General features: G+C 36.1%; 6 protein-coding genes across 8 annotated transcripts in view; 4 read left to right on the top strand and 2 right to left on the bottom strand.

The window, feature by feature from the left end:
• Window positions 1-1,460, top strand: part of Tfiifalpha (transcription factor IIFalpha) — a 2,472-nt gene extending 1,012 nt beyond the window's left edge. The window contains exons 4-7 of the mRNA XM_076792907.1: window positions 1-200; window positions 393-679; window positions 754-1,094; window positions 1,174-1,460. The exon at window positions 1-200 is cut by the window's left edge and continues 126 nt beyond it. Of these exons, the coding sequence (XP_076649022.1) occupies window positions 1-200; window positions 393-679; window positions 754-1,094; window positions 1,174-1,387 (1,042 nt within the window). The 3' untranslated portion in view covers window positions 1,388-1,460. The remainder of the gene's footprint in view (window positions 201-392; window positions 680-753; window positions 1,095-1,173) is intronic.
• Window positions 1,461-2,135: 675 nt separating this feature from the next.
• Window positions 2,136-11,564, top strand: Lkrsdh (lysine ketoglutarate reductase/saccharopine dehydrogenase). Its single transcript, XM_076792906.1, has 10 exons — window positions 2,136-2,346; window positions 2,756-3,238; window positions 3,698-3,923; window positions 4,043-4,370; window positions 6,063-6,426; window positions 7,032-7,354; window positions 7,495-7,744; window positions 10,408-10,671; window positions 10,798-11,179; window positions 11,370-11,564. Exons 1-10 carry the CDS (start codon window positions 2,293-2,295, stop codon window positions 11,483-11,485), a joined length of 2,790 nt encoding a protein of 929 aa, XP_076649021.1. The 5' UTR covers window positions 2,136-2,292; the 3' UTR covers window positions 11,486-11,564.
• Window positions 11,565-16,860: 5,296 nt separating this feature from the next.
• Nachralpha4 (nicotinic acetylcholine receptor alpha4) lies at window positions 16,861-209,727 on the top strand. The gene is made up of 12 exons (XM_076792275.1): window positions 16,861-16,932; window positions 24,345-24,631; window positions 92,991-93,035; window positions 102,262-102,371; window positions 137,373-137,553; window positions 165,475-165,590; window positions 168,498-168,666; window positions 180,282-180,418; window positions 207,480-207,626; window positions 207,943-208,101; window positions 208,258-208,507; window positions 209,083-209,727. The coding sequence occupies exons 2-12, from the start codon at window positions 24,425-24,427 to the stop codon at window positions 209,272-209,274; spliced, it is 1,713 nt and encodes a 570-aa protein (XP_076648390.1). The 5' UTR covers window positions 16,861-16,932; window positions 24,345-24,424; the 3' UTR covers window positions 209,275-209,727.
• LOC143356525 (uncharacterized) lies at window positions 107,177-110,157 on the bottom strand. 2 transcript variants are annotated; one of them, XM_076792282.1, is made up of 3 exons: window positions 109,994-110,157; window positions 108,814-109,339; window positions 107,177-107,610 (listed from the first exon to the last, which is right to left on the bottom strand). In XM_076792282.1, the coding sequence occupies exons 2-3, from the start codon at window positions 109,146-109,148 to the stop codon at window positions 107,391-107,393; spliced, it is 555 nt and encodes a 184-aa protein (XP_076648397.1). In that variant the 5' UTR covers window positions 109,149-109,339; window positions 109,994-110,157; the 3' UTR covers window positions 107,177-107,390. The 2 variants fall into 2 exon arrangements, with proteins under 2 accessions (XP_076648397.1, XP_076648398.1); XM_076792283.1 differs by lacking the exon at window positions 109,994-110,157 and having other exon boundaries at window positions 108,814-109,406.
• Window positions 209,728-218,158: 8,431 nt separating the features above from the next.
• Window positions 218,159-240,745, bottom strand: LOC143356513 (thyrotropin-releasing hormone-degrading ectoenzyme). Of its 2 annotated transcripts, none has more exons than XM_076792263.1 (18): window positions 240,196-240,745; window positions 239,207-239,612; window positions 232,979-233,166; window positions 230,622-230,922; window positions 229,946-230,318; window positions 229,199-229,354; window positions 228,359-228,670; window positions 227,244-227,425; window positions 226,597-226,740; window positions 225,933-226,014; window positions 224,833-225,010; window positions 224,104-224,290; window positions 221,980-222,257; window positions 221,570-221,748; window positions 221,195-221,362; window positions 220,153-220,293; window positions 219,244-219,325; window positions 218,159-218,873 (listed from the first exon to the last, which is right to left on the bottom strand). In XM_076792263.1, exons 2-18 carry the CDS (start codon window positions 239,253-239,255, stop codon window positions 218,706-218,708), a joined length of 3,168 nt encoding a protein of 1,055 aa, XP_076648378.1. In that variant the 5' UTR covers window positions 239,256-239,612; window positions 240,196-240,745; the 3' UTR covers window positions 218,159-218,705. The 2 variants fall into 2 exon arrangements, with proteins under 2 accessions (XP_076648378.1, XP_076648380.1); XM_076792265.1 differs by having other exon boundaries at window positions 229,946-230,273; window positions 240,196-240,743.
• Window positions 240,746-241,095: 350 nt separating this feature from the next.
• Window positions 241,096-253,937, top strand: LOC143356515 (aminopeptidase N). The gene is made up of 15 exons (XM_076792268.1): window positions 241,096-241,306; window positions 241,448-241,529; window positions 241,761-242,014; window positions 242,601-242,807; window positions 242,878-243,033; window positions 243,291-243,620; window positions 243,771-243,924; window positions 244,020-244,146; window positions 245,401-245,491; window positions 246,735-246,918; window positions 248,982-249,183; window positions 249,694-249,971; window positions 251,899-252,098; window positions 252,275-252,451; window positions 252,899-253,937. The coding sequence occupies exons 2-15, from the start codon at window positions 241,455-241,457 to the stop codon at window positions 253,365-253,367; spliced, it is 2,904 nt and encodes a 967-aa protein (XP_076648383.1). The 5' UTR covers window positions 241,096-241,306; window positions 241,448-241,454; the 3' UTR covers window positions 253,368-253,937.
• Window positions 253,938-254,184: the final 247 nt, after the last annotated feature.

The following is a 254,184-nucleotide window of genomic DNA, read 5'->3' as shown; positions in this document are numbered from 1 at the left end:
TGAAGAAGGTGCAGATGATGATGAAATAATGGAAGGTGGTAAGGGTAAGAAACCAAGTAAAAAGGAGAAAGATTTGAAAATATCTGAGATGGATGAATGGATGGACACTGATGACGATGACTCACCTAGCGACGATGAAGAAACTAAGAAGAAATCTGATGACGAAGATGATGGGAAAAAGAAGAAAGGCAAGGGTAAAGGTAAGTATCAAATACATACTTCTCAAGTATCCCCACAAAAATCGTATACATACAATTTTGTTCAGAGAGTTATAACTGTAATTTAAGACAAATGATTTGTAATGCTTGTATTTATTATTACAAACAAATTACCAACATCATACGTTTCAGTTTGACCGAGTTACTGTAATGCTATATAAGTGTGTATATTAGTTGTGTCTCAGAAAAAGAAACGAAAACAAAAAGCATCGGATTCAGAAGCGTTTGAGGAAAGTGACGATGGCGATGAAGAAGGGAGAGAGTGTGATTACATTTCTGATTCCTCGGATTCTGGGTCAGAATTGGAACAGCAAAAAGAAATTAAGTCTGTTGCAGAAGAAGATGCACTGAGGAAATTGCTTGCATCTGACGAAGAAGAAGATGATGAAGAGCAGGCAGACAAAAAAGAGGGTGATGAAGATAAAGATGAGGAGGATGAAAACAAAGAAAAAGAGGATAAAGTAAAAGAAATGAATATTATTTGCATTATTAATTACAACATGAACGTATTTTTTCTATCTTTTTAATATTTTAGGATAAGGATAAGAATAGTAAAGATTCAGAGAAGAAAAAGGATAAGAAGAAGAAGAAAAAGCTTTCTAAGAAAAAAGATCTGAAGAAGGCATCAGGAAAGGATTCGTCTAGTGACTTTTCCAGTGATTCGGGTTCAGAATCAGATGCAACTAAAGAAAAAGATAATAAGAAATCGAATAGTGCACATAGCTCGAGGTCCGCAACGCCCACTCCAGTAATGGCAGGAATGTCTGACCCCTTAAAGAGAAAGCAATCTAGTTCTCCAGATTTGTCGCAATCGAAAAAATTGAAATTAGATAATTTCAATCTGGTACCAGTGAGTTCGTATATACCAGGAGCTAGGTATGTGTTCTATCTAATTTGCTACTGACGATTAATTTGAAAATTTATTGAATGCGATAACTTATGTTTTTTTTTACAGCGAATCTGGAATAACAGAAGATGCTGTCAGACGTTATCTTATGCGTAAACCAATGACAACAACAGAACTTTTGCAGAAGTTCAAATCGAAAAAGACTGGTCTCACATCTGAACAATTAGTTAATGTAATGACCCAAATACTGAAGAAAATTAATCCGACTAAACAAACAATAAAGAATAAAATGTATTTATCTATCAAAACACAATCGAATTGATATTAGTGCAATTGTTTTAGTATCTTACTTCAATAGTTATTTGATCATGAACAAAATAAATATTGAAGTATACGATAAAAACTTTGTAACATTTAAAATAATAAAATAATTTGTTTGAAAATACAACTGTAATCATTTTATCGTTACCTTACGGCGGATTCAATAAAATTATGCAATACCTTTTTGTTATCCACCGCATAAGATTAAGTAAATGAGTGTTATCGACTCTTTTTAAGTTATCTATAGAAGCTTCATAAAAAATATACGGAAATTGATAGATGTCATATAGATAAATTGTTCAGCGTCACTTCGAAGTCTTGGAAACCTTCCTATGAATGATAGCATTCTATCTTGTTCATCCTGTATGTATAGTTTCTTATCCTTGTCGGGCATACATACATAAGACACGTGATGGGGCAAGAAATAAAAAGATAATCATTGTCCGATGAAAAACGTTTTTAAGTCTCTATTAATACGAATAAATTTTTCGAGTTTCGAAGCAATTCTACATGTATTCATAATAAATTCCACTTTATTGTAAAGCGAACGATATTCAATCAATTGTTTAATGTATAGATTCGCGAGCAATATGAGATTTGAATGTGAATCAGAGCGATTGTGTCTGTAGTCACGTGTCTTAGGAAAGTTGAAGCCTGTAGATAATTAAATGGCTACGAGTTTATCAGTGATGTAGTAATACTTTTGCATTGACCCCTTTGACCTGTGTAACATCAAAACAGCAATATAGGAACGTCACATTCAAAGTAAAAGTTAACGCGCCGCATCATCGGAAGCCAGTTTCTTCCTACGTTACTGTGTATTTTCTATAAAATCGTGAACACAACAAATTTTACTCCACCACTTTACCCTTTAAAACATTGTTTATTCAACTTAATGAAGAAACTATGAGGATTTTGCGATTACATAAGTGTGAATTTAGTACACGCGCTTTGTCGACAGTATGTACAACTACGTTCGTTAATATAAATACTAACATAAATACACCTTAAAAAATTTGAATTTGAATTTATTTTACTAAAATAATTATCATAACATTAAAATTAAATTAGAAACATTGAAATTTCGATTTAAATAAAAATTTTCGAAAACCAGATTCACATTTCAATCATACATTTTACCAATTTGATTTAACACTAGATATGAATTTCAACGCCCGTAACAGAATTCAAATTGCATCTACGCAAATCGAGTTAAAATAAAAATTATACGGTAAAGTTGTGTGGTAAAGTGTAAATATAACAAAAAAAAAAATTAGAATTTCGTCAATCGTATTTAAGTTTTAATAAAAAGTGATTCATTTAAGTTTTAAGCAATTCTATAGAAATTAATTTCAATTGATTCTTGCAGGACCTTAAGGGTAAAATAATCGCGATCAGAAGGGAGGATCAGTCAGTATGGGAAAGAAGAGCGCCCTTAGCCCCTGCGAATGTTCGTCGATTAATTAGAGCAGGAGTGAAAGTGATCGTGCAGCCAAGCAACAGAAGGGCTTACCCTGCACAATCGTACCAAGCAGCAGGTGCTATATTACAAGAAGACATTAGCTCCGCCTCTGTGATATTCGGAGTGAAACAAGTCCCTGTGGATCAGCTTATATCCAACAAAACTTATTGCTTCTTTTCCCACACAATCAAAGCGCAGGAGAGTAACATGCCTCTTCTGGACGCTATCTTGGAAAAGAATATACGTTTGTTGGATTATGAGAAATTAACGGACGTCAATGGACAAAGGGTGGTCGCTTTTGGGAAGTATGCTGGCGTGGCCGGCATGGTGAACATATTACATGGACTTGGATTGAGATTGCTGGCCCTTGGACACCACACACCCTTCATGGTATGTACAGTAGCGTATCGATATACAGGGTGTCCTGCTAACTCTGTTACAAGGCAATATTTCCGCTATGGACCGAGGCCTCTAGAGCTTCGATGTCCTTTTCTACGTTCGGCGTGGATCAAAGAATAGTATCTCATGGACGATATATGTCTCTGGGTAGATCCGTGTCGTGGACATATATCGAGAAAAGACTGTATATACTTTTCATTTACAAGTTACATAATCGGTCATGGCTTTGTAACTAAATCCCTTTAAATGTTTTATGTGCTGCGAGTAACAAATCATTATAAAATACTTCATTGGGAAATATAGAAACAGTATGAAACTTGTACAATTACAATCGAATTAGAATTATAAATTTCAATGGAAAAATTTAAATTCCAATTCCAAGGATTCGAATTCGTTTTAAATTCGAGCAGTCCGTCTTAAATTCAATTACAAATGTTAATACTTATTTAGCATATTGGACCAGCGCATAACTATAGGGACTCGGCAATGGCGCGACAGTCAATACGAGATGCAGGCTATGAAATAGCATTAGGTGCCATGCCCAAATCAATTGGACCCTTGACTTTTATTTTCACTGGTAGCGGCAATGTTAGTCAAGGTGGTCAGGAGGTTTTCCAGGAACTTCCACACGAATACGTACCACCAGAAATGTTGAAGAAAGTCGCTGAACATGGCGGTAAGTAAACTTTGAAAGATTGTAGGGACACCATTTTTCGGCCGTACTACGATTTTTAATACGCCTTCTATCATAATCCAAATTCTGTTTACAATACTCGAATGTGTCCAACATTTTAGATACAACAAAGATATATGGGTGCGAGGTAAGACGAAGACATCATCTAGAAAAGAAAGATGGAGGTGGTTTTGATTCCGATGAATATGATAAGCATCCTGAGAGATATATTTCCACTTTCAGCAAAAAGATTGCACCATATGCGTCAGTCCTTATTAACGGTATATATTGGGCAATTGATTCACCAAAGTTACTGACTTTACCAGATGCTAAATATTTACTTAGGCCAGCTCATACTCCTTGGTTACCCACGAGTGTTGGCGCACCTGCCTTACCTCATAGAATGTTAGCCATCTGCGATATATCTGCCGATCCCGGAGGCAGCATTGAGTAAGATTAATACTTATCATTAATTAGATTATTATTAGACTGCGGATTTTATACATTTTTCTTTTTAGTTACAAAAATGAGTACGATAGAAATTTAACCCCTTACCCTATAATATCCAGTCAGACTCGTGATGAAGATTTCAGATAAAACATCTGACATTCTTTTAATTATTTTGCTGTTTTAAATCGTTACGTCAACTCGCTTTTATTGTAAATGCATAAAATCCGCAGTTTAGTAATAACTGTTAAGCTGGGAATTTTCATATAAAACACCGTTTGCGAAAGAATTGCTGGTTCTTCTTACACTAAGAATAAGTAGAAACAGTCAACGATGATCAGACGTTCGAAGGTCACTATGCACTCAATGGGCGCTGTGCCGAACGAATAATTTCAATTTGATCTTTTTTGAAGTGGAGCTTTGTGGGAAAAGTATTTCTCTTATATTATTATTGTAGCAACAACGCATCATATAAGAATACGTTTATCGGGCTGAAGAGTTTCTAGCCTTGTCGAGACGAGGTTCGTTCCTGAAAATGAGCTTCGCATGGAACTTTTTAAGACCTAGTATACAATATAGTTCTAAATAAAATAAAATTTTTCTTCCAACACATGATTATATTGTGCAACATCACTGCGCGACTGGAGGCGTTACTTTGGTCGGAACACACCATAAATCGACCAATAACAAGGAATGGGTTAGCATTAAGAAATTTCGCCAACGTCTCCAGGACGTCAGGAGATCTCGGAAAGATGACACTGCACGAATGTAGTAGTGGGTGTATGTGTCACGTCGGTGTTGGTCGCGTTTGTTCTCGAGCGCGCGGGTTCTGAGTTAAGTGGATATCCCTGTATAGGCGTACTCGAGTGCTTTATAAGGGTGAAGAAGCCCTCCACTGTTTCCGCATAATGTTCTGTTTGTTTCCTTGCAAGTTATGATATACGCTTTCAAATGTCTTCCGAGCTCTCTTTTTCAACTTCACTTAGCTTTGATTCGAAACGGCTGTCCTTAAAATGCTCCCTAATTTGGAGTCCAACAAGACATACCTCCTTCTATTTTCGCTTCACTTATGCGAAGGGAATCTCCGCCTTAAATATTCTAAACCATCCTCATCTCTATTCTTTACCGTCATAAAATAGTCGGAAGGACGGGAAAAATACGAAAGACGAACGTAACGCAGAGAAAGTTAGGATCTTGCAGTGACGGATACCGTTATACATCAACTTAACATAGTGACCCGTGACTCCCAAAATTAAAATTAAATATGAAATTGATCGATGATCTATTGAAAGTCTGAGAGATGACGTTGGCACGAAAGCTGCTCAATAATTGCATGCTAAATATTTTTATATCGTCACAACAGAAAGAACTGTTTAACACTTTGACTGCCAAACTAGAAACCTCCAAAATTCCATAAAATCAAAGTGTTATTTAATGAAATAAAAATTGAAAAAAAATAAATATATGATATTAAGTAGTCCTCCGTCTTTTGTGCATTTTACAATTCCTAATCAAACTTGGTACAATGAATATATTAACGTAAAAATTCCTTTTAAAACCTAGACAAATAATTCCGTCACCTACATATGGGTGACATGGCAGCCAACGTGTTAAGTGGCTACTACTATTAAGAAGTCAATTATGATTGTGAATCATTTAAAGAACATTTTCTTACATAATTTGGAATGTTAATAGATTTATGAACGAGTGTACGACAATCGACACGCCATTTTGTTTATATGACGCCGATCGCAACAAGGACACGAAATCATTCAAAGGTCCAGGAGTCTTAGTGTGTTCGATAGACAATATGCCAACCCAGCTTCCGAAAGAATCCACAGACTTCTTTGGTAATCTTTTGTATCCGTACATATTGGACATTATCCAATCGGACGCAAAATTGCCATTGGAAGAACACAACTTTAGTCCAGCAGTGCATGACGCAATAATTGCATCTAATGGACGACTAACACCTAATTTTGAATATATTCAAGACCTGAGGTTACTGAATCAGCGTAGCAAGCACAAAGCAGACAACAGTGAAGCACAAAACAAAACGGTACGAAAATATTTTCCACTTAGTTGTGTAAAATTACATTTACGCTCTTTCTTATATCAATATTTCTTACTCGGAAGACACAGTTTAAAAAGCTATCTTATCCTTGAAGTAAACATTGCCAATAACATAATATTTGGACTCTAGTCTTTCATTTTGATTGAAACCAATTTAAAAATGATTATTTATCGCTTCTGGATAACATGTATCTTTGCATTACCGTGTCATCGTAATTTAAATTTACAATCATAATTTAAAAATAACGTGTGCTTTTACATTGGTTAATAACAACGTGATATTTTTAAAGCTTATATTTTTTTATCACTTCCATATTTGATTTAAACCACCCATTGCTTTTAATTAGTACGTAATGCTACAGTGCTGATAGTACTGCTTGTATGACTCTTAAATAGTAGTGAAGCAATATTGTCATGCTTGCATTGTTCTCGAAAACTCGTTAAAGAGTAATTTTCTTCTTTAATCATAAGAATACAGAATTTTACGTGTTACATGTCTCAGCCAATATTTTTCTATGAAATATTACTACACAACTTAAAGAAATGATTAATAATAAAGAATTGTCAAATAACAGTATTTTGCACAAACAGGTGGTTGTACTTGGTGCAGGATTTGTTTCCGGACCATTAGTCGAATATTTACATAGACTTAGCAACATACGCTTAATTGTTGCATCTCAGTTGAAGGAAGAGGCTGATGTATTAGCGAATAAATTCCCGGGGGTGGAACCCGTGTTTCTGAACGTGTTAGAACGACCAGACACTTTGAGAGACATTGTAGAGTCCGCGGATGTTGTGGTTTCATTACTGCCTTACTCTTTGCACCATGTTATTGCAAAAGCGTGTATAAGTGCCAAAACTCATTTGGTAACAGCTAGTTATATGAACGAAGATGTAAAAGCTTTACACGATGAGTAAGTATGAATTTTTCTCATTATAAGTCTAGATTTTACTTCATCAAGTAAATATATATAAAACTGCATAAAAGCGTTAACGATAATAATAATAATATGATTGATAACGAATCGATTATATTGTATTTCAATCATTCTAGGGCTGTGGCAGCAGACGTAACAATACTGAACGAGGTTGGGTTAGATCCTGGAATCGATCACCTACTGGCTTTAGAGTGTTTTGAGAATGTAAAACAGGCCGGTGGAAAAATCGAGTCTTTCGTCTCTTGGTGCGGCGGTTTACCTGCTCCAGAGTGTTCTGACAATCCATTACGTTACAAGTTTAGTTGGTCACCGCGAGGAGTATTATTAAACACTTTGGCATCAGCGAAATATTACTATGATAAGAAGGTAAGTATACATTCTGTAGATTTTATTTGCTTCTAACGAGTTTACTCGTATTACCAGCATCTATCTTACCACCATCTCTTCCATTTCGAGTCCCAATTTATTTTTCGAAACTAGTTTGTACATCAATTTCCGAAGAAGTCAGCCACTTCCGGTTCCGTTCTCTTGAAACTTAGTTCGCTAAGCTCCGAGATGTTCTTGGCACCGATTTCGAAAACACTAAGAAAAAGCGTTTAAAGTTTTTATCGGAAAGTTTAAGTCGTAGTCTCCCAGCTTCTTTCTGTTCACAGGATCCTTTTAAAATTTTCTTTCGTTATTCGTATTTCAAATGAAATGAAAAACTCAAATTTTGCCACCTTATAGGTGAATTTGTGCGATATTGGCAATGCCGACAAAGGACACCGCGTCTGGACAGTATCACAGTTCTCGTAACTCGATCATCGTCGCTACCACTGGTTTTTAAGAGATTGTTGTCGCGAGAGAACGTCCTGTTCCTTTGTCCTATTTATGGTCATTTCTTACACTCGTGACAGTAGAATATATTACTGCAGTAGAATGTGCCAACCTAGGAAACTTCAGTGGTATGGCAGTATTTAGGAACACAGTACAATTTGCTAATTCACATGAAACATAAATAACGTTGCGTGACATATTTTGAAATATTACTAACGGAACGGTGGCAACGATTTATGCAAACGTATATAATATGATGGTCAATTTTCTTTTGTTTTTGTTAAAATTTGTATATATATGATATATTAAAGTTAATATGATTACATTATTAGTGTCGCAATAGGAAAAGTATATTTACTATTCACGTGACGCGATGTTACCTACATTATGGCTAAATACATACAGGGTGTTCATTTGAAAACTTTCCAGCCGAATATCTCGAAAAGTATGAAAGATATTAAAAAAGTGTAAAACACGTGTCCAAGGATTTCGAGGGGTGGGTGTTTTCAAGGTCATTTGAAGGTCAACTTTGTTTTTCCAAATGGAAACCTATATTTTTTATTATGGGATCTTATTGTACGTATAAAGACCAGGAATTTTCGTACGATACTTTTTTTTATCTGCGCATTAGGTATATTATTGTGTAAAATTCTTCGATGCAAATCGTTGATGTTTTCCAGTTGTCCTAGCACGTACCGTTTGAAAACAAAATTGTCCTCTATTGATCTCTTGTTTATGTTGCCTGTCTGTCAATATAAGATTGTACTATTTAGTCAAGTGTGAATCATCGTAATAAGAGATACTATATCGTAGTACAATTAATTGTATAAAATGGTGTATTCTTTAGAAGAACGAGTAGAAATAATTTTTATTTATGGAGCTGATGAGTGTGCTCGTCGAACTGCTGCTACGTTTAATGAGAGACATCCTGATACACCTGTTTCCCATACGTACGTGTTACAATTAGTTGCAAAGTTTAAGGAAACAGGATTGGTGACAAATTTAAAAAAAAATCAGCCAAAATTCATAAAAGAAGCTGATCAAATCGAAATTATAGGACAGTTTTGACAAGTTTCAATGGTAACTGGTGTATCAGTGGGATTTGTGCACAAATTACTTAAACATAACAAGTTTCATCCTTATAAAATGTAGTTGTATCAAAAGTTGTTGGAAGATGACTTTGACAGGCGGATTGGGTTTTGTGAGGAATTGACAAATATGATCAACGTCACTCCTAATCTAATTAAAAACAATTGTTTTAGCGAGGAATGCATTCTTTTCTCAAACGATGTTGTAAATCGTCATAACTGTCGTTATTGGAGCGACGAAAACCCACATCTTATTAGAGAAAGTAATACTCAATGGCCGGAAAAAATAAATGTTTGGGCAGGCATTTTAGGAAATGCTACTATAGGTTCTTTGTTTTTCCAAAAGAATTTGAATGGCAATCTGTATTTAAATTTACTGAACGACATCATTGATCCACTTATAACAGAAAGTCTTGAAAACCAAAGAGATGAAAACGGCAATTTTTTGTTAAATGAAGAACTTTTGTAATTCCAACATGGTGGTGCTCTCTCGCATTACGCGTTACCAGTTTGCCAGTGGTTAAACAATCGATTCCCACTAAGATGGATCGGTAGAAGAGGTGTTATTGAGTGGTCACCAAGATCACCAGATCTAACTCCAGTCGACTGCTTTTTGTGGGGACACTTAAAGTCTGTTGTTTATAAAACACAACCAGAAAGTGTCAACGATTTACGTCGCAGAATTGTACAGGAAAGTAGAGCTATTCCAACCGATACTTTAAGAAATCTTCGTTCAGAATTTGAGAATCGTCTGTATTATTGTTTAGAAAACAACGGAGATCATTTTGAAAATTTGTTATAGTTATAAAGAAATTACAAACTTTCTCCCAGTATAAGTATGACTCGCTATACTTCTCTTCAAATATCTCCGAAACTAATGCGCAGATAAAAAAAAGTATCCTACGAAAATTGCTGGTCTTTTTACATACAATAAGATCCCATAATAAAAAATATAGGTTTCCATTTGAAAAAACAAAGTTGACCTTCAAATGACCTTGAAGACGCCACCCAAATAAAAAACTGATTCTACCCCTCTCATCTTTCATACTTTTCGAGATATTCGACTGGAAAGTTTTCAAATGAACACCCTGGATAATAATATCGATAATATTATTTATTTCGAAGGTGATTGAAATACCAGCTGGCGGAGATTTAATGTCTGCTGCTCAAGAATTAGACTTTTTGCCAGGATTCGCTTTAGAGGGCTATCCAAATCGAGACAGCACAATGTATAAAGGACTGTATGGAATAAATACTGCTAACAAAGTGCTGCGGGGCACGTTAAGGTTTAAAGGTTTTTGCGACACAGTACGAGCACTGCAATACCTTGGACTCATCGATCCCAATCCTCATCCATGTTTACATCCAAATGGACCAGATATAACATGGGTATGCAAACATGGCTTGCGTCATGTCCTTTTGCTTCGTTCGTGTATACTCATCCAATTTTTTCATAGAATAATTCTGAGACAGGTTTTGAAGGAGTTAATGTAAAATATTTTTCCTTGTTTCCAGAGAGTGCTAATTTGTAATTTATTAGGTTTGGCGAATGATAACATCTTTTACGAAAATCTGAAAAGAAAATTAGGAGACGTATTGAATTCGGATGCTGCTGTACATGCTGTTGAGGATTTGGGGCTTCTTAAAGAGGATTTAGTTTTGAAATTAAATACTCCGCTCGATACGCTAACGCATTATTTATCGAAAAAGTTATGCTTCGAGCAGAACGAAAGAGACCTTGTAATTTTGAGACACGATATCGGTATACTCTGGCCAGATAACAGACGAGAAACTAAAGGAATTAATTTAGTGTTGTATGGAGACGTGAATGGACATTCTGCAATGGCTCGCACGGTTGGATATCCGACCGCCATTGCTGCCAAAATGGTTCTTGACGGTACATACAATCTGTTCCCTTACTAGTCTATAATGAAACGAACATATAATTACACAAAAAGATGGAAGATTACAACCATTACAATTATAAGTCATTATGCATGAACGATTGAAGGAGACTAAAACTTTTGCTTACACCTAATCTATCGTAATCACTGTTAATAAGTATATTATTCGAACGTGTATTTCAGGTGAAATTCAACAAAGAGGTGTAGTACTTCCATTCACAGCAGATATTTATCGACCTATATTGAATCGCCTAAAATCAGAAGGAATGGAGTTTTTGGAAACATCAAGATGGCACTAACTCTTTTCGATTGATGATTTACAATGTGTTGTACAAATAAAATTAATATCAATAAATATAGGATTTTGTATATAAGTTATTTGTATGAATTTGTTGGATATGTTTATAAATCTTTAAGAAATTATACGAGTACCTAAGTGCAATAAAAGCTACAGGTAATTTTTCAACGACGTTCATTTGTTACCGGTGTTTGTATAATTAAATCACAGACGTATCACCAAATGTATTTTTCTGTAACATGCTCGTGGGCCCCTAGAGCCCTCATTATCATTTTCGTGTCGTGCTTGGTTTCGAATGAATTTAAGCTTGTTAGTCAGAATCGAGTATTCTGTATACTTCATTTCTACTACGGGTGTTTTAAAAAAAAATGATGTTTGCAAAAATTGTGACTTGAGGCTTATTGCTGCGAGGTCCTCTACTGAGTAGGTGCTACATTGTGGATCTTTGAATCGAACTTCTCTACTTACAAGAGACATTACCCAAGTGTTGCACGCCGATTTTAATGAAATTTATACAGGATATAGTTCGTTGAAAAATATTTCGCACGTACTTCTTTTATCTGCAGTGACCCATATTTAGGGGGTGAAAAATAGCCCTCAAAGTTGGTAGTGAAAACCCTATTTGAGTAGAGGTCGCAAGAAAACCATTGATTTTTATCGATGTCGGTATTTCAGATTGCGTCTAACACTTATACTTCGTTTGTAATATCACCTTTCCCAGTCGCAGCTCAGCAGAGAAAATGTTTTCGTCAAGGGTTAGGTCTTGATTGGAGATTGCACAAACGATCATTTCAGATACTTTCACTTTAAATTTCTACATCGCGGAAGAAGATACTATGCCAGCCGCAGGTAAATCGATCAACATACGGGCGAATTAAACGATAGGTTGAATGACGTATCCAGTCATCGCTTGCTCCATCGTGAATGCGGTTATCGGAATCGAGTTATACTTGTTAGCGACAGCTTATTTTTAAGGGGAATTGCAGACGCGACCGTTGACTCGGCGTCATCGGTGACGCGTTTGCGGGGATACCAATCAGTTATTTTATTGGTTAGAATTATTGAAACAAAGTTAAACTATGACGCTGCCCGAAAACGGCCAAATAACTGCCGACTAGCTGGAACGTAACAGTACAAGTTTCTAAGATCGCGAAGGGTTAACTAAGAAATTGCCATATTTTCATGACGACTATATTCGACGAAAACATCGAGAAGATTATATACAATATTGTAAACTAGAATGGCTAAAAATTTGGATAGATACGTGCCTGTTATTTTCATAGAGTAATGTGAAATAGTCGCTTTTAGTGCACGGTGAACCTAGTGTTAGTATCACTGTAAAAAATCAGACATTTCATATGCAGCAATCTATTATTAATTTTTCCCTATGTTTTTCATGGGTTAAATCTGTTCGTTATGCTTCAATTATTTAATAAAATGCTAGCGTCCGGTATTAAGTGTTGTCCTACGTAAGGTGGCTAACGATATTCATTCCTGGACCGATCGGAGGAGTGTGTTTCGTATCAGTTTTTAAACGACCGTGCGGCATAGCTGCCAAGCAGATGGATTAAGGCGGACGAAGAAGAAATAAGCGGCGGTGGGAGTAGTCCTCGAAGTGAGGGAAAACTAAGAGGAGAAAATAGTAAGGAAGGGTCGTTCCAATTCAGCGCAGCTCATTTATCATTGAGTCTCGGATGCCAATCTCCTCCTCGCTGAATCGAGGAATAGAAAAAAGTGGGTGAGCGTAAAATGAAGGGTGAAAAGACTTGGGGAAAGTTCGAGCGAATTATTTGTCAAGTATTAAAGTCTTTTTAATTTATCTCGCGGCCAATGCACCTTGCAAACTCTCTTGGATCGGCTCGATTTGACCTGGAAATCGACATTTTCTAATTCGCCAATCCGTCCGCAGTTATTAATTCATTTCCAGCTAAATGTCCTTTGCTTTGATCGTGCTTCTCGCATTGGCCATAAATCATTATCTCCGTGAATTGGAAATACTACGTACTACGTACCGACTACTACGTAATTAGTTTTTTCGTTTTGTTGTGAAAATATACTAAGAGTTAAGTGCAACGCATTTGCTAGTTTAGAAAGTAAGTTTCAAAATAATTGAATAATTACTTTCGGGTTATTTCAAGGTCAAGCACTTACTATACATGGTACAATTAATGTTGGCTATAATAATACGGTAGGTAAATTACTTGGACAAGTTAAAACACTCTGTACCTGCGAAGTATCATTTTCAAATAAATCTGTAACGAATATTTATTGAGTACTATACCTTGATTTAACACGGTCAGCGCCATAACGGTCTCGAGAGACCATCGAGAGCGTAACCGGCGCGTAGTTGTCCAATGAACCGTTTTGTAGTCTCTCGAAATTTAATAAAAAAAATCGTACGGTGCTTCAATAAATTTTTAAGCATTTATTATAGCGCTTATCGTAAAATTCTCGAAGGACTATCCTGGACGATAAAGGGAGGGACTAACATAACTTTTAGTGTCTCGTATTTCTAGATTATGTAATATTAACTGCATCAAGGCTTCTAGTTAATTAGATTTACGCAAAGAATTTGTCCTGGAAAAAGAAATCGACCTGTTTTGAGCAAATGGCTTTTCAAAGAAATGGTGGTTATGTTATTAAGTTTCTGTGGAGAAAAGTTCAACGAAAATAATGTAAATTATCTAGTAGAAATCAACATATTATGTATCGAGTATTGAAATGTCAGACTGCACGCAATAATTTGATGATCATCAGGGATGTATAATATTTATCGAATTATTCCGAGAACCACCGCAGCGGTATTGCCATTGGTATGCCATGCCTGGTGTTCATGGAATTTTGCAAATACATTCTGAGAATAACTTTCTTGGATACAACCACATTCTATGGGATTAGACGCACAATTGGGTCACATTCGCTCTTCTCTTGATATCTCTTTATATAAAAATAATTGTCTTCAAAATTATCTTCTGTTACTGGTAAATTTAAGGAATGTGGTAAACAGATATAGTTAGTAGTCGTTAAAATTATTTACGAGGACTCGATAATTGCCATATTTGTGATCATGTATTAAATTCAGCATACGTAAATATGTATGTACTTGCAAATATGTAATTTTAATTTCCAAAAATTGCGCAAAAGAATAGATTGGTCAAATGGCAGTGTCTTTTCAATGAAGCATTGCAAATACTTCAATTCAGTGTTCCTTTTAGCTTAAAAAAAAATATATTCTATAATACTTCATTAAAATACACAAGGAGATACGTCATGCTGTCTCCATGGGGACGAAGAGATGTCCCGTTTGTGCCATAAAAGAGGCTAGTGGAACATTAAATGTCAAGAGAGAATTTTCTGCTGATCTTAACAGTGTCAAAGAAAACAGCTTGTCGCACCTTTACGTTCTACCCTCTGCGCATAACTTTTTATTATGTATCCATTATCTGTTTTTCGAACGAACATAGCTGAGCCACGATTCATCCCCACTCGTGTTGCATCTGCTTCGCAAATAGACTGGCTCAAATAACTAGGCCTAATTTCAGTGCAACGATTCTTTAATACACCATTTCACAAAATTGAAGGAACACTAAAGATTACAATCGAAAAATTCTCGACTTCAATTCTCCTGTAATTTCGTGTAAAAAATTTGTCATACATTCTGCCTGTGCTCATTTTAAAGCGTGAATTCTCTACTTTTGCGTCCCCGAGCCAAATTTTCTAGAATTTTTTTTTATTCTAAAAAATAGTGGGAAACTAAAGTTGCTTTTTCCCCGAAAAATTTTACAAATTCAAATCGCGTCTACAGAGTTTAAATAATTTTTTCCACATTCATTTCAATGTGACCTTTTGCAGAAAAGTCTCCCCTTTACAGTGATCTCTGAATTTTTGTCCCCGAGTTTACTGCACTTTAAATGAAGAAATGAGATTTTTTTAAATTTTAGTGCAGGGGTATGAAAGAGGAATGACTTTGCAAGATTTTTTCACACGAAGTTGTAGGACGACAATTTTTCGGGTTTTTTATTCAGCGTTTCAGGAATTTTTGGGGTAACATTTTAATGCTTTTGCACTCTACAAATCCTAGTAAAATTGGGTTTATTTGAATTTAACAGAACGAAAATATATTTCTAAACCTCGTCAACGATTAGTATCACACCCCATGTGACCGATCGGTCACGTTGGCAATCAATGTGTTGATCGTCTCGTCGTAAACCCGGATCCATTCCAATACATTCTCTCGCAATCACGATTTCAGCTCTCCTCTTCCGAAAAAACAGGCCATAGTAAATAAGTAAAAATAATCATGATTCTGCAAATATTCTTCGAAGACAGAGTGTAATGATTTTATTAACTTACTATAAATTTCTTTGTCGCCAACGGAAAGTGTATACTTTATTACTAAATGTGAATTTGTAATTTGCAAATATCAATACTGCGTAACAAAATAAGAAGAATTCAGTGTATATGGGCTGCCACTTACACATTAATTATTATAATGTAAAGTCGTTAATATGTGTACGTTGTACACTATTGTGACCAATAATTTGGTCACCTACTGTATACTTTATAACTTTGTATTCGATGAAAAGAATTGTCAGTGATATAAATCTTTGTGTAAAACTTGACGGAAAATGGTGTACTTACTGGTACATTCACCCAACGTCCCTAGGATTACGGAGCACTGAAACCGACTAATTTACATTGCTTAAACAAACATGACAAGAATGTGTCTATCCAAATCTTTAGCCATTTTTATTCCAATTTCTACCCGAGGAAATACATTTGCTTAATAAATCTAGTGTGAAGAGAAATATAAAAGTTATTGAAACAGTGGCGTACAGTTAGAAAACAACGCGACCCTGCGAAACCGTGTGTAACGCGGATCGGGTTCAGCCAAGCAGAGCCAATTGAATCGGGTGAAAGATTCCCGAAACTCTCATCCTGTTATCTCGTCCCCATCAATTTATCGATTAAATCGTGCTGTTTACACGGATCGCAAGAAAGAGAGAAAAATGATCGTTCCGCGAACAAAGAAGCGTTTCGTGGGCGGAGCGTCAGGGTTTTTTTCCATCTGGCGTCTTGCGGACAACTGTACCAATGTCTCGCCTCGCGTGTGCACCGTGTAAATCGCGTTCCTGCGCGCGCACAATTGGTCCAGATTCGCGAGACCCCGGGGTAGTCTCCTCGCCCTTCGTTCTCTGGTTCTGGGGCGGGGGGTGGGGAAAGGGGGTTCCCCTGTTCCCCTATTCCCCTGTTACCCCTGTTACCCCTGTTCCCCTGGTTTTCTGGTACGTGTGCGTGCCCAGTGGCGCCGCCACCAGCGAAATCCTTCAACTCCGGACCAGAGGAGTCTTCACCCCCTTGGTTCAGTCGTGGGTGCAGTGCGTAAGGGTGTGCAGCGGTCACGGAAGCTGCTTGAAGACCGGCGTGGCTTGAGCGCGCGAGGGTTAGGTCAGTGTCTGTCAAATTGTCAACCGTGGAAATGGCACCAGTTTACCATACGCTTCACTCATTCCCATCGAGCAGAAATCGGATTTTTAATCGACGCGACGCGGCGCGACGGATTGCTTATTACCGGAGATTCCGTATCCCGCGAGGATTTCTCTTCAGGATTATGTTTTTGTGGATTGACGACACTAGTGATGAGAAGTTGGGAAAGAGTTTTCCGGAGTTTCGGATCGCTTATTTTTGTGCTCAGAGTGACCTTGGAGCTTTTCGAAGATTCCATGGGAATGGATGTTGCACTGTGATAGGGGGTGGCTTGTACGGAACGTAAACAGAACCGAGTTCTGTAGTTTCAGAAATTTTCGTCAATCCATTAGTTCGCATGTACAATACTTCTACAGAGTTGTTTCAGAGATTTGAAAATGTTCAGGATCCAGCTGTGGATTCTGCACCGCGAGAGCTTTCGAGAAGTCCGAATTTGATTTGCTTAAAAATGGTATGCTATGGAAGTTCAACAGGATACTATTTAATAAACATACCCGGTCGGATGAGAATAATTTGCGAATATAAACATGAACATTTTTGAACGATAGAAGTATTCGTTTCATAAGGGATATCTAAGTTATTATCGTCTTTTGTAGAGGTTTTCTACAATAACGTACGAATAGTAATTAAGAATTTTCATACCGTTTAAATCGATTAATCTTTCGTTCGATCTCCGGTATCGCGTATGTTCCTATAAAGCGCAACAATAAAAACGATAAATTAATGTCATTTTGACAAATTTTTACGCAGATGTGAGTTAGCAATGTCGAAATTTGTTCATTTTACTGACAAACCTATTCTGGTAAACTTTTTTGTCATTGTATAAATTTTAATATTTTAAAACAATTATTGACGAGGACTTTTATTTAGTATGACCCATATATAACTGTGCACAGATTTTACGCAGTTATATAATTTTTAACATAACTATATAGAATGTTGAAGTAGGAGTTCCGAAATTAGAAAACCAATTTAATTTGGCTTCTCCTAGATATATACGAATGTGTACAGATAATTTGAAAATCAATTATAGAATATGATTGTGTATATTCTTGTTTAATTGAAAAATGATTAGTGAGTGTTGAAGTTTGTTTAAAAAGAAGGTTTGTCCAATTTTTTAATAAAAATCATCGAAAACCATTTCTAGCAAATTTTTTAAATTCTCATTACATGTTAGAAATAAAATTAACTACGACATTAACACACTGATACATTTTCATCACCAAATGGCTATCTTCATATAGTTCTGTTTACAATGGTACATGTATGCACTCCTTCTCGTAAGATTTTCCTTCAAGAAAATTCTAATCAACCATTCATTAAATTTCCGTACCAATCAAATGATAATAATGAGGCAATTTAGAATGTTTAATCATCATTCATTAGCACGAAAAAGACAATTCTGAGGTATAAGATACTTCAATTTGATTTCTTCGGTGAACTATGAATATTAGCAGTGGCGTAAAACTTTTGAACCCTTAGTGTATATGCATGAATCATGTTATTAGTGGAGTTAGTGTTCCCGTGAAAATTGTTACGCCAATTGATCGAACGTGAATTAATAGATTGTCCGGAAAGTTTGTGACGTTTCTGACGCGAGGACTTTATGAGACCATCCGCTCATCATTGGACACTAATTGTAACATCCAGGTATTCAATGTGAACCGCGTAACTTGATTATGCCCACTTTCAGTAGACGAATTCGAAATGATATTTTTCTCGTTTTCAATAATTCCATTTAATCGAGTTCACAGGCATTGTGATTTTCAAATAATTGTTTCAAACGAAAATACATGTTGCAGTAACCAAAACGTACAATAACATGTGGTATTGTTATATATAATATTCGTTCATTAAAGCTGTATTATGAAATAATGGTCAGCAAATATTGATCAAGTAGTTTAGTAAAAAAACACGCAACTCTCGACTGCTCTGTTATGTTTGCTAATTTACGCGACGCAATTGATTCCATCGATTTTCTTTGTTGTCTTAATAAAACAAATACTCCGCTCCGTAAATCACTCGATAAACTTAAATTGCTCTTCTGTGTATATTATTCACACTTTATTAACATGGTAACTCGAAGCGTTAAAGTAATTACTTTCTGTATCAATAAATATTAACTGAATTTGTTCTTCAAAGATTATAGTATATTTTTATATTTAAGAGGGGGGGGGTGGGGGGAGTGAGAGAGAGCGAGAGAGAGAGAGAGCGAGAGAGAGTATCTGTAAACTGTGTCCAACTAGAAACGAGTTGCTATAATGTGCCGTGTTGAATTACAAACAATACATGCGTGTGTGTGAGCGTGGAGAAGGTGGTCAGTTTCAAAAGATAAATACGACACACTAAAATTTCTTTTTTATTACTGCAATTTCGATGCCGTTTACGTCGACAGTTGTCTTGTTTAACGGAAAGAAATTTTTCTATTCGTACCCGCATCTATCAAACAATCTGCGAATATAAATTACTTTCATAATTGCTACATATAAAAACCTTTAAGTACTCAAAACGAATGTGGTTGAGTAAAATGAAATGATTTGCACGTAAACTCGAATGTTCTATCTAAATGAACGGTATATACTCAGCATTAAAAGTTGAATGACGAGTTAATTAAGCAAGAATTATGTGGCGTATTTGCTTTTATTGCGCAAGATATTGTTCGAATAAAATTCGAGAACTGTGAATTTTCTATTTGCGAATACAGAATCACGCGAACACGTTCATAGCTCAAATGTTTAAACATCAACACAGGGAATGGCAATTGCTTGTTTAAAAGTAATAATAACAAGACTGCTCTCCTAAATAGATTGCATTGTTTTATTCTACAAATTTTCAAAAGACTTTGTACACAAACAACCGAGCACTAAAACCAACTAGTTTGTATTGCCTTGGAAAAATAAGAAGATAACATAAATATAAAGATTAATATAATAAGTTTATTGGGAAATTACACATCCTTTTTTACGAAATACGTCATGAATTAGTAAATGTAGCGTCTCTACAATTTTAATAATTCTAAAATAAAAAATCTAATATCCGTCATTTTAACGGATAATATTGTGCACCTTTTAATAATTTCGTCTTCGAAGACGTACGATGCGATGAGTTCTTATTCCAAATATCGACCCATATATGAAATATGGGACTGCGGTAAGCGTTAACTTTTGTCTGATGAATGAATGGGTATTCTACTGCATCGAAGAAATTTACTGCTAGTACGCCCCATAGTCTTTTGTTCCAGGACGTATAATGTTTTTCAATCGGACAACACCGTGCGAAAAGAGTTGCCGAAACCTGACCAAGTTTCATCGGCGAATATTTTCTCGAACGAGTGTGCGTGCGCGTGTGTGTGTGTGTGTAAAGGGATCAAGAACGAAGACGTGGTTGTTAAGGATTCGGTGGTGTGCGACGACGGCGGAGGAAAAGATTCTCTCTCTCTCTCTCCGTGCCTCTTTTTCTTTTAGAAAGAAGGTCACCTTTTCTGAAGGGGGCGCGATTATCCAAAATAAAATATCGTTGACCTAGTTAGCAGCGTAAAAGTAATTAGACATTCGCGGTCTGGCCTCTGTGCAGAGACCAGTCAGGGAGTGTAGGCGAGAGAGCCGGAGTGTTGATCGATCCTTGGTCGTTGGTGAGCGCATGTACGCACGATCCATCGTAAATTCACGTTTCCACTTGTGTATCGGTGCGTGCGGTGACATCCGCTTGAAATACGACACGCGGAACACCCATTCGAGAGCTACGATGCCTCGAAGAGGAGCGAATTTAGTCTCTTACGGGTCATTCAAATCCCTGGTCACACGGGGACAAATAATTGCAGGACTTCCCAATGACAGCTCGCATTCATTGTTCCTTTCTGTGACTGATAGCCGAAAACTCATAACGCGCGGGGCTGAAAAAAAAACCGCGTGGATACTGCAAATATTAATTAGAACCTTCGGTCTCGAATTTTGTTAAATTCATAGGGGACAAAGTGAGGCAAAAGAAGTCTTCCTGCACCCTTTAAAATTGAGTAACTCGAGTTTTTTCAAGAACTTGGAAGGAATAGTTTGCTACATGATGTGTAAATAAAATTTTTATGAAATTTTAAGTGGCAGGAATTGCGAGAAGCATAGTATATATTCGGTCCTCTTCTGAGCCAGTAACGAAAGTGAAAAAAATATGGTTTGTAGATTTACGTTCGGTATCACTTTTTCAGAATTCTATTCAACCAATTGTATATAATTCCTGGCTGCAAGTAACTTCCTTTTATTAACAGTTATGTATCTTTACAACGATCCTGAACTAAATCTTATTTATGTATTTATTTTTGCAACCGAACGAATTTATATTACAGCGTATTTATGTATGTGCTGAAAATTTTATCGCAATCGGTCAAAGTTGTCCCGAGCTACAAATGGCCAAAGACTGTAAAAATCGCAGCATTTCGCGACTCTCAACCTATAACTGTATACAACAGACATAAATCTAGCAAACGTATTTTTTCAATTTTCGTAAAAGGTCGTGAAAAAGATCGTAAAAAACGATCTTTACTATTGCCTTCCGCGATTCCGGCCAAACGCAATTTTTCCAAAAATTTTTGTGTACAACTGCTAGTAAACTAATCCGTCTCGTATCAGGAAAAAATCTAGTCAATTCGTGGAAGAATGTTATATAGAGCAAAGAGCAATTTTCAAATAAAATGGAATGAATGAATAAAAATGGCACATGACAATACGTTTGAATACAACGTAGGAAACGTGCAGAAGGGGCTACGTAAAGATGTCCGTAAAATATGGCGGTGGTTCGTTCAGAATTTTATATTTCATACTTAATCTTAAGAATACTAAAATGTTGATGATGCTGTCTTTCATTGACTGCAAGATTCCTAGTGATGAAAATGAAATACAAATATTGCTCATGACTATCCAGGTACACAGTTTCGTGTATTTCTAAAAATATTAGAAATTAATTTCATATTTCATTTCAATTTCAGAGGTCAAATAAAATGTACGATATAAAATGTACGAAATATGTATTTATTGTCTGTGTGACGGATAATGTTGCCTATACTTTTGCTAAACATAGCCTTGATGGAACATTGAAATTTCCTGGCAGGGGGGGGGGGATTTAATATCTCAGTGGCAGAGCCACTGAGATAATCCTAATCTTAACACTGATGAGTACTTTACTTGAACTAATCAGACAAGCTCCATAACGATCGTTGAAAATCGGATTAAACGCTGTCAGATATAGACAGAAATTTACATCCGGCGGTTATCTCGTCGAATTGCACCGTACTTTCCTGTAATGGCGTTCCGCGTGATACGCGAATCAATCAGTCGTTGGTCGATTCGCGATGCACCGCTTCGGAAATGATGGGTTCAGCACTTCGTTGTCCTTTAATAGCAACGCTTGCGCTCGCCTATGTTTTTGTTTGTGATAAATTAACCATGCCTGTGCTCTCTGCCTCGTTTCTAACAGTTACTCACATTTCTATTCAACGTATTCAGCAGGAGTCTCGCAGTGGGCCGTGTATCTATGAAACAGGTGGAATTAATTGAAAAATTGTCACGTCATGAAATTGGTCGAAACTATGGTTAGGGACCCAATTACTGTGGGGGTACCAATTACCGTGTCTATATTAATTATAATATTTAATCATTTGTTTTTAAAACATAATGAATATTAAAATAGAGATATATCACATATGTATATGATTCTCATGAAAAAAATTTAATATCTCTTTTTTAATATTTATTACTTTCTACTGCATGTTGTAGCCGGATGCTACGAAGTTATGACATTGGTTACCAAAAAGAGACCGAATTCTAAAGCAGCATTCGAATGCTATGTGAACTATGTTCATTGTGTGACATCATGCTGTATCGTCAGCCATGCCTCTAGAAGCGATCTGCTGCTGGTAAACGATGAATCGAATAATCAAAGCTTGTGCTTCTATTATGGCAGAAATAATTGACAGAGCATTACAATTCACGATTGTTCGTTGTAGACAATGCATTATCGACGATGAACATTACCTTGAATGTTTATTAATATGCACAGTACATTCGCAGAATGCTGTATTACAGCTTCGTCAGTTTTTGCGTGTGACGAGTGACAATGTCAATTCGTGTGGGATACATTTTAGTATTTATCATGATAGATATTACACTGTAAACAATACGGAGTACAGACAGGTAAATAAATTAGAATCACTTCGCAAATAATTAAGTAATTAACAATGCCAGAGGATTATATTTATTTCCATTAGTTCTGTTACACATTGATTGCACCCATTCAGTCATAATTACTCGTTATTCAGAAATTACAACAGTTAGTCCGTAATCGAGATATATCTAGTCGAGAATTAATGTTTAACTAACACGTATAATAGACCATTCTAAATGGAATAACCCTTTTATTTAAAAAGAAAATGCACATTCATTCGTTTGTGAAATTTGAATTTTAAATGGCCTAGTGACTTTTGGGTCACAATAAAATGTACTATAGTACTATAGAACTGCACAAACTCTTTTTCGCAATTCAAAAACTCGCAATACTTGCGCATGTTAAAGAGCACGTTTTGAACGTAGTAATGGACATTTAATTTCTAAGTAATTATCAAAGACCTTCGAGATTAAGCAAGAAGAATGGAAAGAAAAGACGCAAAGTGTCTCCGACGATCTATCGTTAGAAGATGTAAATTGGATGTGTAGCGTGCTCTGGATTTTAATTTAACTTCATTTATCGCACATCGGTTCCGTGTTAATGTATATTAAGAGAGTTGCTGTAATCGTATTTTCCGAGACATTAAAAAGCTATTAATACTGTCGTGGAGCTTACACTAAGTTCCAAGACATCCATTTTCATCTAATTGGACTTTCATGTTCCGGAAAATGTATTAACTAAAACTAAAGGAAGTTGTGGAAAACAAAACGTAAATTGCTTTTTTCTAAAAGAAAAGGCTATTAGTTTTCTGCTACCATTTGACACTTTCACTTCGTACGCTTTGCATGAATTAATTCGTCGGTCGTGGTGTATTGTGTACACTTACCGCTATTTATTTACTTTTTATTTTTACTTTCAGATTTGTAAGATTAGGTGAACATAAAATGGGGCAAAGTAAAAATCTCCGAAACTCCGAAAAAATGCATATTTCTCAAAGATTTCAGCAGTGAGCAATTTGTCGGAAGTGATGTTCTTAATTTTTTCAGATTTTTTTTTTGTAAAGAGCATCGTTTCTGTAGGTTTGAACTATGCCATACTTAAATTTCATTAAAATCGGCGTCGTACACTGTAAGGATATTGTCCCCTGTAAGGCGATTTTGCATAAATGATAATAATAATGATGATAATGTGAATTAATATTAACTGTGCTTGATTTGTTACAGATTTGTGACTCACGGTTCGTGTTGTGGGAGGGTTAAAGGGGTGACGCGTGTGTCGGTCATAGTGGAGGAGTCAGGGGACCATGATGCCCCCCATAATAGGGGAAACACTTCGCGTATGGTTTCTCTCGGCATTAGTGGTACATGGTGTTGTCGCTGGCAATCCGGATGCCAAGCGTCTTTACGACGATCTTCTATCTAATTACAATAAACTAGTGCGCCCCGTAGTGAATACCTCGGACGTGCTGCGTGTGTGCATCAAATTGAAACTGTCGCAGCTCATCGATGTGGTGAGTCTTAATTAAGATCAATATCGGGGAACATTTTTATCGAATTCACGATTCCGGACTATAACCTGGGACGCGTTTATTTTCTGGTTATGTATGCGATTAACATCGCAAGTTTGTTGATTATTAATCGCTTGTAATTGATCACGATTAACGATTAAATTGGCCGTATTGCACGTGGCGATTTAATTAAATCTTTAATGATTAATATTTATATACAACAATTTACATCGTTGCGATAAGCGCTAGACTGTTCTTATTAAAAGGAATCTTGTCAATTCGGTGACAAGTGAATACATTCATAATTTAAACTACGTAATAAAAAAAAACTAATCGATACTGACGTGCAAAAAATTTGTGTCATACAATCGATGCAGAATTTTGTTTATTTTGCATGAAGATCCGCAGTCCAATAATAAAGAAAAAAAAAATGTTGACTTAAGCATGGAAAATGTTTTTCATGTTTTATAAATTACTCCGAACGAAAGGTATCGTGGAATTTTTCAAAATGTTAGATCTGCAACGCACTGACGACAAAATCTTTTTATAGAAGCATTTTTAATCATTCTATAGGCAGATTTTCTTCTTACTCGTTTGTCTGTTAATTCAGGGCTCGTCACGAAGAAAACTGATTGGGTGTTGAGGCGCCTGTAGATCGAATGGAATCTCAGATAATCCGTGTTTCATCACACGTGGGATTACTGTCTTGATCGAATGGCAGAAAAACGCCCGACGGTGAATAATTACGGGCGCTCGTGAAACTGTATAAAACCGCAGGTCACGGCAAATGTAATTCTACACCACAGAATCTACTCTATACAAATACTGTTGAAAAGTTTTCATTTATTTACAACAGTTAAGGGGTTCTACATTTTCCTAAATGAAGCATATAAGGAACAGAATTTGTTAGAAATGAAAAATAACGGTTTGCTTCGATCTCTGAGCAAAGTATTGTGACATTATCTTTATCGTCGCTCTTCAATTATGCACAGTAGCCAATCGATAATTACTCGTCAAATAACTACCCATTAGGGAAGCCCCTCGCTCTCATTATCATCTAGTGTGACACCCCTCCCCCCCACCTATCCATATGTTTGATCGTAACGAAAACGCAGTTAAACGAACGACGCGACGAGGAGAGCAGGCGATTGACCTACCGATAACTACCCGTTTCCAGAAAGAGCTCGACCCCAGATCCCCAAGAACTAGTAGTTATCGAACCGCTGAGTATATTTACAAAAGGGAGAATTCGAAAGGCGTATACACAGTCAATGTCTACTTCATACCATGCGTGCTCAATGAATTTTCAAACTGGAAGAAAGTTTGATACTACACGTTTTTTTGAGTGAGGAGATACCACAGTATGTACACTTGTACTATACTTTCCATCACACTGTGTAAATATACAGGATGAACAACCTAACACGATACATTGGGTCCATATGCAAACTAAAAATTTTCTGCAGCAATTGCAATAAATAGCAACCACATAGAAAGTTCTTCCTTTCTTTATCAATTTTATTAAGTTGAAAACAATATATATACATTAATAAAATTAAAAGATTTGTTTGCTATCTTAAATTTTTCCTACTCAATTTTCTTAATGCATAAAATCCGCAGGCTATTCTGATATTATTACTGCATAAGAATTACTTATTAGCAACAGGAAAAAATTGCAGAAACGTGCATGTATTTATAGCGTTTAAAAGTCATAAAACGTGCATAAAATACACACTTTAATAATGCCGCATACCGTGTCACATTCCCTTTAATTTCTTGAAACCATTCATAGAGGAAATTAAACCCCATTTCACGTCGATTTATTTAAACTTCACTATAAAAACGTTTACCTATTTCAACTTCCGGAGTATAATATCTGGATGACGGATTTGATGCATTTATGAGCAAAATGAGTAGCTCTAATTTGGAACAGTAGAGAGATTAAGAGAATTCAACAGCCTTAATATGTTACTTTCGACCTGTGACGATTTTGCATTTATATTCTATCATTTTCTTTTAATTTAACACTAAACCTACCACGGTGAAATGACCGTTTTATATTTTCCAATGATTGAAACTATAAAAATTCATTTGTGGAAAATAATGGAATAAATTTCCTTGTCCAAGCATCTATTATGTTGAAAATTGTAGACTTCAATTATAGTGTTGCCATTTTTGTAAGGCAATATTTACCAGATACTTTTGAAGCTGATACGTTTAGTGTTGAAAGGTTAATAGTGCTCCTCTACATCGCAGTTATAAACTGTTTAATAACGTTGCTCTACATCGTAGTTATGAATTGTGTTAAAGTTTTACAAAATATAAAACATCGCACAGGAAACTAGAAACTTGAGAGAAGATTGTTCCCTGCATCGGTAACAATCACACGCAAACAACAATCTAAGAAATTCGGCTAAACTTGGCTTGAGTTCGACTATCAAAAACGAAAACGGAATCTTCGTTTATGAAACTACGTAGTCTTAGGGGGTTCTCGAGGAATCTATTCTGCCATGTTTCGCCTAGAGAATATTCGAATCTACATACGTATGCAGCTATTTGCGATGCCAGCGTGGATAGTGAGGCTGGTTTCCATTGCGGAGATGATCTATCATAAGCAGTGCACTTTATATGCAATCCTCGCGATATACGGGCCAGGTATTCGCAACAGGAACGTACCGGGGTCGAAGTTCTCGAGGACTTCCGATTGAATTCCATCAGAGTTCATTATGGCGTATTAGGGAGTCCCTCCGGCAAGGTGATCCATTGATCACGAATTGTGTTCGGAAGTTTGGCCAGGGAAAACGATCGGAGGGAGTTTCACGATTTTATGAATGAGGGAATAGCCACCGTTCGAGTGATTAGTGGAAGCATAACTTCCGGATCCGAGAAACGAATCGTGAATCATTTTATTTGAACATTTCTTGGTTATCGGAAGGAGTCCAGTGAGCTGAATGATTTACGCAAGATGCTCGGTAACAGATGGGACAAAAATTACTGGGGTTATTCTTTAGGAAAATATCCGATGAGCATCTAGAAGATAGAATGTATTATCACGACACAGCATCTTAACCTTATGCCTGACGATATATGATCTTTTCGTTACGAACATAGTTATAGGTTATGCGGCAAAGTAAAAATTCTATGCTGCCTGAATGTTAAAGTTGCTCGTTGCGCGTCACGGAAGTTCGCTTAGTTTAATTATGATTGTTGTAGCCGTTGAGTTTCCGGGCACAGCATTGTCATTTGAGTCACTGATATCCGCAACAGCCACCGCATTGCATTGATATAACCCGCAGTGTGGCGAAATTTTCGATGACGAAGTGGTGAAACAGTGACGCGGCAAATATTTGTTTGTTTTACTTGCGACCCCCGTGGAAACTCTACCAATGCACACACGCTAAAAGTGCTCGAGCGAGGAAAGCCCGTAGGGGGTAAGAAAAGTAGGCAAAGAGTGTGAGAGAGTCAGAGAGAGGGGGGAGAGAGAGAGAGAGAGAGAGAGAGAGAGAGAGAAACAAGGTGTAGCTATAAGAACGGGGGAGACAGGTGTATTGCCCAGGGAAATGTAAACAAAGAACGTTTTCCGAACGTGTCAGTTGAATGAGCAATGGTTATGGCGAAAGTTCTACAACGGTAGGTCCACGAGTATCACGAATGCAACCGTGCATTCCCAGATTGTCGACTATTTGTCAGGAGAAGTTTCTGTAAGCTCCTGGTATCGTATTCTCACAGGAAGACCGACACCTGTGAAAATATACGTCTATACCGACGAGAAACGTTCTCTATCAATAATGGTAGAAAACTCTGCCGGAAATTTATATCTCTATCTGGTGAGCGTTGTCCCTTTGTTAAGGTCTCTGTCGATCTCGCGGGAGAATATAGTGCAAGTTCTACGTATGTATACGAAATAAATGTGTTGTACAGTCGGGTATCCTGAAACGATCTAATTCGTTCTAGAACCTTGTTCGTTTCAGCCTAACTGCGGATCTTCATGCAAAATAAAAATTGTCTCCACCAATTGTCAGACAGAAGAGCCAAAGAGAAATTGCTTTTCGTAGAAAATTAATTTCAAAATTTTCCCTACTCATCTTTTCTCACGAATGTATAAAATCTACTGTATAATTACAGCATTCGTTCGTTATAGGATACATGCACAGCGTGTAAAAAGTTTTCAGCCACGGACCGTACACTTTTCAAAATTATGAAATAATCGCTGGTAGGTAACGTAGTAATAATATTTTTAAAAATTTTTATAAAATATTAGTGTTCATATACAAATTTCATTCACTGTATGTGTTTCGTGAAATTCGATTGTTTTCAACTTTTCGACGGTACGATTGTCTGAGCAACTTTCTTCTGTGGTGCCGTACTAAATATGATGCATCAATGGGTTTAGCTTATAAATAAGGAATTGCATTTCCAATCGTAAGGAGGCACTTACAGGGATGCGGGCCACTGGTCATAGTACTCAAGAGGGGATGAAAATGACCCGTGAAGTGGTCTGCAGGAATACCGGGACGCACTCAGCAGTCTCCTCAGCACACTCCAGACTGTTGTGTCGTATTTGGAGGTTTACGACGCGTTAATTTCTATCGAGTTGCCAGCTGAAACACTGAACGCATACGTGTTTGCTAGAACCGAAAAGCAATAAATTAACTTCGAAGACCAATGGTGATTAAACATTTGAAAATTCCGCTTGTGCGTACTATACAGGAATCAGCAGGTCCCATTAGTTCGCATCAGCAACCTGTCTCTGTTATAATCTCCAACAGGATGTGTACGCGCGCCGCAACGAATTATAGAAAATATGACCCACATGTCAAAAGTAATAACTCGGTTTAACAATACGATACCGTTCGCTCTGGCGCATCGCATGTTGAAAACACCATTTGAAACTCTTAAAAACGATTGGTTGTGTAACAAACGCGTACTGAACAACCACACAATTGTTTGTGAAATTTAACACGAGCGCTGTATAAAGTATCGAATTCAATTACCCCGAAAACGATGCTTTGTAAACAAATTTCACCGTCATGTTATCAATCTACCTTGTATTGTACAGTATCCAGTTCGGATTTGCTATACAAGTAGCCTTGTGTTTATTACACGACTAACGAAACTTATCATGGAAGTGGACAACTGAAAAATATAAAATACGTATTATGTTTTAATTATTTACGATATAATTCTGATCTGACGTATAATTTTATATATTTTAAAAACACCTTATGTGACAAGTTCAGTACTCGGAGAGCCATTCCTACATAATTTATAAAGCCCATGCATGTTTCAATTACATTACCGCGTACAATCTGTAGGTGTCAAAATATTTTAATCATCCCTTTCATAGTCAGATTTGACAGTCACCGTCATTAATGGAGTTCTGCGAATATTTAGACGTAGGCGCAAGCGATGCATCCGGCAGTATTTAATCGTGCCCGAGGATGATTTAATTTGATTTGCTGGACGAAGCGTACGATCCACTGGGGTTACCATAGATAGTTGCCGAACAGGTGCTGGCATATTTGGTTCATTTACCATGCGGTTAATGATATCCGTGGGGGCGCTAGTCCCAACTCCCAACGGGTTTACTTTTTAATGAATGATTTGCCTTTTAGTTAATTGAAAGTTATCAGCCTTGAGATGCACTGTTAAGAACCGCAACATTGCGGCAATTTGATAATTCTTAATACGTGAATATGACCTAGTAATAATATCTAGATTGTTAATATCCAAAGTGTAACGACAATTGGTCAATCATTCTACCACAAAAGTATTTAACTAATTAATTCTTTTGCGTTACTTATAATTTACGATTTATATCGTTGTTATTATAATAATTCTTTTATTCATCTTCGACATTTTCTGATAATTATTTTATCATTTTTTTTTAGTTTTTAATCTTCGAGTAATGGCATTTCGTGTAAAGGCAATGTTAGTTTAGGTTTTAGTAAAAATTATTGGAGTATCATAGCCTCTAGGACCCAAAACAAGTTCAACGAAGTTAAGTTTTCTGCTTATTCTGAAATGTGAAATGGTCATTAACTGAAAATGCCATCATCAAGCAAAGATAGTATTTTTGGTCGTAATTTAAATGAATGTTCAAAATTAATCTGTAAAATCAGGGAAAACTCATTTCATGAAAATATGAGTATTTCAATTTTACGAAATAATTTTATGCTTATTAATTTTTGGAAATGCATTTTTGGATCAAGTGAAATGAAACAGTAAATTGTTGAAGCGATTGGCTTTTTCATTTGCGAAAATGTTCTCCGTGGCTTAGTAAAGGAGTTATTGAACGAAAAACACGGACCAATCACAGAGCGGCTACAGCGGACAGATTCTGGCTTGGCCAATGCCAACGTTGCGCTAAGTGTAGCCGCGCTCTGATTGGCCCTTGTTTTTCGTTAATAACTCCTAAACAAAGCCGCGGAGAACATTTTAGCAAAGGAAAAAGTTAATTCAAATGACCCCAGTAACCTCCCCTTCCAATGAAGTACAACATTTTTAGGGCACCCTGCGCATACTCTTTCTGTTAGTATTACGGGTACCCATAAGTAATCAATTATTTGCAAAGAATTTGTTTTGCCTTTAGTTCTGTACCGATCGTTGAAGAGGAAACACGTATTCTTTTACAGTTTCCGGTAAAGCAGCCTGTGTTCAAAATATTCTAACAAGTATAATTTTTTTTTACAACCCTGTAATAAAATGGCAGCGTCCGTACCTTCCGAGGATCATATTCGTCATTGCATACTTTTTCATTTTCATGCGGGATTTAATGCAACGGTAACAACAAAGAAAATTTGCGATGTTTATGGAGATGTATTGAAGGTCAACAAGTGTCAACGTTGGTCCAGAAGGTTTGCTGCTGGTGATTATGATCTCTCTGACAGGCCTCCAAGTGGACGACCAGTTGAAATTGATAATGACACCCTAAAATCTCTAGTGGAAGCTGATCCAAAATTAAGTATGCAAGAATTATCGAGAGGCCTTGGGTCCACATGGTCAACTATACAAAGGCACCTACACGAAATGGGAAAGACATATAGGCAAGGAATATGTGTACCGCATCAATTATCTGAGACCAACAAGAATATTCGTCGATCAATTTGCACTTCATTGCTATCCAGATTTCGTAGAGATCCATTTCTTAGCAGATTCGTTACCGGAGATGAAAAATGGATTCTTTATGATAACATAAAGCGTTCCAAGCAATGGCTTTCTGCAAATCAAACCGCAATATCAACCCCTAAACCTTAGCTTATCACTTAGAAAGGTGTTACTGTGCATTTGGTGGGACTGTCGCGACATAATTGACTTTGAGTTGTTGAAACCTGGAGAAACAGTTACTGCTGAGTTGTATTGTCAGCAATTACAATGGCTGTATTCAGTACTATTGAAAAAGAGGTCATTTTTAGTCCACAGGAAAGGTGTAATACTGCATATTGACAATGCCCGGCCCCATACAGCGACACTCACTCAGGAAAAAATCAAAGAATTGCAATGGGAAGTTTTACCGCACCCCCCGTACTCACCGGATATTGCTCCCTCCGACTATCATCTTTTCAGATCTCTGGAGCATTATTTAAGAAATAAAACATTCACTTCTGTAGAAAATGCAAGGAGGCACCTTGAGTCATATTTTGCTTGACGAACCCTGGATTTCTATAAGAGGGGGATTGAAAATTTGCAGGGAAGATGGCAAACTGTCCTTGATTATGATGGAGATTATGTAATAAATTAAGGGGGCCGGCAGGGTTTGAAATCCATATGCTTATGCATGGGTCAAAACCTTTTCAAACTATCGCTTCAATATTGCAATGAGCAGTTTAAAAGTGGTCACTTGTGTTTCCTAAAAGTCCAATTTATGTCTGTATAGAGCCCAAATTTCGAATTTCTACCTCATCGCGGAGTAATTAACAATATTCGGCAGAAAATTCGAATTCTGAAGCAAGTATGACGTCACAAGATGGCTGCCGCTGAGAGATTCTCTTAATTTCGCGAGATTTAGTGTTCGTATCGAAAAAAGGGCTCTATACAGACGTAGCAAAGACATGTACAAACACGATGGTATGCATTTTTAATTAATTACTTATTTATTTAAGACGTAAAATGTCTAGAAAAAAAGGCATAGCGTAACATAGCGTGACAGTCAAGGCCAAATGCATGCCGGCCCCCTTAAGATATAAAAACTTGAATTGACTACAAAGTTTGTTTTAAATTTCAAAATAATTAATGACTTATGGGTCCCCCTAATATTTATTTGAAAACGGTCACTCATTGGTGTTCGGTCACTTACTGGTAGGCTATCTCGGGAGTGTGGTTGGTGTAAAACAGATCATCGCGTTTGTTATAACCTGCGGGTAGGATTTAAGTTGTCTACGGGACTACCAGCTATAAGAAACTGTTGTTGAGTAGAAAGTTGCCATCGTAAAGTCTACAACGAGGGCAAGCCCAAAGTTCACGTTCCCAGTGGACCTCTTACTTATTGCAACGTATCTTCAGGTTTACGATACATTAAAAGTTATTGAATACACGAAAAGTTAGACCTAGACCATAAAAGTGGCCATGCTTATCAAAAGTGTAGAATAATAATGCAACTTCCACGGGATTGATTCACTACTAGTCGTCAGCTGAAAAATAACGCTTGTCAAAACTCCCTGCAGTACAATGCTGTTGACTCATCTACATACATCACGAACCTAGTCTTTCTACGGTCAGCGTGGTCGGTGAGGTCACAAAAAATAGTAGAACTGTACGATCTATGTCGGAGCACGGACCCGATGATTGCGCTTAGATTAAGACACTTGCTACGAATTTGCTCCACTCAAAAAACTGGAATATAAAATAAATTTACAATTGATTATGAGAACCACGAATTAATTTGTACACCTAGTAAGCATTTTGTGGAACAAGTCAATTCACTTTAGCTATACTGTTCTGTTCTTACATCGAATTTCCTCCACTCGCATATTCTTTTGGATCTCCTAGAATGACTGAAGCCCTCATTTCAACCAGAAATTCTCACGATCCCCAATTATCCGCTCTGCCGTATCGAGACAATGACCTATTGATGACACGAACGGCATTCACGTGATTAAAACTCCCGTTTCGTGAGGACGACTTCTACAAAACCGTTGCCGCCAATCTTTCAACAATGAAAGTAATCTGTACACTTGTTCAAAATGGGGCACACGTGTGCACTCCAGCTTCAATCTATCTCAGTTTATTGTTCGCTCGCACCTACTTTGATCACAGGTAATATGTATTCTAGCTTCCCTATCTCTGGGAGGAGGTAGGTTCCATTTCAACTCAACGAATCATGAAATCCTCTTCCCTTTCTCAGAGTCTCGACAGAAATCAATCGCTGGCAAGTTTTACTCATCCGAAGAACACAAAATCGGCGCTTAAATCATTCCAACAAAGAGTGTTACCCAAGTGACACCCTCGGAGTATGGCATATGGAAATTTTATGTTGATGAGTGTTTGTCCGAAAATATGTGATTGGTATTGTATGTATAATGACATCAATAATTATTGTGAGGTTGTTCAGTTATTACTCTCAGTTGCACACAATTCTTGTTCCCGTTATTATGTTCTTGATAATGTTGAAAGTCCACGCGCTGGGTGACAAAATAAAACAGAGCGTGGTGAGAACCTAATATAATCTTATTTTTTTTTCTACAACCGTAACCACTTCACTAGTAAATGACGTCTTAGAAATTATCGACGCCGAACTATTCGAAACAGCTTAACCTTAATGCGCCGACTAAAAGTGTACAAACTGTCGATAATACGCTGAATCTAGCGACACTTTTAGTATGAGACTGTCGCCTTGCAATATCGACAGTTGCCTTTATTAATAGTTGATTAACTTCAACTAGAATAGAATAGTTGAGCCGTCGATATTTCAATTCCAGACGGGTCCTATATATTTGCCGCGCTTTCGACCGAATAATGGCCACTATTGTGTACAAGTTATTTATTACAGGTATAATATTTGACATTATCGAAGGGCCATGTAAATATCACGCTCCAACGATCGACCATTAAAATTTCAATCGTTGTTGCGCTTGCTGCCTACCTCGTGAATCATCCGTACAACCACCGGCATTGTTAAGTTAAGTTATTGCTATTTACACAGAAATTACTCTATAAATCACGGAGGATCTCAATTTATTGTGTCACGGGAAATGTTTAAGGCAGCCATATTTTATCGTCTTATTTCTGTTACTGAATCATAGGATTCGGTATAAAATTTACGAAATGGGATATAGCACCAGTTCATTTGCATTACAATGAAACAAAAAGTGGCATATTATGCCAGAAACTGGAATTTCAAATGTCGTGTTCATAAACTTTTTCAGTAACATTAATTTACGAGAACATTTGTCAGTGACAAATAACGTTCACAGGTTGTAAGAGCTATTTCGATAACATTAATTTACGAACACGATTGTTGTACACAATTAGCGCTGTCGACACTCAGGTTTTGAGAAATTTTCAAGAAGAAATAAAATTTTCAATGTCAACAATTTTTCCGCTTTTACTGTAGTAACTTTGCGAACGATCTTATGCAGGACGACTGTGCAGACTCTTCTAAATGCATGTGCAATGATATATTTTTTTATAATATTTAAACACATAGATAAACTAAAAGTGAACGACAAACTAGAAATGAAAAATGTGCAACAGAAAACAGCGATTATGTTTTCTCGCGTATTTCCCATAAAATGTTCATATATGTTTTAATGAGTTCGTTATGAATTATTAATTTAATAAGGCTTAGCGAGGAAATGACGATACCCTCGATAAGGAAATAATGAAATATTATTTGCGTCGTTGTGCCAGTTCGAAGTCCAATTATTTTTCAAATATGAAATCAGTAATATGTCATTCCTGCGATCTTAACACAAAGTGCAGAAAATAATGAGAATTGCCATTGAAGCTGACTAATTAAATGTTACAATGAAGTTTCCCGTCGTGCCGCAGCAATTCAAATGAAAGCATAGGAAAGATGTAAAAGAAAGAAGAAAAAACCGTTCGATTATACCGGCTACGTGCACAAGGGGATAACCAGGAAACGAAAGAGGAAAAATAATCTCGGAGAACAATGCCAGTACGTGGAACAAACGAGCAGCCGGCACGCAAACAGAAAAGTCGTCTGACAAACACAGTCAAGCGACCACTTAACCTCCTCCGCTTCGCTTCTGCATTTCGCGAAGTCATTAAAATATCATTAAATATTAATAAACTGCGCATAACTCCTGTATTCATGAGCCTCTGCTGTTTAAACAAATAATATTCGTCATAAACAAGACCTCAACGTTTCGTATGCGTGTGAAATGTATGATCTTCGAAAAAGCTCAGGATCATTGGATGATGTTGAATTTCGCAATAATTTATTAGTTCGAATTTATCTTTGAATTAACTGAAAATTCATGAAACATACATACATACATATGAATCATCTCACTCGGACAATGTACACTAGATGACCTTGTGCATAGGATGCAATTTCTAGTTTCTTTCTATAATTAGTTCTTTATCTTATTTTAACACTATAATTTCACGCGTATTTACATTTACGAATATATTTTTCGTTATAGATATCGATTCAATTTTCACAGAATTGACGCAATATATTTGGAGAAATACAGTAACTTATAATAAATATTAATATAAATTACATATGAATTATAATGGAGGATTCATAAATTGCTGCAACCAGAACTGAATCGTTTCAAAGTATATAAAAAATCTATGCAAAAAATATGGAACTCGTGTAACATATTCAGTTATTTGTCTTTCATGCATATACTTGCATGCTACTGCGCAGTTCAGCAGTGACGTCTCCTTAAATTTTTTAGAAGCTCTGTTTCGAATTGTTTGTACGCTTCCTTTGGGAACACCCTCTATGTTTAAGGCAGGATGCTAGAGCTGAACACTCATCGTGGCCAAATTGCCTCTGAAATGTCCCATACGAGGCGAGAGATAACCCTCCTATCGTTGGGAGGCAGTCTGTACAATCTAGCCGAGGGGAGAACGTAGGAAGGATGTTGTACTGGCAATGTGATGGAAAAATAAGGGATGTTCGTTTCCTGATAAAGGGAGTTGACACAACATTGCCCACGGTTGAACTGAATCCAACTCCGAACGAAGTGGATCCCGACAGCAAACGACTTCAAAACGAACCATTAACTATTTAGTCCCATTCTTTCACGTAATTGTTCAGCTAGCAACTTTTCCAAGTTTTCACAGACGTTTGAATGTATAGCATTTTTTAGAGAAAGCGCGTCTCCAGTTTCTCGCCCGTTACATCAGGAAAAAATCTTAGAATAAAACGAACGGTGGATTTTGAAACCAGAGGCTTTTAGCTTTGAAGTGAGAAAGCGATTTGAAATTAATATTGTCTAGGGGATACACAATCATATACAGAATTAAAACAGTTAGCAATCTAATAATTTATTTGGTCTCGCTACTTTTCATTTACTTACTGTTGTGGTCGCGTGATACGCGAATGGCGATGTTAAGGGTAACGAAAAAAAAAAGAAGTCATTGTTCGAACAGTAACGTTTGAACTTTCTATGGCGCTTGTAGTAGCTCAACCAGTCGGGCACGTGTTTTGGGCAGCCACGCGTCACGCGGTTCGTATTCGTCGAATTCTGCATCCGTTGTCGGTATGTGCAGCACCATTCAAAGGTAAGCGAGTCCCCATTCTCGTTAAACAACGGCAACGTGTTCGCGAGCTCTACCAGTTGTCAAGAAACGAAAATCATGAAAATCTGATCTGTAGTAGTGAACATGACCAGAATTGATTCAATGTTACATAGAATTTGCAACATTACTGGTAATAGCATGGGAAGATCTGTATTCTGTTGAGTACTGATTATTCAGCAAGTTTTATGTGATTATTTTTTAGCTATAAAAAAATGTGTGGTATACATACTGTTTTTAGTCATAAAAATTTGTAATATATAAATTTGTATTAATTATTGCAACTGCACCGACGCACTTTCATTAAAAAACGCATTACAGGATAATCGTCACACGATAATAATCTTCATTAACAGTCGAGTTATTATCCGAACCAATTACTTACTAGATACACGCTGTACTATCGAATTAGACTTCAGATGAAAATTTCACTCTTTTGCTGATAATTTCGCTCTTTTCAAATCGAAAGAAAATTCTATTTTTCTGTTATTAAATGCAGGCATACAATAAACATAAATTTTCTTTCCCCACCTATAAAATTATTGTGATAACTAGCAATAAGTTCTAATTATCGTAGTTGCGAGGAAAGTAATATTGCAGGAGGTTAACGTTGATGAAAAATTTTCACATTTCCGACTATTATTTGCAGAAATATGTAGCTTTTGATATTCGTCGTTATAAAGTGCAAGTACACAGAGTTTCAGGTAATTTTTTCTTCTCAACTTGCAAAATTGTGAATGTAACATGCAACGAATGCAAACTAGCAAAAACTGACGATCAGAAGCTGTGGATGTCGTCTTGCAAAGCCTAGAAGGGGCTAAGGAAAGAGGACTTGATTCTTCTGGTCGCACGGAATTTTTCTCTTAGTTATTTTCTAGCTAAATGTGTTTGAACCCATTAGCCAGACTTGCCCGTAACTTGAGTAAAAATGAACCGATCATGTTGCCACGTTGTTCGCACATGAATTGCGCGGGAAGATGCGTCAACAGTTTTGATGAGACTGCAAGTTTGCCGAGCTACGCGCCATAGAAACGATCCGTTTGCATTCGCATTGACTTCGTTCATTTAGTTCAATGTAATATGACGTGTTACAATGAAAATTGTAATAGGACATTTCCCATTCTATCGGAAAAATTAGTAAATTTTTTAATTTCTTTATAATTCATATGCAGTAGCTCTTCCATGGTTTTGAATTGTATTTTCTCGTGAAATGTCTAACATTTTCGAAAAGGAAAAAGTTACTTCAAATGATCAAAAAATAATTATTTTCTTGTAAATACAATAGAAACAATGATTTCATGTTATGTTGATAAGAGAAAAGTGAAACAAATTGCGATCGTTGACTTACTTTCTGGGGCAACTGTGTAAGGTACAGCCAAGTCTTTTTCTTGTTAGGAGCATTCCACGCGAGACAAACATTCCCCTAATATTCTTTTTCTAGCTGGCCCGGAAAGTTCCGTCCTTAATTTTCCTAGGATTAATACTGATTAATATTGTAACACGCTGTCTGTAGTTCAAGTCAAAGGAAAATAAGCTTCCCTCGACCGAGCGCGTGTATGTTCAGGAATCCAATTTTAACGGGACTGCAGGCTCGCCGAGATACGCGTCCTGGGCACGATCACGTATGCCGTTCCATAATCGTAAAAAAGTGTTAGAAACCCCAACGAGCTTGCCGAGCTGCTCTCCACAGGGGTGGGTTTTTCTTGAAATCTCGAAACTCTTTACTGATCTAGACTAAATTCTTTGAAGATCCTCAAGGCAATAATGAACCACGCCATCGCGCTTGGTCGATATCAGAACAAGCTGACTGAATTTACAACTTACTGTGAGAAATATTTGTACCGCCACTCCCCCAATTATCAGCTTCGAATGATGGACATTTTTTTATAACACGAATCCTAAAATCCTTATCCACCGGGAGAATAAAAACATTGCAATATAATAATTCGGAGTAATAAAGATGTTCCTATCTTTATTACTCGTTGTAGTCGAATTTTTAATTACTATAGCCACAAAATTTGTAGTAGTGCAAGGACTTAAAAAAAGGCCCTTCTTTTAAAACTTTTATTTTTTTAAAAATTCTCGGTCTAGTCCATAACATTTTGGGAAAGTAGTTTTAAGGTTCTGTGCTTTCAAAAAATGCAATAAAAAATCGACTTTTTTCACTGTATGAGATTGTTCCCTTGAATATGTGAAATATGTAAACGTATGTAAACTGTCTTATTATTTTGCCCTACGTTGTCGAAAATCGTATTGTTTGTAATGTTTGGGAGAAGCCGAAGAAGACAGGGAGCGAATGCTCGTGGAGCGGAATAGAGAAAGAGATATAGAAAAGAGATGAGGTAGTCGTTATTCGAGTACTCCTTTCGCGAAGATATCGATGAGCGAAAGGAGAAAAGAAGTGGGAGCGTGAAAGGGGTAGGGGTTGGAGCGAGGTTCGAGATAGAAGCGGCCGCTGGGAATCCTGCCTAACTGAGAATCGATAGAAATTTCCAGCGCGCGCGTCGCGTCGCCTCGCAGCCCACGATATCCATTTCTCTGAACAAACGGCCGAGTATCGTAATCTTTTTCAAGCGCTCGCCTTTTACTGTGTCGTTAGTTTTCGATATCTGACTGCGCCGAAAGTTTCCACCGGAACCGGGTGACGAGGAGGCAAATAGTAATACATGCTCCGATGAAACCCTTCGACGACTCTGATCCCAATATGGAAATATCATTTCCATCCACGCCCGTCAGAATAGACATTTATTTTTTTTTTTTTCTTAATAATTTCAATCAGTCGAACATGGGTTTTTTTTTAACTTGTTCACCATTTTGCACTTCATCTACATATTTTCGTCACAAGTTATTCCCAGTTATGACGTCATAATAGTTATTACTAGACTGCGGGTTTTATGCATTTATGAGAAAAACATATGTGGACATATTAAAAGATTTAACGACGCCAGTGTATTCATTCCAGCTTAATAAGACAATTAAAAGGAGAAAGAAATTTTTATTTGGTTCCTTTACTCTGCATAAAGGTCCACAGTCTAAATATTAGTATGATTCTACTAATCCTATTATTTCTATTTTTAAAACTACTTCACTACCTACTATTTCTACTATTAGAACAGTTGCTATTATTATTACTACTACTACAGCACCCATTACTATTTCTATTACTTTTCTTTTCTTGTTTTTATTATTAGGTTAAGGTTGGTTTGGTCGTACTTCACAAGGCAAAATTACCATAAATTGAAAGGAATACAACTTACGAATGTACTATACATCTCTAACCTCAAAAAAAGTTAGAATTGGTACGACTACCGATGCCGATCTCTAAGTTGTACTACATACAGACACCTTAACTCGTGTCTAAAAATAAAATTACACAAAAATAAGTAAACATTTCTTAAGTAAATGCAAATATTTTTATCATATCAACGTCACATATTCAAGTAGTACAAACATCACGAATGTATTTCATTGTTTTTTTGTTATCTCCAGTGCAAAGATCATGCAACCATGTCTTACAGTTTAGGCACTGAATCGTGTTTCGAGATACAGGAAAAGTTATGTTTCAAATGAACATAAGAAAACATTGAATTCGAAAGGTACGATTTTGGCAGTATGATCGATATTGTGTTTGCAAGTGTATATTTAAGCTTTCGTACTCGTCAAATTATTTGTTTCTATTTTAATCTTTCGCGACAAGTGACACTCCGTGATTATTGTGAAATTTGAAAGACTGTTGTAAATGATCTGACACACTTACTATACGTGACTAATGATTACTGTATCAGTGATTCTATCTTACGACAACCTCTATTAGAAGCTAAAGGTGAGTTAGAAACGAGATAACTTAGTTTTTAATTGATCATTGTATGTGCAATGACTACCTTCTTTCTTCTCCTTCCTTTTGAATGGAACGTTTAACGTGTACCGTCGATGGTACACGTGGCATGGAGGGTGCTAATACAGGCACAGTAATTGGGTCCCTTATCCTACATCAGAGCTGCTCAACATGCCTATTAGCGAGCAGGAGTGCCCGCTGATGCCCGTGGGCACAGCTACGGGCAAGTGACTTAGCAGAGTAGGGGCAGGCCAAAGCACAGCCGAAGATGGCTACGCTATGACAATGCGTGTGACAAATACGTGCAGCCTTGCCCGCTGGGCGTGGCTTCGTGCCCGTCGTTCTGTGTATGCTCAGGGCCAGAAAATCGCTGCCCGCACGGGCAGACGTTGAACAGCTCTGCTCTACATAGTTGAAACTGATTATGCATTAAGCGGTTAAATTCGGAAACAAGTTCCCACAATAAAACTCTGAAACGAAGAGACCAAACACAACGCCAATTCCAACCGCTTAAACTTAATACTCGATTATTAAAATTCTGATTAACGGTATCGAAGCTTCGGCTATAATAATCGAACTAATACCAAGGGAACGGTATTAAAATTCATCGCAGCGTAACGAAATCGAAATCGAAATGCAAATGCTACTTGTCTATTCATGTCCTGTGTGAATATTTCTTGGCGAAGTGCACGGCACGGCGAAGGAATTCTAAAGATGGCGGACCGAAACTTGCCAGAGTTTCCATGAAATACGTTTAAACTGCCGATTTCTGCCAATCGGGGAGAAAAATCAGCACATTCCTGAGAGCTATTCACAGTGGCCCTACATGTATCTACAATCCGTACGTTCCTCCTGGCAGTATACTCACTCCATCGAAGTACACGTTGATAGGCACTCGGCTGGTGGTAGTTGCTCAGCCTTTCTTGTATTGTTCCGACCATTCCCATTACATTGCATTGTCTTTCGACCACGCCGGTAATCAGCAACGCTTTGTTGCCAGGCTTCATTTTCTCGAACGACACAGTCACCCACTTTAAAACCGGCCCTGAGGAAGTTTTCAATTGCGGGCAAGTGAACCGGTAACCTTCGAGTCCCTAATGCCTTGCTACTCCTGACATAAACCATTTCTAAGTGTCACTGGCAATCAACGGCTACGATATTCTGCCATCTAGGTGAAAACAAGAAGAAAAAAAAATAACTGACTCCACACGCAACCGTCAAAGCTCGCGGTGCTTTTGTCTCGAACGAATTGACGCGTTCGTCCCACAGAATTGTTGTTTCAAAAGAAACTCTTTAGTAGAAGACTTTTCGATATGCATACCTCTCGAGAAGATACAAAACAAACACCGCTTAAAGTCAGAGATTGAAATAAACTATGGAACATGTACTGCAGAAATAAAAGTTGTATTGGGATAGTTGCTTCAACCAAACAATTCGTTCTTTGCTTTCATGAAAAAAATGAAGATTTCTTGGGCACATTGAATTGTTCTGAATTTGCAAAATATTTTTTAATCGATTTTAACGCAAAAGTCTAAATATCCTGAAACAATGAATAGAGTAAGGGACCCAATTACTGTGTACGTTATACACCTCTGTTTAAATATTTATTATGCTTTAAAAATAAGTATAATTAATATAGGCACAGTAATTGGCACTCCCACAGTAATTGGGTCCCTTACCCTATATGACTTAGACCGCTTTCATAATTCCCGGCACATATCGAGTCGTAGAAAACACTATGCAGCAACGAATTTATTGGAGTTCGTTTACGAATGTAGTACCAGGCACATTGTTGAAGTTTGCTGCTCAGGTGCGTTGTCAAATTATTGCCCATCTAGGTGTCCACCACGGCTGACGTAGCATGAACCCACTCCGAAGCAAATGCACTCAGTCGCCTAACCATATTTGCGGCTATTAGTCCTAAACACCACCACTCATCTAAAGAGCCATTTACCCTTGGTACCAAGAGAGAAAATTCTGTATCCGAACTCGTCCAATCGAGAACATCCAAGTCATTGACTTGATAATCAACCCGTCGGACCTTTAAACACTTTGATCTCCGCGCCCCGTCAGTCGTATGTAGGTAACGAAATTCTTTGTTCAGACTCGAGGGTGAAAATCACCCCAAGACCTATAAAAACAAGCAAAGTCTGCGAATTCTTAAAAAATTATTGTGCGAATGATTATGAAAGTGATCTAGACTCAAGTTCAAAACAGATTGATCTTTTTGCTTATTATGTCGTACGTTGATATTTTATTATTGTATTGTAAATTTAAATTTTTGCGGTAACATAGAATCCCGTATTACTACTTGTAAAATATCGAGTGCAGTTACTCGATTATTTCCAAAAATTAAATTCTGTACATTTCATGAAATACTACGAATGCGAAGTACCGGGGATCATTAAAACTCAGATATGACCAATGTAGCCGCTCGTATGCATGAGCTCAATTCTCACGGGTGGACGATATTTTCATTGTCGTTAATTTCATTTGCATAAATGACGGTACGCTGCACGCCGCTCTGTAATAATCATAATAGTTGACCAGAAGAAACATACATAACACGGGCGACATGAAGTACTATCCCCTCGGCGAGAAGAAAATGTGACAAGCGAATATGTTGCGAAAATATAAATTAATGAAATAATATTTGAAAATGAAAGTAAAAAAGCCACATGCGATAATATGTGCTGACACATATGTGACGCAATAGAATAAAATGTATACAGGGCGTCCCAAAAATGTTGTACTTCCTTGAAAGGGGAGATTCCTGGGGTCATTTGAAGTAACTTTTTCCTTTGCGAAAACGAAGTTCTGTAAGCAAAAATTGTTTCCTGCACTTTCGACTTGTTTTCACATGTAAAATAACCTCTCGTCCTCCCCACTCAAATATGCCATAAATTACACTGTAGATACATTGCAATCTTTTTTGTTGTTTCAACTAGTTTTTGGAGAGCTTAACGGGCTTTTTTGTTTACGCTCTTTTGTTGTCGTCACCGAAGATGTCCTATGGAACGTTGAATAGAAATTTGGATTTAATCGTGCATGTCTATTGCTATGGGAGTATCCAAGTGTAATCTATGGTAATGCTATGTAAATAGAAACGAAAATGCGTCGCGGGAAGTGTTTGTACCAGTTAGAATAGAACGAAGACGCAAAACCAACACTGACGTTTATTTTCGGCTGTGCTGAAAAGGGAAACGAGATATACGAGTATAATGGCGATGGGAAGAAAGAAAGATAGGATTTTACACGGCACGGCTGCGGCTGCGGCTTTAAGCGGTGCCACTTTATTTCTCTCGGCACCTTTTTTCGTCTGCTCTTTGTCGACTGCTTCACGGCTACCAAAATCTCAAAGAAAACGAGCATTTATGACGCTCCAAAAGTCTCGGCTCCGGGGTAAGAAAACTTAACGTTGAAATCATTCCACGAAGAATGATCTGTGCCACAAATTTCACGTTACAAGAAGCCCTTCTAAAACTTCTGGCGTCGAATGTGCTTCCCATTGTATAGTTCAAGATTCTTCGATTAAAGTTGCTTGTTGATATTTATATTTCAATTTGAATTTTATTGCTAAAAGTTTTCGCTGAGAAGGCTAGAAACTATAATGAAAAATATTATTAATCACACTTACACAAATACGTTATTGCAAGAAACGTTGTAACCGCATTGCGGATAATTATTGAATTACTCTCGTACAACCGCGAGCTGCTTGAATCTTTAACAAAGAACTCAACAGGTGCTTGATTACTTTAAAGTCAATATTGTCTACTGGGTTGTCGAAATGTTTTAGAACTATTCTCGTCATAATGATAAAACAGCCAATAGTTCGCTACGTGCTAACCATAATGGTTCTTATAGAAGCGACGTAGTTAGTTCGGCGACGTGATCGAAATGCTACGATATCGTTGTGGACCAAGCCATAAATTTTACGATTAGCCTTCTCTTCACACTTACGGGTACAGTTGGCACTTGTCAACGGACGATATCTGGAAATTGTTCCAACCATTTCGTCCTCAATTGCAATTCATGCGTCGCATAGCGGGATATTTGGCCGAGCTAGCTGGCCGAAATTATTTCTGCTGTGCAACTTGTTCATCGCGAGCTTCCCTCCTGATTTACATATAGAATTTCAAGACAGTACGAACAGTTTCTGAAGGAACCATTATTGCATTCTTTTCTTCGTCATTTAGTTGTTATTTTAATTTTGTATTTCGTATAAAGAAAATAAAATTAATTTGTCAATTTCTTCGAATAAAATTCTTGTTAGTTATCTTTCTACTGTGAATTTTTGACAAGGACATATTGGCCACCCTGTAGAATTCGGTTACATATCACATCTTATCACCATGAATCATGTAAGCCACGATCGTGATCTTCTATTTGATGCAGGCGTTCTACTTTATATTCGGTCCGCAACATTTAAATTTAAAATATGGAGTTATGAACAAAATTTATATAACTGTCGATAAAACTTGATCATCAATTTTCGAGAAAGCAGTTGCTCCGTGACTTATCGTTTTTCTCTGAGAGCTTTAGTCAACTTTATACGTAGAACACGACACGATAGCCGTGGTAAAACGTTCTTTTATATATTGCATGTACCTTGTGTGCGTGTTTTCGTTAAAAGTGTCCTCGGAAACATGTACACTCAAAAAGCGTTTAGCAGTAAATTTTCGAAAATCGATATTTAAACTGTCACGATATCGCAACCTAGAATTGTGCAATAATAGATCAAGACTCATTATCAAGCTTACACTCTACGTTCACAATCCATCGTTCATGTTCTTCTAATTGTAAGTTATTTGTGCGCGACAGAGAGGAAATTAGAGTGCTCACGCACGGAGTTTTAGTGCCCTCATCCTTTTCTACATCAACTTTAGCATGGAACAAAACCGACACCAACTTTAGCGTAGAACAGATCCGATTTTATTTTTGTGGTCTGTGGCACGAACTGAAACTAGCTTTAACCACAGACTTTAAATCTGCGCGTATACGTCACTTCTACTACGAATACTCATTTGTTGGATGGAACACGATAACAGTAGAGAAAACGCATTACCATAATACAGTGAAACTCCATTTATCCAAACTCCGATCATCTGAACTAATTTTATCACAGATCCCAGATTACGGAACATTCATTATTTGAATCCGTGCCACGTTCTTTTTTTTTTTGTACCGCCAACGTATTCGATGGGTATACCGAGGGGAGCTTATACTGCTTGACACTGCTACAATCGTTTATGTACAGCTTACGATTTGGACCATTTATTCTATCGATTTCGAATTACGTGATAGCGTTGTTACGAAGCTATTACAAAATATTTCTTAGAGAATCGATATTTTCCAATTCGTTACTTTCTACAAGGAACAACACTGCATTTTACTTACCCAGCTTTGCCATAAATGCGTAAAGTCGAATCACGCTAGAGTTCCTGTGAATAAAATTGACGTCGAGCGAGTCTCGATGTATAGGAGTAGAAAAGGTTAATTTGGTCCAATGTCTGTATCCGACTTGGAAGAAGCGACGATCGCTTACGAAGCAATTAACCCTACACAATGCTGAAAGCATTTCCTACAACCCTTGGATTTACTATTTCCTTTCTACACGGGATGTGGCGAGCAAGTTGTGTGACAAAGGTGAGCTGACTCGCCGGGGCTTGTGTGAAGAGACAAGGGAAGCCTCAATATTATTTCTTCCGGGCAAGTTGATTCGGCTTACGTGTGCTGGTCCGCCCGGGTTCGTGCGAAAGGCCGTTAACACTTTCATCAGAGAACAAGCGAGCTAAGTCACTGTCAAAGTAAGCATGAACACTATTTGGTTCATCGTCGCAACTACCACAGCTGTTGGACAGCTTTGTTTTTAACTATTGTTGCTTTTTTATACCGTAGAGATAGTGGAGCATACTTGGAATACTCTTGGTAATTTGGGATATCTACAGTGACGAGTAAAAAGGGAAACACACTTCGCTAGTTTTACATAAAACGTGATAATACAACCTATTTTTCAATTGAATGATATAGATTAGGTACTAATAATTACAAAGCGAATAGGATAAACAAAACACAGCAGTTTATTTTCGTTAATATTAACAATATACGGAATATTTATCGAAAATAGGGATTGAAAACAATTTTTACAGTTTTGCACTTTAATTGTGCTCGTCGAAATAAAGCTTTAAATTAATATTTTGTCCATTTTCCTTTACTTTTTTATATTGCTTCTAGCCTGCATGACATACTATCTATTCAATTTTTAATCATTTCCGGCTCAATGTTGTACCATTCTTGTTCTGTCCTTTTCCACAATTCATGAACACCTGGAGGTGGATTGTCATATTTTGCTAGCCTTCTTTTCACAATTGACCACAAATTTTCGATTGGGTTCATATCTGGACTTTGTGCTGGCCACTTCTCACAGAAAACTTTTGATTTCCTAGCCAGGTTTTTACTATCTTTGCAGTATGCTCAGGGTCCCCGTCTTGTTGAAATACTACTCCATATTCAGCAAAATCAATAGAATTAACAACAGAAGGTAAATTATTTTGCAAAATATTTAAATAATGCTCTTTGCACATGATACCTTCTATCCGAACTAAGGACTAACACCCTTATGAGTAAAACAACCCCAACACATAATTGAGCCACCCCCAAACTTTATAGTTTGTTTTTATGCTACTTGCTTGATTACTATTTTCGGATGAAGTCCAGTACAAAGACCTTCCATCAGATTCAAATCTATTAATTTTTGTTTCGTCAGAACATATCACTCTTTTCCAATCTTCTGTTGTCCACTCTTTGTATGTGTGTTCAAATTTTTTTCGTAGTTTAATATTTTTGTCTGAAAGAGCTGGTTTGCGTTTCTTTTCTTTCGCTTTTAACCTAATTCTCTTTAAGGAGCGGCGAATGGTCCACTCGCTTGCATTTACTCCAACGTCTTGAGCTGCGATTTTTGGAGTTTTATGACTTTCAGACCGAAGACGATGTGCAATTTCACGTTCAGCTCTGTCAGAAACAAGTTGTGGCCTACCGTTTCTTGAAGAAGTTGATACACTATCATAGGTTTTCTTTATTCTTGCATCGTATGACTTACACCACATTTTACTGCAATTTGTCGTAGTGAAAAACCTTTATTGCACAATGCATGACACTGTTTCTTTTATCTGCACTAAGTGGTATCATCTTGACTTAGGCATGTCAACTAACTTTCAAATAGGAGAGAAACTGTGTAAACACCAGTCTAAACGTGTCTTACTACAGTTGGCTATCAGTGTTTGTTGACAATTTCATTTCCCTAGCATTTGTGTACTATCTTAACCGTTTCTGATGAAACGTGCAAAACTGTAAACATTGCTTCAAATACTTATTTTTGTAAAATATTATATATATTGTTAACACATCTTGCGCGGGAAGCGACTAAAGTCGTTTTGTGCTGATTTCACATCTTGAGCAGGAAGCGACTAAAGTCGTTTTTCACGGATTATTGATGGATTATTGTTATCGATGGGTTTTTGTGATCGATACGTTTTTACAATAAAATCGGATAGACATGCGTTGCAAAAATATGAAACGTGCGTTGCAAGAATGAATGCAACACGGTAAGACTTTGGCGGCAAAGTGCCCGCGCAAGATGTGTTAATATTATCTAACATAATCTGTTATGTTTTGTTTATCACAATCACCATATAATTATTATTACCTAAGCTTTATCATTCAATTGAAATATAGGTTGTATTATCACGTTTTATGTAAAACTAGCGAAGTGTGTTTACACTTTTGAAACGAAAACAAAATGTGACGATCAAAGCTATAAAAAGAAACGTTGGAAAGTATTACAATGATATTACATAGTGACTGCGTAGTGTTTTTATCAAATGAGAAATGTGAATTGAGGTGATCAGCGGACCCCGGATCTTTTAAAAACAAATCGAAATATAAATTCGTTTTATTTCACATCCCGCTATATACGGTGGTAATTACGCGACCAGTTAGATCTAAGCGAGTCGGTATCATAATCGAAGCATATTAGTTGCATATGAAAACTCCTGGGAACTCGGGAATGCGACAAGTCGAGGGAAACGGTTACAACTACGTTCAATGCAAGGAGCGCAGCATGCAGTCTCGTAATAACGCACCGACGCGCGACGCCGCGACGCGACGTGTCCTTTTCGTGGTCGAACGAGTGCGCCGCTACCTTCTGTGCGAATATTTCACGCGTATTTGTCCCGGTATCTCTTTACCTGCATTGTTCTCGTGTACATAAGCCCAGATCTCTCTTGTTCGTTCTAGTGCTTCGTGTTTGTATACATGCAGATTCCTCTGCGAATTTGCATCTTCTCCTCATCATCATGATTCCACTTATTTTCTAGAGTTATTAAAAATATTCATATCATAATTGTCTAGTAAATATCGTCCTACGGTATACACATTACAAATACGTTTTTGATCCAGAGAAATAAAATTCGCTCAGAGTACCGCATTTTCTATAAAATAATTCGTTACATTAAAAATAATAGAAATATATAGTTGTACTGTAATATCGAGTCAGACTCTGCTAAATATGTGTGTTGTCAATTCTCATTAAATCGGTTAGAAATTAGACAATTTTAAAAGTTGTTTATTACATAATAAATATACAAAAAAAAAAAAAAATAAACTGAATTCTTGGGAAAACGGGACACTTAAGTGTAGCCAAAATTTAATCAATCTTAGATGTTTTAAAACTCTTATCACCACCTAATTGCGTATTTAATTCTAGACCTTTCTCTTCAATCAATGGACTTGATAATGGTTTATCAGTACGTCGAGCTTGTGAGATCCATTTATCTATAGTCCGACATAATTTATCATCATTTGCTGCTTTCAAACTTCTACGGGGAAGAAAATTGCTCCCATCCAAGTCCTTTAGAAATTCTAATAACTTTGTTTCAATGGTTTTAATGCTACCAATTGTAGAATTTCTAAAATTATATTCTTTGGCTAGATTGGACACACTTTCTACCTTTCATCTTTTTAAAAAGTTTAATAATATTTAATTTGATCTTCTAGTTTCACTAGCATTCTTTTCTTCTAAAATTCATACTTATTTTTCTTTTATAATCGCAACAAACTTTGCAATTTGTCCTATGAGAACATACGGTAAGTAGCACGGTTAGGAAAGTGTAATACATGCTTCTTCAGCAGTAAGAACGCTCGTGGGGTAAATGAAAACTGCACGAACGCATTAAAACGGGAAACATACGTGTCTTAAAATGTAAACATTGTTAAACATTAAAATAATACACACGCGCAGCCTGTACTTGGATAATCGAAATTCGGATAATTAGCGTCTGGATAATTGAAGTTCAATCGTGCACTAGTGGTAATCATGAGGAAACATTTATCAGCCTCGTTTCAGTGTAACGTGCATAAAATAACATTTTGTTTGCTCAAGCTGTGTAAACTCGTGAATTTTTGGTATAACAATCGTTTTTCAAGTGGCGCCACTGTTTCTACCGCATTGTGGATGCTGCAATATTGACACCACACCCGAGTTAGCGTGAGTTATCGTGCGTCCTCCGAAGTCGCAAAATAAGGTACTGGCAATCGTGGATTTTTATTGTCGATGTCACGCCGCACTAAATCGTGTTATTGTCGTCCTAGTTGGAAATTATCCAGGCTACAAACCCTCGGTGGTTTGACTGCGGATCCGAGGACAGCGCGAATATCAATATCCGCTACTGCACACTATGCCACAGGACTCCGCACCTCGATTGCCAGTAAAGGGATCTCACGCGTATCGAATCGCAGCAGTGCACCGAGTGTCACCGCATCATCGTTTACTTTATTTGAAGTCTGCTTAGACCTAACCCAAGTCGGGTTTATATTTAACCTTTGACTGGCGATTCCATAGCAACTACACTGCACGAAATTTCTATAAAGCCACATACATTTTGGTGTATTTTTAAAAAATATAGAGAAATTTGTTACTTTCCAAATATCTATAACATTGTATACTGAACACTGAGTAGAGATATATACGCCACTCTTTCACAAATGTTTACGTCTTCAATTTATTTACATTTGCATCGAAGTCCGCGGAACGGGAGTGCGAAAGTTCTATAAAGCCACTTAGTTTGTGCTTAGATTTTGTGTGGATAACACGTGAGTCTCAGCAAAGAAACTTTAATTGTAATTCAGATGTGCGTATATACACTAAAATTGATTTTTGAATTCGTAAAAATTGTATATATATTATATTTGTATTTATTTTTATTAGAATGCCACGAGGCAAGTTGTTGTCCAGTGAATAGAAGGCATCCATTGATGCTTATAAAGATATGGGGTGTTCTAATCGATCAATTGCGAAAAAAATTAATAGATCGCGTACTTTGATAGATAATTATATAAATTTGGGCGAAGAATATGGTAAGAAACGCCCTACAGGTGGAAATAAAAAATTGACAAGAAGACAATATTCATTATTGATGAGGCTGGCAGCAAGGAAAACAAAAAGTGCAGCACAACTTCGAACTGAACTACAACTACCAATAACAACGAGGCGTGTGCAGCAAATTTTAAAAAGTTCAGGGCGATTTACATGGAAAAAAATGCTCCAGAAACCAGCACTCAAAGAACGACACAACAAGCTCGTCTCGAATTTGCACAAAGACATATGTCCTGGACAGAGGAATGGAACAATATAATTTTCTCCGATGAGAAAAAATTTAACTTAGATGTGCCAGATGGTCACAAGTACTACTGGCACGATTTAAGAAAAGGTCCTAACGTAGCAATGAGTCGTAACTTCGGTGCAGGCTCATTAATGATTTGGGCTGCATTCAGGGCCAATAAAAAACCCTAATCTGTCGAATTAACCACAAAATGAATTCGTCACAATACACGGAGCTGTTGGAGACCATTCACTGAAGAAATTGAGACTGACAATTTCATTTTTCAACAGGATAACGCCTCAGTTCATGTATCAAGAGAAACAAAGGAGTGGTTAGACAGCAGAAATATCGGGGTTTTGACATGGCCAGCTTGTTCACCAGATTTAAACCCAATTGAGAACCTTTCGGGAATACTTGCAAGAAAAGTATAAGGCAATTGTAAACAGTACAACTCTGTTTCTGAGTTATGGACTGAAGGACATCGTGGACATCGATCGAAGCAGAAATTCTTCGCGCTTTGATTGCATCAATGCCTAATCGAATATCTAACAATAAGTATTAATTTCGGAATTTAGAAGAAATTATTTGTTAATATTGATGTTATCTACGTAAAAAACGTTTGGCTTTATGGAAATTTCGCAGTTCAATTTTTGTTAAACTATATAATTTTACGTTTTTTTTTAATAAATAAAGAATATATCTATGACTGCAAACACGTATATGGTTTCTTTTATTAATCCAAAAATGCTGTGATGCATCAGCTTCTCATTACTATGACATAATTATAAGATTTCACCAAAAAATCAGTCGGCTTTATGGAAATCTCGGGCAGTGTACAACCGGATACTGTAGTCTCCCCGTGACTGTCCTATCGTCGAGTCTCGGGGTCCTGTACTACAATCAAATTTGAATTCAGATCCATATTTCAACGATCAATTTCACATTTAAATCGCGACGGCTACATTGAAATTGAAATCCCGGTAATTTAGCGCGACGCGGGGATTACATTTCCGCGCCGAAATTTAAACCAGACGCGATACTTGAACAGTTCCAAGGAAAGCCCGGTGTTGTCCTGAATTTGTTTGGCGCGACGATTACAGCAGCCGACATCGCGAAAAAAGCTGCAAACGCGAGAATTCGATTAATCGTCTGAAACACAGGGTGTATACTTAGACAGAGATTAAAAGGAGGGAGGAGTCGCTCGCAAGGAGGGATGGGAATGGTATAGGGGGGGAGGGGGGAGGATTAGAATATCTCTACTCCCCACGAATTTCTCTTCGGTAAGGAGGTCGGGGCCCTCCTCGTTTCCAGCGTTCCTCTCAGCTCCCGACGAAATTATTACACGCTCAAGTGGAGTTTCAGTGAGTGCCCGCTCGGAGTAATTAAATTTCACTGTATATGTTGAAGCGACGGCAGGGAGGGAGGAACAAGAGGAGTGGGAAGGAGTTGCAAGCAACTAACGGCAAGTACTAGGAGATGACTGTGACAACGACACCTCAAGCTGTTTTGTTGTTATAGACTTAAATAATGCATGGTATAGAGCGACTCGCTGACAAATGTTTCAGTTGATGAGGACGGGGATGATTTAAATGACAAACGGGGACAAAAAGATGGGAGACACCATATGTTTCTTTCTGTTTCCACGTAATATCGGAAGAAAATGTACATTCTAGTAAATCAATTGTATTGTTCACATAGCTGTAAATATCTGCGGGTAAGATTACGCGTAGTAATAATAATATTGATTTATTCAGCCTTACAGCCAAGAATTGGGCTTGATTTACAATATCCTATAATTACAACAAAATAAAACTATCTTATCCACTCATTCTTTCTCTCTCTCTCTCTCCCTCTCCCTTTCTCTCTCTGACTCACTCATCCCTACTTTGACCACTCTACCTATATTCTGCCTATTCCTTATTCTTATCCCGATTATTATTTCCTACTCTGTTACCTTTGGTTTACGCTTCATTACATTTAAATTTCTGCTCTCTTATCTCTCTTCTTTCTCAACCTTTGAAGCCACGCTTCGACATTTCTATCTATCCTCTCACTCACTATGTCCTCCATCCTGATCCTTCCCTCCATTTCCCTGCATTCTCTTGTTAGATGCTCCAGATTGCCATACCTGTCCCCACACAGGTCGCATCCTCTTGCTTCGTCTTATTTATTCCAATTTTCTGCATTTCCGATTACGCGTTGTACATGTTTCTAATTATTATAGTCGAGTGTCTTTCGATTCTTTCGGCGAAGGCTGCCGACGATCGGCGCTCGTAAAGTAGGAGCAGAGTCGCCAGATGAACGTTCTTTTTCATCATTCGAACATTCGTTAGAGCCTTTTCACCCGGAGACACACGAATCACGATTCACGTGTCGGAAACGTATTGCGTGCTACGTTCATGCTATATGAAATATACGGTCGGGGATGAAATGTTCTTGTGTTGACCATTTTTTCGAGTGTCTCATACGCGCGAACGTAGCTCGCGATACGTGTATTTCCGTGTGAAAAGCCTCTTAATGTTCATGGATTGTTTCAGTTCATTGCGACTTAAAGAGACCGCAGTCATGTATTTAGTGAAAAACACAAATAACTAAAGTGATTAATATAAGTAATTTGGTCATTGGTGATTGGAATGTAGCTTTCGAAAAGTGAGGGAATCTCTGTGAAGCTTTTTTCAACAAAGAACAAACAACATATCTCGTTGAAACCTTCCGGTTTTGTTTTTCAGGCGAGGAATATTGTATATACATTTTTCTATGCGCAAACAGTTATTTGTTAAAATCTGTTTTCATGCTGAATATAAAATCAGTCATTATATCTTTTTAAAGTATAACCGTGATTACAATTTAACCTAGAATAAATAAAAAAAATAAGGAATTCTTAAAGGGCTACATAGCTTCGGTAAAGTGAAAAAAAAACTTTTTTCAAAATGGTGTCTGTTAGAACCATCCTTCTGGAATACTCTGCCGCAGTTTTATTTGGAAATTCATAAAACTGCTGGATTTATAGCTCCGAAAGTGCAGTCGTACAGTCGTATTGCATGGTCGTAACAGATAATTGAAACTTTAAACGCGTTTTTCTCGAAATAAAGTTTTCAAAGCCGGTTCCAGAAATATCTGACGGGCTGCTACACCAATTTCGACAAAATTTTGTGGTAACATTCATAAAACTATTATCTGGTCCCTGACGAAGCGAATTTTTCATTCGTACAGTTTTCCTTTTTCTAGAAACAGAGAAAGCTGAAAATTTAAATCAGAATGTGTACATTTGAGTTCAAATATGTAAAAATACGTCAAAATGACCTTAACGTACGACATTATGAATGATTAATAATGAAAAAAGACAGTCAGTGAGAAATGAAGAATGGCTCTTTTTTTGAAGTCCACCTTGGTTAAATTGTGGCAGATGAAAAGTTGGTGCTATCGATCGAAACGTTGCCAACCGGCGTAAGTACTAAGGACCCTGCACCGAAATAAAAGCTCGGAGCGAAAGCGGGGCTAAAGCAAACGCTAAGAAAAATTATTGCTTCGGTTAGACATCAGGGACCATTTTAAGAGCCATGAACTATGACAAGGAGGAGAGGTACTGTGCCTGTATACGTGACCACAATACTGCACCGTTGCCAGGATATCTTCCATGTATCACTTTCCGTCAGTACATTTTTCATGGTATACGCGAGAACGTGTTTCCCTCGTTCACTCACAAATCCTGACCAATGCTTATGGAGTGTAGTGTCCTTCTTCGGCTGGAGGGTCAATTATTTGTAAAAGAACACATAGCTAGTGAAAAATACTAACGTCCCCAGTACGAATAGAATATTAGAAATTATTATTATTATTTAATATTTTTAATATTAGAAATTATTTGTAAAAGAACACATAGCTAGTGAAAAATACTAACGTCCTCAATACGAATAGTAGATATGTTAACATGAATTCTGTTCTGTTTAACATGAAGTCTGAGAATAAACTAATAGTCGAAGCCTGTTGTGCATTTTATTAATTTCATATCGTGCAATTAGATCCCATTATGTAGCACGTAGCAGGGAAACATATCCCCGATTTCCATATAGACCGCCGCATATTTCGATTTAAACAAAATCCCAGAGATCGCGTATAAATGTGATCCATTTGGCGTGCAATACACTCGAGATCAAATTTACGAGCCGTTTTTCCAATAATTTAATGCATTATAAAATTCAGGGTAGGTCCTTTAATAGATCTACCTAAAGTGATATATATGCAATTTGTTTATAAATGGGATGGTATTTTAATTAAGGTTTTTAATGTTCATTGCCTTTCCGTCGCTGAGGAGAGTGCACACATTTAGCGTTAATATGTGGTGTGTTTTACAGAATAGAACGTAATAAAATAAGCGTTAACTTTTTTATAAGTTCAAATATAAATTCGTGTACGAAAACTGGAAATTTTGTTACCTTTCACCGCCTAACAATAAGTAAATGTGTGATTTTCATTTACAGTGGGTCCCAAAAAATATTTGTTGTAATTTTTAGCATAATTTTTAAGATGTAAAGAGGAAACTTCAATCTTTAAGTATATGGTGGTTAATTGGTGAAAACAATTTTTCAACGTTTTTAGAGACGCTCAATTGTTGCATTTTCGAAAGGGAACATCTCTTCAGTTTTCCTCTTGTCACGTCGTGCAAGATTGTCTTAACCAAAGACGAATAACAGCTAATAAAAGTGGAAACTTTAAGATTTAAAATGAGACTAGGCTTATCGTTGTACTATTGTTTTCAACGAATATATCGGAATTTAAATATCAACGATTTCCCCAGAATACGAAATTTAGTGTTCGAATACTATCTGGATCCAGTGTACACCACAATACGGCGTAAAATTTATTATCTTCTGCATTCGAGGTTTATTATGACACGTTAATTAACGAAATTAATAGGAGCTATTTAAACGCGGTCGTAGTGGCTGTTAGTTGTTTCGACTAAATGAGTCATAAAGTTTCGTCAGTGAATAGATTTTCAAGTAAAACTACGTTAGAATTTATGATGGAAGCGGAGGAGGGAAATAGTTTTTACCAGAATGGCAATAGCCGTTTTTACTCGCATAAAACCGCAAGTAAAAATTTATCTTTGCTAAAACTTCGATTATTACCTGATAAAAAGTTTAATGATAAGACTATAAAAATGTTTAGCAGATTAAAGACATCGGAAAGTTATTTTTTATATTTATGTAGGTATAAAACATTTCTAGTACGCGGGGCAACTGAATAACTATCCTGCACATTAGGGTGACTCTAGTTCACCCTTGACGAACATTTTTTCCAAAATTTTCGCAGTATGCTCTAGAATAGTTCCAGTAAATAAAAAATCATCTGTGCAGAATATAAACTCGTGATCTTTACCCGTGAACTTTAGGATGATTAAATGCCCACAAAATCGTTGTTTAAATTAAGAACAGATTTTTTAATTTTTTCCAGATACTTTTTCGCTTTTTTCAAATCCGTTCACCGTACGAAAAATGGTAACGGAACAAAAGTATTACAAGTAATTAGATGAAATTTGAAATTATATTTGTAAAGTTGGTTCCATTTTAAATATCATTTGATACGAATTGCATTGGATTTTACCGTAAGTGACGCTTCAAATATCTTTCCTATAAATCTGACGCATCCGTGCAATGTGTGCATACAGCTTAACGTTTTTAAGGTCCGCGTCCATTTGAGAGTTTCTGTCGATAGTTGCTCTCTACAGTGCTCTCAATTTGCGTGTCTATTCCTTTCATGCAACTCACCGATAGCACTCTCAATAGCGTGTACGCTGACGAATTTGACTCTCGAGGGTAACTCGCAACAGTTTTACTCTCAAGTGGACACAGGCCATTATGAAAGTCTAATTAATCTGTATAATCATTAGCCGCTAGAACTCACGGCAACGAATTTCATCGGAGTTATTAGTATTAACCTTTCTGCGGGACTGGTTCGTGTCCGTTTGATCGCGAGCCAACGTGCTCGTCTTTCACTCGGTGTTCGGGTATCGTGAATAAAGATGGGTGTCGCTTTATTCCGCGATCTCGACTGTCTGCTCGTTTATGCGCGAGCGAAGCGCACTTTTGCCCCCTTCTTTGTTTCTATTTTTCAAGGGGAAACGAACAACGATGATACAGCTTCTCAAACGGGATAGTGCGATCCTCAAGAGACGTTCACGAGGAATACTCAAATTTTCTTTCACTTTCAGACTTCCTTTCAGAATTCTTTGAATCCTTCCCACATTCCTTTTTCTCTCGCCTACTGTCTTCGCCATGATGAGATTCCCCCGAAAGCATTCAATTTGTAACCATTGCTCGGCACTATGAATACTTTTTGCCGATGCAATATGTGAAAATAAAGTAGAGATTAACACTATTTTTTCTCTGACCATTTTTTAGTTCCTTCTCGTATATTTTAATAAGTTATTATTTCATCGTTCAATGTTAACGTTCAAGGATGAAATGAATTCTTACTTTACAATAAGTTTTTCTTTGACTAATCCAATTGTATATTCTATTCTAAAATTAACAATTAAAGTCTGTATCGAGCTTACTAACGTTTACACGAGAGTGTACCTTTGAAACTTTTGCCCCTCGATTTTTTCGTCGCAAGCGACGGAAATGGTAGAAACTGTAGAGCAAAACTTAATTAAAACGGAGCGTGCGTACAGCTTAATGCTAATGAGATTTACACGAGAAAATTTGGGTATTTTACATTTGTTTAAATGTTAGTATCAGCCATGCATAAATCCGATGCTCGTAAATAGTCGGTCTTTGGTAAATTATTATCATGGTACTAACAAGGCGTCCAAATTATACAAGATTACAAACTATCTGAGAGAAATTTAACTTTCGTATTATTTTATATAAAGAACTGTTGTGTTCTGAATAAACTGAATGAATAATGCATGCAAGATAATAATGAACACTGTTTTGTGAAGTACATTGTAGATGCGAATGAGATAATTAAACAGTCCTACACGGTTTTGAAATAATTAATAATTATTATTATATATTATTGTATGGCTATTGAAAATCGTTTCCACAAACATCTTTTAAACGAATAACAATTTGTATAACTAGTAATATCATTTCCACTGATTTGTATGATTGTTGGTAGAGTAAAATACTTCCCGTATAAATTTTTAACAAATTGATCGAAATGTTATCATTCGATGTCGACGATAAATCTTCCAACAGAGTATTCAAAAGTGGTTGCAGCGATGATGTTCAACCAAGAAAGAGAGGTTGCCTACTTTCTATGCGATAAATTGCAAGGGACTAATAAATTTTGGATTGTTCCGATATTGTTTGAAACTCTCGAACAGTTTATGGAAGAGTATTCCAGCCTATCTTGACAGTGTCCCCTTCTATAAAACTCGGGTGGCAAAGTTTCGAAAGCTTCGCCGATGTGAGACACGACGCGACGGTATTAAAAAGTCCCTTGGAGTCTGTTAACAATTTTCATTTAGTACTCGATGCATCTGTGCCCTACTTTCTCTATCGTACGCCTGCCTTCGGATATTTGAATTTATATTAAAAATCGGAGTAGTACAGCAGCACGTGGACAAGTTCGAGTCCGAACAGCTCAACCCTGGAAACCAGGATAGTAGATTTTTCATTACGTACAGGGCGTTTCATTTACCTTGTCGAAACTGTCCCGACAGTATATATTTCACACTTATCCACACAAAACTCGGATGATATTTCACTTACTTCTAATTTACACTTTAACACTAGAACTACCACACCAGTCAAAATGACTGGTTTGACAACTTTATTTTAAAATTCCTACTTCATGTTATATTTTTTCTCCGCAATGATGTAATGATTTTTGCAGGGATAGCTAAAGGAATAATATAATAAACTTTAATTTTGTTTTATTCATTTAAAATAAAAGTAATTTTTTATCATGGCTACTTATACCGGTACCAGTCAATTTGACTGGTGTGAACTTATTGAACCGTATAGTATGAAGGGAAGGACCATAGCAACCGACAATTTTTTTACAAGCTCGTCGCTGGCGTATAAATTATTAGCCAAAAGAACCGCACTGGTTGGCACAATACGCGGAAACAAAAGAGAACTCACAAAAATTTGTAAAACGAAGAAGGATACCATGGCTCGCTTTTCGTCGCTGCTGTATCGATCAAATGAGATCACACTCACAATTTATAAAAGTAAGCTGAAGAAGAAAGTTTTTATCCTGAGCTCAAAACATAAAACCGTCAAAATTGGAAAAAGCGAAAAGGGCCTACCTGAAACGGTCGAATTTTATAATAAAACAAAATTTGGGGTAGATATAGCAGTCCAAATGGGGAAAAAATATAGCGTGAAATCGGGATCAAGAAGATGGCCACTTCAAGTATTTTTTAATATTTTAAATTTCGCTGGCATAAATGCCTGGATTTTATATAAGGAAACCACAGGTGAGCAGATATCCAGAAAAGATTTTATGTTTCAATTAGCAGATGAACTTGCCGCTGACTATGAAAAATCACGGATAGAACAAAGAGCATCTGAGATCCAAAGTACGTCAAAGAACTCACCTTATTCACGCAAATGGTGTCGGATAGGGTACTGTAATAATAATAAGACTACCACCATTTGCAATCTTTGTAAACAATATGTATGCGGAAAATGCACGCAGAAGAAACTGTACGTTTGTAAGAACTGTGACGAATGATATCTTTTTGTACCTAATAATTTAAGTTATATTTGTATTTTATTTATTCTATTACGTTTATTATTATTATTACATTATTATATTATACTTCTTATATTTACCAATGGAAATTTATTTTAATATTCTTGTTACCAAAGATTTTGGTACCAAATATTCTTCATTATTGTACTTATTGTTATTATTATAGTTGTTATTATATAGCTTTTATGATCTCAGAACATGCAGTTACTTTTGTAACATAATAATAAATGAATAAATATAAAAATATTCGACTATTACGTATTTTTTAAAGACCAGTCATTTTGACTGGTTTTGGTAGAGATAGCTACGTCTCAACTGTCGGTAGTTCTAGTGTTAATTTCTGTTGGAAATTGACTATGTCGTATATCATTTAAAATTAATAATACATTGCTTAGCTAGATTATTATAATACTTTTATATATTTATTATTAGATTATTATTATCTATCAATTGGTAATACTTTCTCGAAACTGCTTCGAAACAGAGCCTAAACTGGCCAGCGACAGCCAGGCGTGGCCAGTATTAAGAAATTCCGCTTGTATGCGAAGCGTGACCTCGTGGACACTGCGACGTTTACGGGGCAGTAAGTAGTACACCCGCAGACTTTGCTACCCTTATCTCGAATGACTTTCTACTCGTGTCGCTTGCTTACCCGTGGTGCCCTCAACGAAAGACTGGCGACTAAAAGGGATCAACTCTGTTTCTATAAGAGTCGCTATACTTGGTTCACCGCCATTCGCTGTCGGTGACTATCGGTTTTACGATGTCACTTGCCCACAACTGTGTGAAGCGAATCGCACTCCCAAGTGTTATTTGTTTACGCCATTGCTCGCAGCTTCTGGATCAAACGGGGACGCCCCCCCTCCCCTCCTTGATCCGCGTGTTTTCCACGTTTCGAATGGAGGCGAACTTCTATAGCTAGCTTGTTCATTGAACATGTTTCATATCTCATTCAACAATTAAAAATATCTCCGATCTATCAATAATAGAGAGCGTATGTCGAATCAGAGAGAGAGAGAGAGAGAGAGAGAGAGTGAGAGAGAGAGAGAGAGAGAGAGAGAGAGAGAGAGAGAGAGAGAGAGAGAGGGAGAGAGAGTTAACTATGACGTATCATATGAGATATAGAAACAGAGAGGTACAATTCACACGCCGCCATTGAAAAAGTATACAATCCTTCCGGCTGAAAAAAATCGAAACTTGTTTGTGCTTTTTGTATGTTTATTTTTTATTTGATCGAATACGTTTCCAAATAAAATCCCGAATACTCTCTAATTCTCGCTTCACCAAAAAAACAGACATAGACATCCCGTAACGACCAACAATGACAGTATACCCGAAAGTATACCCGATTAACACTTCGTTACGTCCATCATCCTCTCTGTTTAATCGTGGCTCTCAAGCATTAGTTTGCTCGAGAGACACACTTTTCTTTCGATATAAGACGACGGTTCGGGACGGCTTTCGCCATATTGCGGATGAGAGTATCTTTCGTTGGAATAGGATAGAATATGATAATATATCTTCTCGTTCCGGCACTGAGCGGTGTCGAGCGGAAAACTTCAAACGAAGAGGAGGGGATAGAGATTTTCTTATTGCGAAGAAAACATCGTCGTCTTGTATCGAAAGGAAACTCAACACAATTAACTGGAATAGATGAAGTGCTACTGCAATTTTCTGTTGTCATTGGCACCGAGCTCGCAGAATTGAGAGTCCTTCGATATCATTTTCTCGGAATTGCCCGCAGGGGCAAACCAAAGCGCTCCCAGTGCCAAAGACCGGTTGTTGCTCATAGCTTAATTAAAACCACCGCCATTGTCAGGTGGCTTCAGTAGTCACGGTTTGAACATGCCTGCTTCAAATGTGTTGTGTTTCACGGCGAAGCACGAGATTTCACGACGTGGTAGATAGAAACGCAACTGAAAATGACTAGGGACATGAATACCGTATTGAATGGGTCGAGCTTAGACGGCTGCCGACAGAGTTCTCCCCACAGAATTCCTGTTTCAACGCCTGGCCCCGCTAACTCCACCTTTCTGTACTCTCGGTAGATCTATAAGTACGAGACCCCTCCTATTATATTCCCGTGTATACTGTGCGTGAGCCTTATCTGTTTGTCCCCTTCATCGCTTTCATTGATAACATAATGCTACGGGCTGCCTACTCGTCACGCCTCTTTTTGACGGTTGTTGCCTGATGCCGTGCTCCGTGGTTTACTCGCAAGGTGGGATTCAAAGTCCATATTCTGTAAATGACCGGTTGTGCTATTTGAATTAGGCTGTCACAGACTGTCTGAATTAGCAGAAAGCAGCTGAATATCATTTTTACAAAGTCTTGTAAATATTAGGGGGAGCCCATAAGTAATCAATTATTTTGAAATCTAAAACAAATTTTGTAGTGAATTCAAGTTTTTATTTCTTAATTTATTATATAATCTCCATCATTATCAAGGACAGTTTGCCATCTTTCCTGCAAATTTTCAATCCCCATCTTATAGAAATCCAGGGTTCGTGAAGCAAAATATGACTCAAGGTGCCTCCTTGCACCTTCTACAGAAGTGAATGTTTTATTTCTTAAATAATGATCCAGAGATCTGAAAAGATGATAGTCAGAGGGAGCAATATTCTGTGAGTAGAGGGGGAGCGGTAAAACTTCCCATTGCAATTCTTTGATTTTTTCCTGAGTGAGTTTCGCTGTATGGGGCCGGGCATTGTCAATTTGCACTATTACACCTTTTCTGTGGACTAAAGATGCCCTCTTTTTCAATAGTTCTGAATACATCCGTTGTAATTGCTGACAATTCAACTCAGCAGTAACTGTTTCTCCAGGTTTCAACAACTCAAAGTCAAGTATGTCGCGACAGTCCCACCAAATGCACAGTAACACCTTTCTAAGTGATAAGCTAAGGTTTAGGGGTTGATATTGCGGTTTGATTTGCAGAAAGCCATTGCTTGGAACGCTTTATGTTATCATAAAGAATCCATTTTTCATCTCCGGTAACGAATCTGCTAAGAAATGGATCTCTACGAAATCTGGATAGCAATGAAGTGCAAATTGATCGACGAATATTCTCGTTGGTCTCAAATAATTGATGCGGTACACATATTCCTTGCCTATATGTCTTTCCCATTTCGTGTAGGTGCCTTTGTATAGTTGACCATGTGGACCCAAGGCCTCTCGATAATTCTTGCATACTTAATTTTGGATCAGCTTCCACTAGAGATTTTAGGGTGTCATTATCAAATTCAACTGGTCGTCCACTTCGAGGCCTGTCAGAGAGATCATAATCACCAGTAGCAAACCTTCTGGACCAGCGTTGACACTTGTTGACCTTCAATACATCTCCATAAACATCGCAAATTTTCTTTGTTGTTACCGTTGCATTAAATCCCGCATGAAAATGAAAAAGTATGCAATGACGAATATGACCCTCGGAAGGTACGGACGCTGCCATTTTATTACAGGGTTGTAAAAAAAATTATACTTTTTAGAATATTTTGAACACAGGCTGCTTTACCGAAAACTGTAAAAGAATACGTGTTTCCTGATCAACGATCGGTACAGAACTAAAGGCAAAACAAATTCTTTGCAAATAATTGATTACTTATGGGTACCCCTAATATTTACAAACGAAGAAAACACGAGTCAAAGTCATATTTAATTTCACTAAAACATTCTCGAAAAAAAAGAAACATTCCTCATTTCTTTTTATTACATATTGTTTTTATTGAATATTGTTACTTCGTAGCATTATTCCTTGAAATTTAAAATTGATTTTAAAAATTCAATTTTTAAACAATAAGATATTCCTCGTTCAATTTAACTACTATATAAATTACAAGTGCCGATCAAATACGCACCTGTATTTTGTTTTTAAAGTAATTCTGGACTGAACTTTATAATTCCCCTCCCCCCAAGCTTTTGGTACGTATTATACGTCATTCTATTTACGTTTCGACGTGCTGAATACGAATACGACTTTCGTGTTCAGCGGAAATTAGTGGTTGGCAGGGTTCTTAAACGAATACTGGTTTGCTTTGGGTCAGGTTTCGTGGAGTGGGTGTGCAGGGGAAGAGGCAAAGCCACTGGTCTGTTTGTAACAGATACGGCCGGATTGTACCTATGACTAGACAGCGGATTTATATGTATATTTTTACAGAAAAAAGATGAAGATGCGAGAGCTGGATTGAAATTTATAATGTCATTTTTATATTCTAAACATCTATGTCACCTTGTCAACATCCTTGACAACGTCACCTTCATACCTCAGAAGATATAAGGCCTTAAAAAATCGAACTGTGCTTTTCCAATGAGCCCCCTTGGATACAATAAATTTCATTTCAAACATTTTTTGATAAAGTCAATGGATGGAATATTTATCTGGAATGAAAAGACTATAACGACTTTTAATCTATATAGATGTGATTCACTTTAAAAATAAATCAAGTGAGACGTAACGAAAAGTAAAAAAGGTAGCAGGATCTAGAAAACAGAGTTTTGATGTATCAAAAGAATTCGCAGGTTTTTTAATTTCAAAAATCGAGTTTTCCAAATATTGTCTGAGTTTTAGACCACACGAGAATGGATATCTGCTGGACATCTGCCAAGTTTGCAGTAAAACGGATGATTGGTTTTTGAGGTATCGTGACAATCGAATTGAAAATTGTTTTGAGAAAAACGGTTTGAAAGTTTCAAGTAATGTTATGAAGTATTTTAGTAACCTACATTTAAGGGGTACAGTATTGTTAACTTCTCAGATTTGCTTATAGTACATCCAGATTCTTTTTAATACACTCTATTAAAATAATAAATTTGTTCTGGAGCCATCAAAGCAGAAAACCTTTGAAAACTAAAAAAAGAAAAACAAGAAAAATGTTCGGCTTTTAGATGTAATAGTAACAAGAGATAAAAACTAAATAATATATAAAATAAGTGGCATTAATGCGAGCGATGCAATCTGTATTATAGCAAAGCCACCATTAAACGTTAAGTACATAATGCTATGCGTGTGGTGGGATCAAAGAGGCATTACATGCAACGAACTATTAAAACCTAATGACGCAATGAATTCAGAAAAGTGTTGTCAACAGTTATAGAGATTGAGAGATGTTATCGTGGGACGCGACCAGTATGAACGTGTAGGATAATTCATTGACACGGTGATTTCAAATTATTAGAAAATTCGCTAATGCAATTCAGTACAGCTAATACTTCATATTTATTTTTCTAAATATAAATCTATACAGATTTAAAGTGTCACAATTATAATTAACAATATCAAAATACCTTCATGTAATCTGAGATACTGAGATGTTCCTTGATTGATTTTTAATTTAAATAACGACCAAAATGCTCTCCGTTGCATTTAATACAAATGCGTAGGCGATCGATAAAAGCGAGTTCAAGTGTTCCCAGAGTTGTGTCATTAAATATTTATCTCCAGCTGTATCTTGTCCTCAGATATTGTAGATGGTTCGAGTATTTTCATGTTTTAGATGCCCTCGAAGAAAGTACATAATTAAGCAGAGAAATGTCGTATGGATTTTTCGCCTTTTACTAAAGGACAACGATAATTATTACTTTTCGACCACGTACACCTTAATAGCTTACTACCCAACATTCAGTTTTCCAATTCGAGCTCACGTTCGTACCTCGCATTTTTACTGTTTCAAATTACACCTGGCCATTTTTGTCATAAACGCATACAATGCGACAGTCTAATTGTGACACACTGAAGCGAAAGACTTATTCGTTGAATTAAAAAGGAAATGAAAAGTTTCTGTATAGCGACAGCGAACTGGAATGACAAATTAACCCATCATTCCCGGTTAAATTGTTAACATTCGCGAACAGTATTTAAAAAGGTGAAATCTCTCTATCTCTCTCTCTCTCTCTCTCTCTCTTGATCAAACAGATAAACGAGGGAGAACACGTGGAACATCGAATAATACATAATGCGCGGCTTTCAACTATTTGACGTCTAAAATTGCACCGCGGAAACAAAAGCGGCGGCGCGGCGGGCCTATTCTTTTACCGAATGCAGGAACTCGGATTAAAATTTATTCCAATTGCAGACACGTGTCGCGTAACCGTAATCCCGCGTAATTCCACTTTTTACGCCTTTCACTTGGTTTCCTCCCGTTCCACCGGTCTCGCCACTCCTTTCATTTCCTTCATTGATCGACGTATACACCCGCGGAACGATTTACGAGTAAATCGCAGCCGGCGAGAGTTTCTTTTTCGTTGAATCGTTAGCAGGGTTTTTTGCTGGAATAAGTGGTCTCGCCGGGATCTCGTATCGATCCCTGGCAAAATGGCGACGAACCATGGTGCACGACATGCAGTTGTGATGATTTGCGTGAAATTTTATAATGTTCCCTCATTTACGCATGTCCTGCTGGTCAAAAAGCTTACCAAATATCTTGGACGTGTTACGCGTACAAATTAATTCGTTCGAAAATAACCTCCATCGTTTTCTATACAATTTGCTCCGTGTTACTCGAATTAGTTGAACCAAGTAGTACTCGGGTTTCAAAATGTATAGCGGTGTTCAGTATGTTAGAATATAGAATGACTATCTGTAAGATTAATATAAAATCTGAATTTACGATCATATCAATTATTTGAATTTTAAAGGAATACCATTTTTGAGAAATCTATTTTTATCATTTTACCAAAGGTGTGTGACTCGTTAATGACAAGGTATGATAATTCTTGAGTGGATCGAGGATTCTCATAACGATTTTCGTGGTTGATACATTATAAGTAGGAGGCCAGGTCACCAATATCCAATAAAGCGAAACTTGCGTTAGGCTAGTGTATATCGATAGTTATTAGAAAATTAGTTGCGGCCGGTAGTTGCTTCGTACAAGAACGTATTAACTACCCTGTAATACATAATCCTGCGTACATGCTGGTAGAAGCATGCAGGATCCGGTTGGTCAGTGGCTTTCCATTACCACTGTCTAGCCTTTTAACCACACATTCATCTGTGTACCCATAACTTTGGCTAGAAACCGTATAAACTTGCATTAGGTATTCATACCGTGAGATAATACCGAATTTTGCACCTTGCTGGATCAGACATGCAACCATCACCCAAACCTAACCTCTTTCAGCACTCGTCCTCTACATAGAGGGTTCCTACTCGGAATGATTTTCATTTATGCAGAGGCACGTACCGTGAAACGGAACATGTTTCCACGTACTTCATCCACCTTCAGAGGTGCGATTATTCGCTCTGATTGGTGACCAGAATTATCGAGCTTTATTATTCTTTAAACAATTACATCGATTCTTTCGCGCGTAATTCACGATTCTTTTAGCGATGCTTCAGGTTTATAAAGATGTGCCATTGAAATCAGACCATTTTTTGATTATGAAAATTTTTGATTTTGATTTACCCAATTTTATTATGCTTACAGGGTTGCACACCCCCTTAAATAGTAGAATACGATGAAAATGTTTCACGATTAGGTTTAATTAATTTTTTAAGATTAAGTTTTAATTTCTTTTTATACACGTGGTCAGTATGCCATTTGACCTCCTAAACGTTGGAATATTTCTAGAAAAAGATCCTCACTTCCGTATGGAAGCTTCAACTGTGGAACTGTATGGTACTTTGCGCTGAAAGCATGAAATGTCCACTTTACACATAATTTGCGTTTTCAATGCTAATCTTTTACTACCTTAAAGCGCCGCTCGTCTCTGCACTATTTCCTCGTAAAGTAAAGGAAATTACATAGAATAAAATTCATCTAACCGATTTCAATAACTTTTTTGTCGTTCTCAAAGCTGCGTGTAATTTGATACATAAGGTATGCAACAGTAGAACCAACATTTGTGATATAAGTACTTATTAATCGATGCATATGATGCAATCGTATTTAATATCAATGAAAATATAAACTAATTATAAAAGTACATATGTGAGTATAACACATTTAAAGGCATTCTATCGAATCATATTTAAAATTATTTATGAAAAATCTGTTGCTCTAAGTGAAGCTGAAGTAATTTCGGTTTCCATCATTTTTGTAATAATGATTTGCAGACTGAAACGTTGAAGGAGAGCCTTGGCAACGAATTGATCATTACGCGATCGCCGGTATAATGAATTTTTCGCAAATACAGGAGACTAATGCGAAAAGTTCACGGAATGGAATTGTACTTTATCACGCTGGAAATGCAAGGACATTAACTCTCCTAATGGTCTGTTGCATAGAGGGTTACAAGCTGCAAGGGTCGCAAAGTAAATTCTCCGCCCAATAATTACGCGAATACAAACAGCATAGCTGTAGTTTCTCGCAGGAGGATAATACAGAGTGTTATGGGCGGATTTCAGCAAAGGATTTTGTCCTTCAACAGTATGTAATTGCAAAGATTCTCATTGACGTAGGCGTATAGCTTCGACAGCGTTTGTAGTCGCATCGTTGTACTTTCGCTTGTCACATTGTTACGGCGTGTAATCTGTGGAAAAGGTAATTACGACTTGAACAAAAACGGACGTGCCAATACCAGTCTTGACCGCTTGCCAAATTCTGCCAACTTTAATTATTTTACTTTTAACGACCGTTACTCGGAAAGTTTTAAGCACAGTCTTGCTGATGGAGTTTTCATTAGCCATATACTATTTACTCGTTCTTACTGCTAAGTACAAGAGTCAAAGGAAATCATCCGACACCTCATCCGAAACAGACAATTTAGTTCGTGTGCTTTTCATTTCACAAACGGAAATATTAAAGCGAATTTAGACTCTTCACTTTATGTATGTAGCGGACAAAAGAAAGTTTAAATAATAATGGATAGGATAACTACCACAATTTTTACAAACTGAAGTTTTATTTTTAAATTCACTAAAAAGATTTTTTATTTGAAATTTAAATTTAAAATAATCGATTTAAAAGAATTTTTTGTTTTGTTTGAAAATCTATTTCATGACATGACCATTTTTTAATTAATTCACCGTCAGCACGTTCGAGACTTGCAAGTTGGATTCGAGGATGGCTTGCTATCTCTTTTGCTTATGTTCTAAACGGCGTGTAAATGCTCGTCGCTGATAATAATTCAAACGGGATTAAACGGCGGAAGGCTAAAAGGGACGACCATTTAATGTTCCAGAACCAATTCATTGTTTATTTTCTAATAATTGATCAAACACCGTGTGTGGGTACAATCAGTTCGTGTTTCAGAACTATTCGCAGCGCCTTGTGTAGTTTGAAATAATTGAGCAAAGGGGTAGAACAGGAGAGAAGCAAGCAATCATGTTGTTGCGGAGCGCAACAGAATAGCTGTTATTTCGATCCATTTGTATTCAGTATTTACACTCCCGGGTGTAATGAAATTTTGCAAGAAATATGGCACGTTCAATTTTCAAACATTCTGCATTTCGACCGAAGAGAAACATTAGTCAACAATTATAGAAATTTATGATACTCCTGACGGCATTTCACCCGTTCATCGGTTCAAAGAGTGCAATAAATTGAACGGCACACGGAGCGGTGGCAAAAAATTAGTTGACATGAAATATCGTGTCGCATGATGGATGTGTGTGCTGTTCATCGAATGTGGGAATTTCATAAAAATATTATTAAATGTATTTAATGTGTAATCACATTAATATATTATAATAAGCATTACTGTATTTTGTTATTTTAATTTATAAAAAAAACGTATAAAATCTTTAAATTTAATTTCGATCAAAGTCATTGTACATACGATGCAGAATCTGGCCAAGGAGAGGTATATCAAATTTGGTTTTTCAAATCGATTTTGTTGAATTTTTAGCGAGAGGTGGTTCTCGGAAAAATATTTGACCTCTGCTACGTTTTGCAAACGATGCAGAACGTTTATTTTGCATAAAGATTTGCAGTATAGTAACACTATTCTTTCAATAGAATGAAAAGTATTGCGGGATTTGTGGATCTTCGTGCATTTATCGATTTCTCTAGTTCAGAACCGTATTCCAATTTCTGGTAACCCAGACTAATCTAATCTAATCTAGGCTAGACCAGCTCCCAATTTAGGAATGCCGGGAATGCTTCCAGTCTCGTGCATACACAGATGCAATATCCTTCGTATATACGGTGTCCCCACAGGATACGATATCAACTTGAGAACAGAGAGAAAATGAAATTATAAACCACGAAGTTTATAATAATCTATCAAGGGATGGAAATTAGTCAGCAACCAATCCACTTTGTGTGTGTAGTCCGTAGAGATCTGCAATAGAAAAATTGTATTTACCTAACGAAAACATGATTCGTTCTTTGATCATGTGTTTTATAAATTTACGAATATCCCCAATTATTCTGTTATCAAATATTCTGTTTGAAAAGTCTCCAAATTATGATATTTATAATACTCTATTATACTTGAAACCGTTACATAAACTATGAAATGCCTACTACTTACATAAATGAAAAGTAATGATTTTCAGTATGTTTCAAGTACAACAAATTTCTCGTACAGTTTTAAACTATGAGGCTCCAAAAACAATCATACAATTTTTGAAGATGATAAAATATTAAATTTTCAGAGGTACTGCTAACTCCTAATTTTTCTTGGATAATTTTTGTTATTATATTAACGCGTATATGGTGCTATAAAAATAAAAATGTCGTTTCGAATCATTTCGTTGAATGCATATTCGGTGTAAATATTAATCGAAAAAATAATTTTAATATCCGTGCATGTTTAATTTTGTCCATGAAAATGTTTATTTACGTAAACAAGTTATAAAACATATAGTTTGTTGGTCGGTTGCAGTGGCGACATTGATCGGGCACGGATGAGTTTTGCCCAGTTTCAGAAATTCGTGGACCTATATTTCTGTCAACGTTAGTTGGCTGAATCGTTGAGTGGATATTCGTGTAACCTCTTTAGATCTTTCTGCAACAACGTAAAATCCTTTTATCTGTTCTCCAAACATTCCATCTGCGACACCTTCCCACAGAACTGTTTCACTTTCTCTGATACTAGCACTCGTTGATCAAACCCTATCCTTTTATCACGACCCCGGCTATACCGCAGCCCGCTGTTTTTCTCTTCCTTCTTTTTTTTTTATCCGCTTAACTCTTCGATTCAGGGCTCCTCCCAATAAACAACCGGTAAAGCATGGATCGGGGACGATGCACGATGCTGGCAATGCCTTCACAAGCAGTTTAGTTTGATAATTACAAGCACTCGGTGAATTACGCTGCCTTTAGAATGCTGGAAAACAGTTCTATTACTTCTTTTACTTCTTGTAACGTTAAACAACCGGCCAAATGATTCCTTTCAGATTTTTCATTTTACAGTTACATATTGAGATTACAAAGCTGTTTCCATTCGAATTTATCGAATTTTCTTTACTCACGCATATACTATTGTAAAATCTGCGAAGTATCTAAATAAATTCAATCTTGTAACTTTTACAAGGCAACAAATGACAGTTATTTTTAGAGCTCGGTACGATTAGTGTTAATTCGATAGATCAGTCATGAAACGAATACTGCGCAGAGGAATGAAAATGTTGCTATTGAATATCAACTCTTAAAAATGAGATGTAAGTAATTACACACAGGGCTTGCAACATCTGCCTCAGAGTCCTCAACTTTTTGACGATAATGTACATCGTTTTTAACGCTTGAGATACTAGCGATCGCGATTAATTAGAACAGGCGGTCTTGCTGGATTTGTACCATTTACGACGCGTTCGCGGAAGGTGTATTTGTGTATTTAAAGCCACTTCAAAAGAGTCGTTCCAGTTTAGGACGGATTTCGAATGCTTTTTTCCCTCGTAAATCAATATTGGAATTTTTCTAGACCGTTGGTTATGCTCGTTAAAATATACCAAATACGGGAAGCAAAAAAGTTGAGTTACTGGAGTACAAGCTGAATAAGTGCACTTTCATCTTTGTACTGCTTGTTACTTGAGGAATTGTAACATTTACCTACTGTGAATTAAGATACTTGTTTTTGTACTTAGGTTTTGTACTTAGTCTTCTTCTTCGATCTCGCATATAATACTTCTTCTTTATGATCTGTTTATTTATTTATTATTTCTTACTTGCTTCGCAGCTTCTTACTGGCATTTGTTTTCAACATATACCATAATTATTCTTTAACTCCAAATAGCTTGAGAGTTCTATCAATGCTCAAACCAAAATCTATTGATTTTGATCATTTCAATAAAAAATATTGGCTCCGATTTACCTGCTTACAGGACAGCTATCTCTGTCAATAACGGAATAAAATGGCGATTGAAATGCTATTTGCTCGATTCTATCTTCCTTGCTATCCATTCTGCCACAGGAAAGTCAATGCATGGAACAACTATCGTATGGTTGGGATTTCAGAATATAATTGATATTAGTTTCAATTTTGCGAACACTTTGTTAAGATGGGAATATTAAGAAAACAGTATTTCCAAACATTACTTGTTAACAATATGTTTCCTTTGAAAAATAAGTCTTTAAATGTTTTTACTGTTTTGTATTGGATCTACTCACGTTTAATATAAAATCCGCAAGTCTAGTCCGTAGATTCAACAATATTAAACAAAAATGCATTTAACGTCATTACCGTCTTCTGTTCAACACTTTTTGTTCCTCATAAAGTTTTCTTTGCTTTCCTCTTACTCTGCCCTTTGCAAGAAGTGGCCTCGTTTTCATTTGCATTAACAAACCGTATCTTCAAACTGAGTCCGGAAAATACTCGATCTTGTGCTGTAACGGAAAAAAAGAGTTAATCTTGACGAACGACCCCTTCTAAATATTAGCCACTGAAGAACTTCAACTTGCGATTCTTCATCTTCCTGAAGCACTCTTTAAATTCAGCTGTCGGAATAATCAACAACTGCCTCGTCGCATTTCGTAACCTTGTATCGTCAAATCCTTTCCTTTATAGAAACGTTTTCAATTTTGGAAACAATCAGAAGTGGTAAGGAGTCAGGTTAGGATGAATGGAGGCTAACAAAGTTGCATGATTTCACTAGAAATTGCTAATATTTTTTCTAAATTACATCTTAAAGCGATTCTTAATATTATTTCTTGTTACTTTTTCTATGGACTACGGAATGCTTACTGTTTTACCGCTAATCGCATCCGTTGGTATGCGAAGAGATTAAAATCTATAATATGTTATCGACTTTACCAGTTAATTTACTGAGATTAAAATTGGTTGAGTATTTCGTGCTACATGCATGTCTGTATCATATACAAGATACAGTGAAATCTCGATATACGTCAGCAACACGGGTCTTGACTAGTGTTCCTGATTTCTCAACATTTCTCATTTCTCGAGAAATGAGAAATAAGACTATATTTCTCGATCATTCTCGAGAATTCTCGAGATATAAATTGGGAATTATTATATATTGGGAAACTTTTATAAAGTGAAACATTATTGTTTTGAAATGACTTCTTAAGAAGCATAATGCGTCTAATGTAGAATCAGACAATCTACTTCTTTTTTTTTTTGTAACAAAATCTGTAGCCGTAGAAAAATTTCTTTCATTTTGTGTGGATGTTGTCTTTATCGTATACAGAACATCCAAAAGTTGCTGAAGATTGGGTGTCTTTTTTTCAGTGGACTCAAAAATTTGGAATTCCTTTGTTAGAGTCCGGAATTTATTTTCTTCTGCCACTGAACTCTTGAAGGCTATCTGCAATTTCTAATTCTAACTGTTTTTCCAGTGATAGTTCCTCATTTTGAGAATTTGAAAGTTTTTCACTATTTTCACAAGAATCATTGTCATGTTTTCCAAAAAGTCTGCTTAGAATTTGTTTTGCAATTTTGTACATATCTGCCTTGGATGTTAAATAAAAAATGTATCTTCTGAATCTTTTTGCAGAGATTCTTGATTATGCAGATATTTTATAAGGGATACAACAATCTTGTCTCTTCTTTTAGATATTTCTTTTTTAATAACAACAAGAAACCCATTACTCAATTCAGTATTCAGTTTTTCTAAAGTTTTAAATAAGAATTTAAGAGAATTTAAGAATTGATATGTTATAAAATAAATGAGATTCATAAGAATTTTCCTAGATTTAAATTTCTCGAGAAATACTGAAATTTCTTTTAATTTCTATTTCTTTTTTTTCTTTCTATTTCTTCCCCTTTCTTTCCCGTCATTAGCGATTATTGCTTCACAACGTCTGGGCATACTTTCAACCAGCTTTGCAGCGTATGAGGCAGGAAGAGGTCTCCATATTTCTCGAATACGGCGAACTAGCGTCTTCTATTTTAAAATACGCTTTCCTCGGAGTTTGTACTTCACGAGAGACCAAACATTTTCGATTGGATTGGCATCGGAAGTATCCGTCGTTGTACTCTTGAAGTATCCAATGGTCTCTGGTTCTTTTAAACCAATGTTTCACCGATACTAAGAGACCCCTTTGGTACAGTTTAAGCATCTTCTGGGCATTTAAATTATCCGTGAAGACGCATAAAGTTCCGAAACCCCGACTGTTGAAGTACCCCCAAACATGAACTTTTATTGGGTGTTTAATGCTTTTTGGACCACTGGATTTCCATGGGCAGACCAGGCCCGTTTTATAGCAGATAACTTGTGCAGATATTTTGCTGCATTTCTGACACTCATTTTTTACCCTTTCGGGTGCTGGCACAAGAATACTGCTTCGAATCGTTTAGCGTACACGGCACTCACTCGAAATGACTTGAACTTCTCAGTGACAGAAATGATACTAAGAGAATTGGGGCTATTGAGGAGACATTGTATGTTTGGACTGGCACGATATTTGCTGTATTGGGTATCAAATTTCACAGATATCGCGTCCACGCTCTTGTGGAACAGACTGTATAAACATATTCGATCTATATTTTATATGTCACAGTCACAGCAACAAATGCTGTTCACGCGTTTCGTCTATGTCGTGCATGTGTTACAATGTCATGTGACGAATCCCGTACTGGCAGAGAGAGAGAGAGAGAGAGAGAGAGAGAGAGAGAGAGAGAGAGAGAGAGAGAGAGAGAGAGAGAGAGAGAGAGAGGGTAACTTTTTCCCCTCGATACGAGTCAATTCCCCTGATCTGGCGACTCTGGGCTCAGGACGGCTTTCGACATATTGCGGTGCAGAGTGCCTATGCTTGACTTTGTTCTCGAGTGGGCCGAGAGCGAACACGGGGAATGTGCGAGAGACTCGAATATAGCGGCAAACTACAAAATGGTCGGCCGAGCAACGATTGTATACACAATTGTATACAAAAATTGTATGTAAATTTAATTCTGTTATTTAATTCTGTTCTGCCGATGACCCGGGAGAATGACGTTTTCGACGTACAATCGTTGTTGCGTTGTAAAAGAAAAAGAAAAACATTTCGCAAACTTTTAGAACAGACCGCGTGCAACGAAAGCTCCAGCTTACGCTGTCTTTATCGCGGGAACACGGTGGATGCAATTTCGGATTACCGTTTCGATTTTCGCGTGCATATGTGGAATCCAATAATCCCTTTTGACCAGTAATTTGGTCTCGTTAAGGGACAAATGGCCATGGGCCATGTGCGGTGCGGACCATCTGCGATTGTAGAGGCCATAGCGTCACTAGATGGGGTTTAACATCGACCATCTTGAAGAGAAAGCACCTCCTGGCCGGATAATCATCAGCTTGGCCTTCTGTCGCAACTTCCAAAACCCTTTTCAAGCTGGTGTTTTTCGCTTGCGCTATTTCAAGACTCGCCACTAATTCTTCTTTGTTGTCCCCTTCTTTGTTGGTCGCTAATACCAAGGATTCTACAATATTTTAATAATACAGTACGACTTCCATTAACCGAGTCGTGATTATCCGCGGTCCCGAATCATCCAGAGCCTCGGTTATCCGGGCTCTCATTTATCCACAGTCTCAAATTCTGCTTCGGAGTACACACGACCGAGTTTCGCATCAGTTTCCACAAAACGGTGCGTCGGATCGACGCGAAGCATTTTTCAGTGTTTAAGAAACAGAAAATGAATATACAGGGTGCTCCACGCAACTTGCTCACACCAAATAACTTTTACAACATGAATTGTATGAAAACTTTTTCCAGAGAAGTCGTGTGGTTTGGAGTATTTTACATTATTTTACATTTTAACATTAATTTTTACATTATTTTACATTATTTTCGTAACGAATATTTAATAACCTTTAAGAAAATTTTATGACGTCTATGATGAAAATGAGATAGCCTTTATAGCGAAAATAAAAAGAGTGTCGTAGCATCTTTTTTAATCTACATAGATGATTAAAATTTACTTTTTAAAGTATCATAATTCTCTACATCTTTAAAAGAATCCTAAAGTAATTGTCTTTGAGAATAAAGAATTCAGAAATCTCTTTTTCTTCGGATAAAAACAGTAAAAAAGCGACACTCATTTTTATCAGCTTGTATAATGTTTTATAACGTCGTTAGTAAATACCATGTATTGGTGGAATCGTCGTTCCCGAAGGCTTTGAAGCTTTTATTTGCAAACAAATAAAGCTGTCACAGTCGAACGCGTGGAACGCTTGCGATCCGCGTAACGTAAACGGAAACTCATAGAAATTTGATTCAGTAGAGACCGCGTTGATATTTTATTTAAAGCTGGATAATTTTTTCCACTTTATTTTAATTTGCCCACTAGTGAGCAAAAATTGCTAGTGTGTATACATTTTTTTACTACAAATTCAATTTGCTCTGTCGAATAATCTTCGTTGAAAGTAATATTTAGAATATTACAAGACAAAATTTTATTCTACCTGTTTTCTCCCTTTTGGTAACACATAAAAGAATGTATGAGATCAAACTTATTTAACACTAGATTTACGGGACCCGTAAAAATTACGGATTCTACGTTCTGTAATTCGCAATTATTGTAAAAATGCATGGGTAGGAAATTTATTTAACACATTTATTCCTTGGAACACATATTATGGTAAAAGCTGCTAAAAATCTGGCTGAATATATTCGTGATATTTTTATAAAATAATCCAAACTAGCCGCTTGTAGTGCTCCGTAAATCTAGTGTTAAAAGTGTATCGTTCTGATTTAAAAAACAAAGTTGACCTTCATATGTCCTCTACGCATCCACGTACAAAAATACTATTAACATGGAATTATGCCAACCCCGAAATCACGCAAGTTGCACGAGTATAATTGCACTGGAACGATCTAGCAATGTTTCGAAGATCACTTGCACAATCGGTATTACTCGCAAACATATTTAGCTGAACTGCAACAACAAAAATCAAAGTTCAGTTACAAATGTACCATAAACTTCTTTACAGGGAATTCTGCGGGGATTGTAATTTACGATGTTCGAAGCATGACGGTTGATTAATGGATAAATTTTAGCATTCGAATCGGAAGTTTTAGCCGGAAACTTGTAAGCTGCCGCAATATATCCCCAAAGAAGGAACTTTCACGGGAAGTTTAATATCTGTGGAACTGGCACGCGAGTCCCAGTGAATGTCGCGACCTGTCTGCGATTCCAACGATCTGTTTCAGCAATATAAGTTTTCAACGCACCCGACATACATACAGAGTTCCAATTCGTACGGTAAACTTCCAGTGGGCGGACCGAGTGATTTTTCTAGAGCGAACACGTGAAAAGATGTGTCCGTATGCGTATGCGTATGCGCGGTGTTACATGTATATGAGCTTGCGAAAAAACGCGCAGTCACGAGTAAATATTAAGACCTTCGGTGAAGCTGGCGAAATAATATTTTTCAAAACTTTCAAAGTAAACAGCTTGTGTACGATAATATATAAGTCAAATGTTTTTGCTCGTTCCCGAAATATTATGCACATTTTAACTTTTATAGATCACTTGTTTATCAAAAATCACTTGTTTATCTTCCCCGAGGATATATCAAAATCTAGACAACCTATTTTCATGAAATTTTAGTGAGAGCTAGTTTTCGGAAAAATATTTGACACGTATTTTTTCGGCCATAATTCACGTTGAAAGAGCGAAAACAGCCTCTCAATGTTGTTAATTTTCACTGCTTTTACCCAACTTCAAGAGCTGTTTTCACCCTTCCAACATGAATGATGGCTGATAAAGAATACGTGTCAAATATTTTTCCAAAACTACATGTCACTAAAATTTCATCAAAATCATACACTGAATTTAATGGTAAGTAATATGTAAAGATTTGGTACGTTTTTTAAAAGTATATTATTATTTAACTCTTTGCACTCGAAGCTATTTTAATTCCAAAACGAAGCATTTCTTCTGATCTTGAATATTTCCCATCTATATGTTTTTTGTCATGTTACACATACAAAAATGGCACAATTTGCTCTTACAATAATGCAATGTTTAGTAATTTATTAAATACAAATAAATTTAATAATGTAAAAAATATTTTGAATAATGATACAGCAATTTTTAGTGGTGCCTTACAGGCACCATTCGAGTGCTAAGGGTTAATATTGGTATTATTATTATATATAGTATACTTATTGAATAAAGTAATACCGATAAACGTTTATTATATAAACCAAGCTTAACAAACTCTGCTTTATTAACTTAACTATATTTAATTAACATAAAGTAGGAGACACACTCGTAGTACGTGTGGCGTTACAAGAACCAACGAACAGAACACACAGATGCGTGCGCATCATTCACATACAAACTAGCGTGCATGGCGTCTTATAATGCTTTAACAATACTGTATCCAAAAAATAATAGTTGAAATGATAAAAGTAAATGATGAAGTCAAATTAATATTTTACATTAGGATTATTATCTTTAACAGAGAATTTGATTGAAGTTTGAAAATCATGGAAATATTGGTACTTACTGTCAAGTGTCAACACCAAAGGTATCTCGACGGTGTAACGTGATAGCACTCGAACGCGTCAAAGAAGACTAGACTGCCTTCTTGCCCCACTCTCAAATCAAATAACCCTGGCACACCGCAATAACAAGAACTCTTAAAAAGTAGGACTTATTCACAAAAGAATAATATTGGGTTGGCAAATAAGTTCGTTCGGTTTTTGTTCCAGTGTAAGTTTCATTCGGATTTGCTTTTCTTTTGTCAGCGCTATCGTGCAAATCGAATGCACATTTGAAAGGTTATGTTTCACTGTTTATGTTGTGCTGTGTTTGGTTAGGTTAACCTCAATATTGTGTGTGCTGCCTAGCTGTGAACATGGAAATAAATATCGTGCATTATCGACACATTTTGCTCTATTATTTTAAAAAAGGCAATCGGGCTGCGGATGCTCATAAAAAGATATGCCGTGTGTATGGAGATGATGCCTTAACAGAACGCGTATGCCAAAAGTGGTATGCCAAACTCCGTTCTGGAAATTTATCTAATCCAACGAGTAGATCCATCCCAATCGGTACGAGAGATTGCTACGACATGAAATATATCCCACACAAGCGTAGAAAACTATTTGCGCGAGCTGGGTTACGTTTCTCGGCTTAATGTTTGGGTGCCGCACCAATTAACCGAGGCTAACTTGACCACACGCATATCCATTTGCGATTTATTCCACTCGAAATAAATTGATTAGGCTTGGCTGGGATGTTTTGCCTTATCCTGCGTATTCGCCGGATCTAGCACCTTCTGATTATCATTTGTTCCGGTCGCTACAGAACTCTATGAACGGGAAAACCTTCAGGGATGAAGAGGCCGTTAAAAACCACCTGGATTGGTTTTTCGCCGATAAGCCCCAGACGTTTTACGAACGCGGTATAATGAAGTTGGTGGAAAGATGGCAAGAGGTCGTCGATAAAGATTGCCAATATATAATCGATTAAAATTTATCTTGCGTATCAACAAAATTGTGTTTTATTCCACTCTAAAAGACCGAACGAACTTATTTGCCAACTCAACACATAATCAAGAATACGATGCATACTCAACATTTAACAAATAGGGTATGATTTTCAACCAACCCCCAATCGATCGTAAAACTCTAATATCTCCAATGCATTTGTTTTTGTTGTTATTATTAAATAGATAGGACATTAACCTCATAATCCGGCGGCCCTGTCTTCGTAGGTACTCGCGTCCTTTCTCCATGGTAACGGAGCTTACTGAAAGGGGGTAGTAGGAGCTATGGTGGGAACAGTTTTGCCTCAATTGAGGCAAACGTGCACAGCGATACGGCAGTGGATTAAAACAGAAATAAACAATGAATTGCGTCAACAGAGGCCACAAGCTTTAAACTATGCACAGGTTTATTGCGGTACGATTCTTTTTCACAGAATAATAACAGTACAGGTATCGAGGATTTTTCGAAAATCGGATATTTATAGTGGCAATACTGTTTTGGTGGGGCTGTAGCTCGGGCAAATTTGCAATATTTTTACGAGGTTCGGAACAATCTGATAAACTTACGATCGCAGGCACCGGATGCGGCACGATTGCATCAAACGATATGAAATCGTCGGAGGAGCGTAACAGGCTTGGTAAAAGTCGCAAGCTCAGCAGCAGACGCATAATGAGATGATCCCCCTTTTACACTTGCAGATACGGACGCGACGCTCTCGCGGTGCGAGTCGTCGGCGTCGCGACGCTGCTCCGCTTTTGCAGCGCGGTCCAAGCAACGCGTATGAATAATGCAGAACGCGTCGGGCGAGCGGCGTGACGCGGAGCCTTTCGTTTACGGGAAAATCGGAAAATGTCATACGCTATGAATCGGTAACGAATTCCTGTCGGTGAATTTTCGTGGGTACACACCCGTATTTCCTTTCTGTCAGTGGCGACGATACGCGCCACAGGAATTTGTATTTACACGATTCGCCCCCGCTAATTTCACCAATTTACGCAGCTGAAATTGAAATATCGATTTTACGCGGATTTTTTTAAATAGACACTAAGGGGCGCGCACGCGCGTACGTTGCCAACCCGATGTTCAAGTGCTTCGATCGCTACTCTGAATATTAACATTGTTAACCCCGGACCTGGAGACTTCTACATATTATGAAAGGATTTATAGAATGCTACTAAATTGATTTTAATTGTACTAGTTATACGTATTTTCTATGCACAAACTTAATTTATTGAAATGTAAAGATTTTGGTCTATATGAAACGAAATTTAGAAAATTCATTTTTCTTCTTCGCATTTTCACCATAGCAATTTTATAGTAATCGAACAAGTATTTACACCAAAAAGGTTGGGAAACACCGATCTAGATCGATGAAATCGGTTAGAACGTGACGGCTGGATTTTATCGAGTAATCAGGTCGTCGATAGCTGAAATTGTATAATAAATGATTAAAATAATTGGAGGTGAAGGCTGACGAGCGGGCTTTCGTTATATAGCGCATTGCTTGGCGCGCGAAACAAAGAGTGTTTAACGAACGGGGTTAACTAGAGAATATACAAGCTCGTTATAATATACACTAGTCACGGGATGGTGTTCGAGTGGGTTTGGCGGTGATCCGTTCGATTGCAAAATCCGTTGATGAGGTCGACGTCCCTTGCATCGATGTATCGATATAAACGAAGCCGCAAACGAGAAGCGAAGCGATGCTGGCGCCCGCCGAATATGCGATTGAGCGCGGAATTCAATATGCGCTCGAGCAGATTTTATACTCATAGGACCACAAACACCTGAGTGCACAATCTCCAACGGCCTAGAGCTTTTTGCGAGTCTCTTCTGAAACGGTGCAGTGATCAATTTCCTTTCGCCGCTAATCTCACGTGCAGGCGCCTCTGGTTCGGCTTTGACGTTTAGTAAAATAGCTCAATTTTTATTTAGGGGAAATCCGGCTAAAACTGGGATACGGATACGTGGCTCAAACTGGGACGCAGGATGAGCTGGCCTAACACGGACATCGTGCCCAATATATTGCGATATTAGAAACTACTGACGATAAACGAACAATAAAGAGGCACGTGTTTCCAAAAGAATATAGTCGAGACACACAATAACTTCTGTTGTATTCCCTTCCAAGATACAATTCCTATTCTTCACGCAAGTCTCTATTCACGTTGCGGAAAAAATTGGTACATTGTTTCAAAAGCGAATCATCCGAGCCTAACTCGATTAGGTTTCGGTATACTGCGAGGCACTGCTTAATTCCTAGAACAATACTGACATAAACCGCGACCTCTGCGAGACACCCTCAAGGATCAGTCTGACTGATTCTCAGATCCCTTGTACACTCCTCGGAAATAGTTGCATAAAATGTCAACAGATAATACTTCACCCATTTTTGTTTCACAGTCGAAATCAACAATTTACGTTGCATTTATAACGTCGCATTTTTTAGAAATACATCTCGCATATTTATCTTTCACGCTTGACTTGTGCGATCAAACACTAATCGCTGGGGATAGTAATTCGCGAGACTTCCTTTGTCGGTCCCGCGATGTGAACCGCGTGGAAGAATCGGTTGACCAGTTCCGAAAAGCCTTGCAAACAGCCAACACGAACATTCGGACTGTTTCACACGAGTATACAAAGGATCGTATAGACACAAATTGGTAATCAATCGAGACGACAATTCTTTGTAAGCAGTCAAAGAAAGAATATTATGAACGGTGTATATATACATATATATGATGCTCTATTATCATTTACGTAGAGTCTCCTACATCAATCGTGCGTGACGTAAATCGTGTAAAATAAATCATCGTATACCACTAGATCCACAATTTTAATCAATCATCCGATATTAATATGTCGAGGGGTAGTCTGAATTAAAGCGTCCTAGGAGCGATCAACTTTGGATGTTGTATTCCCAAGAGGATTTATTAAAAATCTACTATTTACAACTAGTAGTGTATGTGAAAATTCTTCTTCTTTATATATACAAGTATATTGTCATCCGAAAGTCTTAGGCAACAATCGAATCTAATTGACGGCATCCGTTACACTAGGGTTAATTCATGTACCGAAGCAATCCAATGCGATAATTGTTTGCCACGAACCCCTGCTTGGCCGTAATCATGTTGACATGGTTTCAAAATCCCCTAGACGTAACTGTCACAGTATATATCCTAAATCCACAAGGACTAATCACGTTGGCTTCCGAGGTTTTTCCCGTTAGTAATTTCATGGTTTATCAGCATTTCTTTGCGATCGTTTTAGTTCTTACGAATTTCTCTCTTGTCCGTGGCAACGTTTATATAAGCCGAACTGAAATTAGTAACAGATTCGACATTTTGACAATGTCGAAATGTAAGTCACTATAAAATTTAGCTTCACGGTAGTACGGAATAATTTTGAGAATTATAATGGGAATGATCGCGTTGATAATTTTAAAAAACGGGCTAGCCAATTTCCGCCATGTTTTCAATCAGATCTCGAATTTTAATTAACGTTTAATCCGATTCCAATGACGAATATTCAAATTTCGGAATAACGTTCTTAGCGAACTGTAATTTTTGGATAACGTCCAATCAGTTCAATTTACTTACTATTACCTACGTAGACCGCGATTTTTTCAAAATAGAAGCTCTCTAAGACAATTGTAGGGAACAGAAGTTAAATAAAAATGTATTCGTTCTTTTGTTAATTTTAATGAGTCGAATATAATGTAATAATATGCTTAAACTCGTTAAATATCCTCTCAATTTTTTATTTCTCCTATTCATTTTTTGTTATAGGTTCATAAAATCCGCAGTATACAGATAAAAAATCGATTTTCAAGGGCCTTCGGCTAAAGTTCCGAAAATCAGTCAAATCCGATTCAGCTGAAATTTGGTAAATAGGTTCATTTTACAATTAAAAACATGTTTCCCAAAAGGTTCTGTGGTGACTCGAAAAAAATTTGTTTATCATACTAATATCGTTTCCTACCTTACCGGACACCCACTACGACGAATTCTGCCCTTTTTACATTATCCTACCCATACTAGGTGGTACACGTTTAAAATTTATTCGTAGATAGAACACCCGTATTGCCAATTTATGCAACGGAGTTATGCCACATATTTCACAGAGCCGGCTAAATTGCATCGATATGTTTTCTGTGTTCCGGTTTTCGTTCGACGTGAAATTGAATTTCATACATATCATTCGCCACGATCAATGCTTCATAATAGGAACAAGTACGGAAACTAATTCTTCAGGGAATAAGTGCTTTTATTTGCACCAATTCATATCCTTAAATATAAATTGTTTAATTTCTTTATTCGTTTGATTCATTTCGTCTTCTTGTCTCAGAATTGCGTGGGAAAGTTTTCATTCCGTGTGTTGGCAACAAGTAAGGAACACCCGAATTAATAATAAGAATGATTCTTTAAGATCTTGGATGAGCTTATCCTCTTTAAAATGCTATGAGCGGAATTTCCTACAAATACGTAAAGTAATTAAAGGGTTGTAATAAAATGTCATTATAACTACAAAACAAAGCTTTCTGAAACGTTTCGACCTGTGGAATTTTCAATTTTGCAGAGACATTCTTTTTCCACCTTGTTTACCGTGTAAAACTATGCATGTATGTACATATGCGTACTTCATGCGAAAGATTTTCGTATTATCGCAGTTACAGAGGATAATTAGGTGGCCTGTTTTGCGTGGCATGTGTACGATAATTTCAATAAACACCACAAAAAGACGTAGTTGCTGATCGCGTAAAATGAGATTGCGATTGGAAGGTACTGTGTGTACAGGGGTATTATTTACGAGTGAAAACAGCCGCACATAAAAAGCACCGCATAAATTCAGGGATGAGTGTACACCGATATCGTTATCGTCGAGCTCTATGTCCTATAAGTTAATATTCCCAATACCTGTTTATCATTGACGAATATTGTACGAATACATAATAGCATTTCACAGAACTGAAGTACAATTGTTATAGCTATTAAATTATTGGTCGTTCTTTTATTTATTCGGGACAGTTAATTGTTCCAGAATTGTTCTAATACTATTACTACTCTAATTGGTTTCCTAGCAGATGACAAATACTGACTAAAAATTTCCATGTTACGTCATTGTTCACTCTCGATCGATATTTAAATTGATAATTTCATTCAATTCTCAAATCTTATGACTTCATTATACATTTCTATCGAAACCAATTGAATTTCAGTTAGATTTCAAGTGTAATCACTTTAAGCCTGACTGTGCTTGAACAATAGTCCGAGGTTAAGAATAAAAGTTGGTCGTTGAAAAAGTTAAACCGGTTGAGACAATCCGGAAAAATCCACTCACATGAAAGGGTTCTCTCGGCGCTGAGGCCCTCTTGGGATTTCCGTAGCTCGTATTTCCTGCTCTAGAGCAAGCAATGCATCAAATTTCGTATCGGCGGCCAAAGAACGAGGAGGCGGGCAGTTATTTATTACTCGTGTTACGTTTAGGTAACGTAACTGTTACATACTCTCCTCGCGACTAAGAATTTCCCGTCACTCTTCGTTTAGGACAAATTAATAATTTACAGTGGTGGATGAAAGTTGTTCGCACACCTTTCAAAAACGAATTTTAACATTCGACATACGTGAGAAAGATTACTTTAGTAGATAATATGTAACGAAATTATTTAAACATTGGTATTGGTCGAAATTGCACAGAAAAAAGTAAAGGACTTTTAACTTTTTTAGCTGATATAATGAGAACTTAAAAATATGCCTTTTGTTGATCTAAGTGATTGTTGTTAAAAACCAGTGACGCTGGCGATATTGAATCAGATGAAAATTCTAACGAAATTAAGTTGCATGTATGTTAGATTTCCGTCGAAATTATGTACTTAATGTTCAAGTTCAAATTCAATGTAAAGTTTCTCCTCGTGGATTGAAGTTTTAATCAATAATTTCAACCTCAAGTGGCACCGTTTAAGTGCACTTTCAAATTCAAGTTTGCAATCGCCAGCCTCGGTTTGAAAATGAATTCCAATAGTATCAAACTGTCTAAGCAATACCACATTGGATCTGAATTTCATCAGGTGAATCAACACAATTGCTAATCGATTTCCTAAACATTGCGATATCGATGAGACACTTTTCGAAGCTTGGGAACACATTGCTTTTGCAGAATTAATTAACAATGCTTAGGTTAGGCAAATCAAATGGGCATGATAGCGTAGAAATTCTATTGTCAATTGTGTAATTGTGTGCGATGTGGCCCAGGTGGTATATTACAAGGGAAACATGCCGGAATTTCCGAGACTGGCCGTGTAATCGAAGTAACAGCATAAATCAGATCGAGTTGGTAACAAATCAGAGATGTTTGCATCTAATGGTTAATTATGAAAACTTAATCTGTGTCTAATCGTCCATGTAATCTACACAAGAATTCATTCATTCATTATTAACTATGTAAGATGAAGCATAAATTTATTAAAAGATTTATTTGAAGATTTTTTAAGAAGACATACGTATATTTTATTTTGTAGTTCAGTTTGTTAAAATGAAAATACTTTGTCGAAATTCTACATCTGATTCAAAATACCATTTTATTTAAACCGAATAGAATCTAAAATATCGAACAGTACTTGAAATATTAATATAGTTTACAATGAAATTGTAATGAATGAATGAATATTTGTATAATGAAATATAGAACAAACTATCGAATTTTTAATTGTACCAAGACGTTTGCGTTTCACTTTCTGGGCGTGGTATAAATAGTGACTAGATACATAGTGAGTAGATAGGGCGTGGTATAAATGTCGTTACGTTTTCAGCACGAAATTCAAGTGTGACATAATAATACATTTACCTCGAGTGATTGAAGTATCAACCATGGTTTTCAACAATGTCTCAGGTCCACACAATCGTCTTGTTGCTGGACGCTATATAATGAATCTTCTGTCGAAAGGTGCGCTGGACACTCGCAACACTGATTCTACAAACTCCATAGCGTACCAAGCACGTTGTTGCGGGACTACCGCCATTTTACCGTTATGAGACACATCGTTGTAGTCAAAATAGTAATTCTATGAATCCCTTGTTCTCGTAACACCAGAATGCCGTGTGTAATACTCACCGTTACAAACTTACACATATGTGCATGATTACGAAGGATATTTGAAGACACCCTGTATAATTCGAACATAATGCTGGTAGCGACTCGTACAAGATTTCAAATGTTGCAACGCAACATATACATGGATTTTGTTAAAGCGGAACTAAAATTGTACACTAAAATCTGACGATGAAAGAATTTGTAATTTTATGATAACAGAATCTCAAAGTTAGCATAAAATGTCTACACTGCAATATGCTTTTACAAATTATGGTATCTCGCATAGAAGTTTCTGAATAATTTAACATAATAAATGAATTTCTTGAACATTGACTTTAGTGTTACTATGTATATCAAAGTTAACAGATTTCACTAGCTCCTATTGTAAATTTCATTACAAAAATATCTGCAAACTGTAAATTTGTATTTTAACCTGCTCTGCTAGCTGTGCACTTCGCAATTTTAGTGATGTAGGTGTTCCAACGAAATTATAGTGAATCGCAGCGATGAAATACTACGGTGCGCGTTTTTGTTTCAAATGAAAGCTTCTAAACGTCTCATCATAAATCTCCTCACTCGTTCAAAATTGCTAGGTCTCGGTTAGGTTCCTCTTCGAGTTTGCTGGCAAACCTCTTCAGTATGCAGCCGGAATACCTCAACGTTATCTACTTCTGTGTTGTAAACCGAACGCTTCAACTAAAGTACAACAGAAAAAAACATAAAAAGTGCAACGTAAAAACGCCTGTAACTTAGGTACAAAGTTATATCAGATATATTTTTATGTGAACCTTTTACTCTTTTTCTTATACGGTGATTTCACCGTTGAAATCGTAGCCAATTACAATGCAATACTTGGCACTAAGCATTCTGATACTTACACTACCCCTTTATCAAATGCATTGCAGTGTTATCTTTAGTTTGTTCAACTACATATTTGTTATAATCACAATTTTAAGATTATTTTTGTCTGTACGATACATGTCCAACTACAACACGTGGTCTAAGCATTCTGTTTCAGTTTGCGAAACGCGGAGGACATCATCCGTATACGTAGAACAATGTCGCAAATTGAAATGAGTGAGGAGGGCGAAGAATTTTCTCTCTCTCTCTCTCTCCCTTTCGGTTATTTCAAACATTCGAAACTTTATCGTATTTTTATTCGACAGCGAGCGGTAAATTCATGTCAGATGTAGAAGGAGCTAGGTCAGATCAATACGGTCGCAGTTTTCTCGTAATTATTCGGCAGCCGGTTCTCAATAAAACGCGGATCAGGATGCAAAAGCGGCGGGTTCATTGCACTCTCCCGGTGCCGTTGCCGGTGTCCACGAGTAATAGACTTTTGATGCGGCGTCCAAATGGCGCCGCCGATAAATCGCCGTTCTCCGATATTCCGGCATTGTTCGTAGATTAACGCGCTTTAAATACTTTCCGTTTTTTTCCTAGACCTCAACGATAAATAATCGGTGAAACAACCGGACACTGGAACTCGCTCATGTTGTTGCCAACCAAATCGATAGACTATATTTTAAATGGTTACACGAGTTTGATGATCGTCGCTGAGGACAACACCTTTCGAGACACCTGGCGTCAAGAATCTTTTGTTTTAATGGCTCTGAAGGAGACAAAAATATGGTAAATTCAAGAACATTTCCAAAAAAAAAAAAAATTAAGTTTCCATCGGTAATAAATGACCTTGTATGACCTGCAAAGGTCAGGATATTGTGGGTCAATAAATTCGTCATAGAAGAGACTACACACCTACCGAAATAAGAACGTACTAAAATCTCAGAGGCACGTCCACCTACAGAAGATTTATGACCGTCCTAAGACATCCCCTCAGAAATGGGGCAGGTTTTATTTGAAACATTTTTTGAAGCGAGCTATGGTTTAGGAAATAAATGCGTGCGAAACTAAAGTGGAACATCCTGTACGTCCTGGCATGGTGTGAAACAAAAATTTAAAAGTATGTTTCTAAACGCTAGATACGTCACTCTCAAAATATTTATTAAAAAGTTTGTAAAAGTAACTATAGTTTGATGAATACTTCGTGTGCATAAATTGTACTAACAATAAGAATAGCTGAAAAAGTAATAAAATAATTCAGTTGAAGAGTTATTTCCGATACAATTTCCCATTTTTGGCATAGAATTGTTTTATATTTATTATGGATAGTTTCTGATATGAAAGAATGTTCTCTTTTCTAACGTGAAAGGAGAAATTTTAAACAGCAGTAAAAAAGTCTACTAAATGTATAAGTAGTAAAAATTATGTCGATATGAAACATTTAGTTATTAGATGTGCAACCACATTTACTCACATTATTCACAGCAGTAACGACTTACGACTACTTTAACAACAACTTTGTTATCACTTCTGCGATCGAACAACGTGTCATACATGAATAAATCTGTATAGTGAAAGAAAGCCAGTTTGCAAACGTGCCCATAAAAGAGAAACTATAAAATTGAGTTATAAACTTTTTGTGATATGCTGTGACATGGGCTGCACCCATAAAATTGGGACGCTGAGGAGGTACGAGATGAATCCAACATTGTCTTCCTAGACCATTATCGGTAATACGCGATGTATCGTAACCAATAGTATAAGCCGAAGTATATTTGTGTTTGTTACTTGCCCGTATAACAAAATTGTATAATAGTGAAATGTACACTGGATTCAAAAAGTCCACTAAATTTTCAATTCTCGGAAAATTGTCGTTATTTAAACTACGACAATTACTTAAAAAAAAAGTAGTACAACTTAGACTTAGCTTATTTTTTAGGTTGGGTAATTCCTCATTTATTTGTTAATACGCATTGCTTTGTGAGGAATTTGCTTCGTTCTGGTCGAAATATCATCATCCTTCAAAATGGAATGATAATCTCCAAATAACTGAGACCAGTCGATCAATCATAGGTCGTTAAGCCTCGTCAAGCAATTGGCGACAATGAGATTCGTGAGATCGATCAAAATCGCGGAACTATTTTAAGCACGACACATAGCTTCGATAATCGCATTACGCTCCAATAGAAATGGTATTCGGTGAGCGACGCAACGAAGGGAATATGTCCAGTGAATAGCACATGTCCTACACAATTAACCGAATCTTACAAAGTAACGTAATTTCGGTTAATTCCTCCGGATTACCAATGAATAATAAATTCTTTGCGCGCGTATACTATCATTTCAACATAAAAAATGGTCACCGGTTTTTTTTTTATATATTTTATATACAAAATATATTAATTTGTAAGGGATGTATTAACATCTATGCCATTACCGACCACATTATGTAATTACATTACAGAACTTTAAGTTTACATTACATATGGGTAATAATTATATTTTACAACAAAAATCTACAGCTTTAAAAAATACGAGAACAACCGCAATATTGCTTTGGGTATTTAGATAATCACTGAGATTGGGAACGTTAAAGGTTGGTCGTTATAGCAAATAATGAATAATAAAATAAGAATAGGGTGTTGCGTTTTCATAGGGTGTTGATTCAGAAACTTGTTCGCGTAGTTTTTAACGCTGCAGATACTAATCGCTTTGTGTCATTGAACAGTAAATGATGAATTGATGGAATAGTATAGTTTACCAATCCAATTTTACTGTATTTGTCCATGTCTCGCAGCTTCCCTTCGAAACGTCAGACACACTTGTGACGAACAGATGTGCTTGGTTTAATATCGGTGGAACATATTTAATTAAGAAGGCCGATGCTGGGACTCAGCTGTGAAATCGAGAACACGTATTTATCCACCTGACTCAGCTGTTCATCTTTGTCACTATGACACTTCAAATACTGCAGGAACTAGTAGACACGAAAATGTCACAGGACAAAAGAACGTTATAACTAAAAGTTTGGAGATGACCTACAAAGTGTGATCAACTTACAATATTCCACCCATTCGCGAAATCAATTGACTCCACAAACTAAAAAGTTAGAGGGAGTTTATGAAATAGTATACGTTCATTTTGTAAAGTTCTTTCAATATTTGTCATTCGGTAGTTTTAAGCTTAATTGTTAAAGAAAATGTGAAAATTGTAAAATGTTAAGCATTGATCAAGTGCTTTGGCAGTGAAATGTCAGGAAACTGGGAAGGTAGTTAATCGACATTCAGCTTTCCCACATTTACGTATAACACAGCATCGTTACTAAAGTTTGCAAAGCCAAAAAATCAGCAACGATATTAATGTAGAGAAATGCTAGCCTTAATCAAGAAGTTCAGCCATTGAATTCTATCCTTATTTTTCTTGGTAGTTGAATACCTTTGAGACATTTACATTTCACAGCTGTCACACAGTTTCGTTCTTCAGTTCAGAAAGAACGAATACCAAACTCATTAAAACTTGCACGGCACTGGATTTAAATTAGCCGTTCCCAAATGTTTCGCGAACGCCGATCCAAAGAATGAATAATTCACGAACGAAGCTCGGTCTAGAATCTAGACTTCGGCTCAAACTTTCGATCCCTGTATATGCGAATTGCTCTCTGCCGTCGAAATAATGAAAATAAAAACGGGAGAAACAAAAATTTCTTGTTCGAACGCCTGCTTGTAGTCCGCTCGATCACAAGGGAGGAAATTTATAACCGAGTAATTGACCGCTCAGTTGGGTTTATTCGAGAATAGCAATATACAGAACACCGATATTTACGGTACATGTGTGTACAGTACACCAATAAGCAAGAATTTCATATTCTCGCTCCTTGAGCTTTTATTAGACATCGATTCTAATATCAGATCAAATATCGGAAGAATTCAATAATGCGCTTGTGCAGTTTTTTCACGGAAAATACACGACGATATTGAGGGGACAATTTCTGTATAAATTGGAGACGATGGAAAACTAGAAAATGCGATGCTTAGACGTCCTTCGCGTTTATTAGTAGTATGAAACGTCTGAAGCAAGGCATTTATACATTTTTGTATTTAGACTGCGTGTAAAATAAAAATGCATCAATTGCAAGAGAAAGGTGCTAAATGGAATTTTATTCTTCAGAAAATTTACTTTAATATGTTGAAAGTAATGTATCAGTACTATTCAATTCTTTTCGTTTCTCTACTATTTAAATTTCACCTGCTTATTTTGTATGGTGAGGCGGAAATCGTAGAAAAACCGGGAGGGGGGTGATTCGACATATAAAACTAAATCGAATACAGGGAATAGTATTTTTTCGTTTCACCAGTCGTTTTCGAGAAAATCGAGTTTAAAGATCCGTCGGGTTCGCGCGTTTTAGTATATGCAGCAAGTAGAATTGGTTGGCCATAGTCAGACGTGTCGGACGACGCCTATCTAATGGCGCGCGTACTCGCGGCATTTTCAAATTCGGTTTTCTCGAAAACGAAGCTCCGGATGAAAAAATGTTATACCAAATATCTTTCTTACTTTTTGATACAGAATCTCCCCCCGCCCGGGTTGTACTACGATTTCCGTCCTACCCTGTATAAAATTCACAGTCTATATTTTATACAAAGTTTCATGTTAATTCTTTTATAGGAAAAATAATTACAGTTCAAAATTAGTCTTCGTATCAATGTACATAACTTAACAAAATGATGAGAATAAAATATTAACAAAATATATCTTTGTTATAGAACTTGAAGAATCAGATCATGACAACGAACCTATGGGTCGAACAGGTGAGTGATATTCATTTATGGTAATAGTAAAATTATAGAATCCAGTTCAATGATATAAAAATTATTTAGCCAATGTAGCTTTAAACAGATTTTTAGTTCTAGTTCTATAAATATCAAAATTCTTGTAACTAAATTTTTGTAAACATGATGATTGGAACATTTGAATATTGCAATATCAGATGATACAACAAGTATTTCAATTGATAAATGCAATACTAATTAAAGCTGTTACATTTGGTGTATCCTTTTTTTTATAAGGTAAATGTTTTCGTTGTTGAGTAGACAGAGTTCAAATATATTTGTGAATATTTGTGAAAGTCTAGGGTTAAACTAAATATTGGTACGCTTTGCTGCGGAAGGGTTCTTCAGGGAGAGATTCGGCGTGTTGAGTGGTTTGGGTGAAAATACGAAAAGAAAAAATGAAATAGACCTCGGTAGGCGTTATCCTCGAGTGTGCTGTAAAAGGGGAGGGGATTTATGAGAGTTGCAATTTTTTGGTGGAGGTAGATAGCTCGAAGGACGTGAGTAGTTACCATATCTTCTTTCACAACATAGTATGGCACTTGAGCAATCTAGATGGGCATATGTAACTTTTGGGTAATGATCTACAAACCTGAAAACCTTAAGGTTAATAATAGTGTATCCATTTTGCCAGAAAACGTAAAGATTATATAAAAAATTAGAAGGCTAATCGTACTTGTTTATGTGTTACCATAAATTTTAGGTTGTACTGTATAACACATAGTACATATTCTGTTAAATTTCTTTACTGTTTCTTTCAATCGTAAATAGAAAAACAGTATTTTGTAGTACATAATGAATCCGTTTTAACATCAACTAAGAGACGGGCATAAAAACATTGTGCATTTCCTTCTAAAAAAGTGAAAAACGGCTGAAAATATCTCGATTGAAAATATTATTGATGAAAATTTCAATCGATCCTAATAACAGAATAACTTACGATGATCACGTTATATGGTTTACCCCGGATACATAATTTATCTCAGAATACAGTCTCATGAATATAAAATATATACTAAATCATGTTCTTTGATAGAGGATACCGTAAACCAACGGGTATTCCTTTGATGCAACAATTTAGTTTCGTTGGAATGCTAAAATGTCGCATTATCTCAGACATTGCTTCTGCAAATGGCCCGGAGATATCGTTCGCGCCAAGAAGATTTGTTTCTTCCTTCAGGTGAAAAAGGACTATAGTAGGAACGCTGTACATGTAGCTAAGAACACAATGTTCTATGCTGAAAACACAGTCATGGTTCCTACCAGGATATTCTGTGAAATGGAGTCTTCCGGTTGAACCATACAGAGGGAAAGGTTGCCAAACGTTTAACTTAAGAGAAAAAAAAGGGACGATAAGACCCTATAGAATTTTATAGATTAATTAAATTTTTTAATTATTTATTTATAAAAAATTTGATTAATATTATTTTATTGGGGTGATATTTAAATTTAAAAAACTTTAAATTATATAATCATAAATTAATGTAATGGAAAATGAAATTGTATCATAAGTTATAAGAAAAATTACCTTACGGATAACAGCATTATATCTTTAGGAAGATCATATTTATAAAGATGTTTGTGACCTCGATGTTGAATTAAGATACATTTTAAATGCAGAAGTTTAAAAATTAAGTCTGTTCGACTTTTAATATCTTACATGATTTGAGTTCAGATCGGTGTAAGCCAGATCGGCCCTTATCGTCCCTTAAGGGTAAAATGTTACTTTTAAAATGCGCTAAACATAGCAAATGATGGGGACTATTTTTAATGATATATTTTGCTTACGTGTAAATGAACAACAAATTCATGAAGGAAAAGTCTCGAATTAATTTATACACTTGTTACATTAACTGTCATTTCGAGGTTAAATTAAACATTTTATAAGGTGCGGAAAAGTTTCCTAAATGGTTTACTATACGATTTCCTCGATCATCCCTGTGGGATTTAAGAGCCTGACTTTCCAAGGAACTGAAAGTTTCCTTCGTTTTTATCAGAGATCGAGGAGAATATGCAAACGACAGTTGAAGCTTATCGTAATAAAGTATTCGGCTTCAATGAATACTGCACAAGATTTCAGATACCTGAATCTACATTTAAAGGACACCTTCAAGTTTTCATTGAAAGATCTTTGCCTTTCTCAAGGACGAATTTATTTTATTTTCAGTCTTTTATCATCACCTAACCGAGGTTCCTTATTTCAGGGACACTTCCTAAATGTGGAATAATATATAAATAATCAGGGTGCGGTTACAGCAGATGGATTCCGACTCAATTCCAAAACAATTTAATATTAGTTTAAATCTGACGAGGATTTCATGATAGATAAGCCCACAGAAGATGGCGTAACTCCCGCGATACGTATACCAGACGCTCGGGGGTTTTTTTTTTTTTTTGGAGACGAGTCACAGCACTGTTACTGCAAATTACTTTGCCAGGTAATACGTACTCGTGCAGCAGCATCGTCAAGAATTGAAACGAGAAAAGACGAGAGGCGTGACAGTAAGGTGCAACAGCAAATGTAATTGAAGAATAATTAAGCGGGACCAATTAACGTCTACCATCCTCTCTTCTAGAGCGACTTGAGGAATGTCTTCAAAGATGAATCTCACTAAATTCGTTAGGCGTTGCACATGCAATTTACGCCCGCGAAGATATGAACGTCCTCGTCTTTAGAAGCAAATTAACTTCCTCCGCTAAAAATTTATGCTTCCGGTGAAAGATGGTGTTGCGAATAGAAACTGGGGTAATTGGACGAATTCACTGGAAAAATTGAGGAAAACAGTGGTCTGCAAGAAGAGCACCTCGATCGAATAATTTAATTTCATCGAACCTGAAACACCTTTGAAAAATTTCTTCGGAGCTTTACTCTCGAAGGCGTAAAGCATCAGAATTTCGATTCCTCCTGGTATCCGTAAGAGCAGATGCGTTTCAGTCAGTCAGAGAGGATCCCTGTCAGCCAGCGTGCGCATGTAATTTAATCGTCCTCATTCCTAGGACACAAATTGTTCCAACGCGTTCTGCGACTGCTCTCCAGCAATTTTTCTCCGTCCCCGGCCGCAAACGGTCCCTCTCGCCTACTACAATTCACCTACAAACACGTTTCGTGAAGAACGACAGACCGATTCGTCCGCAGTTGACGATTCATAACCGTACCGTACGGCAAACACTTGTTTGGTCGGCTGTGACGTTCGACGAAGACAGAGGCCAGATAGCGTGTGAGGGTTGAAGGGAGAGGAAGAGAGCGAGCGAGGAGGGGAGGGAGAGTGAGAGAGAGAGAGAGAGAGAGAGAGGAAGAGAGAGCCAGAGAGGCTCAGATCGTTACACCGGGTCACATCCGTCTCTCTGTGTGTACTTATGCGTGTACGTGCGCTGCAAGGTATTCCGGCCGCGTCTCCGAGCGTCACGCCATCCTTCAACGTCGAAACCACCCTCTTTAGCTCCCAACCGTTTGCGACAACCTACCAGCTATCTAGGTACAACCGGTTTGCCCTCGGCTAGGGCTCCGTACACGAGTAATGGCGAAAGGCGTCCATGTTACATCGTTCGTTTGTTTCGAATCGCTTTTTCCTCGTCCTACTCAAAGTCGACAATTTGAATCTCCAATAGATCTACGTGTCATCGAGAGGCTATACCGTTTGCAGTCTCTAATTGGTGCTCACTAGACTACCGATTCTATGCATTTACAATAGAAATGAGTAGATGAAACGTAACACATCAGAAAGATAAAAGGAATTCAAGATTGTTGGTATATCCTCATCAACTTAACTCTATGGGCCCGTGTAACTTTCAGGTCACATGCTAATATATCGACATTGAACCAAATAATTTTAGTTTTTTCACAAGATTACGTATACGTCTTAATTATATAATGTCGCTGAGGTCATCAATAACAATATTGATGACGGTTCGCATCGCCATCAACTTGAAATATCAAAGTAAATGCAAGCTGTCTGCGGATAGATACCAACGGAACAAAATTCGGCCCATAGAGGGTTAATAAAATTTATAGTTATAATTAGGAAACGTGTATAGAGCTTTTAAGGTTATGCAAACTTTTTTCTTGACATGTTATTAGGTGATCAAGATGATATTCATTTTTTGGTAAATTAAATGAACCAGGATACATGTATGTTCGTATGATTAGTACGTTAATACAAATGTATTTTATCTAGTAAATGAGATACTCAAAAAATGTTGCATAATCAAGAGCTTTCTTGCATTGGTAAAGCAATGCAAATTTATTTTTCGAAGTATTACGTACACGACAAATAAACAATGAATTTTCTATTAATAATATTTGTGAATTACCCTGTATAAATATTTCACCGATGCAATTTCATTTTCGGATGGAAACGACGGAGCGTGTTCCCCCTTTAGGTTGGAAGAAAGTTCCTGAAAATTCGATTGCCTTGCAGCCATTAATTAGTGGCCAATTATCTCAGGGACCCGAAACTTCGACCGAGAATTTCTTCAGCTAGATCCAATCAGAGATTCACTTTTCCCGAGCAGCCGAAGTGTACACCTGTACCGTGTGTTATATCCATATTTTATTATCGCATTCACGTCTTAGAAAATGATAAATAATGTATTATAAAAAATACAAGAGTTTTCGCTGGAATTGAAATTCCGAATGGACACATTTTTCATTGAATACGAACGAGTGCAGTAAAAATAATCTAGTTTACAGTTCGGAATAATATTTGTTGAGAAAATGAAAGACGACAAATATTGTAAACATTAGTGTTATCTATGCTTAAGGGTTGTCCACACACATTTCACGAATGAATGATTTTTTTTTAAATTAAAATTCAAAAATAAAATTAAGATATTTTTTTTGTCACTTTCGAGGTAACTTATCATGTTTTTGAATAAACCTACAAATAAATATTTTAATCTAATCTTCGAATTAGTTTAAAAACGCTACGAACTTTCGTTTCGACCCAACAGTTTCTTAAACACTTCACTATTCCAAATTACCAACAGTATTTCAAATATGCTTTCTCTAATATTCGAAAGGAAAAGGACGTCAAAATCGTATAAATCCTGAAATTTTATTGCTTGTTACTAACGGAGAGAATCGAATAATGAATGACGACGGTTTTCGAAGTATGAACCGGAGATAACGAGGTTCCAATGGGAAAAAGAACAGAGAGAAAGAAAGACAAGCAGTCTGATGGGAAGAGAGGGTAGAAACTGATAGTGGAAAAGGTAGCGGAGATAGAAAGTAGAAAGAGAGACGTGTCCGTGGATAGAAAGGCGATCGGTGTGCTACTATTGTTATCAATTTACTTCCGATATATTGACTGGTCTCTAAAATGGACGCTCTTATCGATACGTGATTGTGAATCTCCACGGTTGGAACTAACCTCTTTGAGCAATCGATTCTATCACCTGTCGGCCACAGATACGTCTACATGTTCCAGGAAACGTATCAGAGATTTTAGGAGGTATCAATTTGAATTCCTAGCTAAATGTAATGGAAACTGGTTCGATGAGTAATTCCTGGATGTCTGGAATGAACAAAAGAAAGTTCAACGTTCGAACTCACATCCCCTGGGATTAAAACTTATGAAAACTGATCTGATAATTTGTAATGAAATAAGAATGTTCCGCGGAGAACTAATTCAATACAGAAGGCTTTAAACTTGAACTACACTAGCTAAAAAATAGGAAAATAGTACTACTTCGAGAATGATTGTTAACGTTTTCGACCTTGTCTGCATCCTCAAGAATATTTTAAGTGAATTGATTGAATGAATTTTAAGACGCGATGACAGCCATTTTAAAACATGGTTCCAACAAGTTAAAACTTTCAAAGAGTTGAAACTTCTGTTACAACCTCTTAAAACCTTACTCCTCATAAAACTGCAGAAAGATCAACTTTTTTTCAAACTTCCAGATTGGAATACCCGTCTAAGTACCTTATGAACATGGGCGTCACGAGAATGGATTATTCAAAGGGTGGTAAATGGAAGAAAATTCGAATTTAGATGAAAAGTTGAGATTAACAAAATTGACGTTAAGCGGAAGGTTATAACTACCCCGAAACATAGACTTCAGCGATTCACTGGAAAAAAAGTCACCTGCAAAAAAAAAAGAACAATGAGAACTGAAACTCGCAGAAACGATAGAAAGTTCGACAACATTCAAAGCTTCTAAAAAATTCTGTGACGCTTTGTGAAGAAATGTAGATACAATGGTATAGGAGAGAATTGAATAAATGCAATTAAAACTTTAAACAAGGAAAATTCGTTCTTTAGACCTAACTTTTGGAAATAATGTCACAACCGTGAAAAACCACCAGTACCAAAGTTACAGAAAATGAATAAAATTTTATATTAGCCCTTAGTACTCGAATGCCAACTGTAAGGTACCACTAAAAATTGTTGTATCATTATTGAAAATATTTTTTACGTTAATAAATTTGTTTGTATTTAATAAATTACTATACATCTTAGTGTTGTACGAGTACATTGCATCATTCTCGTATGTATAACATGAAAAAAAAAATATATAGAAGGGAAATATTCTAGGTCGGAAGAAATGTTTCGTTTTGGAGCTAAAATAGCTTCGAGTGCAAAGGGTTAACCTGCGAATGAAAGTTAAGTGGCATTTATTATAAGGTTATTATTAAAGTTTTTCGTTGGCGGGAAGGTTCAAAATCAGCCAAATTCTGGCAGCCATCTTTCTGCAAAACATTAAGTGTAGTTTAAGGTCGAATAGCAACTCAGACATACGTGTATAACTCCAGCGGGAAAGATGAACGGCGAAATTGCTGGCAGGGGAGGACGAGCTGGATAAATTGCACTCTCGCCTTGTAATGAGTTTATTCGGTTAAATGAATGAATGAAGCACGCTTGACTCTTCTGACCACAAGAAATTTTTCTCTTGGGCATTTCTGTGGTTAAATTGATTATGAGAACCCATCAGCGGGACTTACCCCTAAGAGCGGTACTTGCCCGTAAATAGCCTCTGCAAACTGGCACTGCGTCGAGCAGTTTGACAACTTTAGGAACGGGAGAGACACAGACAGGTAGCGTTTGAAACGATTGAAAATTTAAGCCGCTTCGAACTTGAAACCGCTTCGGTTGGCGCCCGCTTGTACGAACAGGCTCAAACAGGCTCAAACATGCTCAATCTTAACTCCTCGTCGCATTATTATGTTTGCAGCTACAATGATTAGAATCTCCTTCTTCTGTAGTAGAAAAAGAAAATCTATATTTAGTGTACAGTGACGAGCAAAAGTGTAAACACACTTCGCTAGTTTTACACAAAACGTGATAATACAACCTATTTTTCAATTGAATGATAAAGCTTAGGTAATAATAATTATATGGTGAATGTGATAAACAAAACATAACCTATCCGGATGTGACCTATCCGGTTTTTCACTGCGGCAAATTGCAGTAAAATGTGGTGAAAGTCACACGATGGTTGCAAGAATAAAGAAAACCTATGGTAGTGTGTCAACTTCTTCAAGAAACGGTAGGCCACAACTTGTTTCTGACAGAGCCGAACGTGAAATTGCACATCGTCTTCGGTCTGAAAGTCATAAAACTCCAAAAATCGCAGCTCAAGACGTTGGAGTAAATGCAAGTGAGTGGACCATTCGCCGCTCCTTAAAGAGAATTAGGTTAAAAGCGAAAGAAAAGAAACGCAAACCAGCTCTTTCAGACAAAAATATTAAACTACGAAAAAAATTTGCTCATACATACAAAGAGTGGACAACAGAAGATTGGAGAAGAGTGATATGGTCTGACGAAACAAAAATTAATAGATTTGAATCTGATGGAAGGTCATTGTACTGGACTTCATCCGAAAATAGTAATCAAGCAAGTAGCATAAAACAAACTATAAAGTTTGGGGGTGGCTCAATTATGTGTTGGGGTTGTTTTACTCATAAGGGTGTTGGTCCTTAGTTCGGATAGAAGGTATCATGTGCAAAGAGCATTATTTAAATATTTTGCAAAATAATTTACCTCCTGTTGTTAATTCTATTGAATTTGCTGAAGATGAAGTAGTATTTGAGCAAGACGGGGACCCTAAGCATACTGCAAAGATAGTAAAAACCTCGCTAGGAAATCAAAAGTTTTCTGTGATGAAGTGGCCAGCACAAAGTCCAGATATGAACCCAATCGAAAATTTGTAGCCAATTGTGAAAAGAAGGCTAGCAAAATATGACAATCCACCTTCAGTTCATGTTCTTCATGAATTGTGGAAAAGGACAGAACAAGAATTGTACAACATCGGGCCGGAAATGATTAAAAATTTAATAGATAGTATGCCATGCAGGCTAGAAGCAGTATAAAAAAGTAAAGGAAAATGGACAAAATATTAATTTAAAGCTTTATTTCGACGAGCACAATTAAAGTGCAAAACTGTAAAAATTGTTTTCAATCCCTATTTTCGACAAATATTCCATATATTCTTAATATTAACGAAAATAAACTGCTGTGTTTTGTTTATCCTATTCACTTTGTAATTACTAGTAACAATTATTAGTACAATTGAAAAATAGGTTGTAGTATCACGTTTTAATGTAAAACTAGCAAAGTGTGTTTGCACTTTTGCTCGTCACTGTACGTCTACAGTTATTTTACTGCTGTAATGTTGATAGCAGAAGAATTACATTTTATTTCGATTTAAAAGAAACAATTTGTTTCGTCCAAGAAGAAAAGAGTTCCCTTATCTTTTGAACGAGAAATTACAGTGAAAACTTGATCTAAGAGCAACTGAGCTGACTACTCAGTACGCAACTACTCGTATGACTATCATTACTTGGCGCGAACGTCGAACAACACACAAATTCCGATAAGGTCACCTATAAGGTGACCGTTTGTTGCCCCGAATGTTTACAGTCGCTCTGACTGCTTCTTGCTCCGAACGATTAGAAAATCTAAGTGGGCAGTCATGTCTAAATCGAGCTGACCGTTTGTTGCCCTGATCTCTTTATATGTATATCGGCTGGGACTTTTATCGGTTAGGCACTTGGGACAAATATCGAGTAAAATCGGTAGTAGCCTTACACGATCTATGTCACAGCACGGATACGAGCATGGGGCTTTGATCAAGACTTACTGTACAATAGAATGTTCAATGCATACACACGCGCAAACAATTTAATCGAAATTTTGAACAAACTTCTATTCGTAGAAAAACGAATTAATAATATGGTCATATTTTTTGTGTTGGTTGTTTCAAGTCATGGTACGATTACAAGCTGCGATGGGAGCCAAAGGAATATGGAGGTGTCCACATGCTTCACGTGCCGTCCGATCACATATGGCGGCCCGACATAGTCCTCTACAACAAGTGAGTCTGCTTGCTCCTCTTCGTTCTATATTCTAATTACATCTTCTATAGTTTCACCTTACATCTATACATATGGTAGTGGCATTGCATGTTGTCAACGAAGATAATGGCGCGTGGACATTAATTTCTCTCTAAAAAAAAAAAAACAAACTAACGTGTCTTATACTAATACTATCAGAACACTATAGTTGAAATGAAATAGTCTTCATCTCATGTTCCACACTAACTCGGGATAGATTAAAATTAACATATATCAACGTAGGATTTCTGTGACACTTACATTTCATACAAGAGAGGCATATATGTAAATATTAATGAAATTTATTTACGATATCAACCAGATTATTATTTTGATTAATGGTTAGGGTTACGTTTAATTGTCATTGTAGTTGACATTTACTATACTTAAAGTTAATAGTAATTTAAATACGTTCTCATAAAAGTATTTTCTAGTTTCTTAAAAATAAAAACATTTATTTACCGACCATATATTTTTTATGCTGCTGTGAGCGTGTTTCCCCTGAAGCCTCTAATACACGATGATGTGCAAGCAAATCCTCTTTATATTTTTATAAATAAACGAAATAAGAAATGAGTGTCCACTCGACTAAACGAGAGAGGTACCATCGTCGTGCATATTGCATTTCAAAGTAGAACAGTCTATTTGATGTCAAAGTGCATCTCATATCGCGACGACGTTGCGAAAGTTACGGAAAAATGTGAGATGGTGTCGACGTAGTGATTCGAAATTCAACTTCCAATTTTTCCAAATGGGGGATGAAGTTTACTACCGTTCATCGATTTCTTAATTTTTTTTTTTAATTATCTCAATCTATATTTGTAATATCGTTTTTGTTTATTCATTTAATTGGCTGACAAATTAATCATTGGGATTTGAATATTTTCGAGGTGAAATAGAATAATACGATTTAGGTTAAAGATGTGAATATCCGCGAAATAACCAATAATACGGTTTTATCGTGAATGGTTTCGGTATCCGTATTATAATGATTATTGATAGTGCATAAATAGAGGAATGATACGATACAAAGAACATTATAACACGTTGATAATGATTTAAATATTTAACCAATAATTTAGTGTCAGGATTAAATGTTAGCTATATTCAAACAATTACTAAATACTAAATTAATAAACATTGCTTTTCACAATATTTAAACATTCCGTTTTTTCCAATTCTTATAGAATCTTGCTAGTTAACTCTGATAAATGCAAGAATGCCCCGGAGGAATGATTTCGTTGTTTTCGGGATTTTATTGTGATAATCGTACCTAGTTACTATAATCATTGAGTGTCATTGTACAGATTGTCGCATCTAGCGGCTCGTATCGATCATTATTTTCTCATTAGCCCGATATTTATGTAGGTCGAGAACATCTCCATTATGCAGTTATCACCGCTATCTGTGCACTGCCATCTGGGAAATACGGATATCGTGTACAGGTTGATTCGCCTAATCTAACCTCGAATTACTTATAAAATATTGGCTGTCCATATATGGTTTCTATCAAACTTTTGAAACGAATCATCTTATATCGAAGGTACTTCAAACATTGCTTAATATTTTTATGAATAAAGGACATACAAAATATACGTACTAATCTTGACTATTAGCCATGTGACACCTCTTCCACATACGAAAAATTGGAAATGCAGAAAGGACACAGTAAATTAATCTGCGGCGATAACTGTGCGTAATAACGATTGAAACAAGATGATACAATAATATTGACGATGAGCAGATTCGAGAAGCGATTCGAGATCAATTTGTCTGAATCAACATGCACGACCTTCGCATAATAGATTTAAATTCGTATGATTTAGCGGGCAAATATTTGCAGCAAATATCGCAAAAAAGAGGGAGAAAAAAATAAGAAAAAACAACGAGGAGGCGAAAATAAATCCAGATTGGACTGAGCGCAGCCCTAGTTTCAGCTTTCACAAATTTCTTCCACCCTCCGCACATATTTGCGTAACTTTTGGCCCATTCGCCGACGAAAACGAGCGAGAGCCAATAAAAAGTCATCCCTGGCTCCTGTTCAGTGAAGGCTGGCTGTTGATGTAGTCACCGGATAGATTATTATTCATATCGCATGAAACATGGGCGCTGCGGCGAATGTTCGTGTGAATGATTCTTGACGAACGAGTTGAGGTTACGGGTCAAATGAATTCTCACGGTCAAATTGCGAATTTCATGATCTCCTTTGAACGGCAACTTCCGACATCATGACTGAAAACACGAAACGCCAACCTACATTTCACAGAAATTGTATTTCCGTTAATTATAGTGAATAGGTATGCCCTCTTTAATCTTCAATTCGTTCACATGCTCGGACTATTCGCGAACGATTATTGAACTCTGGAATACCACCCGAATCTGTAAGTCACGTGGGTTCTTATTTCGATCTTTAATACAATTTCAACTTATTTAACAGTACGATACTTGTCGGAATAATTGGACATTTAAGTCGGAATAATTAACATTTGATACACCCAATTTAATGAAATGTCTAGTGCACCTAAATGAGGTATTTTAAGAATTTCAAATCTTATGAATTTTGGTACGTTGATAATTAATAATTGAGTTACAAGTGGAAAATAACTCGTACCAAAATTTCATGATTCTTATGAGTAATATAATTATACGTACCAAGACTGCCGACTACGAGATACCTCGTCGTTTCCGCTACAAGTTTAGATTGATTGTAATTGATAGTAATTTGTTTTCATTTTTTCTTCTTTAACATCGCACCGACATCTTAGTCATTAACGACGACTGTGTGTTTATTAGAAAGGATGAACGAAAAGTTTAATAAAATCTTGGCGCCCAGGGCAAGACGTTCTGCCTGGCAATGAATGGGTTTAATACTTAAATCACGCTTCGATCTCAATTTTTCAAATAAATCCAAATAATTCAAGTAAATCTTGTTCAGTTTGACAAGTACTATCACAATAACAAAAACTTAATACCATTTAAAAAGAAATGGTGTGTGCGCTGTTCTTCCCTCTGTCAGTTGCTCCTAAAAAATACAATGCGTACTGAAAGATTGCATTGGACAATTTAGAGCATTGAACAATTTATTTTAAAAAGAAAACGAGATATTCAGAAATCAATTTGTAACACTATTTCGCACACCCTGTATGTCGAATATGGCATAGAGTAGTGGACTCGTCTTAATGTTACAGCTAATGCGTGATTAAATTATTTCGCGTCTCGGCGCTCATAAATTTTTTCGTACAATATGTAAGAATAAAGTTTCATCTTCTTGGTATCATATTTCTCCCCCGATGATCGAGGAACAGCCACCCGGTTGCTCTACTTAAACCCCTCTGGCAACAGATTCCCCGTCTCTCTGCTAACTTGATTTCTCGCGGTTCCATTAGTCTCCTTCTTGCTTTTCTTTTTTTGCTTCCGACGTTTTCGTTCCTTATTTCTGACTTCCCCTCTATTTGTCTCTGTTCTGCCCACTGGAGCGTGGCTCGTTTATCCAGTTTTCCTCATTTTTTCCCCTAGCCTGTGACTTGTTCGTTGCTCTCAAAGACAGCGATTTATTGCGCTCCATCGATTGATATCGATTTAAGAAACGAATGGGAACGAGGAAAGTGAAATCGACGTCGACGAACGACCGTTATGAGTTTGGACTTATTCGATGATAGGAACGAGAAAGGAAGATGGCGCCACGAACGTTAAGAATTGCGTGGAAATATTATTCTCAGTTACACCGCCTGATTAAAAATACCGAAGAAAATCAGTCTTGTTCGTACATAAGCGATCCTATAAACGCCCTTTTCTGAAAAAGTTTAAGGAATTACCAACGTGGCACCCAAAGTGCTGACAATAGTATAGGTTACTGATAATAAATAATTAGCCACGAGAAGTTTTCAACTAGCCTATGTATACTGCAATAATCCTTATAATTTGTTTCTAACAATATTATACACAAGGACACGCACGCGTGATCAACAGCAAAGTGGAATTTAGTTTCAAATGCGCACTATTTCTACTCCATCGTGACGCCTATTTCGAGTGTATAATTAATTAAATTATTTGACATTTCGTTGATTGAACTGCAACGAGAAATCGTGAGAATTTCATGATCCTTGTTTATACTGAAATATCTAGAATACCTTAGTGCTAGGGTAATATTATTATCAAAATTCTTGGTGCCTGGAGTGCAAAGGTATCATTTCGCTTTAATTAAAATGTTACGTGTTGTTTGTTATGGACGAGAGAAACAATTAAGAAAATTCATAGCCGGTTCGAGACGAAGATGTTTCAGACGGCACAGTTTGTCCGTCCGCACGGGTTCCCTATCAAAATCAATGTTCCGTTAAATGAAATGGCGGCTTGAAAAGCAGCCGTAAAGGCTGTTTGTATTATACACGGGAGACACGGCGAGACTATATAGCTGAACAGGGCGTCTATCAGGGATGCTCCAAACGCGTCCTAAGCCCCTGTGTCATGTATTAACGTAATATAATGTGCCGCCATAACGTTGCCCTGCGTACAAACGCGAGATTGCTGCTACGATCGCTGCCACCAAGTTTTAGAACAGATTATAAACTTTAATCTACATAATTTTTTCAAGATGGAATGGAAATGAGACTTTGTAATCTCTCCAAGTATACGATTTTGCTATGGATTCGCATAGATGCACACGATACGCGACGTTGCACCGAGTATACAGGGATTGTTGCAAGAGACAGGGGTTAGATCAAATTATAATTCTTTATTTAATAATTTTAACAAAATGGAAATACCTTGATGTTCTTAAATGCTTTGAATCATTTTGTTGCTTTAAATTTCACCTACTCACACAAAGAATATTGTATATTAAATATGAAACACCATATATGTTTACCATATTGTTGCAACGAATACATTGCTCATATTTCTGTTTTTGCGATTATAATTGATACGAGTAGGAAGTATTTACTATTCCAGAGATATTAGCTTTTTAATTGCCGTGTTGGTTGTTAGATTTCTGCAATTTCTTGTTAAAAAAATGTCCGCGATGCTTTGAACGCGCAAGGAAAGATCACGGTCAAGCTTTTGTTAACATTCAAGCTACCTTCAGATTCATTGCCTGTGTTTCGTTCATTTTCGACGCAAGACGTCGACCTGTAGGATTTGCTGTACATTTCGCTGTCGCTATACCGTTTTAAAGAGATCCGTGTCCACCAAGTGCCTCGAACATCGCTATCAATGACCTGAGACCTGCACAAAACAAGCAATTTATTTCCAAACTAAATGTCCACTTAATTTCTACAAATATTCTTATAATTTCGTCGAAATATGTGTTTTAGTCAATTTAATGATTCTTAAAATGTATGAAAAAGAATGCTATATTTGTCAAAATACACATGACCGACGTATGCCATGAACTGTACAACGAATAACATACCTCGTATGTCAATAAGGTCTTTCGCTTTTGGAATATAACATTAAAATCACTGACAATGAGTACGAACTTTACCACAGGAAACCAGAAATTTTTTATTTTTTTCATATAATCCTGTAGATTTTAGCGAAAAAGTGCCGAAAATCCAAGTTTCAATGTTAGGAAATCATTAGTTTAAAAGTTATGCGTGAGTAAATATGTGCGATTTTCAGTGTTTTTGACAGGTAAGGGCGCCGCCATGTTGGTATGTTGTGACCGTCGCGCGTCGCTTAACGAGCGAGGCCGCTAGATGGCAGCACGGGAACGACTTTTATAAAGGGTTTAAATAAAGACCTTTTACTGCTTTCTTGAACGGAAGCATTTAACTGCAATTATCGACAGTCTTACCGTAACAGGGTTAACCCTTGGATGACGGAACTTGGATCCATTTTGACACAGAGTTAGAAACGTTCAATATAAATTCTTACTTTTTACTAGCCATTTATATCACGTCCAAGAATAAGAAAATTAACGTTGATCTCAAATAAATAGGAATTTGAAATTGTTACATAAAAGGAGATCTTTAACCCTTTCCACTCGAAGCTATTTTAACTCCAAAGCGAAACATTTCTTCCGATTTAGAATATTTCCCTTCTATATATATTTTTTTCATGTTGTAGTTACGAAAATGGTGCAATTTACTCGTCCAATACTGAAGTGTTTAGTAATTTATGGGATACAAACAAATTTAATAATGTAAAAAATATTTTGAATAATGATGCAGCAATTTTTAGTGGCGCTTTACAGTCGCCATTCGAGTGCTAAGGGTTAAGCTTCCCTTTGATACATCACGCTCATTGAAAATCCTAAGTAAAGACTTTCGATAGATGAAGTGTTAAGAAATTCGTATTCAAGGAGTGTAGTCTTCATTATTAAGAAAAAATGTTCGACTATGATATCAGTTATAGAGAGCGAAGGAAAAAATGTTCGCATGAATTCTATTTGAAGTGAAAAGCGTTTGAAAGTGTAGTGGAACGTACCTGGGTCTTGGTAGCGATCGAGCGAGTCTGGTATTCCTCGAGTTAGGTCTTTCCAGTGTTAAACCGTCTGCATTATTCTGCTGCGGAGTCTTCGTAGCGCATGGACAAGCCGGACGCTTGATTCTCCATGGGCCGAGATCCTCGATCGAGTGAATCGTATTCTGGAAGGCCTGCAGGGATTTGACGAACCTGGACCTTACTCTGTTGAGGTCAGCAGAGCAGATTGCCTCGAGGTCGTAAATTTTCCTCCTATACGAGCCCAGGGTTCGCGTTGAAAGACGGTGTTCGAACGAGTTCAGCTCGTCTTGTAGATCGTCGATGGTCCTTTGATACATCCGTGTCCCAAGGCATGCTAGATAGCTTGTCTTCGACGTGTCCTGATGAACGTTTCGATACGGATTACAGGCCGACCGACGACTAACGAGCTACCAACTTACTCCCGTTGAGCACGCCGACTGGTATAATTTCAGAGGGTTACATGGATTCCGTGTATGCCTACCCGGGAAGCAGGTCTGCCTCCTGTGATCTAAGGACAATTGTTTCATTGAGTTTTGCGCGCACGGGAAACTGCTCATTGTGCTTCGCCGTATAATTTTGCACCGGCGATTTTGATTCCCGTTAAACCCACAGTCTAAACGCACAGCGATTAAACGAAAGGATACCAGTGCTTGTAGAATAATGAAATGATGAGAAAGTGCTACTACATACACATTATTGTTAATTATACTACATAATTATCATAATAATGTCCAATTGCCTACAATTTTGATAGCTTCGATAGTTCAAATGTTTAAATATTTACTTCATGATCAATATTTTGTATCAAATGATTACTATTTATTGAATAGTGAATTTAATAAATATGAATAAATATGAACTGCAAACAGTAAAATACTTTTGTTTTGTTAAGTTAGGTATCGCTTTCACTTTAAAATTGGTATTGCAGTTTAAATTGTTATTAAACTTTTCAAATTATATTACATAAATCAGTGTAGGCGAACCTTGTCTAATTTTAGGTTAAGAGGCTTTTCTCTGTCTTTAATGATTTATAATTTTGTAAATCGTTGATCCAACCACTTTTCTCTGTTAGATATCTTATGCAATTAATATTCGCTAATTCTCAAGGAATGGGTAATGAAAAGGAGTAAAATTATGTAACCTGTCAATCTATTGTAATTACATGGTAACTTCACAAACTTTTGCAGTTTCGTCATTTGAATTTCCTGATGAAGATTTAGTCTCTCGTCCTTCAGATCTCTTTTAAGGTTTCGAAGCACAGAACGGAGCTTTTCAATTCGTGAAATCAAAGGTTCATTGGATTCGAGGTTATTCGACATTATACGATCGATGCTGTCCATTTTTCGTTATATTTTACGCGGGAGATGTACAAATTCGTCGAATTTATTCAAAATATGAAAGCATTTTGATGGGATCTACCATTGAATTCGTTTCATGTTGCCACTTGAAATGTTATTGAACCCCTTCATTACGTACTTGACACGTTTGCGCAATGATTAATAGCATTTTAAACGTATGTAGTACACATAAAGTATTATGGCGGGTACATATGTATGTAAACACATCGTATTCGTGGAATTATTCAGGTTAATATTAAGTATTATATATCTATACAGCAGACACAATGTGAAAGCAAAATTTCAGAAACATACTGTTAATGAGTATAATCCAGACGTACACTTCAAACTGACTTTACTGGCATAAAATAAACTTGAATGAGGAAATTATCTATTTCGAAGGAACATGGATAAAGGAACGCCTTTCGAAGATTAGATTAAGACTTTGTGGCAAGTACATATTCGTTTATTGTTCTTAAAAATAAAATTAATATTTGCTGAAAAATATAACATTTTGTATATGTATTGATTTTACGAAAATATTTAAGATCGTGCAGTATAGAGAACAGAGGATCATTATTAGAGAGTTAAGGAACGGATCTACTAGCAAACAGTGTACTAATAAACAGTTTTAAGCGTTCGAACTTTCTCGATTTATTTCGAATATCCCGCCGCGCCGTAGTTTTCACAGCAACTAAAATTCCCGTCGAACTCATTTCGAATTCAGTCGATTATGTAGCGCCCAACTTCTCGTAAAACTTTTCGCGAACCCGACTAGGAAGTTCGAGGCATCGATTGGTGGCTAATTACGCCATCGAAAATTCCCTCGCAATAATTAGAGCCCGAACAATCGTTGTTTAACAGGTGGTGGGCATGTTATCCCAAAAATGAGAAAAATTAACTGTTGTTAACGTCGATTTCTTGCAATTTCTTATCCTCTCTCTGCCAGTACCGGATTAGTCACGTGATATTGTGACACATGCATAACCTTAGACTATACATATATATTTATAGACATAGGTATAGGATATGCACAGAACGCAGTGTTCTAAGACAACGGAGTACTGATGCCAACAACTGACGTCTCAAGATAATTCAAAATGGTGGATAATCTATTCGAAACATATTAAGGGTACCCATAAGTAATCAATTATTTTCAAAGAATTTGTTTTGCCTTTAGTTCTGTACCGATCGTTGAAGAGGAAACACGTATTCTTTTACAGTTTTCGGTAAAGCAGCATGTGTTAAAAATATTCTAAAAAGTATAATTTTTTTACAACCCTGTAATAAAATGGCGGCGTCCGTACCTTCCGAGGATCATATTCGTCATTGTATACTTTTTCATTTTCATGCGGGATTTAATGCAATGTTTATGGAGATGTATTGAAGGTCAACAAGTGTCAACGCTGGTTCAGAAGGTTTGCTGCTGGTGATTATGATCTCTCTGATAGGCCTCGAAGTGGACGACCAGTTGAATTTGATAATGACACCCTAAAATCTCTAGTGGAAGCTGATCCAAAAGAATACAAGAATTATCGAGAAGCCTTGGGTCCATATGGTCAACTATACAAAGGCACCTACACGAAATGGGAAAGGCATATAGGCAACGAATATGTGTACCGCATCAATTATCTGAGACCAACGAGAATATTCGTCGATCAATTTGCACTTCATTGCTATCCAGATTTCGTAGAGATCCATTTCTTAGCAGAATCGTTGCCGGAGATGAAAAATGGATTCTTTATGATAACATAAAGCGTTCCAAGCAATGGCTTTCTGCAAATCAAACCGCAATATCAACCCCTAAATCTAGCGTATCACTTAGAAAGGTGTTACAGTGCATTTGGTGGGACTGTCGTGACATAATTGACTTTGAGTTGTTGAAACCTGGAGAAACAGTTACTGCTGAGTTGTATTGTCAGCAATTACAACGGTTGTATTCAGAACTATTGAAAAAGAGGGCATCTTTAGTCCACAGAAAAGGTGTAATAGTGCAAATTGACAATGTCCGGCCTCATACAGCGAAACTCATTCAGGAAAAAATCAAAGAATTGCAATGGGAAGTTTTACCGCACCCCCCGTACTCACCGGATATTGCTCCCTCTGACTATCATCTTTTCAGATCTCTGGAGTATTATTTAAGAAATAAAACATTCACTTCTGTAGAAGATGCAAGGAGGCACCTTGAGTCATATTTTGCTTCACGAACCCTGGATTTCTATAAGAGGGGGATTGAAAATTTGCAGGAAAGATGGCAAACTGTCCTTGATAACGATGGAGATTATATAATAAATTAAGAAATAAAAACCTGAATTTACTACAAAGTTTGTTTTAGATTTCAAAATAATTGATTACTTATGGGTCCCCCTAATATATTGTTCTTAGTATTCTTTTTTACGTAAAAAGGGAAGTTAGAGTGGGGACACATGTCTTAATCTGACGACGCTGTATACTGTCGTACGATACGACCGCGTCGTACTACAAATTGTACATCGGCAGCGCAAACGTTGTAACTGTCGCTCAAATGGTCGACGCAACTTACGTCGTAGAATCAGTCGTACGATAAATCGTATCGTCAGCCGGCCGTTTCATAAAGGAACCAGTTCCTGACAGTGGTAGACGCTTAATCGACCACGGAAAGCTCGAAAACGGCCCGCCGAGAAATAAAAAGGACAACGGCGAAAGTGGAGCGTGGAACGATAGCTCGCGAGTCATTTTCATCTCGCTAATGCATGCAAGGAGGTTCCAGAGGTGTTCGTCTTCTGTGGAGGCGGTGACGACAACGATGACGATGACGATGAAAAGAAAAACTAGACTTTAATTAAACCGACCGCAATTCCTCGTTCCTTTTTTTCATTCGCCTACACCTTTCGCATTTCGCGATTTCTTAACTATAATTAAGTAGATGCTCTCGATTTGAATAAGAGCAAGATAACTCCGTAATGAAGAGTAAGATAAACGAAATACTTTGTATATTTTACATTTGCAACATTTAAACGACGCGAGTAGAATAGGGACTGTTTGCGAGATTTAAGAGACCAAAACACGTTTCATGTCGTGAGAACCGAACATTTAGGTACATATGAAAACTTTATTTCGTCCTTTCTGCGGTGAGCTCAGGTTAACTTTTTTTACAGTAGTTCAGATACTGATAACGATGTTCGAATGATTATTGACCGAATTATTCTTTCTATGCGTCGAATTTGTTTTACCTCTTTTCTTTCTTTCAAATCAGCATACGAAAGACGATTATGTAAATGTAATATACAATATAATATAAATATGATATAAGTATAATATATAAATAATATAAATATAATACAATATAGTATGATATTGTTTCTGTTGGAATTTATTTCATAAACAGAACAAAATGAATCTGTTATTTCTTTAGAAGGAAGGATCGTTTGAATCGGCTTTTGATATACATTGTATCTGCAGTTAATATACATTGTATGTTGTCCCCGGCATGGAACCCTCAATCCTCTGATGTTCATATTGAACTGTTGCTCCTCTGTTTCGTTTTCTTGTTTCATTCGCGACGTTTCTCTCAAACCGTAAACACGTGTCTGACGACGTGCTATTAGAGAATTTGTTGAAATATAATCTCTATTCCGTGTGCTATAAAAGAGTGTGCTTTCTTTATATATATACCCATATCCCATTAGTTTCTATTTATTCGTGTATTTTAAGTTTCGTCTACACACGCATTTACAGTAATTAGAAAACATAGATGAAAAGTGTATTCGACGAATATTCGTGTTTGGTTAACCAGACGGCGAAGTTGTATACGACAAGCATTTAATCACTTCTTTCTCCGGTGTACCATGATTTTAGAAACAATCTCTGTAAGATAAATGTTTTCCGAACTTCATCTCATTACGAAGTTTCACAGGAACTCCAACATAACACTTCGTCCTACCTTCTTATTACATTCCGCGTTTTAAAACTCGGAGATAGTTTCAGAATCAGTAGTAGTGGTGACGAGATGAAGAATGGAGGAACCAGGTTTATACAGGGTGAGCTAAAACAATATTTTTCAGAATCGTAACAGATGTCGATTTAACAGTTTATATAATTTTTTAATCCTTTGCACTGCGATTATCTTTACATCTTCAACACTTAATTAAACGGGGAAAAAATCGTACCTCAATTTTTAAGTTTTCATTGTGAAGAGAAAGCTTCAATCTTCAAGTGGTGTTTTCAGACACAGAAACAAATTGTTCAAAGTTTTCGTAGACGTTCGAATGTATATCATTTTTGAGAAAAAAAAACACGTCTTCGATTTCTCGCCCTCTACGATTACGAGCTTGTGTTCTATTTTCGAATCGTGCAGGAACTTTTGAAATCATCTAACATTTCATCGTAGCAGACTCTCTATTTCCCATGGCGTATATTCCTGTGACTTTGATCCGCAGAATCAAAAGTTTCAGTGCCATTTCGAGTGGTACGAGGATACCCTACAAGGCGCAACGGCAAGAACATTCCCGCGGACGAATAAATGGAATCAAATAAAATTTCAGTCATTTGATCGATTCTTTGTACCTACACGAAGTTCGATAATTCAACCAAACTCGGAAATTGATAAGGCTAGCTGGAATAGCTTTTAATTAAGATCGTCCTGCTTTATTGTACTTTTATTTCTCATTTCCACGGACTTAAAGACGGGAGACGCTCACACCGGCGAACGCTATAAGGATTTGCTTTTTTTTCAAGTGCTTCCTGAATCCTGAAGGAGGCAACTTCTGCGAGAACTCTCTTAGACGCTTAACTTTAGCTTAATCTTCCGCAGTTAATTCGAATTCTACGAAGATCCTCTTACTTCGGATCATCGAGTTTGCCGTTAAGGCGTTCGATCGCTGTAAATTCTTTCCGTGTTTATCGTACGTATTCCTTTCTAAAATTATTAAAAACGTTCGATAAACGAATGTTTATAATCTCATAGCTCTTCTATTCTCTTCGTTCTTTTCTTTAAGTTTGATAATTTCATAATTCTCACATTTTCGTTGACTTCGACATGGGTGAAATAAATCGATTAATCGAACAACAATTTCTCACGGATAGAATAGTGCCGGTGCAATTTCAGACGGTTTACGTAGACGCCCGAAATAACCAACTCTAATCACTGTGTCCAGATTAATGGCAGTGTAGCAACGTTAGACTAGCCAAACGTCATCCTTTGACTCGCCGCCATCGCATCAATGAGGGCTAATGGCAATTTGCATTATTCGTGCAGAGCGAATTGATTAAACTTCCTCAAAGTAAAAACTTCTCCACTAGAGTTTCAATATTATGTTACTGTTAATGTTCCGCATATTTAAGAGCTTGTTAATGTGAAATTGACCGACAACGTGAAACCAAACTTCGCGCGAATAATTTCGACAAATTTTCTATTATCGATACTGAAGTACCCATAGCGAAATCAGAATGAAAATGACAAATACGAAATGATTTGCATAATAATTACTGATAAACTCACTTATTTCCGCATTTTGGTTTAAATTCATTAAAGGAATCTATAAAAATTGTTAGCTGTGAGATGTAAGCAAACAACTACTGTTTACACAATTACTTAACAACCACTATTTAAAGTGAGATCAAGTCGTACTTTTAGTCGAGATACCTTTTGTAGATAAAAAGTCAAAATCATGTTAAATTTTACTGTTATCATTTAGCATTTTTTGAACATTATTATAAATATTTAAATAGAAATAAATAAATTAATAATTAATAAATAAATATTTAATTTTTATTTTACCCTTAAACAACTGGACCACGATGGGGCTAATTAAAAGTATGGTCTAGCGTTATCGATACCAGAATAAAGCGTTACCAACACGTATGAAATGAACTATCCGCAACAGTTATGGATGCATGAAGATCCGCAATCTGGTTATTCGAAGTGGCAAGGTGCACGCTCAAAATTGCGTCACCAATATGCAGCTGATGTTGCAGTCACTGTGTTAACGATATCGAAGACGTCCAGTAACATATTATCTGTGAGATCGCATTTCAATCTGCAGGCGAGTATCCAGGCCAGTTGGCTCTTAATCGATATATAAGCGTTCCAGTATGACCTTTAAGCGGTCGGCTGAGCTTGTGTGCATTTTCGTATGCAGTCGGGGATGCGTGAAGGTGTTATCTTGCATTTCGTACGTGCGCCTGGCACCGGCACGTACCGTCAATCCGGGGCTACGGATTCTCGGAATAGTCACGAGGGGTTGCTCTTCCATCCTTGTCCATCTCTCGGCGTAATAATGCTGCCCACTGCCACCATCGACCTATCTGACAATCCACGGATTTATGAAGGATCGGGATTCAAACGTGTTAATTACGCTTCGTGCGAGCTGTCCTGAAAAATCATCGATTCGCACCCTCCACGCTTTAACCCCACTGCTCCTAAACGACTTCCCATTTGGGACTTTCAGCTAGATATTTTTCATGATCTTTGTAGTAGTGATGGGCCTTGAGCATGTTCAAGAGGTATCGATTCCTTGTGGCAAAGAATCATGGTATCGCAAGCATATATGATTCTCTGGGTATCAAAAAATATCGATCTCTAATGATAGTTGCTCAGAAACCTCGATCCTTTATAAGTACGTCTTTGATGGAATTGATATTGATACATTCACAATTCTGTATGTAACAGTGATTCTGCACTTCTCACAGTTTCCAACATGCCACCAAGTGTTTACATTTACTAAATACTGTAGGAGAGGCGTGAGGCAAGAGACGTGAGGTATGCTTGTGTGAGGTTCGTTAATCCTCCCAAGACATTTCTCTCTTACAATACATTCATTCGTCCAGCAACCATCAGTTGCGATACCATAGTATTCTGTGAGAACTCGACTAATTCACGTACAATTTTCCAGCAAAAATTCAAAAGATCATAAAAGATCATGGGTTTGGAATTACTTCAAACATAACGATGAAGGTTATGAATAATCTTACTTATATGCTAGTATTTCCAAACTGGTATTAATTAAGAAACAATTATATATTTTCATCGATACTTACCAAGACGAAGGGGGTATTGCAGGAACACTTTGTGCGGAATTAAGATTGCAACTAGATAAGTACCTTCATAACTATGAAATGAATAAAAAATACTCAATTTCAGCATTACTAGATCCGCGATTTCGAGAATTATCTTTCCAAAATGAAACATTCGCTACACAAACATGTAATGAATTAATTAATATAGCGACTCCATTGGAAACATCGATTACGGAATCTACAGCACATCGAAAGGAATTCCAAGAAACAGTAACGGGAGAAGGCCCCTCATTTTGGTCAATATTTGATATACAAGTACTTCAAAAAAATACAATCGCATGTAAAAGTGGTGTATCTGCAGAATTAAATAATTATATGAAAGAACCATATTTATCCAGACATGAAAATCCATTGATGTTTTGGAAAGATAATACATTAAAATATCCAATACTATAAAAACTTGCAAAGGAGTATCTTTGTGTTATGGTAACGTCTGTTCCTTCTGAAAGAGTATTCTCAAAGACTGGCGAAAGAATTAATAAAAAAAGAAATCGATTAAAAGACAATATAGTGAATAAAATATTGTTCCTAAATATGTAAAAAATAAATCCTTTATTACGTCTATTTCGTTTATTTTTGTTTCATCTACTTTTTTTTCTTGCCGAAATGTTCCAGTATTTCCACTCGCGGCAATTCTATACTCATGTCAGGTCCGAACTCACAATCTTTAAAGTATTGAGATATTTGAAGGAATCATTTGGAAATCGATACTTTTCGATACCTACAGTATTGTTTCGATACTTATGTATGCTCGACTCTAGTTCGAGTAGCATCGATACATTTATTGTTGGCGTGATACCAATACCACCCAATGCTCATTTTGGCACTACTCATATCAGATGTCAATGCCAAGCATTTAAATTTTTGATACCTATCAAACATTTCAAATAAGTACTTGGGTATCGAATTGCTTGAAACTTATGAGAAATATTAGTATCACGCCCATCACTACTTTGTAGTGTCTCTACTAACAATTGTACACACTAGCTGGTAGCCAATAACTCACGGCGTGAACACTATCGACTCTCTCGTTATACCCTAGAGTAAGGGACCGAATTACTGTGGGGCTAGCAATTACTGTGCCTATATTAATTATACGTAATTTTAAATCATAATGACTATTAAAAAAAGATATATAACACCTTATATTCCAAGTGTCTTTGGATTCCGTTACGCGCACTGCGAGAATAGGAGAAATACGTACACTCTTTCTTGCAAATCTAATGTGACTAACCGCATCGCCATTTTTTCGTCTCTCGAAAGATTCTACCGTCAAGTGTTTGCTCGCTAAAATTTTGTTTGGAAAGTCTGTTCTCGCCGGGGACAGTTCACAGAAGATTAAATTGTTACATTACGACCGAGGTGCAGTCTGACAGACTCCGTTCCACACTTATTAGCTTTCATTGTGTAAAATAAACAAACTATGCGGGGTTAAACTGCGTGAGTGAGTATATTGTAATTTTGTTGAAAGGTCGAGATAGAAATGCCTAGTTATATGTATATCTACGGACAAAAGAAAACAAAGGGAACGGGATCAGCGGAGTTTCCGCGACTCCACCACTCCAGCGAGGATTAAACATTCTTTCTCATTGTTAAAATGTGCCCATATGAAAAACGCACCGCATATAATATGAGCATTACGTATAACGTACGGGTGGATCAATTTTGTGCATACTTCACGTTTAAAAGATATTCATTTCGCGTTTAACATAATTAACGCTAGGTTTGCCGTCAAAATGACGGGTTCTAATGTTTTTAATTTCAAATTATCGAGATTTCAAAAATGCATCCATGAGGAATTATTCGAAAAATTTATTTCTTTGAAAACTCAATTGAGCCTTTCTTTTTGTTCTCTTAAAAACAACTTCACAGTTTCGTAAACTATTTTATTCCATATGTCTACGGGATTTGTGCAATTTTTCCATCTGTGCGTAATAATGAGTAAACAATGATGCGGGAAGGTGTGCGGCCCGTAATAAATTGAACTCGTGTAATCAGTTTTGAAATATTCGACAGAGTCGGATGCAGTGCACAAAAGTCGTTCTCGAAGGATTAAAAATGATACTTCATCGAATGTTAAAAATGGGGTCCGCTCCTATAATCCTGACGGCCCTACCACGAGGTTCCACTGAATCTGTAACATCTCTTCTAAAATTGAAAACGAAACGGCGTGTCGTCGCGCGTCGAGTGATATCGGAAGGAAAAAGAACTAGCAAGAGGAACCTCGGCTCCCATTGGAAGTTCACTCTCTTGCAGGACTGGCTGATCGGTCATTCGGAAAATCTCCGACTCTGAGTATTGGGACCTCCCCGAGTTCTTTGTCGATTCGATGCAGAAGTATTAGATCGTCGAACATAAAGTGGCCAACATTTTAATAACACGCTGCACTTTAAACCGTAGATATCCAAAGAAGAGTTAATCATTTTTGGAATGATGAATGGTCAAATCGCCCTCGTTCAAACTTTCCAAAACAAGACAAGATATCCTGAACAATAGTTTCGACACAGTAACCAATACAGAAAATGTAGTCGTTACATCGTTAAAAATATTTGGATTTCATCTCGAAATATTTTATTATTTTTACTTTAAATATTTTGCTGAAAATAATGATTCATATTCAACATTAATAGCCACTGAATTTTCAACTGAAAGAGGCGAATGCTTTTTTCAATATAATTTTTCCTAAAAAAAACATCTGTTCTATGGGCTGGTGTACGATTGTAGAGATCACGGTCGTCAGTGTGTAGTATGCACTGCAATTATCCGGTTCACAATTGTCCCCAGTGCTAAATACATACGCAACTGCGACTACCTCGTTGGCAAATGCCACCGTCTATTACACGCACCGCGATTGTCCCGTGTACAATTGTTAATTCCACATTCTGCGAGTTAACTGCGAACAGAATCGGTATTAAACTTTCAAGTATTCCTAGGCACAAAAGTTTAAGCCGCGGTCTGGAAATGAACGGTGTTTACCCTGCCCGAACCATTAACGTCAAACGGTGACGCGATACTAACAACTAACAACAAACTTTGTGCTCTCGATCGAGAGTGGTTTCGCAAAATAAATGTGGATAACGGTTTCGTGGTTCTTTGTGTCAAGAGTCAAGTGTGCTCGATATACGACGCACGATACGATCAAATGGAAATACGAGTTCTGGCGTACTGGCTGATTCACGTAACCGTAAGCATATCCATTTTCTGGTTAAAGTTAAAACAAAATGGAGGAGGAAAAACATGAACGGTTCGATACGGCCTACGTACTCGCGACAATATTTTTCTCGTAAGTGCAAGGATGCTTCAGTATTTTTTTTTAATGGAAGTCCTCCTTTTTCTCGGTCAAATTCTCACATTATTTTATGTAAAAAAAATGATAGGATGTTATGGACGAAAAATAACTAATTTAAGAGATATCTTTATTTTGTTTTATTTTTAGTTTTTCGTTTAATACGGATCGGTACACGAATCCATAATCAATTGCACGATCGCGTAATTTAAAAAATAGCGGTGAAAGCTTAAAAGCAAAGTTGGGGAGTTTTCATCCACTCGAGAAACGGAAACGGAAGATATAATTCGCGAACGAACGACTTTTAAAAGCACAGAACACCGAACAGACGCAACGAAAGAGAAAGAGAGAATCGGTCGAAGAGGTCAAAGTGTATTAGATTCGCCAAGTAAGCCTTTTACAAGGGTAGAAAGCGGGTGACAAGAGGAACAAAAGCGGACCGACTTCGACCAGGAACAAACGGCTGGAATGGAAGACCAGAGGCATGAATATATACGCGTACGAAACACAGACACAGGCGCATCGTTGCTATCGCGTACATTCGGATGAAAAAGTTGCTGAACACGCGGCACATGAACTAAAATTACGAATAAATTAATGCCGTGAAATTATGATCTTTAGCACAATGGTACGAAGAGGTTATGTATTCATTAACATGATGGATATTTCTGTTGAAATTATAACCAGCAGTTACCACATACGATACGACCCATTTCGAATTACCGGTTTTACAACAATTCAAAACATGACAAAATAAGTCGAAAAGAAAGAATAATGTTTTTCGTTCAAGGATTCGTTTTCAAGAAAAACGAATTCGAAGGTCCGTTGGGTTTGAGTGTCCTAGTTTCTGTAGTAAGTGGAATTGGTAGGCCATGAACAGACGCGCCAGTCGATTCCTATCTAATAGCACTCGCATTCGCTGAATTTTCAAACTCGATTCTCTCGAAAACGAAACCTTAAACGAAAAAACATTATTCTTTCTTTTCGACTTATTGTTCCATGTAGATTCGTCTCCTTGCGGACTGTACCACCAGATCGGTGACTCCCTGTATTATCTTCAATGTACTCTTTTCATTTATTAACAAAGCAGAGAATTAGAATCAATCCTTAACACTAGAACTACCGAACCAGTCAAAATGACAAAAACGTTTTCACGAGAAATTTTTTAATATATCTCTTCCTTGGATTACATGCTACCATAAAAATCGTATGAAACCTGAGCAAATTCAATCTTGCTGTTATCATAAAGGGGTGAGTCTAAGTCACGTTTAGGGCTCGGTAGTTCTAGTGTTAATAAAATAATCGACTACAAATCATTTTTATTGAAAAATCGTTATCTGCGTTTGCAATACAACTGTAACTGTAAAATTTTAACACAGGATAAAATGACTATTCGTATGCTATGATTTTCATGTATGATTAGATCATAGGTGGGAATAATTATGTTTTCAAAGTACAAGTAAATTGAAATATCACTATTCCCAACTACTGTTCCAAGTGATTTCTAAATTCCTGTCATGTTTTTTTATTATTACTACGAGTATGAAATAACACAGTTTATTCGTTCCTTATGGTACTGTACACTTTTATTTGTTACAAAAAATATACAAACTGGCATTCCTAATATGCTGCTCTTCCGCTAGTACATAAAAATTTTTTATTGCTCCGACTTTCGGAACTGTGCTGTTTCCGTCGCATGCAGCTAAACATCTACGCGTGTATGCTCGCATAATAAATACGCGCGAGAGCGCTCTTGCAGGTCGTGACTCTTATGTCACCGTTCCAGATGAGTCTCCAATTTTATTTCTGTGCTAGTTTCAACAATTCTTCGCGTGCCAAATTGCACGCTCCTCGCATTTTATTACAGTAAAACTCTTGTTGACCAAGAACCACGTTATCCAATGTTCTTATTCGGAAAAGTTATCATCCTCTTGTCGAGTACCGCATGCCGTTAGCAAAAGTTGACGAGTGAAAAGTTGACGACCTGTTTATATACATAGAAACCATATCGGACTGCGTATTCAGAGGTTTAGCACTCAAGCTCTGCTCTATGAATAAGACTAAGACTAAAATGTCATGTTGCATAAGGTCCATAACTGCTTCATAAAAAGTTATATCGAAAATATGAAACGTGGAAAGTATACATATACGTCAATACACTTTCTCTGTAGTTTAAAACGGGATAAGAAAGGATACACAATGTTCGCGGTACGTGTTTATGCGAGGTACGATGACAAACGCACGTTATTTCGTTTTATGAAGTAATCTCTCCGAAATGCATGCACAAATATGTACAGCTTTACGTCCCACACTTTCATTATAACTGTTTCATAAAGCGTTTATGGACTTTTTAGTGTAATCACATTTTACTCTCATTTTTCTATATGGAACACAACTGGGTAACGTTTGGGCAACCCGTGTAGCTCATTTTAAATTTTTAACGCGAAAATCAATATCAGAATCGTTTCATTATCCGAAAATATGCCGTGTCTCAATTTAGGATTATCAATATAAAATGTAAATGTAGACTCGGAATATACAATATACGGTTATTTAATCCGTTTGCCACCGCTACTCATTTTCATAATAGTTTTTACAACGTTTCACGAAATGCTGTACCTCTTGTTCCTCATTTTTTTTTTTCAAAACGATTCCCTTCAATTTCACAGCTGAAGTAATGTTGACTGTTGAGAGTTGATGACGCATTCTCGACTATCTAACGGTTCTGGAAAGTCGATTATTCATGTACGGCTTCGATCGATTGCGTGCAAAGATTATACTGGGATTAGGTTCTAATCAATGTTTGTTCTTTAAGCGTCGTCATTGCTGATTGCGCAGTTAGTGGCTTTCTTAAGGGATTTAAGTTCTAACGAGGAACTTCTTTTTCAAGCATTTTGTAATTAAATGGATTACTTAAACGCATCAGCACCTTTTTCCGACGCGAGCTGAATGAGTTTTGAAAGGAAAATAGCCACGTAAGTAGAGTAACATGTTCAATACCTAATTATCTTTGTTTGGTTATGCATTATGTATAACTGGTCTGACTGAGACTGATACTATAATGTTACAATATGCTAGAAAATTCACGTGGTCGAAGAGAAAAGCGAATAAACACTTAAGTTTTTTTTTTTAATATATGAAACTTTAATTAAATTAGAGATTGAGACTTATCAGATACTATCGTTGCTTTTACATTTCAAATTGACATTTGTGTATTGATGTAATGTATAGTATGTTTCCACAACTATTTTAAGAAATACTTGATTTGAAACCTCCTATATCAATTGAAAAATTGTGAATATGAATTCGTAATAAATTGTCTATTTCAAATACTTATTTGGAAATGACTGTCGATATTTCCAGAAATACTTCATGATCAATTCCGCTTAAAACGATAACAAATGGATTTTACTAGTATGAATGACGTATCATTTCCATAAATGGTTGATGCCACAGCACGATACCGGGGGAATTGATACATATTGGTGCTAATGAGCATGTCACTGAATTGGTTCCATCACAAATAGCAACTAATCGCAGTTAGTTACAAGCAAATAGTAATCGATTCTAATCTCAATAATACACGCGACATTATTTCTCTCAATCTACTCTCTTCCTCAATTCATTTTTATTGAAGCGTTTTATTTATTCAAGTAAATGTAAACAATGAGAACTTGGCACAAAATGATTTGATAATTTGAAGATAAGTTCGCTGGTGCATTACCTACATTTAATTCTACTATATTTAGACGAGAAATACTATCTTGAATTTTCAGACGAACCCTAACAAGTACAACAGTAAGAGACCTTACACAAGAACCAGCACAGATCGAGTTGCGAGAATCGAGTCAATTTCCTGAGGAGAAATAACATTGGAATTCTTTATTGTATCCTCGCTATACTCGCTATCAGACAATATTACTGTACCGTTGTGCACATCTTGCACGCCGTTTTCAATTTGTATGACTCCATTAAAAGATAGTAAAATAACTAGGTGAACATAAAACTGTATTATTTTAAGTCGTGTTTACAATTCTGAAAAATAAATGTTTCGTCTCATGTAGCAATCTGTAAAATTGTATTCTCTTCTAAATATTTTGAGTACAATTTTCAATATACGATTACAACTACTTATGATACACACTATATGGGATTGGATTCTTTGTATAAACCCAACAACGTAATCGGTCTTGATCGATTGATTAGTGGCTATTGTGGACATCGGAGACCCGCTTTTAACCAGTAATTAAACGAGCAATCGGCACCGTTTCGTTTTCTTCGTCGGAGGCAAAACAATTCCGTCGCTGCTAAACACCATTCGCGTAATTAATCACTCGGCAGCAATGCCGGTAAATTCGATTTTCTCGGTAGCAAACACATTTAATTCCAGGATATCCGTTTTCGAGAACAAGAGGGGGTTGGGGCGGCGGCGGGAGAGAATCGCGGGGGTGGGGCACAATCGACGATGGGGCGCTTACACGTTGCGTCACGGGATCCACGAGGAAGTTTTCTCGAGCATTCAGCAAGGAAAACTTCGGGCACGAGTTTGCTGAGGCATGCGAAAGCCGGCCGTTAGCTTGAAAATGAGAGCAATCGGAATTGGGAAGGGTTAACGAAAAACAAAACAAAAAAGAAAAGAAAAGGAAAGAAAAGAAAAAAAAGAAAAAGGGAGGAGGCGAAACGTAAAAGAGTCTCTTTGGGTGTCTCGTTACCGACGTTTCGCTTCGACATTCCGTCTGAACCAAGGTTACGCGTCAGAGAATAGATTGAAAAAGAACAGAGAGGGAAACTAAACGGAGGTGAGGTCGAGGGAAGCAAAAAGTGAAGAAAAGAGCGGCTGATTTAGCAGAGAGTGCACTCTGCATAGCACAATGGGTCGATGCTACAGTGCCATGCGGTATTCCACCTCCTTTTTCGCAGGTGTGTACGTGGTATCTATGCGTCCGACAGTAACATGGTAGCGGTACATCGTCGTTGTGTATCGTGTACACAATATACATTGCATATTGCTCTCCAGAAGTCGCTAAAACAGCGCCACGCTATTGGCCTTTCCCTGGCCCGTGGACACCTACCCTTCAGTATTGAGCATCGGGCGAAAAACTCATTTCCATATTCTAATATTGATGCACGTAAAACAAACACGAGATAATCATCACGCGTGTACAAACAGATTTTTAGAAAATTAACCCTTCACGAGTTGGGTCTGTGAGATCCGTGAATTGCGTTTGTACCGTTTTAACCCTTAGCACTCGAATGACGACTGTAAGGCGCCACTAAAAATTGCTGAATCGTTATTCAAAATATTTTTTACATTATTAAATTTGTTTGTATTTAACAAATTACTAAAAACTTCAGTATTGTACGAGCAAGTTGCACCATCTTCATATGTATAACGTGAAAAAAAATATATACAGTAAGGAGCAAAACTGAGTCCACACTATTTGAAGCAACATAACTTTTGTAAAATTAGATCAAATGACTTGAATTTTATTGAGAAGTTACAAGGATTAGTTTATTAGACAATTTTTTGAAAAAAATTTGAATTGGTCGGAATCGCAAAAGAAATAGTAAAAGTTGGTTTTTTCAGCTTTTTTATCTGAGCCTGTGTTGAAAATTTAAAGAATGTGGTTGATTCGCTCGAATAAATTATATCCATGCTGAAAATTTCATCGATATTGGTTAATTCGTTTACGAGTTATAAACGATTAAAAGTGCGATTTTATGTCGAAAATCGTGAAAAATGGCAATTTTTCCATTTTTAAACGTTCATAAACTCGTACTAACCAATTCAAATTTTTTTCAAAAATTTTTTACACCTCGTCTAATAAACTAATCACTATCACTATCTTTCTAACTTCTCAATAACATTCAAGTCATTTGAACTAATTTTTTAAAAGTTATGTTGTTTCAAATAGTGTGGACTGAGTTTTGCTCCTTACTGTAGGAGGGAAATATTCTAGGTCGGAAGAAATGTTTCGTTTTGGAGTTAAAATAGTTTCGAGTGTAAAGGGTTAATTTTTTGTTAAATTATCTTACAATTCCTTAATGAATTCTCGTCTTACTAAGCAACCGCTTCTATCATTATCGGTTATAAATTAGGTCGCACAATTTGTACTTAACAGTTAACTAATAATACATTATTTTTATAACTTAAATTTAATACGATACTCAGTTAAATATAACTTTATACACATGCACACAATATATATCTGTGTGGATGTATGTGCATCTATGTATATAACTGTGATGAAAAAAAAATGACATGTAGTCAACAGTTTTATAATTGATAAAGGTATTAAAAAGAACTGTGATGAAAAGAAAAATTACATGTAGTCAACAGTTTTATAATTGATTTCACTTTGTAAATGAAAAGAGAATTTATATTGTTTAAATTTTTGTACCAGTGACAGTAAATTCAAAGAAAATTTCTTTTCTGTTCGAACAATTCTTTATGAGCCGTGAACAATTTAACACGATGACAGATTGAACCGAAAAACGGGGGAAAGTGGTGGAACCAAGAAATTTCGCTCTCGGTACCCGTAAATACGGAAAGTGTGCCACTTGGAGACACGGGAACCGTGTAACCCGCAAATCGCCAGAAATAAATCAAGAATCGGGAGCAATACGCTCGTTTGGCCAGGTCGTAGTAAAAATTTATAGTTACGTGGTGGAAGAGGATTGCTAACGAAAGGTGAACAGTTTCCCGCCTTTAAGAAAGAGCCTGGTTCTATTACGTCGTTGTCCTTAATAAAAATGGCACATGGCACCAAAGCCTCTCAATTTTTCAATACATGTACATACTTGACATTTACTACCGTCCGGCGTACGTCTCCGATGAACCACTTTCGATTAACACTAAACCTACCACCACTGATGAAATTGCTGATTATCGCAATATAAAAGTCATCTTGAGTTTCTTTAAAAGCGTCCCTGGGGCCCTGGGGAATATGACTGAAGAAATTTGGGTCATTCTGTCCTTTCTGGGACTACAAATTAAGTTTTTAAGGCTTCCTTACCTGTCAAAAACGCTTGAAATCGCTCAACTTTTGAACGACTGAACTCCGCGCTTTAAATCTTCGACTTTTGGCATTTTCTTGTCAGAATCTACAGGATCGTGTTAAAAAAAGTGCAAAATTTTTGGTCCCAATAGCTGAAGCTTCACCGAAATTTGAGCAAATAAGCATATATTCTAATAAAAATCACGCAAAGTCAAAGAAATGGTGAATTACACATAACGTTAGGTGTCGAAACAAACTCTTTCCGATTTTCTCATAAAAGCTACAAAAGAAAATAATTATAGAAAATATTTGCTATTATTATTGACAACTTTATACCAACCTCCTGGCATATTTTACACAACACGTGATAAAAACCTGTAGAACATAATCAAGCAAAATTTTATTCTCATTTCGAATTTTTTGAAAACTTGAATCCAATAGGAAAACAATGTATAATAGTAAAATTTTGTGCGCATGCCAATTCTTAAAATTGAGAGTCAAGCAATTTATGTGTTCACTACAATAACAAGAATTATCATACGCATAGAAAAAAAGCTTCATGTTTTCTCTAACTCTTATTTTACAGTTTATGATATAATTTTAGTGGACATTTTTTCGAAATATAAGAATTGTATTCCTAAAATAAACATTCTTTGGTTAAAATTCGTCGTTATCGTTAGCGCCTGCAATATTTATGCAGTGTTGGAATCAAGTGAAACGAGAGTATAAGTTGAACAATATCTCCCTAGACACGCTTTCTTTTCCAAGTAACCGCCAGCAATTCTGCATTAATGATGGAGTTACGTGTATATACCGGTAAACTTTAAAATTGACTTCGGAACTAACAGCGAAAACTCAAACGTTTCTGAATAACCTTCCGGAAAGTTTAAACTACATTCCTGAAAATGTTCGCTGTTTTACTTCTATTGTGAGAGTGAATGTATAATTAAGCCCCTAAGTTCCACGGTTTTGAAAGATATTACCTTAACGCTGTACTGTGTTTATCAAGTGTAAATTGAAGAAATTAATACAGAAGGGAGAATGAGATTTAGATCCCTTGATTGAACCTCAGGTATTTTATAAACTTTATAGCATGGTGAATATAATTATTAAAAATATTAGACGACAAATAATTTGTGAAAAACCTATGTTCCAATTGCATTGTAGGGAACAGAATGTAAGGCCAATTGACGCGCTAATTTAACCCTTAGCACTCGAATGGCGACTGTAAGGCGCCACTAAAAATTGCTGTATCATTATTCAAAATATTTTTTACATTATTAAATTTGTTTGTATTTAATAAATTACTAAACATTTCAAATATTCTAGGTCGGAAGAAATGTTTCGTTTTGGAGTTAAAATGGCTTCGAGTGCAAAGGGTTAATGAAACCACTGTCTATTTAAATAAGACGAAAAGACAAAATGATATTAACAAGTAAAAAGAAATGGAACAATCGGTATAAATCACTGTCGATAATTTGAATATTTTAAAAAGTGAATAATAAATGTTAAAACTAAATAACCATAAAATTAGACTTCCTTTAAGTGCAGTAATGCCTCGCTTAATTGCCAAGATGTCACACTGTCATACGTTCATAAGGAGGGTAAGCATGGTGCTCGATGCTCTAATACCCGATCGAGTCTCGAGGTGTAGATTGATGGAGGAGCTTTTCCGCTGCTCAGCAAGCAGGATGGCGCAAGCCGGGTAGGATTTTGTCTCCGAGGGTTTGGAGAATTTTGGAATAGGGATGTCAGGGTACCGATTTTTCAAGCTGGTAAATCCGTTCTAGATCCGCGGAAGGAGCTCCTCTTCGGCAGTTGTGCGATAGGCAGAGGAAAGCCGCCTTGCTATCAAAACTGATCGTCGAGCGAGTTCGCTAACTCCGGCAAGTACGATCACCGATTTAACTGGATGGTCAAATTACCTTGGCATTCTACCACCGAGGCGTGCAATACCGCCGCGCTCCGTGACGACTCCAACATTTTATCCCGAAATCAGGCCCATTTATACTAGGTTAAGCAATCAGCTTACCACTTGAATACTGTGCCAGGGTATTATATATGTATAACCCTTAGTATACCTGATGGTGTGCGGCTTGCACGTTTGTCCCTATTCCCCGGTGACCGTTATCCATCGTAAAACTGTTCGCACGTTGTAAGAGATACCTTTGTGGCTGTAAAGCAAAGATACGTAAATCGTATATTCACAATTTCGTGGCTTTACGGTTTAAAGTTGAAAACGCGGGTGAAAGAACAAGTTGACGTTGGAAGAAACAGGTAAAAATAGCGATATCTCTGTGGGAAATTATTAAATAAATTTATTTAATCGTGCGTATGTTACAATAAAAGTCCTGACAATTTCTAACAAATACACTCCTTGTGTAAGAAATTAAGAACCAGTGCTTTTAGTCTCTTAGTTGATGGCACACACTTTAAGTCAATAACTTGTTTACAATAGGGTGAGGGACCCAATTACTGTGGGGGTACCAATGGCTGTGTCTATATTAAGTATACTTATTTTTAAAGCGTAATGAATATTAAAAAAGAGATATTAAGTTTTTTGATTTATTATGTCAATTTCCTCTTTTTCCCCCTATTTATTTGTGTTCAGTTTAATTCGCAATTTCAAGAAGTAAGAATTTCTACCAGAAACTTTCCTTCTGCTGTTGTTTCTACCTTCTAGATTTCGATCGAAGCTTGCATTAATTCTGAAAATGTAACGTCTGCCATTTTGCTTAACAGCAGCAGATATAGACATAGCAGTCAACTTCTTCTCGTAAGATTGAAATGGTCACATTGATCACTTCTTTTTTTCTCTCTTTCCTCATTTCCTCACTCACTTCAATTACGTGGGTCATTAGTGTAAGCAGCGATGTCGATTACAACGGTTCTTAATTACGAGACGACTTTGGCTAACTTTTTTGTTCGACTTTTTCGGACGTCTCAATTCGCTTGGCTCTCCAATTTAAAACTCATCAAATACCTTCCTAAAACTTTCTCTCGGACAATTGATCGCTCCTTTTCCAGCGTTCTCGATTACACCTTACCATATTTGATATTACTAATAAAGCCAGAAAATAATTCGTTATAATTACAGTCTAAAATATTAAGTGAATGCAGAAATGAAAATTAATCATACAATTTTTTAAAATTAAGCAAAAAAATAAAAGTAGACTTTAAAATTTAGAGGTATCAAGAGCTACAAAGACATTTATTACTTTTCATATTAATTCTATAGAACTGTAAACAATACAATAGTATTTTTTAATTCTGTCAATGTTTTTGCTTTAACTTTTATAAGAATTGCATCAAGTTGGCAGTCTAGTTATATTTTTCCCTGCCGTGTTTCATATCGACTCGCAATTTCTATGTATGATTCATGAGTTATATTTCAAATGTGTTTAAGTACGATGTTACATGAAAAATAGTGTGTTCTCAATGTCGGAAATCCGCGAACATGTTCTACAATCCGGATTTTCGAGGTAACGACACGAGTATTTCTCCGGGGACCATATAGCCACGGGCAATCTCTTCGATTGGAAGACACCAGTTTGTCCTACAACACGTTTTCACAAAATCGAATTCCCTCTGGTGCTGATAACAGCTTCATACAGTCACTCGCAAGAATATTTGAACGTCGCACCATTTTTTCCTGCAAAAGTCTGAATGTCAAAAACTGAAATGGTCCAAGTTTAGCAAACGGCATAGTGCATAAAAGATAATTTAAATTCATTGATTTTCCACGGAAATTAAATAAATCTAATACAAAAATCGAGTAGGAAAATCAATCGAAGATAATGAATAACTGAATTATTAGGAATTTTTTATTAAAAACAAAATCTGAAGAAACTATCGACGTTCTGAAATAGTATAAACTTTCTTATACATACGCTGGAGTATTTTGACAGTACGTCCAATTTACAAAATAAACAGAAAACAATAGTTGTTACTAGTAAAAAATAACTCGTTCTCAAAGAAATAAATCTCTTCCTCTGAGCACGCTTCTAAACTCATATTTTGTGATCTTGATGATTCCAGAAGGAATGGTTATTTTAAATTAAATTCGACCAAAATCAGTTTATACGTATACAATGTATAAAATCACTCACATGTATGTGATCCTGGGGCTCAAAGTGTTAATTGTACATAATCATATTCTGATTTCGTAAATGAGTACCCGAGTCTTAGGTCACGATAGAGGAAAATGAATCATTCTGTACATTAATATCAAGATTTCCCTCCCCAAAGATTCCACAAGCGAACGAGATAAATAAAACATCCTTTATAAGCACACACATTTTCCTTTCATCCCGGCAGTCCGCGAAAAATGGAAGGTGAATTGGCAGTCTTCGTTCCAGATGGCAGAAAACCTTACCAAGATTAAAAGGAAATGAAAACTATTGCGAAGGAGTCCCCGGGTCACCTTAGATACCGCAAGCCGTTTTCATCACCGGGTTCAACTTCAATTTTACTTAACCTCTGATCTTCCTGCCTCTCCCCGTCTTATTCCTGCTTTCGTCGCGGCCGTCGCGTCGCGTCGCGTCGCTTCGCGTCCCGTCGTCGCTTTAAGCTTTCGTTGTTGTTTCTGTCGCGGATCTCGCGATATTATTTCTGGAGTCTTCTTACTCATGAAAAGAAGAGAAAGTAGAGAATGGATGAATTTCAGTCGTTCGTTCGCTTTGTTTTCCTCCCTTTGTTTCGGTGGACCGGCTATATACACCGACAATATGGTCGTCCGCGTTAGACGTACAGAATTCCTCGAGACTCGCTTCGCAATTTTTTGGCTTGAAGATTTATGCAAAGTGTACGACATATAGTGTTTACTCGATATATGTCCACAGCACGGGTACACCCAGCGACATATATCGGCTAGAAGATACTATTCCTTGATACACTGCCGAACGTAGAAAAGGCTGTCATCATTCTGAACAACATTTTCCTCTATATGTTTATGGATACTTAAGTTACGCGTAATTTAAGTTACGTGAAAAAGATTATTTGAAGAACCCTTATACTCTACACATAGTTCTTATATTCCTTATTCAGTGTTAAAACATTTCAAACGCATAATTTTCTAACTCTTGTAGAAATAAATGGAAAACGGTTGTACCCTAAGTAAGTAATAACCGTGAAAAGACTATTGTTGATTAACGAGTCGCAAAAATGTGTAGCAGATAGGAAATCCCTTTAAAAACTACAGTATAAAACACCGCTCTTTTAGAATCATATAATGATCACGGTAGAAAGAAAAATAATGGTAAAAATTCAGAAGTGTCTACGTAGGTTCTGAATTACAGTGTAAGTTTTTGTGAAATGGCAAGCGACGAACGGACTCGGAATTGTAATTAAAAATGGAAAGCTGAAATTGTTCAGCTGCAGTCGAAATTATCCATTTTTCATGCGTGGAACTAATCTCCGTTAAGGCTCCATAAAATTCTGAGCTTCTACCGTGAGAGGCATACATACGTGACTCATTTTTTTCCCCTCGTCCTAGCAATTCATTAACCCAGATATCTGTCTCTCACACTTCTCACAAAGATAACACCCCCTTATGAGCCGGCGCGGCGTTACGTGGCTCGCAAGGGCCGATAGTGTGAGGCGCGTTTATAAAGATCGGAAGAGGTCTTAATCGGCGCCAGCCATCTTCGATACGAGCATTATATCATCGAGGTTGGCTCGTCCCTCGTCACGCTGAAATCGTAACGAGCGATCATCGATCAATTCTACCAGGAGAATTTCGAGCACGATATGCCCGTAAACCTTTTGTCGAGAGAACACTCCTCGTTGAAATCTATTTGAGGCGATGTGAGGGATTGCCAATAGGGGAACAGATCGATCATTTGATAGCGGGGATCGTATTGTGCGGATTGAAGAACTGCAAAATTTTATCGGACTTTATTTTAATTATTGTGCGTGGTCGGTTAGGTGTCTATAAGATTAACCCTTAGCACTCGAATGGCGACTAAAAATTGGTGTATCATTACTCAAAAAATTGTTCACGTTATTAACCCATTAAGGCCCAAGAACTTTTTTTTAGATAAAATTAATAAAACACACATAACTGTAATTAGATATTTATTAGAAGTAAATCCGTATATGACAGTAATAGAAAAAAAAAATAACAGGAAGAGATATATATATGTGCTCGATCGAGTACAATGGGCTTATGAATGGTATTGGATGAAACAGTCTCTTTCAGTACACAATGTAACCTTACACTTAATGCATACCCATCTCACCCTCATATGATTATCGTTTCTACACTGTACTGAACGGATATCAACAGAGCGTGCAGGGACTCGCAGTATACCGGACTACAGAATCAAAATATGTGCGAATATCTCATTTATGGTCGGTAAAAAAGAGATAACCATTAGTAATACAGCTTTCTACATGTTTAATGAGTACTTGCAAACGATGGACAAAACATCTAGTCAATCTTAGATGGCGCTAGAAGCAAATAAATACAATCTTGTTATCCTGTACTCAAGCGAGTACAATGGGGGCTAACGGGTTAAATTTGTTTGTATCCAATAAATTATTAAACACTTCTGTATTGTACGAGTAAATTGCACCATTTTCGTATGTACAACATGAAAAATAAATATATAGAAGGGAAATATTCTAGGTTGGAAGAAATGTTTCGTTTTAGAGTGAAAATAGCTTCGAGTGCAAAGGGTTAATAAATTAACCACGACGTTCATGTTTCTTGCCCTTTAGCGCACTATGTTCTTCGTGGTTACAATGATTACAGTTTCTCTGTCTCCAATAATTTCTCAGAAGAAAAAGGATATTTTGTGTTCTTTATATGTCTGCACACTTTAATACAAAGCAGAGCTAATAAATCGCTAGCATAAATTTATTAATACACAAACAAATATAAAGTTCACCTTCACATTATTCCCTTATGTCGAATATTATTGTAAACATTATGTCCGACTATTCTGTTTAATTTAATCCTATTTTGTTTAAAATTACTTTACTATTACTTCACGGTTTGTAAAGTTCTATCACTATGCATGAGATAATTATGCAATGATTATGCAGTACGTACGAAATGTTATTACCAGAAATTTTAAAATACAATTTTACTTGAAATTAATCGAACCAGGTTGGGCATTGAAGTCAAAGTCAACTTTCACATTTGCATTTAAATTAAGATGTGCTATTATCAAACTATTCATTAAACTCTCTTTTAATTATTAATTACGATGTTCTTGGATGGAGCTATATTAATTACTATAATTTGAATTATATAACTAACTGTATGTTAAGATGTTTAAATAACGCGAGTTAAATGTTTTTAAACTTATTAGATTATACTTTTAACTCTGTTTGTGCATAAATATTTTTTAGACATGATAGGAATAAATAAATATTGTACATTTCTTTTAAAATAAATCTCTCGCGTATGCATTCACCTATTACATTTGCTCCTAAAGTACGATAAATTATTCTGACAATTTTAACAAGCTCCAAGATTAATAGGTTAATTCGGCGATATGAAAATTACCGATACACCTTTCACGTGCCAAAAATAAAACGCCGTTGCATTCACAGATTTTCGCGAGATGCATGCATTGCATCGACCAATGACTGTTCGTAGAATGAAACGTCGAACGAAGCACAGTGTTTATTCGCATGAATTGCAAGACTGCTTTAGGCAACCGAATTGAGGATTTTACCTGAATTTCACAAAAATAAAAAAAAACAAAAAGAAATCGTGAACTTTGAACTAGACAATAAAATAACGATTTAAATATAAAAATTTCATTCTGGTTACTTATTCTATTCGCTTAAATTTATCAGCTAAAATAATTCTGGTATATTTCATATTTCGCGAAAATGTTTCTTTGTATGCTAGGGTAACATTGTAAGGGCCTTCGTAGAGCAACCATAACTTTATTCCGCTGCAAAAGTTTAACGAGGTATGAAAAACAAAATTAGTTTTTTTATGCTGTACATCTGGTTTTCAGTTTACACTCTGGAAAACATGCTAACAGCCGTGTCGAAATAAGTAAAACGTGCTTAAAAAACAGCTTACGAGTCAATAAAATGTACTTGAAGCATCATGTTAAAAAAGTAAAATGCGTTAGAAACCCGTGTAAGAATTATTTATGTTAAAGCGTGCAACGTAAAAAAGGGAAAATTCCGATTCTCAAAGAATTGTCGATATTTGAACTGTGATGAAAACAGTTAGTTGAAACATTCCAAATACTTAAGTTAGTGAATATTTTTTATTCTTGTAAATAATTTCCAAGTATGCAAGTATTCGTACATCCACAGTATCCAGATTGTTATACCCTCTTTAATAGTTGTGTTACATAAACATGCCATTATTGTCACTCTTCCAATGTGATCCTGTACCAGTTGTACAATGGATCATTAAATCACGTTCGACGATTAATTAATCTCTATTAATATACTCTAGTGTTTAAACATAATGTAAATGAAACCTTATTCGGCGATTTTGTATTATTTGAGAAGTCTGCACTCTATGATTTGACGAAACAAATAGTAATCACAGATATTGATTAAATTGTATTACTTTATGGAAAGCACGAAATGAAGCAATATTCAGGATTAATACTTATCTGGAATAATACGTGTCCATATTGATAATAGGAATCCTGCTGTGCCAGTAACATATAGATTCATTTTTATTAAAAACATATCAATTCTCTGCTGATATGCTGCGCTACGCTCAACGTGATATATTAGTTAAATCTCCAATTTAAATGATTCGGCGTGCGGGAGAAATCAATTCCCTGAAAAACATACAGTTTATTAAATGACATTTTTTTCCATTTTTGTTCTGTATTCCAAGAGCTGCGCATAATAATTCCGCGAACAATGAATGTATCATACATATGTATATTAGGAGATACAACGTTTTGTATACCTACTGTTTTGCATTAAAAATATGTCTCGGTTCCAATTTCGATTACACTATAGTTATATTTTATTTCATTACGTGTTATTCGTTGCAGCATGATCTTTGATATTTCATTTTATATTTCCATATACTTACCTATATGTACAGTGAATCCAAAAGTATTTGAACAATAAATTTCCGATTCTTGAAAAATTGTCAATATTAGAACTGTGACAATGTCGTTAAAAAAATAGTGAAACAATAAATTTGCACTAATTTTAAAGCTCGAAGACTCTACTTTCGTAGGTCATCATAATTTTTTTCAACTGCGCTCATTTCAACTTTTTTGATCACAAAATGATTTCAATTATTCAACCGTTGCATTATGCTAATACAACGTGATAATCTGAATTGTATAATATATCTTTATCATTTTTGTTAGACGAGTATGTTTGGTTTTATTAATCCAGTCATAAACCATTTAATAGAACTCAAACACTACCACATTCTCGCGTTAAATATTGATTACTAAAATACCATAAGTGGACAACTTCAAGTATGTCGACATTAGGATCGAAATAAGAGCCTCCCCAACATATCCAAGCAATTTATAGTAATGGCAGTTTGATAGCAAACAAATGGTTACAGAGCCAAAACAAAAGTATTTCAAACTTCAATATTAACGTGTACAGTCTTCGAGTTTCGTGGTTTTTCGGAAATTCGTCGGTAATGGTACTCCGGATCCTAAAAGCTCGCGAAACACGTACCAACCTTCGCAAAAAACCTCAACTTTCGTTTCCCAAAAGGCATCGTTGAGACTCATTCAAAGAGAAAACAAAAAAAGAAAAAATAAAAAAAAAAAAACAAAATCAAAAACCAAAAAGAAATCACCGAAACTGAAAAACAAATGACGGCTTGGTATCGAATTGGAAATACAAAGTAAGCTCGACCGCCGCAGCGCCCAGAACCACTAATGTGCTCGCTCGCAGCGCGGACGGCAACTTCGAGGTGACCTTGGCCACGAAGGCCACCATCTACCATCAAGGATTGGTCGAGTGGAAGCCTCCCGCCATTTATAAGTCATCCTGTGAGATCGACGTGGAGTACTTCCCATTCGACGAGCAGACCTGTGTCCTCAAGTTCGGTTCGTGGACCTATGACGGCTTCAAGGTAAACTTGCATGGTAGCCGCTAAGTTCCCTGCCAACAGACATACCGGGTCCTCCTCGACGCGGATCGAGACAGATCGTGATGCGTCGGGGACGATCCACCTAGATAGTAAGGCTAGACTAAACAAAAAAAAAAAAAAAGAACGATCGGCTCGTCGTGTGGATTTCGGAACTCGGTGGATCGTGTTCTGGAGATTGCATGATCAAACGGGACTGATGATGGGTGTCGAGAACTACGTTGGGAGTCGGATGCTGCCAAGTTCCATTTTTTAAACGAAAATCAGTCAGGATAGTTTGATCGGTGTGGGATTTTTGTTAGGTCTGGCGGGGCCAGCGATTTCGTAGAGTATTTCGTTTCAATCTTTAAAAGAAATAAGTCCCCTAACAAGGGAGAAGGCAAGCAATCGTCTATTATGTTAGCAGAAGTTGTCCATAACTTAGTAAATATTAGTTTCAGAAGTGTACTCGTTATTGCTTTGCAATATTCTAGGAATAAATCTCTCTCTCTCTCTCTCTCTCTCTCTCTCTCTCTTTCTGTTTCTTTCTGATTCCTTAAACGTTAGGAACTGTTCCTTGGTCTACGTTACCAATCTTTCCAGATGATCTTAGATAGCAATTATTCTTCCACGTGAAACATACTGAATTTGACATGTAACGTATCGAGTGCAGAAGCTAGAATTGGAACGAAATATTGTGCAAAATAAGTGTATCCCCCCTCACCTCCCCCCACCCCCCGGAATTTGACAAAAATCCTGGTGGGACCGACCGATAGGGTCCCGGTGTACGATGAACGGTTTAAAAGCAGGAGCATTGTACGAAACGTTGAAATGGTTAGTGGACGAGAAGATGCAATAACGGACGCTTTATCATCTTGAAACGTATAGAAGGTAAGAGTGTCTCAATATGGCAGCATCCGGTTGTTCTTCTCGAGGAGCCAATCGTGATCACGTTCGGCTCGTTTCTTCGGTGATTCCAGCGCCGACGGGAACTACGAGGTGACGCTGATGACCAAGGCCACGGTCTACTATTCGGGATTGGTCGTCTGGCAACCGCCGGCCGTATATAAATCCTCCTGCTCCATCGACGTTGAGTTCTTTCCATACGACGTACAGACCTGTGTTTTGAAGTTAGGCTCCTGGACCTATGACGGTTTTAAGGTGCCACGTAACAAGCAAGGAGCACGAATCGCCAGATTGAAACCTTTTTGCTCGTGTCATATATGATCGGTCGTTCCCAGTTTTTCGCCTTGGTTTACTATATACTTTCGTTCTCTATTTCTTTTATTTTTTTCTTTGTGTTCCATCAGAGAATGCCACCTTGATATATATATATACATATATATATTTATACATATACCCGTAATCGTTTCCTGCGATGCGCTGGTCTTGGACGTCACACGTCATATATTTATATATTATCTATATATATACATTATATATATATATATTTCAATATTGTTACTTGATGTGGACTGCAGTGTTATTTGATTGACAGTCGTCGTGATGTCGTACGGTCAGCTCGTTTTTATATATTATTCTGCGGTGTGCGCGATACGATCCTACAGGCTCGCATATCTTTGAACAAGATCGTCGAATACATACGTCTCATGTCGTCGTTCTTGCGAGAATCTAGAATTATTCTGCACAACCTGGGCTTTGAGGAGCAGGACCGTAGTTACTAGGCAGAGAGATAACCACGGGTCTCTTGGCCGAACCGGCCAACCGGTACAGTTCAGATTCCGGCAGTATTTTTTTCCAGGGTCTTTCAATAACTCGTTTTGTGACTGAGATAAAACGCCTAATAGCCGCCGCGATAGATATTAGGAGCTCCTAGCGCAAGTCTGGGCAACTCATTACTCCCGGCAACAGTGTCTGCCGCATTCTGGCGAAAGGCCAGCCGACAGTATGATCCTACTCTCCTGAACCTGAACTAGTGGTCCCATTGTGGGCAACTGTATAAAGCGTGTTCGAGATCAAAGCGCGCGCCTCTCGCAGTTAACGGCGTGATTAAGAATTGTGCGCGAGATCACTTGGATCGATCAGAGAGTTCAGCAAGTAATTTGCAACATTCCGGACTTTCAGAACTTATATTACATTAAAGCCTTACTATTCTCCCTGTCACTTAATTACCGGTCCAAATCGGAAATTATTGCTTCAGGGAACGCCTCGCTGGTTTTGTTCGCTTTGAAGTGTGTGAAGGTTGATGTTTCGAGTAACTTTGTTTATATACAGGGTCGTCAGCAACCGGTGGTACAACCTGGAACGGAATAATTCTACATGAAATACACAGTGACTCACATAATTGATAACTCACTTTTGGAAAAATTCCATTTGCTCGCGATCCCAAAGAGACTAGTGTCAGCAACTGTATGATGTGAAAAATAACATTAGAAATAAAGGAAGAAGCAAATTCTTACTAGAATACAGTTTTTATTCATCTTCTTATATGTCTTATAGTTTTGTCGCGAGGCGCTTAATGATTTTTTGATCTTCTTTGTTTGCCACCCGTCGATTGATTGAGTTCAGAGAGGATAACCTTCAAAATGTTTAGAGAAATTGCAAGATTAAATAAACTGGTTGTCCGTCTATCTTGTATGTAGCTGTTGTGTGATTACTCCTGGCTTTCTTCCAGAACAATCGACGGTGAGAGTGTTCTTGCTTCGGTGTGAACGAGTTACCCAGACTTACACTAAGGGCTTTGTCTCAGTTCCAACATGAACCGCTTATGGATCTAGCGACATTCACATTCGAACAAGCGATATTACACGCGAACTATTCGAGGTACTTAAAAATTACTGAAACCATCTTCCTAGTAACTGGGTATTCAGAATAACATTACATAGTATACATGCTCTCGTGGTAAAGATTAGGAGCCTTTAGGGTCTTCACCTCAGTAACACGAATCGCTGAGAGGTGTTCTGCAATTACTATATAGAGAAATAGTTCCTAACACAGGAGCGACTAAGTACATGATCTAATTAAGAGAGAATCTTCCTACTTCTTTCGTGAAAATATTCGATGAAATTACTTTAATTTGTACGAGCAATGTTATGTTTCGATCCAAATCTGAGACCCGAGACGGATAAAATGATAATGAGAAGAAAGCATTTTTGACAGGAAAATTGTTTAGCAACTTTTCTGTAGTAGAGATCGAGAACTGCTAGGGATTTTACCGGGTAATAATGAATCACTGACAGACGTTGAGTATTCGTTGCCTTCGCTCGCCCGAAGCTGCTCTTAGGAGCTAACAACGCCTGATAACGTCATTCCATTATTTTGATATAACATTCATTTCCATTGAATTAGAAAACTATCCAAGTTCCACGAAGTCGGCCGATCTTATTAGAGAAAGTAATTCATTAGTCAGCCTCGAATTCATCCTCGTTTTCATCAAAGATATTCTCGATCAGAATGCTACACAATGCCCACCAGTGGTTCGTGTTATTCCTAGAATAAATTCTCTAGCAGTCTTCGGTGACTTTATTCTAGTAACAATATGAATCATTGAATGGTACTGTATATCTGGATCCTCGCTTCGACGAACGACTTGAAACAGCGATACATCGAAGGTTTCAATAGATGCCTCGATCACGATTCCTGTATCGAGGTGAAAAAAATCCGCTTCGTCAGTCGCCTTGCTCTTTGACATTAGCAGCTCCATGGAAAGATTGAACGTTTGATCGTGGGGTCTGATTGTTAGAATACTTAGGGCGTCACTATACATGACACATATTGCCAGGGTATTAAATCTCGCGACAATGTACTCTTACACACACGCACGCGAGCGCGCACATACACACACACACACACATACAGACACATATGGTACACACTTCAAACAATCAAACATGTCGAAGTTTCGTTGACGTTGTCGTGCTAGAACATTTGTTCTGGAATGTATGTTGATTTTTAATGTTGTTCAACGTAATCTTATGAACAATTAAAATCATCGGGATTTCTATTTTTTCTTTATTTACGTTGCGTATAGGTTTTTTATGTGTTTCACTCGTTCTGGAGACTCGATTGCAATTCATTGGCATTAACTACTGCTCCAATATAGCCATCGACCAATATTGATATACTTCTCTCAAAACAAAAGTTAGAGGGACGTGTAACTTGTTGAACATTGTTGACACTATCATACACGAACCATTGAGAGACACTGAATGTCATTAGACTTCTTTTATCATTAGCTGTGGTTCGATTTGTAAAACCAGCAACAGTTGATTCGTTACTTTGCGTTTTCGGAAGAATTGCAACACGCGTTTCGATCTCGATTACATTGACCGTTTTTTCTTTCCATACACTAAGCGACACTACACACATGTATCACTGCATACACCGCATGAAAATATTACCGAGCATGTTTCATGGAAGCATCGCTTATAAGCTGACTGTGTATTCGGGTTTGGCAATTACTTGCTGAGCTTTTGAATATTCTACAATTTGTATCGTTTACAAGTTTGAGAAATCATCACTTTAGAATACTACGTTCACATCCAGCGATGTCTTTAATAATGGTCGTGGGTAGTTGACAATTCGAAACTGTGATTTCAGACTAATTGTTCTTACGAAGTTCGCTTTTGAAGCCTAATTGCTTCAACAACTTCTACCGATCTAATCTGAACTGCTCTATGACTCTGCGAAGGTCAGTCAATAAGTAAATTACACCACCCTGCTAACTTCCGTTTTCGCGGAGATACGTTCCTTGTCTAGCAGAAAGTATTCGATCAAAGTCGTGAACATGATCGCTCAAACATTTATTTGTGGGCACCAGACTCGGATGCATTTTGTTTCAAACGAAAGTAAAAAATAATGTTCTGAAATGCTGAATCATTTCAATCAATTTACTATTTTTTTTTTTCTTTACTTCTGCAACCTCTGTGGAGGTTTATTTCTGCTTACGTAGGTATATTGATATGTTTATTTCAGGTATAGCATAGAAAAAGTAACTTTACTTTGTGTAAAATTCGAATAAATTTTCTCAAACAATTTCTTATATCTGTGAACCAAATCATTCAATTAAAGTAACAGAATTTAGTTATACTAACTCTAACCTCTTTGCAGAAACAGATGATGGCAGTATAGTGTTGTATGCAAGAAAAGCTTACATTAGAATATATTTGAAAAATGATTTGAGGAAATATTCAGTCATCAATATTTAGTATCTTTGCTCTGCGAAACGCACCAGGGGCAGAATTATGCGCAATCTGCTTTCTGAAAACCCATAACTTGACCAATAATTCTTTAAATCGAAACTCCTCATGCCCAGGTCCGTGCCACATTGTACCAACGCCACGCAACGTTGAGACTCAAATGTGCAATCAAGAGGTTGACCCGTTTGATGTCAACATCGTGACGTCAATAAATGGCTGAAAAATTAAGCGAAGTGTTTTAAAATTCTGCTGTAGATTTGATTATTTATTTCTTAAAATTTCATAACCCCTTTTCTAAGAATTTAGGATGAAATAAACAACAGAATGCGTGGAAATTATTTGAATACAGTTGTTCATGCTGTCCATAACATAGCATGTTAGCACTTAATTTTCAATGGTCAGATAAACCGTGAAATATTTGTGGTTCGAATGAGTATAACCGTCACTGGGTTACTATATTATCATCGGTAACTTGTTTTTGGCTATTTCAATTCATGAAAATTCAGTTCATGAGCAACTAACGTTTCAAAGAAGGTTAACTAGAAATTTCGTTTCTGTGAAGTTGTTTAACACTTGATTAAATATTACCCGATCAATCAGATGATGTCTTTGTACGGACGTGGACACAATCTAGCGATAGAATCGAGTGGAAAGTGGACAAGGCAGCTCGAAACAAGTGAGCAAGCAAAGACCGTTCGATACAGCAACATTTACTTTACCCTCTAAACACAATAACACGCTTATGGGATTTAATGCAAAGTGCATGGCCGACGACGCGCGACGCGCCGCGCCGTGTTGATTCCATTAACGGTAGGGTCACTTCCGCAAAAACTCGCGGAAACTATATCTCAATAAATGCTTTCAATTTTATTTCAGTTCGCACACACTGTGCAAGAATCTATTAGATTATCCATTTTGATCTCTTTTCATCTATTGGATTATCTATTCCGATAGAAGGTTTTCTAGAATGCTAACAAATAAACTGGAAACTTGTGCATTTTTAGAGGAGGAATCGAATGTTGCGACAGTCTCTACGAAGCTCCATTTAATTAATAGGTTAAAAGAAAGAAGCTCTGGTTTATTAGTATTTTTGCTAATCATTTTTCTATTCTATTCTTTTCTATTATATAGTAGAATAAAAATTTATAGGAAATGACTGTAACGATGATTTCACGTACTCAGCGACGCGAATATCGGCTTTTTTTAAAATCAACTCGTGATCAATGAAATAACTCAAAACTTTTATAGTGAATTTTACAGTATCGTTGAAGCACAGAGATCCGTAAGAGAGAAACGATAAACGTGTAGAATAAGGGCTGCGCGGGACAAGTTTTCTGTTGCACGATGCGAAGATCCCCTTTAAGAGGCCCTTAGGGGAAAGTATAGTGTAGTTGCGGCTTTAACGTCACAACGGCGAGGCGCTGACTTGTTGAGTGGCTTGTGTCAACGTGACCGGGTCATAAAACGAGCCGATATTCGCGAGGCCTACACGCGACTACGATGACACACCACGCAGCCCTTCGCTATATGGAAATATGAAAACGCCTGCATATTGCACATATAAGTCTCTGCTTATCCACTAGGAACACCTATTAATTAAAAACTAACAAATGCAATTACTTCTAGTAGATCAATTTATTAAAACTACTGTGACGGACGAAACAAAGTTTAAAGTTGGTATTTCGATAAACGAGCATTAGTAACTATAGCACTGAATGGTTTTTTTAAATGTTAGTAACATACATTTAATCGGGGGCAATCCCCACCACACTATGCGACATGAAACTTCTTTTTAGATGAGCATACAAACAATTATTTTGGGAAGCACTAAAACATATGTGAAATCATGGAATCAGGAAGCGGGTCGCTTGGATTCTAAAAGTTAGAACAAATAGTTTATCACATGATGTGACAAAGAAATTTCGAGAAAATTGCGATCTGTCGAAATTATGAAGGGAATACTAAAGGTTGCTCTTTACAAATTTTTTACACGGACTTGTATTAGAAATTTAAAAAATTGCTTTTTCTAGATATGTGTTAATTCACTAGGTATAACGCCAGTACATTTGAAACGAAACAATAAAGAAATATCGAACTTTTCGATATTACAGACAATGTTGGAATAACTTCATCCCATATGAGAAATATTTAACTTTCAAATGTTTACAGACGTTCCTCTGGAAACTGACGATTATCACCGAAGCCCTTCTCGCAACGAACAGAGCAGTTCCTATCAAACCAATTGTCACGAGGGCCACGAATTAATTTGTAAACTTAATAATTTCGTGAGGTAGGCTCTATAGTTATAATGTCTTCTTCTTATTATTATAATAAAAATGGTGGAACGAATGATTGTTCAGTAATCACACCGACAATGAGATGATGAGAGAACAGCTTCCATGATCGCGAGTGTCAACACAAAAAGGGCCGACGTCATTCGCGATGTCACGGGTCGATGGCCTCAGGGATGAGGAATTGCGTTGTGTGCGTTGCAACAAGTGGGCCAATCAAACCGATCATCTCAATAGTTGACCCACCGTTAGAGCCATCAAACATTACCTGGACATGTATACCAAGAGTTAGAAGAGAGGGGGGTAGAGACGGAGAGGGAAAGAGAAGGAGAAAGCGAATCGATGTGAACGCAGTTCACATAGTAAATATGTAGGCGTTTAATCATCGTCCACGAACAAATTTCATTTTCTAGAAAAATAATTTTAACGTAACTGAAACCTGGCAAAATTATTAACCCTTCATGGGCTAACGTGTTCAACAAAATGATCTAACTAAATTATACTTTCATAGGTAGTTGTACCAACCTATTCAGAACAGTTGAGAAATAATACAATTATTCTTACGTACCATGTGATCTACTAATTGGATCTTATCTTATTCCAATAGATTATCATACTATAATAGAATGTTGAAATCTTATTCTAATATTTGAATCGATATCTTATTCTAATTTATGGATTCCGCTTCAGTATTATGAAGACTCAGCATTTTTCACTCGAGTTTAATTTTTCGGTCAGCACTAAAAGGGTTCACCGGTAAGCTGTAGACTCGACCACACGTACACGCGCACACTGTCAAAAAACTGAGGGCGACGCTCCCAACAAGAGCGTTCTTTTTCTTGACCACGCTGCTGCGAATTTGCTCCAGCCAAGTGGTTAGCTCCAATTTCGATAAAACATACTTGTAACATAAAACTCTGTAAAACATTCGACTCGTATTATTTTTTAACAGCCAACATGCATGTTCCGGGAGTGAGAATATCTCTCAGCGTTGAGGTTAGAAGTTATATTAAAAAAATATAAGTCAAATCAAAATAGCTTATGACAGTCCTTGTTAACCTCGACAGCACTGTAAGACAATCTTTATTGCACAGCCGAACTGAACAGTACGAGAAGAGAGTTTTAATTGAAGACTTAAACTTTTTTCAAGTTACATAAATGTTTTCACATTCATAACAAAAATTCGGTCCATAGAAAGCTTATTAACACGTTCGTCGCCGCGTCACCCATATGTGGGTGACGGAATTATTTGTGCGGGTTTTAAAATGAATTTTTGCGTTGATATATTCATTGTACTAAACTTGATTAAAATCTGTAACATGCAAGAAAGTTGGAGGATTACTCAGTATCATACATTTAATTTTTTGCAATTTTTATGTCATTAAATAACTTACTTTGATACTATGGAATTTTGGGGGTTTCTAGTATGGCGTTCAAAGTGTTAAACGTGCGATATTAGCGAAAATTGCCACCTTTTAATTCCTCTTTCTCTTTCAATCGCTATCCTTTTCCACGTTCGGCACACGTTACACAGATACTACTGTAGTATAGTCGCGGAGTGTAATTCGATTACTTCGATTAGAAACCGGAGCAGAAGAAAGTGCTAGTCGGGTCAGCAGATGGTCACAGAGAGGAGGTGTGTAGGTAATAGTACACATTGAATCGTACAATTTCCGTTTGACTGGTCAAAGATTTGTGACGTATCCAGGCCTTTGTCAATTGTTATGCCCTTGGAGGTTTGACCGAGAGTTTCGTCGACCGTCAGTAACGTACTGTGGACCCGCCGCTGTTAAAACAGGTTTAACACGTAAGCATCTCTTCTTCTACGTGCCTGCCGGTAAATTTTCTGGCAATGACTGTTGGCGACCGCACGCTGGAGAGCCAACCCGTCGGATGAATCTTTAAAGCGCACTGGTTCCATTTACGGCAAAAAGTTCGAGGAAGAGTAAAACCGTAACAGCAAAGCGAATGCAATGATACTCCTTTAGACTTGCTCCAATATAAATTTCTCAAACAAAGTGACTGTTACGTACGGAGTGTATATATTTCTTCCTTTCCGTCTTGTAATCTTGTTTCGGAGGACGGAAAATCGCCTCCGTCGACCCTCTTTGCTGATAAGAACAGAATGGATATGCTCCAACTTGATGCATTTCGCGGAAAAGTGTCGTTCGGCGAAGACACCACTGAAGGCTCGAAAAAGAACTTTTCATTTGGCTCCTATGTTTCGCAATAGAAGAAATATAGGATGTTATAATACATTACGTTGGTGATGTATAATACATTTCGCGCAACTCGGGAAATTGTATTATATTATACCTGGAGAGGACCATCGCGCCGCGCCGAAACTTGTTTGTAGCATTTGACTATAGTAGAGGCGATCGTCTGCCGGTCTCTCTAAGCAAACGTCAACTAACTGAAGTTTCGTATCCCATAATTCTAGAACGTCCTCTGCTGTTGCGGTTATCTTCATCTTCCTTATTTGCGAACCTCGAACCTGATTTCGAGCTATCCGGCATTCACGATCTTCTTGCTCTCAAGTTTCGTCTGTTGCGTGAATTTCGTGAGACGTTTTCGCAGAAATCGTCGCTGCGACGAAGCCTGGTTTGCCTCTTTTGTTTGGCAAATATCAAATCTTTCGACACCTGAACGGGAACCGTAAACGTATCTGCAATATACCGTGGCCGCTCGATAAGTATTAGATAGCTCTCCCATGAAATGCCCAATTTTAGAATGCAAATTTTTAAAGCCTTTCGATCAAGAAATACTATTACAGTCTAGGTTTATTATAGATCACTTCGGGCTATAAAGCTGAAGCTTGAAGTCCTATTTTCCAATTTAATTTATATGTCTAATTTTAGATCAATTTTATTTCGGTCTTTGGACGTTAAACTTTCAAATAAAAAATACGGATTTACGACAAACATTTAAAGTGTCTATTTATTAGGGGGGCCCATAAGTAATCAGTTATTTTGAAATCTAAAACAAACTTTGTTGTAAATTCAAGTTTTTATTTCTTAATTTCTTAATCAAGGACAGTTTGCATCTTTCCTGCAAATTTTCAATCCCCCTCTTATAGAAATCCAGGGTTCGTGAAGCAAAATATGACTCAAGGTGCCTCCTTAGATTTTCTACGAAAATGAAAAAGTATGCAATGACGAATACGATCCTCGGAAGGTACGGGCGCCGCCATTTTATTACTGGCTTGTACAAAAAAAATTATACTTTTTACAATATTTTGAACACAGGCTGCTTTACCGAAAACCGTAAAAGAATACGTGTTTCCTCTTCAACGATCGGTACAGAACTAAATGCAAAACAAATTCTTTGCAAATAATTGATTACTTATGGGTACCCCTAATATTGTAATCAATTATTTAGGACTTAATTATCTATTTATTAAAATCTTAACTGCCTATAATCACAGATTTTCAATCCTATACTATTTCAAATAATATGATTGTTGTAGAGTATAATAAATTAGGCAAATAGTTGAAATAACTAACGTGCAAAAGTGATAAATTCGGGTTGAAAAAGAACAACAGCCGATTGACCAGTTCATTGCATACGAACAAACCGTTCGATAAAAGTTGCACGGGTGAATCGAAATAAGAACTGCGGGGTCCAAATGCATTCATCGGAATGAAACGGAAGCCACTTGTCTTCCGACAAAGGTACTTTTCTCTAGTTCCGATTATGTATACAACAGTGAATGACAGAGCTCGCTGGATGAATAAAGCGAGTTTATTAATTCGCTCGAAAGAAAAATGGTGGAATATCGACCGAGTAGAATTACCAAGGCAAATAACGTAACACGGATTATACATACATACATAATGAAGCTAAGGGTCCGAAGCTCACAGTCTACGAGCGAGCGAGCTTTTCCTACCAGAATTCCCTACAACCTCAGTCCTAGACGCCACCCCACCAGGTGCTTACGATCTAATCTGATTCGTGCACGTGGACTTGTGCACAACGGGTCGTTGACCTATACAATTAGAAGACCTATAGCAACATTTGGTAAATATTCACCAAAACAGTGGCTGTATCGATTTTGCAATATGTTGTCAAGGTCATTCCGCTGAGCAGCGTTCTGAAGGTTCTACTTCTTTATGAAAAGCTTATGAACCAAAACATTTTTTCAAAACAGTTTATTCAACACTAAACCTACTGAAAGCAGCTAGTCAAATGAAGAAATAAAGTAAATCGTAAAAATTTAAATTTAGATATTGAAGCGTAAGCTCTTGTTCGACTGTTGAAGTTTAAAATGGCGAAGTCCCATTTACCACTGTCACACCCATTATTCGTTTCGTGTAATTTGTCAGATGCCTATTCCAAGGATAAGAAACTGTTGACTAATGACGCAGGACCAGTAAACCTTTCTTCTTTTTCATTTCTTGCTACTAAATCAGTGAAAAAATTAAATTCAAATGTACAGAACTAGATCACTATTTTATTAAGATTATTATTATATCCTCCTTTTCTTCTAAGCACAGAAAAGTTTTGCAACTAAATAATGTGGCATTTTATAGTCCCATTTATAATCAATTTTATAGAAAAGTACAAGAAGCGATTATTTCATTGAATAGTGTTTTATGTAACATATACGTGAAAGGCATACTCTTGCAGACGTTCTTTTACGCGCAACAGTATCTGTAACTGTAAATTGTGATCAAAAGCGTAAAATCCATTTACGAGGAGAATTCTCGAAAAGTCGTTATCGGTTTTCCCTCCGTAGCCTGTTCCTATCAGTTTTACTCTTAGTTTCAACGTCGAACGACAAATTGCATTCGATGGGTCGATCGAGTTTCGAAAATTGTGTATTCCGAAAGGAAGAATAACATGGCGAAGATGCTTATCTTATTAGCAGCACAATCTTCGAAATCTATTATCGTTATAAGCTTGATATGTCAACGTTTATTGACAATTTCACTATATATATATTTGATAATATAATTATAGACACTTTATACGGTACATTTGTATTTTACACGTTTTGTCTTAAGTATACAATATGATTTTAATGGTCTCTTTCATTTTTGATTATTTGCTTCATAAAATACAAAATACACAAAAGCAAAGTATGTAAAAGTTAGAACTTGGATAAATAACTTTTATTTAGGTATAGAAGTTTTATCCGACCCTTTCTTTATTTTGGTATGTTGGTAGATTTTACTATTGGATTGTGTTTTCTTATATTTTATTTTTGTGATATCACATCAAAAATCTTGGACAGCACTATCTTAGATGTCTCGATTTTTACATTCTTCCATTTTTAGAGATCGGTCGACAAGTGACACTTCGGGCAACCACACTTTGTCCGTTGAGACTTCAAAGTGATCCGGCACAAAGTGTCCGTATGTCAACTACCAATGCCATATAAACATTTCTTTACTTTTAGTGATATTTTTATCACACGTTTACCAAAGCTCTTCGAGTATTCCTGATGAAAATGAACAGTTACGCGATGTAAACTTCTTAAAGTAAACAATTTATTTTTATGATTAATCCTAAAAGAACGGGCGTCAATTGTACAGAATGCTGAAGGGATTTTTCGAATCTCGCAATTAAAAAGACAAACATTTTATAGCCTTGACTTTCTTCTCGTTTATATGTGAATACATTATACATACACATTTGAACAGTGAAATAAAATTGACTTTGGTTCTTTCTATAGGAAATATTAATTAGAAATTGTTCATAAATGTTTTTTTACTGTTATGGCAACTTTATTTTCTATTTGCTTCTTCTCTATTTTCTATTTATTTCTATTTATGAAAAACGAAATAATGATAAACGTGCTACGTTGTTGACCTTGCGTACGTTGTACTCGCAGTTTTCCGTTGCAACATCGCTGTTGTCAACTTTATCATATTAAGCAAGTTTGCAAAGTGTCTATTTATGTATGAAGAACAGGACATGCATCGTCGCACGAAGAGGAAGTAACCTGTCGGAAATAGCACTGGCAGAGGCTGCAGATCGAGATAAATCGAGCTAATGAATTCCACGTCGAAATAGCATTGTCCGATCGGACAGAACTATCGACCGACCTACTTACTTTTACTCTTTGTTATGGAAGATTCACAAATGTTCAGTGTCTAATAATAATTATCAAATTTAATACTGAAAGTGTAGATCGGACTTGTGCCGGTTGCCAAGTACATCGGACAAAAATAAATTGAAATAGGAAATTAAAATGTTCAAGTATTATGTAGAGGGAAAATGAAAATGAAACAAAATTTTATCAAAAGTAACGTGTTCTACAGAAAAAGTCGAATCTGATTTTCAAGAAAATTTCAAAAATAATAAATTTCCTTGAAGAACTCATTGCGACCACACTCTACCGAATAGAAAAGTATTGCTTGTAAAATTCTGTCAGCTTTGTGTGTTATAATATTCCTGCAGGATTCTTTCCCTTAAATTTCTTCAATTTCTGTTTCTCACAGCTTTCACTTTTTCATACTTCTATTTCACAGTCATTTATCTTCCCGAGCGTAGTCAAGCTTTCGTTCGAGTTTTCTCCGACATTTTCTTAAATTTTTCCCGGTACTGGTCATGACAGAAAGTGTTCGATCAAAATCGTGAACGTGAAAGTTGATGGAATTATTCATGCATGCGGTCAAAGCGGAAATAATGTTATACGTACATATATTAAAGAAACGAAGTAGAAGCGTTGTCGATATTCGTAAAAGATACCGACGATGTAATAAATGATCTTCTAACAAATGCAAAATAATGATGTGCGAAAATTATGAAGGATTGCCAAGCGTTTGGATGAAATATTGAAACAATTAATATTTTGGATCAGAAAGATATCGCTAAATGTCTCTTCAGCATTTGGAAACGATTAAAGTCCCATTGCATGAAAATTTTATTCAGAATTATTTATAAAATTCTGCTTAATTAATTTCTTATAAAAACTCAATTGAATACTCTGCATACAATTTGTAAATATTTTCAATTAACACTAAACTTACCACGGTCAAATGCTCGATTCTTTATTTTAAAATTATTGAAACTATAAAAATGCATTCATGAAAAGTGACAATTTCTTTATTTAAGTATCTACTATAAATCATAAAGAAACAAAATTAATTCCATGTTGCCATTTTTATAAGGCAATGTTTCATTTACCAATTACAGGTATTTGGTGCGTTTAATGCCAAAGTAAACTGTTATAACAACATTCTGTTTATACGTAAAAATCATTGTAGCGGTATTATATGTCACAGAAATTCAATTTGTTCGATCAAATGCTTTTTGCGAAAAGTTTTTGCTAAACGTACTTTTTTCTCGATGCCGTTTCCTGTTCTCTAGTTTTCTAGTTTTCTAGTTTCTCTACTTTTCCAGTTTGCCTTGCCTAGGTTTCGCTCGTCTAGTTAACCACTGCACACATTTGCGGATCAGGTCCTCATAAACCCTCGCGCGCGCACCTCTAGATTTATTGCTTCGCCACTTTCGCCGAGTTTTGCCGCGTTCTCGCCAGTTCTTCGTATGCTACCTATCTTTCTCGTTTTTCATTTCAGCCTTTCATCTGTTTCTCCTTCTGATGCTCACACAGCCCTTACGACAGTTCATTCATCAGTAGGTATTCAGTCTAAAAATCTCTGAGGTATTCCCCACATATTATACGGGGTATCCCTGTTAAATATTACTTTTAATGAACCGGGGTAGTCACGTGACTTTTTATTTAATAATTTCCATTCACAGCCTTCAGACATAGACTTAAGATCCGTCTTGGTCTTGATCCGACGGGTCTTGAGTCTGTGACTAAACTTGTCACATTTTTTTCTCTGTATTATCGATATTATGAATTCTGACGCCAGAAACGTGCTTCAAGTTTTCGCCTTTATTTCGCAACAGAATCAAGACAAATTATAGCTCAATTTGTAGCTGGAGATATTTTCTAGTGCGCGCTGCTCTCGATTTCATCCAGAAAACTCATCCAATGGCATAAAAATGCTTGGATTCCACGGCATGCACATCGTCAATTTTTGGCCTACTTCGAACGCTTATATTACCAAATATCTGCATAATCTCGGCAGCTCCTGACCAGCGCGCACTAGATTGAATCTTCCTCTTGCGAATGAGCCCTTTACCAGCGACGAAATATTCTTATTTAAGGACGTAAACTTGAAACACGTGAAACCATTCTTTGACGGTAATGTAGTCACTCTACCTTATCGCGAATCTACGGAGACCGGCCCCTTAATACATTGTCTTGTACTAATTTTTATTAGGTAATTTTTATTTAACACATCGTATTATTTATAAATGATCATGTTCGCTTAACTTTGCTGTTAAATATCGGACATTTCATATGCAACAACCTAGTCGTTTTGAGAGATAAATTTTGTTTATTTTACCAAGGGTATGGCAGCTGCATTAAAATATTTTCAATGAAATAGGAAAGACATTTCCACCTCAGTAGCCGTACCAGTTAGATTCGGCGAGTAGGGAGCCGAGAACGTCACGCTAAGAAAGTCACACTCCCCAAGAGGTATACTCTCGTGGTGGGGTAATCTGTGAGTGAGGCGCTGTCACGAATGTCGTTGCTGTGCGAGCCCTACTCAACCAGATACCCTCCCACACCCTTTGTAAACCTAACTCACACAATACCACTGTCTCCACGCGTTTATGGTTTTGGCTCTTCACGGAGCTCACGAGCCTCAAATGCAGCTCCTATTCGCTGAGACCGTACTTGGGCATGTCTGAAATATGTACAGCATTGAAAAATATCCGTAGTGTATAGGGTGTTCAAGGCACGCAGTAATGCCTCAATAGTCGTTCACAATGCAAATCGATTAACCGCTATTCCAGTTTTTTGACATTTTACTATCAAAGCACTTGACTAATACTTAACATTTTATATTTAGAATAAATGTTCTTAATACCACCGAATATACTATTTCATCAATTTTCACTTTTTATTTATTCATTTTTTTGTCATAAATATATTTGTGTTTGAGATAAATTCAAAATTGCACACATTCTCTGAATGATACATAAAGAAATAATTTTTAACAACAACAAGTTATCAAATACTATTGCGACCGTGTATTAATTGTAAAGAGTTCGAAGCGTAACAGTAATCAACCATTATCAAAATAGAAATAAGGATGAGTAAAAATTGGAAACGCTTTGATAAACATGTTGTATTCTGAATTAACAAGGTAGTGCCTTCAAAGAATTCAAGAATCGAGTTCATATACTTAAAAAGTTAAAAGGTGGAGGGAGATTCAAAAGATTTACCGAAAAAGTTGGAACGAGATTCAAAAGACTTGCCGAAAAAGTTGGTAGGTGATTCAAAAGATTTGCCGAAAAAGTTGGCAGGAGATTCGAAAGATTTACCGAACGAGGACGAAAACATGCTGAATCGGAATCAGGGGACTGAATGCGATAATATAGACCGGCCCTCGAATAAAAACAAAAACGAAACTCCTCTGCAAGAGGGGGGCTTCTTCGGAAAATATTCAAATTACCATTTTTGTAAGGACGAATATAGTAGAAGCAAAATTGTGCCTAAAAATAGAAGCGACGTGGGCGAATTCGATTCTGTGCGGACAGAAAATTATTCGTGAAAGGGGATATGACACGGTCGAAGCTCTTGAGACTAGCCTATGCATACATTGCAACAGAGATTACAATGGAAGATATCCTTACACGTGAAAACATGGTAGTGTACGCGATACGTTCGATATGGTAGTATGCTGACAAAACGAGAGGTTGGAATAGTCGCGGATAGATTTTCTTTGGTACTCCTGTTTCTGTAGCGAGACTCGAATCCACTCCATTGTTGTTGATCTTGCTCGCTAGGCTTTGAACGACTGTGGAGCAAATGAACGTTGTCATTGCCTATGTACATAAATTTCTTCAGGAGGAGGTTTACAGGGGGAATACTGAATTATTAAGAGGGTATCTCAATGCGCCTGTAGCCTTCCCAAATTCACGAACAGTTGCAAATCCCTTCGCGATTGTTCGCAACTTCTGCGACAATTTCTCTTTGTATCGGAGCTGCAGCAAACGCTTAAACGTGAAAGTGAAATTAGTTGTTGATAATAAGAAAAACGAATTCTCTTAATACATTATTGTTCGCATCTCGCGAGAAGAGATGCACGTTAAAAATCGTGCTAGACAAATAAGAGGATCAGGAGATACAAATTTTTCAATGTTATTTTGTGAACTACAAAACTGGAAAAATTCCTTTACATTAACAATTTCATCATACTCGAAAAAAACTGAAATCTCGATAAGCGAACGAAATCCGGAGTCGACTTATTACTTGAGCCGTTTGTTTTAAAAGTGGCCTAAGTCCATTTGCCAATTACTTTTTGTTGCCCGTAATTACGTGTAGAACTTCAAGTTAGCTGTCATAAACAACATTTGCGGTTAAGTATATTCAGAGTATATACGATAATTTTGGACACATAAGTTTTCGCAGTTAGTTCAGTAATTAAAACCATCACTTTGAAAGTGGCCTAAGCCCAATCCATTATTGATAATGTCCTTCGGACTCTATTTTTAAAAGGGTAAAGAAATCTAACGGAGAAACAATAAATTGGTTAAAAATATATACTGGATGCGTTTTTTGGGAGATGAACCATATAAAATTTTCTATAAGATATCAATGGATGAGAATTCAAAGTTTAAAATCCTGGATTTATTACCACGTCGTGGTAGACCAAGAAAGTTCGAAAATATTGTATTGACACCACTTTATAAAAATATAAGACGAATTACAACAGCGAAATACAAGGACATACATACTACCGGAGCACTTTGTTATGTAATTTATGTAGTTAGAAAATGTCCTGAACTGCATAAATTGTGTTTCTGAAGTGTTGTAAAGATATATAAAGTGAATTGAGTATTGTTTTTTCAATTTGAAGCATTTTAAATTATGTCGAATGGACTTGGGCTCTTCCAAATTTTATAACTAATCTGGTTTTTAACTTTGGAAGTGGCTTAACTCCAGTTTTGGTAAGAAAACACATATTATTCACTTAATAATTGCTATTATTTGAATAGGAACTGTAAACTTAACTCTTTTTGATACACTTAACCAGCATGACACATTGGTATCCTATACGTATATTTTTAATTTTATTGAAACACAAACACTTAAATATCTCAATTGAAGTATAAGTGGAGTTAGGCCAGCTTCAAAATAAACGGCTCACTTATTCTTGATCAAATTTGTCGAACATTATCCGCAATGAATTATTCCCCCGGTTAGATGTATGCGTGCAGGCGGCACCCGAGAAATCTGTCCTGGTTCCGTTGCCAGAACACGGTATCGGAAACCGCGAAAGTTGGCTGACTTTCGCAAACGGTGCAAGATTCATCGCGGTGTAAATTTTGCTTTCGTACCTAAGTCAAACCGAAATTAATCGCCGCTCCTTTCTGCCAGGAACCGCAAATGCACGTTCCGTTAACGTGTACCTAATAAGCCTCTGGAGACCACTCAACAGGTACATCGTTTCACGAGCCAGCCGCATCAGAGGCTTGCTTTTGGTAAATCAGCTGAATGACGACGTCTTGCGCGTCTAAATACACTCTACCCTCGACGCTTCGTATTTAACGGTTATGAATCCCTCGTTAATTATGTCGGCACCTGCCTAAGTCTCCAGAAATTATTTAATACGCTGGGCGGAGCACTCGAAATTATTATTTCGAATTGTCCCAGTCTCTCTCGGTGTGCATATCGAAATTATTTTAACGCTTTACTTACCGGCAATTCACTAATAGCCTTTTCAAAATCAAAGATCCAGGGATGAGAATTTCTCGATAAATTGTTCAAAAACGAAAGCAGCTCCATCGATAATACATCCAATTTTTTAGAACTAGTATAATGAAACCACTTCTGAAATTATTATTTAAAAGAAAGATATTGAGGTTCTTTTACAAGCAAGCTTGTTAGACATTAAAAAGCCCATTACTAATAAGTTTCTGGCTTAAGTAAATTGTTAACTCTGGGCTCAAAGTACGAAGTTATCTCATGTTTAAAAATCAAGATTCTATACGAACTTATCTGCTTCGTTTAATAAAACATCTATTTCTGTGGAATCATTATGATAAGATTTCTAGCCGCTGAATTTTTAAAATTATATTTTACCAAAGAACTACTTGAAATTGTAAGCAGGTAAAACAAATAATTATACGTATTAACGAGAAACTAGATTGCAAGAGGAAATTGAAAATTCAATTGGACAAACATGACATGAATCGAGATGAGTATGAGTACAGCGGCGTTGGCAAATATTCAAGAATATTGGTCAACAAATGATATCAGTCGAATTTCCTTTTTTTTTTCGATACATTTACCAACGATAGGTTAACCCAATTTTTTGAATGCTTCATTTGATATCTATTTCTGCAGATTGCAGAAAGACTAAATTTTAATTCTAGCAAATGTGTAGAGAACATTAGAAAAATCGAAATTACTCGTATTTTCGTCCATTTTGAACGCATCCAATAAAATGAAAATGCAAGCAAAAATTCGTTTGCACAATAATAATTCGTTTGTGGTATAACACTATACGGTAGGAATCCTATTAATACAATTTTCAATCATTGTGTTGAACCAAACGAATGTTTAAAATGCTTTTCTTATATAACAATTCTAAACAAAATTTTTAGATTATGTCCACGATTAAAATTGCTATGAATAATATTGTATGACTTTTATGAGCACTCGTGTGGCAGTGTCAACGTGTTAGCAAATAGTAATCGATAATGTCTGAAATAGTTAACCACAGAAAATCAACTGCACGAATCAATAAGAAGTAAAAGAATTTGATATATCGACGTTCTCAACGAAGGTTCATTTTTAACGAATCAATTGTTCACAGAGGGGTAGTTCACAATGGCAGCAAATATCCCAGTATTTAAACAGTTCTCAGTGGTGGGTGGCAGTATTGTCGTGCAAACACAAACGTTTAAACGTTCCGATATCATGTTCGAGAATGTCGGTTTATTATTGGCACACGATTCTGCGTAATCTTGGACTGTTTGACATCGAAGGGAACAACAACGCGTTGTCGGCTTTGGACAAGCTAGAATCGAACATTTGCGAGATCATGCAGCTCGCGCTACGCGTTTCGGGAATCAATAACTATACGCGGCTCGTGAAACATGACAATTGCGACGAACAACAAAACCGAACAATTGCTAACGTAAATACTAAATTAATGAACGAATAAAAATCGAAAAAAAAAATTAAAAATTAAAATTATTTAAAAAATGTCAAAGAATTTATTTACGATAACCTCAATGAAATATTTTCGCTCAATATAAATTTCGATATTCGGCGTACGTTGAGGATGAAACGCCAAAATCACAGACCCAGTGATTTATGAATCGTGTGGGTTACGTGGCTTCTTTCGTGGTGGTTAGCTGCATCAATCACTCATGCTTTCAAAATAGTTTCCACTGCTCCCTTTATTTGGAATCATCTTTATTTCTCGGCAATGCATTTCCATATTGTTGGTCCATTCTCTGCAATTTATACAATCACGAAAAATAAAAAACAAAGCCAAATACGTATACGATCGCTTAAAAATGCTCCCGTTATTTTCAAACGAAAAGCTTTTCATCCAATCTCGTCTATTTTTATGCACTGCATTAAAGCTTTAATCTCCATTTCGAAATGCGTATTTCACCTGTTAGGTCACAGAGCAAGGAATAAGAGATTAAAAGGAGTCGCAATTTTCACAGTGATGTACTCAAACATTTGTGCACACAATTTAAAATAAAATTTTATAAAATTTATTATTATTTACAATTTGATAAATTTATATAAATTTATTATTGCAAAAAACACACAAAGCACCAGTTTTTCTTAGAGTCGTACAAACCAAAATAAAAGACTTATTTCCTTTGAAAATTGATTTAAACATCGGCTTTTTCACGTACATTCGCTTAACAGAAGGACAGGAAAATGCGAAAATGCTTCGGAAACATTCGGAAGTAGCGGAAGAAAACAATCGCCGTGATTTCCAGGCACCGAAAGGAACATTTGGCAAAGTTACCAGGCTCCAAGAGTGCTTTTTCCGCGGATGAGAGTGCTTTTCGAATCCTATCGTGAAATCTATGAAGAGAATATATATTCGGAATATTTCTACTGTTCTCTCGCCTTTCTCGTATTGATTCGATGTAAGATTCTCCATTTTATTTCTCGCCGTAAATCTGTTTCGTGTAGATTTAAAATCTGAATAAAACTCTCGGCTGCCAAATTCCAGATTCAAATAAGATTAGTACCAAAGACACGGCATGGGAACATAAAAACAAACCATAGGCAGATACGGGAAGTATACGCAATGAGTTTTATTTACGAAAGTATCAATAGCTTCATGATTTATTGCATTTTATTTAGAATTAAATTTCAAAAACGAAAACGCAATCATATTTATTGGTTTAGTTTAAATTTTATTTTATTTTATGATACGTACACATTTTCGTAACTTTCCTACAAGCAAATGAAAGTAAGGCGTTGAAACAATTATTATTTACTACTTACAATATTAGTTTATGCGATATGTCGGTGTTAAAAAATATTGATTTACAATATTAAACGAATAACATTGGATTCAAAGTGAAATGCAAAATATAGAAACAGGGATATGCAGATGACGAAAGCGAACATATATAAAAAGAAGCATAAGAAAATGGAAACATAGCATTCAAAGATTCGATAAAAAAGTGATGGTTCAATAAAAATCGAACTACAAAGTTTATCGATGAAACAGAAACGTATAAGACCGCTATATAACGGGAAAACTAGAACAGAACAGGAAAACATAATGGATCAATGACGTGGGCAGACTCTAGCCACGAAAATTCAAAAGATATTGTAAATAGAAGAAAAACTAACAAACGCGTAACCGTGATGAACATGCGTAGGATACAGTTTTATTGCTATTGTAAGGCCAAACCTACCACTACCAGTTAAAATGGTCGAATCCAGGTTTTCTTATTGTACAATTATTGAATTTATAAAGATGCTTTTGAATAAATATGTACCAGTTACTTTTACGGCTCGGTATGTTCGATGTTAAAAGATCGTAAAAGACGTGGAAAAGTAAAATAGAAATCCGGAAACAATAGAAAAATTCAAACGATGTTCTGAGGAAAATGGAAGTGTAAATATGTATATTTCCTCTTAAATAGGGAAACAGAGAGAAGGAGGAAGTTCTGTCATACACGGAAAAAAATGAAGTCGCATAACGTGGATAAGATAACACTGCTATAGGCAAAGCAACGAATATGTCGAGAAAACAAGAGACAAATATGAAATGTGGAAAAATAAAAACTGAGTGGACATTTTCATTCTTCCTTATGGTGTAAATGAGTCAACAAAATTAAAAAGAAATTGAGAAGAAAAATTGAAGTGTGTAATTAAGAATAATAATGGTTTATTTAAAGCTGGGAAGGTAACAACGAAAAGTTTGGAAAGTATAACAAAGAAAAGCACGAAATGATAAACTGGTAATTGGGGTTGACTTTAATGCGAAAGCTGAAGTGGAAGGCTCTATATCACCGGGGAAAGAAGAAAGAGGAAAAAGGCACATTGAAGAAAGACAAAAGATAAGATTAAAAGCTCACAAGTATGAATAGTTTTAGACATGCCAGAGGAGAATGGATAGGACATTCTACATGAAAATTAAGCAGAAGATGAAGAAGGTGAGTTCATGTATCTTGGAAATAAGGGAAATTCAGTAATTGACTGTGCAATATCTGAACCACAGCTAAGAAAGAAGGTTAAAAAATTCACAACAAAAGACGGAGCACGTACAGACCAATTAACCATGGTGGTAGTAATAAATACAGTTGTCAGATTGTACTCTTCAACAATTTAAAGATCTAGAAAGAAAACATCAAAGGAGAAAAGAGGAAGAAATAGAAAAAGGATAATTTCGAGAAAAGAGAAATGAAGCAAATGATGGGACACTTTCAGATTATTAATTGGCCCAAGGAAAAACTCAAGCCCAGCGAACAAAAATTGGAGAAGGCATATAATAAGATAAGAAATGTATTGACGGAAAAGGAATATGTCAGGTACAATAAAGAAAGTATCGTACAAATTAATATGCGAAAAGATGAAAAAAGAAAGTGAAAATTGAAAAAAAGTGAAAAAAAACAGAAACGAAGAGATTATTTTTTAAACCGATAAGAACAGGAAGATTTAGGATTAAAATATTTTAAGAGAAGCATTATTTTCCATAACTGTTATAAAGAATCTAAAGTCAGCCCATGGATTCTGATTAGCATGTCCTAATGTGTCTTCTTACGTCGTTTCTGCATTGGTTGCATAAAATCAATAACGCATTAATCATGTATTCATTTATGAATTTCAAACCATCGTATAGCATGTGATCAGATGCTATTTCACTATAATTGAAACGAATAATTATCATATCGATTGCATCTGAATTCAGTTTTGAACAGACGTAATTGTGATTTAAATCAGCATATGTATTATTTCCATTTATTATATACTTATAAGATTATTAATACAACATTATTGAATTTATATTAGCATATACTCTACGGTGTGTCTTATAACCGGCGATACAAATCAGAAAGATGCAATTTTGCACGAAGAAATAAATCTATAATATACAATTTAATTATATGGAAACAGTCTATCAGCTAATTTAATAGGAAACAGAATTTATCAACAGATGGGAATTGTTTCAGGTAGCAATACTGTGCATCAGAATAAGGTACAAAATCAATAATAAAATTGTGGTGGAAGATTTGTTTCCAAATCTTTTAATTGGAATTATAATCTCTCTGAACTATAGCAAAACAGAGATTGTTATATGTTATAATTCGTCTTATTGATCTGAAAAGGTTCCAGAATCTTACATCTGGCCACAAGTACTATCTCTGAGATAAAATCTGTCTTCTATGCAGCACGTCACTCTCCTTACTCGTGTTACTCGTTTTATCGTGACTACCCGTGCTGATTTTAGCAGATTTCTATAATTTAGATAGAGATCTTCTACCGGTTTAATATTCGGAAAACAAATTCTCTTAATGTTCAACTTATTATAAAATCTTAAATTAATTAAGGAATAAAATGAAATTTTATTCTACATTCCTGACCTAGTTTTGAATATGGAATTCGTTTCTGTTATCTATGTACTATAGGTTACCATAGATTACCATCTCTACTCGATAAATGTCCTAAATATGTAGCGTATAATCGGCCCAGAACTATCCCCACTACCACGGGCTACACTTTTCTACGTTCGGCATTGGTTAAAAGAATAGTATCTTCTAGCCGATAATTGTCCCTGGGCAGACCCGTGTTTTCGACAATTATCGAGTAGACACTGTATTATATTTCTATTTATGATCAACTTAACTTGGAAGGAAGCCTAAATCTTCCATATTTACACTTTCCGTGCAAATGAAATGCTGAAGAGATATAAGTCAGCATTTTTGGAAATCAATCTACATGTTGACTTGTTAACTCGACAGGAATCAGCAGATATTATACTTTTCAGAACTAATGAGGGTGGGACAATATCGCTTATACTACACACCACATACACACAGTATACATGACTACACATCACACATATTTATTCGTAACGTCCGGAGTAAACCACAGCGTCATCGCGTGTATTTAATTATTGAACGCCGATAGCTCAGCAGTTGCATCAGAAATTCTAATTGTATATTTGCGCTAGTTGTGCGACGTTCTTGTGTATTATCGTTGCTTCAGAATTATTCTCTGTCGATACTTTTGTATGTATGGAAGTTTTGCTTGTGTGCACTGTTCACGTGCATACAAATATTGTTTCTGAATGTGCAACGTTGAAGAGATTAAACAGTTAGCGAATACCAATACCGTGCAAAAGATTGTTAAGAAGGATTCAATACTCAATTTTGAATAGCTACACAAGTTTATAGAATTTTAATGCGCAGCATTGAACTTTATTTGCGAAACGAATCAGTGCGCTCGCGTCTGTCTTTCAAAAAATAAATTTTCGAAATTAACAAACTCGAATTTGACAATTCGTGGTTGAATATTAAAAGTAGAAATTACGTGTTTAAAATAGTAATAACATTAAATTGTTTTATTGTGTCTATCAAATACATATTTTCAATGCTAAAACAAATTTAATTATACGCGCATAATGATTAAATCAAATCAGATTGTGTTATGTAGGTTACAAATTTCATAATCGTTTAATATGTACGGAAACCGAAATTAGAATTTCATTAAGTTAATGTGTATTGAATTTTGGGTCATGGATTTAGTTACTATTATTTCTATATATTTTCCATATATTTATATGGAGGTATGCTAATAGCTATACTAATTCTTTACGTTTCTTCACTGTGAAACACACTTTATGTGATGGGGCGTATTAAAATTTTTCTTGTTTCTATTGTTAAGCAAAGGAAATTAATTACTTGTCCCATCACTTTGTCATTTTTCTGCCACAGTTAATATTCATTTTATCACTGACATAACGCATGCACGGACATTTAAAATCTCTTATAAAGAATGAACAATGGCTGCACACTTTAAATGCATAGGACAGCCGACGTGTTAAAATAAAATTCTACTAAAAAGCTATTACGATTTTCATTATTTCGAACGAAAGACAATGATTTAGGTGTTCATAAAATAGAGTATTAATGCTTCGTATTATACGAATTTGGTATTATCCTTTAGTAGCAGTTGTAGTTACTAGTTCAATAAGAAATATACAGTATTCATCATGTAATAACATATTAAAAGATTATAGTATGGAACGCAATCGTAAATAAATATTATAAAATAATTAGTCGATGGAATCGCGAATATCACATCATTTCCTTAAATTGATTCCTCCCATAGAAATTATTAATGTTATTCATCATAAATATTCAGTTGTGTTTTAACGCAGTAATTGTTACTACATATCAAGTTATTGTCTAACCGTGTATTGCGCAAAGTTAAGGCATAGTAAATCTATGAATTTATAAAACATTGAAATAAATATTTTAAATAAAATTAACGCAGCAACAAAATTTACATTCTGATAAGTAAAATGATTTTCTCGATTGTTGCTCGATCTCTGTTAAGCAGAAATGATAGTTTACTTTCCACAGGAGAAAGAATGGAGAAAGAAGGAGAAAAAATACAAAAGATTGTTGCAATTATTTTGCACGGTATTGCGCATCCAAGTTACCGCTTACCTTCGAAGCATTCGCTTGAAATCGCTTAGAAAAAGCTCGCGCTAAACAGATTAAATCGAACGCTGAGAAACCATGGTAAATTGTCCATTGAATCATCATCGAGAATCCTTGGTTTTCATGACTGTGTGTCTGTACAATCGAAAGAGTCAGTTGCAATGTTAGAAAAAAAAAAGAAAAACCAAAAAAAAATGCAAATGAAAAAGCAAGAAAAACAACATATCGGGAGCACGTTGACGCAAATTGATTACTTGGCGAGACTTCTCCAATTTATTAGGATATCTGCTTAGCGATTAGTTTGATTTTTTCAGTGTCGAATTTGTTTGTTCGTCATGCTGCACAAATAGTTGAAAGCGAAAGGCATCTAGTTTGACGAGGATATTTTTATCGCTGATAGTTGACTCTAGATACTTACTTCCGTGGGAAAGAAGAGAGGACTCGTTTCTTTCTTCGTTTTCATCCGGACTATATTTTTTAGTGTTTTTTGCTCCCGTTGCGCTTGTTGCGAACACTAAGTGCATCACGAGACATGCACTATAAACTTTACGTTTCGGAATTTATTGTTCGTACTTAGCCCGTTATGAGAAACGTGCAGCCGGCAATCAAAAATTCTACTGCTTCTTCGTGCGTTTATTTGACGAAGAATATCGCAACCATTTTCGAACGCGCGTGCGATCTGAACATTTGATAATTAGTTATTACAGTTCGAAAAGGAAGGAAATCGTTAATCAGAAAACAAAAGCTAAAATTTTGTCAGATTATGAAGCAACTTTTGTCATCAACATTTGTCAAAATTATTCATTCCTACAAGTCAAGTTATACTCATGATTGTGCGCAATTGTGAAAAAAATATAGTTATATGATCTACACTTTATCTTGCATGTGATATACTTCGATAAATCCAGCTCCTGCATCAGTCGTTATTACACGTTCGTCGTTCTTCTTCCATGTTAATTATTGTAAAATAGTAAAGGAAAGTATAATGGCTGAAAAAAGATTTGCCCGAGTAATCTCTATATTGTGTATCAATATTCCGCAGGATGAACAGAAAACTATGAACTTGCAAGTGGGATTCTCTATAGAATTAGAATCTTTAATTATTGTAATTATTGAAAGAAGTACATAACACTAATTTGTTCAATGTACCAAGTAATCTGTGTATTACAATCGAGGCTGCACGTTTGTCTTTCAAAAGTAAATTAAGTGGGCATGAGAATTACTGATTTAGAAACAATATTACTGTAGAACGAGCCTAATTCGAAAGGTTTTTATGTTTCGCGTAGGTCGACCTAAGGCACATGGATGAGAAATCTGGAAGTAACGTGGTGGACGTCGGTGTCGACCTCTCCGAGTTCTACATGTCTGTAGAATGGGACATTTTAGAAGTGCCTGCTGTACGGTGAGTACCATTCTTTCATTTATCCACCGACAATTAGTTTGCTAAAGCTATATATGTATAGTTTATTCTTTATTCATATTATCATTATAATATGCGTATTCTTTCTTTTTTAACTCATTTGTCAACGCTCGTTGAAACTGAGGTAGAAAAACATTTTATTTTGCATAAATATCCGCTTGTAAGTTACACGACAAAAAACGTCTAATTTTTCACGCGATAGCAATGATTCTTTTTGACTGTTCGGCCATTGGAATTCCGAAAGAAATTTCACAGGATCGATAGTCGAGAAATTTAATCTGTTATAGACACCTTTCATGTTATTTGACAGAAATGCCCTCTGAAGACTGTCCTTTGAAAAAGGACAAAGGGGGAATTCCGATGTCACTTTACTGCTCTAACGTTTCGTCATGAAGACAAACGAAGATGACACTCTCATTCTTCACTTCAAAATTTCTTTGTCCTGTTCTGGTCTCTGTTCGTGTTGTAAATGCAACACGAATGTAGAGTAACGAAAATATTTTAACGCTATATAATTTCGCCATTGTCGGTCAGTGATTTTGTTCGTTACAATAATTCTTATACCTACCATTAACTCAAGTTAAAAATAATATAAACTTTATTCATATAGTTTAGAATAGTTATTGACGAATATATTTTATGTAATTATAATGTTCAATTTTAATGTCACGCAAACGTTATGTGTACAATACGAGGATCACCTAATAAGTATTATTGATTCCAATTTGTGTCAAAGTTGTGTTTTCAAAAGTATCCGAATAATATGACTTTAAAATGAGGCAGTATTTTCTTTGGATCATCTAATATACTAACTTTATACTAACGTTATGAATTATACAAATTAAGTAACCTTCATACTAATGTCACAAATCATATAAACAAAATTTATGTTATAGTTAACTAGACTTAATAACGCAATGCATTAAGCACAACAACTGAAAAAATTCTTTTAATATTAATAAAACTGCACAGCAGAGAATGGCGAAATGGTAGAATATACGATTGTTTTCATTAGTCATTGTACTTCATTGCGAGTTAGTCATAATCTCTTGTTGCATCACAATCGTTTATTCCGAGGTAGATTGCTCTGATTCGGTTTGATGACCGTACTAATACTTTTTATAGATAATTGTGCATGCGATTCAAGAGTAATTGTCAAAATATTGTCGAGGTTATACAACAATAAAGATAACACTATGAAACACGCAGCTGTAGTTGTGTGTAGTTTCGGGTGAGCCAATCATTTGAAAACAAAATGTTTTTGGGGTGAGCAATTTCTATACCCATAGCTAGATAGTGGAATTCGGACAAAAATTGTCAAGAATATAGACAAAGCAATTTTTTTCGTATTTGTGTCGAGAGAAATGGTTGTTACGCATTTATAAATCTTGTTTTAATTTTTCAATAGTAATGTTCGAGTTCTGCTCTATGAAGAATGACGTTCGACGCTTTCATTTAATATTTATAGTGAAAATATTCGCTTGTTCGAGATTTATGACGTACACCGTTTAGAAAAATATGCGTTTAGTTACTTTCATTTGTTTTTTTTTATGTTTGCAAAGAATGGAGCTTATAAAATGAACAATCGGAAAATCGGTTTTTTGAAGTTTCAACACTGCTGTAATATCTTAAACAATCTATTGTAACTTTGTACGTAAAAGTATGTAAATCTCGTAACAATAAGACAATTTTTTTCATTTGATTCTATGCATATTTTACAATAGAATTTCAATCATTTATTATTATAGGTTTCTTTATGCTAACTTCGTCTACAATGGTATTAAATAAGCCGTTCATTGCACAAATCGATTAACTCCATAAAACAAAAAGTTGAGAAATGCGATGAAATAATGTACATTGTTTTTTTAAATTCCCTTTATAATATAAATTCAAATAAATATTGTAGAATGCATAAATACAGATGTAGCTTTCATCTAACGGTATATAAAATTAATAAGAAAGAATAGCCAAAAAATAATCGTCAGTAATGTTACAATTTTTATGCGACTGGTGGAGTTAATCGATTTGGCAAGTGAAAAAAGTAATAAAGTTAAATTCAGTGTTTAAATTTTTAAATTTTTATTACAGGAAAAGTTAATTATTATATATTTTTATTAAAGATTTTCCGTAAAAATGAATATTAACAGTTCTGTTACAATATATTATTTGTGATTAATTCATCAGCAATATAAATGATGTATTGAAGAACCATCAGATGATTCACTGTTTTCCACATCCACATTGTTATTAGTCTCACTCATCTTGATTATAACGGTATAATATTTATTTCTTTAAAACCACTGACAAATTGAAATAATTGTAATGAGTAATGTTGAAAAGACTGAAAAAATATGTAGTCCGTGTAATATTGGTAAAGTATACAGTAGAAGTTAAAACATACCCAATTAAGCTTTATTCTTAATAATAATTAATTTGACTTTACAAGTACCTGATCCTGCGGCAATTAGACTGTAACTGACTAATTTATTTTACTTTAATTCTGATAAGACGGCACTAAAAAATTTACCGTTATCATTCAGCGCCTTTCTAGTGCATTTGAGTTGCATTATTGCAACGATTTACATTGGAGTACGGAGTTAATCAAAATTGCCTCTGAAATAAATAATTTATTACTCAATGGCCAAAAAAATTTTGTTGTTTAATGGTGTTAATCTTTATTAATCAGGAAAGTTATTATAAATATAAAAAGTTATGACTATACCAAGTGTTTTGACACTTAAATTTAAGATTTTTCAAAAAGTGGAGTTAATCGATTTGTGCAGTGAACGGCTCAAATATTGATTCAGTAAATTCAATATTTCCCTTCACTTTAATTCTGACTTGTTAGGAGGAAACTAATTTTAACGTCCATGCTTCCTCCTGTTCCAGAAACGAAAAATTTTACACCTGCTGCAATGAGCCGTACCTGGATATCACCTTTAATATAACGATGAGAAGAAAAACGCTTTTTTACACTGTGAACATTATTATTCCGTGTATGGGAATTTCCTTTCTTACGGTCCTGACGTTCTATCTACCCAGTGATAGCGGAGAAAAGGTAAGCGAAAGACGTTTTTACTAGAAATGCTTCGAAACCTTAATCCATAATAATCGAAAACTGTTTGATCTCATGACTCGTGTAGCGTCGACGACTCCGAATGGGATTGCCCCCTTGAAAACGTAGACGTATCCGTTTCTGATGCGACAGGAAAAAGTTGTCTCAACATATAGCCCGAGTAGGGAGCGTTTCGACCAAATGGGGGGAATGCTGTGTGAAAGAGTGGCGCATTAATTAAAACTCACTGCCCGTAAACGCACCTGTCTATCTTCCATCGACGTAAACGTCCAGAGAGATATGACCGGTTGCGGGGCTTGCTCCTTTAAACCGCAACGGCCGTTAATTAAAATCGCCAGCGAACGAGATTCACCGCAATACTATCAATCCCTTCATCTGACGTGGAAATGGTAAATGTCCGTAAACTCCCTCCACTGACTCGTAGATTGTTGATCCATAGAGAAGAATACTTTGAAACGTGACTAGAACTACCGATGGCAAGATTGTTCAGGTTGTTTGAGATTGCCAGTCGCTCGGCTACCTACCTTTCGGCAGGCGTAATTATTTCAGCTGTATGAACACACATGAGAGAAATTTATTTCGCGGTCGGCAGTTTCTGTGTTGAACGAAGCCAGCAAAGCGGAGAACGTGTCGCAATTTTAAATAGGAACGGAATAAAGGTGATTATTAGACTGTGGATTTTAACGCGAAATAAAAATTGTCGAAGTTAATCCCAAGAGACTTTTATTTCTTTCCTTAACACGTTCACGGACAGTAAAAATGTCAGTGAGCTGCAAAAATAGACAGGCAATTTTTCTTGAAACTAGTTGTACTATCCGAAATCTGATTAGACATAAACAATTATAATAAGTTAACTGTCATTAGTAGTGACAGTTGGCCATTACTTTGAAACGTATATTAATTACAAAAACTTAAGGTTGTATAAAATTAAATGAATAAAAATTGGCTTTAACATTTGAATGCTATAGCATTCATGTCATTTTGCATCACTATGAAAATTAATGCTATAGCATTCACGTCCGCGAACGTGTTAACTTATTAGCTGTGTAGCCTGATTTTAAAACTGTAGCACGAGTCTACGTTGTGCAGCAAAAATTTGTGAACGTGTTCAATTCCCTATACAATTGGTTACGTCATTCTTGTCTCAAAGCATTTTTTAATATATTATCGCATTTTCTACCGGCGATTATTCCGTAATTCGTTCAGGTGAAAATAGCTTAAAGTCTAATAGCTCAATCAACTAGTTGAATCGTAATACTTGTAGCATGCGCGCAATCTACTTAATTACGTAATTACGATCCAGATATTACGATGTTCGGTGACACGAAACATTCCTTCGACAAAGCTGAAACAACATCAGTAATTACTTGTTTTCTGGCTCGCGGTTCTTCCAGTTCTTGTTCGAGGAGCGAACCACCCCCAACGGATATAAATCCAATGGAGAAACTTTGAATTTATAGCAGTCGTTAATCATCGTAAGGAAAGTTATACCAGAGAACACTGTGTGTTTCCGCTCCATCACGAATGTGTAACGCGTGGGAATGTAAGTTTTGTTGGGTCAGTCTGTCATGCAGTCCCCTCGTTTCATCGAGATTTTTACACTTTCTTTACGAAACTGTGAACAAATTTGAAAAAACTGTGCTTAACTTTCGCTTCTCTTTCGTGAATTATACAGGGTGTTAACCCTCGAATGCACAGGTTAAAGGTATGCATTTTTTTGTTGTTGTTGAAATTTCTTCCAAAAACTAAGAGCAATTACCGTTACTATGTTGCATAAGACTCTTAGCAGGAGAGGAATTCATTGAAAAATTCGAATCAATTCATGGATCTCACCGACCCAATTCTTGCACTGAAGTGTTCACAAAATTCAAGGGTTTAGGTCTGAGTTTAAAGCAATTTACCAAGTGGAGTGAAAATATTTCGAATCGGCATACCGTTGGACAATCGATCAATTCTACTCGACATATCGACATGCTCTTCGATTTCGGGAACACCCGCTATAGACCTAGTTATAACACGAATTATTGAGAGTGAATTAGCGAGAAGGGGTGAAAAGGTTCCGAGCGGAAAGAAAAAGACAGATGGGAACCGGGGCAACGCAATTAATTCCTTTATCCCATGGAACGGGCGTGCTTACCTATACTTAGCGTCCGTAAAGCGGACGTGTGTGAAATATGCGCCGAATTAGTTCTCTTCCGCGCGGCTGTCGGCCTCGTTATTTTCCCTTATCTGTAGCTACGAGCTAGTGGTTACTTTTGCCTCGATGCCGCCAACTATTTTTCATTTCTACGACGTCTTGCTTTTCTATCGGTTCTTACACCGTAGCTCTCCCCCTCTCTCCCTCTCTCCCTCCGCTACCCTCCTCGAGCTTCCAGCTCCTTATTTCATCCCTTGTGGTTTCCTTAACTTTACCTTGTCCTCGAAGATCGCCTCGGGCACACGATCCTCTTTATGCGAGCCCTTGATATGCGACAGCATAAATAGAAAGGAACCACGATACCTTTGTCGATGCGCTTTTCTTGCCAGAATCTGAATATCCCACCGAAAAAATAAGCAAAGAAACTTCCAAATAACTAACTCATTTTTATTCTAAGACTTATACTTTTTTAAATAGCACACGAAGATCTATCAATTGATTATAAAAAATACAATTTTATTTCATGGCGATTATTATTATTATTTTTTATTTTCATATTTTTATATTGTTATGTTTATTTATATTATTTTTATTTTATTTTATGTTACTAAAATCCGACGATATATCTCCCTATCTCGCTGAGTATATAGTTGTTTAGGTTAAGGTTAAGGTTAGGTTAAGGTTCTGAGCGGTGAAAGGAAGGAGATTGTAAATAGAATTGTAACCCTGAGGGGGGAAATAAATGAACTACTACTACTACTATTACAATTTGATTTCCAAAGTTTAGGTGATCGTAATTTTTTGTTAAATGAAAAGTTCGGAGACAGCAGAAAAATGTATTCCAAGATGGAGAGAGTTCACAGTACGAAGTTGAAACTGTTAGTTACGTGTGCATTCAAGCAGTTAATAATTGAGTGAATAAAAAACATTAATCGCCTCGTTTTTGGAAACGTATTACTCTAGCTCTTGTGTTCCATGTATTAAATAAAAACTGTTTTAGTCATTCTCACCAAAAATAAGCTTGATTATCCCTTGATATTTCAAAGATTTTACTTCAATTAAATGTTTACATAATTATTGGATGGAAATTTTAAATTCTTGTTATAAATAGGATAGTATACGAAACATTTTGTAATGAATTATATAATTTTCAATGTTATCAACTATCTACTAGTGCTGCAATTCTTTTATTTAGAATATTAATACTTCTGGAAGTGATAAATTAGATTAAGAACTACGAGGACTCAGTTCACAATTGCATGCAATAAACATAACAGAAATATTTTACTGTAGTACGAAATTCAGGTAGACTGACCCGATACGTAGGTACTATGATGATCTCTCGCGCACAGTAGTAGAAATCAAAGTTTAACCAGACCAACTTCGGTTTGGTTAGTTTGATTAAAGATAGCAATCAACGCTTGAACGTAGGTCTTACATAACGAGACACTAGGGTTTCATAATCGGATTCACTTTAAGAAAATCAAATCTAGAAAACTGATTTTAGTTTTAAGTTTTGGAACTGAAGTCTTCAACTACTGTATATCGCGACAATACCAAAGGAGGTGTCTAACAAGAGGCAACACATTGGGCGGCGGCACCTTTGAAGTCTATCGGTGGCGTGTCTCTTTAATAGACAAGCGGGAAATTTAAATCATATTACAGTGCCTACTCGATTAATGTCCAAAACACGGGTCTGGCCAGGGACATTTATCGACCGGAAGTAGTGTTCCTTCTCGAGAAATTTTATAATTGATTATTTCTCATTTCTCGAGAAATTTCAGTAATTCTCGAGTTTAAATCTAGGAAAATTCTTATGAATCTCATTTATTTTATAACATTTAAATTCTTAAATTCTCTTAAATTCTTATTTAAAACTTTAGAAAAACTGAATACTGAATTGAGTAATGAGTTTCTTGTTGTGATTAAAGAAGAAATATCTAAAAGAAGAGACAAGATTGTTGTATCCCTTATAAAATATCTGCATAATCCAGAATATCTGCAAAAAGATTCAGAAGATACATTTTTTTATTTAACATCCAAGGCAGATATGTACAAAATGGCAAAACAAATTCTAAGCAGACTTTTTGGAAAACATCACAATGATTCTTATGAAAATAGTGAAAAACTTTGAGATTCTCAAAATGAGGAACTATCACTGGAAAAACAGTTAGAATTAGAAATTGCAGATAGCCTTCAAGAATTTAGTGTCAAGAGTTCAGTGGCAGAAGAAAATAAATTCCGGACTCTAACAAAGGAATTCCAAATTTTCGAGTCCACTAAAAAAAGGACACCCAATCTTCAGCAACTTTTGGATGTTCTGTATACGATAAAGCCAACATCCACACAAAATGAAAGAAATTTTTCTACGGCTACAGATTTTGTTACAAAAAAAAAGAAGTAGATTGTCTAATTCTACATTAGACGCATTATGCTTCTTAAGAAGTCATTTCAAAACAAAAGCGTAATGTTTCACTTTATAAAAGTTTCCCAATATATAATAATTCCCAATTTATATTTCGAGAATTCTCGAGAATTCTCGAGAAATATAGTCTTATTTCTCATTTCTCGAGAAATGAAAAATGTTGAGAAATCAGGCACACTAGCTGGAAGATACTATTCTTTGTTACAAATCTGTTGGAAATCCGACGACGTAAACAGTTCGTTGGATATTTCGATATTTCATATTGCCAACAGTATTCGAAGTATGCTGCACTTCCTCTGCAAGAAATCTGGTCTAAATAATAAACAGCGGCGAAACGATCGGTAGAATATGACAAAAAGTATAATACGAATTGGGATACAAATAGAGTATAGAGTGTGGGATGGAATGGGAAGACAGCAGGAAAACCATTGAGGTTTGACAGGAAAAGACGGGGGGATGAACACAGCAATTCGGCCTTGGAGGCACGTCAATCAATCTCGGAGAATCGATAAGCAATATCGCGGTCCGGTGATTGACCCGCAGCCACCGCGATCGTCGAAATTGCATGTTCGCCGCTTACTCGCTTTCCTTTTTTATGGCGTTGCTCCTAATGCAAAGAAACATGCCATAACGGGTTCGCCTTTCTGACCGCGGCTGTTAATAATTCCCGACTTCGCCTGTTTCTTTCCAGAAACGTTCGAGGCAATCGTACAGAGCAAACAATTTATTAGGTTGTTGCATTCGACATTGTCCGATTTGTTTTCAGTAACGTTAAACAAACGTCATCTTCTTCTAAACAAACTTACGGGGAAAAGTAAGATCCATTCGAATCAGCATATTCTGTTAATGATTTACAAGTTTCTGGATTGTATTACTGTAGAAATTAAATTTGTTGGTTAGCTTACTTAATCACAATTAATATAGTAAGTGGAAAATTACCGGTTTTTCCGTAGCTCTTAACTCCATTCTCTATTTTTTCAAAATAGATTTTTGAAAAATGCCAGGGTTATTCGCTGTTTTTGAAACGGCCTTTCATTCGATGAATGGCCGCCATGTCTGACAAAAATTGAAACGTCCGAAATGAAATATATTTTTTTCCTAAAAAAATATTCGCTTTCGACATTTACAGTAAACTTTATAATACCTTACAAAAACTAATTTTTCTCTTCCAAATATTCGATTATTTAGTATAACAAGATTTGTAGTTCCGAATATTGATTATTTCTTTTCTGATTACGGATTGATAAAACTTTAAAATCTGTAAATAACACTAATAAATATTTAAGATGTAAATTTTTGAACCAAAGAACAATGGAAAAAATTTGACATTTTAAAAATCATCTATTCAACTTTTCAGTACGTGCATTTATTCTGCTTTTGTCGAGTATACTTCTGTATAACTTTGTAGCACAGTATAAGTTGTAAGTGTTCTCTATATAATTCTAAAGTACACTGGACTGTCCACAAGCTAAAATTAAAACTTTGAACAATATTATTCCCTGCAATTACACATTAAAACACAGATACTCGCAGTGGTAATTGCAATGACTCGTTACGAGTGATTACATTAACACCGTTAACTCTTGTGCACTGTTTAGGTAATCGTTACGTGAACACGTTCATTACCAGCGTTGTTCATGCGTGACGGTTGTGATTTCGAATTCTGCTTAACGAAAATCAAATCGATTATGTGCACGTTGTTAGTCATAATGCGTACCGTAATCGTTTGCAGACAATCTGAGGTTTCTCTTTGTTAAATTGTTTCCATATTTCCTAAAAAGGCTGCATTTAATGATTTGTGATAACCATAACGACTGTTAGAATAATATAACAATGGTAGAATAACTCTGCACTTTGAATTTTTATCAATTTTTCCCCAACATAACTAAGTGTTACAATTTCGAACAGTAAAAAGATTAAAAGAATTTAATAATATCGATATACAGTTTTTAACCTGCTAACATGATTAAACAAAGAAATATATATATGACTCCAGATCGTTAAAATGACTGCGGACAATTTTTATTTTGCATAACAAACCCGCAATCCAGTTATTATTTTGCGAATGAAAGGGTACGTAAGTTGAATTACGGGAAGAAACGCGCGCGCAACTCGATTTTAATATGCTCTAGTTGACGGTGATTTTACTGAAAAAAATTTCAATTAAAACGGCCTCGCGAATTAAGCTTGCGATCTCGTCCGGTTTGTTTCAATTTTAATTAACTGGTTAGTTAGTGTAATGGAATTTTTGTCAGGCCACGACGAGTTGCGTCAATTATTCAACGAAATCCTGTCCGTCCGCCGCGCCGTAATACGCGGCCGGAATCGAAAATTAATCCGAATGATAATCTGAAGTATGAGGTTATCGGTGGATCCAGCAGGGTCATCGTATCGCGAACGATGGAATGTAAACGGCCCTGAGTTGCGTTCGAATCGGAACGGTAATGGAACGAATAGCAATCGTGTTTTCTGCATCGATGGAATCCGGATGATTCGAACATTTGTAAATTGATCGGTTATTAAGGGTAACTATCGACACGGCGGCAGCGGACCCGGTCATCCCTTTCCGTGCCGCATTCCTTGCCAGAGTTAATCACTGTGATTAGTCCACACGATCGCTATTCGAACAGTAATTAGTGAGTCGTGGTTCTCTTGAGTATACGGATGGAGACACGGAGTTGTTGGTCCCAATGGGGAAGTGTCGGGACATTTAACTTGTTGGTTTAGAAATGTCAGACAATTCAACGCTTCGCCGCACTCCGGAACTTTACCGGCGCTGGTAACTTTTTAGATTGATTATGTGGGTTCGATTTGCCTGGACGTTGCAGACCCGCTTTAGATTTCGAGTGATATCGGTTTTCGAACCAATAAGGGCATTCCCATTTAGAGTCGTCAGTTGGTGACTTTGAGATATCTAAAAAAAATAAATAACATAAAAACAAATATTTTTATGACATCGTATGAACCCCATTGAACCATTCAACTTTCTTCTTAAGATATGAATATGAAATATTTTCGTAAAACATAATTTTGACTACTCCTGAAGGAAAATATTAATTCATTCTAAATGTACATCAAATCTAGTCTTAATTCGAATTTGTTCATAACATGGCTTAAACTTAATTTAGTCCAACAATAACCATTTATGTTTATCTCGTGAACCGATTCATAAAACAAGCCCATAAATTCGATATCCGACTGTGTATCCGCATTCACACGTATCCTAGACAATGTCCAAGCTTTATTTAGTATCGATGTAATGATCAAAGTCACGGCTAAGCACGAAACCTAGACACGACAAGCACATCTTAACCTTGATGTAATCAACAATTAATCTAGGCGCAACCTCGCCGTAACTAACACGGGAGCCATATATATTCTTAATGGTCTGTCGTCGAATTATAATATTGAATACCAATAGATTATAGCAACCCTCGATAAAGGGATTAACGTGATTGCCGACTGCGAATCCCGTCGTAAACTGAAATATCGATCACCAGGTCAGAATACAGTCGTGGTGCCACAGAGCAGGAACACGATATCTGTAAAGTATCGGACCCGAGGTATTCACTTATATCGCGAGAACGCTATACTTCCTTCAATGACATGAGTAATAAAAATAATGTCACTTATTGTACAAATCAAATTAATTCTACCATAGGCTTAAATTCACCTTGATAAATCAGAAATTTTTAACTTTTTCAATAGAATCCTGCAGATTTTCACGAGAAAATGCCAAAAATCCAAGTTTGAACGTTAGGAATTCACTGGTTCAAAAGTCATGCGTGTTTAAAGATGAGCGATGTTAAGTTCCTTTGATAGGTGAGGCCGTGGACATGTTAAAATGTACTCAGGGTCGCGTGTCGTCTAATAAGCAGAGCCGGTGCATACCAACATGGCGGCGCCCTTACCTGTCAAAACGCTTAAATACGCATAACTTTTGAACCAGCGAATTCCTAACATTAAAACTTAGGTTTTTGACATTTTTTCGCCAAAATCTGCAGGATTATGTAAAAAAAAAGTTAAAAATTTCTGGGTCCTGTAAGTGAAATTTAAGTCGTTTTGAAAGTGTTATTTTATTTGAAAGGGTATGCGAAGATTTGTTTTACTGATTGTACGTGGTGCGTGCAAACATGTGCATTCTTCTCGTTAACGAGTGTAGTAATAGGATTTTATGAAAATGGATCGAATGAAATCACTTCCGTCCTGTCTGTTCGTCGCATTGGAATAATTCAGCAACATCTGAACAGCTATCGCGTGGATTTGAATACACGTATTCAGGCAATTTCTTATGTCTGATTGCGTTTCATTGCCCCCCTTAAATCGTTTGAGCCATTTTTGCGTTGTTCTTCCGCTAACAGAATCCTCCCGCAACGCTACAAATGCGTCTTAAGCCGGGGATCCACCGGAAAGCTAAGCTAAGCTATGCTATAAAATTTGTACAGTATCCAGCGAAGCGAAGCTCTGGTATGTTATGTTATGTTATGCTATGTGCATGAAAATTTTGGAGCTTCACTGCTTTCATTTTCGGGTTGAAAGATGTACGCCGACATACGTGAACGTACTCTACTGAATCTGAATTCGCAGTAGTATAAAATCATCTTTTTTTTTCTAACCGACAAAATAAAAACAAAATATATATAAAAGTTTCACTTGCACAATTAGTTGTCCGTTTCTTTTATACTTGCCGCTGTAGAATGTGCTGTTAAACGTAAATTAAAAGTAATTATTTACAAAAGGGTACCATCATCCGATCTCGATGTTTTCGTGGTCACCCTGGGTAGAACTGTCAAAGTTTCATCATAACGGACATTGTTTATTTAAAAGTAAGTAATAAGAAAGTTGGTTATTAAGGAAATAATCAGTTTTGATTTTGATCGTATGAGTTTCTGGTGTTACAGTCAGTTTATGAAATATTTAAAATATGCGACATATTACAAAATCATCGAAATCGGAGGTGACTCCCTTTCTGCGAAAAGTTTACCAAAAATAGCAAATGTCAAACATTATTATACAAACCATTTTCTCGGGAAATTCCATTATGATCCACCGCTGTCACCTCGTTATTCTATCTTATGCCTGAAAGTCTTCCGTGAGCTTTTTTTACATTTCCGTAACTTGTATTACAAACTCCCGTAAAGGGTTTGGTATCTTAACGAATTTTCTGTTGTGATCCAGGCAACCATTCTATGCGAACCAACGCCACGGCACGATACTTGACCTAAATACACCTAACCGGAATCTAACCAACGGTGTATTACCTTTGTATAATCCAAACTTAACTTTAATCAAATCTAGGCTCATCCTAAACTCAGAGATACGTGACGTAATCAAGGTCTTATCATTTTTAGCAACTTGTAGATACATCAATGTATTTCACTGTTAGCACCGATACTTCGATTTTATTACCTGAACTCTGTACTAGAAATTATGCGCATATTAGACAAGCAACGTAAGTTAAGAAAGTTGACTACTGGACATTCAGAATAAAAAAGCTGCAATTTCTTAGACAAAGTGCATCGTATTAAAAGTCGAGGACCATTGATTTTTTTAATAAGTTGATTCCAATTTTAAAATTATTTATAAATGGACTGCGAATATTTATGCATTTATGAAGAAATTAACTAGATGAAATATAAGAAAGCAAGAGATTAGAAAATTAAGGGGAATACAGTTACATACCTTCGCACTGCCATTATCGGGTTAGTCATGACCAGTGATGAGATAGGAGCCGCGTTTTCTCGCGCATGCGCGGCGATTTTGGCACCAGTGAAGTAAAATTCTGGATCAAATAGGGTACCTTCATCACTCGACGCCTCTTTGTTGCCGCTTCTCCAATATTAGCTACCATTGTATAATAAAATATTAACAATACCTTATCAAAAATCTCGGAATAGTTGTTCCGGTACTTCCCCGCCAGTATCACTGCCCTTCTACCTTTTTCTCATAACATAGATACGTTACTGTTTTGGGCGCGCATGCGCCAGAAAACGCGGCCTACAGTAAATTATCGTTGTAAGTCACTACCACCGTTCTTTTTGCTGACACTCATACGAATCGGTGGTTCTCGCCGAGCGTCCCATTTGAAATACACAGGGCACGCTGGAAACCTAAGAGTCATCCCGCGTGAAAGTCATAAGAAACCTATGGCATACCAAAATGACTGACATTCAAACGGAGAGAATATCCGTCTCCGATATAATGTTGCACGGAGAAGCGGACAGCGGAACTCGAGAACCGTCGTCGCCGAGGAGTGTGCCACACATTGTCGACTATATCGGTGTGAGATCAAAGCACAGACCAAAGCCCGCGTGAGCGCAGGCCTCAAAATGAAAAATTTAACTTCTTTATTATTCATTATTTTTTTATGAGACTTTCACCAATATTTTGTGGCATTATTCTGATTAAAATGATATCAAACGCGATATAATTCGGATCACATTTACACTAATTTTCCGTTAATGTAATTGTTATGGGAAGTAACTTCCATCGTTCATTACGCACGTAAATATCATCGGAATTATATCATATTTGGTTTCATTTTAATCAGAAAAATGCCATGAATATGTTGGTAAAAGTTTCATAAAATAAATAACGAAAAATAAAGAAGTTTTGTAATTCGATTAGTAGTGGTCTTCTGGTCTAACACCGAGATTCGGCCACTCACCGCGGTGGTGTGAGGTGTTCCACTGACTTGGAAACGTGAGATTGGCACTGACGTACAACGATAATTTACTGTATATCTCATGACTGGTCACGACACAGATGCAAACGCAACGCGAATTGGGAGCGCGCATCGCGTCACGTGACCAGTCCGTGGCGGACGAATGGGGATGCTCGCCGCCAGAAAAGGGGGGATTAACGTCGTAGAAGGGGAAGGGCGGAGTGGGAGGCAAGTCTTGTTCTAGCGACACTTTGAGTGTCCCCTATTCTAGCTGATTAATTCTCACGTTCGGTCTGCTTGAGACCGAACATTAAGTTTAATTTCGACCAGTTTAAGCTTAAGTCTCTCAGCCAAACAATTTCTGATTACAGGTCACGCTCTCTATCTCGATCCTCATCAGTCTTCACGTGTTCTTCCTACTGGTCGTCGAGATCATTCCACCTACGTCGCTGGTCGTGCCGCTGCTCGGAAAGTACCTGATATTCGCCATGATACTCGTCTCGATAAGGTGAGTAATCGAAGAATTTTTCAATTAATTTTAGTATCTTCAGAAATACAATAAGCTTCGAGCAATTTTGAAATGTAAAATATGACACGAAGTTTACTTGAAATAGTGAAAATCGAAATGTATGACCTGATCACAATGCCGATGCAAGGTATTGTTTCTCTCGAAGTTGCAAATCGAATGGGGGAGATAAGGGAGGGCTAATACGTTTTTGAAACTAAAAGATTCTGTGAACTAAACTATTGAGTCATCACGGAAATTGATTCGATTATCTTTAATATCATCTTCTTATTTATTGAGAAAGTAAAGAATTACAATCGATTACTGTTAAATTGGCCTTTGTTGGCTACGAAAAAATTTCGGATAATCCCAAATGTAAATGACAGGGGATGCACGAGGCATAAAAAAGTTGGTTACATCAGCGGGAAACTAAGAAATTTCCGTTCTGTTGTGTCGATAGTTATCTCCCTCCGCTGGGAAAAGTTATGGCCCGGCTTTTCCACTTCGATTTCCTGCTATTCGTCGTCCTGGCATCCCAGTCGTTTCCTTCTTCTTATCAACATTTCGTGTCACATGTCACGTATCCATCTCACCGTCACTTTAATGGTGCAACGACATCCACTCGTCGACTGTCGGACCGCGCGAGTTGACATGGCGGATGCGCCCGGTGTGCCGGATTTTACTCTGATTATTCTACTTTCTATGCGTCCGATGTTTCCAGCGATAACGTGGAACAATCCAGTCCTGATTGGGCCGCATAACTTTTAACAAGATTTCGCGGGATTCCCGGTGTAAAAGGGTTTAATCTTTACTGCCTGTGAAAGTGGATAGTATTTTGCGGAGGATTTTATATTAATATTCACGAGTAACTGTGCAGTCGAATCGATGATACGGAAGATTTGCAAGTATCGTTCGACTGCGACTTGATTGTAAAATTTAAATTCGTATACTTATCAGTAAACCGATCTTTATACTCACTAACAATTGTTCGAGTTAATTATGAGAAACGAAAGTTAACAATATTTCTTGACATGTATTTTTTAAATAAACTTTAGGGATTTAGAAACATTTTAACTGTATACGAACAAATTAAAACAAAGAAACGAAGCATTTCTCACAATGATTATAATTATATTAAAACATTTTATTTCGAAAGTTAAATAAATGTAGCAGTCGCTAAATTAAACATTTGTAACAGTTCTGGTTTTATTTTAACACCGGCATTACAGCTGTTTCGATCTCAAGGGCTGATTAAAAACGCCTCGCTTCGTGACTTCTTTTACTGGAAGAAATAAAGAAGAGTCATGGCCGGGCGTATCAGGCGAGCTTAAAGCAGAAGAAAGGAGATGCACTGTGACCGATTTCGTATTTAAGAATCAAGATCACGTACCCAAGCAATGTGTTCGGCCTGTCGAGTCGTAAAAGGATGCTGCAAATGCTCAGCATCTTCGACGGATCCACGTTGAAATATTTTAAAAGCTGGTAGAGTAGGTCAGATGGAACCAAAAATGTCGTCTGACAACATGTCCGATTGAATTCCATTTTACTATGAAAATAGCACAGCCACACAATACATTAGTCATTTGGTCAGAGAGTTCTGCTAATTCAGTCACGTTGTAACTCAATTGTACAATTGAATTACATTGTATTTCAATTATATAGTAATTCAACTAAGTCGTAACTCAATTACATAATTCAAACCTTTTAATTAATTCAATTACTAATTATTTTAATCAGATGTGTAATTGAAATACAATATAATTGAAATACAGACGGAGTTGTACTAATTCAGTTAGGTTGTAATTCAATTGCACAATTGAATTACTTTTTATTTCAATTATATAGCAATTCAACTAAGTCGTAACTGAATTACATAATTCAAACCTTTTAATTAATTCAATTACTAATTATTTTAATCAGATGTGTAATTGAAATACAATATAATTAAAATACAGCTCTCCAAATTATGTATACATTATGTATAGTATGTCCAGAACTTTGAAGAATTTCCTCGTCCTTGTTCGTAATACGCCAAAGTGATCCTATTATTGGTTAGGGGTAAGCTAAAAACATTCCTTTTTCAGTTTTTTGTTATTAGATAACGTATTTCATTTTACTTACATATAATATTAATGTTTGTTTAATGACTCTCATTAGATGATTGTCGTTATTTTTTCCTTTAATATATATCGTAACCTAGGTAAAGTAGAGACATGTTTCCTTTTTCTGCTTTTTATGTTTATGTTTGAAATTTAAAAAATTAGTAACGCAGAAGTTATTTCTGTTCCGATAATATTAATTTATAAATAATAAATTCCTTCTTCTTTTTTCAACCTCTTATTACCTATTACTTTATCATTCTTTAATTTTTAATTTTAATTTAATTACATCTTAATTCGTAATTGATGTAGTTTAATTGTAAAGTATTTTATAATTGTACTCCAATTGCAATTACGAATTACATTGTAATTTAATTGAATGAATATCTGAATTATAAATTACAATATGATTGAATTACAATGTAATTCAATTACTTTGTAATTATAATTCCTGGGGTAATTCAATTGTAATTGTGCACAACTCTGTTTGGCCTGTACATACATTTGTATATAATAATATATCTATGTTATATTAAATAATATAATAACATACAATGTAAAATAAATATAAATCCTCAAGAACTATAAATCAAAATGCAGAAATAGTACGAAATAAAATTAAATAGTACCATTTAAAAGACGCAATCAAGTTACAGTTTTCTTTCGATATAAGATGATGGCTCGGGTCGGCTTCCGACATATTGAATAGGGTTTTTTCATACAACCACAACTAATTAAGATATTTACATGATCACATATAGGTATCTGATTTAGAGAAATATGATTTAAAAATATGTATACTATTTTTCAACTATGTTTTATGCGTATACATCGTCTCGTCTGTGTTAATGTTCAATACACTACTACTTTTCGTATTTGCTCTGTATTAACAATTTCAGGCGGTAGTTATTAATATACGTACTGCTTGAACTAGCCTGACTACGCGTACTGAATAAGCACGTCTGTATGGTCCATTTGTGTGATTGCCCAGATTCGACAACAAAACCCTTTGTTTTACTGTTGAATATCGTGATGACGTATGTACTTTGATGATCAGAACAACTTTTGAGAACTCGCATTTCGATAAGATCCGAAGGAACGAGGCTGCAACAAACGAAGTTGTGCTACCGAACACGATCATTTGTGTTGCTGAACTAGAATCATTTTGTTCAAAAGTTTTTCATTTCAAAATGATTTAAGTAACAAATTATTTCAAATTATTAAATTTTGAGGAACAAAATTCAACAAAAAAACAAAGATTTTAATGATAAACTAACAAAGGTTAATGCTATTGAACTAACAAACTTACATGAACAAAATCCGAAATAACAAGAAGACAGAATGTCAATGTTGCAAATAAATCGATCTCATTACATTAAAAAAAAATCAACTTTTAGTTCTTTCGCAACCTTTTGTTTTTCGAGGATCTGCTTATGCATTTATAACACGAATGAATATATGTTTATAAGATATGAATATATAAAACTTTCTTCTCTTTTTTACGAAATTCTGAACGATGAAGAATTTCTAATCGCTATGTCCAGAAAATAAATAATAGTGCAAGGGGTTAATATAGGCTTCCGGTAGATAAAACGTTCAGCTAGAAATTCTTGTAGTCGCGTCGCATGAAATGCTCCGTTTCAGGTTCGTTGCGAGTGGATCTGAAACGAACAATTCCAGTATATTTGCAACAGCGTTAAGCGTAAAGCGCAAAGCGTAAAGCGTAATTATTCCGCGCGCAAAAAAAATGGCGCAGTTAAACAACTTGGCCGCGTTAGCGCGGAATTAACGAGGGCTCGCGAATGAAAGAAAGACACAAAAGTTATACCATAAAAGGAAAGAAAGAAACCGTTATTCCGTTGCATATATCAACGACGTTACAGGTTCACTTTTACGTACAATAAAATACACATCCGTCGCTAAAAACAAAGAAGCGCAGGAATAAAGGTTGGAGATAAAAATGGAGGGAGAGTGAAACGGACGAAATAAAGCACAGAATGCTCTGGGAAGTCCTGAAACTTTAATAACGAACGAGTGAACACGGTAGACCGGCAGCAAAATCGTTGCCGTCCTAGTTTGCGGCAGTTTGTTGTCGAGTTTAAAATCTTGGTTTTGAACGAGCCGGATCCAACAACAGAGGAAGAGAGAGAGAGAGAGAGAGAGAGAGAGAGAGTTCCCGTAGGTTTGGAGAAGGTCCAGGTCCGTGGCTTGCCGACCTGCTCCTTTCCCTTCCACTCCATAAAGCTAATGCCTTGTTTTACCGCTTTCACAATTCGAGATCGTCCCTTTGCCGTCCGCGTGCTAACGAAACGTCGAAGAAACGAAACATCCGAACAGCTCTTTATCTCTCCCAGCCCGGACGGAACCCCCGCTTTTCGAAATAATCTTCTTCTCCCTTTGAGACTCTCCGTTAACGCCATTATAATTAACATCTCCGGCGATTGATGTCGGTACTAGCCTGAAATAATGGCCGATCGATCCTCTACCTTCTCTCCTGCGTTCCCCGACAATATGGACGAAGAGGATATCGCATCTATTACGGGAAAAAATTCAGAGGCATCGTACACCGACTTCTCCACGGTATGCGGATCGATCGGGCGCGGAAAGATTCAATTAAATCTTACGTTGTTGTCGACGGCCCCGTCGGCTCATAATTGAGAACGCGGTTAAATCGAGAAGCGAAAAATTTCATTAAGTCAATTCTCATTTCCATTCGTTGCGCTCACTAGGAAACCGGCTTCCTGGCGACTTCCTCTTGCTCGTTTCGAAAAAATTCCTTATCAACCTCTTGCGGTTCGATTTTCTTCACAGCTACAAAAATTAAAATTTCTTTAGCCTTAGTAATTTCATGCGTAGAAGGGAAAAGAAAATATCTATATTTACTTTAATGGTTTAACGATAGGAATGTCTCGCAAAAGTATTTCCAAAAATATTGATAATCCTCAAATGTAGATAAATTCGGCAAAAGTATTTCCAAAAATATTGATAATCCTCAAAAGTAGATAAATTCGGCAAAAAGAAATGAATAACAAAATGTTTGCTCTCTTTAATATGTGGGACATATAGCGACGTAAATCCCGTATAGCGATTTCATAACAAGAGTAACGATTACATACATGTTACCCGTTCGATTGGTATCGCGCGAACTACAATGGAATAAAAGTCAAGCTGTTATATGTGCGTGATCGCGAATTTCTGTTTAAATCTATCCGGGACCATGAAGTCCAGCTCTGACTGACTTGGTATGCCACGATTCAATAATATTGCCAGACACATTAATATTAGGCAATTCGATCGACGTGCTAGAGCGGTGATTGTTCAATATACAGCAAAATGGCGCGTCAACTATGTCGACTGTTTCTGGCCGAAAGGTTTACGTTTGTTGAGGGAATATTGTCGATTCAACGTTTCAATCGTGTTTGAAAACCGAATCTACAGCCAGTCACAAAAGTCTATAAGCATCTGTTAAATGTTGAATATTTTCAACAAAATAGCCAAGATATATCGATGTATTAAACATTAATTTAATAGAAAAATTCTTATCAATTGAAAAGTTTAATAGAGAAATTTGTACAAATTGAAAAATCGATATTACACGAATATTCACGGTTATTAATATTGATGCACGAAATTTATTAGTGAAGTTTTTCAAATCGATTGAAACAATATTGCAATCGAAGGTAAAACTTAACCCTTTGCACTCGAAGCCATTTTAACTCCAAAACATTTCTTCCGACTTAGAATATTTATACGAAAATGGTGCAATTTACCGTACAGTACTGAAATGTTTAGTAATTTATTAAATACATACAAATTGAATAATGTAAAAAATATTTTGAATAATAATACTGCAATTTTTAGTGGCGCCTTACAGTCGCCATTCGAGTGCTAAGGGTTAATTTAATAGAAACATTCATATTTGCGAGAACTCGCGTTACCTTCTCTGCTACATCAGGAGAATCGAATCACTGACACATTGAATTCCGTCTTTCATTTGGTTCCGTCTTGAGGGAGGAAATGTAAGTTCCGATTTTCCCCTTGGCAGTGGTCGAGAAAACCGCTTGCTCAGGACGGAGATTGCGCGAAAACTTAATTAAAAACGACGGTCACGGCTTTACTTGACCGTGCCGAGTTTTTAAGTGCTTCGGTAAGGTTTATGGCGATATTGTTCCATTACCGTACACAAACATTCCGTATAGGAAAGGAAAGATAACGTATAGGGAAGATAAGATAAGATAAGATTCGAGAAATTCCGGAATATTGTAATGCTATTTTGACTGTAACAAAGTCGTTAAGGGATGAAATAAATTTTTATTTTCGATGCAGAACATTTTTATTTTGTATAAATATCAGTCTATTTATAATGTATGTTTGGTGTACAAATCGAAATAACGTTATCGTTGTTTGTTTATTGATTATTCGTTCGTTTTCGTTGCATCTTGTACGCATTTATTGCTCCGTATTAATATTTGTTATAAGTTTATCTCGTCAAATATATTACGTTTATAGAGCCAAGTCTGTGATTGGAGAGCCGTCCCTATCTGCTGGCAGTGCTTATAAGGATCAGTCGAGTAACAATTCACAGTTTACGATAATACTTGGTACTCGAAACTATTGATCGGGACCGGTCAGCTGCAATCCTAATTCATTTATATCTTCCCATATCTGACGAGAGTTTTGAGAGTCAACTGGCATGTGCCTGATCAATATCATGTAACGTGAAAAGGAGAATGAGAGAGAGGAGGGAGAGAGAGAGAGAGAAAGGAAAGAAGGACGTGGAGAAGTACGATGACCGAATCTAGGCGTTCTCGTTAGTTAAATGTCGTTCATACGGAGCCGTAAATGCTGCTATTAATATTAAACGGTGGCCTAGTGCCAGTTTCAAAGAGGTTTCCCTTCTCGCGCGAGCCAGCTAGCGCGCCCTTTGAAAAAACCCCTTACGGGCCAATGAACCCCTACAAGGGCGTGAATAGAAACACTTCTGAAATTAATGTTCCGGAATGTCGACGACCGGCTGACCCGTATATCGAACGAGAGTGTGTACCTACCAGAAAACTTTTGCTTCTGAGGCTTGAATTTGAAAGGCTCGTAATCAGCACGGAGGCTCGCGCGAATTTTCCTGTCGACGCCCAACGTCCAGAATTAAATGGGAGACACGGTTCCATGCGCCTATAGTGATACATTCGGCGCCGGGGAGCAATTTTCCGTTTCATTAATTTTGGCGATAACAAACGCGTCGCCCGACTTTCCTGGTGCCCGATTCTTTTTTTTTCCGGTTTTAATTGGTCGATATAGAATTGGAATTTCACCGTGTGTACATTGTTCGAATGCGTTCGTAAACGAAATCGGCTAACATTCGGGGAAAATATATATATATTTCGAACGTTGTTTTGGATACCGTACCGTTCAGATGGATGATATTGGTCGATTGCAAAATTGTCTTGATGGGATTTTGTATCGACGAATAAATTACATCGTTTTAATTAGAATAATTTAATTAATCAGTTATATAATCATCATTATTTCTCATCTTTCCCATCGTTTTTCCATTGTCGTTCGTCGTCTGGTAATAGTTGGATTCCTCTATTATGAAATACATTTGTGTATTGTTAAAAAAGTATACAGATATAATAATATGTATGTATATTAAACCTTTTTACACTTCCCTATCTTCTTCAAATAATTACAACTTATAATACTTCAAAGTAATTATAACCACGTAGCTTGTCCAAAAATGTGGTAAATAATACTGAAATATTCATACATTCTACGACGAAGCTAATTACATTGTACTGTCATACAGCAAAAGTTAATTCGCAATTGTCAAGTACATTTCGCATGTGCTCGGGCGCGAAATTCCTCATTTCCTGTTGGAAACGCAAATTCATATAAAAATGAGATTTCTCATTTCCCAACGGAAATGTGCTAATACTTTCAAGCATAAGTACAATGTTTGCGACATAAGCATGAGTACAATATTTGCGACATATCATGATTCTTAGAACACACTTTCAGTTTTTATAGGTAACGAAACAGGAGTGGTATAATAATACGATTCAATATTTAAAATTGTGCAATTAGCTCTTAATAACAATGCACAAATGTAAATGTTCTTGTTAATCCACGAAGATATTTTTTGAAGTGAACTAAACACATTGTGCGAAACATTATATTTTAAATTAATTTGATTTCATCTGTAAATAAAAATGTACAATTTCACTGATCGCGACACTAAATTTTCGTATGTACTAAATGGAAAAAATAATGGCAAAGAACACTTGTATTTGTTTCATTCACAATAAAAGAAAATGCTGTTGGGTAATTTATGTTGGCGTACCTTTTGTACATAATTCAGTTAAATTAATTTCACATAATACAGTTTGATTAGTAAACATTATTCGTAAATAAAGGCTAATAAATACTATGCTACCTACACCTTAAAACATTGTATTGGTGAACTTATAATATGATAATGTCCTAATTAAAACACTGATAAATGCAGAGAGATGTCACAAATGTGTTGGTAAAAGTTTCACAAGAAAATAATTAAAAACCAAAAAGTTTTGCAGTTGAATTAGTCTCGCCGATATAGATATTTAATCCGGAATCATATTAGGCGATATATTTTTCGCAAATATTGTGCACATCTCTTGCATGTATATCGAGGTATTATTGTATTCCGCATTAGGGCGACTCACCTTACACAATTAAATGTACTGACAAATCGAACGTGGTGTGTAATAAAAAAAGTTGCACGTTACATAAATTTGGCAACGCCATGCTGGCGTGCACGCATTTGACGCGAAACATTTTACAACTGCCTTCGTCGACGGTTTCGCATTCTTTGTTACACGCTCGTTAAACGTGTTCAGAAATCCGACGGTTTATAACATTATACCGGGGTTGACGTTTCAAAGTTTTATGAAACTGAATTGCAAACAATATCGAGTTGTTCCGTCCGCGTAACAAGTCTGCTGGTTCTATTTGGACGCGTAACTACCAGAACCAAGTTTGCAAACAATATACAACTCCACAAATATTAATCATGCTAAAGAGAAATCTGAAAAATACGAACGTCGATTCAATATATTACGTGCGCGTTCTTAAAGGGACACTGCGCCGCTCGTAATTACTCGAACGACAGAGATTTTATACTTCACCTCGCTTTCGAAAGGCAAAGCATAAACATCCCACGGTATTGTCAACACAAATGACTCCTCGTTAAAACCATTTTTATTGTGCAATGTTTTTAGTCGCACGTACTTTAAATCTCGGTTACCGAGTTTTGCTTTTATTAACGCGCTGCGTACCACGTTTCACATACCTAAGTATCGTTTACTTTAACCGTACTAAAAATTAATATTATTCACGCTGAATCTACCGCAATTAAATGGTCTTTTATTTGACAGTTATTGAAATTCTAAAGATGCATTTATGGAAAATGAAGGAATCAATTTTCTTACTCGAACATCTATTGAATCATTATTTTTACAATATAAGTCTACTCGTGTCTACAAACAATAAAATATCTTATATTTGAAGATGTATTAAATATAAACGCGTCGTTGATCCTTATAAGTAGATGCTGTAAACAGTTAGTCAGACACGCCATCTACAGTGACGAGCAAAAGTGTAAACACACTTCGCTAGTTTTACAGAAAACGTGATAATACAACCTATTTTTCAATTGAATGGTAAAGATTAGGTACTAATAATTACAAAGTGAATAGGATAAACAAAACACAGCAGTTTATTTTCGTTAATATTAACAATATATGGAATATTTATCGAAAATAGGGATTGAAAACAATTTTTACAGTTTTGCACTTTAATTGTGCTCGACGAAAGAAAGCTTTAAATTAATATTTTGTCCATTTTCCTTTACTTTTTTCTACTGCTTCTAGCCTGCGTAGCATACTATCTATTAAATTTTTAATCATTTCCGGCTCAATGTTGTACCATTCTTGTTCTGTCCTTTTCCACAATTCATGAACACCTGAAGGTGGACTGTCATATTTTGTTAGCCTTCTTTTCACAATTGACCACAAATTTTCGATTGGGTTCATATCTGGACTTTGTGCTGGCCACTTCATCACAGAAAACTTTTGATTTCCTAGCCAGGTTTTTACTATCTTTGCAGTATGCTTAGGGTCCTCGTCTTATTGATGTACTACTACATCTTCAGCAAATTCAATAGAATTAACAACAGAAGGTCAATTATTTTGCAAAATATTTAAATAATGTTCTTTGCACATGATACCTTCTATCCGAACTAAGGGACCGACACCCTTATGAGTAAAACAACCCCGACACAATTGAGCCACCCCCAAACTTTATAGTTTGTTTTATGCTACTTGCTCGATTACTATTTTCGGATGAAGTCCAGTACCAAGACCTTCCATCAGATTCAAATCTATTAATTTTTGTTTCGTCAGACCATATCACTCTTCTCCAATCTTCTGTTGTCCACTCTTTGTATGTATGAGCAAATTTTTTTCGTAATTTAATATTTTTGCCTGAAAGAGCTGGTTTGCGTTTCTTTTTTTTCGCTTTTAACCCGATTCTCTTTAAGGAGCGGTGAATGATCCATTCACTTGCATTTACTCCAATGTCTTGAGCCGCGATTTTTGGAGTCTTTTAACTTTCAGACCGAAGACGATGTGCAATTTCACGTGCAGCTCTGTTAGAAACAAGTTGCGATCTACCGTTTCTTGAAGGTTTTCTTTATTCTTGCAATCATCGTATGACTCACACCACATTTTACAGCAATTTGCCGTAGTGTAAAACCTTTATCGCACAATGAAATGATACTGTTTCTTTTATCTGCACTAAGTGGTTTCATCTTGACTTACGCGTGTCAACTAACTTTCAAATAGGAGAAAAACTGTGTAAACACCAGTCTAAACGTGTCTTACTACAGTTGGCTATCAGTGTTTGTTGACAATTTCGTTTCCCTAGCATTTGTGTACTATCATAACCGTTTTTGATGAAACGTGCAAAACTGTAAACATTGCTTGAAATCCTTATTTTTGTAAAATATTATATATATTGTTAATACTATCTAACATAAACTGTTATGTTTTGTTTATCGCATTCGCCATATAATTATTATTACCTAAGCTTTATCATTCAATTGAAAAATAAATTGTATTGTCACGTTTTAGATAAAACTAGCGAAGTGTATTTACTGCTGTCACTTTTGCTCGTCACTGTAAATTGTACTCCGACACGACAGAGACTTCGGTATCCCGGTCACCAAATAGAAATCTAATAAAAATTTGTTTGTTTACTATGAGTAAACTGCGGTTTTTATGCAGTTATGGCAAAAACGAGTTGGTGGAATTTGATAGGAGTAAAGAAAACTGTCGTTAAAAACGTCACGAACCTTCCGGACAAGCCAATATGTTTCCAAGACGAGAAACGACGTTATTCGTGAGTCAACTTGATACTCCCATCTCACGTATTTGCTTCTCCCTCACGCGCCATTCCTTGACACTAGCAAGCCGGAATTTCGGGACATATATCTCGCTACCGCATTTCGGGTGCAGAAGTAGCTAGCGAGTGCGGCAGTTAGGCCGAGTCGGTATCACGACCTGGGAATCGTGCCATGCTTAAATTGGATTCTGCTCTCGAAGGAGTAGCCGAGGTAACGGGTACGCGGTCGGCAAACGGAAGTCTCCGGGTTGCTTCCCGCGTCTTCTTCCAACCAACTGGAAATTTCAATTCTGTCTACCCCGAAGGAAGGAAGCGATCATATTTAGGGCAACCTTTACATTAAATTTCGAACACGCCGAACCGACGCGTATGCCAACCTTCGAGAATTGACAAAATCATTTTTTTAACCGCCTTCGCTTTATCACCGCCGCACAGTGGTTCGGTGTGTAGGCAATTAAGACGTTCCACTATTTTCTAATATGAAATGCAAACGGTGTCAGTGTTTCGGGAAATTATTCGAAATATGTAATAATTGTTTCTTGCAGAGAATAAAAAAAAATAATAGTAATTATAAATAGTAATAGTATTATAATAGTAATTCTTTTCCAAATAAAATTAGACGTGTAGTTTCATAAAATTATGAACGCTTAAACAATATTCAAATTTATTTTGAAGACTACGAGACTAACAAGTAAGATGCATCCTCTTTACGAGTTATCGCTGTAATGGACGGACGATGTACGGTAGCATCTACTCTGCAAAAGGGTCGCACACGGAAAACAGCTTCTGACGCAATTTGTCAATCACGCTGGCGCCGGGTTATGCTATTTTTGCGTTACACTCGGAAGCAGGCTACAATTAAAACTTCACTATACTCAATCCTAGCGAATTTTAGCAACGTTCTAGCGAAGTTTAGTAACTATGAAAATAATGCTATTGTTTCTTTTAACACTTTGAACGCCCAATTAGAAACCCAAAAAATTCCACAAAATCAAAGTAAGTTATTTAATGAAACAAAAATTGCAAAAAATTAAATGTATGATACTGAGTAATCCTCCAACTTTCTTGCATGTTACAGATCCTAATCAAGTTTAGTACAATGAATATATCAACGTAAAAATTCATTTTAAAACCTGCACCGTTTGGCTTGACCGCCAAACTAAAAACCTCAAAAATTCCATAAAATCAAAATAAGTTTTTTAATGAAGTAAAAATTGAAAGAAATTAAATGTGTGATATTGAGTAGTCTTCCAACTTTCTTGAATTTTACAGATCCTAATCCAATTTGGTGCAATGAATATATTAACGTAAAAATTAATTTCAAAACCTGGAAAAATAATTCCGTCACCCCCATAAATGTGATGTCTGGAATTTGATGGAACTTTGTACCGAGTTAGGATTTTCGTATTCGCGTTAAGGGGGTGAAACTGCCCTTTAAAGTTTCGAAAACTCCAGGGTAGAAGGGCTACATAACTACGTAATTCGGAAAACAATAGAATAAAATTTTTTGCCTAAAAACCTCTTCGTTCAATATACGGAATAATGGTGTAAACTAAAAATCCAATGCTCGCATTGTTGTAGTTCACTTCATTTTTATGATAAATGATTGATGATGAAACAATTCTCTGTGTGGACCGTGTACACATGTTAGTACAATTATTAACACGTTGACTGGCCAATTATGCGTGTATCCTGGGCGCAACAATCGAATTTTCATAATTTATGTATGTGATGACAAAATATTAACTAGCACGATTAAATCTGATTTCACCTCTACCAGTAATGTATTTTCCACACTGGCGTTATCTGAAATTATTATCCAATTGCTCATGCTGTTCAAAGTTGCTCATATATTTCCCATATTTATCTCGTTTCAATCATAATCACGACACCACTGAGAAACGAGCGCTAAGCATCGACGATCAGCGCAGCAGTGAACATGTTAATGAACGGTTTCACATAAAAATTGTCGCCATTATGAAAATGTAACCGTAATAATTATTAGGATATATTAATAATAACGATTCACACCTTTATTTAATTACGTAATTTTGCAGTGAAGTTTGCGCCATTAAGGTCGCCACAAATGCGTCATGGAACGCATCACTGCAGTCTGTTCGCGCAGCGTGCGTGTGTAATGCGACGCGTCGAGAAATTAAATTGCGGCGACTCGTTACGAAGGGAACGTTATCATTTACATTCTGTGAATTTTAGGTTAAATTTCGCGCCTCGCGCGCTGAATGTTAAAACGTAGTGTTCATTTCCGTGCCCCTGGTCCTCCGAGACCGCCGAACAATGCAGTAATCAAAGCGATCTCCCAGGGAGGCGAGCGGAGTATTTGATGGTGATATGTACAGCGAAAGATTCACAAATTGAGCTAAAAGCCTGTATTATTTTGGGATACCGTGGTATTGTGAAATTCGTGAATTACGCTCAAAGCCGATATTTTGTTCTTTTATCTCAACTATCATACCAAAAGATCCTAGGATAATACTCTACACATTTCTGTTTGACACTTTAAAAGACACGTCCGTCTGGGACTCGCACAATAGTGTCGATCACCATAATGTTTGCTACCTACACCCCAGAACATTTTACTCCCCTCTACATTCCAGGAACTGCCTATTAGGGTGGTCCTAATTTTTAGACTTTCAATTTTTTCTGGTCTTACACTAATTATCAGACTTGGTGAGAAAATTAGGTGTGCAAAATGTGTAAGCAATTTGCGAATTCGCATGCAAACAATAACTGTATTTCGTTATTTTGAAAATATCAATAAACATCCTTGAGTAAAAGACAATGTCTTGGATAAATAATGATGGGATTTATGTGTTACTTACCATTAAGTGTATGATACAGAATCTGGCAAAGGGTGATATACACATATCAAATCTGAACACATCGATTTTGCTGAAATTTAGTGAGAGGTCGTTTTCGGAAAAAAATTTGACACGAATTTTTTTTTGGCCATCATCCATGTTGAAAGGATGAAAACAGCCCTCAAAGCGCCAAAGTTGTTGATTTTCACTGATTTTTCCCAACTTCAAGTGCTGTTTTCACCCTTTCAACATGGACGATGGCGAAAAGAAAAATACGTGTAAAATATTATTCCAAAAACGATCTGTTACTAAAATTTCATCAAAATCAGAGTGTCCAGATTTGATATATATATTCTCCTTTGTCAGATTCCACTTTATTCACCGAATTTTTCTAAGCATTTGAATGAAAGAAACCGCGATTTTTCAATTTATTCTGAATTTTCCAAGTGTTCATAAACAGCGAAAAAATCGAAACGAACCACAGCTACCAAAGCTGTTTCAAAGCGAAAGATGAAAGAGAGACATTTCAGCACGGTTAGTGTACCGTGTTAAGTGAACCGCGCAAATATTAATGCGCCACCGCACCGCGCGACTTGGCGCCGTGAATTCTTGCTCTCCTCTTCCATATTTTCCACTCATGTCATCGTTTCTGTCATTCTCTGTAACCATTTCACTTCAAGTGGACGATACATTTAATCGGGCTAAGTAAATTTGTCACCCTGGAGGGTCGCTCCTCTCTATTACAGAAGCATTACGATCCATCTCGAAATTATTCACCGCTCAAGTGAACAAAACGTATTTCCCTTAAGAGGGCTCTCCACAGCGACAATTTCAAAAACCGATTTTTAAAAATTACCGCCTCTGCAGTTCTCGAAATGGAACGTCTCCTACACAGTGACTCACATAATTGATCACACACACACACTTTAAATCGGATAACTTTTTTATAAATGGACCAATCGACTTCAGTTTTTCTACACAGCTAGAAGAATTAGTTTACTCGATAACGTATTATGAAAAATTTGGAAAAATCACATTTGGTCGAAATTGTGGCAAAAATAGTAAAAAATGCTTTTTAAAATTTAAGTTCCGACCAAATGGAATTTTTCCAAACTTTTCATAATACGTTAACCACTAAACTAATCCTTCTAGCTGTGCGGTAAAGTCACCTGGCAAGAATTCGGCGTGTAAACCGTCCGATTGGGTCATTCCACACGCATTATCGGTTCTAGCCGAATTATTGGCTAAAGTGTGTGACGTCAAAGCCTAACTACTGGGTGCGAGCGAGGAGCTCCTTCGATACGTGACTGTCGCGCGCCTTCATGATGTAAGCAACGTACACCGCTGTTGGTCGGGTTGTCGCATTTTAGGCGGATTTTTAATTAATAATAACTAAAAAACCGGAGTTAATTAAAAATATGTTTCCTCTATTAATATTGTTAAGATCCTAGAATAATCTCTCATAAAACCATATCTCCCATAATCTCTCAATAAATCTCTCAACAAATTATGCTTCATTTATAACGTTATATTTTAACACTTTGACCGCCAAACTAAAAACCTCAAAAATTCCATAAAATCAAAGTAAGTGATTTAATGAAATAAAAATTGCAGAAAATTAAATGTATGATACTGAGTAATCCTCCAACTTTCTTGCATGTTACAGATCCTAATCAAGTTTAGTACAGTGAATATATCAACGTAAAAATTCATTTTAAAACCTGCACAAATAATTCCGTCACCCAAATATGGGTGACGCGGCGCCGAACGTGTTAAAGAAATCTCACTACACAGACAGAAAGTATACGGGAAAAAGCAAATAGATGAACTTTCGAAAATGTAGCGATATTTATGAATTCTAATGTTGTTACATTCCACCTGGTAATTTTTAGCAGAGATTGCATAAAATCCGCAATCTAACGAGCACGATTGAAATCAACGATCTATGGAGTAGCGTAATATTTGAAACCATGCGAATGTCGGCCGAAAGAATTGGACGCGTAGGCGCGAGAAGAATATTCTCTAGGATTAAAAGTACGAATCGTATGATTGATCCAAAAAATACTAGGTTTGCTGATCGAGCTCTGTTCCGATTAAGATTCACTCGGAGGGTGGCGCGCAGTAATCAACGGTCGCCAGCGCATCCCTGATAGAGCCGAAACGAACGATTTGCAAGTTGAACACGATTTAACTTTCAAATAGTACCAGCGAGATCAGTCAGTTAACTCTTTGCCTCTTTTTCCCCTACGCTAGGGAAAGTAATCTTCTCCCGAACGAACGAGTGCGCGAATATAGACGCTACATTCATCATTATTCAGAGGGTTCTCGCAAATTAATCACTCGGGACTAAGTATCCGATACAAAGGCAACTTGTAAAAGTAAATTACTGGGGCTTTCATTGTCTTGGAGCGATCGATTGATGGAGATCGACCGAATAAAAAGAAAAACAAGTGAAGAACAGGCAGGTGTTCCACTGTGCTGCCATTAATCTCTCGAGTTGCCTATCCCAGTGATTTGCTAAACACTCTGAAGATATTGTTTTTCTCAATTGCCTACAACTTTGAAATATTTCACACTGAAAAATTAGTTGGTTCATTTCAATACCGACTGTGCCCCCGCTAAACTAATCTGAGATATACAGACAGCCCTTTAAAACGGAACAACAATTGCACCAGACGACCTGATTTTTTGCGAGCAATTAGAAGATTTCGAAAAAATATGGCGATTGGTAGGAATTATATGAAATAATAGAAAATGCACCAGTACGAATTTCAATTAATATAAGATCAAAATCGAACGTCTAAAAATATGCCAACCATAGTAATATCGAGTGAAGAAACAACCGTGAACGTGTTACGAATTTGTCGAGTTTGTACATAGAAACTAAAACGAAATACAAGACTCAACTGTCGATATAAAAAGGGTGACACGGAGGAAAGTTTCTGGCGGTGAACCCGGGATATCAAAAATCAGAAAAAGAAAGGAGAGGCGGAAAGAAAGTTTTTGTGCAATTGATAGGACCGCAGCTGAACTTTAAACAAGTTCGAAACTTGGACGTTACCCGCGGCACCCCGTTCAGACGTCCATCCTCGTATTAAATGGCGGGGCGAATATGTTGAAAAGTTTCACAATTTTTCAGTTGAGAGTTCTACAGCTCGCTCGAGATCCAACTTTTTGTTTCGATATTCCTCAATGAATCCACTTCGCATAAAAATGAAACAAGAAATATATTTTCCGTTTCTTTCCGGCGCGACTAAGAATGTTTCGACAGAGAAGGAACAAAACTATTGCTAACAGTTTTATATTTAACTTTTTCTGCAATTAAGTTTTAACGTTGCTTCAACATCCAAGGTCATTAGCAACGCTTTACAATTGGTCGAATATATTTAATTTATTATTTGCTCGAGACGGAACAAAAGTATTGCTAACAAGTTTATGTTTAATTTTCTTTTCAATAAAAATTTAACGCTCCTTCAACATCCAAGGTCATGATCAACGCTGAGCCATTGTTCGAATATATTTAACTTATTATTTGCTCGAGACGGAACAAAAGTATTGCTAACAAGTTTATGTTTAATTTTCTTTTCAATAAAGATTTAACGCTCCTTCAACATCCAAGGTCATGATCAACGCTGTGCAATTGTTCGGCCGGCAGGCACTTTTTCGATACGAACACTAAATCTCTCGAAATTAAGAGAATTTCTCTGGGGACGCCATCTTGTGACGTCATACTTGCTTCAGAAAGCGAGTTTTCTGTCGAATATTACAAATTACTCCACGATGAGGTAGAAATTCGCAATGTGGGCTCTGGACAGACGTAGATTGGACTTTTAGGAAACACAGGTGACCAATTTTAAACTGCTCATTGCAATATTGAAGCATCAATTTGTCAAGATTTTGACCCTTGCAAGTTCATATACTTATATTGCAGAGAGATTCTCTTAATTTCGAGAGATTTAGTGTTCGTATCGAAAAAAGGCTTTGGACAGACGTAGCAAAGACATGTACAAACACGGTGGTATGCATTTTTAATTGATTACTTACTTATCTAAGACGTAAAATATTTATAAAAAAAAGGCACAGCGTAACATAGCGTGACAGTCAAGGCCAAATGCCTGCCGGCCCCCTTAATTTATTATTGTCAATAACAGTGATGTGCAATGATGGTTTCGGAACGTGACCGCTGGAATCTCAGGCCGAATTGAAATTCGCCTGTAACTCTTAATTCTCTTTCAAGACATCATTCGCAGCCCGGCGCGGTGTATCGATCGCATTAGGGCCGAGCTTTGTTCGTACTTCCAGGTATTTTAGATAAGACTAGCAAGAAGACCGTAATCGTTCCTTGCTCCCAATTTCTTACCACAGATGAAACAAAGGCCGGAAAAAACCTTGGACTGTACAGCCCTTATCCAGCCCAAAAAATTGTTGCAAAATGCAAATGCTAGTACAGAAGAAAAACCTGTGTTATCACTCGGTCAACGCCGTAAATTTCTGCTCTTTCGATCATTTTTTGGTCCCGGACCGTGAGCTGGTTTTTCGAACGCGATTAGAATTCATGCGGTCTCAACAGCTCGCCAGCATCAAAATAAACGATCTTTGAATCCAAATGGAACAGATTACCGTGGAAAATACGGGATAAAGTGCCCCAAAAATGTAAAACTTATGGCTAGAGATTAAACTAAGACTGATTTACAATTCTCTCGAATAGCTGAACGCCCATGGTGCGTCCTTCTACTCTATTCTAAGTAAAACAACATGAAAATTTGAATACCAACCGGTAATAAGGGTCTAAAACACATTTACCGCTTGTCGAGATACAGTAAAGTTTTGATCTAAGCGTAATCATATCATAGACATACAGTCGGGGACAAAAATAAGTGGACAGTTAGTGGACATAGGTCAAAATAAAGTTTAGTAAAATTAACATGACTGTTACAAACTTTAGTTATATTCATTATATATCCTTATAATGTATAGATTATGTAGCGAATAATTGAAGTTCACATTTACATCTTTGTGTAAACACGCCGCACTATAACTAAAATATCAGCTATTTATCAGGAGACAAAAATAAGTGGACACTTGGCTATAATGTTATTGTGAGGTAAGAAATTTATACAAACATTAGACACAGGTCACGCTTACGTGCAGTGATCACCATCAAATTTATTAATACCAATTCAAGCTTCGTACAAGTAAGAACATTTATACAATAATTGCAGAATGCCAGAAACGAAAAAAATTTCATATCAAATTCGCCATTTAATTGTATCGGACTGCTGTAAGAAATTAAGTTACCGCGTAATAACTCGAAAGTGCAATGTATTTAAAAGTGGAATAGGAAAATTTATAAAAAATATCTGGTACATAAGACCGTGAAAAATTTAAGAGGTCGTGAGCGCAAACGCTGTATATACCAACATACAAGAAGTCCGTCGAATTTTTCGTACAAGTCGAAAAGATCCAACGATTGCAGCAAGAAGTATTGCAGAAATAGTGGAAGTAACTGTTTCAACAAAATGATGAAACGACTGCACAAAGCTAGTTTAAAACGCTGCAAGGTTAGACGTAAGCCACATATTAATAACAGAAATATGAGAAAACGTTTAGCATTTGCAAAAAAAATATGTAAATATGCCACTAGCATTCTGGGAAAATATAATTTGGAGCGACGGAAGTAAATTGGAGTTGCGACAATTAAAAAAGAAGCATAAAGTCTGGAGAAAAAAACATGAAGCGTATAAGAGGTCATTTCTAACACCCACAGTCAAATTTGGCGGTGGATCATTAATGGTGTGTACGTTAGTGCAAATTGACGGAATTATGAATGCAGATAAGTATATTAATATACTAAATGAAAATTTATAAGAAGCAGTGGTAAAAATGGGTTGCAACGACGAATTTGTCTTTCAGCATGACAATGTCCCTAAGCACACTGCTAAGAAAACTAAAAAATTTGTTAAAGATTCCAATATTAAATTGCTTAAATGGCCGGCCCAGAGCCCTGACTTGAATCTTATAGAGAATTTATGGAGTTTACAGGACGCAAAAGTTCCATTGGACCAGCGAAATAATAAGATCGATTTTTTCGAAAGGTTAAAGTCTGAATTTGAAAAAATTAGTAACGCTTCTATTGAAAAGTTAATACAAAGTATTCCTCGACGTCTGGAGGTAATAATACAAGCAAATGGCGGCAATACCAAGTACTAATTTTGTTATGTTTTTCATTTATTACGCATTTCCATGAGTGTCCACTTATTTTTGTCTCCTGATAAATAGCTGTCATTTTCGTTATGGTGCGGCATGTTTACACAAAGATGTAAATATGAACTTCAATTATTCACTAAATACTCTAATCGCTATAAGAATATATAATAAATAAAACTTAAATTTCTAACAGTCGTGTTAATTCGACTAAACTTCATTTTTACCTGTTTCCACTAAGTGTCCACTTATTTTTGTGCCTGAGTGTCGATCGTGCAGGGTTACTACAATGTTTTCTCGATACATGTCCCAAATATCTACCGGTAAAAGTCTCAGAGCTATTCCCACTGCCGCGGGGTAAATGTTCGTTAGAAATGAATCACCTAGTGGATCGCAGCGTGGAGAGTAAACATAACGATATTTCCTCGAACGGTGATATAGAGTTGTAGCAAAATGCGCATCGGGACTCGAGTTGCTCAGCTACAAATCCTGAGGGTCGTAGCCCGTGGAAAGGTAATCGCCAGACGATCCTCGACGAAACTGGAACTTCAAAAGACTCTTGGCTCAGCGTTTTCGATGCACGATGCTTTTTATTCTCCTTCGGCCCGGAGTTTCCTACGTCATGACGAGAAAACCGGTGTCCTACAAATTTCCAAGTCGCTTCATCATCGTTGCCCATCAGTCACGAAGAAAGAACGCTTGATGGGCGAAGCGCACCACGAGAGAGCGTTGGCAAAAAAATACACAAAGAGCAGCGTTGGGGGCAGCGAGAAGCAAAGGGGAGCTAACGAAACCTGCCGATGCCCAGGAAACTGTGAAGGCCGGCAAATTCGGCCAGAAAGAAATTATTGTTATTGCCAACGATCAGTACGTTCAGTTCACCGTGACCGATTGATAGATCGTTGGCTAACGATCTGGCATGACGATATTCCCTTACACAGTTTTCTTTCGATATAAGACCACGATGTTTTCCCCGCAACAAGAAAATCTCTATCCCCCCTTTTCCTTTTGAAGTTGTTCGCTCGATACCGCTTAGTGCCAGAACGGGAGGGTAGGGTGAGGGATCCAATTACTGTGGGGATACTAATTACTGTGCCTATATTAATTATACTTATTTTTAAAGCGTAATGAATGTTAAACAAGAGATATATATATATATGACACATATATTCACTGATTTTAATGAAAACAATTTAATATCTCTTTTTTAATACTCATTATGCTTTAACAATGAGTGCAATTAATAAAGACACAGTAATTGAATCCCTTACCCTATGTTACATTTTATTACGCTATTAATGTTTCGTTTACAATTAGTACTGAATTATATTTGTAAATTAGTTGTTATTTTCTTAACAATTAATTCGGTGTATTATCACTGGCATCATGCATTTCTTCTATATTTTCAAATCCTCGTTTAAAATGTTCTATCAATACACATACTCTCTCTCTCAATTCTTAAATCATGCGAAATTCAATATTGTAATTTTAGATTTGCGAATTTTGGAAACATTTCTTTTACGTCAGAGAGGCAAGTAATTAAGGGTACGGTATAATTCTCTTAAATTACAACACTAATTTGTCTTGCTCACGATCATTAATCCACCTATAATGGCGTCGGATACAAATCTACTGCAGTCAATTTTCAAATGTGCAAGCACGCGTAAGAAAAGAAGGCATTAGCACTGAAAAATTAACATCATTATGTCGAATTATTGTATAATTTCTACCTATCAATGATTAACTATATTTATCTTTCCTTATTCAGAGTAAACTTAACACCAGAACTGCCGAGTAATAAATGCGGCTGATGTATATTACTTTTGTAATAATAACAAAATTGCATGTTCAGGCTTCAGACAATTTTTATAAATTCACTCGAAAATCTGATGAAAACATTAGGTTTTTCCAGAACAGTTATAGCATAGTCATTCCAAGTTCATCAAAATTGCAATAATTCCAACTTGTCGCTCGATTCTGACATATTAAAAATTCTTCCCATTATACGTTTTTTTAGCTGTTCTCATTTTATCCTTGGCGTGCCCTTCGCTTCTTTTCAATCGCCCGTGACACACTGGAATTTCACTCGGAAAAGCCAAGGTTTTATTCATTGTAGGTAAAACAATACTTGTTGTGACCGTTGTTATATACTACACTTCGAACTCCATTTTTTCTACCAACTGTCTCACTCCTAATGTTTTGTGTAAACTAAAATACGACATTTTTTTCAAAATCTAATTTTAATAAACTAATTTTAGGTATGCGTTTATCACAAGAATGAGTAGAAGCAATAAAGACATTGAAAAAATTTAATAGACTAATTTAATAGTACTATTTTCAACTAATTGAAATGATTAAAACTTTTTCTAAATAATATGTTTGTGACAATATGTAGTGTGCTGTACAATTCGGCCTCCGTCAAGTTCGAAACCAAAGTGACAAACGACTGAAGAAAGTTTCCGAATAAACCGAACTAAGTGTGTCGATACATTGCAATTCTCTGTTCTAACAGCTGACAGTTTGGATGTCAATTACCAACAAAGTAATACCGTGACGCAATACGAAAGTTCGTACTGTACTCCAGGGTCCCTCGCGTTACTTCTCATTTAGGCTTATCACGTTTTACAGAACCGGTCTTACAGGCTAAGGAGGTATTTTTATTTAAATGTACGACAATGGGGACCAAGTGTGAATCGACATCAAAGTTCGGCTAGGAAACTCGCTGCGACTCAGTTCCACATTGTAAGGCGCGACGCGTGAGCTTTTTCCCGAGTGTTCTTCACACAATTTCGCGTTCCCGTTTATTGTGTTTTACAACGCAGGGATCAAGAAACTAGAGAACACAGTACTCGCACGATACATTGCTGGAAAGGCCGTCAGAAAAAAAAGGTCAATGTTGAAACCGTAAACGAGGAATTCTCGCTAGTATATCTACAGTAGCTTATTAATTATATAAGCCGTTCATTGCACAAATCGATTAACTCCATAAAACAAAGAGTTGAGAAATGCGATGAAATAATGTACATTGTTTTTTAAAATTCCCTTTATAAGATAAATTCAAATAAATATTGTAGAATGCATAAATACAGATGTAGCTTTCATCTAACGGTATATAAAATTAATAAGAAAGAATAGCCAAAAAATAATCGTCAGTAATGTTACAATTTTTATGTGACTTGTGGAGTTAATCGATTTGTACAATGAACGGCTCATATATCCAAAATGCCTAACCGATAAAAGTCCTAAACTAAATTAACTAAAGTAACCTAAACTCCTTTATTCCTGTATGCCAAACTTTTTGTTCTTTTGTACTTTTGTAAATTTCGGGGCCAATTATCAGGATTACAACTTCTTTTCCTTCCAATCAATGTGTTTGTTGCTATATTGTTACTATTGCCATCAGAAGAAGTTTTCTTGAGCCAGACTTTTTGTTGATAAATCGTATTGAAGAACCATCAGATGATTCACTGTTTTCCACATCCACAATGCTATTAGTCTCACTCATCTGGATTATAACGGTATAATATTTATTTCTTTAAAACCACTGACAAATTGAAATAATTGTATATAATAATTCAAACCTAAATACGATCTGGGAACGATATTGAAAAGGCTGAAAAAATATGTAGCCCGTGTAATATTGGTAAAGTATACAGTAGAAGTTAAAACATACCCAATTAAACTTTATTCTTAATAATAATTACTTTGACTTCACAAGTACTTGATCCTGCGGCAATTAGACTGTCACTGACTAATTTATTTTACTTTAATTCAGATTTACATTAATAAGATTTACGTTAGAGTACGGAATTAATCAAAATGGCCTCCGAAATAAATTATTTAATGGTGTTAATCTTTATTATTCGGGAAAGTTATTATAAATATAAAAGGTTATGGTTATACCAAGTGCTTTGACACTTAAATTTAAGATTTTTCAAAAAGTGGAGTTAATCGATTTGTGCAGTGAACGGCTCATATATTATTCTACATCTTAAAACTGTACAAAAAGCACAATTTTAATAGTCAGTAACATAAATCGTACCTACCTCTAAAAGAGTAAAGTTTGGTTTGAGAATAACCAAATAATAAAGTTTTTAAAATAATCAAACAATAAAACCTTAAAATTTACCCTGAAATTCAATAATTTTTTGTACGTATGAAATTATATTGCGAACATGAATTGAAAATGCGATTTTCAGCGTTTTTGACAGGTTAGGGCGCCGCGGCGCCGAATTGGTATGTACTCAGATATCTAGTAAAGTTTAATCTACGAATCAACTCGCTTCGCCAAGGAGCGAAGAATGTTACTGGAAAATTGTATACAAATCGATTCAGCAGTATTTCAGATAAGAACGCGTTTAAAGTATCTGTTACCACTGTGAAATACGACTGCACTTTTTCGTCTATAAATCGAGGAGTTTAAAAGTTTCGCAAATAAAACATTGGCAGTATGCCAGATAGGTCGTACTAACAGAATATACAATTTTTGGGAAATTCATCTCTTTTATTTCGACAAAAGCACATACCCCGTTAAGACTGAAAGTTTTGGTGGCTTCGTAACGCACCAGAAATATTTGATACGAAGGGATGGTCGATCTTGGTTTTAATGGCAGCACAATGCCTCTGCGTTTCTCGGAAAAAGCAATAACGGCGCGGCGGCGTGGTTTAATACAGAGGATCGTTCAACCATCCCCTTGAAATTCACTGGAGAAAAGGGGTGGGTTCCTTGGTTCCACCTTGGGCGGAGACAACTCCCGGTCGATGCTGCTACTGATTAACGTGTCACACATACCGCATCTTTCCATTCCTCGAATATTGTATTGGAATCATTTGTCAGTATCATTCAACAGTGTCATCATTTCGACACTGTTACACCCACACCCCACCCCTCCAGTCTTGTTTTTCCCTATCTCTTTGAATATTCGCATTCACACTCTGTCATTACTTAACTGCGACGTTCCATCATTACTTAAGTGCGAGATTACAATTTCACTCCACTTGTTAGATCCCAAAATATTTTCCATTATTTGCCAGCTGTTATTTGCTACGTTGTGGCACAGTTTCCCGTACGACGTAAAATAATGCAGCGTAATGTGATGTACGTGATTAAAATAATGCGTCTCTAATCCTATTGTGAACAGACTGCGGAGGTTTATGCAAAATAAAACTTGTCCAGGTCAATTTTAAGAAGCTAAATATAAACGACAATTTATTTTCCCTTTTAATCATCTAAAAAAAGTCGAGAATAATGTAACAATATCTTTTTTTACTTTTGTATTAGACCTTTTCTTTTTTATTATTTTATTATTTTAATAAAAGGCACATCGTTTTTTAGAACGAGTCTCGTGCGTATCGATCTTAACGATTCCTTCTGTTTAACTTGCGAAACATTGTTATGCCATTTCAACTACATCATTGTTAATGTTTGAAACGCTGTGCCACACAAAAACGATCAATAATTGAAACCTTCGAGAGCTATGAAAACGGAGTTGCGTACGTAAACAATTTTACACCGAATTCCATGTTTCTGTCCACATGAGCAAACATTCCTTTTCTGATTGTAAATTCAACACGAATTGCGGCCCATTGTGCACCATATTGAAAGCTTGTAACTCTTCTGAACGCCATTTAATTTTTATTTGTGATATCAAAACAGTAAAATCATTTAAAGAACTTAAAAATACTGCGTCATTCTTAGTTCGTTAAAACGACTAAAGAGAAAACATAAATGCCTATGTAACTCCTATATCTATTCGATATCAACGAATCTATATCTATTTATTAAATAAATTTGTTTATTCGATCATACAATAATAATCGTGTCGAATCACAGCACTGGTACTCTTGTAATTTTCATTAAAAAAAAAAATAAAACCAAGTAATTTTAATTGCCCGGCACGTCTAGTATTAATCTTGGAAAAAATTGAAAAGCCTTAATTGAATCGGAATCAATTAATCCGATTTCCCGGAGAAAGACAAAGGGCAAACATAAAAGGGGAGGAAGAAGGCGTACACATTTAAAGGTGAACGCGGAGAGGCGAGTTTCCGAGCCAATAAATGGTTCTACGTAAAATCAAAGGAACCCAGTTTAATTTAAATCGCAGCCTGTCCCTTAACCCTAACTGCTAAGAGCAAGCCAACCTAGAATGGGTCTCCATTATGAATAGCTCCGTAAGATTTACATTCTGTCGTTCCACCACAGTCATTAGTTTTTTTATTAAAATAACTATAATTTTAATAAAAATTGTTCACATATATAATTTATGTTGTGTAGTTGGTACAAACGAGCAGAAGTTGATTTTACATGCAATTTATTATATGAAACGAAATATAATCAATAGGAGATTAGCAAAATTAACATATGAATTTTTAAGTTCAGTTTTCTTATATCATACATTCTATCTTGTGAAAAAATTGTATTTTATATTGTTCATTTGTTTTCACGTACAATACTGAATGCATTCTCGTACGTGATTCTAAAGGTCACTTTTTCTTTCTGTTTTACAGCATTTGCGTGACAGTGGTTGTCCTTAATGTTCACTTTCGATCACCGCAGACACATAAAATGGCGCCTTGGGTGAAAAGAGTCTTTATTCACATTCTTCCCCGCTTGTTAGTTATGCGGAGGCCGCAATATAAATTTGACCCGAACAGGTAAGAATTTAGCGAATGTTCTGTATTCAAAATCACTGTCTTTTGTAAAAAAAAATTGAAAATTTTAAGAACAATCGTATTAAAAATTTCAAGAGATTATATTTTAAATGTATTTTCTCCTAGAGTCAGTCCTATTTTAACTAACAAGTTAATTGACGTTCAGAAATTATGCAAAATTTTCGTTTTTTACATTCTTTAAAGCTGGTATAGAAATTGTTTTGCTAACTTGATTTTACATGTTATTTCTTGAATGTATATACGTAATAATAACCGTTATTACATTAATGATATCTTATGAATTTATTTTGATTTACAGGTATACTTCGGGTAGAGTGTTAATGAGAACGGTAAGAGGCAAAGAGAAAAGTTGCTATTATCCTTACCAGTCATCCACTCAGGAGGATAGCGAAGAACATTTAACACCTAAGCGATTTCATAGTCGCGTTCCTTCGAAAGAAGACCTTTCACCTTCCAGGTATTGTATATAAATTAGTATTTTTCGCTTACTCTTAAACAAACAATTAGAATAAGTTAGTTATTAGAATTTCAATGATGGAAATGTGTTTATTATTTAAAAATTTGAAAACCGGAATAGTTCATTTAAAATTGCATTGTCTTGTTCGGAATTCAGTCTCGCTGACGGTGCAAGATTCGGCGGAAGCTGTTTAATTCACGGACCCCCGTTGCCGCCGCTTCCTCTTCACACCGAGTGCGAGGATCTTTCCGTTTCCGGCGACGCAGGGATCGAGGAAGTTAAAAGTCCAGTTCTGCGGAGTCCTCCGGCTTTTTCACACTCGCGCTGTCCTCCAGAAATTCATAAATCCTGCATCTGCGTGCGTTTCATCGCCGAGCATACAAAAATGCTCGAAGACTCAACCAAGGTAAACGTTTGCACGATAAATATTGTGCAACAGTGCAATATTTACAACAGTGACTTGCAATTTGTAAAACTCAAGTCAATCGGTTCAATTCTTAGAAAGTTGTCTTGTTTTCAAATATATATGATCAATTATGTATACAAAATTTGCTGGAATGGCTGTAATACAGGCACTTTCAAAAATGCTGTACTTCCTTGAAAGTCACGGAGAAGATCTTTACGCAAACATCATCTTTACGATTTACGTCATGTTTGAACTCATTTTTAATCGCAAAAATTTTCGGAAGAATTTGAATTTTTTTACGCTCGCGATATCCTTTTGTAGCGTCGAACCTCGACCGTTGATGCTGGATGGATCGCGTCTATCTCGTTTTCACTCGCTATATCTAGTCACTCACTTTGTCGAGCTGTGCTCGAGTCAATTCCCGGAAGAGAAACGCTATCCAGTAGTGCAAGAATTTGAGCAAATGTTGCCGAAAGTGCGCACTACTGTAACAATTGGTTCTATAAGAATTCAATTTCATCGCTGTCATGTAACATAATTAAACATTGAATTTTCCTAATTGGTGAAAAAAAAAGGTGAAGGAGGACTGGAAGTACGTGGCGATGGTCCTAGACAGACTGTTCCTTTGGATCTTCACTTTGGCAGTGTTTGTTGGCACAGCTGGGATAATCCTGCAAGCTCCGACACTCTACGACGACAGGGTACCAATTGATAAAAAATTCAGTGATTTCGCAACCACCACAGTAGTGAACTGCCCGCCGCAATAGTCCATGCCCGAGCCCTGCACCGTAATTAAAGACTAAGGACCAAGAACCGGAAGTAACTCACTACCAACCCGGAAACCCATCCTAGTCTTAGGAACTTCCGACTTCCAGCGACGTTCAATAACGAAATTACGGTAAAGGGGCTCCATTTTCTAAGACGATTGTAAAGTATACGACGTGCACCAAGTACAGGATGCGAAACAAACCGAAATGAAGGGAGATTCGATCGAGCACTTCCGAATTGCTATCTTCCTCTTGATTAACGATCGACATTTATTCTTCACTATGATATTATCCATAAAATCCCGTTGAAAACATTAAGCCAAGAACATTCCAAATGGAGCTTCCGTTGACTTCGATTGACATTCAGGTAGGAGGTAATATTTAATTAGGAAACAAACAAAATTTAATGGAAACAGCGAATGCCAATTGAAAGCTTGTTCATAAATGACGAATATACGGAAGCACTACGTTTTTCAACAAAACGCTGACGTAATGGTATAATCTAATTTATTTAGTTAATATTCTATTAAATATATGGTATGTCTTAAATTACAACAAAAATACTTTAATGTTAATCGGAAATAGATTTCTTACAATTAAAAAATTTTCCAATTTTTTTTTCTCAATTTATAATCATTATAGCTAACTAATATTTGATATCGACGACCGAAGAAAATGTTCAAGAATGTGTAATTGTAAAATAATTAACCATCTACTAATACGTAACTTTCATTTGAGAAAAGATAATTTAATCACATATATTCGATTTAGTTCAGTTTAGAAACGTGTACATCATTTATGAATAAGAGTCAATAAATTTGCAAATTTGATTTGCAATTGACAAACGTTCCTTGTGAAAAAGGAAAGAGACTCTGGGAATCTTCCTTCATTGCACCGTCATCGACTCGAAGCAAATGACACGAGGTCATTGATTCCTGACTTAATTCGAGTGTCGTCATTGAGAACAGCGAACGACACCCTTTTGAAGACACTTATACCTATATAGTCTGCTCAAGTAAATCGTAATATGAAGCTGCCACTACTTAATCGGGTTTAAAGCAACAACCTAAGTAAAGGTAAATAATAATTTAGTTAAACCCTTGACTCCGCGTCACAGATGTGTGGTAAAGTAAACGCGTTAACTATCGGGAAATCGATCGGTCGACCAAGGGTTAATAAACATTGACGAATAAACTGTCGTACGATCGCGTGTTTTATATATACCGTTTATCCGACACGTTAAGAAAAATTATTCTTAGGCATCACGATTGTAGGTAGCTCGTTGTACGACACGAATTTAGTGTGTAACTTAATGTATAATCGATTAGCTTTAAACATTTAGGAACGTACATACCCGTTTGTACGAATGTATCTTTAAGGAAGAGAGATCATGGATCACACGTATGAATGTAACGAAATATCACTCGAAGTTCTGAATTGTTTTGTAAGATACCGTTAAATACTCAATTAACCTACATCGTGGTCCCACCACAAACGCACCTCGGTTTATTAGCGCTTATCGTCACAAAATGAATAATTGAGATTCATCCAAATTTACAGACCACCAAATTGTTATTTCTAACGTCTCTAGAAAGAAATTGTATTCTCTATATTCTTTATGTAAAGATGCTCCTGTGATTCATACTATTCGAATGATATTATGGGCAATTTTGTGAGTGCATGCTTCCATTAACTCTTGTGCACTGTCGATTTAATCGAAAAGCATAATTTTGTTTCTAATCGCGTACTCTTGTTACAGAAGTAAACTAATTTACTAAATACATTGCTAATCGAATTATGAATCAATTTTCCCTCTTATTTAGGCGTTAGTTTTAATTCTATCAGTTTCAGAAAATTGTAATTCAACATTTAGCTGAACAGTGCACAAAGGTTCACGGAGAGAACATATTTCATTAGGAATGTACATGTACAAAATTTCAAAAAGCATTGCAGTATGGTCACCGGTGTATCATGTTGAGTTCAGGGTCACGATTAAATATCACAAGAGCTCGATTCAATTTCGGTTGAAAAATACACCATCGGTGGTTCATAATGCCAATGTGTACTGTGTTGGTCATAATAAGTGGGATTCAATGTTTCTACATTACTGTTTATTATAAAACGACCATATGCGTGCCAGCCTGCGTTCAAGGGTTTTAGTGTCATTTGATAACTGGCACCTGTTGGTTACACTATCGACTAAGCTTTGTTACAAATAATTCTAATTATGTTCTTCGGTGGATCACGCTTCTCATACCCATGGTCGCCAGATGAGGGGAGGTAGCACGAATTCAGGGGAAAAAGTTACCCTCTATCTGCCAGTACCGGGTTAGTTACGTGACATTGTGACACATGCTCGACTGAGACGGAACGCGTCACGTGACCGGGCCATAGCGGACGCGTGGGGTATAGCGTGCTAGAAGAGGAAATTAGAGTGGGGGAACAAGCCATGATCTGGCGACTATGCCTATACCTAAAGCTTTTCACCGATTATTTGAGAGTCACCGAAGCCTTTCCAAGAAAACTGTTTCAACAACCACAAAACCGTGTCCAGTTCGAATAATTAACATAATTTTGCGAAAATGATCATACGTTCCCCGCCATTCGGTGCACGCGGTTTAAGATTGAGTGAAGTTTCGTTACAGATAACATTAGTCTCGGTGCGAATACTGTATTTTGTAACGAAAGAATCGAAACATGCGAGACATTACAATAATAATAACCAATAGTATGGTAAGAACAAGTAAAGCATACGAATTCTAAAGCTGATAGATGTAGCTGATTGAACAACCGATGACGTCGTTGTTCAATGCCGTAGTACGTGGTTAATGTTACTGTGGGTTGTCATCGTTTCTTCTCTTTATTAGTTTCGACCGTTCTTTTTTTTTGTCCAATCACGCGCCATGTATAAACATCCTAACTATCGTCGTTAAATGATCGTTAGTTGCGCGTCATCGTGCAAAGCGGACTGATAGAACTCACGTCGGAGAATTTGCGAATCCTTAACGAGAAGAAATTAAACATAAGCTACCGCGAAACGACCATTAATTTGCAACTCCGCGGAGCGTTCAATCATATGTGCATACATACAGGGTGTCCCAAAAATGTTGGACTTCCTTGAAAGGGGAGGTTCCAGAGGTCATTTGAACTAACTTCTTCCTTTGCGAAAATGTTCTCCGCGGAGGGGTTATCAACGAGCAACGCGAACCAATCAGAGCACGGCTACAGCGGACACCAGTGTCGACAGATGGGGAAAAAGTTAGTTGAAATGACCTCGGGAATCATCAAGGGATGATTCAAGGAAGTATATTTTTGGGACATTGGAGGTACATTTTCGACGAGCACCTCGGTTGAACGTTCGCGCGAAGTTCACGAATCTCGAATTCTTCGACGTCCTTAGGCATGTTCATAGCTGAGAGTCATAGTTCTAACGCATCCGAATGTAAGATGCCTTACGTCGCGTTAGATTTGTAAATACATTTGTAGGGTGAACTGTATCGGTATTACGTAAATACTGCCATTAGAGAGTGTTGTTAGCGTGAGAGATGTTTTTTGTATCATTGTATCGGTGAAATCCTTGATTATTTGTCAGCCAGTGACTGAGGCGATGACGGCTACGAGGGTTAATTGATAAATCACATGTCCGGAAATTATTCTGGAACCGCATACGGCCATTGGTGACGCCAACAAAATTTCCCATACGTATTTCCACGATAACTACCAGTTGGTTGCAGGTACCTACAAAGCTTTTATTATACTGAACGCGCATCAAATATGTACGCTACTTGTAGTACCTCGTCGTGGTGTTATGGTCACCAGAGGGTCGACAACACTTTTATTATGATAGAATTGCCACCGATGGGTCGCATTAGGTTGTGTATTTCGAGCAGGGTTTGAAACGGTTCCGAAAATAATTCTTTCAAATTGTTGTAAAAAGAATTTGATTAATACAGCTGTGGAGAACCTTTGTTCTGAATAACTGTTGCGGAGAACCGACATTTTCAACTGCTATCTATTTCGGCTTTGGCCTCCGTATCGATTGTCGGACCTTTTCTAATTAGTCAACTCGAAAATTGAACCCAAGTTTTATCATTACTGTATAACTCAATAATAATTTTTCAATAATAGTTTCGAATGGTGTTTAAAGTTTGTACTCGTTTTATTGTTTTCATATTCTTTAGATGCGATGAGTCAAATACGAAGTATTAAATGTCCGAAAATTCATCAAATGTTTCCCTATGCTTTGTTTTTATCACTATGTTTTCATTTTAAACTAACTGCAATATAAAAAGAACTAAAAACTGGAGACGAGAAGTAAAAGCTTCTATTTATTAACTTCGTATCATTGAATAATATAGTGTGCTCGAATGTGAAAAATATGCAGCTGCTTTATCTATCTATCTATCTATAATCGAAACAGATAATACATTAACAGAGTTATTCGGTGTAAAGGTTCGTTCATAAGCGTTCTAAAAATCGAAATCGGTATTACGACAGTTTTCAAGCCCTGTGTTCAAGTTACACGTTGGGGCATCTTATTTATCAATTAATGCTGGTAATATAAAGTTCGACGTCATTATAATCTTCCAGATGCAATTGGTAAATAGAGTAATGTCCGGGAGGATGTGTTGAATGAATTATTATACCGAGCGATCGAAGATCGGTCTCGGGAGATGTAGTATTCGAACGCGAGTAAACATATTCGCTACCTGATCGATAAATCGTCCAGAAAACGCCGAAACACGGTAGAGTGGAAATCGGGGTCTGTATCGTCGATCGTGGTAAGCCAGAAGAAGCCAGGATCCTCCCTCGAAGGATCGAACAAATAAGAAAAATTTACTTTGCACTAGAGTAATAGGGAAGAACGCACACAATTTTCTATGATAGAGTCGGTTACTAATTTACGTGTAACGTCGTAATTATTCGTTAGTGTGTTAAAAACAGCTGTCACGCGGTAGCCAATGCGAGTGATTGAACAGGCTAATTAGCATCAACTTTCATTCGGTAAAATAAAACAAAAGTAAAAGAAGGTGTAACTTTTAAAGAAATTCTTCTCAATTATGATGCGTAAATCGACAGTTTTTGTAACATTCTTCACTTTTTCTCATAATATGGAATCGTGTTTTACATTGTCACTCAAAAAATAATTTTTTAACTGTTTTTAACTGTCTCAAATTTGTTATTTAACAATAGTACTTGTGTCGTTACTAATTACTTAGTTGTCATGATTGAAAAAGCATTTGTTTCAGACATTTTGTTTAGTATATGCTGAATGATCCTGATTCGATTATCGTATTTCTATTCGTGTAATCAATATACCTATTACAATATTATTAACATATCTTGTTTCTTTGTTAAAGTGTTCAAATACTTATAAACGTATATAAATTTATTTAATCGTTATCAAAATTGTTGCAACTATCCATACATTATAAATATATTATAGACATTATAGTATTTTCTAGATAAGTAATCTTTCGCCAGGAAGCACGGTCTTTTAAAACACTAAACGCAAAGAGAAACTGCGCGCAAGTCATCGATGATCAGCGCATTAATCGATGTTTTATCTAATCGCGCGAACAGAAAAATAGTTGATTTTCGCTTGGACCAATCACTAAAATTGGTTACTGCGTGTCTCGGGTCGTTAGCTCGATCCCACAATAACGAACCTTAAAGTTTCACTTTGACAATAGTAGATTATTCCACCGATAGTCAGCTATTGTTACTTTGATATTTTAACAGTTGTTAATGAATCGCAGACGTTTAATTAATGTTAGGGGATGGCGATCGAAATAACAAAAAGTGCTATTTCTGTCGGGGAGAGCTAATTATATTTAAAGGGAGGATGAACAACTGGTATCTAGTTAGGTAATAGCGAAATAGAAGAAAACCAATTAACCTTAAGGTGTAAATAACCTGTACATAGACAAAACCGTAACGTAAGTCAGAGGCTATAAATTCGACTTTTTTTACTATTTCGAGAGCCTGGGTAGTCCCAGAGTATTGTTCAGAACACGATGATGATCTGTAGCGAAAACATACTTGTAAGTTTTATTTATCAACGACAACGAACAAATCAAACTGATTTCTGTCATTTTTTGATTGTACGACTACTAGATGTTTCGTTCGATTATTCGTTCTAAATAATAGAAGTTGCGATCGATTCGTTTCAAATATTCGTTCGAATATCATTTCTGAACTCGATAAAACGATTTTCGTTTCTTTAAATCGAGTAGCTCGCTTTGAGTGTGGGAGAGAGAGAGAGAGAGAGAGAGAGAGAGAGAGAGAGAGAGAAACAGCATTACTGAAATCATGTATAAAAAGTAATGTGTAAATGTCACAGTTCATCGAAATGACTTTTGCGAACCAAGGTTTTGAATGATTTGGAACGACAGGAACAGTTTTACGTCAATATTTCAGTGACTATTACAAATAACTGCGAACATAATGCGCTCAAGTTATGCGGCTGTGTTGTCAGCCATTTTGTCTTTGTACGATCAGGATTCTAACTACGAGACCACAAATGTTCGCTTAAACATGAACTGGGTGAAGCATTTAAGTCTTATTTATGGTATTTTTTTCGATGATATAATAGTTGATAAAATAGCTGGTAAACAGTCGCATTTTTACAGCAACTACTCCTATCGATTATTATTGTAATACTGATTTTTAACTGGTCATATGATTTATCCTATACAATATAGACTAAAATGATACCACTGAGAATGTTTATGCAATAAATGAAAAATCCAGGTCAAACATATTGTCAGCAGAAGTTTAATAGTACGTTCGTTTTGCTGTTAACCTGCGTTAGTAAAGTACTTAATGAAGAAGACAGACTTCTGTTCGATTTTAGCTTTTGTAAATTATTCTATGAAAGTGTGATTCTGCATAAACATTTGCAGGCTAATGATAATACGCTATCATCGTCGGTTATAGTGGCCTTCGACTGGAGCTACCCTCCGCTATAAAAAATGAGCACTAACCACTTTCATCTTGCAAACAGAATGTATGAAACTTTAAGTTCCAATGAAATATTCTAATTTCATTTTAAATATTACCATTGATCTTAAAATTCAAATTAAATGGTTAAAATTAATATTTGCACTTGTACCGTAGCATTACAAATTACGATTAAATTAAAAAATTTACTTGGCAGTGTAATTGCAATTTGAATCAATACTCGAAGATCCGGAATCGAAATTCGAGTGAAACGTTATTGACTTCCAATTGGACGATTAAAAACAAGTAGAAGTCGCATTTCGCTATTGAAACTTGAATTTTAAACTCAACTTTAGAGCTGGAAACTGTACTTAAATTCAAGTTTCAGGAGATTATGACTACGAGGCATTGTGTCAGCATGCAGTATAGTGTACAGTGTACACATATACTATGTACGCCCACGAACTTACAGAAAACTTTGTGAGGGTTTCTAAAAACCTTGGATAACAGAAATGAAATTTTTTCTACACATACGTTTAATAATATAAAGTAAAACCACCGTTATGCGAATTAAGATCTTTCCGTTAAAACTTGTGCTAATTTTTTGTCGCGGAGACACATTTGATTCACTTGATCATAACACAATCGATCATCTGTCCGCGATGGAAACGTGAAAATGTTCGACTCGTTCCTCGAAATAAAATAAAAACGAGATAAACGAAACTTCCGGTGTAGAGAGAACAAAAAAGGAAGAATAACGGGCGCGATTGTCTCGTAGTATTAATGGAAACAAATAGCTGAACAATTCTTGATAACGGAGAACGTTTTAATAACGTGAACTAAGGATAAAGTAAGGATGACAGTATGAATTTCGTAATTAACGATTAACTATAGTAAACAAGTGTACTAAATAGTGCTAGCGCTATTAAAATTGAGGAAAACTAACGAGCAGAGAAAAGTAAAAGTAAACGTTGAAAATTATCGATATATTGATTACCATCGTTAGATACCAATACTATGTATAGCGTTTGTTAAATATGTACCTATGAATTATCGATGACCGTCGTTCTAAGACTACATGATGTAAGGACGAGATTCTTGTTGCTTGGTTTTGTAATCATGCTTGACGAAAGCATTCGAAGAATAAAACTTGTTGTCGTAGAAACCTTCTTTTCTTATTTCAGAAACGTAATTGAAAAAGGAAAAGCTTGTCGATTAGAGATAATCGATGAAACGAATCTTACCCTTCTCAAAGCTTATCACAGTGATCTAGGGGCCAGTCTCATTTAAACATTGCTAAAAACAATTTTCATGATTTTTTTCCAAAGTGCTGGCACGTCTTACGTTACAATTGTTTTTGTTGAATAATTCCTTATATAGTTTTATTTACTTGTATGTTGGTTCTATCTCGTTCGCAATAAATACACGTTTAAAAATCGTATCTTGAAAGGTGCTCGATGTTGCCTCAGTGTGGGCGTAGCTTAAGGTTTACTGTTTTCATTTGTGCCAAGTCAATAGATCAATTACGGAAACTATTTCGCACAGATGCCGTTTGTCGGGTCTAATGGACCAAGAGGAGGATATTTCAAGGGAACTCATCAAACGAGGAAATTAATTAGCACAAAGCAGTGGAATTCAACACCGCAAATTTCAACACTCAATTACTGTGGGTGTGCCAATTACTGTGCCTATATTAATTATGCTTATTTTGAACGCATAATGAATACCAAAAAAGAGATATATAGAAAAAAAATAATATCATTAAAAATAATAATATAATATAATAATAATAATATAATAATAATATAATATCATTAATATTTCTTTTTTCATATTTATTATGCTTCAAAAATAAGTATAATTAATATAGGTACTGTAATTGGATCCCTTACCCTAATATGATGTAAAAGAAACAGTAGATAAATGAAACAAAGAAGTGATCTAATTTTAAACAATACATTTATTACAAAAGTATTTTCGAGTATTCAAGCTGCCAGTTTGTTTATTTAATGACTGACGAAAAGCACAGTAATTACTTTTGTGTACTGAAACGTTACAATAAGCCGCCATAAGTACATGATAACAAAATACATAAATGAACATTTTCCGACATTCTATAGCCATAACATTAATGCAGATATTACTCGCAATTATTTTGTTGTATTTATACTTCCTACTAATCACCTACTTAAGTACTGGTAAGCAATTATAAATAACTTAATTATTCGATATTGATTAGAAAACTTGTGTTTCTATTATCTTACGTAACTTTATCAACACAGAAATGTTTATTTGATTGTTTCTGGTTTTATCAACAGTGTTTCGTAGATAATTTTTCTCGAACGACGAAAAGTGAAAGAAGATAAAATTTGTTATGCTATAAGCAACAGACTAATCTTATTTCTTTAGCAATTCTTTATAGACAAGGAAAATAAACGTCTAGCTTCTCGAAATGAAATTTCTAATTTTTTCAATCTTATTTCTTACACTCATAAAATCGAAGTCTTATTGTCGTCGTCTGTTTTCATCAACTTCTCAATTTCCGGGAACGAGTTCTGCAGCCAAGATATTATGAAATTTCCATTCGCTTCGACGAGAGCTGCCGCGTACCTAGTTCCTTTCATGCTTTCGTAATTATTCTCCCTGAATGCTTGAAGCTACAACAAAATAATTATTATTCGAATAGGAAAAAATCGAAATAGTGAAAACATTTGCAGTTGGCTGCAAAAGTGTTTTTTTTTTCTTCTTATATTTTTCAAATTAATTTTTTAAGATTTCACGTAAACATGCTTACAATAAATTGTAAATGCTGATACAAATTCTTCTCCTTTCGGCGACTCTAATCAATACGTTTAAAAAATTAGAATTCTCATCACTGGTTTTAAAGAACTTGAATTTTGATTAAATTTAAAAGATAAATAATTTGTTCAATCTAAAATAAACTAGTCAACAAAGTCTCTTGAATGTAATAATTTGTGTTACTTTTGCAACCAACTTCACCTACATCTAATTTCAGTGAATTCTTACGTCCTCCAAGTCTTGTTCAGTAGTTAAGCCATTGCTCATCGATAACACGAAGGATTTCAGCATAACGTAGGATCCAGCGAATCTAAATTAATGAAATCATATTTTTATTTCTCTTTTGATTCATTGTGTTCTGAATATCTCATATCGGGTGCTAAAATTACACTGTCCAACAAAATAAAACTTTTATCATGTTCTGCAATACCTGTTGGGTGATTTTTATAGACTTTATCATTCTAGACCCAAATCCGAAAGCAGAATTGCTCTATCACGCAACGTTTTCGAAAAACCTTGGTTTTTGTAGAAATGCATGATTTTGATAAAAAAGGAATGACGTATTATTGAAAATCGGGATACCGTGTACAAGCGTCAAGCAAGGCGGAAACATTTTTAAATTTGTTTACATCAGAAATAGGTAAGTTTTTGTATTTAATTTTCTTTATTAAGCATTTTCACAATGAAATGAGAATATATCTCGTACTTTTCTAATTTTGTGTAATGTAATAAATCTCGTTAATTACATTCGATAAACATCGATACCAGCAAGTTGCTATTTTATCAAATGAACAGCTAATTCCTCGATCTGTACCAGTGTGCGACGCCTCGTACATTTTCTATGTCACAAGAAAATATTAACCCTACACGATCTACGTCACAGCACTGACCCGAAGATCGGGCTTAGATCAAGACATTACTGTACCATTCTAATTAAAATATTGAAAGTCACCAATATTTCTAGAAAAACAGAGCAAACTCAAAGAAATTGCATACCTCAATTACGTTGCCTGCAAAAAACAGTATAACTTTTTGCTCATTCATTTTTCTTTATTCTTTTCTTTCTAATATTTATTATTTGCAAGAAAAACGCTGGCTAGTAATAGCACGAACGCCCTGTAGAATAAAGATACTTACTTGTCGACAATATCCTGCCAATTGGCTCGCACGAACCGAGATGCAGCCTGTGCCGCGGCTGGATTTAGAGGGAATGCTTTTAAAATGACCAGGATTTCGTTCTGATCAAATGTTTCTTCATGGACGATCTCGTTCAGGATTCTAGTGCCGAAAGAAAACAAAACTTTATACACTTTCCTGTACACTGTACACGATTAAAAGTAACAATTAGACTACGGATCTTTAGGCGAAATAAAAACTGCTTGGACCAATTGCGTGAAACAGAAGAAGTATTCAAATTTCCTTTCTTATCGAATGATCTTAACAAAAAATCCGCAGTAAGTGGTTTACATATATAAAAATCGTGTTATTTCATTGGTTGCGACTTAATAGGGTTTAATTGTTTCTCAAAAGCTGATGACAATGTAGAAAATCTGTTGACAGATTCTTATTCAAAACATTCGAGTCTGCAAGGATAACACATTATTTCTCAGAACGTGAAACAGGTGTTGGGCTGTACAGTTGGTTGTAAATAAAATCCTTTTGTTCGAGACTCTGGGAAAACCCGTTAGTTAAACACGACGAGGATTATAGCTGACGATGCTTGGTATTATGACGCAAGGTAATTGTGGCCTTACGCGGTCATATTATTTGCTAGGACAAATGTACAACTACAAAGTAAAATTCGTCGTCGTGTTTGAAAGTGAAGCACGAGCGGTTACATTTTAAAATAACAGTTTTTTTTAAACGAATTATGTAGTTACCAGCATTTGTTACAATTGTTCCTCAACGCTTTACAAGTGAATTCGATATTGGAAATATGGATTACTTTTTAAAATAATTTCTTCTACAGAATGTACCGGAATATGGGGCCATAATTTCAGGAGCAAATTCAGCAGACTTACATGCGAGATAAAATTCAAATAAATGCATAGTCGCTATGATTGTGTTCGGAAAGAATTTCCACGCTGAAGATAATTAATTTGACTGGAATGCACATTGCGTATATTGCATCCAGAACACAAGCTATTGTTAATTTTCTGCTGTGACCAATTTAACTTACGATTGTAAAATCCAAGGTGCTTGGAAACAAGCGAACGACGTTAACAAACGTTTCCTCTCTTCTTCATCGTCGATTACAGACACTCTTTGTGTAAAGTAATTCCATTCCTTTTTTGTACCATAACGCGCAAGGGTGCAGTAAAATGTTCTGCGGATGTACGATGGGACTCTGAAAGTATTAAATCTTCTGTAACTCTTAGGTAATTTGCATAAGCTTAACAGAAAAATGCAAGAAATCATTTCTACAACAACGGGTATCATTTACATATGTAAACGTTTATGCAATTAAGAACAGTCTCGATTATTGGAAACAAAATGGTGAAATTTTACTAACGCTTTATAGAAAAATTTAAGTGATATGAAGCATTTGACGTACATTTCGATAATTTCAGTGTCAGTCTTAGCATTCTCGAATGTATTTTTCACCCAGTCCAAGCATGCCGTATGATCAAACACGCACGCAATTTTCGTTGCGATCTTCGTGAGATGCGTGCCTTCCTTAATTTTGGATCCGACTTCGGTGTACAACGGAGATACAAAATTCACCATAAACTCCTTAAAACGAGGTTTTGAATTTAATTTTTTAACAACATCGTACAATTGCTGTATAATTATTTGACATTCCAGCAAACGCAGATGTATCGTTGTATTTCATTAAGAAATAAAAAGAGTTACCGAAAATAACCGAACGTATTTATGATACGACTCAACAAATTAATTTTATTTTGTCATCTCTTTTTCTACGTATATTGCTAATTAATCGAATATTTCGTTTGAATGTCACACCTGGAAATCGGTGTAGACCGTGGTCTCGTACAACAGTCTATTTAATTTGAATGCGTGTCGCATCAACATCGTCCATGGCAGGTAATGCCTCTCCTTGATTTGCATATATTTAATAAAGTCAAAGACAGTCTCGTATTTCATCAAACCCACCGCGGCGAGGCTAAAAATGTCGTCTATGAGCGACGCCCTCGTTTCTGGTGGAAATAACTCGTGATTTACGTGCAGCGACGTTTTCAATAGCATCCAATTCCTTTCGTCGTAATGTACTCGATAGTAACCTGAAAAATATCGATAACATTGGTAAATATATACAGGTATTATATAATACCTACGCTAGAACATGAAAGAGCTAATGTACAAAAATTGGATTGAAATAAACGTTCCTGTTTCCTGTGAAAAATTTTCGGACATTACAGCAGAGTATATAGAGATCCTTAACACGTTAAGTCCCAGGCAATAAAGGAAGACGTTTTTCACATAAACCAGTCTTTATAATCTTTACGTATGTACTGGAAAGCAGAGTTGAGCGGTAATCGATTCTACAAGGTGGTCCGTTTAAGTAAGGCCACTTAAACATCTCTTCAGGTTATTGTGATGCAAAAAGTATTTGTTACGTAACGTGCACGGTGTCAGTGGACCAAATATCTGGCAAGAATATTTTCTTCCGAAAGTCATTTTTTTCGGAGTTATCAAGGTCATCGGTGATTTTGATACATAACTACATTTTTTTTATTGGATGGTGTAACTGATCGAAAAGTATATCCAGATATGTATAATAACATGACCTTGAAATGTATAATGACATGACATTGAATGAAGGAGTGTAAACGTCTGGTGAGACATTTTAAATAATTAAATAATTGGTCCTTGTTTCATAAACGGTACTTTAAATGGAGAAAAGTATGCAACATTCTTGCAAAATGGGCCACGAATACTTGTACAAGATGTACCACTAGACATGCGTTTAAGGATTTGTTACCAACATGACGGTTGTCCGGCACATTCGACACGTCTTGTCAAACAAATTTTGGATGTAAAACTTCCAAATCGATGGATTGGTCGCACTGGAGTTGTAAGATGGCCATCGCGTTCACCAGACCTCACACCAATGGACTTTTTTGTGGGGAAAATTGAAACAAACAGTTTATAATGAACAACGAACTACACCAGAGGATATGAAGAACCGAATAGGTAGAGCTTGTGCTGATATTAATTCCGAAACAATTGAAAGATCTGTACAATCGGTCATTGCACGTTTAATGAAATGTGCCACCGTAGAAGGACACCATTTTTAACATCTCTGATGATAACTTAAGAGAAAATGAGTGTTGTTTTAACAGTTAACACACTCGCGCGCGCAATCACACACACACACACACACCTCTGCTGATCGATATTTTTAGTGTGATGAAAAATATTTTCTTCGCATTCACAGGTTCAGGAGTCGTGGTTGAAGATATTCGACATCAGTTCTACATAAAACTTTAATTTTCGAAGATCAAGGTCATTTCAAGGTCATGTTATTATACATATTTGAATGTATTTTTCGGTCAATTGCACGATGCAATAAAAAAAAATGTAGTTATGTATAAAAAAAAACACCGATGACCTTGATATCTCCGAAAAAAATGACCTTCTGAAAAAAATGTTCTTACCAGATATTTGGTCCATTGACACCATGGACGTTACGTAACAAATATTTTTTGCATCACAATAACCTGAAGAGATGTTTAGGTGGCCTTACTTAAACGGACCACCCTGTATTGTGATTACTTTTTTAATTGATTACGAAAAGTAATTATGGTGATCGTAAACATTAATCAATGAATCTTTACTAGAATAAATCAGTAATCTTTTGGTAATCTGTAATCACTAATCAGTACTCTGTAATCACGTTACAACAAGTGTAAGTTTTAGCTTCGATAACTTCTTAACGAATAAATTTAGGGCATAAGTATGTTAGTACTTTTATGTAGAGCACAAGTAACTGCATCGATTAGTGCAGTAAAAAACATAGAGGTTTAGGAAGAGGTACAGCCTGTTCCATTATCCATTCCATTAATAACGTAATTCAGTTATCTCCAAAATTTTGCTTACGATATAATTTAAAAATTGATAACATACCAGATTTGTTTACGTTAAAGAGAATCCAGGATTCGTTGGCAACAACATCATTTAACTCCAATTTTGGCTGTGATGGGAATAATACTTTCGTTGGAGTTGACCAATTACCAATGTCCACAATATATGAAAGTGGAATGTACCAATATTTAGAAATGTTTTCTAGTGGTCTGTCCAGTGTATATTGCTCCTGAAACAAGGAATTAGTTTTATGCAACTTGAAAAATGTTTGAAAGATATTCTTCATCATATATAAATTTTATATCAAAAGTATTCTAGAGAGATTAATTATTAATAATCTATAAAATTGTTTGAGAACACAATGTATGTACATTCCATAGAATATAATTAAGTTATTGTAACAACCACTTTACATAAAATCTTCTTAATTCTGGAAATAAACATTATGAAAAATTTGAAATTCTATATTCAGATTTTTCGTAAAATGTAATTTTACACTATTGTTATAACATTTAAGAAAATATGTTTGTTTACGAATTTGAACTAGGAATTTATAATTTTACGAGAATATCTATGAATATTTATCGATTTTACATTTATTAATTATTCTGTGATCATTTATTGATTACTCTAAAAAATATTTTTTGATTGCTAGGATCATAATATTAAACCATTCATAGCAAAACTAAAATACATATTTATTTACTCCATTTTATTGTATTAAGAGAAACGTCGTTTCGCGAAAGTATTCTCTGACGTTTTATTGTTTACCTGATAAATACTGATAGAATCGTCTTCATAGTTTCTTAAGACGGTAACAAGAGGATACCCGCCTTGATAAATCCAAGAATTCATCGATTCTTCCAAGGTAACCCCAGAGGATGGCGGATGTTCTAATTCTTCCGCCATGACAGTCATGAAATCGGTGACATAAGTAGTGTTAGATTGCCTGAACGAATAATATAATCTTTTTCATCATTTTATAAAGTGTATGATCATAGATAGGTGTCCCGAATTAGTATTACAACTTATGAGGCAAGAGGCAATGCTACGTGCAAAAGCAAATTGATAATATATATTTACATACTATTCAATCCATTGCTACGAACCTTCTTTTCCAAAAAAATCAAATTGAAAAATTGTCATTTCGGAATAGTGAAAACAGTGGATGTTCTGATTGAAATACTTTTTTATCTAAACGATAACAGTCTAGAACGATATAGTCTGTTTTGATTTTTTGCGTTATAATACTATTTCTGATATAAATAAAATTTGTGGTCAAGAAATATTTCAGATACATATTAAAATGAGATTGTCCGTTCGTATTTCGGATATTTCACCTTTTAGGGCATGTTTAATAAATTATATTTAGATATAATCTCCGTATTTAATAAATTATGGAAATTTTTTTTTTATAATGATTTCATGATAATGAAATCTGATCTCAGAATAATGAACTTTTATAACGCAATAATGAAAAAATCTTGATTAACATATCTGTTTCTCGTTTCACTTTTGAATGTACAGTTTTTGCCAAAAATTAAGGAACGTAATCATTTTAATTTTTAAACAGCTTCTTCTATAAGTGATGAAGAAAAATATATTTCTTTAACTCTGCTCAATTAACTTACTTCATTAGTTGGCGCATATACATAATTCAACAACAAGCTACGATTTTTTCAGGAATTTCCATTAACGTAATATCATTTTGCATATTTTGTATATGTAAAAAATAAAAGAGAAAAAAATGTATATATATACATACATATATACTAAGTGTATACGTATGCGTGTATCTTTCTCTATGTGTAATATGTACTTATAACATATACAAAATAATTTATTAATTGTTCTGCATATTGTGTACCCACCACCTAGTCACCAATTTCTTGTAGCCATTCCTAAAAGCTGTATCGCCTATTGCACCATGCAACGTGCTTATCAGACATGCACCTACAAGAAGTAATTAAAATGCAAACAATTGAATGCTTTTAACAGCCTGAAACCAGTCATGGTGACTCATTGAGGCTTTGACATTGTCCGTTCAAACAGATCTAGATTCTGTTTTGAAAGTTCTCTTTGAAACCCGATCAGCTCATTTCTGTGTCGATGGAAATTTCAAAATAATATCGTAAAATAAATAATTCAATTTAGCATGATGATTAGACAGCGGATTGTATGCTATGAAACATATTAAGAAAGAAAATAAATTTCTATTTCACTCCAGTTGGTTGCACATCAGGTAGAAAATTTTTATTTTGCATAAATATTAGTTGTCCGATGATGATACATGATATTATTAATTCCCAATCGATCTTTTTTAACTTGGATTTGTTATTCTGTGATTCTGTAATATATTATCACATGGAAAAATATCAATCACAAATTACTTCGCGGTTTTAAATATGATTTGAAGCTTTGTTTGAACAGTCATTGATATTCGCAATACACATTTTGGGATTACATGTGGCAAATACTTTTTGCCTAGATCTGCTTGAACATGAAGGCTAGTGGTATGTCAGATCATAGGCTTACTTTTTGCATATTCGTCGTTGAGAGATTGCAGCAGTCGATAATTGACGTTTTCATGAAATGGCCTTGAAATGCTGTAACTATCAATATCCATGACTTGCGTCTGTACATCGGTAATGAAGGAATTGCTCAAATTCAATGACGAATCTATCTAAAAAGGGAATTTCATTAAATCGGTTTACAACGGTCTTATCTATGCATTCCATTTACTTTTTTCACATTCAAACAGGAATTACTTGCAAAATTACAATTAATTTGGATTTTAAATAGCAATCGCATGGATCGATGCATCACAACTTGTTTATTATATATCTTTATTATAACGAAAGTTTAACAAATTTTTCATCTTGTCTAATAACTTACTAATTAATTTTCATTACCAGAACATAAACTAAAAATATTAGTACGCATAAAAATCTGCTGTCGATTATAAATAATTTGTATGGTGTGAATGAAAGGTAACTCACCCAGTACAGTGGAATAATATCAATTATTTGTAAAATTAAATACGATCACTTGCTTTCGTGAATAAATCAGTTTCGGGAAAATATGTTGTTTCAAAAGTGAAAGATATTTATTTCATTCGAGCAATATTCACTTTTACGATTTAAGCACTTTTAATTATTATTATCAGAAATGAATTTAATCACTTGCCTCTGGAACGACCGCATGTTGGAAATACAACAGTGAACCCTCGAAAAGCCACGCGTCCGTTCGATTCACATTCATAAATTCATCGAGGAGTTGTTGTCCAAATAAATTTATTAGAGACGTTAGAGCACTGTTTTTCGTGACCACTGGTGATGTTTCCGTGGTGAAGAATGTCGACTGCCTTAAAAATCAATTTAGGACTACGTAAATTGGTTTCTGTCATGTAGCTTATAGGTTATTTCGAAAAAGTATTAATTTTTTCATCTTACAACAACTTGTTATTATTTTGACCCTCTTACACTCCTCAGAAATAGTTGCATGAAAGCTGCCAAGATAATATTTCACCCATTCTTGCTTTACACTTTAAATCAACTAATTATGCTTTATTTATTGCGTTAGCAATACAGTATGTAAAGGGGAACGTATAAAAATTAAATAGAAAAACAAGATTTATAAACATGCCAGAAAAGTGCGATTAATGAAAATATTAAGTAGTTTTAGAGGAATTGGAATTTTACAATATGAAATGCCCTCACAGTATTATCAGATTGTCTGTTGGAAAAAGTTCAGCTGTATAACAATAATTGTAGGTACCATTTTAAGAAATGTGTTTGCTTTTACGTGAACTGCCGAATGTAAATAAAAAATGACATCGTAAGAAAACGAATTTTTCCGTACAACTTATTCTGATCTCCCACCATACTTGAAACATAATCTGCTCCAATTGCGTATAACGAAGTCTGTATAATTATGCAAAAATTGTCTTCCATTTCCTCCTACTTTTTAAATTATTAGTGCAAGTACCACGTCGTTTTATGATACTAAACAATTCATGGAAGTTGCTATTTAGATTATAGACATATGTATGAAATGCTCAGCTGTAGATAAGCCTAGTAACTATTAACTAACTATTGACTAACTGTAAGTCCGACGCTTGGCAGTCTACATTCAATTATGTATATATCATTTGAAACTGCACGGCGAAATTTAACGAGACTTGAGACTTTGTATTAGGTACTTGAATATGTTTCTGTCATACTACAGAACTATACAGAAACGGTTTGTTAAGTATTAATGCAACAAAATGATCACTAGAGGAATCGGTAAGTCTTACTTGATTGCAATTAATCCGGGACTAGCAATGCTATCGTCGATCCCTGCTGGCAAGGAAACTAGATCCAACTTAGGCAGGGCGTGTGGTATCGGGAACACGTCAATCAGGTTAATGACAGCTGGCTCGAGTTTGTCGAAGAGGTAAATCCCTTGCGAGTGTCTCCTCGAATCGCTCCAGAATGTTGCAACTATTTTGGTGTCTGCTACGAATGTCGCACCCATAGTCTCAATGTGGCCCATCAGAAATGCTAAATTGTGGAGCGAGAGTGGTGGTGATTCGTCGAACGTGTCGACCACCATCGTCGAATCCTCGCTTCAACGAAAAATATTTTAACGGTTATAGAAATTAATATTTAACCATTTTAGTGTCGAATAACGATATACAGTCAAGAGCATAATTGAATCAATTAAACTACTTTTCTCAAAAAATCATTATTTGTGTATTTATCAAGATTCAGTCCCAAAAATCTGCAGAAGTGCACGATTTTACATTTATTTTAGCTTGAGGAACGACTAACGTTTCACCTCTGTCACGTTTAGTTTACCAGTTACAATATTTTATTCCTGACTCAATTTTGAATCAGTCCAGAATACTAACAAAAAGATATGCTTAATATTTTGTTCAACGAACTGTGAAAGTGCGATTTCTATGAATCAATAATATTAAAATTAGGGCTAAACTTCAGTGAATTCCTAACATTGAAACTTGGATTTTTGGCATTTTCTCGTCAAAAAGTTAAAAATTTCTAGATTGCCAAGATGAAGTTTAACCAAAATCAGAACTATATCATGTTTGATACTCTCCTTTGTCCCATTTGTGAGAAAAGTATGAATGACTTACGTGTCCCTTGAAGTTCTTAAAGGCATATTCGAAAGGACACTCAATTCTTTGGGATGTGTCACGGATACGTAGAAAGGAACCTTCTGATCCGTGTCATCGAAAACTGGCAAAAGGTGTTTAGCCCCAAAACGTTTTAACTTGGTTCCCATTAACCACCTAATAGGAAAACAAAAATAAAACTTAGCATTTTAAAAAATTAAACGATTTGAATCTAAAATTCAAAGGTAATAGATTTTCGACTGAATTTTTTATATTGAAGCTAATTTAAGAAAATATATGTATATGTGTGTTTGTTTTATGTACATTGTGTTGTGTGCATAAACTCGTTTGGTTATCTTTAATCCTTTGCACTCGGATGTCCCCTCTAAGGCGACATTATGAGTCTAGAATCGATGGCTCCGAGTGCAAAGAGTTAATATCTTCTTTTCAGTTATTAATAAAATACAGAATTACAATCAATCAGATACCAAATTGTTGACTATATGTAATTTTTATTTATTGTTGGTGTTCTGAATTTGCAACGAGTCGCAACTATCTTATTTGCATATATTTTTTTATCACACATTTTTGTAGCTAGCATCGATAAAAATGTATCAAATACTATGGTCAGCAAGGTGGCTCTGACAAATGATCTGATAAATGTGTTATTTAATGTAATATAATGAATGTATCCGTGTGATATGGTAGGGATCAGTATGATGGAGAGCTGAAAAGTGCAATTAATGATACTAAACGTTTAATACTCACTGTTCCTGATCAGAGGAAGTGTAATTTGCAATAAAAAACGCTTCTTCGTTGATCTGGACTTCATAATCGATTTTCAGCGAATAAAATCCTTGCTGAATTGGTTCCTCCAAGGATATCGTATGAATTTCTTTATTATCGTCTATCGAATATTCTGCAATTTCTATGTCTGATAAGAAAACTTCCGAGACATCAGCTTCCGAGTTGAAAATATTAGATCCATTTGTACTATTAACGTTGTCATTTATTGGAAATGCCGTAGACACTTCAACTTCATTTTCAGACGAATGTGTTTCATTTTGTTCTTCAGAAACGGTTTCATTCGTCGTTACTGTTGAAACAACGACGTTATCATCGATCCGTGTGTCACGAGTTACTGTGAAAAGCATAAATTGTTTGTAATCCTTACATGATATTGTGATCAATCAAATGTAATATTAAAAAAGAGATATTACATTTTTTTTCATTAAAATCAGTTAATATATACGTTATATATCTCTTTTTTAATATTCATTATGTTTTAAACTAAGTATTATTAATATAGGCACAGTAATTGGCAGCCCCACAGTACAGTGCGTGTTAATTAATTGAGCTGCTCATTTGCCAAATCGATTAACTCTAGAGTAAGGGACCCAATTATTTTCGATGAATTTTTCTTTTTAGTTATTTTCTTCATTACCTTCCCTTCGTCGCCTCTTTTTCAATCGTGGTTTGTCGCCTCGCTGTTCCATCAATGACAATTTGTACCTCGCTACCGTGATGTTCTTCGCGTTTAAAGACAGTTCCGTTAAACCAGTCATGTCGTTCACTTGAAACTCGACAACTACAGAACCCTTCAGCCACGACACGCTGTTTACGTAAACTATTGGCATTAAATGTAGACGATATCTCAAGGGATGAATGAAAGGCGAGGTCAGAATCTCTGGAGTATTGTCCGTGTCCTCGATTTCGTCGTTAAGCAAATCGATGGAGTCATAAAGCTGCAATAATGATTTTAATTCAACTCTAACAACACTCTTTTCGTTTTCCAAATTAAAATGACACCAAACACGATATAATTACGATTATAATTACTCGTGTAATAAGCGATTAGAGTTTCGATCGTGAAAGAGGATGGCGAACGGAAAAGAAAGAGAGGCAGAGAGTCGAAGCGTCGACCCCTCAATCCCTCTTTCTTTTCAAGACGCTATCCTTCTCTACTCTCTACATTTGGCACACTACAACGAATGTAGTACCTCTTCTAGAACTGTCGATCGAAGACCTGAAGATACGAGAGTTACGGAGAGAATAATGTACAGTGTTTTCTCGATATATGTCCCAAATATCTAGCTGATAATAGTCTCAGAACTATTCCCACTGCCGCGGGGTATACCCCGTGAAGGGCCCAGAAGCTCTCGAGAGACCTCGGTCGCCGAGGTGTGTTGTTACAATCCTAATACGGGTCGGGTATATCGGTGTGAGACCAGGAGACCAGGAGACCAGGAGACTGCTCTTCGGCGACCGAGGCCACTCGAGCTTCACTGTCCTTTTCTACCTTCGGCAATGTATCAAAGAATAGTATTAGGGGGACCCATAAGTAATCATTTATTTTGAAATCTAAAACAAACTTTGTAGTAAATTCAAGTTTTTATTTCTTAATTTATTATATAATCTCCATCATTATCAAAGACAGTTTGCATCTTTCCTGCAAATTTTCAATCCCCCTCTTATAGAAATCCAGGGTTCGTGAAGCAAAATATGACTCAAGGTGCCTCCTTACATCTTCTACAGAATGTTTTATTTCTTAAATAATGCTCCAGAGATCTGAAAAGATCAGAGGGAGCAATATCCGGTGAGTACGGGGGGTGCGGTAAAACTTCCCATTGCAATTCTTTAATTTTTTCCTAAGTGAGTTTCGCTGTATGGGGCCGGGCATTGTCAATTTACGGTATTACACCTTCTCTGTGGACTAAAGATGTCCTCTTTTTCAATAGTTCTGAATACAGCCGTTGTAATTGCTGACAATACAACTCAGCAGCAACTGTTTCTCCAGGTTTCAACAACTCAAAGTGAATCATGCCACGACAGTCCCACCAAATGCACAGTAACACCTTTCTAAGTGATAAGCTAGGTTTACGGGTTCATATTGCGATTTGATTTGCAGAAAGTCGTTGCTTGGAACGCTTTATGTTATCATAAAGAATCCATTTTTCTCTAATATTATTCTAACTCTAATATCAGGATAGCAATGAAGTCCAAATTGATCGACGAATATTCTTGTTGGTCTCAGATAATTGATGCAGTACCCATATTCCTTGCCTATATGCCTTTCCCATTTCGTGTAGGTGCCTTTGTATAGTTGCCCATGTGGACCCAAGGCTTCTCGATAATTCTTGTATTCTTTTGGATCAGCTTCCACTAGAGATTTTAGGGTGTCATTATCAAATTCAACTGGTCGTCCACTTCGAGGCCTATCAGAGAGATCATAATCACCAGCAGCAAACCTTCTGAACCAACGTTGACACTTGTTGACCTTCAATACATCTCCATAAACATCACAAATTTTCTTTGTTATTACCGTTGCATTAAATCCCGCATGAAAATGAAAAAGTTTGCAATGACGAATATGAATATAATTGAATATAATGAATAAAAAAATATATACTTTTTAGAATATTTTGAACACAGACTGCTTTACCGAAAACTGTAAAAGAATACGTGTTTCCTCTTCAACGATCGGTAGAGAACTAAAGGCAAAACAAATTCTTTGCAAATAATTGATTACTTATGGGTACCCCTAATACAATATTCTAGATTATAATTGACCCTGCCAGACTCGTGTTTTGGATATGCATCGTGTAAACATGTATGTTTACACTCCTCGGCGACCGAGGCCTCTAGAGCTTCGCTGTCCTTTCCTAGGTTCGGCGTGGATCAAAGAATAGTATCGCCTGGCCAATATATGTCCCTAGCTAGATCCGTGTTGTGGACATATCTCGAGAAAACACTGTACTGGGAGAGAGTACTGTAGTCGTACTCTTCCATTTGTGTACTTACCTTTTTCTTCGGTAAAGAATTAATGTACCATCCGAGGAATCCCGCAGCAACGACACCAATTATGAAAACTACAATAATTGCAGCTATCTTTGTGTACGATAGGAACCAACCATCGTCTCTTTTGTATTCAATATCATCGCATGTCATAAATTCCACCGGACCGCCACTGAATTGTGGCATCGTAACAGCTGCGAAAATAATTGAAGAATTTCATTTCAATTTGTTTAATACCAAAACCACTAAATAAATAAGATATAGACGCAAAACGAAAGAGTACACTATTTGCAGAATAATAGAGTCAAAATTACAAAATGGCCAATCGATAATTATAACTCAAAGCAAACGACCTGAATTTTTTTTTAGCAATTTGAAGGATTGGGAAATTTTTAACACGAGTATAACTAACATAGGTCTACAAAACGCATATTTTAAATTTTCTTTACGGGCTCGAATAAAACAACTTTAAAAAGTGTCCGTTTTGTCTTCTCATGTAATTTCTGGCAATTGCAATTTTTTCAAAATCCTTTTTGCACGTCATACATGTAGTAAACAAATTGTATAGATTTTTAAAAAGTTATACTGTTTTAGAGGGCGTTCGAACGCTTTCGTGAGTCACTGTAAATATATAATATACACAGTGTCCCAAATGGAAAGTATTGCCTTTCTGAATAAAAAGAAAGAATTGTCAGAACGACATTCTGATAAACAACGCTACAGTCGTGCACGCAGTTTTTACTTTACACACCAATTTCTGCTTGCATTCTCAAGTGAAATCGTCGTGTCCGTAATGATCATTGTAAGCGTATTCATGGCATGCATTTCTAACGACTTCTTTACAATTTAAATACAATGAAAAATGTTCCTTGGTAGCGGTGTATTAAATGATTAAAGACGTTGTAATTGATTTCCGACTGTATAGGTACTGTTACTAAACTTCCATGAAAACCATACGAGTTCATTAATGTAATTACTGAATAATCAATCTTCCAGGCTAACTGTTGAAAAACATCTCAATTACTCTGCGTATTGTTTGCCTCGGAGTTCGTAAGTCAATTGAAAGACGGAGTACCGTCGACTACTTGTACAGATATCATTATGGTCACCTTGTTATGAGCACGTTTACATTTGAGTCGAACGTGACGCGGAATCGCGAAAATTTATTTCCCCGTGTGCACGTTCGTAAATACGTTTAAAAAAAGCAAGTCTTCAAGGTCTTTCCTATGTACGTTGTCGCGCTTAACGTTTCCCATTAGCATAATCGTTCATAGAGTTGGCAAAGTTTCATTCGTCGTGCACAGGGTAGTTTCACTGGATCCGTTAAAAACCGATCCAATATAGATATTTAACTATAATTTTAATTCGATCTCCCCACGTGTTGTTTTATGAAATTCACCGAATACAGACTTTCTCCTCGCTGTATGATTATTCCGTCTGTTATTTACATTATTATAAGTTATTTACTTTACGTTTCTTTATTTTGCCTCACAAGAAAGTATGAATCCAGAATTTTTTTTATACCATTCATACACGCTCATGTATACGATTAAAGGTAACAAATAATGGTTTATGCAAAAATCTTCTTATTTTATTCCTTTGAACTTAACAGGCTAAAAAGAATAGAATTCGCGTTGATCAGTTTGTCGAGGTTTAATTGAATCGATTGAATCATATAAAACCTCACCGGAATTCGTGATTGCGAAGTCAGGGCTTTGCGCGATTTTAAACTGTTTTACTTAAACATACTTCGCCAATGATAACGCACGCAAAGTAACCGAAGGTTACTATGCTTACGGTGCTTCACGGTACGTATTACGTATGCGAACTGTACGTGCTGTTTTTTGCGGTAAAGCAAGTTGCGGGAGGATTATGCTGTACGTTATAACACGTGGCGCATGATCAACACGTAAACAACAGAAACGGTATATATTCACATTGTCACGTCATTTTTGTTTAGTAGCCACGAAAGAAAACTCTGTCAGCTTAATTTCGTTAATCGGAAATTGAGTACAAAATGATTTCTTTCGTCATTCGTTTTATTAATTCCAGAATATTTCTCGAGAATCTTGAAGTTTTTATATTTTTCTTACGATTTTTAATGAGATAACAATTACATAGGGTAATAATCAGTAATTAAATGTTATTCAAAATATTAAATATATCTAGCTTATGTGTACATAAAGTACCTTATTGTTTTACGTAATTATTTCTAGACTACGTATTTTATACAGTTACGGTCACAATGGTGGTGTCTCAAACATAAGAAAAACTAAAATTATTTAAGAAAATGGATATATTGTTTTCTACTTACTTACATCATTAAAGAAACCTATTTGGCTCCTCTTTCCTACAATTTAAGCAGAAAGTTTTCGTTTGGTATAAAAATCCGCAGTCTAATTGTTACCAATTCTGTACGCACTTATACTAAACCATTAATAGTCTTTCGTTTCAATGAAAATGTCTTATGCAACACTTGTTTAGTTGTACCAAAGAAAGAAAGTTAGAGACTTCGTTGATGAAAATACGTAAGTTAAAAAAATTAAATACTTACCTTACTTCCTCTGTAAATGAAAATATAATTATGGACAATAGATATCTAATTTATACTACATTACAGCCACACACAGTCTGCAGAAAGTGCCAGTAGCAATAACAGCGATACGTCAAGTGACGAGATGCGAAGTGCTTCATGTTTCGTAAGTAACTCAAAACGTTCAATTACTTCATTATTATTATTTTTATTGTGTTTTATATATGAGAATACGATATACCTTCAAACTAGTGTGTTATCAAATCATTTAAACGAAAAAATGATTTCATTAGTTTTTGTCACAAAAATCTATTTTTTGCAAAATCCTGAGGTCGTAGACAAATTTTGAGACCAGATTTGAAATCAGCATGAAAAAAACTATGGGAAATGATGTATAGCATGTTAAAAAAAAATTTTTTCCGCGCGTGGTATTGGAAAAACCACAATTTTCTTGAAATTGTGCAAGTTTAACGAATTTTCTCAAGGTTAAAAAACGTTCGTACCATAATCTCGCTATTTTTCGCATATTCTACAAAGTTTCAGCTTTAATTTTTAAAAAATTTCATCGCTCTACCTCATTTCTATCGAAAGTTCTTTGATTTTGAATCAAAGCTGTAGAATAACCCAGTGGTATTGTTTAAAATACTATACACGTTTATACTAAATGCTTATATTTCGATAAAACAAGCCAGAATTCCTTCCTACGCACGCCAGGTGCAAGACTATCTTCCATTATGCATAATTATTGTTAAATGGCAAAAAAAAAAGAAAATCCTGAAACATGTATCCCTATTTTGGATCAAAGATCACACACCCAAGTTTATATTAAAATGAACTAACAATAAATAAGAGAAACTGCAAAAAAAATCAAATTTTTAATATATTGTTTAAACAAGAAACTTTTGTTAAAATTTTCTTGCGCGACTACATTTCCCTTTGAAAAACACACAATTAAAAAAAAAATCATATTTTTTCGACCTCTGGTTTCCGAGAAATCTCAAAACATATGGTTTTGACCCCCAACTTTGAGGGCTGTTTTCACCCCTTCAAAGTGGATGGTTGCCGATAAAAAAAAACACGTGTCAAATATTTTTCAAAGAACAATAAGCTCCCATAAGTTTCATCAAAATCGGATTTTCGCATCTGAATATGTTCCCTTGTAAGTGAAAAATACTTTCTGCGATGCAAGAGCATCGAAAACAGTATCAATATATAGAGGCGTTACATGTTTTTATATACAAGCGAAAATATTGTTACGGCCATGGAACAATATGAAGAAATTAAAAAAAGAATGAAAAAATCACAAGTTCACCAACGTGTCGTGGGGGTCAAAATGATTCGTCTCGGTATATGTGGGTATACTACATCAAATTTTACAACAAGAAGACAAAAAAAGGAAAACTGCTGTACCGAAAATGATTAATGATTAGAAGAAATGCCAAACAAGTCATTTCGACCCCCCCTTGGTTGTTCTAGTGTTAAAAAAAAAGCAGTAACCTGTCCCAGTTCCCAGAATCAGCCCGTATACCGTATCCAAAAATGATTTTGATTTGCATAACTTCACCACCATCGTTCTACAGAAACAGTAATATGCAGTAGTTTATTAACGACATTTATTTAGGATTTAATTCGAAAATTTGAGTCCTCCTACAGAAGAGGTGCTTCGAAAAGTTACTGTAACATTCTGGCATTCGATTGCGCGTGTAACACTGTTCACTTCAGGTTCACCTACGTCACATAATAATAGTGATCGTACGTTTCCTCCTGCGATTAAGCACGTATGCTAACGCTTCGTATACTCCTAGTTTGTCCGACTAAATATTCGGATCATTTATCATAATCCGTAAGCTTCAGTTTGTGCAATATCACATAAATTCTTATTATAACAATAAGATCAGTTTATCGACTCCTTTATTATTTTAACAAAGTATTTACATATGTTTCATGCATACATTATTATCAAATTAACAATGTAATATCAGTCTTTGTTTCCAATTCGTTTGTTCTTTTGGGATTTCTATTGTTGAATATTTTGTTATAATAACATTCTGGAATATTTCATTATTGCGCAATCTCTTCTCATCAGTTGTAATGTTATGGTTTTCGTTAGACAGAACAAGCGACATTCTAGAAATATTTTTGTAAATGAGCGTTTTATTCCGTTGCATTCTCGTTTGCTTGTTTGTATCGTTAAACTACGTTATATAATATGAGCGAACCGAATCACGATTTTATGTTAATAAGCTGTTACGTTTAATAGAAATATTATCCACAGAATGATCAATGCATTTGGGAGATGGAATTCGCAGTAGCAACTCTCAATCAGAGATTGTGGAGTCGGTTACGCTTCAGAGGCACGAGCGTCTCTAACAATCAAGCAATTATAATCGTGAAAAATAATCACTACAGAGTGTTCGTGATTTCTGCTAATGCTTCTTGCAACAGAATTACGCCCAAATGGTCATGAGTCCGGAAGTCATGTGACTTCAATGAAATTCTTTTATAAAAATCGTATATTCCTATATTCCTTCACCCTTGTTAATACAATCAAAACATTCTCCTAATTATTAAAATTCTGTAGTAAACAGTGAACAATAATATTATTTAAAATCATAATAGTTTAAGATAAACGTCGGAAATATAGATCTACTTCGATATATTGTTACAAAGACTATTTTAGACGAAGCCTGCAAATACAAATTATGGGTATTCACCAAGAAATAAATTAGAGCTATCGTTTGTCATTAGGTTATAACTTCCAAAATTTGTCACGTTCTTTTATCTTTTCATTAACATATACGTTCTTATCTAACTACTGTCAGTTGAATGAATTCCATAGCGTAATTTACGGCGACAGAACGCTCGAGTCTTGTTTTTTTTCTAATAATTGTATGTATCGGAGTAGAGTACTAACGCGGACAAGTCGAAAGACATCCTCAGTCAACAGGTTTGGACTATCTAACAATGTTTTCATACTGTACAGAAAATAATCTCAATTTCAATATGCAACTATGAAGTTAATACAAGTGTATAGTATACCATTGAACAAAATCTGTACTTCAATACATGCCACTATGAAATCACGAAATAGGAAACGTTTGTTGCATAAAATTTGAAACGTTGAGATCATTTAAAATTTTAAAAACAAATAACTTTTTCTGTTCAGGTAGTCAATTATACCATTTCATTTCTAATAATTGATTTCACTATTCTATACTATATCTGCGTAATATTAAACAAAATAAGAAATATGAAAATTGCAAGCAAGCGAGCAGTTTAATTTAAACGTCGCAAGTCGAGAAATTTAATCATTGGATAATGAGGAATTAAATAAAACTTCTATAAAACGCGATGATATCGAAGGATATTCTGTTTGCCTTATGCAAGCCAGACTATTAATTATACCTATTACAATCATTTTCTTTAATGACGATTAAAACGACGATTTGTCAAACAGGCAAATATTGACTTACACCGCATGTGCACTAACCGGCTCAAGTAATGTCAATGTTTGTTTATCTAACAGAAAACTACCGCAGCATTGTTTTTTAATTCCTGCCATTTCGCGAAATTCGTGGTTTGTGACCCGAGAAATAGTCGCACAATAAAATTCTATGCGTTCGTCGATGTTTTTACGTTGAAAAACAATCGAAAAATTGAGCGAGCGAAAAGGATTGAGAAACGGAATAGTTGGTACTCACAACTTCTGCGTCCATAATCCTGCCAACTAGAAATAGATCCTCGGCTCATGTGATCAGCTTCCGGTTTCCGTCGACCGAAGAAACGAGGTCCGCGTACGGTGTTTGTCGCGCGAATAGGAATCGATCACGCCAGTTGTCTGAAGGAACCGAGAGGCACCACGGAACAGATCTTCTCGAAATTTCAAGTTCAATTTGCGACTGCGATGGCGCGCTTCGTTGATGCAGGTACAACACAATTAGTCGTTCTACCTGTGATGCAATAGGTGAACACTGGCTCAGCAGTCGGAATGCAGTTTGTGGCTCCCCACTTTTTTCAATCGTTGCCTCGGCGTATCACTACTCTTTGTAATCACACGGTCTTCTTCCCTTCCCATCCCTTCCCTTCCCTTCCTGAGCATGATGTGATCTGTAAGAACAATTACAGTGATCGGTATCACTCCGTTAAGTATTTTTGGCCCACTGGTAAATTTAAATAATATTCATTCATAGAATGAAATCATTCGGTACTGCAGGTTTCTGCATCAAATTGTACAAGACAGGGGACGAATAAAATCTATTTTTTCTCTGAACGGTTTTAGCCAGTTGAGGCCAATGTAACAATATATTCTTAAATTCTTATGCTGTGCTCGCTACTCTGCATTTCGCTTATAAACTCCGCAGAAATTGAATGATAATTTTGTATTGATCACTTCTTCAGTATGGATCAAGTTTCGATAGACTGACATCATTAAAGGTAACTATTGGACTTTAGAACAAAGATTAAGCAAAAACTATTACATTTAGAACGATAATGTATGCACTGAAATCCTACGTAGCTGCTTGTCAGTATTGAATCACCGCAACGTTGCGTTATGTCAAGGAATGCTAAAGTTACTGACAAAAGATAGTCATGAATAGAAAGATGGAAATGAATCATTTCCACGGTGGGTTACATAAACTCGATCATATTTCTAGGATATTTACATATGGAAAAAAAACTGTTCACTTGCGTGATTTCGTATAAAGCCGGTTGAAAGGAAAACGCAATCGGCGAGCTTCTCTCCTGCATTCTTCCGCAAACACGTGCTCACTAGTTGAAACAGATGACCAACGTAACTGCGTTCACTGTCAACAGGTAGGTAGAATTCCTAACATCGTAGTGGTTCTCGTCGGAGCACATATTTCGTGCGAGGTCAGTCCATCCTCCTGATTGTCAGCTGCGAACTTCGTATTGCAAAATTTCGCGACAGGTGTGACGAACGGAGGGAATCCGTCACGGATGAATCACGGTAGTAACCGAGTGGAACAAGCTATTATTTCACCCGAGGAATAACAAGTTTGTTAAACTGAATTTAATGGTACGTCGCTGCGTGGTGCAGCGCGCGACTGGCCCAATTGCCTCCTAAACGACAGAAGAGTCTCTCTCACCCACAAAAACATCCTATCATTTCTGATTGAAACCTTGCACGTGGCCAAGATCGCCAAGATCGCGTTCTGTACGACTAAACGACTGAACCGACTAAACCGATCCACAATGCCGCGCGGAGGAACGGTATCATACACGAGCAGGTTCACCGTGTCACAATTTCCATTGACGCTTTCAGTATTGGCCATTGACGTTGGGCACCGGAGCGGTGTCAGCGGCGGATACACCATTACGATTATAGTCCCCTTTTGCGACGTCAACCGATGGAATTGGATAATAGTCGATTCGCAGATTACGCGGCTAACTGGATCTAAACGGTATGAATTCATAATGATTCGGAACTTGAATCGGCGATCACGTGATTGTTCACGTTTTTCTCGGGCTCCGGTGACGTTTGTTTTTTTTTCTTTTTCTTTCGAATCTTTTCGGCGTGTTTCAGCCACCCCCGGGCGGGGCAGAAGCGTCCTCGCCATTCAGGAAGACGAGGGAGCCGAACAGTTCGCTCGAGACCGCCCGCCTTGGCGGTCCAACCGGTTTGTTGAAGAAAATCTTTGATAGCGAATTGTATCGGGGTCATACTAATGATAACGTAGATCAAAATCATTGGTGATTGTAAGGTGCCATATTCTGAATTGATGCTGTCAGAGCGTTCTCCACCGCGTGCAAGTACGGACGTGTTGGACGAAGATCGCGAAGTAAGTCTGAGCGTTCGGCGTTTCACGAATCTTTGCGAGACTGAACTATCGACATTTCATGTATTGATATTTATACGTAATCTACAAAACACTTTTATCGTTTAGTGCATATTTTAATCATTCTTCGAATATGTTCCACAGAAGCACTATGAGGTGGATAGCTGCAATCGCTGGACTAGTTCTCATTCTGGTCCTGCTTCAGGACGCCGAAGCGTTTGCCCGTGTGAGTGTAGTATTTTTTCTTGAATAATACCAATTAGCTAATATGTATATGATTTCACCTTCCGTCGATGTTGGATTATTTTGATTAATTCAAAATTTAATTATTAATTGCATCTACTGCAACGCATCTACTGCAAGACACAAATAATATTAATATCGGTCGGACGTGTGTTAAGATCACATGGTTTCATTAAAATTTAAAGTTAAATTTCCATGTTTTCTTCTTTGCTAGACAAAATGGACACGAAGTATAGACTTGAATGACATTTTCAATAAGCCACGTCTAGCTAGGCTACCATCTCAAGTTGTGCCGACTAGATACGAGTTAAAGCTTCGGCCTTTCATCGAGAATAACGTATTCAAAGGTGATCTCAAATTGAACGTCACTTGGGTATACACCAGTGACCAAATTACTCTAAACGTTCACCCCGATCTTAAAATCGATGACTACGATGTTAGGATTGTGCAGCCATCGCTGGAGGAAAGGTCAGGATCCAAAAGGGCTCGATGTTTCATTTATTAAATTTATATCTTGTCATGAAAGTGAGAAATATATTCGGTGATACACTAGCGATGGTGTTAATTGGAAAAGCAATAAAACCGACAGATCATTCACCTTTTTAGTAGCGAACATCGGATATGTATCGTCGTTTGCTGCAGATTTGATAGAAAGTAAACATTACGAAATGAGATATCATTTGACATCTTATCCAATTTTTTAAATATTTTACTTGTAAATATATAGAAAAATCCGTAACTCTGGATTTCTCATAAATATGGAGCCATAAGAATGATAGCACAGTTTTGTCTTCTTGTCCAATGATGCAATTACGCGTTCTAACATGTAGAACAATTCCATTAAGAATTTCAATATCTCACATTATGGAAGCAATCCTTCTCCCACTGAATAAGTATTGTTGCAGTAAATTACATTTTTTGTAAATTTCTCGAGGAGTGCATCCGAAGCTCGAATATATTTTCCACTTAATTTGACCGGCCTAACCTAATCGCATCGATACGATACTTTCAAAAGACATATTGCGATAAAATTGTCCGAAATGATTTTCGAAAGGGAAAACGGATGGCCCATGCTTGATGTGCACGTGCTCAGCGCAGAACAGCCAACAGAGAAGAGACATTACTTTGTCTTAAAGCTTCAAGAAATGTTGAAAAATGGCACCATGTGTGAGGTATCGATTAAATTCACTGGGCAACTCACCACCAACGAAACTAATGGATTATTTAAACACGACTACGTTGATGCAGATGGCAGAAAACAGTAATTATAATAAGAACAGTGACGTGGAAAACTAGATCAGTTTGCGTACATATTTTCATTTTCTGTCCAGCTATTTCGTGGCCGCCTACCTCGGATTTGACCAAGCACAGAAAATGTTCCCGTGCATGGATGAACCGCCTTATAAAGCCAATTTCAAACTGAGTGTCTTGCATCCGAAAAACATGACAGCCAGGTCGAATACTCCGGCTGCGAACTATACCGAGGAGTAAGTAACAGAGAATTCAATATCTTTGCTCGCGTTATTTAACAGTAGATCCGCGTAGCACTTGAAGCAACTACGGCAGAACCTCGCTAATTACAACCTCGTTCGTTGCATACCTGCGACTCCCACCATGAGGTGTTCGAGGTGTGGGATCTCGTGGTGGGGATTGTGGTCTACGTAGAACGTTTATCTGTTAATGCATCGTTGAAATATTTTGTAGTAGGAATAATATGTTTTTTTAATTTTCAATGTTCGCACAGCGCGGATGTGCCGGATCAAATATGGGATCACTTTGAAGAAACGCCTGAAATAGCACCGTATCAATTGGCTTTAGTTGTAGCAGATTTCGAAAGCATATCCCCGACAAAGCAAGTGGACGAAATGAATGGAACAAGACTGGAAGTGAAGATATGGGGTCGGAAAGAATACATGAAGGCTTTGGAAGATGTGCCTGACAAAGTGGTCACGATTATCAATTATTTACAAAAATATTTCAACAGCTCTATCTTATTGCCAAAACTCGATTTAATGGCAGTGCCATCGTATAGTGCTGCTAAAGCCTCTGACAGTTGGGGATTGATGCTCTTCAAGTATGTATTTGCTGTATACAAATTTCGTACAAGTCTGCACCATAGATTTGTAAAATTTTCTGGAAGTTCATTAAAGAAAGGTCACTAAGAACTGTGTGTTCTGCAGTAAACTGTTCAAGAATAATTGTGTAAAGCTGAGTTTAATTGCAGGGAAAGCGAACTAAGTAGTCCTTATTATTGGAACACAGCTTACGAACTTGCGTACCAATGGATTGGCCAGTATTTTACAACATACATACATTGGGACGATGGTCGAATTAACAAAGCTCTTAATTCATTCCTAGCATCTTTGACAACCGTCGATGTAAGCGAGATCATTCTTGTGCTCGTAAATCACGTTTTTTAAAATAAATAGTAACATCATTTCTCACAATAATACTTCATTCATCTTCGATGTAGATCAATCCGGATGAAATGGAAGGAAAATGGCCGATGACGATGCTGTACTCTCTTTATTACGAATTCGGGAAGGCTGAACCTTTCTCGAGAGTCGCGGGAATCAGAAACGAAGCAACGTCATCAAAAAGTAAGTTTTAATTAAACTCTGACCTAATGTTCGTACAACTTCACTAGTTTATTTATTTAATTGCATTGGAACTAGATTGCATTTTTTTAATTAGTAGACTCCGAAGCTTTATGCAAAGTAGAAATTTTCCACTGCAGTTGCAAGAAACATGTACCAGAAATTTCATTCTTTCTTTAATTACCTCAATAAGTTAGAAATAATAGAATAATAGAATAAATTCATAAAATCCACAGTCTATTAATTAGTATACGATACTATCCGTAAATGTGGAACTGTTGTTAAAAACTTCTTTACAATACTTATTGATGTCACTTTTTGATTAAATTAATGTACTTATTATCCAATAGTACTCACATTAACATGTTTATCACTATAATTCCGTGAACACACGCTATCCGCGTCTCTGTGGAATATTTGTAATAATCAGAAACTAGGCAACAACGTCTTGTTTGAACTGTATATCTAGAAACTACGACATCCTGACTGAACTGAATTGTAGACAGTGGCTGTTCACAAGTTCAATGTCATACGTATATAGTGAGGGGAGGGGCATCTAATAAGAAGGCAATATAGTTGAATTGTTTTATTTTTCGCTTCTCACAACTGCAAGGAGGGTGTAATAGGGTCAGGGACCCAAGTACTGTGCCTATAATAATTACACTTATTTTTAAAGCATAATGAGTATTTAAAAAAGGATATTAAATTTTTTCATTAAAATCATCTAATATCCTTTCTAATATTTATTATGCTTTAAAAATAAGTGTAATTAATATAGGCACAGTAATTGATACCTGAGTTATTAAAGTTTTTGTGCCACAATTCTTGTCACATTATCTTAGAAGAAATGTTGAATATGTCCACCTTCGGTCTCAATACAAGCCTCCCATGTTGATGTAACTTTTTTTTTCTTCTCCAAGCATTAGGAATCTATTCCTAAAGTTTTGCCCACCATTTACGAAACACCCTGTATAATTTGTGTATAATCAAAAGCGGATGTATTATTTTAAAGACTTTCCAAAATGTTGCTATTCAATTATTTTTTCTGTTTTTCATTTTCTATAATAATGGATTTTTCGACGAACATCAAGATTTTTAAATACTGATATTAGTATAGTGTGTTATATTATTGGTACAGATATTAAGCTGATATTAGTAAAATTGATATTTCCATAGAGAGGTTGCAAAAGAGATCGAAATTAATAAGTAAGTGAAAGTTTGTGATAATATTTTAACATTGTTTCCTACCATTTTCAGTCGAACTAGTGCTCCGAATGTTCAACTACACTCTTGGCAAGGATGTATTGCAGAAAGGGATCAGGACCTTCATTAAAAAAAATTCGGAAGGGTAGTAATGTTTTTCATTAATTAATTATAAATTATATATATATATAATAACGCGATATTTCTGTGATAATTGACAGTCTCGAATTAAGGAATTTCTAAAATATAAAACAAGTATTAGGTTGTCCCAAAGACGGTGTGATCGGATCAGTGAAAGCTCAGGGTACGATAAAACATTAACAGAGAAATGATTACATGTTTTATATGTGCTCTGCTTGTCTAACAACATGAAACGAACACATTAAGAAGAAATCTTGCGGGACAAACTAATGTACTAAATATATTTATTAAAAACTGAATTCTAGTCGTTTATAATTTTTTCAAGTAACGTAAAAATAAACATTCTTCTCATTCATGAAGATCGTTTTAGAGCTTCGGATAGTCATGCAAATTTTGATTCTGAGACATCGTTTCACGAAAAATTTGTCTTGCTAGTTTAAAGAAATTATTGCGTTGTAACATAATTTCGTTCGGTTGGAAGCACGAATATGTTCTATTTTTAACAAGTTGATCATTTTACCTGTGATGAAATAAAAAGTACTTATAATCAACGATTCGATAGTTGATGAATTATATTTCTCTACTTTGTTCACAAATAAAAAGGAGATATTGGAGATTCATTTATAGAAGTTTTATTTATATTGCCTTTAAGTCCTGTAGCCTTAAATGTCTCAATTTCGAACAGTGTTGATTACTCTCTGACTATACATACAGAGTGTCCCATTTGAAGTGAACCACGCAATTATTTCTTAAACTATAGCTGATTTCAAAAAGAAATATGTCAAGTAGAACTTACTTTGTTTCGACGTATTATGAGTTATGATGGCCATGGCATGGACATGCCCTCGAGAATACATGGTGACCATTGTTTTTTAAAATGAAACTATGCGTTTCGTTCTAATGGACATGAAGCCCATACCATGACAAATTCATTGAGCTAAATATGTTGGTGTGTCAAGGTCATCCAAAGTCATTCACTGCCGTTGAAATTCCATGCTATTAGCGTGACTTCAGAGTCATGTTTACAAACTTATCAACGAAATATTTCGAAGCACTAAGGCCATGATTGTCCTTGGATGACCTTGAAACACCAACATACATATTTAGGTAAACGAATTGGTCATGGTAGGTATGGGGCTACATGGAGCGTCCATGAAAACAATACGCATAGTTCTACTTGAAAGGTCACCTTGAAATCTCGGTGACACGTCCGCCTAAATAAAATTTGTCTACGTAAATTATTTCAGACCACGGCGATTAGTTAAGATGGGCGATCTCTACACCATATTGTACGAAGTCGCCAAAGAAGAGGACATTTTACCGAAAGATCTAAGGATCAGCAGCATCGTTGGAAAGTGGGTCTTTCGAGACCGAGTACCATTGGTCACGGTCGTACGGGATTATGAAACTAAAACGATTACCTTCAACCAGGTAGGTGCACTTACGTTTGTAAGCTTATCGAACAAAAGTGCTGTTCCTCTCAGGGACGCCGAAACCGGAACAACAATGTGATTTTCGCATGGATAACGCCGCAACGTCGAGGAAATGGCGTGATCAATTTGTTTGCGAACATTCTGAATGAAATCCGTCCTTATATAAATATTTTTCTTAGATAACAAAACAAATATTCTCATCTTTTGCCGGATTTTCTATTTGTCAATCGTGAAGACGAAATTTTCTAAATTAACGCAGTCGGTAGTAAACGAATCGCAAATTAGTAATCCTTGATTTCAGAAATTATGACTACGGATTGCATTATACGCCTAACACGTATTCGAGTAGGCTTAGCAGTGTTCGTGTTTCACAAATCAAGGTCATTCTATACTACTTTTCCTTATGGAAAAGTTTCCTGATTAATACGAGAAAAACGAAGACATAATGAACATGAGACGAAATCCGATCTTTTCTTAGGTATTTGATAATAATTTTACAACTTTGGCAGTAATTTTCAATTTTAGTCTATTTTAGTCTTGAAACTTCGTTAAAAAATTAGGAAAAAAGTGTAGCTAATTTTCTCTATCAAAAGATCACGAACTATGTTCATTTGATTTACGTAAATATTTTTATTTTTTGGCAAAGAAATACATATGCTAGCGAATAATAGCCATTTTGTCGAATGTCGAATGAAACAATTGAGATTTTCAAGTAGTTATCGAATAACTAATTTTGTGACTGTTATCTTTCTTATTCCAAGAGAACTGTTATAAAATGCAGTACATTAATTGAAATTTTTATTCCGTACATTTCAATGTAAACAAGAAACATTTATTTTCTCGAAAACAGAAAATAGTACGAAGTATACAGAAACGTTTATTCTGTTTTAAAACACCATAACACAAATATACAAGTTGAACGGAAACTAGTGGTACAACCGAAGAGGGGATGTGATTCTACATAAAAAATATGCCGAAAATGTAGAATAAAATTTGTTGATACGAGGCTTTGTCAAATAATTTTCGATCGTTCATTTTGTTCTAAATTTACAGAAAAATCTGAACGTAACAATTCGCCTTGCGAATGGTTCACACGTGAATGAGATTTTAAATGAACGGATACGCAGTTGCGGAAACGGTAATAGAATGAGAAAGGCGTCTGCCCTTCGAGAGAAAAAAATTCTATCGTATCTTTAGAGCGGCCATTAATACCATTCAAAGAAACGTACAAAGTGTAATCAAAATAAAAACTGAACGACTGATAATCTTGATTGCCAGTTGCATTTGCATATCGCCACGTACTCCTGATAATTGTTTTCACAAGTATTTTCAGTCCCACAGTTACGTTATTATCAGACTCCGGATCTTCATGCAAAATAAAATATTTGTGTATCAATTGCAAGACAAATACGTACAAATAAATGAAAATATAAAAAATAAATAAATAAAAAAAGCAAATATAAAAAAAATATATAAATGTAAATATAAATTTATATTTTTCATGAATAATTTTAAGATAGTGAAAATAATATATCAAGACTCTTAATGTCTCTTAATCTTTTTACTGTTTTGAACTGTACCAACTCCTTTTTTTTTCATAAATGCATAACATCCGAAGTCTCGTTATTATACTGACTAGCTGCTGAGAATTTTCAGCGTATTCGCATGTATTCTTTTAACAGAATACATATTCTTTTGTACAGTGAAATAATAATTGGATGAATTTGTTAAGAGTTATAGAATTCCGATTTTATGCGGTATGCAAATTTTCACTAGCATACATCGAACAAAAACTTATACTTTTTAATTCAAACAGTTTTAAAAAATTTATAACAATACTATAATTGTATGAAATTTGATAAAAAGAAAAATTATGTTTGTTTAACGTTACTGTTAAAAATCGGCCGTTACATACGCAATAACCTAATCTTTTCGACGTAACGTGTGTGCTAGCAGATATAAAGAAAAGAAATAAAAAAATTATTATTTATAAAAATATTGTTCATTGTTGTATTTGACCTCACTAGTACGCAACTTGATTAATTTGATCTCCGTTCACAGAAAGTTTATCTTAGAGAAGCTCCCCCAGCCTCGACGTCCAAATTGAGCTTCACGTGGGATATACCTCTTGTAATCGTAACGAAGGACAAATGGGAATTAGATAAACCGTGTCGTATATGGATGAGGAACGAAATGACAAATTATGTGGTGCCTGACACCTATGGCGAAGACAACTTTATCATTGTCAATCCCGAAGAAATAGGTATAACTCTTGAACAGAACATCAAATTAATCCATTCCATTTTTATATCGCTGCTGTTGTAACCAAACACTGAAGAAATGGTGCCATTTTGAAATTTAATTGTTTCGTCTCCTTCTTCACACTTGGCAGAATATAAAAAAACATAGAAATATATATTAATACATATTTGTTGACGTTTTTGGTTCATACGATAGCGGCAAGTTTTTCTGAAGATTCTCACAAAATTTAAGCCTTGAAATATCTTGTCAGTCGTGTCAGAAAAAATGGTTCCGAGAAAAATGCGTTTAATGCTTTGACAAACAAACGAAAAATCGATTTATTTAAGTTTCTAGACCAGAAGAGCCCGTTAGATTAGTATTTTTATGAAGGGGATAGTTATAATAATGACGAAGAAACGATGAAGAGACGTATTTATCATCTTCGTTCACGATATCATGTAAAATTATTATTATTCTTTGAAAAGTGTTCAATTGTAACCACAATATATTCAAATGGAATTTTATTTTACAGGAATGTTCCTCGTAAATTATGACAGGTGTAACTGGAGAATGCTGTCGGAATATCTGCAGGGGCCAAATCGAGAAACAATTCCAGTTTTGACTCGAGCAAAATTAATTCATGATGCGTGGAATTTAGCGTACGCTGGTGAACTCTGTTTCGAAATTGCATTGAACATGACACTGTCGCTGAAGGAAGAAAGAAGCCACGTAGTTTGGGAACCTGTTTTCATGATGATCGACCACATTGGAAGACGCATCGAAGGGACTGACGTGTATCCAAAATTTGAGGTAAAATTGATACCAATGTTTGATGGCGGAATAGCGAACGGTTCATTATGTAAGTGATTTGCAGATGTTTTAACTAACGTCCGATAATACGTTAACTTGTGTGGCAGTTAATGATAATTACTGCAACCGGACACAATTAAAACACTTGCAACGAATAATCTCTATCCCCCATCACGTTCTAAATAACATAAGTGATCTAATGGCAATGTTAACAATTTCATTGCGGGCTTTACGCATTTATAACAAACTCATTTTATAATAATGCATACGTTGAAAATAGAGAACAATACCTCTATGCATGTTACTGTTTACTAAGAATATTAAATTGTTTTGAAGACTCTAGTTTAAAACAAACTAGATGACAGAAAATTAAAAAATTCATTACTCTATACTCGAACATTGAAGGTAATTAAGGATACACATGTTCGTTGAAGTCAATGTATTCACAGAAATTGAGAGAAATACCGAAAAATGTGTACTGCGTAGTTGTTTATACCTACTATTATAATACAAAAGACTTTAAACTTACTTTTGTCCGCTGCGCGTTCGCGATCATAATTACTTGTATAACAAGCGATTAAAGTTTCGGACTACACATGTACGAAATTCGTGTTTCTACCATAAATGTAAAGTCCAAAACTTCAAACGGTTGTTACACGAAAAATTATGACCGTAAGTATATCGTGTCATTTTAATCAGAAAAAGGAGACGATTACGATGGTAAAAGTATCATAAAAGAAAAAAAAAGAAAAAATTATAAAAGTTGCAATCACTTTCTTCCTCACTCTCAAATGCTAAGATAAGGAACGTTTTGCTATCACTGACGCAATAACCGTTATCTTGCAGTAACTAATGCCAATTTACCGTCTCGTCAATTGCGTCAATCGGTCAAATTGATATAACAAACAATTTCTTCTGACATCCTCAAGTAGGACTCCATCTTGCCATATCTTAATTACGGTTATTTTTCAATAATCAATCCAGTATTAGATATTTAGAGTTTTTAATTTTTTAATAAAAAGGAAGTATCATGAATCCTCTATATGTATTCTTCTTATTATTATTATTGTGCTAAAGTTATATTCCGTGACCATTTGAATATATTACTCCATATTATGTGATATCTATCTATAATACTCGAAGGTAGCAACAAAAAAATGTTTATGTGAGAGAAGGATATTATTTCATTAGAGTCATAGAAACTCAAATATTTAAGAGAACTTAAGGGCCCGGGATAGTCACGGAACTTTTTAATTAATAATTTCCATTCACAGCCTTCAGACACAGACTTAAGATCCGTCTTGGTCTTAATCCGACGGGTCTTAAGTCTGTGACTAAACTTGTCACATTTTTTGCTGTGTATTATCGATATCATGAATTCTGACGCCAGAAACGTGCTTTAAGTTTTTCGCTTTATTTCGCAGAGAATCAAGACAAAATATAGCTCAATTTGTAGCTGGAGATATTTTCTAGTGCGCGCTGCTCTCGATTTCATCCAGAAAACTCATCCAATGGCATAAAAATGCTTGGATTCCATGGCATGCACATCGTCAATTTTTGGCCTACTTCGAACGCTTATATTACCAAATATCTGCATAATCTCGGCAGCTCCTGACCAGCGCGCAATAGATTGAACCTTCCTCTTTCGAATGAGCCCTTTACCAGCGACAAAATATTCTTGTATAAGGACGAAAACTTGTGGCGCGTAAAACTATTTTTTGACGGTAATGTAGTCACTCTACCTTATCGCGAATCTACGACGATCGGACCACGGATTTATAACTAAGTTGCTCAAACAATGAAACAAAAGTAAAATTGGTGTTGAAAAATGTAACAATCTACTAATGAAATCACACTCACTGACTCACCAACATTTTTAAATTGCTTAGGCCCAGGGTATACAAGAATATTAATTCTCTTGTTTCAGCAATACATACGAACATTGCTAACACCTTTGTACCTTGAATTAAATGAATCCGATCGGAACAGCGAACCGTCTTGGAAAACTCATATGCGCAGCATGGCCAAGCATTTCCTCTGTCGTGCTGGTTATTTACCGTGCGTTCAAGAAGCCAGGGATGAGTTTAAAAAGTGGTCGACCAATGAAGAACCAGACAAAGGAAATCCGTATGTATTGTGTTTACATTACCGGTTTTATAAAAAAATTCTCTAGAACTGTTCTAGAGATTCTCGATTCTGTAAAATAGAAGTGATAATTATCTAAATGATATGGGGTAAGGGATCCAATTACTGTGAGGTTACGAATAACTGCACCTATATTAATCATACTTCATCTTCTTTAGAGTGGCCAATGAATTTCTCTGTCCCGTATTCAAATGGGGTAGTGAAGAAGAATGGGAATTCGGACTTCAACGTGTCATCAACTTCCCACAAAATAGTCCCGAGAGAAAACAGAGTGAACGCACGTACCTGTTGAAGACTCTAGCTGGTTGCCCGAAAGACAAGAACAAAATAGAAAGGTATTGTTAACTTTTTCTCGATGCTGATCATTACACTGCGGATCTTTATGCAAAATAAAATTTTTTTAATTCGATCGTAAGGAATGGAAGTCAGATAAATATGTATTTCGTCTTTCAATAGTTTTATTAAGTCGGAAAGAAGGTAACAATATTCATAAATTCTTTTAATGTGTGTGCAGTTTCGTTTTCAACTTATCCATTTTTGCCATAAATGTGCATAAAATCCGCAATCTACTAATCATACTACAGTGATTTCTCTATACATATATGTCGCCGAGGCATGGCCGATGAATGTCGTGGAATTATGTGAAAATTAAAATAGTTTTGTTATTGGATTAATAGCGGTCTCGCACCGATATAGCCGACCTGTGTCATGTTTACACCCTGTATAATAAACGTCCGCATACGTAACGTTAGATAAATATAACGTCATAAAAATTATTACAGGTTGTTGAACGTAACAGTTTTGGACCAAAATGGCAACTTCTCGGATTCCGATATACATCTTATCTTCAGCACGCTAACTGGCGGCTCGGCTGGTTATACTACTCTGTTCAACTTCTTGAGCGACCATTGGGATACTGTGAAACATAGATTTGAAAACAAAACACACCTATGGGATGGAATGATCAATTCGGCCACCTCTTCGTTTAATACTCAAGAAGGTTTGGACTCGGTTTCTGAATTGTACATGAGTCGTCAAGATGAATTTGACACCGCGAGTCATATCATCAAGGAAGCATTGAAAATCATTAAACATGAAACGGAATGGAGCAAAAAGAACCTTCCAGTGATCGAGGCTTGGCTCGATGAAAACTTACCTAATAACTTACCTACAGCGGCACAAAGTCAGATGTGCGAGATGCGCTTACAAACAAGCCAGGTCCTACTTTGCTCAGCGGAAAATAAACAATAAACTCATAATTTCTATATATATATATATATATATATATAAATACGTTATACATATGTACGTTTCTTCGAATTTGTTTCGTACCAAAGAGCTTTTCACATGTCAAATTGGCTAACGCAACTTATGATCTTGCAACTTTCTAAATATTATTTCATTTCTCAGTTATATTTAATGCAAATTTTGTTGATTACTTATTATTGTCTAATTGTATATATGATTAATTTGATGTGTTAGAAGAGGAATTATTAAACGTCGCGGTTAATACTCAAAATCGTTAAGAATGTAAACTGGTGAAACAGCGAAACCTGCTAACGAATAAGTTTGTCATTATCATATGATTTTGTATTATATACATATTTCGTTAATCTTGTAGACAAAAAGTTCTGGCAAGTTTGAAATTGCTACAAAATGTTCACATAATATTTAAAGATAATATTACAAGTTGTATAATATGCGCGTAATAAAAATCGTTGTTAATTGTTATTTATAGCATAATTGTTATTAAAAAATTTAGAAAATTCAGAAAAATGTAATAAATGTAACAATGAAGACATTAAAATACTTCAGTTACTAGACCTTCGACTTACACGAATGCAGACAAACAAGAATATAATCCATTGATTAAATATTTCCCAAATTCCCTAAACATCTAATTTCCTAGTATTCAAAATTCCAAATTACAATTTCTATTCTCGCAAAGTCGAATCACATTTGTTGCAGCATTTGCTGCAACGTGTGAAAATTGCAACATTTGCTGCAACGTGTGAAAACAAAGTAACTTCTTTTAAATATTGTAGTAAGTGTACAAATTAATTCGTAA

The sequence above is a fragment of the Halictus rubicundus genome, chromosome 8 (assembly GCF_050948215.1).
Source record: "Halictus rubicundus isolate RS-2024b chromosome 8, iyHalRubi1_principal, whole genome shotgun sequence".
Lineage (NCBI taxonomy): Eukaryota > Metazoa > Arthropoda > Insecta > Hymenoptera > Halictidae > Halictus > Halictus rubicundus.
The sequence above is the reverse complement of the archived record's forward strand: the minus strand, read 5'-3'. Positions and strand labels throughout refer to the sequence as shown.

Bases quoted from the DNA above. Each gene is read 5' to 3' on its own strand.
- LOC143356525 (XM_076792282.1), bottom strand. From the start codon at position 109,148: ATGTATCAAAGGACCATCGACGATCTACAAGACGAGCTGAACTCGTTC. The intron at 107,611-108,813 runs GTACGTTCCACT...TGTTTTGTGCAG, and splicing joins CGATCGCTACCAAGACCCAG to GTCTCAGGTCATTGATAGCG.
- Nachralpha4 (XM_076792275.1), top strand. From the start codon at position 24,425: ATGATGCCCCCCATAATAGGGGAAACACTTCGCGTATGGTTTCTCTCG. The intron at 165,591-168,497 runs GTGAGTACCATT...CTCCTGTTCCAG, and splicing joins TTAGAAGTGCCTGCTGTACG to AAACGAAAAATTTTACACCT. The intron at 168,667-180,281 runs GTAAGCGAAAGA...TTCTGATTACAG, and splicing joins CCAGTGATAGCGGAGAAAAG to GTCACGCTCTCTATCTCGAT.
- LOC143356513 (XM_076792263.1), bottom strand. From the start codon at position 239,255: ATGAGCCGAGGATCTATTTCTAGTTGGCAGGATTATGGACGCAGAAGT. The intron at 229,355-229,945 runs GTGAGTATTAAA...TTTTCCTATTAG, and splicing joins ACTTCCTCTGATCAGGAACA to GTGGTTAATGGGAACCAAGT. The intron at 222,258-224,103 runs GTATGTTATCAA...GATATTTTTCAG, and splicing joins CTTTAACGTAAACAAATCTG to GTTACTATCGAGTACATTAC.
- LOC143356515 (XM_076792268.1), top strand. From the start codon at position 241,455: ATGAGGTGGATAGCTGCAATCGCTGGACTAGTTCTCATTCTGGTCCTG. The intron at 243,925-244,019 runs GTAAGCGAGATC...TCTTCGATGTAG, and splicing joins CATCTTTGACAACCGTCGAT to ATCAATCCGGATGAAATGGA. The intron at 244,147-245,400 runs GTAAGTTTTAAT...TACCATTTTCAG, and splicing joins CGAAGCAACGTCATCAAAAA to TCGAACTAGTGCTCCGAATG.
- Lkrsdh (XM_076792906.1), top strand. From the start codon at position 2,293: ATGAGGATTTTGCGATTACATAAGTGTGAATTTAGTACACGCGCTTTG. The intron at 3,239-3,697 runs GTATGTACAGTA...ATACTTATTTAG, and splicing joins GACACCACACACCCTTCATG to CATATTGGACCAGCGCATAA. The intron at 7,745-10,407 runs GTAAGTATACAT...TTTATTTCGAAG, and splicing joins AATATTACTATGATAAGAAG to GTGATTGAAATACCAGCTGG.